Source organism: Sus scrofa, chromosome 2 (genome assembly GCF_054392235.1).
Source record: "Sus scrofa isolate SSC_HxYL_T2T_F1_AM1 chromosome 2, Sscrofa_HxYL_maternal_Yorkshire_Landrace_v2.0, whole genome shotgun sequence".
Lineage (NCBI taxonomy): Eukaryota > Metazoa > Chordata > Mammalia > Artiodactyla > Suidae > Sus > Sus scrofa.
The window spans coordinates 4,537,233-4,795,062 of NC_139384.1; the positions used below are offsets into that span (position 1 = coordinate 4,537,233).

The window sequence follows — 257,830 nt, forward strand, 5'->3', positions numbered from 1 at the left end:
TGTCATGCACACACCTTCACACGCGCACCTCCTGTGACTCTCACCTGCTCCCCAGACTACAAATGCGATCACCTCTCCACCCTGAAGTGTGTTACATTCACACCCACTCTGGTGGAAAGACTTCCATAGAGGCTCCCGTCGCCTTGACAAGGAGTCGCCTTTCAAACCCGAGATGGAGACGTACTGGTGAAGGGCTTGCAACAAGGAGCTTTTTAAAGGGACCTCTGGTTTGATGAACTTGGAGCTGATTTGCTTAGGAACCATCATTCACATCTTGAAAAAAGATTGAAAAAATAAAAACTCTTTGTAAAGCCTTCTTGGGAGCTCCTGTTGGGGCTCAGTGGTAATGAACCCAACTAATATTCATGAAGATGTGCGTTCGATCCCTGGCCTCACTAAGTGGGTCAGGGATCCAGCACTGCTGTGAGCTGGGGTGTAGGGTGCCGACGCGGCTTGGATCCCGTGTTGCTGTGGCTGTGGTGTAGGCAGGCAGCTGTGGCTCCGGTTTGACCCCTAGCCTGGGAACTTCCACGAATCGCGGTGGCGGCCCTAAAAAGACAAATAATAAAAATAAAAAATAAAGCCCTCTTGGTCTTTCGGATTGACTGGCTGCTCTGAGAAGGCTCCTTGGTGCTGATTCTTCCCTGCCCTTTGTCACCTTCCGTCTGGTGAGGAAGTCTTAAGCCTCCCTATCTGCCGACTTTCCAAAGATTCCAGCACGAAGCCCTTGTCCTGTTCAATCTGGTCTCTCTCTTGCCTGTACGCTCCCTTTTCCAGTCCTCGGGCACAAGTCGGTGTTGTTGGTGGCACGGATCGGTGCCTCCAAGGGACATCTGTGAGTGCGTGGGCAGGAGGGGAGAGCCAGGGCTGGGACCTGCCCTTCTGGAGTGGAGGTGGCCTGGCCTCTCACTGACCTGTGCAGTCCTTACTCACTCATCATCAAAGCACCTGCTTCAGTCTTCTCCATCCCAGACTCGGGTGGGTTACAGAGCTACGTGCATTATCATTAAATGAAATCATGCCGTACCTCGCCCAATATAAGTGGGCCCCCAGAGTCTCCAATTTTGATGAGCTCCTAGCCCAACCAGAAGGGTTGAAGTCAGGGAGCACTTCCTGGAGGAGGAGGCATCTGAGTTCAGCCCATCTCCTGAGGACTCCAGGGAGCCACTGTCCACCTTTAAGGAGGAGTGACTTAAAAGCTTTATCTTGGCCTCACTATCCTAAAACTTCTAGATTTCTCAGATCACCACCTTCCTCTTTGCTCCCCATATCTGTTTGGAATTTAATTTTAAAATTTTCAACCCATCTAGCCTTAAAAAAAGTTATATGGATAGGAGTTCCTGTTGTGGCTCAGCGGGTTAAGAATCCAACTAGTATCCATGAGGAGGCGGGTTGGATCCCCGGCCTCACTCAGTGGGTTAGAGGATCTGCTGTTGCCGTGAGCTGTGGTGTAGGTTGCAGACGTGGTTCCTATCCTGTGTTGCTGTGGCTGTGCTGTAGGCCGGCAGCTGCAGCTCCGATTCAACCCCTAGCCTGGGAACCTCCATATGCCACGGGTGCAGCCCTAAAAAGGAAAAAAAAAAAGAGGTGTTGAGGCTGGAGAGGGAACTCTGGGGGGATGTGACGGCTGGGTCCATTTTCACATGGAAATTTCACTCTGTTCCTTTCCTCTTTCTTCACTGCATTAGATCCAGGCTGGGACTCCCCTTGTGGCATGATGGGTTAAGGATCTGGCACTGTCACCACAGCGGCTCGGGTCACTGCTGTAGCTCGGGTTTGATCCCTGGCCCAGGAGCTTCCACATACCTCAGGCACATCCAAAAGAAAAAAAAAAAAAAAAAAAAAGGAGAGAGAGAGAAGTTAAGATACCTTCTGAGTTGAGAAGGAGGTATTTCCCTCCTGGTATTTCCCTCCAGGACTGTTTGCTGGCGGCCCAAGTATTGGTAGAAAGGGAACCACTAGGGCTGCTAATGATTGGGGCCCCCGTGGAGGTTTTGGGGGAAGAAGAGGCCAGGGGAGAGGCAGAGGGGCGGGCATCTGGGAGAGGCCCTCGGGGGGTGCCTTGGTGGGACCCCAGCCCCATTATCTGAGGTGTGGTCCCACAGGGGGTCCCAGCACTGGAAGTGCCCCCTAAGTGTCTCTCAGGGAGGAACTGTGTAGGGGCCCGATGGGATCCGAGCCCACCCAGCCTCCGACCCCCCGGACGTCTCAGGGACAGAACCTTCATCACTGGCCACAGCCTGCTTCCCCAGCGTCCTGCTTGGCAGTGGACACGCCCACATCTGGTCCCATGGATTTTGCTCAGCTGCCCAGAACAGCTGTTGACCCAAAGGGTTTCCAGACCCTGGGCAGGGAGGAGCTCCCACACCCAGTGGCGGGCAGAGCTGAGCAAGTGGCTCATCTCTGACGGGGTTGGCGGGGAGGGAACCTCCTGACAGGAGGGAGATGCCACAGGGCTCAGTCGGGGATGGCTGAGACTTGGGGAACAGCGGGTGTCACCACGGAGGCGCGAGAGGCTGGAGGGAAGGTCGAAGCCGTTTGGGCCACACTGAGGAGGACCCAGGAGCCAGGTGGTAATGTTTATGGGATAAAGGCAGGATTGAACGAATGAATGAAAACAATTCTGGCTTGACTTCTTGTTCCCCAGGCTTTGGGTTCCTCACCTGCAAATAGGGAAAACCATTTACCTAGCTGGGCTGTTGTGAAGTTTAAATGAAATAAACCGGATTAACTTCACCCCCTCACTTGAGATACAGATTAGACATCACCTCCTCCAGGAAGCCCTCCCTGTCTTCCCATGTGAATATGGGCCCCAGGATATCTCAACACCCTGCTTTCCCCACAGCTTCGGAAACTGCCTCCATTACTGGATTTTGAGCACTTTTAGAGGGAGGGTCACATGTGATGACTCTCTGGGTCCCTCAGAGTGTGACTTAAGTGCAGAGCGCTGCACACAGGCACTGCTTCCCGAAGGCTGGCAGATTTGCTTGGCACACAGGAGGCTGGTGGGTTGACCCCCACTGCCCCTAGCGGACCCCATGGCAGGAAAGGATGCAGCGCACTGCTCCTGGCCATCAGTGGCTCTATCAGGGGGTCCGTGGGAGGGGGAGGGACCGTGCAAGGTGGTTCGACCTCCCCCCAGTGCAGAGACCACCAGGACAGCAGCCCAGCCCCCCACCCCCACCCCTCGCCAGGTCCCTGGTGTCCCAAGCCGCCTGGATGGCGGGCTGGGCAGGAGAGTGTTGGCGGGGGGGGGCGGGGGTCTCCCCTCTGAGGCAGCTGCTGCTCCTGGGTCAGCAAAGGTGCCCCCACCCCGCTGGCTGCCCACACGGAGCCTGGTGCTTTCGTGAGCTCCTCGGGGCACGAGGCCCAGGTGCCCTGAGCCTCTGCAGCATCTCCGTGGGCAGGGGACCCCGCCTTGGGCCTGGGAGCCCGTTCTTAGCGCTGTGTTCTTAGCGCTGTGACCTGGGGCAACATGTCACCTCTCCCTCTTACCAAGGACCTGCTACTCGCCAGGCCCCAACTGGGCGAGGTTTATCTCCCGGAAGCCTGGCCGCAGGCCTCGGCCGGGTTACCACACCCTCCTGGGCAGCAGCTGGGCGAAGAGGATAAGAGCTGAAGCTTCTCAGGCAGAAGCAGATGTCACCCCTGCAGTCTATGAAGGGGCCCCGAGCCCAGGTCTCCTCCCCGGGGGCATTGGCAGCTCTGAGTCGGCACTTCCACATGGTGACTTTGCACCCATGGCAGGTCACCCCTGTCCCCCCCTCCCGCTGCCAATGACCTTGGGTTCGGGGAGGCTACTCCTCAAAGGTCTGTCCCAGGAGGCCAGGCTGGTCCCAGCTCTATCCCTACAGAGCCACCGCCCGCCTCATCTCACCTGCCTCCCTGCCCTCAGCTGTCACCTCTGCACTCCAGGCCCCGGGGGGTCAAAGGCGCAATCTCGGGGTTGTGGAGGGAGGCACTCCCTCCAGATGAGGTTGGAGAACCAGCAGAGGGTGCTCCCAGCCCTTGGCCTGGACCTTCCAGGAGTCAGGCCTCCCTGGCTGCTGCATCTCCTTCTTCCCTGTCCAACAGCCCAGCCTCCTCAGGACACACAGGTTGCTGACTCCTCTGTTGCCTCCTGCACCACCAGGGGCAGGGGCGGGGGCGGGGGCACCGGGCGGGCCTCAGGCAGCGGGTACTGCCCACCTCCATGCGAACTGGGCTCTACACAGCCTGTCTGCAGAAATGGACGTAGGGGGTGTGGGACGGGGGAGCGAGGGGCTCCCTCCCCAACCCGAGGTGAGTGCCCCAGGCCTAATCTAAGGCAGTGAAGCAAAAGGAAAGAAGCAGAGTGAAATTTCCATGTGAAAATGGACCCAGCCTTCACCTCTCCTTAGAGTTCCCCCTCCAGCCTCAACATCTCGTTTTTGCTTTTTGAAAGGGCTGCACCTGTGGCATATGGAAGTTCCTGGGCCTGGGGTCGAATCAGAGCTGCAGCTGCTGGCCACAGCCACAGCCACAGCAAAGCAGGGTCCGCACTGCATCTACGATCTACACAACGGGCAGCAACTATGGATCCTGAGCGAGACCAGGGATGGAAGAGGCGCCTCCTCAGGGATGCTGTTTTAGGTCCTTGACCTGCTGAGCCACAGAGGGAACTCCCCCCAGTTCCGTTCTGATGGGCAGCAGCAGCCCGGGGGCCCACACACACAGGCTGGTCAAGTGGTAGCAGGGAGTGACCAGGGACCAGCCCAAAGCCCAGGGATATAATCTGCAGAGCCCAGTGTGAGAGGAAAATACAGGGCCTTGATCTTCAAAATTATTTTGAATTTCAGGACGGCAACAGCAGAGCACGAAATCGAGCGTCAGGTCGTGCATGAGTCAGGCATCCACGAAGCTGCCCTGCCAGCGGGCCCTCTGCCCAGAGGCGTGACCCCTCCCTGGTGGCGAGCAGCCCGTGCCCAGAAGGATAAGCGCACAACTCCAGCAGCTGTCGGGGGGTGGGGCGGGGGCCGGGACGGCGTTGTCTCTGCCGGGACACTCAACTCGAACACACACGTGGCATGAAAGAATGGCCATGACGTTTTAAAAAATTAGGTTTATAAATATTTTCTGCACTGTACAAAGTCTTCCCCGCCCGGCCCACCCATCACTGTTCACATTTCTCATGTTTTTAAAATCCCAACTATATTTATTTTTTAAATCATAAAATATAATTTTTTCTTTGTTCATATTTAAAACTATTTACACGGGCACAGAGAGGCCGGGGTGGCCCGGCCGAGGTCAGGACGAGTCCGTGCAGGGGGACGGTGGGGGCGGGAAGAGGTGGAAGTAACTCCTTTCCGTGGCGGGCGAAGGCGGGCAGCTGTCCTCCGCCGACAGGTACTGGCTGTGCGGCGTGGGCGGGGGTGGGTAGGGGTCTGAGTCCGAGTTCAAATCCAGGTAGTACTTGCTGGCCTTCCAGCGGCTGGCGCTGTAGTCGCTGTCGCACACGTCTGTACTGCAGGGCGTCGTCGGGGGCGCCATGCCGCGGATGATGTAGGGCCTGCGGAGAAAGGGGACCTCCGTTCAGAGGGGCCCACATGCATGTTCGCCTATCGGGCATGGGGGGCCCCCAGCTGGGTGGCCTCTCTGAGCCTCCGCATCACTGCCTCTGAAGTGGGCGCGCCCACACCTACCCTGCAGGCTGCCAAGCCCAGGCCCCGACAGGGACAGCAGCCCCAGGTCAAGGTCACCTTCATGGGGAGCAGGGCCTCCAGAGCCCACCCAGCTCACCTTGGGCAGCTCACGTAACCTCTCTGAGCTTCAGTGACTCATTGACAAAATGGAGAAACAGATAGGGCGGCGGGGGCGGGGGGGGGGGGGGCGCCGCAGGGCGGCGGGGGGGGAAGTGGGGGGGTGCGAGGTGTTGGGTGGGACCCAAATCAGGACAGAGAGCGAAGCATGTGGCAGACCGGAGGCTGAGGGGCCCGGGCAGGCTGCTATGGATGTGACCACCCTGGGACAGGCTGTGACACTGAAGCAGCGGGGAGCCACTGCAAGTTCTTGAACTGGGCAGTGACCCAGGGAAGAGCTGTGCCTCTCCTGGGGCTGGGCCCTGCAGTTCCTGAAACAGCCACCAGATGGCAGGCGGCGCCGTTCCAGGAGGGTGGGCAGCCTCGTCACCCCCAAAGCCCCGCTCTCTACCCGGCGAGCAAGCCTGGCTGGGGCACCCCCTCCACCTGCCCGATCGGTAGGGTAGCTCGCCTGGGCGCGAAGGACCCAGGGCACCTGGTCGGTGAGCCCTGTTGGCTGAGACCACAGGGTTGAAGGTCAGCAGGTTCGCCCTGCCCACCCCGGCTCTGACCCACCCACCGCTGGACGCAGGCCAGCAGCCCTGGATCCTGCTCCTTCTCAACGTTCTCCAGGGGCCCCTCCCCACCCGGGTGGGGTGTGCCGCCCCGACCTGGGCAGCTGCGGGTGTGGCCCGTGAGTTTCCCGGGTTCAAACAGGCCCTGGCAGTGAGTCAGGAGGAAGGATGGCCCGATCGGGGGCCCGCCTCGCCTGCACGCCCATGGACGGCGACCGGCCGGGTCCCAGCCCTGGATTCAGGCCTAGGCCCAGGGTCCTCTGGGGGCGGGGCCGACCGCGGTGGGGAATCCCCTGGTGGCGCCATTCAAGGCCACATCTGGGCCCCGGCTTGCAAAACACCCTGCCCCAGTGGGATCTGAACTCTGGACCTAGAAGGGAGGCGGCATGTGGGCCTAGGGCAGGAAGGCCCAGAGCACGCCCCCTCCCCCCCACCCCTCTTCGCCGGCTCCCCCGGGAAATGCGAACAAGGCTCCAGTGCCACAGGGAGAGGCCTCCGTACCTGTAGGGCCTGGCGGCGGCCGGAATGTTGGAGGAGTAGAACACGTCCAGGTTGTAGAGGGAGGGGTCCGTGGCGGGGGATGGTGGCGGGTTCAGGATCTGAGGGGAGCCAAGCAAGGTCACGTGGGCCACCCCTGCCCGGTTCCCTCCTCCTGGGACCCGTCCTGGTCTGGGGAAGGGGAGCGGCAGTGGCGGCCCCGAGGATGGGCACAGGCGCCAGCAGGGTGGCTGCAGAGGCCCACCCCGCTGACCGGCGGCGACCCCCCGCCCCTGCCGGGTGCTCGGCTGTGCGCTCAGGTCCTCTGCACCACGTCACCGGCAGGGAGATGCCCCTGCAGGTCCCGGCGTGTCGCCGCGCCCAGAGCACCTCTCCAGGTTCCTCTGGGACTTTGCTGCCAACTCCCCTCTTTAGGCTTCTGCTTCCCCATCTCCTTCCACGTGATGCAAAGTCTAATTCCTATAATTGATTCCTTATTCCTAACACTCAGGGGACCTGCTCCCTGGGGGTGCCACATGGAGGGAGGGGCACTGCCCGCTCTCCCCATGCCTCTCGGCTAATCAGGAAAGGGTGGCCCTTTCTTAAGGGACCCCACTGCCCCCCAAATTGTAATAATAAAGGCACAGCTCTCGCACGGGAACCCGCCCTCCAGAGCCAGGCGGCAGGAAAGGGACAGAGGGACCTGGGGTCCAGACACAACAGGTCAGGTCTGCACCTTCCCCAGCACCCCGCCTCCGCCGAGCCGTCCCTGCAGGGGGCGCTCTCACTGCGTGCCTGGGGCTGAACCCCCCGTGGAGGCGAGGCGAAGGGCAGGGCCTTTCTTCCCGGGCGGAGGAGGGTCTGATTCCGGTTTCACCTCCTCCCAGCTGCAGCGTGAGGGCCTCCGCCTCGGCTCTAAAACGGGGCGAAGGAGACGGGCTTCCTTCCCCGGGCTGTCCGGACACTCAGTAACTACAAGCGCCCAGGCCCGTCCCCCTGCCCTTCAGGAACCCGCATGGGCCCCTCTCCTTATTCTGGGGGTCCTCCGTGGCCTGGGGATTCCTCAGGATTTGACCCCAAAGTTGGGAGGGCAGAAATCAGGCAGGGAAGCCCGGCAGAAACGGTCTCCCCCAGGAGCCCAGGCCCGTGGGGTCCTATTTCTGCATCTGCCCTTGAACTTGACTGGATGTGGCTTCTCCCCATTCCTGCCTCCAGGGCGGGCTGCCCACATCCCTCCCTCCTCTGCCGGAGGTCCAAGCTACTTCCCCCAGGGTGTCGGAGATGTGAAGGTTGGGGGGTTGTGGAGAAGTCACCCCCATTCTGCAGTGGGCAGATTTCTAGCAAGTTCTGCCCAGGTAGCACCCAGGTGACTTCTCTGTCATCTGGTGACTGGGGCTGGAGGCTCCCCCCTGGTCACTCTCTCTTAGCCGATCTGCTTTTCCCATGTTTTAAGAGTTCTCTTTGCCTCTTTCTGGCCAATTCCCTGGAATTCCCATCCCTGCTCATAAGTCTGTATATTGAACTTTCTCTGTTCAAATCACCAGGTGGTTTCTGTCTGCTGATTGGACGGCGACTAACAAAGGCCACCTGGTCGCCATCAGCACAGAAATAAAGCCGATGTCTCCCGCCTCACTCCGTACCTCTAATTCTATTCCTGGAGAATCAAAGTTTTAACTATAAGCATGAAACCTTGAGAACATGAAGAAAGAGAGCATAGAAACTGTGTGTGTGTGTGTGTGTGTGTGTGTGGAGGGAAAGCCTTTCTGGGCATGGCCCAAGAAACCCCAGATATCCACAAATGATTGACAGCATCCTTGTATAAATGGCAACACACAACATAAACCAAATCAAAAGACAAAAAGCCAGGAAAAATATTTTCAACCCATATCTCAGGAAATAGCCCAATTTTATTCTATTTTGTTTTTTTTAGGGTCACAGCCGCAGCATATGGAAGTTCCCCAGACCAAGGGTCAAATCGGAGCTGCAGCTGCCGACCTACACCACAGCCACAGCAATGCAGGAACCGAGCCGCATCTATGAGCTACACCACAGCTCGTGGCAACGCTGCAGGATCTTGTTATTGGTCTGGGAACTTCCATAGGCTGCGGCTGTGGCCCTAAAAAGACAAGAAAGACCAAAAAAAAAAAAAAAAACCCCAAACTCCCCTAACTGGATCCTTAACCATTGAGCAAGGCCAGGGATCGAAACCGCAGCCTTTTGGATACTAGTTGGGTTCTTAACCTGCTGAGCCACAAGGGGAACTCCAAAAATGAATTTTTTTTTTTTTTGGTCTTTTTGCCATTTCTTGGGCCACTTCCGTGGCATATGGAGGTTCCCAGGCTAGGGGTCGAATCGGAGCTGTAGCCACCAGCCTACGCGCCAGAGCCACAGCAATGCGGGATACGAACCGCATCTGCAACCTACACCACAGCTCACGGCAACGCCGGATCCTTAACCCACTGAGCAAGGGCAGGGATCGAACCCACAACCTCATGGTTCCTAGTCGGATTCGTTAACCACTGCGCCACGACGGGAACTCCCAAAAACGAATTTTTAAAATACCAAAAACTCAATAGGAAAATGACATAAACATCACTTCTGAGACACTAAAACTACAAAAGACATTAAACACACAAAAAGATATTTGATGCCATTCGTAGTAAGAGAAATATAAATTAAAATGACACCACCAGACCATTTTTACCCCAAATTAAACCTGAGGAGCGTGTATGGAGAGGGAGAGTTGTGCTGGCGCGGCCCTCTGCTGGCGGGAAGATGTCCCCTCCAGAGGCCCCTTGGGCCCGAGGGGTCAGGATGACCACACAGTCCCTGCCGCCTCCCCTCAGGGTTCCAGGTAGTGCTGCTGGAGTAACAAGACCCTGGGAGCAGCTGGACACCCACTGGGCGCTGTCCATGCAAGGGCGCTGTCCAGTCACCAAGAAGGGGACAGCCCTGCCACCAGGGTGCAGGAGCAGGGAGGCAGGGCAGGGAGTGGTCGGCTCAGGCCCGAGGGCCCAGTGCCCTTAACTCTCACTTCCTTAGCCCCCTCCCGTTTGCAAAATGGGAAGATGAGTGAGCCCCCTTCTGGAATTGGGGAGATACGGCACTTCTGTACCCCTCAGACGGGCTTCGTAGGAGTTCCCGTGGCGGCACAGTGGAAATGAGCCCAGGGAGTATCCATGACGATGTGGGTCTGATCCCTGGCCTCCATCAGTGGGTTAAGGAGCCAGCATTGCTGTGGGCTGTGGTGTAGGTCGCAGACGCGGCTCGGATCTGGCTTCGCTGTGGCTGTGGTGTAGTGTAGGTCAGCAGCTACAGCTCCGATTGGTCCCCTAGCCTGGGAACATCCATATGCAGTGGATGTGGCCCTAAAAACAAACAAACAAACAAAATAGAAGTGCTTTCATAAATGCCAGCTTTTTTTTGGGGGGGGGGGACTGCGCCCAGGGCTTGCGGAAGTTCCCACGCCAGGGATCGAACTCATGACACAGCAGTGTCTGGAGCCACAGCAGTGACATTGCTGGATCCTTAACCTGCTGCGCCACCAGAGAATTCCAATGCCAGCTTTTAGAAGCAAGGCTCAGAGGAGTTCCCAGTGTGGTGCATGGGTTAAGACTCTGACTGCGGCAGCTCGGGTGGCTGTGGAGGCTTGGGTTTGATCCCTGCTCAGGATAGTGGGTGAAAGGATCCAGCACTACTGCAGCTGCAGCTCAGATTCAATCCTCTGCCCAGGAACTTCCCTATGCTAGGGGTGTGGCTATAAAAAGAAAAAAAAACAAAAACCAAAACCAAAAAAACAAGGCTCAGAGGGGCGCTCTCGTTATTCAGATGAGACCATGTGGATTTTAAAAAGAACGCATGAACCTACTCCGTACGAGGCTCTCATGATGGATACCTGTCATCACGCAATTGTCTAAACCCGCAGAATGATATGGCCCCAAGAGCAGACTCAGGCGTGCACCGTGCATGACGGCGGGTAGGTTCACGGACCCTAACAAGCGTCTCCCCCTGGTGGGGGGGGGTGTTGGCAGAGGGGGAGGAAGGGGGATTTGGGAAATCTCTGTACCCTCCTCTCAATTCTGCTGTGAGCATAGAATAGCTATATACATACACACACATATATATACATATTTATCTATTTTCATCTTTTGTCTGTTTAAGGCTGCACCCAAGGCACATGGAGGTTCCCAGGCTGGGGGTCTAATCGGAACTACAGCCGCTGGCCTACACCACAGCCACAGTCACGCCAGATCCGAGCTGCATCTGTGACCTACACCACAGCTCACGGCAACACCAGATCTTTAACCCACTGAGTGAGGCCAGGGATCGAACCCACAACCTCATGGTTCCTAGTCGGATTCATTTCCACTGTGCCACGTTGGGAACTCATATATATTTTTTTAAAAAAAATATATATATATATATATTTTTTAAAGTTTTCTTTAAAAAAATCCTGCATATGTGAGGCTGGTAAAATCTGAGCAAAGTCAGAGGAAGTCGTATCAAAGCTCTGGTTATGATGTTGAGCCACTGCTGCTAGAGACTCGAAGCTGGTGTCTCCCCAGGTCCCTATGTTGAAACAGAAACCCCAACATGAGGAAGGAAGTGGGGCCCTCGGGAGGCGCTTAAATCACGAGGGTGCAGCCCTCATGGATGGAATCCAGGCCCGTAAGAAAGGGACCCTAGAAAGCTCCTCGACCCCTTCCGCCACATACAGGTCCGACAGCCACCAGGAACCGGAAACTGGGCCCTCGACAGACACCCAACCTGCCAGAACCTTGATCTTGAGTTCTCCAGCCTCGGGGACTGCGAGAAATACCCGCGTGTGGCCTGAGCTGCCCAGTCTACGGCAGCTTTGTTAGAGCAGTGCAAAGATGACTGACTCACGGGTCCGTGAGAAGCCGCCACTGGGAACACTGGTGAAGGGGCAAAAGGACCTCGCAGTATTACGTCTTAGAGTATGTGCACATCTATAATGATCTCAAAATGTAAAACAAAAAAATAAAGTCCACAATCTTTTTATTTTTTTCTGGCTGTGCCCATGGCATGTGTTGGTTCCTGAGTCACGGCAGTGACAATGCCAGATCCTTAACCCGCTGGACCACAACGACCTCGGGTGTGGCCCTAAAAAGCCAAAAAAAAAAAAAAAAGCTGGCTTCGTGCAGGGCTTTTTTTGGGGATGGTGATATTTTCTAAAATTAACCGTGGGGCTGGTTGCGCAACGCTGTGAATACACTAAAAACCACCAAACTGTACACGTGAAGTGGGTGAACTGTACGGTCTGCGACTTATACCTCAATAAAACTGTTTTAAAAGAAATGCTGGTGGTTAATGTCATCTCTTGCTGCTAAAGAAGATCCCCTCCCACCCCCCGCCGCCAGTTCCTAGCAGAGCCTGGGAACATCCTGGGGTCTGCGTGGGGGCCTGGGGGGCTGGGGGGCTGTCCTAGAGTTCCTGGTGCTTCCGGCTGGTTCCATCGGGCACCTGAAAGCCAGGCGACAGGAGCCATAAGGAGGACGAGAGTTTGGGGACCACGTTCTTAAGCTCCAGCCTCCTCTGCCCTCAGCACGGTCGGGCCCCGAAGCTTCCAGGAGGCTCGGGTCCCAACCCAAGATGACACCCCCTGCTCTTTCCTCCCTCCGAGGCCTTGCCCCGGTCAGACACAACAAGAAGGGGCAACATCCCCAATGTGGGGGACACCCAGAAAGGCGGGAAGGCCCAGCCCTGGTGGGTGGGGTTTGATGGAGATCCCCCCTCCCCAGGGAAGGTCCCAGGGGCTGTCTTCGCCTCAGAAGAGTGTGTCATCACAGGAGGTCAGGTTTCAAGGATTTAAACAGCACAGAGGAGTTCCTGCTGTGGTGCAAAGGGATCAGGGGTGTCTCTGCAGCTCCTGGATGTGGGTTTGGGCCCCAGCCCCGCCCAGTGGGTTAAAGGAGCTGGTATTGCCTCAGCTGCAGTGTAGGCCGCATCTGTGGCTCAGATCTGATCCCTGGCCGGCTAACTCCATATGCCGCGGGTTGGCCAAAAAAAAAAAAAAAAAAGAAAGAAAGAAAAAAAAGCATAGAACCACATCAAGTCAGAAGCTGAGGTCTAGGTATCTCCAGCTTCATGTTTGGGCATCAACCTTACCCCGGGTACCCTGGGGCTGTGCCCTCGGAAATGGGGGTCTTTCCCCACCAGCCACGAGGAGAGGGTCCCTTCTCGGGATGCTGAGTGGGGCTCGGATACCGGGGGCTTTGGGACTTTGCCACCTGCACAGTCATTTCATTCCAGGGTGTCGCTCAGCCAGGGGCTGGCCTCTCGCCCTGCTTGGCCTTCTGGAAGCCTCAGGGAACATTTCAGCCACAAACGTCACCCTGAGAGCACGGTCCTCAGAAAACAATCCAGCCCTTGTCTGGGAACCAGCAAGCCCCGGGGCGGGAAACCATAGGGTCTTCCCGGTGGGGACACTGAGGGAAGCTCACAAGGCCCCCTCAGTGCACCCCATCCTGGCAGGTCCTGCAGACCAAAGACGGCCACCCAGACCTGGAAACTCCCAGCAGCAGCCCTGCAAGGCGGGATGTTTGGGAGATGCCCCATTTTGGGTTTTTAGGTGGCTTTCAGAGGACCCACCAGGGCCAGGGTGCTCTCTTTCCCAAACGGAGAATGTTCACCCCCAGGCGGCCAGGCCTCCCCTGCCGCCACTCACCGGCGGGTACAGCGTGGCCTTGGTGCTGGATGAGCTGCTGGACGAGGCCCCGGTGACGTGGTTCCGGTCGTAGAGGGGCACCCCGGCCCGGCCCCCCATCAGGCTCACGGAGCTCATCATGGACTTGCTGCAGGAGATGCCTACGGGCGGAGGGCGCAAGGCCGGTCACAGACACGGTGCCCTCTCCCCAACTCCGCTGCCCAGGGGGCCCAGGTGCAGGCGAGTAAATTCTACCTGATTAGCATCCCCGCCCGGCTGTCCCCAAGGGACGCCTCAGGACACACCCCACAAGAGATTCTCAGGCCACGTCCGAAGAGCATCCCCGCCCCGGGCACCCTCCCACCTCCGGGCTGCCTCGGCTCCTTACCTGGGAAGGGCCCGTGCTGGGAGCCGCCCGGCGCGATGAAGTTGAGGGGCACGTGGGGGGTCCCACTGACGTACTCGTGCGGGAAGGGCCCGGTGGCCCCCGCGTAGCGCTGACACACCACGCGCTGGCACACGAAGTAGACCCCGCCCATGACGAAGAGCGACAGGATGATGCCAATGACCGGCCCGATGGCGCTGCTGTGGGCCGGGCTGTCGTCCGAGGGCAGCTTGGTGATTTCTGTCGGAGGACAAGCCGGGTCAGAGGGTGGGTGTGACCTGAAAAGGGCCTCTTGCCAGGGGGCGCGAGGGCCCAGGAGGGGCTGCTCCTGCCCAGGCCCAGCACCCACAGACGCAGGCGGGAAAGAAGGAGACGCTGGGGCTGGGGCAGCACCCCTGACGGGCTGCCCCTCCTCTTCTGCCTGATGGAGCCCCCCAGCTTTCCACAGGGACTCCCCCAAAGCAGCCCCCACTGATCCCCTAACTGGGGAGCTTCCCGGCTGGAAGTGCAGGCACGGGGTGCTCCCACGTCTCCTTCCCTGGAGCCTGAGCAGCAGGCTGCGGGTATGGGGGTGGGTAGGACCATGCAGAGGCCGGCCGGGCTGGGGTCTTCACCCACGGGGCTGGCTGCGCCCCTCAGGCCTGCCTGCTGCAGAGGCCAGGAACCCTGAAAAACCCAAAGCATGGGAACTGTGAGGAGTGGAGTACGTCAGCATCTAGATTTGGGGGGCTCAGCCAACCCCCCCCAAAGCCAGGAGCCAGCTCAGGGCTGCAGGGGTGCACCCAGCAGTCCTTCTGGGTGCCCTGCGTATAGAGTTCCCGGGCGGGGGTGCTCCTGGGCCTCGCTCCGCTATCACAGCCACCTGCGGGATGGAGGGCACGTCTGGGTTCTAGACTCGGCTTTGGAAAAGGACATTCACTTGCCCATCGGGTTCGCACAACGATTCTGGAGACGACCACCGAGGTCCCCCAGCCAGCCCGAGCCCACAGGAAAGGAGCAGAGCTGCTGGTTCGGGTGGCGAGGCCTCACTCTGGAGAAACATCACCCCCGGCCTCTGGGGCCACAGTCACACAGGAGGCTGCAGACAGACACACTGGGCACCCGCCCAGCAGAGGATCGGGGCTCAGACCCCGGAGGCCCCCCTGTTGCCCTCGGACCCCAGACCACATCCTTAAGATGGTATCTGAGGGGCCTGACCCGGGCTGACCTGAAGGTGCCCAAGTGCTCAGTGAGCCCCCTGGGGACCCCTCCTTCTGCCCCCTCCCAAGGCTTCTCTACGCTGCAGTCAGAGCTCTCAGCCCAGGTCCCTCTGCAGTGGACAAGGCGGTCGTGTCCCCAGACACACAGACATAGTCCCACTTCCTGTCTGGAAATCCAGCTCCTTTTTTTTTTTTTTCCCCGGTCTTTTTAGAGCCACACCCACGGCATAAGGAAGTTTCCAGGCTAGGGGTCCAATCAGAGCTGCAGCTGCTGGCCTCCACCACAGCCACAGCCACACGGGATCCTTAATCCACTGAGTGGGGCCAGGGATTGAACCTGCATCCTCATAGATACTAGTTGTGTTCTTAACCCACTGAGCCATAATGGGAATGTCCCTTCTTTTTCTGCTTTTTTGGTTTTTTTTTAAATGGCCACATGTGAGACATACGGAAGTTCCCTGGCCAGGGACTGAATCCAAGCCACAGCTGTGGCAATGCCAGATCCTTTAACCCTTGCTCCAGGCCGGAGATTGAACCTGCACCTCTGCAGTAACCCAAGCCATTGAGGTCAGATTCATAACTCACTGCACCTCAGCGGGAACTCCCTCCAGCTCCCTTCCTGACTGAATCAGACAAGCTTTCAAGAGCCGCTGCCTCCAGGAAGCCTTCCCTGACTGCTCTGGTTTCACATTCTCTGGCTCCTGTACCCCTGACTGTGTGGGCGAGGAGCATGCAGCATGTATGTGTGCGTTCGCTGCCAGGGAACAGGCCCAGCCCCTACCCTGTCAGAGTAATCCTGCTGACAGAGGCGGCTGAGTGAGGTCTCCGGACAGAAGCGTGCCACCATACCCTCAGGCCTGGCCTGGCACAGTCAGGCCCACCCGCCTAAGCCTTCTCCAGTGCGGGCCTGCCTCTGAGCCTCTGTCCCAGCTGGACTGCCCCTGGACTCACAGTCTCCCCTGCCCCCTCGTCACAGCTGTCTCCACCTCCAGGAAGGCTTCCTGGCTTCCCTGCCAAGGCCAGATATGCCTGAGCTCCCTACCTCCTTGGTCCCCGCCCTTTCCCGCCTCTAGACTCCCCAGTCCTGGGGCAGTCCCTGGCACAGGGTGACCCGCACCCGGCCTCCCGGCCTCCCGGCGAAGCCAGCTCACCGCACATGAGCTCGTCAGAGCCGTCGATGCAGTCAGGAAAGGAGTCGCACTGCTGCTTGATGAGGACGCACTGGCCGCTGGCGCACCGGAACTGGTTGGGCAGGCAGACGGCTGCAAGGAGGGGCCTTGCGTTCAGGGAGGCTGGAGGGCATGACGCGGCCAGGAGCACTGAGCAGACGACCGCCGACCGGTGCTCCCTGCCCCGCTACCCCAGGCCCCACAACAAAGGTCTGGGTTCCACATGTAGAGCAGACAGCTGCACCCTTCTAGGAGCAGGTCGGGGCGTGGTCATGGCAAATCCCGCCTTGCCCGCCCCCTGGTGACCCCTGTTCTGAGGCCCATGCAGCGCGGGGCCGGCTGGCAGGGAAGGAACCTGATGTCACCCAGGAAGGGATCTCACCAGGAGGACCCCACGGCCCAGCGCCAGGCTCTCCCTGGTTACAGGGGCGGTGAGGGCCAACAGACAAGGCACCCCGAGGAGCCAGGCTTCCTGGGGCGGGGGCAGGCAGGGGACAGGTGACGTAGCAGCAGAGCTTGGAGGGTCAGGAAGGGAGCAGAGCTCAACCGAAGGCAAAGGCAGCCCAGGCCAGCAACTGGCGCAGCTCACGGCCTTTGGGGGGGGGGAAGAGGAAGGCTGAGCTCTGACTGCCGCCTCTGCCTCCCTGCTGACCGGCAGGGGCTGAAACTCTGCGAGGAGGCTCAGTCATCACCTGCCCCCAGTACTTGCAGGCCAAGCTCTCCCACTGCCCTGCCCCAGGCGCCCTGCTCTAGACACTGGAGACAAGGCACCCCGTTCTTGCAGTAACAGAGGGTGCAGCCCAGCGCCTGCACCAGGGCCTGCTGTCTTCCTGATGCTCCCCCCACCCCCAGACACGCGCAGGGGGGGAGGGAGGGCAAGGTCTCCGCTGAGATCTTGGCCAGAACACTGTGCTGGGGCCACGGGGGTAAGGCAGGGCTCAGCCAAATTTTCTGTAAAGAGCCAGATGGTAAAAAGCACTCAGGCTTTAAGGGCCCTAGACCTCTACTGTAACTACTACTGGGGCCACGGCTCGGATCGTTCCTGTTGGAAACTGAGACGCCTGAACCCGGGGAGATCTCGACAAGGCATTTTACTTCTGCAGCAGGGCGCATGCTCAAAAGCACAGAAGAAAAGACCCTCCCTCTTGACCCCTAACGCAGGGGATGGACCTGTCCCCTTCCCGTGGGTCAGGTCAGGGCGCACATTCTTCTCGAGTGGCTCCTTTGAAACAACTTGTTCCTGGGGGGGGGGGAGGGGGCTCTCAGGAAGGCGTTTCGGCCGAACCTGGGAGCAAAACGGAGTCACCAGGATTTCCTTTGACAGAAAAGACACGACGTTACTTTCCACACGACTCGGCTGTTTCAAGGCAGGAGGAGCCACAGACAACATGTAAATGCATGAGCCTGGCTGTGTCTCAGTCAAACCTTATTTACCAAAATAGCTAGTGGATTTGGCCCTCAGGCCGCGCTGTGCCAGTCCCTGTCTACTGTCTCCACCGAGGTCTCAGAAGGTCTGTGAACTGGAAAGTCTGAACCACTGCAGCTTTACAGAAACAGCTGGGGACATGATCCCCCGCGAGGCCTACCTCTGCCACAAGACAGCTCGGCTCATCACAAATGGGGGCAGAGCACGGTGAACAGACAGCAGGTGGATTATCCAAGAACAGGACTCGGTGCCTGGGGGGGTGGCCACTAGAACCACCTATTAACAGCCCAGGGGCATTCATGAGGCCGTGGTGCTGACAGCATGGGGCAGGAACCACCTGAGCAGGCCATTTATAAAAGGAAAACTCAGAAGTGTTCCCGTCGTGGCAGAGCGGAAACAAATCCGACTAGGATCCATGAGGTTGCAGGTTCAATCCCTGGCCTCGCTCAGTGGGGGAGGGATCTGGCGTTGCCGTGAGCGTTGCAAACGCGGCTCGGATCTGGTGTTGCTGTGGCTCTGACGTAGGCCGGCAGCAACAGCTCTGATTAGACCCCTAGCCTGGGAACCTCCATATGCCGCAGGTGTGGCCCGGAAAAAAGACAAAAGACTAAGTAAATAAATAAATTAAAAAAACATAAAAGGAGAACTCAGAGATACATGTTTGACTCTCACAGTCTAGAGGAAGATGCTGCTGGTCAGGGTGGACCCAGGTTGCCTAAGCAAATCTCCTTGGGACTCCCCGTTGGAAGGGATGCTAGAAAACCACCCAGGAGTTAGCATCATCCCTCAGACTGCCTGGTGGAGGACAGCACCGCCTTTGGGAATGGGGATTAGCCACAGCGCACACAGGGAAGTCCAGCTGAGCACTGGACTCGCCTCGGGTTTCTGTAAAGTTCTTGGCCGAGTGAAGGTGGGCAAGAGAGACAGAGAGACGCTCACAGTCCCGCCCTGAAGCCGAACTGCTGGGTGCGGCAGCTGGCAGGGTTTTCCTCAGTGGGCCTAAAACTAGCATTCTTCTCTCCCAAGCTGAGCTGAAATGTGCCTGGAAATTTTGCTCCAGGCAAAGGCTTTACAGTGACCCTACTTTTAGGTGGCCAGATAGAGCCCAAGTTCAAGGTGGGCAGGCCTAGCGGCTGCTGGAAACCCATGTGGAGCCTGGGGAGGGGCGGGGCCTGGGGAGGGGCGGGGCCTGGGCGGGGTCTGTGGGCCCGGGGGCGGGGCCTCACCATCGCAGTCCGCCTCGTCAGAGCGGTCCTGGCAGTCCGCCTCGCCGTCACAGCGCAGCCGCAGGTCGACGCACTGGCCCCGCGCACAGGGGAACTGGGCGGCCGAGCACACCGGGCAGCCCTCTTCGTCGCTCTGGTCGTCACACTCCGGGAAGCCGTCGCAGCGCCAGGCCCCTGGGATGCAGTCGATCTCCCCTGTGGCACACGCGAACTGGTCGGGGGAGCATGTGGGAGGCTCTGCGGAGGAGAGAAAGGCCATCACAGGCCGTCCAGCTGGATAGACACTGCGCAAAGCAGGAAACACACTCAATTCACCGGTGCTGGGGCCCCAAGGTCCTGCCTGCTGTCCCATCTCCAGCCCCAGCAGGTGATGAAGCTGTCAATGCAAAGCAGAGGGTCTGTGTGCCCGCCTGGCCACACCAGAGTGTCCACTGCACCCTGGGGCGTGTAGGAGGGCCAGCAACTGGGCGGTCAGCATAGCACCCTCACCTGTCACACACGGGGGCAGTGGAGCTGGAACTCTGCCGGTCGCCACTGCACCCACACCCACTGTGGCAGGTTGGGGGGCTGGTGGAGGACCCTGGCACCTTATTGAAGAGCGGGCTGAGGAAAGGCAGGGGTGAGGATCCCACAGAGGGCAGCGTGGGTGAGGAGGGGTTCAAAGGCTCCCTGGTGGAGGGAGTCGTGTGAGGGTGGCCGGCTGGGAGGGTGCAGGACTGGAAACCTGGGGCCGCCTCCCACCAGGTGGCCATGATAAGTCCCCCCACCTCGGGGTCAGCTTCCCGAGCGCAGGCCAAGTGCAGCCAGATGGTAGTGCTCAGGGGATGGCACTGTCCTGGCGGCCAGGGCTGGATGGGCACGGATGGGAGAGCCCCCGCGGGGAGAGGCAGGAGTTGCCCCTCCCCGCCTCCATTTCCCAGGGGTCCTGTTGTCACCTTCCCCTCTTCTGGGTGGAAAATCACAGAAAACGGAGGCCCAGAAATCAGCCCAAACTCCAACATATAACAATAGTCCTCCACACTCTTGAAACCCGATTAAGGAAAAAAGGATCAATTTCACAAAAGTATCAATGTCATAGGCACCTAAGCCTTTCAGCACTTGGAACCCACTGCCCTGGCGGTAACTGCCGACTCCACAGGGGGCTGAACAGGGATGTGAGATGGGAGGAGACGTGAGCAATGATGAAAAGAAGGCCGGCTATTTCCCACCAGGCTTGGCCACAGAGGATACGCCGGGGACAAAGGAGTCCAGATGCCCTCTGTGCCTCCAGTGAGCCAGCGACAGATATTTGCACACTGAGCCACCAACAAAGGATACGTGAATGCTGGCCAGAAAAAGCTGTATATGCAGACAGTGGCCTATGCCCTATTCCTGAGCTCCAGCTTGGAAAGGCCCTTTGTCTTTTTCTTTTCTGGCAGCCCCATGGCACAGGGAGTTTCTGGGCCGGCGATCAGATTTGAGCTGCAGTTGCGAGCTACACAGGATCCCTTAACCCACTGTGCTGTGTTGGGGATTGAACCTGCATTCTAGCACTCTAGAGAGCCCAGTGTGCCACAGCAGGAACTCCCCCTTTGCCTTTGGCTGTTGTTTCAACTGCCCGCCCCCACTGTGGCCCGGCCAGGAAGAAGGGGGTCCATGTGGGGCAGGCACAGCCTTTCTGCAGGGCCCCCCAGTCCTGGCGGTGGTAGCTGGAGAGGGAGGAAGGGCCAGGGTGGGGGTTGCACAGACCTGGCCTTGAACCCAGGCTCCCCTCAGCAGCTCTGCAACCTGAGAAACCCCCACCCTCCCAGAGCCTCCACTCTCTTGTCCCTGAAACAGAAGCAGCCACCCTCCATCACAGGCTCCTCATAGCAGTGACAGTGACAGTGGCGCGTGTGCATGTGTGTGTGCCCCCACACACATGCACCTGCTTTGGCGGGGCTCACACAGCATTGCCAGCGGCCCTGCTGAGAAGGCAGAAGCATCACGGGCTATGCCCTGCCCACTGGCTCCTGTCACCGCGTGAGGCACCTGGGTTGCGGTACTTCCTGGGAGCCTCCGTGAGCCCTTACCCTCCTGTGAGGCCCCAGAAGAGAGTCCAGGGAAGATGAAGATGGGGACACAGTAGAGTCTGAGGGCCAAAGCCTGGGGAGCAGGTGACAGAGGGCCGCGTCCCCCTGTGGAGAGGCCCAGGGCCAGGGTCCGAGGGGGAGCCGAGTGCTCTGTGCAGCTCTCTCCCCGGCCCCTCTTCTCCTGGGCAGCCTGGACATCTGCGGAAGCTGCATCGTCATTCTCAGGCCACAAAGCCACGTGAGTCCCCGGGCTGGAACTCAGAACGACGCCACCAGGAAGTTCAGGAGGGTCAAGGTGGCCCCATCAGGGGACAGTCATAAAATGTCCCTTCTGTTCTTGGCTAAGCTCTCTGGGGTTCATGGTGTGAGGTGGGGCAGTAGAAAGTTCCAGAAGGATAGGCCTGTGGTCCTGCTCTCCGACATGTGCTAAGCATTTGCTGTGGGGGGGGAGGCACAGTGTGGTCCTGGGGGTGAGGATGAGGACAGAAGGGACAGGGACTCCCTCAGGAGCTCAGCGGAGGAGGGGATAAGAGAAACGACACATCCAAGGTCACCGGGGGACCAGGAGGAAGAGAGGAAGCCCCCGGGGATTGAGTTTCATCCCCTTTTTATTGCTTCTGACATCCTCACAACTAACAGCAGCTGGCATTCTCATGGGCCAAGTGTCAGGGACCACGCGAAGTACCCCGTGAAATGATAACAGCCCCATCAGGTCAGTGCTCTCAATTTCTCTGTTTCACAGAGAAGGAAGTGGAGGCTCAGAGAGGCAAGAAACCAGCCCAGGGTCCCTCAGCTGGGAAGTGGCAAAGCTGGGATGTGAACCCACATCTGTCTAACCCTAAAGCTTAGACTTTTTTTTTCTTTTTTTTTTTAAGCTGTACTCGCAGCATGTGGAATTTCCTGGGCCAGGGATCAAGTCTGTGCCACAGCTGCAACCTGTGCCACAGCTGCTTCAATGCCAGATCCTTAACCTGCTGTGCCAGGTCCAAGCTCACAGTCCTGACCACTTTGCATGCAGCCTTAGGGAAGAAGAGAACCAAGGGTAAAAGGAAGTGAAAAGACAGAACTACTTAAAAAAAAAAAATTCACTACTGGTAACTGACAGCATAGTCAGGAAAGATATAGCTAACCTGAACAGCACTGAATCTGACTGACATTTACAGAACACGCCGCCCAATAAGAGATGACACGTTCTTCTCAAGCTCACATGGAATATTCCCCAAAGTGGAGCATGCTGAGGCATAGAACATTACCTGAACAAAGTTAAAAGGATGAAAATCATACAAAGCAGGTGCTCAGATCACAACGGAATTAAACTAGAAGCAAGATGGCTAGAAAGTTTCCAACTCTTTGGAAATCACACGACATATCTCTAAATAACACGAGGGTCAAAAAATTATCTTGAGAAAAATTGTTAAATATTTGAATTAACTCAAAATGAAAATATAGGCGTTCCCGTCGTGGCTCAGTGGTTAATGAATCCCACTAGGAACCATGAGGTTGCGGGTTCGATACCTGGCCTTGCTCAGTGGGTTAAGGATCCAGCGTTGCCATGAGCTATGGGGTAGGTTGCAGACTCGGCTTGGATGCCGCGTTGCTGTGGCTCTGGCGTAGGCAGGTGGCTATAGCTCTGAATAGAGCCCTAGCCTGGGAATCTCCATATGCTGTGGAAATGGCTCAAGAAATGGCAAAAAGACAAAAAAAGCAAAATGAAAATATAATTTATCCAAATTTGTAGGATGCAGCAAAAGGAGTGCTTAGAGGGAAATTCATAGCCCTGATATGCCTATATTAGGAAAGAGGACAAACAAAGAGACAGTCTGATTTGGAAACTGTATGCTATCAGGAATATATATCTAAAAGGTGCCTGGCAGCAACCTCACAGGCAGCGGAATCAGGTCCCTGCTCAGTTTCCCAAAAGAAAGTGCTGAGGTCACACCTACCACCACAAGTCAACAGGTTCTGCAGGAGCACAAGGTGGACTGGGCATGAGCACCGTGGGGTTCCATCACCCTTGGCGATGCAGATGTGGGAACAGCCGCCATTGTCCCGGGCACAAGGGTGGGCTGCTGTGGAGAGAAAAAAGGGAGAGGGTTGGGTTCCTATCTCAGGACTATGGCCCAAAGGATGGAGGGGATGGGGGCCAGGCAAGAACTCATAAGAACTGGTACTCCTGTAGGAGTGTAGGAGATCCTCCCACTTTATTTTCAGGGCAGCCCATGGAGTCCGTTTCTACTGACACTGCCTTTTGCAGATGAAGAAATGGAGGCCAAAAGCACTTAGAGAACTTTCCCAGCGTCACAGCCCAGCTCATCTGTGCCAGCTTCCACTGAGCCCACAACTGTCACTCTATGCTGCCTACCTAGGTGTCTGTCTCTTGCGGTGTAGGGGTCTCCAAAGCTATGTCCACATTCTACTGCCTGGAATCTGCACATGAGACCTCATTTGGAAAGAGTCTTTGCAAATATAGTGATGCTAAGGATCTTGAGAGGGGTCTTTTCTGAATTATCCGGGTGGGCTCTGGATTTTTTTTTTTTTTTTTTTTTTTTTGTCTATTTTAGGGCCGCTCCCACTGCACATGGAGGTTCCCAGGCTAGGGGTCTAATCAGAGCTGTAGCCACCAGCCTATGCCAGAGCCACAGCAATGTGGGATCCGAGCCGCGTCTGCAACCTACACCACAGCTCATGGCAACGCTGGATCCTTAGCCCACTGAGCAAGCCCAGGGATCGAACCCACAACGTCGTGGTTCCTAGTCAGATTTGTTAACCACTGAGCTATGATGGGAACTCCTGGGTGGGCTCTAAATTCACTGACAAATGTCCTTATAGGAGATGACAGGAGTTAAGGATCCTGCATTGTCACTGCTGTGGCGTGGGTCCCTGCTCTGGCATGGGTTTGTTCCCTGGCCAGGGAGCTTCTGCATGCCTTGTGTGTGGCCAGAAAAAAAAAAAGAGATGACACAAGAAGTGGAGACAGAGGAGAAGGCCATGTGCAGACAGAGGCAGATATTGAAATGATGCAGACACAGGGAACACCTGTAACCACAGGAAGTGGGAGGAGCAAAGAACCCCCCCCCCGCCCGCAGCCACCCCAACCTCCAGAGGGAGCCCAGTCTGCAGACACCTGGACCTTGAACTCCAGACAGTAAGAGAACATGTTCGTGTTACTTTAAGTCACCCCGTTTGTGGTGATTTGTTACGGGAACTGCAGGAGACTACTACACACGAGAACTAAGATGACAAGGATGCTGAACCCCTGGGAACTTGAATATTTTAATTCAATTAAACCTCACGTGCCCAACACCTGGACAATGTTTAGGAGCCTGGGAGGGGGGCTGACCTCCCTCAGGTGGGAGGAAATGACTCTGCCCCTCGCTCCCACCCCGAGAGACAAATCAGAGTTGTCAAACTCCCCCTCAACCTTGACAACTAGGTGTTTTAAATGGCGGAATCTGGAGTTCCCACTGTGGCTCAGTGGTAAGGAACCCAACTCGTATGCAGGAGGATGCAGGCTCAATCCCGGGCCTTGCTCAGTGGGTTAAGGGTCCGGTGTTGCTGTGGCTGTGGCGTAGGCAGGCAGCTGCAGCTCAGATTAGACCCCTAGCCTGGGAACCTCCATATGCTGCAGTTACAGCCTTGAAAAGCCAAAATAAATAAATGAATAAATAAATGGAAAATGGCAGAGTCATCGTTTAGAGTAGGGCCAGCAAACATTTTCCATAAAGAATCGGAAAGTAACTTTGGCTTCACGAGCCAGGCCACCTGTCACGACTCCACAAGTCAGCCAGCTGCCTCGCAAAGGCAGCCAGGGTGACACACACACCGACTGTCCACCCCTGGCCCAGAGTCCAGTTGTGGGATCTTGCAGGGCAGCAGGCCGGGTGACACACATCCTAAGGCTTTCCCGCCCTTGCCCCAAACACAGAGCCTCTCTCTGTCACCCTAGTCCCTGCACATTCGTGCTCGGGGACACATCCCCGGTTTCCAGCCTCAAACCTGCTCCCTGAATGTCTCCTGGCCCCCCTGCCCCCTCAGTTCCAAGGAGCTTCTGCGCAGCTGCCTGGCTTTCAGCGACACCAGCAGGCAGTGGTCTCAGCATTTGTGGGACCAGCATCTCTGTTTTGACCATCTGCCAGGGACACACAGGAATCCAGGACTTTGCTGAGGATGGTGTGAGGGGCAGGTAAACGCAGGCGTCTAACCCACAGGCACAGCGGGCCCCGGTTCCCTGGAAGCTGGTCGTCCAGTGATTTCTCTTACCTGGGACCCAGCTGAGCACCCACGGGGCAGAAAGCACCCTCTAGCAGTCAACCCAGGGGTGACAGACTCACAGCATTAGAGGTCCTGACTCCAGTTCTGAGCAGGGAGCCCAGAAAAAAGCCCAGTGCCTAAAACATGGGCTCTGGCCTCACATCCAAGCCCCATCGTGTTTACTGGCTGGGTGACAGGGTGGCGTCACACCCTTTCTGAGCCCTGCCTCCCTCAACCGTAAAAGAATTATTGTGAAATAACACACATAACGTCATAATATACTGGGCACAGGGCCTGGCGTGCAGAACAGTCAAAACCTCGGGGGTGTGGCCGAGGTGGGAGGCCAAGGTGACGGGCTGGGCTGGGATGGGGGGCAGCCCCCCGGGCCTTGAAGGCGGCCAGACAGTGGGTATCACAGGACAAGGACAGCAAAGGCCCTGTTCACCCAGCTGGCAGCCCAGGTGTATTTACGGAACGAGGAGAGAAAAGCAAGAAGACAGAGGGACAGACATACATGTATGCCCACCTGCCTCTAAACACATGTATGGCCGTATACAGAGGGGGTGGAGGGACCAGAGGTCCCTGGGGGACACCCACCCTCCCCCAGGCACGTGGGCACAGTGCAGACTCCTACAATGACCCCCGAAGTTCCCACCCTACTCCCCAGCTGGGATGAGCTATCGTGTCTGGGGTTTTGTTACCTTCCTTGGCAAGAGGCGTTGAGAGATGTAATTAAGGTTACTAATCAGTCAAAGGGAAGCTAATCTGAAAACTGGCCGGAATCTAATCTCTGGCCCTTGGAACGCAGGGCGGGTTCCAGGTGGTAGAAAAGGAAGCCAGAGGGGTTTGCTCTGTTGCTGAGGGCGGGGAGCACACGGTGAGAGCCTGAGGGTGGCCTCTGGGAACTGAGAGTGGACCTGGCTGAAAGCCAGAACGCGAACAGGGCCTCAATCCTACAACTCTCGCGTTGGCTCAACCTCCTGTCTTTCTCCAAGGGGACCAGGTCGGGGGGCGATGTGCTCCGTGCAGGCGCCCACCCTCCCCGGGGACCCTGCACACACCGCCGCCTGCTGCCGCCCCCCACGTACAGAACTCCTCCACGCTGATGTCCTCCACGGCGTGAATGCCGGTCAGGTGGGCGACACGGCCCTGCACCCGTGTCCGCGAGTCCCCCGTGGTCTTGTCCACGCGCTCGATCATCTGCTGCTGGCGGTCAATCCAGTAGAGGTGCTTGCCCAGCACAGTCAGGCCCACGGGCTGCACGATGTTGGCGTCCTCCAGGGTCAGGCGGTTGGCCCCTGCAGGAGGGACGGCGTGCCCTGAGTGGCAGCTGACTCCGAGAGCTCGGCCCTCCCTTGACTTGGGAGGACGGCGGGGCTGGGGCTGGGACACAGTCCCTGGAATCAGGCAGATGTGAGGTCCCTCCTCGGATGTTCCTGCTCCCACCTGGGCTGGCCTCGGGGCCAGGGCCATAACCCAAATCTGGGGCGCAGTCACTAGCCCCCTGAAAGCAGGGTGCTTCCCTCCCCCCAGCCCCCTCCCCCCCAACTTCTGGAGGAAAAGCCCCTCCAAGCACTGACTCTCACGCCTCTCCAGCCCAGGGGCCTCCACACCAGAGCAGCTGCGAGAACAGGCACTAGAGGCAGAGGGTAGGATTCCTCCTCTACCCCACGCTGTGGGGCCCTGGGCAGCTGGCTCAGCCTCTCTGAGCCCAGGGGATCATCTGGGACCTGGAACGCACGGGGGGGACTATGCGTGGTAAAGCCCCAGCACGGGCCCCGCTGCCACCCTGTGACTGACGACCAGGAGGGCCCTGGTGGGTCAGACCTGGTGGCTGCCGAGGGACGGATCCCCGGGGAGGCCCCAGGGCGTGTACCTGACAGGTCGCAGCTCTCGATGCGTTTCAGGTCTGCGTCCACCCAAAAGAGCTTGCCCAGCGCGTTGTCCACCACGAGGGCCACGGGGCGGATGAGGCCCGTGGTGAAGAGGACCTCACGCTCGGTGCCATCCAGGGCGGCGCGCTCGATCTTGGCCGCCCGGTCCTGCATGTTGGTGAAGTACAGGTACCTGCGGGAGGGGCGGGTGAGGGATGCTGCTGCGGACGGAGCTCCGCGCAAAGCCCCGGACAGACCTGCCCCCAGCCCTGGGGGCACCCAGCGGGGCTCCGTCACCCATCACATGGCCCCAGCCTCTCAGGGCCCCGGAGCTGAAAAAGTCACGCCCTGGAGGGGTTGCAGAGTGTCCCACACAACCCTGCATCTACCCGGAGCCTCAGAACGCGACCTTATGTGGAAACCAGGTCTGTGCAGGTGTGATTTAGGACAAGGTGAGGCCCCACCCCAGGTTACGATGGGGCCCTCAACCAGTGACAGTGGCTTCGAGAGAGAGAGAGGAGCAGCCACACATACACAGAAGCTGACGTGAAGACGGAGGCGCAGAGGAAGATGCGGCCCCGAGCCCAGGCCAAGCAGCGGCTGGGGCCCCAGAAGCCGAGGGCAGGAAGCTTCCTCCTTGGAGCCTCAGGAGGGAGCAAAGCCTCGCCCACACTTGACTGCAGTCCCCAGAACCACGAGGAAATAAACATCTGCTGTTTTAAAGCCCCAGTTTGCAGTCACTTGTGGCGGCGGCCCCAGGGACCCGTCCTCGCTCCCACGCTTTGGTTGCTGAAGAGCCCCCTTAAATGACTGGGCCCCCGTGTGCTGCGGGGCTGGCTCTACCACTGTCCTCACATGGAAAATGAGGTCCTGGGAGGTTTGTCACCTGCCTGAGGTCACTCAGGCAGTAAGTGATGGGGCCAGGATTTGAACTCGGCTCTGCAGAGCTGATGCAGTGCCTGGACGGGTCTGATTCCAGCCTTGAGTGTCAGCTCTGCGGGTACCTGAGGTGGCCACTGTGCTCCTGCTCCTGTCCCCAAACCTTCCTGTGACTGGCTTTATTTCTGAACCCCATGTCATGTGGCTTTGGGTCCCCTCCCATCCTGGTCTTCCCCTTTGGGAGCCTCGGCATCCATCAAAGTGTCCCGGGTGCTCTCTTGCCTACCAGGGCACCTGAGGGCTGACGGTGGGAGCAGCAGGGAGCTTCAGAGAAGGAAGGAGCTCCCAGTTAGGTAGTGACCTCCCCGCGGTGGGACATATGCAAGTAGATAGTCCACCACCGCCTGAGATGCTCTGGAAGGGGTGGTTGTACAGGGTTCAAGTTTGATGGGATGGTACGAAACCCATGAACGAGGGCTTACAACCTTCCTGTGTTTCTCAGCAAAGCCCGGGCCCCTGCAGAGGCTTTCGGTCAAGGCCATCCCGGGGTCTCTGACTCCCCGCCAAGACTGGGGAAGAGTCAGTGTTTCCTCGACCCGCCCAGCTGCTGTGGCGGGAACCCGGGGGAGATCCTGGTGGACGGGCACGTTGGGTGGGAGAGCCCTCCTGGCTCGAGAGGCTGCCACTCACGGGACGGACGCCAGGCACCCCCCAGCCAGGGCAGACCCCACCCTGCGGTGCCCACCCACCCCTTCGGCCCCGTACCCTCGCTCAGCATTGACGACGATGGCCCTCGGCTTGTCTCGGTCCCCCCGGAGCACCACGCCCATGGCGTCCCCGTTCAGCCGGTGGACGTTGATGGTGTTGGTGGCCTCGCACGTCCAGAACAGTGTCCGGCCGTAGACGTCGATGCTGAGGTCGTGGGGCTGCCTGTCTGGGCTCTGGCTTTGGCCCGGAGAGGTCAGAACGAAGGGCTGCAGAACAGGGGGACATGAGCACCAGCTAAGGACACCACAGGGAGGGCAGAGCCCTCGATGGCCGCGTTCAGACCAAAGGTCAGCCCCTCACGGGGCACCTGTTCTTTCAAACTGGCTCTTGCCCGAACGGCCATGTGGGAGCGACACTGACTCCTAGGACGGCTCCCGCCCGTCAGCTCGGACCCCAGCCTCAGCCATCAGGGACTGCACCGGGCCGGGCTGGCCGCCACCCCACCCAGACCGGCCTGTCCCTGCAGCACAGGGGACAGCCTGCCCGCTGAGCCGTCAGCCCAGATTCATGGGCCCCAGCTCAAGACACCTTCCCTCTCCTTGCTTCCGTGGACTCAGGCTTTGGGATTAAGACTCGAATCTTACTGTTACTTAAGCTGAGGCTTTAGAACAGCAGGTGCCACACAGAGGGCCACTTCTTACAAGTCTCTTCCCGGAGGGAGAGAGGCCACGGGGAGGAGGCCTGGCGAAGGTGGGGACTGCCCACAGCACATCCTGGGAGCCCAGGGCCAGCGCGCCCCTCTCAGGCCAGTCCTTGCCACCTCCCTGCGGGTCCCCCAGGGGCGCAGCCTGACTCCTGGCCGTCCGCCCTCGCAGGGATGAGCCCAGCTTCCGGAGCCACTGGCAGAGTCCCCTTCACAGGGGACCTTGTTTCATGAGCTGATGCAGCAGGAGAGCCCAGAGCTTCCTCTCCTCACAGGCCTGGGCCTGATTCCCCGGTGGATCTGGTCCCCTGGGGTCCCCGCGGCCTGACCTGGTGCCAAGGGCTTCCCAAGCTGCTGGGCCACCGCCGCCAATGGCCTGGTGAAGAGCTCCCTGCTCTGAGGAGGGAGCCTCTCAGGGTGAGGCTGGGGTCACAGAAGACTCTCCAAGTCCACCTCGCTCCAGCAGGTGATACCAGGCGTCTCCCGGGGGTAAGAGGGGGCTGGCAGCCAAAGAGCAGCCCCCTTCCCCAGGCCCAGCCTCCTGGACCCATCTGGAGAGGAACAGCCCCCTCCAGCCCCCACCCACAGCGGCCTCTGGTCCAGCCCCACTGGGCAGCTGGAAGTGTCGCCCGCATCTCTGCACGTACCGACGTGCGCAGCCCCAAGGAGCCACATGTCAGCTCTAAGCAGGCACAGCCCTGGAGCCACGGACCACAGCCCAGGGCGGCCAACAGGCTGGGCGGAAAGCAAGACTGCAGCTCGCCCAGGCCGGACACGGGACTGCAGGGCGGGTAACGGGGCAGCTGGGCACAGAGTCGTCGGAACAACCAGCTGACAAACGTGCCCAGGGGAGCCACACACCGCCCCCGCCTTGCCAGGCAGAGAAACCGGGAGACAGACTGCACGTGCTGGGCCGGCTTCAGAGAAGCCAGACCCCGCTTCTGACACAAGGAACAGGCCTCCGGCCAGGGCCGAACCGGGGCAGAACCCTCTCCATCAGCACGCTCAACACCCCTCCCCCTCGCCAGTGCAAAGCGGCGCTTAGCCTGTGGGCGAGCCTGCGGCTGCAGACTCCCTCCAGCCCAAAGGAGGGCACAGCCCAAGCCACCGCTGAGGTCGATGGACCAGCAAAACGCGTGCTGCACAGACACCATGCGTTGGTCTTTAAGAGGAAGCAAATTCAGCAGCGCCTCCGCGCCTGCCCGCCTGCTTCTCGCCCAAGCATCCCATCCTCATAAATCTCTTTCTTGCGTGTGGCTTTGTCTCTTGCTGAATCCCTTTGCACGAAGGCATAAAGACCCTGAACCTCAGTGAGTCCAGACACCGGGTGAGTGATTTTAATTTAAAACTGTGGGTTTGGGAGGTCCCATCGTGGCACAGTGGAAACAGTGGCACCCCTGAGGACACAGGGTCGATCCCTGGCCGCGCTCAGTGGGTTAAGGATCCAGCCTTGCTGTGAGCTGCGGTGTAGGTCACATATGCGGCTTGGGTCTGGTGTGGCTGTGGTGTAGGCTGATGGCTACAGCTTCTGATTCGACTCCTAGCCTGGAAACCTCCACGTGCCGCAAGTGCAGCCTTAAAAAGAAAAGACAAAAACCGTGGGTTTGTCCCAATCTGGTTCTAGGCTGGGTTTGACTCCCGGCACGTGGGTTCACATCCCAGCCTGTGTCCTGGCTGCGTTCAGGCCGTTAGCGCTGTCAGATTCAAAACCACCTCCTCCTCTCTCCAAAGAGGGTGCGGTCTTCAGTGCATGAGCCTGCTGTGGCCTCCTTTGCTCGGAAAAGCAAATTCTGCCACGTGCTATGGTGCCAACGAACCTTGAGGACATTAGAGGAAGTGAAATAAGCCAGTTACAAAAAGATAAATACTGTGTGATTGTGCTTAAATGACGTACGTAGAGCTGTCAAACTCACAGAAACAGCAAGGAGGACGGCAGGTGCCAGGGACCGGTGTGGGGGTGGCGGGGGGAAGGGAGGGTTAGTGGTTTTTGTTTTGCTTTGTTCTTTTCTTTTTTTAGGCCACCCCGAGGCAGATGGAATTCCTGGACCAGCGATCAGGTTCAAGCTGCAGTTGCGGCAACGCCAGATCCGGAACCCACCATGCCAGGCCGGGAGACTGAACCTGCATCCCAGCGCTCCAGAGACACTGCCGATCCCGTGGCACCACAGCGGGAACTCTGAGAGTTCGTGTTAAATGGGCACAGAGTTTCATCTGGATGGAGCTGATGGTGGCGCCACAATATGCATGGACTTAACGCCACTGAGCTGCTCGCTTAAAGAATGTTTCAAATGGGAGTTCTCGTTGTGGCGCAGCAGAAATGTAGCCGACTAGGAACCGTGAGGTTGTGGGTTCGATCCCTGGCTTTGCTCAGTGGGTTAAGGATCCGGTACTGCCATGAGCTCACAGACACGGCTCGGATCTGGCATTGCTGTGGCTGTGGCATAGGTTGGCAGCTGTAGCTCCCATTAGACCCCCAGCGTGGGAACTTCCATATGCTGCAGGTTCACCCCTTAAAAAAAAAAAAAGAACGTTTAAAATGGAAGTTCCCATTGTGGTTCAGCAGATTAAGGATCTGGCATTGTCACTGCAGTGGCCCAGGTCACTGCCATGGCGTAGGTTCCATCCCTGGCTGGGGGGGAAACTTCTGCCTGCCACAGATGTAGCCAAAAAAAAAAAAAAAAAGGTTTAAAATGGTAAATTTTATGTCATGTATATTCCACCACAAAAGCATAAACAATGAAGTAAAAAAAACAACAGCCAAATAGTTATAGAGTCAAGACCATCATGCCTGGGGGCCGGGTGGTGACCCCCATAAAGAATTAAGGCCCCCAGAGGATGGAGTTCTAACAAGAGAGGCAGGGAGGGAAATGAATGTTTCCCAAATTAAGTGCCCCTAAAGGGGCTTTTTCTTCAAAGTCTCCCCGACTTTGCCAGACACCATAAGAGGACGCAGGAGAACGCCTCTCCGCCTCTCCGAGAGACAGACGACAGACGTTCAGGCAATTTGCGCCCAGCAACGTTCCCAGCAGGGAAGCCTCGGTCCGGCAATTAACACATCCCGTTCCTCCAAAGGCCTCAGAGTGACAGTCACCTGCGCTCAGAGTGGGATGAAAGGAATCCACCAGGCTCTGCTCCTACAGAGGTGACAGCGCAGCTGCCGGGCCGGCAGGGATTTTACCATCAACCCAGGACACGGGGACGGCAGAGGATGACGGCCTGTTCGCTTTCCACTGTCGCTGGATGAGGTCTTTCGTCAAAAGGGAGGCCCGGGGAGTTCCCGTCGTGGCGCAGTGGTTAACGAATCCGACTGGGAACCACGAGGTTGCGGGGTCCCTCCCTGGCCTTGCTCACTGGGTTAAGGATCCAGCCTCGTCGTGAGCTGTGGTGTAGGTCACAGACGCGGCTCAGATCCGGTGTTGCTGTGGCTGTGGTGTAGGCCGGCGGCTACAGCCCTTATTAGACCCCTAGCCTGGGAACCTCCATATGCCGCAGGTGTGGCCCTAGAAAGACAAAAAGACCGAAAAAAAAAAAAGTGAGGTCCAGCCGCACAGGCAGCCCTGGGTTCGGGGTGGGAAAGGGAAACATCTACTTTGCAGACACAAAAACCACCTGAAAGTCTCCGCCCAGGAGAATTTCCCCGCCCCTCGCCGTGGTAACAGCATCGAGACTTTGCCACGATGACATGAGATGTGACGCTGCCACTGGTCGACAAAGAGACCGGTAGGTTGTGGAGCTTTGGTAAAAAGGAGTCTTTTCTTAGCTCCCACTGGGGCTCAGCGGTGATGAACCCGCCTGGTATCCATGATGATGTGGGTTCAATCCCTGGCCTCATTCAGTGGGTTAAGGATCTGGAGTTGCTGTGAGCTGTGGTGTAGGTGGCAGACGCAGCTCGGATCCCGAGTTGCTGTGGCTGCGGGGTAGGCTGGCGGCTGCAGCTCTGATTTAAGCCCTAGCCTGGGAGCCGCCACATGCTGCAGGTGTGGCTCTGCAAAGCAAAAACAACACCAAAACAAAAAAGGGCCTTTTTTTTTTTTTTTTTTTGGCTGTCCCTTGGGCACATGGAGTCCCAGGGCCAGGGATCTGAGCAGACCTAGGCTGCAGCAATGCCAGATCCTTTAACCCACTGTGCTGGGCCGTGGAGCAAATCGGCATCCTGGCGCTGCAGAGATGCCACGGATCCCTTTGCACCACAGCGGCAACTCCTATCAAAGGAGTCTTTAGAAACTGGTGTGAACAGCCAGGCGTGTCCTCAAATTCTACATCAAAGGGATTCTGGTCACAGCTCCCTGCTACACGGGTGGATACACCCGGTGTGCCCTGAAGCTGCAGTGACAATGTCCTTCCTGGAGTGGGTCACAAAAACCTAACAGAAAAGCGGCCAGTCCTGCGCCGTATCTGCTGTAGAAATTAGGTACCGAACTATTTAACACGTGCAGGCCAGCGCCCCTGAACTGCCAGCTTCCTCTTCTTTTCCCCAGTGTGTCACTGATGGAGTTTTGAGCGCTGTGCACCAGCCCTGTTCCCCCCCGTCTCGCGCGGTGATTTTCAGGAACACGCATGCTGCATTAGAGCAGAACTGGCCATCAACCCCCTGAAATAAAAAGATGCGTCGCGAATAGCTGATACCAAGCATCCCTGCACAAAACCACCGCGGAAAGGAAAAAAAAATCCCGTGGGGTCTGACACCCACCACCACTACTTAAACAGCAGCAAATTCCAGTTTCTACAGAGAACTGCAGGCTTTCTCAAATCTGGTCATGACATAATTGGAGCCCAAATCATGGCTCCCCCGGCCCTGGGCTCTCTTGGCACTCCCTCTGCCAAGCAAAGGAGGCCGCAGCCTAGACACCGCCAGGACGAGCTCCTCGGGCTCCCGGGCCCCCCGTCGGCACACTTGCCTGGGTCCCGTCGTCCTTGGCTCGTTTGATGTTCTGGCGCCCATCTACCCAGTAGATGAACTTGTCCAGTGGGTCGTAGTCAATGGCCCTGACGTTCCTCAGCCCGTGCAGGGGCAGGATGAGGTCCGGGCTGTGCTGGTCGTCGGGGATCATCCGGCTGACGGCGCATTTCTGGCTGAACAGCAAGAAGGTGGTGGGCGCTGGGGGAGGCAAGCAGACGGGCTGCAGTCAGCGGCGGGGAGCCAACCGGGGGCTGTGGGCTGTGGGTGGGGAGGACGGCGTTGCAGCTTATGGTAAAACGACCTACTAGATGTGGGGGGAGCCTGGAAAGACACAAGGCTGTTTCGGAGGGCTGGACGTGGAAAATTCTATATGGCTCCACAAGTCTCTATGCTTATTTTTCATTTCATTTATTTTTGGCCCCACCCACGGCACGTGGAAGTTACCAGGCCACAGTAGTAATCAGAGCCACAACAGTGACATGGGATCATTAACCCTCTAGGCCACCAGGGAACTCCTGCTTGAGTATTCTCTAAGTGCATGTGTTATTATTACTATTTTTTTTTAGGGCCACAGCCGCAGCATATGGAGGTTCCCAGGCTAGGGGCCCAATCAGAGCTCCAGCTGCTGGCCTATGTCACAGCCACAGCCACGCCAGATCCGAGCCGCATTTGCGACCTACACCACAGCTCACAGCAACACCGGATCCTTAACCCACTGTGTGAAGCCGGGGATCGAACACACAACCTCATGGTTCCTGGTCGGATTCATTTCTGCTGCGCCATGATGGAAACTCTGCATGTGTTATTTTAAAACTAGACATCCATCCATTTATTTATTTATTTATTTATTTATTTTAGGGTTGCACCCATGGCATATGGAAGGTCCCAGGCTAGGGGTCAAGTTGGAGCTGCAGCCACCAGCCTGCACACAGCCACAGCAACGCCAGATCCGAGCTGCATCTGCAACCTATACCACAGCTCGAGGCAATGCTGGATCCTTAATGCACTGAGCGGGGTCAGGGATCGAATGTGCATTCTCACGGATACTGGTCAGGTGCATTACTGCTGAGCCACGGTGGGAACTCCCCATTTCTTTTCAGATGATCAAGCCTCAGGACAGAAGGAGGTCATAGCGGTGAAGCCTGTGTGATGCTCGGGTGACTCTGGGATTTGGCAGGTGCTTCCTCGTGCTCCTGGGAAGTGCTAAAAACTGTGTGTTGGGAACCGTGACACCAGGAGGGGACATTCCTCAGGACCATGAGGAGCAAAGCTGCCTGGGTTCAGAAACTGTGTCACCCAGGATGTGTGTGGGCCATCAGTCACAGTCAGAGCTGTAGCTGGGCCACGTGAATCCAAGCTGTGGCCCTGGGCCTGCCAGCCACGGGAGCCAGCACCCGAGTCACATCCCCCTGGGCAGAGGGAGGGACAACAGGACCAAAGGGAGCCCAGGAGAAGGGAGTCCCAGGGCATGGCCCCAGGCTCGTCTCATACCAGCTCAGGGCCCCAAACAAGCCCCTTGGCCGTCCAGGGCCTCAGGGCCCCGCATCCACACAACTTGGGCTGAGGAAGCCCAGCCCTCCTAACGCCCTGGGCTGTGAGAGGCTCAGGCAAGGCCCTGGACCACAAAGAGCTTTATAAACTGTCAACTGCAGAGTTCCTGTCATGGCTCAAGCTGGTTAAGAGCTCGACTAGTATCCATGGGTATGTGGGTTCAATTCCTGGCCCTGCTCAGTGGGTTAAGGATCCAGTGTTGCCATGAGCTGCAGTGTAGGTCTCAGGTGCAGCTCAGATCCAGTGTTGCTATGGCGTAGGCCAGTAGCTGCAGCTCCGATTTGACCCCTAGCTTGGGAATATCGATATGGCGAGGGTGCGGCCCTAAAAAAATAAAATAAAATAAACTGTCCAGAGCTGCACAGAGGCCGAGTTATAAGCAGCTCTCTGCTGACTCACAGAGAAAAGCCTGCCAACAGGACGCACCTGTTCTCCCTGCAGGCCTGTGGGAAAGTCATTCTTGGGCTCTCTGGACCTGGCTTTTCTTATTATTGAAATGAAAGCAAAAAAACCTACGTAATTTAGAGGATCACACAAGCGGACAGGAGGCCACATGGCAAGGGGCCAAGGGCAGGGACTCTGGAGCCAGCCTGCCTGGATTCAAACTTGGTTCAAGTCTTAAGAGCTGTGTGGCCTTGGGCAGTAGCCATCTCAGTGTCCGGGGTCCTTGTCTGTGAAACGGGACAGTGATACTCCTGACCCTGTGGGCTTGGGGATCCAATAAGTGCCATGAAAAGCCCTTGGAACAATGCCTGGCTCTGTGAGGCTCTCCCCAGAGGCTCTTTTTCACATTCAAAGAACCCCCCAGGGCACGCGCCAGCTGAGGGCTTGGCCCATCTACTTGTGTCTTGATGAAACCACAGGTCTTCCACCCAGCCTGAGCCTCCAGGTAACATCTTGCAACTCGTGCAGTGCACAACCTGCCCACCTGTCCATGTGCCCCCAGGTATCTCCAGCCAAGAACTGTCTTTCTACCTGACCCGCCAGACGGATCCAATGTGGTGCAGGGGGAGAGTGTGATACTTACGGCTGCAGTTGCGGCTGCTGGGGTCCAGGGTGTAGTGTGAGGCGCAGCTGCAGCGGTGGCCGCTGGGGACGGCCAGGCACAGCTGCCCGCACTGCCCGTTGTTGTGCATGCAGTCGTTGAGGCCGTCCTGGCGGGAGGAGTGGAACACCAGGATGTCCATCACGAAGTCCAGGTGGCCCTGGATCAGGGTGCGGTTCCGGCCACTGGTCTTGTCGGCCCGCTCGATGCTGTGCAGGTTCCAGTCTGTCCAGTAGATGTAATCGCTGTACTGGGTCAGGCCGAAGGGGTGCGGGAGGTCGTCGGCAATCACCACCCTCTCCTGACCTGCATGGAGACATGGGGGCACGGTGTCCACGACAGCACCGGCAGGGGCGTCCTCATGGGCGAACCAGTTCAACCTGCCGCCTGGCAGCCGGTGTGGGGCGCGTGATGGGTGTGGCCACTTTGGGAAAGGAGCTGGGTCCACCGAGGCTGGATGTGCGTGGACCCCGAGGACAGGTAATTCCCTCCTACGGGCACGAGAGAAAGGCAGGCAGGGTCCACGCAGACGACGCGGGGGAGGATGTGCACAGAGCAACGGCCACGAGCTGGAAACAACCCAAAGGTCCATCAATAGGAGGACGGGTAAAAAACGGGTAGGATCTTCATGTAACGGAAAGGACGCAGCAATGAAAAGCATGAGCACATCACGGCCGAAGCTGACGGTCCTTTGAGCCAACGAAGAAAGCAGCCAGCCGCCGAACAGCACACGCTGTACAACCACATGCACAGAAAGGTCCAGAACAGAACAACTCGTGCACCTAGATAGAAGTCAGGACAGCACTGACCCCTGAGGAAGCTGCTGAGCTTGACTAAGAGCTGGCATGAAGGAGCCTTCTGGGGGTTGGAAACTTCCATGTTTTTTTTTTTTTTTTTTTTTTTTTTGCTTTTTAGGGCCACACCTGTGGCATATGGACGTTCCCAGGCTAGGGGTCCAATGGGAGCTGCAGCTGCCTGCTTAAGCCACAGCCACAGCAATGCAGGGAGCTGCGGCTATGACTTACACCACAACTCATGGCCAGGCCAGATACTTAACGCACTAAGCAAGGCCAGGGATTGAACCCTCTGGGTTCTAGTTCGGTTCATTACTGCTGAGTCACAACGGGAACTCCAAAATTTCCTTGCTTTGATCTACATGGGAGCTACATGGGCTGTGCTTATGCTTCTGTGTAGGTACAAATATCTGTATGTAAAAATTCTTCAACTTAAGCACTTAAGATTTTGGTACGTGACTGCATATCTATGACAATAAAAATTTTCAATAAAACCTTCATCCTAGCAGTCTACTACGTGAGTGGAACTAGGCTCTAGAGTCAGCCTGGGCCCCTCACTCCTTCCCTGATCAGCACGTGACCCTGGGAGAGCTGTGTAAGCTCCCAGCCCCTCAATCTCTCCATCTGCAAAATGGGTAATTTTGGGGGGACCTGTACCCACAGCATGCGGAAGCTCCTGAGCCAGGGATCAAACCCGAGCCACAGCAGGGACAACACCAAATCCTTAACCATTAGGCTGCCAGGAAACACCAAAATGGGTATGCATAAGAGTGCCTTCATGGGCATCCATGAAACTTAAACATAATGCCTTGTGATTTAAAAAAAAATCAGAGTTCCCTTTGTAGCATAGCAGAACGAACCCAACTAGTATCCATGAGGACACAGGTTCAACCCCAGGCCTTGCTTGGTGGGTTAAGGATCAGTGTTGCTGTGGGCTGCAGTGTAGTTCACAGATGCGGCTCAGATCCAGCATTGCTGTGGCTGTGGTGCAGGCCGGCAGCTGTAGCTCTGATTCAACCCCTGGGAACCTCCATACGCCACAGGTGTGGCCCTAAAAAGCAGCAACAACAACAACCCAACAAAAAGAATATTAAAAAACCGTTGTGGGAGTTCCTGTTGTGGCGCAGTGGTTAATGAATCCGACTAGGAACCATGAGGTTGCGGGTACGATCCCTACCCTTGCTCAGTGGGTTAACGATCCGGCATTGCTGTGAGCTGTGGCGTAGGTCGCAGATGTGGCTCGGATCTGGCGTTGCTGTGGCTCTGGCGTAGGCCGGCAGCTACAGCTCCAATTTGACCCCTCGCCTGGGAACCTCCACATGCCGCGGGAGCGGCCCAAGAAGTGGCAAAAAGGCAAAAACAAAAAACAAAAAACCGTTGTGGCTCAGGGTATTAAGAACCTGACACAGTGTCCATGAGGATTCCAATTTGATCCCCTGCCTCGCCCAGTGGGTTAAGGATCTGATGTTACCTCAAGCTGCAGTGCGGGTTGCAGATGTGGCTCAGATCTGATCCCTGGCTTGGGAACTCCATATGCCATGAGGTGGCCAAAAAAAAAAAAAAAAAAGAACATTAATAAGTCAGTCAAAATATTTTAAGACTGTAAAGAACCATGCCAATGTGTGAGTATTGGTTATTACTGACTGATGAAATGATGGGTAGTTACAATTTTTCTGCATAGTTTTCTGTATTTTTAGAAACTCTCTAAGTTGATTACTTCCTCATTCAGAAGAAAAAGAGTTATTACATAAAGAGGCTCCCTGATTGCCTCCATCACACACACACAAGCACGCACGCACGCATGCACACGCGCTCGTGCCTCTCCCAGGACCCGGGAGCAGAATTTTCCAATAGCCACTGTCATTCTCTAAACGCTCAGAGGGTCCTGGCGGTGCAGCGGGCGTGGGTGAGAAGGGCCTTCACCCTCCGTCTCCAGCTCTCACGGCAGCAGCTGTAAGCGGCAGGGACCACCAGCGCTAGGGAACCGAGGCACAGAAAGGTTAAGTCCCTTGGCCACAGTCACACGGTTAGCATGTGCGGGGCCGGGACTGCAGCCCGGCTGAGGCCCCAGCTTCACACGGCAGGGCCAGTGCCCACCGTGTCAGGCACTGTTCCCGCCCTTCCCTCGACAGGGGCCTCCAGTGTTATTAACCAGGGGCTCTGCAAACATCTGTGGCTACATTTGCAGAAACGAAAATGGCCTGGCTCACGCACGACTGCCCTCGACCTGCAGGGTTGGATGGCTTTCCAGGGCTTTCGCTGGCTTTCCCGAGGATGGCTTCCCTCTGGGGGTAGTTAGGGAGCGTAATTACGTGGGGCAACTGGAGCCGTGCTATGGTTGGTTTCCCATCGGCATCAGCCCCTTGTAACTCACTGCAGGGCTGGGCGAGGGTCTCAAAGACACAGTCAAACTTTGCTCTCGGCCTTGGATGCCAGGACAGTCAGCGGGCAGGGTGGGTGCTGCCCACCACGAGAAGGAACCAGGGCACTGGGCTTCTAGCTCTGGCTGGCTCACACAGTCCCTGGAACAAGCCCTTCAGCCCACCGAGGCCTCCATTTCCTCATCTGTAAAATGGGAACAACCATCCCCCACCACAGGTGGCAGCGGCAGCGATTCGGAAGCAAGCCAAATCCTCTCTGTGGCACAGGGTGGCTCCATCGCCTGGTGTCACTTGAGAGCTAATATAATCCCCTCCCCCCCAAGAAGTCCAGAGATATGTGTTCTAGGTTTAAATCCTGCCCTCACTGCTGAGTGGCTTGGAGCAAGGGGTGTCTTTTTGTATTCCTTTTTTTCATTTTTGGCTGCCCTGAGGCATATGGAATTCCAGGCCAGGGATCAGATCTGAGCCACAGTTGCAACCTGTGCTGCAGCTGCAGCAATGCGGGATCCACCACCCGCCGTGCTGGGCCGGGGACTGAAACTGTGTCCTGGCACCACAGAGACGTCACCAATCCCCTTGCACCATGGCAGGAACTCTGGAACGAGGGTTTTTTTGGGTGCCTGTTTTTAATGGAGTCCCAGGATGCTGAGCGTTGCCTAGGAGTGGTCCCAGAATGGTGCCTGGTACCCACTAGGTATCCAGGGTCGGAAGGAGATGGCGCACGTGTCCCTGGGGCCTATGCAGTGCTCTGTGACCTTAAGTCCTGTGACCTCCCTGGGCCTCCGTGTCCGGCTCCGTGAAGACCTAAGCTTTGTGGTGTAGGGTCAGATCAGAATCCTGGCACAGGGGTGTCTGGGACCCGGCTCTCGGCAGGTGTAGAAAACAGCTGTCACTGGGGCTCTCCCGACAGGCCTCCAGCAGCAGCACCCGGGGAGGAAGGGGACCTCCCCCAGAGGGGCCGAGGCTGGCTCAGCGCGTGTCCACACCTCCTGCGGGGGCTGAGGGTGGCCCAGGGACGCCCGCCCCCCCGCCGGCCCTCACCCAGCATGTTGGACGACTCAATCATGTTGGTGTCCAGGTCCGTCCAGTAGAGACGCTGGTCGGCGTAGTCAATGGTGAGGTCGTTGGCCCGGCCCACCTTGTCCACCAGCGTCATGCCGTTGGTGCCGTCCATGAAGGCCCGCACGATCCTGGGCTTGCCGCCCCACTCGGTCCAGTAGATGTAGCTGGAAGACACGGGAGGCGGCAGGGCGGGCTCAGGGGCGTCCCGCACTGCGGGGCAGGGGACGTGCCCGGTGCCATCTCCGCTGTGCTGACGACATTCCTCCAGGGCGGAGAGAAGGGGTGAGACCCTAGGAGGCCCTGCCCCAGCCCAACGTCCCCCCAGCAGCGGTCATGGAGCTGCCTCCCGCCTCCTGGAGCCCCGCACCAGCACCCCCGCAAGCCAAGCGCTGATATTCTCGCTCGAAGACAAACGGGGGGCACAGACGAGGTGACCACCTAACAGGACATCCAGGCTGGGACACTTGCGTCAGGGACAACTGCTTAACTAAGCTGCAGAGGAGGCCAGGGTGACGGGAGGCGCAGGTGACGGCAAGCAAATCGGGGGTACGCTCCCTCTCCTCAAAGAAGGTAGAGGCGACAGGACCCAGAGGCCAACGGGCCTCGCGGGGCTGGATTCAGACCCTGCCCTGCCGCCTCCACCGGCAGGTCCTCCTTCCTCGCTCTTCGGAGAAGGAGTCCCCATTCCAGGACCAACTGATTGTTTCACAGGTCCTTTCGTTGGAACCTGGGCCTTCCTCCCTGTTCTGCCGATGCCGAATCTCCCCTTCCCCACAGGGCATGCAGCAGGCAGGGGCTGGAGGCCCCTACACATCAGGTCACTGCTGCTTTGTGGGGTGAGGGCTGCGGGCAGAGGAAGACTCCACCCTGGCCCCGGGCTGCCTGACAGGTCAAGGCATTGCCTTGCAAGGTGGCTTTTATTTATTATTTTTTTTATTTTTAGGGCCTCACGTGTGGCATATGGAAGATCCCAGGCTAGGGGGCGAACTACAGGAGCTACAGCTGCCGGCCTGCGACACAGCCACAGCAACGCAGGATCTGAGCCTCATCTGCAACCTACACCACAGCTCACGGCGACGCCTGATCCTTAAGGCACTGAGCAAGGCCAGGGATCGAACCCGCATCCTCACAAAAAGGACACTGGGTTCTTAACCCAGGAAGCCGCCACGGGAAGCTAATCGGCAGCGAAGCAGCCTGTAAGAAGCCGGAGGACTGGAAGCTCAATGCGGCTTCTCGGCCCAGCACTTCCCTAAACAGTGACATAACCTTCCGTAAGTCACTTAGCTTCTCTGAGCCCCAGTTTCTGCATCTGCGAAATCAGGTGCACAGATACCCACCCCTGGCAGGACCCCTGGATGCTGAGATGCGATGACCCACGGGGAGCGCCCAGGGCAGCGGCTGCGACAGAGGCTCCCCTTCCTGCCTTCTGCTCTGGGCCTCAGTTTCCCCTCTGCGATATAAGCCAGGTGGCCCCGGCTACCTCAAAGCTAGTAGTGGTCAACACTGCTCGAATCGCAGAGTGCCAGGTGGGCAGCTGTCTGCCTCGGCCTAAGGTCATGACTGCATGGGCTGGTGTAGAGAGATGACGGGGACAGGGGCACGTGTGCTGGACAAAAATGGCCCTTACCCTTTGGTGGGGTCTAGGGCCAGGGACCTCGGGTTGTCCAGGTCCCGCCAGACGAGGACCTGCCGGAACTGCCCGTCCAGCCGGGCCACTTCGATCCTGTTGGTCCCGGTGTCTGCCCAGTAGAGGTTCTTGCCCATCCAGTCGACGGCCATGCCTTCCGGGTAGTCAAGGCCAAACTCGATCACGTGCTCCACGGAGCTCCCGTTCATGAAGGCTCGGCTGATGGTCTGGGAGCAGGTGGGGAGGGACGGCCACCGGTTAGAAACCAGAGGGGTTTTTTTGTTTGTTTTGTTTTTGTTTTTTTTTTGTTTTTGTCTTTTTGCCATTTCCTGGGCCACTCCCGCAGCATATGGAGGTTCCCAGGCTAGGGGTCGAATCGGAGCTCTAGCCACTGGCCTACGCCAGAGCCACAGCAGCGCAGGATCCGAGCCGCGTCTGCAACCTACAATGCTCACGGCAACGCCGGATCCTTAACCCACTGAGCAAGGGCAGGGATCGAACCCGCAACCTCATGGTTCCTAGTCGGATTTGTTAACCACTGCGCCACGACGGGCACTCCCTAGAGACCAGAGTTTTGTCTTGGTTTGCTTTAATGGCCACATCCATGGCCTATGGACGGCAGGGGATGGAAGCCGCACCTCTGCAGTGACCAGAGCCACTGCAGGTGGATCCCTAACCTACTGCATCACAGTGGGAACCCCCCACACCAGGGTTTTTGCAGACCTCGTGCCAGGAGATCCTAGGTCTCCGGGAGCAACTACGGACCACATCTGAGGCCACATCACCAATATTGGAGTTTTTATTCTTTTTATTTTTTTATTTTTTCCTCAACCTTCAAGTTTTTAAATGAACATCTGAAAAGCAGCCAAATGCAACCTTTTTAGAAGAAACAATTTGGCTACATATGTGTGTGCGTGTGTGTATAATATATAAAACACAAAAGCATCTAAGTCCCTATTAAAATAATAGTATCATATAAGACGTGTGTGTGTGTAAGATATAAAACACAAAAGCATGTAAGTGCATATTAAAATAATAGTATCATATAAGACATATGTGTGTGTAATATATAAAACACAAAAGCATGTAAGTGCATATTAAAATAATAGTATCATATAAGACGTGTGTGTGTAAGATATAAAACACAAAAGCATGTAAGCGCATATTAAAATAATAGTATCATATAAGACATGTGTGTGTAATATATAAAACACAAAAGCATGTAAGTGCATATTAAAATAATAGTATAAGACACGTGTGTGTAATATATAAAACACAAAATATTAAAATAAGTGCATATTAAAATAATAGTATCATATAAGACACGTGTGTGTGTGTGTGTGTGTGTGCATCATGACCCTTAAAAAGAGCTGTATCCTTTCATCCAGTAATCTTCCTCCTGAAACTTTATCCAAAGGAATAAAAATACAAAAGAGGCCTCATACACTAAGATGTTCATTACCACGGCAACACTTTTTTTGGCTGTGCCCATGGCAAGTTCCAGGGCCAGGGACCCGGCGCATAGCAGTGACAATGTCGGTTTTTAACCCACTAAGCCGCCAGAGAACTCCATCGTGGTATCACTGAGAGTCGGAAAAAACTGGAAGAACAAGTCCCCTAAAATAAGGGAAACGTGAAGTATGCTGAGGAACAGGTGCATGGCGCAATATTTTACTTTTTAATTTTATGACTACACCTGAGGCAGATGCAAGTTCCTGGGCCAGGAATTAAATCCAAGACACAACTGCAACCTATGCCACAGCTGTGGCAATGCGGGATCCTTAACCACGAGGCCACCAGGGAAGGAATGCCAATATTCTTCTTTTATCTATCTATCTATCCATCTAATTTTATTTTATTTTTCTTTTTAGGGCCGTATCGGCAGCATATGGAAGTTCCCAGGCTAGAGGTTGAACCGGAGCTGCAGCTGCAGGCCTATGCCACAGCCACGTCAGATCTGAGCTGCGTCTGTGACCTATGCTGCAGCTTGCGGCCATGCCAGATCCTTAACCCACTGAGTGAGGTCAGGGATTGAACCTACATCCTCATGGAGACTAGTCAGGTTCTTAAGCTGCGGAGCCGCAATGGGAACTCCATATTTATTTATTTATTTATTTGGACTCTGCCCAAGGCATGGGAAAGTTCTCGGGTCAGGGATTCAAGCTGCACCCCAGCAGCAACCAAGGCTGCTGCAGGGACAACAAGAGATACTTAACCTGCTGTGCCACAAGGGAACTCCATTTTAAATTAATTACTTATTTTATTTATTTTTGGATACAATGGAATATTACTCAGCCATGAAAAACAAAATTTTGGATCAGTGGAACAGAATCAAGAGTCCAGAAATAATCCCACACATTGGTCAATTAACCATCAATGAAGGAGGCAAGAATATACAAGGGAGAAAAGGCAGTCCCTTCAAAAAGCGGTGCTGGGCAAGCTGGACAGCTATGTGTACATCAATGAAGTTAGACTATATTATACAATCAAATGCAAAATAAATTCAACATAGCTTAAAGATTTACATATAAGACATGACACCATAACACTCCTAGAAGAGAACACAGGCAAAACACTCTCTGACAGAAATCCTACCAATGTTTTCCTAGGTCAGCCTCCCCAGCCAAAAGAAATAAAAGCCAAATACACCAATGGGACCTAGTCCAATTCATAAGCTTCTGCACAGCAAAGGAAACCATAAAAAAAGGACAACCTACAGAATGGGAGAAAGTATTTGCAAACGATGCAACCAACAAGGGCTTAATTTCCAAAATATACAAACAGCGCATACGACTCTATGACAGATAAACAATCCAACCAAAAAAATGGGCAGAAGACTGAAATAGATATTTTTTCAAAGACGAGAGACAGACGGCCAATGGACACATGAAAAGATGCTCAACATTGGTGTTGATTAAAGAAATGAAAATCAAAACTACCATGAGGTATCACCTCACACCAGTCAGAATGGCCACCATTTAAAAGTCTGCAAATAACAAATGCTGGAGACAGTATGGAGAAAAGGGAACACTTTTCCTCTAGACTGTTGGGGAGAATGTAAATTGGTGCAGCCCCTATGGAAAACAGTATGGAGGTTCCTTAAGAAACTAAAAATAGAGTTACCATGTGATCCAGCACTCCCACTCCTGGGCATATATCTGGAGAAACACTAATTCAAAGAGATACATGCACCCCAATGGTCAGAGCATCACTATTGACAACAGTCAAGATGTGGAAACAACTTAAATGTCTACCTAGAGATGGATGGATAAAGAAGATGTAGTACCCATACACAATGGAATACTACGCAGCCACAAAAAAGAACAAAATAATGCCATCTGCAGCACCTAGAGACGACTGTACTAAGTGAAATCAGAAAAAGACAAATACCATATGACAGCACTTATATTTGGAATCGCAGATATGATACAAGTGAACTTCTTTACAAAACAGAAAGAGACGCGCAGACATAGAAAAGAAACTTTTGGTTACCAAAGGGGAAAGGGGGTGGGGAGGAATAAATTAGGAGTTTGGGATTCGTGGGTCGAAATGACTATATATAAAAGAGAGAAACAACAAGATCCTAACTGTATAGCACAGGGAACTATATTCATTATCTTATAACAAAAGCCATGATGGGAAAGAAAAAAAGAAGAAGGATGAAATTTTGCCATTTGCAGCAACATGGATGGTCTCGGAGGGCATTATGGTGGGTGAAAGAAGTCAGACAGAAAGACAAACACTGTGTGATACGACTTCTGCGTGGGATCTAAAACATACAGCAAACAGTAAAAATAACACAAAAGAAGTGGGCTCGCAGAGAAACAACTGGTGGTAACCAGTGGGGAGAGGGAAGAGGGGGGCAAGGGATTAAGAGACACAGATTCTTAGATGCCAACTCTTGCCTTTGGTGCAGATAAGCAAGGCGATCCTGCTGTACAGCACAGGGAACTATATCCAATCACTTGTGACGGAGCCTGATGGGGGATCATGTGAGAAAAAGAATAGATACATATGTGTATGACTGGGTCACGCTGCTGTCCAGGAGAAAATTGACAGAACACTAAATCAAATGTCGTGGAAAAAATAAAAATCATTTAAAAAAAGAGATACAACCTGTTAGATATAAAATAAGCTACAAAGATATATCACACAACATGGGGAATACAGCCAATATTTTACAATAACCACAGAGCATAAGATTGAAAAACCGTGGCTCTCTGCACTGTACACTTATACAAAATAGTGTGCAGCGCCTATACCACGATCTTAAAAAAACTTAGAAACTTTTAAAAAAGAGAGAGAGCAGAGAAACTTGTTTACACCAGGCAGGTGTCTGCGGGAAAGGGGGGGACACCTGGCCGCCGTACCTTCAGGCTGACGTCGGTCCAGTAGATGTGGTTAGTGGACACGTCGAAGTCCAGCGCGGAGGCCTCCTTGACGCCCGCGAGCGGGATGGCCACGTCGTTGTTGTTGGTGTCCAGGGAGATCCGGTGGATGGCGGCCCTGCTGGTGAACACGAGGAAGGCCTCGGGCACGATGCAGGTCTTCATGTCACTCAGCAGCTCCAGGCCGATGGGGCAGCCGCACTTGGTGGCGCGCGGCGTGAAGAAGCACAGGTGACTGCAGCCCCCGTTCCTGTCCGCGCACGGGTTGGTCCCTGCAGGGAAGGACGCGGGCTCTCGGCACTGGCGGCTCCACGCCCGGGCGGGGCTGCGTGTCCGCCAGATGCCAGATGGGGACGGCAGGCGGGCGATGGGCACCCAGGGCCTGCCCAGGCACGGGGAAGGGACGTGCCGTGATGGCGAGCTCTGGACCCAGGGCAGCCCCGCCATTTTCACATTTGCATCCACGTGGCGACCTGGTGACAAGCCGCACCCCCTGTTCCCCGGACCCCGCAGGGCCTGGACTCCTGGCCTGGAGACTGGACTGCAGCCCGGACCCCACCGAACGGGTTCCTGCCGTCCACTGCCCTCCAAAACCCAGGGTCGCCAGGACGGCCAAAGGTGCTTCGTCTGTTATTACGGCAGACGGTACCTAGCATTCATGCATTTATTTCTGCCCAGCCTGGTAGTCTCACTCATCTGCTGGAGTGCTGTTAAAAGTGGCTTCAATTTAGTGTTAAGTACGTCTGCTAAAAAGAGATCCTCCGCCCATCTTTCTCAGCAGATCCCAACATGAGAGAAGACGGGAGGGAGGAGACAGCGAGAGGGTCCGGTTTCTCAACTTGATTTAATTTTTGCTTTTCAGGGCCGCACCTGCATCATGAGGACGTTCTCAGGCTGGGGTAGCCTCCAGCCGACACCACGGCCACAGCCACTCGGGATCCAAGCCATGTCTGCGACCTACACACAGTTCACGGCAATGCTGGATCCTTAACCCACTAAGTGAGGCCATGGATATTAGTCAGGGTCTTAACCCACCGAGCCACAGTGGGAACTCCCCGTTTCTCACCTTTAAGTCACTCCCCATGGATACACCATTTTCCTTATCACCAGTGGGCCTCACATTCCACGGGGACGTGGCTGGTAAACTAGGTGTTGATGCCAGCATCTTGTCTCGGAGCACAGGCTGTCCCCAGGTGCCCCCTCCCCCGAACAGCCTCACCTCTGGGCCCTTGCTCAGCTGTCCCTTCTGCCAGGCAAACCCTGCCCCCACCTACTCCCTAAATTCCAAGCTCAAATGCCCTCCCACATATTTTATATATATATATATATATATATTTTTTTTTTTTTTTGGTCTTTTCAGGGCCGCACCCGTGGCACATGGAGGTTTCCAGGCTAGGGGTCTAATTGGAGCTGTAGCTGCCGGCCTACACCACAGCCACAGCAACGCAGGATCGAGCCACGTCTGCAACCTACACCACAGCTCACGGCAATGCCAGATCCTTAACCCACTGAGCAAGGCCAGGGATCGAACCTGCAACCTCATGGTTCCTAGTCGGATGCGTCAACCACTGAGCCACAATGGGAATGCCCTTATTTTACGTTTTTAAAATTTTTTTCTTTTTCTTTTCTTTTTTTGTCTTTTTAAGGCCGCACCCACAACATATGGATGTTCCTAGGCTAGGGGTCGAATCACAGCTGTAGCTGCTGCCAGCCTGTCTACACCACAGCCTGTGTATACCACAGCCACAGCAACACGGGATCCAAGCTGCATATGTGACCTACACCACAGCTCACGGCAACGCCGGATCCTTAACCCACTGAGCAAGGCCAGGGATCGAACCCGCATCCTCATGGATACCAGTTGGATTTGTTATCACTGAGCCACGAGGGGAACTCACCCTCCCATATATTTTAAAGCCAGGCATCCCTCTAACATCACAACCACAGTCACCAGCCAGGCCGCAGAGCTACGGGGCGTCCCACCCGCTAGACTGTGCAGCTTGAGGCTGAGCACTGCGCCCCTCTGGTCCTCCCCCTCTCCCAGCAAAGTGTCTCTGATGTGTAGGTCAGTACTAGGCACTGAGGCCCCACCAGAACAGAGTCCCTGCCTCCAACAAGCCCACAGTCCTGTCCCCCATCTGTCCCCCCACCAGAGCTGGACACTACTGTCCCCAGTGTAGTTTGCTGGCTTACACTGGGAACCCTGTTCCTAAAGAGACGAATTAGTTAATCAGCGGGCTCTTGGCAGATCCTGGCTATTGGATGGTGCTGCAGGGTCCAGCCTGCTCATGCTCATGGAGCAGCCCTGCCCAGTGATGAGGTAGAGGCAGCCCTGGCGTGAGTCCTGGGCTTGGCCACCTGCTGGCTACGCAGCTTCACCTCCCTCTTCCCTGGGTTCACGGGGCAATGTCATAATTAGCGGACAGGGCTGCCCTGGGCACTAAGCACACAGCAGGCACCCACCAAGAGTAAGCCGTCAGCTGTCCTTGACCGTATTCTGACCATCTCCTGCCCTGCCCGGCCCCAGAGTGGCTGCCCTTGCCAGACACTTACACCCCCAGCTTGAGCCTCAAACTGGGCTGCCTGTGGACCAAACAGCAGGAGGAGCCTGCGGCACAGCTGCCCCGGGGGCTCGAGGCTGACCAGACTCACCGACGACCTTGGCCACGTTCACGGCCTTGAGCCCCATCAGGTCAGGCAGCTGGTCGATGATGACGTCCCGGCTGGCCTTGACCTTGTGCACGCGCTCGATGCTGCGCCGCTGCCAGTCGGTCCAGTAGATGAAGTCCCCCAGCAGCGTGAACCCGAAAATGTGCGGGAGCTTGTCCTCCAGGAGCGTCCGCCTCTCCGTCCCGTCGATGTTGATCACCTGCGGGACGGCAGACACAGGGCTGCACCAGCCTCGCGCCTGGGCTGCCTGGGACGGGTCGGGCCCCAGCTGTGGCTTCACCTGGCCAGGCCACCGAACAAAGCTGGGTGCCACAGCTCAGCTGGACAAGTGACACTTTAGGTGATGGAGCCGCCTTAGGGGCGTTTCCCCACCACCTCCCCTGGGTGGGGATGCTACGCAGACACAGGAGGCATGGTTTGGAACAGGGAGCAAACGGTGTCCTCTCCCTCACCCTGTTGATCGACTGGCCATGGCTGCCCAGAGTACCAAGGTGTGGGTGTCGGAGCCCAGATAGGCCCATTGATTAGCAATGTCTGCCCCAGATGCAGCCAGGGGAGGCACAGGATCACACCCTGGACAGAAGCTAAATTTAAAAAAGCCAGACAACTAACATACTGGAGGCCCCGGGCAAGGCTTCCCACTTGCCTGTGGACGAATCTCTCGCTCGGTCAGGACAGGGTGAACGCTGAGGATGCTTCTGGTTCTAAGTCTGAGGCTACAGCTCAGAGATTCTTTCTGACCCCAGACACACTAGTGACTGTTTACTCAGAGATGAAAAAGCTAAATCTTTTCTTGGAGAGTCAGTGCAGATTAAAAGCATCCACCACAAAAGCCACAGAGGAGAAAAAAACTGTCAAACATAAAACTGCCTCAGCCGACCGCAACACACAAACAGGATAAGAGGTGATTCCGATGCCACATGATCCTGTAGAAGCTTATGTGAAAAGGAAGACGAGAAAAATGCAACATCCAAACTCCTGGGCTCTCAGACGAGGATGAAAGAGACTCGGTGAATTGAACGGCAAGTCTCAACAGGCCTCCTGCCGCCAGATTATATTTCTAGCTCATCGGAAAAGCTGCAAACCTTCTGTCTTGCAGGGTGGCAAACACCTAAGATAGATGGAGTGTGTGTTGAGCAGAAAGGCCTTGGTCCTCTGTCACTGGACAGCACGGGACAAAACGGCCGGGGCAGCCGGGAGGGGCAGGCAGCTCTGGGCCCTGTGGCCGGGGGCCCAGCCCAGCTCTGCCCCACCCCTGCACCCCCACGGACCTCGGACTCTCCTCCTGTAACTGAGAGGAGCAGCTCAAGTCGCCAGGGAAATTAACCAAGCAAAGAACAACGCCTGGGCCCTCACCTGGGAGGACAGCCGAGGAAGCGAGGGCGGGAGAAGAGAAAGAGCATCTCCAAGAGCACAGGGCTCACAGCCCTGCTCCTCCCTTGACACGGACCAGCCAGGGCTGGGTGGGGCGGGGATGGCAGATCAGGGCATGAAGGCTACAGAGAAGATAACCCCCATCTGGAAAATAACAACTCCACATTTTTAATTTTCTTCTTTTCATGGCGCACTTGCAGCTTATGGAAGTTCCCAGGCGAGGGGTCAAGTCGGAGCTACAGCCGCCAGCCTACGCTGCAGCCGCAGCCACGCCAGATCCGAGCTGCATCTGAACCTATGCTGAAGCTTGTGGCAATGCCAGATCCTTAACCCACGGAGCAAGGCCAGGGATTGAAACTGCATCCGCACAGAGACTACATCGGGCCCCAAATCCGCTGTGCCACAACGGGAGCGCCAAGACTCCACACTTTTTATGTATCAGAATGCCAACACCATCTCTTTAAGAGATTTGTCTGTTCTTCTCTCTGCCCATAATTTCTGAATTTTCTTTAATAACTCAACTCCAGACATAAATAAATGCATGTTCTATTTTTTTTCTTTTTGCCTTTTTAGGGTCGCACCTGCGGTCTATGGAGGTTCCCAGGCTAGGGGCTGAACCAGAGCTGTAGCTGCCGGTCTATACCACGGTCACAGCAATGCCAGATCCGAGCCTCATCTGTGACCCATACCACAGTTCACAGAGATGCTGGATCCTTAACCCACTGAGTGAGGCCAGGGATCGAACCCACGTCCTTATGGATACTGGTCAGGTTTGTTACCGCTGAACCACGACAGGCACTCCTGAACGTTCTACTGATGGAGCCAACAAAGTCCATTTTCCCAGATCAGAAACTAGGAGAGGGCGCCCAGCGAGGGCAGCTGGCGGCCCGCAGCCCTTCCTCTTCCCTGCCTCCGTCCCCACCCCTGCCCCCCTCTGGTTGCCCAGAACAAAGTAGGGGGAGGCGATGAGCTGCTCCCCTAGGGCCGGGCTGGTGGCACCCCTCCCACCACAAGGACAGAACCGGGGCTCTGGGCTGGCAGGGCCTCGCTCTGACCCCCAAGCCCCTCCCTGACCCCATCACTCTCCACACAACTATAGGTCTCTTTTTTTTGGGGGGGGGGTCTTTTTAGGGCCACACCCGTGACATGGAGGTTCCCGGGCTAGAGGTCGAATTGGAGCCGCAGCCCCCGACCTACCCCACAGCTCACGGCAACACTGGATCCTTCACTCACTGAGCGAGGCCAGGGATCGAAGTGGCATGCTCCCGGATCCCAGTCGGGCTCATTAACCACTGAGCCACGACGGGAACTCCATGACTGTGGGTCTCTTGAAGCCCTTCGCAGGCCTCCAACTTGGAAGGACATCTAGACTCCAGCACTTGAGAGAATAAATGACCCCAGGGTGGCCTTTTTAAGGCAGCTTTCAGGGCACCTTGATCAAAATGACCCCAGGGTGGCCTTTTTAAGGCAGCTTTCAGGGCACCTTGATCAAAGCCGACACATCCGTGAAAGCGACTGTGCTGGACCAGGCCCTTCTCAAGTCCTGGAGCAGAGCAGGGAGGCCTGTCCGCAGAGAGCACATGGGTCAGCTCCCCGGGTCCCTCTGGGCCCAACTCGGGAGCCTTGGCCCTTCCCGGGCCCCGATGGAGGGTGGCGGGCAGACAAAGGGGACTTGCCCATCTGCCTCCCGGGTGGGGGAAGTACCAGAACAGAATCCAGAAACAACAGATCGAACCCGGGACGCCCAGTAACATGGGGCCAGGAGAGAGCAGGGGGCACGACAGTCCAGGACAGGGGCTGGCAGCTATTTCCGAAAAGGATCTTTAGCTTTGAGGCCGCACGGTCCCCGTCATGGGAAAGCAGCCATGGGGGGGAAATAGGGGGAGGGGCTCAATCAAGCACGAGCGGAGTTCCCTGGTAGCCGAGCAGTTAAAGGATATGGCGTTGTCACTGCTGTGGCCCAGGTTTGATCCCTGGTCCAGGAACTTCCATGCGCCTCGGGCGTGGTCAAAAAAAAACCAACCAAGTACGTTCTAAAGAAACTGCAAAAAACAAAAACCCTATATGGGGGGGACAAATTTGAATCTCACATTATTTTTCATGTTAGGAGATATTATTCTTTTGATTGTTTTCAAACATTTAAACTACAAAAACCACCCCTCATTTGAGAGTGGCACAAAAACAGGCATTTTGGAGTTCCCGCTGTGGCTTAGTGGTGAATGAATCTGACTGGCATCCATGAGAACGCAGGTTTGATCCCTGGCCTTGCTCAATGGGCGAAGGATCCAGCGTTGCTGTGAGCTGTGGTGCAGATGTGGCTTGGATCCTGTGTTGCTGTGGCTGTGACACAGGCTGGCAGCTGCAGCTCCAATTCGATCCCTGGCCTGGGAACCTCCATTCGCCACAGGTGCAGCCCTAAAAAGTAAAACAAAAACAAAAACAAAAGGCATTCTGGCCTGGGGGCTATAGTTTCTGACCCCGGCTCTAGAAGTTCCCTGGCCCTTGATTTTCGGGAAAGGAAACGAGATGCCTGCGGGCAGTCAGGTCAGAACTGTCAAGCCAGATGCCAGAGGCGCCCCGTGTCCACCAGCCACACCCTCTTTGGCCTTTTGGCCTTCGCAGCCCAGGCCCAGGAACAGGGTGGGAGAGAGGCAACCCAGGCTGAGCAGGGCCCGGTCCCGTGACCAGCTCATGACCTGACTTGCAGCTCAAGGGCTGTGCGGCAGGAGGGAGGGCGGGCAGACTGCACAAGCACCCCCAGCTGTGCTCCCAAAAGCAAGACCTGCAGCTGTGGGGTCAGCAGGGCGGCCCCCAAAACAGGGGACCCCAGAAAGTCACGTGAGGTGCAACTTCCTTACACGGAATCCTGTTTCCAATGACTCGGCCACGCGAGGAGACCAACTCACAACCAATCCTCCGAAAACACACAGTTCAAGGAAAAAGACGCCTACATTCCATTGGAGTCATTATACTCGGAAGCAAAACCCCAAATTAAAACTGCTACAGTTATTTCGTTTCATGTAACAAAAGGCTCTCTCTCTCTCTCTCTCTCTCTCACACACACACACACACACACACACACGCACACACGCACACACGCACGCACACACGCCTACCTGCCAACAGCTCGTGGCCCCGTTGCTCGGAAGCCCTGTGCCCGCCCTCCTCTGTGCTCCTGGACAGGGACCCGCAGACGATCTGCGACCCCTGCGACGAGTGTTTCCTCCGATGGGGCCGGATGTCACCTCCACCGACTCAGGAAATGTCAGGAGCAGGGGGACGGATGTATTTTTAACTTCTCAGTCTGTGATTCATCCGTGGGCCCCCCCGCCCCAGCGGGAGTGTCGCTCCCCACTGGGGACTCCCCACACAAGCCTGCCAGGGACGTCGGCAGCAGGGGACAAGCTACCTGCAATCCTGGTAGGACACTGGATGGGGCAGGGTTGCTAAGAGCCCAGGTGACCACCCGGGGCCACCAGCAAATATACCATAAGCCACACACAGGCGACACTTCCTGCTGCAGAGACACGCCAAACAGCCTGGGCTGTGGGTCGGCCTTGAGACTTCTGTTCCTTCCGTCCTCGGGTCAGAGCGACCCTGGAGGAAGCTTTAGAAAAGCAGCTCAAGCTCACCAGGGTCTCACTCAGGGACGGCGGAGACCAGCCCTCAGGGACACACCCGATCCAGGGACGTGGCACGTGGCTAACACCCACAGCCAGGGACCGGCCTGATCCTTTTTTTCTCTCCTTTTTGGGGCCGCACCTGCGGCATGTGGAGGTTCCCAGGCTAAGGGTTGAATCAGAGCTGCAGCTGCCGGCCCACAGCCACAGCCACACCAGATCCAAGCCACATCTGCGACCTACACTGCAGCTGTCTCAAGATCCTTAACCCACTGAGCGAGGCCAGGGATTGAACCCAAATCCTCATGGATACTAGTTGGTTCTTAACCCACTAAGCCACATGGGAACTCTCATGGGGTGTTTGAACGCTTTTCCTATTTCAGGATTAATGGTGGACAAGACTCCTCCCTTGACTCGAGAAACAAAAGGAGACAGAACATACACACAGCAGTGAGAGGAGAAGCCTTCAGAACACACGCAGCTGGAAAAGCAGCTGGGGCGCTGTCAGGGGGGCCTGAACGACTGCCCCCCTCCCACCCTTTCTCCTTAGCACCCCGCTGGAACACGGACCCCAGGGTACAGGTCTGCGCCGTGGTGCTTTTTCAGCACAAGGCGACAGTCAGTGAGTGTTCTAGAGAGACCAGATGCTCGCCGAGGGGTGGGGAGGGGGCGGGAGGGACAGACAGGCAGCAGACAGTGTGAGGACGTGACAACGGGAGTTCTGCGCGGAGGCGATCCAACAGGGGGCTGTGGGAGAGGGGGCTGCAGAAGGACGGGGAGGGGGACAGAGGGAGAGGTCACTTCTGACACAGACCCAGCGTGTCCTGACGCCCTGCCAGGGGGCCAGCACGGAGCCCCCAGTTCACGGTCAGGGCTCCCCTGTGCTCGGGCAGACAAGTGCACTGGGACGATGGCGGTGACTCTGTGGCCTGGTGACCGCTCAGGCTGCACAGAGCTCAAGGCCCCTCAGCCCCCGTCTGCTCCAACGCTGCTGTTCTAACGCGATGCTTCCGTCCCGTACGACAGCGTGACGCTCAGGGCTCGGCCTGTGGGTGAATATGCTGAGAGCGGAAAATCCAAAAGCACCTGCTGGCCCCGTGACCCTGAGCAGGTTACTGTCCCCTGGACCTCAGCCCCTCATCCGCAAAGGGGGACGATGCCACATAGCTCAACGTGTTGTCTCGGGACAGGCACACGGGAAGGTGGGCAACGCCACGTGTCATCAGGAAAAATGGCAATCACTGCCGCCAGACGCCACAGCGCACCCGAATAACGAGAAAAAGGGAAGTTTTATAAGTGCCGGCGAGGACATGTGGACCTCGGAACACGCGCCTCCTTCACGGATGCCGGAAACAGACCGTGTTCGCCGAGGGGGGGGTGGGGGGGGCGCGGGCTGGGGGTTTGGGACCGGCACCTGCACACTCTCACATATGCAAAGGATGCTCCATGGGGGCCTGCTGTATAGCCCAGGGAACTCTACCCAGTGCTCTGGGACGGTCCATGTGGGAAGAGCATCTGAAAAAGAGTGGACGTGTGGATGCGTCTAACTGAATCACTCTGCGGTACAGTGGAAACGAACACAGCTATACCTCAATACAAGTTAAAAAAAAAAAAAAAAGAGCACACTATACTGCTAGCAGACAGTGCGAAAAAACGGTGCAGGCTGTGGAAAACAGTCTCACGGTTCCTGAGTGAGTTAAAGATCAAACTACTATATGACCCAGCGATTCCCCTCCTCATATATACGCCCCAAAGAATCAGAAACAGGTGCTCAAACAAAAGCATGTCCACAAGGGCTCATACGAGAATATAATTCACAGCAGCCAAAAGGGGAAAGCAACCAGATACCCACCCGCAGGTGGACAAACAAAATGTGGTCTCTCCACAAGTGGAATATTATTTGGCCATGAAAAGGGATGAAGGGCTGACATGCTACCACATGATGAAGCCTGCAAACATTCTGCTGCCAGAAGCCAGACACAAGAGATCACTGAGTCGACTCATGTGCAGCGTCCAGAGCAGGCAAATCCACAGAGGCAGACAGCAGGTTAGTGGCTGTCAGAGGCAGAGGGGTGGGGAGGGGAGACAGGGCACCAACCACTGAGTGGGTACAGGACTGGGGTGATGAACACGTTCTGGAACCAGGTTGCGGCGATGGTGTGTCTAACCCTGTGAATCCACTACATGCCACTGAGCTCTACACTTTAAAATGGCCAAAATGGTTAATTTTATGTGATTTTATCAAAAGAAAACAGAAAACCAACCCACTGCTACAGGAGTCAACAGAGAGATAGCGGTGACGTCTCCAGCAGTGCTGGCTGGACACATGAATCCCCAGCCCCTCCTGGGGGGTGGCTGGGTGACCAAGGAGACGAAGCCTCGTGCCCGGCTGACCCTGCAGGAACCAAGGGTCTCGCCTTCAGGCGCAGAGGCTCCAGAGACAAGTGTCTTCAAACTCTAGCAACAAGATCCTTTTAAAAGTGACCATTAAAAAAAAAAAAAAAAAAAATGGAGTTCCCATCGTGGCTCAGCGGAAATGATTCTGACTAGCATCCGTGAGGAGGCAGGTTCGATCCCTGGTCTCGCTCAGTGGGTTAAGGATCCGGCATTGCCGTGAGCTATGGTGTGGGTCACAGATGTGGCTTGCATCTGTTGTTGCTGTGGCTCTGGCATAGGCCGGCAGCTGTAGCTCCGATTAGACCCCTAGCCTGGGAACCTCCGTATGCCGCAGGTGCAGCCCTAAAAAGACCAAAAAAAAAAAAAAAAAAAAAAGACGTGATGGTTTACAGAGAATCCAACAGGAAAGGTACCACCTGCAGCTCTCTGGGTTTACGTGGGAGAGGCATCCCGTCGGCCCTGAGTCCCCCTCCTGGTCCTGCTCAGAAGTGTGGCTTTTTTTTTTCTTTCTTTCTTTTCACGGCCATACCTGCGCCGTATGGAAGTTTCCAGGCTAGGGGTGGAATCAGAGCTGCAGCTGCCAGCCTACGCCACAACCACAGCAACAGAGGATCTGGGCCGCATCTGTGATCCATGCTACAACTTGCGGCAATGACAGATCCTTAACCCACTGAGTGAGGCCAGGGACGGAACCCGCATCCTCAGAGAAACAACACTGGCTCCTTAACCCCCTGCGCCACAATGGGAACTCTAGAAACACTGCTTGAAACCCTGTGACACAGACACACGTTCACAGTCTCACTCCTGCCCTCCCCCAGCAAGCTCCCTGGGGGCGGCGGGGGTGGTTCCTCCCAGAGAAAAGCGATGGTGACCCCCGGTGTGACATCAGTGAGCAGTGACCTGACCAGAGCTGATGAGAATCCCTGGGAAGCTATGGGGGCCGGGGCGGGGGGGTCCACGGAGGGGAGAGGCGAGGACGCCAGGGACATCCCCGCACAGGGACAGATTTAACTACCGAGCAGTCAGGACACCGCAAACCACACAGCGGGAGCAAAAGGCAGCTGCCGAAGCACACGAACAGGGCGCCACGTGAACTGCATAAAATCGCACAGAACAGGATTACGTGATGTTCAGGAAAACAGCCATGTCTCCAAGCTCAGAAAGGTTTTTTGTCTTTGTTTTTTTAGAGCCACACCCACAGCACATGGAGGTTCCCAGGCTAGGGGTCCAAATGGAGCTTCAGCTGCCGCCTACACCACAGCCACAGTAACGCCGGCTCCTTAACCTACTGAGCGAGGCCAGGGACCGAACCTGCGTCCTCACGGATGCCAGTCAGGTTCGCCACGGCTGCACCACGACGGGAACGCCCCGAGAAAGGTGCCCTGCAGTGTCGAGCAAGGAGAAATCGGGCTCCTGCTCGAAAGGCCCAAACGCCACGAAAATGTCTTTGCATGCTTGGGAACCAGTTGCCAAATTTAGGATCAGCCACACGGATGATGTATTTCCGAGGCTGGGTGGCGCATGTGTGATCGTTGCTTGCTGCCGTCACGGTGTCTTTATTTTCTGAAATAGGTCAGGCCTCACGAGAAGGTGTACAAGCCGCTGGGAGGGCTCCCTGTGCCCAGTTTCCCCGGGGATAACACCTCCCATCACCACGTACAGCCCACGGTGCTCCTCCCTGCACGCCTTTCAGGCGTCAGAGATGTATCATAACAAGTGGGTTTTGTCCAAGGATTCTATGTGGCCCAAGAGCAGAGCACAGGCCCCATCTGATGCCCCCATGCACGTATGACGGGGTGCAGGGGCGGCCCGGCCCGGCCTCTGCTTAACACCCAGAGCCCAAGGTCTGCGCGGCTGCACCCGCCACCGGCGCTGACGGCCCGTGACCCTCTGGGGCGGACTCACCTCGATCTTGTCTGTCTTGGCGTCTCCCCAGTAGAGCTGCCCCTCCTGCAGGTCCAGAGCCAGTCCGTTGGGCCAGCCGAGGGAGGTGTTGACCAGGACGTGCCGCTCCTGCCCGTCCAGGTGGGCGCACTCGATTTTGGGGCTCTCCCCCCAGTCTGTCCAATACATGAGGCTGGAGAAGAAGCACGTGTCTGTGACGCTGTCTGTCTGTCTGTCTTGTCTCCGCTGCATCCCAGGACCAAGAACGACACACGCCCCATCACACGGGAGGTGCTGGGGGAAGGCGGACCGACGGGACGGACGGGGGTCGAGCCCCGAGTGCAGGGCTGGGGGCTCCAAAGGGAAGAGCAGGGGCTGAACTACTGCTAGCGGGGTCCTTGGACTCAAGACAGCAGACGCCCTGCCGGGGACCCGGGGGCTGGAGGGCTGAGCGCCCGCAGGGAGAAGAGGCACATGGAGCCTCCTGCAAGTAGCTGAAGGGCTCCTGTGAGCAAAGCGAAGCAGGCCATATGCTCTGGGCGGCCCCAAGAAGCAGAGTAGGATCCCGGGGCAGGGGCTTCAGCCCAGGGAAAGCTGCCAGAGTCGTGCCCTAAACCCAGCATCCAGCCGAGCTGGTGGCCTCTTCCCCTTTCTCCACCCACAACCCACCCTGGATCTCACACCCCTGAGCTGACCCCATTTCTCAGGGTGCTCACCAGGGGTCAGGAGGGACCCCACCCACTTCACACACGAGGATGGTGAAGCCCCGGAGTGGGTGACCTGACAGCCCATCGCTGGCAGCGTGGGGGGAGGGCCTCTCTGCCAACCTCGGAGCCCCAGTCCCGTCACTGACGCTGGCGATGCTCCTTGACCCTCAGACCCCAGGGACCCGCTTCTCCACCCACCCTCCTTGGGGGACAGTCCTGCTCCTCAACCACCTCGCCAAGCAGCGTCTGTCTACATGCCCACCGGGGCCTGGGCTCCACAGGCACCGTCCCCGGCTGCCTGAGCCGCGTCCAGCGGTCCAGCTGCAGCCAGACCTGCCCCCGTGGCTGTGCTTCTACCACAGAAGCAGCGCCACAGCAAGAGCACGTCCGACAGTCCCGGGCCAGGGCAGGGTGCACGGGCTCCACAGGCGGACAGCCCCCGCCACCAGGCACCGCGATGGGTCACGTCACCTGAGCCTCAGCCCCGGGGAGATGGGAAGAGCTCCTGACACCTGAGGGGCAGCAGCCGGGGTGGCCCTCCTCTGTCCTCCCAGCTCCTCCAGACCTTCTCCAGGACCTGGTCCCTCATGCTGCATTGAGGCCAGGGGGCTTCCTCTGCAGCCCCCAGAACGCCCAGCACCCCTCCCCCATCAGGTCCACCAGCTTCGCATTCTTGGTCACGAGCCCGTAGGAAGGGACCCAGCCGCTACCCTCTGAGCTGCTGGCATCTCAGAAAGGCTCCTGCACTGACGGAGAAGCTCTCGGTTGTCACCAAATCCTAAAATGGGAAGTTGGAACCAGACCGCCAGGTCCAGTCCCCACCTCCCAGCTGCGTGATCTGGGGCAAGTCCCTTCTCCTCTCTGGGCTTCAGCTTCCTCCTCTGAACCCTGCGCCCGCCCCACAGGGGAGGAGAGGAGGCAGACGTGCCTGCTGAGGCCCGGCTCAAGTGCAGTAAGGGCTGCGGTGGCCGCCGCTCTTGTTACCAGCATCAGCTCAGAAGTCACCCTGGTGGGTGGCTCTGCTTTTATAGGTGAGAATATTGAAGCCCAGGGAGAAAAATGACTGACCCAAGGTCTCCAGGACTTGCTATAAATGTAACCAAGTTGTGTGAGAGCTTCTCAAAGCCTGGTCCCCAGATCGGCCCATCTCCTGTGAACTTGTTGGAAATGCAAGATCGGAACGGGCACTGAGCCCACAGCCCAGCCTTCAGGCCCACCCAGTCGCGGGAGAGAGCTCCGGGACCCCCAGCCCCGCGCCGCCCAGCTCCTGGCCCGCCCGCCACAGCCTTACCCCATCACGGGGTGCAGCACGATGGCGCGGGGCTCGTCCAGGTCCTCGGACACCAGGATCTTGCGGGAGGTGCCGTTGAGGCGCGTCACCTCGATGCGGTCGGTGCCCGTGTCCGTCCAGTAGAGGTTGCGGGCCACCCAGTCGACCGCGATGCCGTCCGGGTCGTTGATCTCGGTGTTGACCAGCGTCTGCGCCCCCGACCCGTCCAGGTACGCCCTGCGGATGGCCCGCACCTCGTCGTCCGTCCAGTACACGTAGCCCTCCAGCGGGTCGTAGTCGATGGCGATGGCGTGCCGGATGTCGTCCACCTGCAGCACGATGTCCGTGAAGTCCGGCGTGTCCAGCGAGATCCTCCGCAGGTCCGTCCTCCGGGCCAGCAGCAGCACCTCCTCGGCCCCTGCGGACACAGGAGCAGGGGCGTCAGAGCTGGGCCTGCGGGGGGCAGGGCGGGGCTCTGCCGGGTCCCCGGGGACGCCCCTGCGATGACAGGTCGTGTCAGGGAACGCTTGCTGTGATCTCCCTCCGCAGCCACTCGTTCATCCTGAAAGAGATCCCTGAGGCCAGCGCTATGTGTGTCCCCAACGTCCAGACGAGCAGACAGAAGCACAGAGAGGTTAAGCAGCCCTCTGAAAGCCACACAGCCACCAGCTCCAACCGCTGTGTAAGAAGCGCCTCGCGCTCAGAACTCCTTCTTCCCTGCAAGCCCCTCTCCTGGCCACAAACCGGCCGCGACTGCAGTCCCGACCCGGCACTGGGCTCCAGGCCCCACTCGCCCACCGTACTCCTCAGAGCCCCCACCGGACCTCACCTTCTACGTGCTCACCCTTCCTGGCTCAGCCCGAACGCTGCTTCTTCCCCGAGGCCCACCGTTGCCTCCCCACACCTACCCAGCAAGGCAGCTTCAGGCCCCAAGAGCACACACATCATCCCAGGTCCTGTCCTGCCCAGGTGGGCATCTCACTGACAGGTGAGCACCTTGGAGGCCGTTGCCCCATCTTCCTCTTTGTCACCCTGGTGGCCTTGCGTTTTGCTGTGTATTGGTTTGTTGTGACTACCAGCCCCCTTGTTTATGACTTAAGTGACGCTGTTTTGATCTGTTTACACTGGGAAGCCATGCCAGGGTGACACCACGGACCATCTGTTGCTGTGGGTAAGCGCTGAGAAGCCCAGCTGGGGACGGGCCTGGGCTCCGCTGGGGGCTGGTCGATGCGGATTACGGAATAGCAGCCAGGACGCGCTGGACGCTGGGGCTTGAAACACCCAGTCTGTGAGGAGGACTCACCCAGAGGGTGTTCGGGCTGGGCCAGGTGACTCTTTGCTGATCTAAACAGCTCTCCAAAGGTCTGGAGCTGCTCCTGCCGGGGCCAGGCCACTCCTGGTCGGCAGTGGCATGAAAGTGGGCAACAGTCTCAGGAGAGAGGGGCCTTGGCAAGGCTCCTCCTTGCAGGCGGTGGTACAAGGGCCCCCGGAGTGAGGACATTCACCTCCCCCACCAACTCTGGTGCCATCACCCACTAGCATGTGCGCCGGCAGCAAGGGGTGGAAGCTGGCGGCTGATACCCAGCTTCAACTGACTCCACAGAGAACAAACTCAGAGAAAGGTACACCTCAGCCTTTATAGCCTGGAACAATGATGTGACTGGTTTGGAACATGTTCTTTCTTTCTTGACTTATTAAGAGACTTTTTTTTTTTTTTCAGGGCTGCACCTGCGGCATATGGAGGTTCCCAGGCAAGGGGTTAAATCGAAGCTGTAGCCGCCAGCCTACACCAGAGCCACAGCAACGTGGGATCCGAGCCGCGTCTGCGACCTACATCCACAGCTCACGGCAACGCTGGATCCTTAACCCACTGAGCGAGGCCAGGGATCAAACCCGAGTCCTCACGGGTCCTAGTCGAGTTCGTTAGTGCTGAACCACAGCGGGAACTCCTTTTTCTTTTCATTTTTTACAGTTTTGTTGAAGTAGAGTTAATTTACAAGGTCGTGATGACTTCTGCTGTGCAACAAAGTGACTCCATGATACGTGTACACACAGCCATTCTCTTTCCGATTCTCTCCCCACACAGACTATCACAGCATGTCGGACAGAGTGGACTATTACTATTACAGATCATAAGTCCCAGGATGGCCCCGTGTTAGGTAAATTTCTGGCAACAACACTCTCAGAGTCTGAGAAGGCCACGACTTGCCATGAATAAAAGCACATCTGACTCTGTCCTGCACCCTCCCTGGGATTCATCACGACTTCGAGCAGAAGTAGCAGGTGTGGCCTCACGCAGGCTCAGGGACCCAGGGGCTGGGGGAGGGGGGCAGCCCTCACCTGGACACCTCCAGAGGTAGCTGGAGTCAGGATGGGCGCCCACTGTCCCAGAGCTGGGTCCCCATGCACTAGTTCACTCTGGTCCTTTCTGGTCCCAAGGACCCACGGGGGCAAGATGAGGCGCAGAGACCACTTCCAGACTTTGAGGCCATGCGCCTGGTTGGATGACAGGCCCAGAACAGGGAAGAAGCTGCCTGAAGTCTCAGGGCAGTGAGGGAGGGGGAGGTCCAGCACCTCCGTCATAATGAGGCCCCCAGGCCTGGGCTCTGCAGCCACCGGGTCCACACAGTCCGCAATCAACAGACTGGGCTTCCTGCCAGGAGGGTGGAGACCAGAGAACCCCGCGTTTTGCAGAGTGGTTCTGGGGTTCCCTGCCCTGCATGTCAAGGCCCAGAGTTCATAATCCGATTCCCCCGCTAGAGGGCGCATGCGGACAGCAGTGGCTTCCTGAGCCCCGGGCTGGGGACACCCAGGCAGGCAGTGGAGGACCCGGGCAGGTCCCTGACCCTCTCTGGGCCTTGGTTTCCTCATCTGTGGTGGAAGGTGTCCGAGTCTCCATCCAGCTCTGACTCGAGAGGACCATAAACCAAACTCTATGGAGGGTTCTGCCTTAATCTCCCGGGGTCGGGCGGGGGGCCGGAGGGAGCTCCCCAGGACATGGCCAGGAAGAGCCTTGTGCCCCAGGGTACTTGTCCCAACAGGCTGTTGGCTCCCAAGCTGAGGCTTGGGACAGCCTCGCCGTGCACATGGAAGAGTGTATATGACAAATCGGACCTCAAATGGCACTTCTGCCCAGTGCCACAGAAAATATCGGCTCCCAACATGACCCGACCCTCGGCCCCAAAACACATGCTGAGCCTGTGGCTCCCACCCCTGCTCCCATGATCCTCTAGACACAGTCGCCCCAAATAGCGCAATCCTTACACCAACCTCTGAAATGTGATTATGCCCCACTTTACTGAGGAGAACCCGGGGCACACAAAGGTTGAGCTTCCCACCCAAGGGCACACAGCAGCCAGTGGGAAAATAAGGTCCGGTGAACATTTCAATCCCTGGAATCGGCACCGGCAAGAAGCCCAAGGTCAGACAGCTGGCTCAGTCACCCCAACTGTATCTTTTAGGCCCTGGACCTGGGGTGGGAAAAACAGATGCAGGCATTGTCCCCAGGGGTACTCCTGGGGTCACAGGGCAGAGACCTTCAGCACGCGAGACCGTTAGTGCCTCCGTCTAGGAAGGGAAGCTGGGGTCACGGGTATCTGTGAAGGGGGCCGCCGGTTGAGACGGAGGGGTCTGGGATCCACGTGGCTGTGACCACGCAGCAGATTCCAGCAGAGTGTCCCCAGTGGGCAAAGAGCCACCAGGGCAAAGTGTGCCCGGCCCCAGCCCTCGGGTAACCAGGTTGATACAAAGCCTCAAGCACACCACCCCCACCACCAGGGAAGCCCATTATCAGCACTGCTTAGAGTTAAGTCTCTGTGGCAGAGGCAGTCATCAAGTGCTGGGGTGAATCTGAAGGTGTTAATTGACTCTCAAGTGGGAGGGGCTTTCTCTGACACCCCTCGGGTCTCAGAGCCTTTGAGGTTTCACTTGAGCTCTGTTGAAAAAAAATGCAGAGAATAGGACCCCCAGGAGAGCGGCATGCAGGCCTGTCTGCCTGAAGGTCTGGGCACGTCATGCCCAGCCCGGAGGCATGGGGTGTGCCACCCAGGGCCAGGCCAGCGGGGGGCAGCTGCACAGAGGGGACCGCCGGCCTGGGCACCCTTGCAGGCAGACGTACCATGGCAGATGCTCTCAGGCGACGTCCGAGGTTGTTGGGAATGAGGTGTGAGCAGAAGCCTGGCCTTGGGACCCCTGGGGTGGGCGCAGGGCACTGGGCCGGCCACGGGAAGAGAGACCAACCCCAAGCCTGGGACCAGGCACAGCGTCTGGGGAGGAGTTTGTTAAACACCAGGAAGGTAAATTGTTTAGAAATGAAGCGTTTGGCCAAATGGTTTTCTCTGGGATTGTTTAAACCGACAGCCTGCCCCCCGGTGCTGCCAAAATAAGCGAAAGCTGCCCTCGCTGGCCGGCCGGGCGGCTCGGACCTGCCCCGCCCCGCCCCGCTCTGCACACACTCGGGAAAGAGGGACGCATGGCTATGCCCGGGGGCCAAGTTCAGGGCATGGGCGCAGCCTCCTGGCAGAGTGTCCTCCTCAAAACGGAAAAGCAGACCCGAGGGGTGGCCCAGGGCTACAGACACAACCCGTTCAGCATCGCCCTCCCTGCCAACCTCCATCCAGACCAAGCCACGGGGCACCGTCCCTGTGCCAGGCCCACACTGACACATGTGAGCAGACAGGCAGAAGAGCTGCCGAAACAGCCCCGCAAGCCAGGTGGGTTGCCCGCAGTGTGGGGGCCAGACGCCCGAGATGAAGGTGCCGCTCTGAGGCTCTGGGGCGACGCCCCGCCTGGCCTCGGGCCAGCGCTCCCTGCCACTCCTGGGCTTGCGGTCACCCCCTCCAATCGCCACCTCCGTCTCGCCGCGCCCTCCTCCCCGTGCATCGGCACCTGGGGGTCCCCTGCACGAGGTGCCCGTCACGGGGGTTAGGGCCCGTCCTGATCCAGCAGGACCGCCCGCTTAGCTGGGTTACTTCTGCAAAGACCCAATTTCCAAATTAGGGTCCAGGGGGTGGGACTTCATGTCTTTTGAGGGGGACGCAATTCAAACCCCAACATGCGAGGAGCAGAGAGTGAGGGGACAGTTTCCATAGAAAGACAGGTTCCAGGGCGGGACCTCCAGACAGAAGGCACAGCAAGGGGCTGACCGACCACCGCCCCTCTCCCCGGGGTGAGGTGTGCGTGTCTGCTCTCAGCTTGGGGACCCCTGAGAGTCTGAGCTGTCACACAGGCTGCGAGCAGAACGCCAGGGGAGCTCGGAGTCCAGCCCCATGTGCAAGGAAGCCTCATGCAAATAGCAGACCGTGCCCACAGTGGGAGCCTGGCTACACAACCCACGCAGCCACCCCAGCCTGTGCCAGCAGGAAACTCACGAGAACGGCTGCCACGTTCTCTCGGGAGGACTCCAGCCTGCCCTCCAGTCTCTGGCAGGGGTCTGTGCGCTTTCCACGGGGGGCCTGACGGCAGATGCCCCGGGCGTGGCAGGCTGGCCACCTCCCAAAGCCTCAGCTCCACCACTGCAGCACGAAAGCCAGCCCAGATGGTGCCAATACAGAGGTGTGCGAACACGAGGCTGTGTGTGGACACGGAAACCGGACGGTCCTACCACTGTCCCGGGTCACAAGACCTCCTGCTCATGATTTTCTTTCAACCACGTAAAAACCACTCCTAGCCTGTGGCTGCCCCCACAGACAGGGAGCCATTTGGCCCGTGGGTGGGGGATTGCTAACTCTTGTATGGGAAATGTGACTTTTTCCAACATGAAAAGTAAATTTCTTGTTGTTGTTGTTGTTGTTGTTGTTGTTTTTGGCTGCACCTGAGGCATGTGGAAATTCCCAGGCCAGGGATCGAACTGGAGCCACAGCAGTGAGAACACTGGGTCCTTAACCTCTAGGCTACCAGGGAACTCCTAGAAATAAATTCTAAGGATAAGGAAACGACATCAGGAGGGAAGGCGGATGGAGAGGAACCCTCCGTTTCTCTGCTCCACTTTCCTGTAAACCCAAAACGGCCCTAAAAAATAAAGTCTGTTAAGTTTTTAACAGGAAAGTCAAGGCGTTCTCCTGGGGTGCGGCGGGTTAAGGATCTGGGGGTGTCGCTGTAGCAGCCTGGGTCGCTGCTGTGGCTCGGGTTCAATCCTTGGCCTGGGAGCTTTCACACGCCGCGGGAGCGGCCAAAAGAAGAAGAGAAAAAAATGAAGTTAAAAGGTATGTAAATCAAAAAGAAAACTCCTCAGACCCCAACAGTAAACAGGTAAAGACCACAAGCAAATTCGCAGAAGAAAAAAATACACCACCAGCAACCACGAGAAACAGGCAACCTCTCGGTAACACGCTAGTGGCAGGGAGAGGCCACGGCCACCATCTCCATCAGAAGACTCTTTCATGCTCAGCGTGGGGGCAGCATGTCCCCACCTCCCAGGGGACTGTCCCGGGTGCTCGCTTCCTAGACGGCAACACGGCTCAGAGACCCTGCAACCCGGTAACTTCCCAAGAAGCCAGCCCAAGGCAGCAGCTAGAAATGCACATGGGCTCCTGCTCACAGAGGGTCCCCAAGGTTTCGTGAAAACGGCAAAACCCAAACCCTGTCGCTAATCTCAAGATTCATAAATGACAGGGCTGGGGTCCTGGTCCCTCCTTACAGGGCACCCCACAGCAGGCTCTGGAGAAGGGCAGAGGCAGGAAAAGCCGGCTTAGGGTAAGGGGGCAAGGCAGCCGTATTTCTCTTTCTGACCTTGTCTGCAGAGCAGAAACAGACTCACAGACGTGGAGAGCAGACCTGTGGTTGCTGGGGCGGTGGAGGGGGAGTGGGATGGACGGGGAGTTTGGGGCTGGTAGGTGCAAAGGACTATATTTAGAATGGATAAGCAGGAGTAACGATCCTGACTCGTATCCATAAGGACATGAGTTCCATCCCTGGCCCTGCTCAGTGGGTTAAGGATCCGGCGTGGCCGTGAGCCGTGGTGTAGGTCGCAGATGCAGCTCAGATCTGGCGTTGCCGTGGCTGTGGTGTAGGCTGGCGGCTACAATTCTGATTTAACCCCTAGTCTGGGCATTTCCATATGCCATGGTTGCGGCCCTAAAAGGACCAAAAAAAAAAGGGATACGCAATGAGGTCCTTCTCTATAGCACAGGGAGCTACATCCAATCTCTCGTGATAGAACACGACGGAAGACGGCATGAGAAAAAGAATGTGTGCATGTGCGTGCCTGGGACACTGTGCTGCACAGCAGGAAGGGACACAACCTACAAATCAGCTACACTTTCATCCAAAACTTTTTCCAAAAAAAGGAAAGTCGGCTCTGATGTTGCACTTACAACGAGAACAAATCTCACAAACCGGGACGTGTGCTTCGACAAAAAGACAAGGAAGCACCTCAAGAGGTTAACAGCAGCGATCTCCGGGTGGCAAAATTATGGGTGCTTTTTGTTTTTGCCTCTGTTTTTCTTTTTTAATGATGTTTCCCCTTCTCCAGTGAAGATAAGTGTCACTTCATCACAAGGGAAAATGCAGGCTTCCGAAGACGGGTGCTGGGCTCATCCTTAGGTGAGTCTGGGAGGAGGGGGGATCTGGACCCTGGGGACCCCCGGGGTCCTTCTCCCTGGGTGACGGGGGGCTGGGGAGCACCCTAGGCCTCCATCAAATTGCCACGCACGGTGATCTACTTGGCCTCCAGGTTCTGAGCCTTTTGGGAGGAAGAACAGCAGCAGGAGGAAAGGATGGAGCAGAAGCAGCCACAGCCCCCTGCGGCCCAGGAGGGCCCCGCGACAGTTACCCCGCGTGGGGACCTGGCTAAAAGGGCCTCACGGTTAATCCCCTCCCTCCACACCCCAACGTGGGAAAAGGGGCAAAATAACAGCACATCCAGGGCACGGACCAGCCAAATCAACCCAGGTGAGAGAGGCAAGCCCCTGAGCTCCCAGCCTCCAACCCAGCAGGCCGGTGGCCATCCCATCCGTCCCTCACGGAACCAACCACAGCTTCAAGGTCACGACCCCCAGGGAAGGACCAGCCCCCACGAGGATGCTCGCCCCCGAGGCCGGCACCACCCCCCGGACGGTTCTTCCTGCCAACTTCTTTTCCTGCTGAAGTCAGAAGCGAGACCAGCCTTCCCGCCGCCCTGAGGTGTCCTCAGCTGTGGTCCCAGCTCAAGGGGCTCCTTAGCCTGTCTCCCCCCTCGCAGCCCCCACAGGAGGCAGTGCCGACCTTGACCATGACCCAGGCTGCAGCCACAGGGCCAGAGCCTGGTCCCAGCACAGGCCACCGTCGTCCACACGGCAGTTCCTAAGGTCAGAAACAGCTTCGTGGTCTGCAGGCAGCTGGCTTATTTTGGTTCTTTAGCAATTGATTTTTTCCACCGCCCCCCTGGGGTAAGTGGTTGGACAAACACCGACCCCACAGCCCGGCACCCTGGCCCAGGAAACCACACGGAGTGACCACAGGGTCAAAAGCACAGAGGAAGTGGCTGGGCCGGGCGCTGGCTTGGCTGGAAACCTGAAGCCCAAGCAGCTGTCCACCCGCAGGGCCCGCCCCGGGCCGCCTGGCCAGCACTAGGGGAGGAGGCGGGGGGAGGGTGGGCTTACAGCCCCCCGGAACCGCCAGGCAGGCACCCCGCTTGGAGTCTGGGCCTGAGTGCACAGCTCTGAAATGGGGTGACCCCTCTGCCCTGAAGCCGGGGGGTGGCCAGAGAGTGACAGGGTCAGTGCCAGGCTTGGGACCCCCACCCCCCGGAGCCAGCCCCCTCCTGCCCTGTCCCCAGGCTCCTCACGTGGTCCTTCTGTCCCTCGCCACACAGGCAGCCCCACACAAAGTCACACCCGACTTTGGCTCCTAGCCCATTTCCTCACTGGGGGACCCTGAGCAAGCCACCTGGCCAGTCCCCTCACAGGTGGGACCTCGGTGTGGATAAGGCCCCCGGTGAGGCTGCAAGGGTCCCATGACAAAGCCGGTGAGCCCTGGGGCTCGAGGCCACCGCCCCAGATCCTGTCCCCTCCCAGGGGCACTGAACTCACGCACCCAAGGAGCCATCTCGGCAGGCTGGGCGGGGGTCGGGAGAGAGACCTACGAACAAAGTGTGGTTGGCAGGGCAAAGTGGGCAGGCAGCCTGGTCCCCTGAAAAGCAGGAATGCGGGGAGGGGGCTGTCTAACAGCTGGTGACTTGCCTGCAGAAGGCTGTGTCCCACCTCTTCAGGCGGGTGGCTCAGTTCTTTAAAAAGCCCACACGGAGGGCCTTTCTGAGCCCAGGCGGACCACAGGTGTACCATAAGTGACCTTGGTGCCCGGCACGTGGGCGCCCCCGGGCCCAGGCGGTGCAGGCAGGGGTTGGCGCGGCCCCTGGGCCAGGCTGCCTGGGTTCCAGTCCTGTCTCTGCCCTGTCCCCCGTGGCCTTGAGTGCTGACTGTCCGTGCTTACAAAGCAGGCTGGTCCCAGACCCTCTCCCACAGCCCCCTGCAAGGAGCACAGGGCTCCAAAGTGTGCCTACCCGGTGACCCCCGAGAAACACTATTACTAAGCTCGCCCAGCTTGCCCAGTGGTGGAGGCCAAACTCACAGAGTGGGCTGAGCTGTATGAAAACACTGCCTCTCTAGCTCAGAGGTGGTCAAGCACCCGCAGTTCTCACAGTTCAACTAAAGAGCACCCCACGTTACAATTTGTCAGGCACCTTCGGAGACCCGATCTTGACGGGCACTCCCAGGTCGACGAGGCAGGAAAGCACTGCATTTCATCGGGGCCGCAGCCACATGAGGGAGGATCAAGGCCGGAGGCGGATGCTCGGATTCCCACCAGACCATGTCCCTGTGGCTGGCACGGAAGGGACCTGGGGCAGCCCCACTGGGCACGGTCACCGGAGTCATTCCCGGTTCCAGGACGACAGCTCTGGCAGAGCAGATGCTCCTGAGGGCAACTAACCAGCTTTCCCAGCTCTCTCTGGGCCTGACAGGGGTCCCGCGGGAAGGCAGAGTCCACCTGTCCCCCTTCCCCGTGGAGATGGGAACAGAGCGAAACAGCTCCCAGCGGGGCTGGCGATGCTGAGTGGAGGCCTGAGCCCATGAGAAGGTGCTCCATGCCGTGGGCAGAGAGGCAGGGGCGCAGGTGGGCTGCCCGCGAGCTAGGAGTGGAAAGGAACCACCTCAATTCTCTGCACTAACAAGCCTGCAGCCCAAGGGCTCGGCTCAGCACACCCGGGGCCAGGTGTGCTGGGTGCTGCTTCCAGAGAATTAGAAAAGTCACAAGGCACAAGGACCCCATCAGTGGGTCCCAGACAGGGAACCTGCAGCTGTCGCCAAAGCCCGAGAGGGCACCAGAGGGCAGGTGGCCAGGCGGGGCTGGCATGGCAAGGCCTTCCTCTGAGTGGCCCAGGGCGGGGAGGGGGGCGGTCCCCTGGGGCCTGGCCCCTGAGAGCCCAGGGCTGGCCTCCAAAGATAAAGGGAGCCCTCTGAGCCCGCAGGTCAGTCTAAGGCCAGGCTGGAGCTGGGCTTGGCTGCGGGAACAAGGCGGACAGCGGGCAGGCTGGGAGGGACGGGGCCCGTGGACAAGGGCACCGAGGGGGCTGCCCAGGAGGCGCCGTGTCTTACGGCCCAGCCCCACGATGCCGGTGTTTTCTTTCTAAGAGTATGGCCTGCTCCCCTCTCCTCTTTCATTCGATTTAAAAGTCTTCAGACTCAGACACAAAAGCACACATGCTGTGTGGCTCCATTTCTCTGACGTTCCGGAACAGGCAAGACTAATCCGTGGTGAAGGGCGTCAGGACAGCGGCTGCCCCCGGGGAGGGGGGAGGGGGCCGCCACGGGCGCCGGGGGATTTTCTGGGTGGTGGGGCTGCTCTGTGTCTGGCGCGGGCCGGTGGTTATGCAGACGGGACACAACTGCCAGAGCTCCACGAGACAAACCCTTCCATACACTCAGAAGCTGTGCTTTTTACCGTCTGCAAGTTGTACCTCAATTTCCCAAAAAAAAGAAAAAAAAAAAAAAAAAAAAAGCAAGTTAGAGCTGGGGCCTGTGACACCATTTCCTGGGACTGTGCAGTCTGATTTTCGTGCTATTAAAAATTCACGGTCCATGGCTGAGAACAGCAGCTGCCTTCTGTCTGCAGAGTCAACGCCAATCACAGCCCGGGCGGCGGCAGCCGCGGCCACAAGGGCCTCCTTTCTTTTGCCTCCGACCTACTTCCCTGATAAGTGACAAGACAGCCAGCCTGGGAACAAACGCACCCCTTATTCCTCGGCCCTGAGCCTCGGCTAATCCTCCCGGACAGACGGATGGATGCGAGGGGCCCAGTTGTCAGTCTGCTCGTCAGACCCGACAGCGGACGCCTCTGTTCCTCCCGCGGCCGCGGCCCCGCCGTCTTTTTGTTCCCTGGCCTCGCCAACATCTGTGAAAAGTCCCGGCCGAGGTGCGGCGGGCGGCCCCGTCAACCACCAGGCCCACGCCTCCCGCCCCCGTGTGCAGCCCCCTCTGCACAGGCCTGGGGGGGCAGCGGGGAACGCCCCAGCCCGGGCTGGCCACCCCCCGGGGGTGAGGCCACACGCCCTGGACCCGGGCCCCGGGTCACGTGCCCAGAAGCCCCCAGCGATGAGGAGGGCAGAGGGACAGAAGTCAGAAGAACAGGGCACGTCCCACAAAGGGCCGGCCCCCGGGACGGTGGGGGCGAGGGCAGCGACATTCCTCGGACGGCGGTGGGAACTCCCAAATACGGCCCCGCTACTGCTGTTTTTAGCCCATTCCACATAATTGGAAAAACATGGGGCAAACCAAAGCCAGCTGGGCACCTCCGCCTGCGCGGCCACGAGGGAGGGGGCAGGGAGGCCGGCGCTGGACGGCCGGGCTCTGGGACGGCGGCCTGCTCGGCCCCCCTGGGGCTCACCCAGCCCCCAGCAGAGCCAGGGCTCAGGAGGAGCCAGTGGCCGAGACAGCCCTCCAGTCTCAGAACCTACAGGACCCTCGCTGGGGCCACTTCAGGAGGGGCTGGGGCACCAGGCACACGGCACCCTGGAGCCAGCAGGTATCACCCCACCCCCAGGGCCGTGGGACACGAGACGCCCCTCAGCCCAAAGGTAGGGAGTCAGTCCCAACTCTCCCATCCTGTCTGTGTGCCCCACCCCCAGAAGGTGTCAAGGACACACAGCCTCTACTTTGTCCCCCGCCTCCCCCGCCCCTGTCCCCAAGAGGGAAGTGCGCCAATCTCCCTACTTCACCGGCGAGGGAACTGCAGCTCAGAGGGCTCCCGTGACACCCCCACTTTGCTGGCGCCTGGCAGCACTCGGATCCAGCCCCCCCACTCCATCCTCCACTCCTGGGGACCCTGCACCTCCCCGGGACGTCGCAGGCCCCCAGTTGCCGAGGTCCGAGCATCACCCCATCTCAGCTCCTTCCTTGGGGAAGGCACTGACCCCTACACAGGGCTGACTCTCGTTTGCTCAAAGTCAGAAAGAAATGAGATTCACACACGTCACAAGGATTTCTTCAAAGTCAACCCCGCGAAGCATAAAAGGTCAGACACTTGGCCTGAGAGCCCCAGGAATCCGCAAGTCACGCCCGAGGCCCTGGCTTCAAATCTCAAGATGTTTCTGGCTGTGCCGGTGGTCGTTTCTGACTCGCTGCCCAGCAGCCTGCCTTGGGCACGTGTCCCGCGCAGAGGCAGCCCTCCACCTCCCACACCCTGTCCCTCACTGGGGGCTGAGGAACCTGGGCAGGACGTGAGGGGCTGGGTAATTCCGACACAGCCAGGCCCCTGCCCCCACACCCTCCCAGCCTTCACCTGACAGAAAGGAGAGCCAGGAGCCCCGTGCACCCGGGACACTCAGCAGCCGTGTGAGGAGGGCTTCCCACCCACCTGCGCCCCCTCCCAGCTCCTCCTGGCACCACCAGGCCTCCACATCTACTTCCGATTCCAAATGTCCAGGGAAGGACTGCTCTCCTGCCACCAAGGCAGGCTGCCTGCCTGCCTGGCTCAAGTTCAAGTTCAAATTCAAGCACAGCTCATGTTTTCTTGGGTAGCCAGGCTTTCCTCTCAACAATCCCATCCTATCATCATCCCTTTTTACAGTGGAGAAAACTGAAGCACAGAGAGGCTGAGTCCGTTTCCCAAGATCACACAGCCAGCCGGGATCTAAGCCAAGACAGCATAAGACACGAGTTCCTTTTGTGGCTTAGCGGGTTAAGGACACGACGTTATCTCTGAGGATGCAGGCTCGATCCCTGGCCTTGCGCAATGAGTTAAGGATTCGACATTGCTGCAAGCTTCTGTGTAGGTCACAGATGCAGCTCGGATCTGGTGTCGCCATGTCTGCGGCGCAGGCCGCGGCTGTAGCTGCTATTCAACCCCTGGCCCAGGAACTTCCACATGCTGCAAGTACAGCCATAAAAAGAGGAAAAAAAAAAAAATGAGAGTATACATGCAGACTGGACACAGAAAGCCATCACATGACTGAAAATCACTCTAAACTCTGGGTTGGCCTGAGACGAAATTTCCTCACCTCCCAAAAGTCTTTGGCAGGATCTCGACTGCTGACAAAGCTGTGTCACACATGGTGTCTCCTCTGGCACACCCATCCTGGAACAGTGGAAGTCCCACCAGCATCCTCTCCGTCCATTTCCGTCTTTCCGAAAGGCCTTCCCTCCAGCCCAGGGTCACCTCCTGAGCCCTCACTGTGTGGCCTTGGCTCTTCACCCTCACACCCCAGACCTCACTGATTCCATGGCCAAGCGGCGATCCCCGAGTGACCCAAAGGCGTCCTCTGCCAGCCCCTAACTCCATCCTCCCACCGGGCACGCCAGCCTCGGAAGACGCTCGCGGGCAGGACGCTGGCGGCCCTCCATGGGCGCTGCTGCCTTCCGGCCAGCGAGGCGCCTGCACCAGGACCGCAAAGCTCTGCCAGTGACATTCAGTAGGATTTAGTGTCTCCTGGTCTTCATTTCACTTGTGATGCCAGCTGCTGTCTCCAGGCAGCAGTCAAAAGGCACACTGCACGTGTAACTCCTATCCACCGGGATGCAAACCACACACCGGACGGACGGACGCTGCTGCCCGCAAAGAGGAAAACCGCTCCCACGCTCAGGCAATAGGACTAGAACCTTTTATTCTTTTGATGTTTAGGGCCATGCCCGCGGCATATGGACGTTTCCATGTGGGGTCACAGTGGAGCTGCAGCTGCCAGCCTATGCCACAGCCATGGCACTGCCAGATCCGAGCCGCCTCTGTGACCTGCCCCACAGCTCACGGCAATGCCAGATTCGAGCTGCCTCTGCGACCTGCACCACAGCTCAGGGCAATGCCAGATCCTTGCCCCACTGAGCGAGGCCAGCGGTTGAACCCTCATCCTCACGGATCCGAGATGGGTTCATAACCTGCTCAGCCACCGTGGGAACTCCCGGATCACAGCCTTTTAATCAAAGGTTTTTCTTTAACACAGTATTTTGCGGCAAGGAGTGGAAACTGGAGAGTGAGAGGCCCACGTCCAAAAGCCCCCAGTGAGGGCGTCACTTTTTGTCTGAGGTCCTTGCTGCAGTTCCATCTGACTCCCTGCGTCTCTCCCCCAAACAGACGGGAAGGCCCTCGGAGACAGAGGCAGTTCTGACTCACGCCCACGTCCCTCTGGAAGAAGAAACACCGAGTGATGCTGGGGAACCGCCTCGAGTTTCCAGAAAGCCGTCTTTGCTGGCACACCCCCGCGACGCTCTGAGAACCTTCTGGGTTTCGTCTCAACTGCGACTAAAGCTCTTCGAGACGTCTGTTCACCCTCTCCCGCCCCGGCTGGCCCTGGACCACTTGGACTTGGAAGGATCCAGGGCGGGAGGCAGCGGAGCCGCCACCATCCACCCAGAACCCACCAGCGCGTGACTGAGAAGCAGGGGGTGGGAACCCGCGCTGGAAACGCCGAAGCCGGGCAGGCACATTCTCACCCGGAGACGACGCGCGGCCCATCCCTCCTGCGTCTCTGTGAGCCGGGCCCTCCTTCTGACCTGACGCCCTAGAAGGGCATCTGGAGCAAAAGCAGAAGGCCGCAGGCTGGGCGTAAAGAAGTCCCCCGCACGCCTCTGTGCAGACCCCCTGCCCGGCCCCACACGCCCACCCAAGCAGGGGCCCCTCGGAATGACAACAAAAACGTTTTTCTTCTGCGCGCTTGGCATTCTCCAACAGTTATTTGTCAAAGTGTCCTTCTCAGCCTGGGGTGGGGGTGGGGGCACGGGGGGACGAAAACAGTGCTTACACAGACCAGCGAAGGTGGCCCCGAGCAGCTGAGTCTGCAGGCGGGCTGTCCTCCCTGAACGAGGCTGGGAACTGGGGATCAGCCCCCACCCCACCCACACTCCCACCCCACCCCTGCCCAACAGCTTCCGACAGGAAGGAGCGCCTTTGCTGCTAATCCCCCAGTTCCACCCAGGAGGTGTCAGTGTCAGCAGAGCATCCAGCCCCCTGGGGTTCGGCCTCCTCCAGGAAGCCCTCCCATGTACACTCCCCCTACTCCTTTCCCTGCAGTTAATGCCTGCACAGGGGCTACCATCTGCTCACAGAGCTCAACCCCAGGTGGCGTCCCCAGAGCTACCGGGGTATTCAGCAGAACAGCCTAGAACCTTTGCTGCTTCTAGGTGGAAAAGAAATCAGCCCTTCCCTGGGGGGATGGCAGGACCCTTGGACCACGCGGGCAAACCCAGCCCCTCGGGCCTGAGGAGGTGCCAATGACGGGAATGTGGGCATGGCTGCCGTATACTGTGCACCCACTAAGCACGGGGTCCCGGGCAGGGTGTGCCTGTGACACCCCGCCGTCTCACAGATGAGGCAGGGAGGCAGAGTGACAAGGCCCAGGCACCATCCACCCCACATGACCAAGAGCCCTCTGTCCCCCAGGGAACCTTCTGGAACCCCAGGCCTCTCCGACTGTGCAACCTCATGGGACCGTGCCTCTGGGCCCTATTAGGGTTCACACCCCGTCTCTGCCCTCACCCCCTTCCTGGAACTCTGACGCATGAAGGATCCCACGGGGGCCCCTTAACAAAAGTAGCTACACAAGGCCCCCATCGGGGCAGGCACCATCGCGTGATCCACCTTCAGGGGGGTAATGTCCATCCCCTACTCGTTCCCCAAACGTCCACAGGCAGCCTGGCTCCAGACACTCAGAGTGGCCAGAGTTGGTGACAACATGTGCATCCGGCCAGACCCCTCCCTCTCCCAGAATAGACACCGCCAACCGATCCAATGCACGGCTCGGCCAGACAGCACCCGTCAATGGCAGCAGCAGACACCGCATCCAGATCCCTCTAATTCCGGGGCCAGGCCCCGAGCCAGCCTCTCATGGCAGCACGACTTAGAAATTGCAAACACACAAAAAGAGCAGAAACGGCCAACAAGGGAAAGATGGTTCAAAGGGATGCTTACTTGATAAAATATTCCTCAGACACCAAAACGCTTGGTTTTGAAGCCTCAGACCTCTTGGAATTGCAAATGCTCCTGCAATAACGTCAAGTGAAATGTACAGACACAAACAGCAGAGAAAGAGACACCGAACCATTTGGACTACCTCTGGACTTCCCTTTAGTTTCTCCAAAACTCAAAGCAGATCTGGCCCATCACATGCAGGGACCACTGCAAAATGAAAACGCAGGGCCCCTGGTTCAAAACCGATGAAGCGTTTCAAGGACCCGCTCTGCCGTCCGTCTCAGGTGGCCAGGCCCCCACGTCCCCTGTCCCTTATTCTCACCTCGGCCTCTCACCTGGGTCCTTCACTACCCGGATCCAAATCCCTCATAACTTATTCACTGGTGTGCCTGCTCCCCTCCTGTCGACCCCACCCCCACGAGCACAGGTGCTGTGTGAAGGCCGGGGAAGTAGGCCCTTCTCCTTAACTGCTTTATGCTCAGCTCCCGGCACGCAACGAACACATGGGAATTACCTGGGGAACTTTGCAGGCTCCATATTTTCAGATTTCCCATCGTAAACTCTTTTTTTTCATTTTTTGGCCGCCCTGCAGCATGAGGAATTCCCAAGTCAGGGATCCGTTCCGAGCTGCAGGTACAACCTGTGCTGCAGCTGCAGCAACACCCAATCCTTTAACCCACTGTGCCGGGCGGGGATCAAACCCGCATTCTGGTGCTGCAGAGACACCACCAATCCTGTTACACCACAGTGGGAACTCCAGCACGAGTGTTTTGCTTTCAACCTGTGCCCAAGTTCTGCTCATGCCTCCTGCCATCTGCCCCCAGGCCATCTGAGAAGCCCCTGCCTTCCCGTTCTTTCCCCCCAGTGGGACTGGCCCTGTCACCTCTCACTCCCCACCCTGCTCGCTGGCCAGGTCCAAGTCTGCCCAGCTGTGCTGGGCCCTGGACATCCCCAGGGACCGGCCATATCCTGGACACACGTCATTTCCAGGAGAGCACACCCTGAACCCGACACCTGGCCATAAAGGCCCCCAGGCAGCACCCCAGAGAAAGTGACATTTCATTAAAAATAATCGGAGCAAGAGGCCTGGAAGCAGCAAGTGCCCGAAAATTAAAGCGGAGAATAAAGAGGCAGAGAAACACCTGAGGCAAAGGCAATTACTGTGTGAGAGGGAAACCAGCTGAATGTGGTGCATCCGAAAGAAAACTCCCATTAAGAATGTGGTCTGGGAGCTCCTGTCGTGGCACAGTGGTTAATGAATCCGACTAGGAACCATGAGGTTGTGGGTTCGATCCCTGGCCCCGCTCAGCGAGTTAAGGAGCCTGCATCGCCATGAGCTGGGTATAGATCACAGACACAGCTCGGATCCTGCGTGGCTGTGGCGTAGGCTTGGTGGCTACAGCTCCGATTAGACCCCTAGCCTGGGAACTTCCATGTGCCGTGGGTGCGGCCCTAAAAAGACAAACAAAAAGAATGTTCTTAGGAGCTGCCATTGTGGCTCAGCCGGTTAAGAACCTGACGAGTATCCATGAGCATCCAAGTTCGATCCCTGGCCTCGCTCAGTGGGTTAAGGATCTGGCACTGCCAAAAGCTGCGGTGTAGGTCACAGATGTGGCTTAGATGTGGCTGTGGCTGTGGCGCAGGCTGGCAGCTGTGGCTCCGATATGACCCCTAGCCTGGGAACCTCCATATGCTATGGGTGCAGCCATTAAAAAAAAAAATAATGTGTTGGCAATCTAAGTTTTCACGGGGGGTTATCACGGCAGGGAGGCTCCACGGGAACGGGAGGCAAGGCTGAAAGTGAATTGCAAATTCCGCATCAAAGTGGAAATGCTTATGAAAAAGCAGAAAAGTAAAGGCGAGGGCTCCCCGAGGGTGTGCGGTACCGCGGCATCCGCACATTTGAGAGGCGGGAGGAGGATGCCCGGCCAGGCGCCTGCCGCTTCTCGTTTTCCACCAGCGCTTGCGCTACAATCAACAGTCGCGGTTTCATAGCTCACGACAGCCAGCTTTTAGGGCGAGACCTGTCTGACACGACCTCGCTTCACAGATCAGAACCCGAGCTCCAGCCTGAGCTCCAGCAGAGCCCAGATCTGACCGCGAATCTGCCAGGCCGCCTGAAGAAAGCAGAGGATGGGTCCCCCCGCCACCGCCACCGCCGGCGGCCACCCTCCCGCCAGCCGCTCCCCAGCTCACCTGCCTTGCACGTCTGGCCGTTGCCCTGCAGCTGCACGCCAGTGGGGCAGGCGCACGCGTAGTAAGGCTCCCTCGGGGACAGCAGGCACAGGTGGGAGCAGCCGCCGTTGTCCTCCTCACACCGGGTGTGGACTGCGGACAACAGGGCAGGTGGGAGAAGGTTCCAGAAAGGGCCCTGGACCCCTACACCCCGTGGGTCCCGTGTGGGCATCCTCGCTGCCCTGCCCCCTCCTCCCGACCTCCTACTGCAAGAAGCCCCATCTTCTTCAGAGCCACTCGAAGGACCCCGCCTTTGCGAAGGCTGCCCCCAGCCCCCTCGGCAGGACCCAGGACCTGCCAGTGCGGAAAAGGTGGGGCCCTGGATCAGAGAGGCCTGTCTCATCTTTGCGACCTGCTTGGACCCCACGGGCTCTACACGGATGCTTGTGGCCACACCTGGACACAGGTCCGAGCCTCTGGGTGCTGATGGCCACGCTCTTCATCCTCTGAAGCCCTTCCACAACCAACGTGCAACCGAAGGGACAAAGGCTCCTGGCATCCCCCTCCGCCCGGGGCAGGGAAGGGGTGGCACCCGTGAAACGCGAAGTATTATTAAAGCACCCGCGTTTAAGGACCACGATGTCCCCCCCAGACAACCACTCCAGAGAGCCCACCCCTGGACCCCACTCTTAAGTTCAAAGTTGGAACCGTCAATGACACTGGCCAGGAAGCACCAGCCCTCCCGCCGCCGTGGTCCCCATGCAAGAGCAAGGGGTAGGCCTCGGGAGCAGGTGAGTTCAAGGCCCCGCCCCTGCTGGCTGCCTTTCCACCAGGGACCAGTGCCACCACCCCATGGGGACTCCGGCGGAGAACTGTGACTCGGAGCAGATCTTTCATTCATAGACGTGTCACTTCCACGGGACCTTGAAAACAGGGCACCTTCCTTGGGAATCCCTTTGCCACCCCGGGGCAGGGCCCTGCCTGGAGCACCCCCACACCAGCTCTGCAGAGGGGGCCTCTCCCATCACCCGGCCCCCCACCTGCCCTGCACTCTGCTCACACCTCCCTCCCCTCCAACAAGCACCCCCTTTTCTTTTCCCCCAGACCACAGGCTTCTGCTGGGGGAAGATCCCAGCCACCCTCCCCCTGCCCCCGGGCCCCACTTACAGTAAGGCTGCCGCTCGGGGCTGAGGACCTGAATGTCCATGGGCGAGTAGAGGGCGCTCAGAATCTCCTTCCTCTTCTCCCCAGTCCTCTTGTTACAGGCGTGGATGGAGCGGGTCTGCCAGTCCGTCCAGTACAGAGTGTCTCCAGAGAGCGTCAGGGCAAAGGGGTGCGTCAGGCTGCCCTCCACCACCTTCTGCCTGCAGGGGTCGGGGCGGAGGGAGGCGCCATCAGGGGGTCCCCACGGCGGCCCCAGTCCTGACGGCCTTCCCTCATCACAGCGATCGCCGCTGCCCAGGAGCTGGGAGGAAGCAGCGTGCGACCGGGCCGGAGCACCCCAAGAACCCTCTGCCAGGCTCGCAGGGCACCTTGCAGACCCAGCTGGCCTCCCGCCACCACCCCTGAGGGTGATGCGGGCGCCCCTGCACATCCAGCTGCCCCCCGTCCAACCTGTCGCTAGAGTGGTGACCACTGGGAGGGCGCCCCACGGAGAAGAAAGAAGGAAAGTGGCCGGAACGAAGCCACCGCTGGTCACAATGAGCTGGGGACACGCAGGCCTGTCCAGCCCTGACGCTTTAGCAACGTAATACAGATCGGACCACGTGTGCTTGCTCATTCCTATAATGCCAGTGATTTATATTCTCAAGGCAAATCACACTTGCACCACCATGCAAAAAAGCTATTCACTTCTGTGTGCTTATAAAACCCAGCAAATGAGAACTTGTTTTTAACAAGATTATGGAGGCTGGTGATAGAATCGTGATGTACGCAGCTGGTAGCATGTGATTCTCTCGTTGAAGGACCCTCGTCCCATGACAGGCTCCCAGAGGTGGGGGCCACAGTTGGGCAGTCACCACCATGTCCTCAGCCCCTGGCACAGCACCTCGGAGACAGTAACACTCCAAAGGTGCTACGGAACAACAAACACACCCTCCTGGGCTTGCCTGATCGGACCCAACATTGCCTCTTTGGTGGATTTTTTTTTTTTTTTCTGGCTTTTTAGGGCTGCACCTGCAGCATGTGGAGGTTCCCAGGCGAGGGGCTGAATCAGAGCTGCAGCTGCCAGCCTACGCCACAGCCACAGCGACGCAGGATGCGAGCCACGTCTGCCACCCATACCATAGCTCACGGCAATGCCAGATCCTCAGCCTACTGAGGAAGGCCAGGGATCGAACCCTCATCCGCATGGATCCCCGTCAGGTTCATTATCGCTCAGCCACAGCAGGAACTCCGCCTCTTTGTTTTTTTGGATGTCACTTTCTAAAACAATTTACTGAATACAAAGGATCGTAAGAGAATACTATGAACAACTGTGTGACAGCAAGCTTGAAAACCTGGCAAAAACGAATTTATTTGTAGAACCACACAATCTCCCAAGATTGAATCATAAAGAAACAGCAAATCTGAATAGACCAATAACTAGCAACAAAATTGAATCTGTAATCAAAAAACTCCCCCTAAACAAAAGTCCAGGTACAGACAGCTTCATAGGTAAATTCTACCAAACCTTTAAAGAAGAGTTAATACCTATCTTTCTCAAATTATTCCAAAATATGGAAGAAGAGTGATAGAATAGCTACTACCAAAAAGACAAGAAACAACAAGTGTTGGCAAGGATGTGGAGAAACGGGAACTCTCGTGCACAGTTGGTGGGGATGTAAGTTAGTGCAGCCACTATGGAAAAGAGTAAAAAAACTGGAAATAACCCTATGATCCAGCAATTCCATATCTGGGTATTTTTCCAAAGAAAATGAAAACACAAATTTGAAAAGATATATGTACCCCTATGTTCACTGCAGCATTACTGACAACAGCCAAGGTACGGAATCAACCTGGGGTCCACTGACAGAGTAACTGAATGGCTACAGACAATGGAATATTACTTAGTCATAAAAAAGGACGAAGTCTTGTCATTTGCGGCAACCGGGATGGACCAGAGAGTGTTATGCTAAGTGAAAAAGTCAGACAGAGAAAGATACCATATGATTTCAATTATATCTAAAATCTAAAAAACAAAACAAAAGAGAAACAGACTCACAGATACAGAGAACAAACAGGTGGCTGCCAAAAGGGAGGGGGTAGGGAATCAGATGAAACACATGAAGGGGATCAGAGGTACAAACTTCCAGCTACAAGATAAATAAGTTACACATATTTTGTATGTCCACGTAGGAAATAGAGTCAATAATACTATAACAACTTTGTATGGTGATGGATGGTTAACTGCTCTTATTGTGATCATTTCATAATCGATACACTTGACACCTGAAACTAATATAATAATATTGTATGTTAATTATAACGCACTACAAAAAAATTTTTTAAGCCCAAACTTGCAGAGGACAGACTAGAGGTTGCCAGAGGTGGGGGATGGATGAAATGGGTGCAGAGGGTGAAAGGCACCAATTTCCAGTTGTAAGATAAAAAAAAAGTCCTGAGAATGTCATATACAGCATGGTGACTACAGTTAAAAATATTGTCTTGTATATTCAATTAATTTTTTATATTACTCAATAAATTTATTACACTTATAGTTGTACAATGATTATCACAACCTAATTTCATAGCATTTCCATCTCAAACCCTCAGTGCATCCCCTGCCCCCCCAAACTGTGTCCTTTGGAAAGCATACTTTTTTCAAAGTCTGTGAGTCACTATCTGTTCTGCAAAGAAGTTCATTGTATCCTTTTTTCAGATTGTCTTGTGTATTTAAAAGTTGCCAGGAGTTCCCATCCGGGCTCAGCAGAAACGAATCTGACTAGCACCCATGAGGAGGCAGGTTTGATCCCTGGCCTCACTCAGTGGGTTAAGGATCCGGCGTTGCCTTATCGTAAACTGTGGTGCAGGTCACAGATGCGGCTCGGATCTGGCGTTGCTGTGGCTGTGGTGTAGACCTGTGTCTACAGCTCCAATTTGACCCCTAGACTGGGAACCTCCATATGCTGCAGGTGCTGCCTTAAAAAAGTAATAACAGTTAAAAAATAAAAGTGGCCAAGAGAGTAGATCTTGAAAAGTTCTCATCACCAGGAAAACAATTATAACCACATACAGTGACGGATATCACCTCAATTTATTATGGCAACCGCTTCCCAATAGATACAGGCAACGAATCACGAAGCCACACGCCTAAAACTAACAGGATGCTATACGTCCATGATATCTCAAGCAAAACCCCCAAAATAAACAAACAAAAAAAAGGTCTTGATGTGAAACTGAGGTAACACCAATGGACCACTTCCAAGTGAATAATCAGGGCTACGGTAGCCCGTTCGGAATGTTATGCAACCAGCAGCTCCCACTGTTGCCCAAACATTTCCACGTGTTTGGTGGACACCTTCGGGCCAGGGTGGATGGTCCCGCTAGGGAGCTTCCTGTACAGGCATTTATTTCAATGCTCATTTTCAAGGCTTTGGAGGCAGAAGCCTAGGAGTGGAATTGCTGGATTCTACCGTAATCCCAGGTTTACACCCTGAGGAGCCACAAAACTGCTTCGCATAATGTCACGCAGAAGCCAGAGGACCATCACGTCTCGGGCTGCTCCTCCTCCCCGGAGCCCTGCCTCGGCGGAAGGCCCCACGGGAAGCTAGTGCCAGTTCTCGGCTCGCCTCACCCCTGCTCTCACCCCTGCTCTGGGCGCAGCTCCGGCCACACCCTCCCGTTCCATCCCGGACTGGACCACTCCGAGCACCCAGCCTTCACGGAGCGCTTCCTGCGTCCAGACGCCGTGCACCCACCTTTACAGGCATCGCTGCATCGGCTCCTGATAAGTTCTCTAGGAAGTACAAGCACGGTCCCCAATTCACACTTGAGGCCCCAGGGCTCAGAGCAGTGAAGCAGCAGAGCCACAGTCCCTGGTGAGCTGGGCCTGGCAGGTCTGTCTGGCTCCAGCACGCACCCTCTTTCCCAGCAGCTCACGTGCCATCTGAACAGTCCTGGGCACTGGCCACCTGGCCCACTGGTGAGGCAGGTGGAAGGGGGGTGAGGGTGGGCCCTGGAGTCACAGTGCCTCACTTCCAGGCTTGGCTCTGACGAGCTGTGTGGCCTTGGGCAAGCTCATGTGCCTCTCTGTGCATTACCATAATACGGGATCATGAGCTCAAACACTTTAAAGGGTTGGTGTGAGCGTTAAATGAACTGACAAATGTCCCAGCAAAGAGCAAGTGTCAGGGAAGGGTTAGCTGCCACCGCCACCACCACCATGACCACGGCCACCACCAGCGCTTCCACCGTAATCATCACCAACCACCACCACCATCGCCGCCGTTACCCCACTATCACCACCACTACCGTTATGGTTTTTTATTTATTTATTTATTTAGCTTTTTAGGGCCGCACCCACGGCATATGGAGGTTCCCAGGCTAGGGGTCGAATCGGAGCTGTAGCTGCCGGCCTACGCCACAGCCACAGCAACACGGGATCCGAGCCGCACCTGTAACCTACAGTACCGTTCACGGCATCGCCGGATCCTTAACCCACAGCAAGGCCAGGGATCAAACCTGCAACCTCATGGTTCCTAGTCGGGTTTGTTAACCACTGAGCCATGACGGGAACTCCTACCGTTACGTTTTAAATGCCACCATCATCCTCACTGTCCCTCACCGCAATCCTTGCCCAGGGCACCCCTAACCTGCAGCCTCTCTAGACTCTACTATCCACCCTTCAGAACTGCCAGGATCACTCAGCTCTCCAAGGACCACGGCTCCCCACACAGTCACACCTTCCAAACCTCCAACCAGACCCCAGGCCGGTCTACGCTCTCAGGGACAACAGGATAAAAAGCTCCAGACCAGCTGGGTACACAGCTCAGCCCGAGAAGTTCAAGGGGAATGGAGGCCTCCTGCCAACAGCCATGACATCGACATCACAGGTGGCTCCTCCAACCCCAGTGGGGCCTTCGGTGACCCAAGCCCCAGCCAGGAGCTTGGCTATAACCCCAGGACACACTCAGAGCTAGAGCCACCCAGCTAAGCCACTCCTGATTCCTGATTCCTGACTTCCCCAACAAATGTCTGCTGTTTCAGGCTGCCAAGGTTCGGGTTCTTTGTTACCCAGCAAGAGATGACTATGGCACGAGCCTGGATAAAATGCGGCAAAGCTGCCACTTCCTCACGTCTGCCCCAGTTGGCGTCTGCCTACGTCTGCAGAGGTCCAGCCAGCAAGCCCTCCCCGCGCAGGGTCACCGTGGCCCTCCACACCCGCACATGCCCTGTCTGATCCAGGAGCCCCATTGGTACAGGAACAAGATCTGTCCTTCGGGGAGGATCCTGGCACAGAGCCAGGAGGTAGTACTTGGCCAAGGAATAAACTGCCCTTCACCTGTACCCGGAGGGGACATTCCCATACTCGAAGCGTCATGAGGTAGGGGAGCTGTTAAGCCGACCAGAAAGTTCTAAAAGCTGGGACCCACAAGGAAAGCATCCTTTTCGTCCACTCATTCATTCAGTCTATTTTATTGAGCAGCTACTAGGTGTAAGGCCCTCTGACAAGACAGGAATGCAGTGAACGCAAGACTGGGCTGCTCCCGCCCCGGACGCCTAGTGCTGGGGGGTCTTTGCAACCCCACCGGACCCTGGGGCCTCAGGTCCGCAATCCCTTATCTGCAATTCTGAAATCCCCCAAACTCTGAAATTGGAAAGAGTTTTGTTTCTCATTTGGTGGCAAAACCCGGCCGTGGAGGGGGGGCTCTCTATAGCCTTTTTGGTCCCACTTAGAACGAACATGCCACATTCTGCTGTGAAATAGGTGCCGATGCCACCCCGACCCCGCCTGGTGGGACGTCAGAGGTGGCGTGTGCCCTCCGGTACCGATCTAAGTTCTGAGAGGTCCTGCATGCCCCAGGCGCCCAGGGTTTCAGGTCTGAGACCATGGGCCGGAGCTGAGAAGGATCAGCTGGGGCGGGACGGGGGCCCCGTGGGGAAGGTGGGGGCCCCGAGCCCGGCGGCAGGCACTGACCGGAACGAGCCGTCCAGGTTGGCCCGGTGGATGAAGCTGAGCTTGGCGTCGGCCCAGTACAGCTTCTGCTCCTCCAGGTCGATGGTCAGCCCGTTGGGCCAGTAGATGTCCGAGTCCACGATGACCTTCCGGCTGCTGCCGTCCATCCCCGCCCGCTCGATCCGGGGTGTCTCACCCCAGTCTGTCCAGTACATGTACCTATGGAGGAGGACAGAGGCACAGGGAAAGACAGCTGCACACGTCTGCTTCCGGGCTTTGCTTTCTGTCTACACCAACGGTTTGCGTAGGAAACAGACACCGTGAATCGGCCCCAAAACCTCACCCAGCAGAGCCAACCAGCGTTCACCACCTGGGGTGTTATTCCTTCCTATTTGCTTTCTAGGCACGTGGTAATCAATTAACCTTTAAATGAAGCTGGATAATTAAACATACTTGTTTCCACTTGCATATGCGTTTCCACTCGTTACCCTCTCCTTCTCACTAACGGAAATCTTCCTTGGTTTTTTCTTGCCTTTTTTTTCCTTCTCTTTTTCAGGATCGCGCTCACGGCATATGGAGATTCCGAGGCCAGGGGTCTCGTGAGAGCTGTAGCTGCTGGCCTACACCACAGCCACAGTAACACCAGATCCGAGCCACATCTGTGACCTACACCACAGCTCACGGCAACGCCGGACCCTTAACCCACTGAGCAAGGCCAGGGATTGAACCCGCAACCTCACGATTCCCAGTCGGATTTGTTTCTGCTGTGCCATGATGGGAACTCCTTCCTTGTTCTTTTAACGGCAATATAATACTGTAAATTACTTAAATCCTTCCACATTGGATGTGAGAGTTGCTTGTGATTTTTTTTGCTACTGTGAAAATGCTGAATGATCTTCTAAACGGCAGTTAAACCATGGAGAATGGAATATTATTCGGTGCCACAAAGAAGCAAGCTGTTAGGAGTTCCCATCATGGCTCAGAGGTTAACGAACCCAACTAGGATCCATGAGGACGCGGGTTCGATCCCTGGCCTTGCTCAGGGGGTGAAGGATCTGGTGTTGCCGTGAGCTGGGGTGTAGGTTGCAGATGCGGCTCGGATCCCTCATGGCTGTGGCTGTGCTGTAGGGCGGCAGTGGTAGCTCTGATCGGACCCCTAGCCTGGGAACTCCACATGCCTTGGAGGGCCCCTAAAAAGACAAAAAAAAAAGACAAAAGAGAAATGAGCTATTAGGACAGGAATAGACATGGAGGGACGTTAAACGCATATGACAAAGTGCAAGAGGCAAAACTCCGAGACAGTAAAAAGATCAGGGGCTTCGGGGGCTAGAGGGGGATGAAGTGGTGGCGCGGGGAGGATTTGAAGGGCGGCAAAATGGTTCTGTAAGATAATATAATGGTGGGTACGTGACATTAAATCTTTGTGGAGAGACACGACACGTCCATGGGTGTCAGTGAACGCCGTACCCTCGCCTTCACTTTGCCGTGAAGCTAAAACTGCTTTGAAAAAATAAAGTCTATTAAAAACAACATGTAGGTGAGGTATACACTGAAATGTAACAGAGTTCTTCACGGGAGTTCCCTGGTGGCTCAGATTAAGGACCTGGCGTTGTCACAGCGACAGCTCGGGTGGCTATTGCGGCACGGGTTCGATCCCCGGCCTGGAGAGATTCCACATGCTGCAGGTGTGGCCAAAGGCAAAATCCGGAGCTATTCCTGGGTGGGTCTGTGGGTGACTGGCATCTGCTCAAGCACATCCTCGGAGATTCCAGCCACAGCGCACCATCTCCTTGGAGGCCTCCTTATCCGATGCCCTCCTTGGGGGCAGAGATCACATGCTGCCGGGCATCCAGGGTGACAGGTCCAAACCCCAGCAGTGCCCAGCTGTCCAGGCGGGGCACCCGCTCTGTGTGGAGGCTGGGCGGGTCCTTTGGTGGAGAGCGGAGGGGAGGGGAACCCCACCGGCCTGGAGGACACAGACCCTTGGCTCCAGGTCCAGGCGGCCGTGGACAGGTCAGGACACAAGCGATGGCAGAGTGGCTTTACTCTGTCCACCAGGGTCTCTCTGAAGAGAAGGGGGACGGTGCCCGGATTTCCATTTGAGGATCTCTCCCATTCGAGGTCCAAGAACCTCTCCTGGGGTGTGGTCTCCCCACACCCCCCTGTCCGGGCTGGGCACGGGTCAGTCCTGAGCAATCAGCAAATCGCCCTGGGTCTCGGTGACTGCTTCAGGGACAGGCAGCTGGCTCGCCCTGGGCCAACGGGAGTCCGCCTGGGAAGGATCTCCCGGGAGCCACCTGCGCCATCTGTTTTGGGAGGGCCTGCTGGCGAGAGGCGGTGCCACGGGACATCTCGCCGGTGAGAACAGGTCACTTCTCAGATGGCCGGTGAGCTGTCCTCCCTCCAAGCGCCCCTCCCCCACCCCGACTCCTTCACGTGGCCGCCTCATCTTCAGAGAGAAAACCTCACCCCTTTCAGCAAAGCCTGAGCGGCCGCCCACAAGGGACCAACCCAGTCATCAGACCTAACCCAGCCTGTCCTTGGGGGTCTCTGTCCGGTGAGAGAGGGAAGATGAGGTGCACGCAGCTGCCACTCCCCCGAGACAGGCGCTCTGGGCCCAGACCCTGTGGTGCTCTGGGGCCACTCCTCCCCATCCATGGGCCCTGCAGCCTTCCCTGGGGGGTGTCATTTTGGAGCTGGTGCCGTGGCCACCTGCTGGAGAGACTGGGACAAGATGACCAAAAATGAGCTGGCGGGGGCTTCGCACGTGGGCAAGGGGCCAAATGTACCCTGTTGTTGTCACCAGGCCCTCCTGCTCTCCAGCCCCGGGGTGGGGGGTGGGGGGACCAGAGCGCCCACCTCACTCAGAGCACCTCTCCAAAAGCCTCTTCCGTGTGCTCCTCTGCCTCCAAGCAAAGCAGGGAAAGCGGGAATCACAGATCCCCTTGCACAGATGGGAAAACTGAGGCTCAGAAGAAGGCTGGCCTCACACGCTCCGGGAGCACAGCATGGCTCTCCGGGTGAGGCCAGAGCCTGGCCGCCGTCTGACCCATCCCCAGGCCTGGGTGCTGGTGAACTTTGCCCGGCGCTCCGGAGGCTCGCAGGTGCCGTGGGCACAGGCCCCCCGCCGGCCTGGTGCAGGCACTTCTCCCACCCCCGGCGGCCGGGGAAGAGCCCAGCCCAGCCTGCCCGGGAGGGATCAGGAAAACACATCTCGGAGTCCGCCCTCCCCGGATGCTCCTGGCGGCCAGCGGGAAAGGCCGGAAAATGGGAAGGCTCAGGACCTCCGCGAGGAGCATAACTCAAATTCCTTCCCCGGCTTTCATAACAGAGGCCGCCTGGTTTCCTTAAATGGGGAACTCGCGTTCCCAGAGCCCGGCTGGCAGGGAGGTGCTCGTGCAGGGCCCCGAACGCTGCCACAGGCCCGGCCGAGTTCCGCGGAGGGCCACCAGCGTGCGAGGCAGAGCCTGGTCTCCGCGCAGAGGGCAGCGGCCGGCCGCGGTTGTGGCTGTGTGTTATTTTAGGGAAGGGCCATCTTGCATTTTAAAGAGGGGGTTGCGTTTCAGCCTGGCTTTCCCTTGAGACCCAGGGACCACTGCAGCCCCTCAGGGGCTGCTACAGGCCTGGGCCACCTCCCCGGCGTGGGGCTGTCTTCCTGGCCCCGGGTCCGCAGGGCTGGAGCCCCCAGGGGCACCTGGTGCTGAGAACAAAGGCGCCCCCCCCCAGCCTGGCCTGGATGCTGCACTTTGCCACACGTGCTGCTAAAACTGACCACGTCTGGCCCCTGGGATCTGTGGGTCCTCCTGGCGTGGGGTCCTTGGTCACGTGCACCCTGAGGTGGACATTCGGACCGAGAACCTTTCTTTCTGACACCGTCGGGGGCAGTACCCCCCACCTGAGGAGGGCTGCGTCACAAGAGGACACAAGGAGGAGGCTCCATCGGGGCTGCGAGGGGGCAGTCCTCGTGTTTGTGGCCGGGACAGAGATCAAAACCCACTGTCCCCCGGCTCAGGACAGCAGCCCTGCCCCCAGGACTCCGCTCAAATTCATGCCAAGGCCCACTACTCGGGCCAGCATTTGGCAAGAGCCAGGGTGCTGCCCGTGGTCACTAAGTGCTAGCCTGGAGTCCTCCCCTCCTGGGTAACGTGGTGCCTCAGGGGAGAGAGCAGGCACTGCTAACCTCCATCCGCACAGATGAACTTGGGGCCACGGTGCAGCATGCTCACTTTCACTCCACCTGGTAAGCAGGATGCTACCGCCACCATTTTTACGCCATCACACAACAGACATATTCCTGGGGCGGGGGGCCATGGGGGAGAGGTTGGGGCCTCAGAAATCCTGCCCAGGGCATCCACACCAAAGTCAACTCTGTCCCAGGGGGCAGGGGTATGATCCCAGGAAGATCTGGAGAGAGAATTCAGAGGCAAGATCAAAAAAGACTTCAATGTTTAATAGGAAAAGTTTGTGCCAGAGACTGACCAACTCCTATGGATGATACAGACAAAGCCAGCCTCGGGGTGAGCGTGAAGAAGCAGCACCTTCCAACCAAGCACCAGGCCACTGCCAAGATCCTCCCAACCAAGCACCACAGCCTCCCAACTGAGCACCAAGTACCTTCCAACCAAGCACCAAGCACCTCCCAACCAAGCACCACAGCCTCCCAACTGAGCACCAAGTACCTTCCAACCAAGCAAGATCCTCCCAACCAAGAACCAAGCACCTCCCAACCAAGCACCAAGCACCTCCCAACTGAGTGCCAAGCACTTCCCAACCAGCATCAAGTACCTCCCAACCAAGCACCAAGCCCCACCCAACTGAGCGCTAAGCCCCTCCCAACCACGTACCAAGCCCCTCCCAACTGAATGCCAAGCACCTCCCAACCAGTATCAAGTACCTCCCAACCAGCACCACATACCTTCCAACCAAATGCCAACCACCACCCAACTGGGCACCAAGCACCTCCCAAGTGAGTGCCAAGCACCTCCCAACCAGCAACAAGCACCTCCCAACCAAACACCAAGCACCTTCCCACCAGCACCAGGCCCTCCCAACTGAGCACCAAGGAGCTCCCAACCAAGCACCACCAACCAAGCACTAAGCCCCTCCCAAACAGTACCAAGCACCTCCCAACCAAGCATTAAGCCCTCCTAACCAAGCAGCAAGCACCTCCCAACCAGCACCAAGTACCTCCTAACCAAACACCAAGCACCTCCCAACCAGCACCAAGCTCCTTTCAACCAAGTACCAAGCCCCTCCCAACCAAGATAGCAAAAGATCACCAGGAAGAAGAGAAATTCTCCACCGACATGGAGACTGCATTTCAGGTGGGGGGGGGGTCTCTGATAGAACGATAGCTAACATTTATTGAAGCCACTAACTAGTTTTGGTGTCTTCTGTATGACCTGTGACACGGTCACAGCCCCGTCCAGATGAGGACACTGAGGCAGGGAGAGCAGCACTGTGCCATCCTTGCTTCTTGTCTTTCTCTCCAACCCACAGGCAACGCACCAGCAAATCCAGATGGTTCCACCTTCAGCACAGATCCCAAAACCATCCGCCTCCGTCCCAGCCCACAACCTTCCTGACCCAAGCGTCCACTTCCAGCCCCGGGATCACAGCCACTCACGGAGCTCCCTGCTCCCGCCCCAAGTCTCCTCTCACTCCCAGAGCCAGAGAGATCCCCTTAAGCAGGCGTCAGACCCAGAGATTCCTCCCCTCAAAGCCCACCCCTCCCCCTCTCTCTACTCCCACCCCTGCAACAAGCCCAGGGCCTCTGCACCGGCTGTGCCCATGCCTGGCATACCTTCCCCCAGATGGCCACATGGCTTCTGCCTTCATCTGCTTTAGGTCTCTGTTCAAACGCTACCAAGAGGCATTCCCAGGTTCCTGACCTACAGTGGGCAGTCCCTAGCCTCGCCCCCCCTTCTCCCTGTGCCCAGGGAGCCCCTAGCGTCACCCCCCACCCCCCATGCCCGGGCCCTGCCTCCTCCTCCCCATGGCACTCATCCCTCTCAGCCATACTAGCCGCTTATGCCCCCCCAGGGCATCGTAAAGGCCTCGAGCCTCTCCCGCTGCTGACAGATGCCCCTCTTAGCCAGCAGGACTTGGCCACACCAGCCGCCACCTCCCAGAAGATGGTCAGCGACCCAGGTGCCCTGCGGTGTGGGAGAGGCCTGAGACGGGACCATTCCCCAGGTAGTACGGAGACCCTCCTAGAAGGTCAGCCTGGCCCCCAGGCAGCTGGGGCGGCTCAGCCCTCTTAGAGGAGGGTAAAGGGGATCTACAGAAAAGTCACTGTCTGGCATGGTCCCCCCAGGACGCTGGGACGCCCCTCAGTGGTGGGGGGCACCAGGCTGGTCCGGCCGGCCTCAGCCAGTCAGCTTCCAGGGCAGTAAACGCCCCACCCCCACCCGGACACAGACACACGTGTGTTCACGGGCACACACACAGGCTCACACCCTCCAGTCCCACGCTCAGTGGATCAGACACACTTCTCCTGCGCGCACACGCACGCACACACACACACACACACACACACAGCTCATGCACAACCCAGCAGCTCCAGGAGGCACCAGCTCGCCCCTGACATCAAAAGCCAGCCTGGCACACTTTCTCAGTCAACACGCTGAGCAGCTCCATGTAAGAAGGTTTATTCAGCTACAGAGTGCCCCCGACCTGCTCTGCTCCCCACGCTACCCACCCATCAGTCCTGGCAGGGCAGACTCCTCCAGCCCGGTCTGTAGACAGCACAGCCAGCGTCACCCCCAGGGCAGGGGTGGGCACTGCCAAGGACAACAGCAAGTCGGTGGCATCAGGACCAGAACCCAAGGACCTGCTGTGTTTCTGACAAATGAACAGCAGAGAAGGAGGCGGACACGGCAAGGGGTGGGGCACGGCCAGCAGGCAGGCGCCTGGCTTGCTGCAGCCTGGCTAAAAGTGTGTGGTTCCCAGGCTGCAGGAGGAGGGGACTCGGGGGAGGTGGCAGGAAAGTCTGCAGGGAGCCTGGCCTGGCTGGGCAGACAAGCTCGGCCGACCTCCACCTTCTCTCCACCCCAGCCTCCACCTCTACACACGTCCTAGCGTTAGCCACTGACAAAACCCGACCTGGAACTCGTGGCCAGGTCCTGAGCCTTCCTGGGTCACGGTGAGCTCAGCCAGACTGGGACACCAAGGGGAGCAGAGGGCTTTGGGAAGAGACCAGAGAAACAATCCCGCAGTAAGTTCTACACCTGGACAAGGAGTTTCACTCTTTCCACCCGTGTCAGCTAATGCTGCCGTAAAGGAGCGGAAAGGTGAGTGCCCACACCTCTCGGACCCCGTCACACACACAGCTGAGATGTCTCATGATTCAAATTCAAGGCCGAGCACATCCGTGGCCTCAGAGGTGGTGAGTTTGGGAGTTCCCGATGTGGCTCAGTGGTAACAAACCCGACGCGTACCCATGAGGATGCCCGCTTGATCCCTGGCCTTGCTCAGTGGGTGAAGGATCCGGCGTTGCTGTGAGCTGTGGTGTAGGTCGCAGATGCGGCTTGGATCCCACCTGGCTGTGGCTGTGGTGTCGGCCGGCCACGACGGCTCCGATTCCACTCCTAGCCTGGGAACTTCCATATGCTGCAGGTGCGGCCCTCGAAAGACCAACAAAACAGCAAAGTGGTGGCAAGTTTCACAAAGAGACAGGACTCGGGATATGGAGGGGACTCGTCCTCAACAACCACACATTCTGAGAAGTTAACTTGAACTTGCTTTAGGCCCAGCCGGGGTTTCTCTGGAAGGAACGTGGGCTCAACAAGGCAACGCAGGAGGGAAGCCACGCCCCCCCGTCCCCGCCTCCGCCCCCCCGCCCGGGGGGGTAGGGGTCGGGGGGAGGCGCTGGGCTTACCCGTGAGCAGGGTCCAAGGCGATGGCCCGCGGCTGGTCGAGGTCCTGCCAGAAGAGGACCTTCCGCGACGTCCCGTTGAGATTGGCCACCTCGATGCGATTGGTCTCCGAGTCCGTCCAGTACAGCTTCTTGCCGACCCAGTCGCAGGCCAGGCCGTCGGGCGACACCAGGCCGGAGATGACCACGTTCTGCACGGCCGCCCCCGTCTGGTTCAGGTAGGTCTGCTTGATGGCCTCCTCGCTCACGTCCGTCCAGTACACGGCCCCCTTGGAGAACTGGAAGTCCACCGCGGCCGCGTCCTCCAGGCCGCTGACCACGATGGTGGACTCCAGCTTGACTCCGCCGGCGTCCACCAGCCGCACATCCCGGCGGTTGGCAAACAGCAGGAGCGGCGAGGCTGTGCAGACGGAAGCACACGGTGAGGACTGACGGCCAGCTGCAGGCCGCCCAGCCCGGGCCGGAGGGGGGCTCTGCGCCCGGACACACCCAGCCTGCACCCAAGCCCCTGCCCGAGGCCCAGGCCCCTTCCTTCCACTGCCCAGCCACTGGCAGGAAGGTGCCCGGGCAGGCCCAGGCCACCCACAGAGGCTTTCAATGCGCCAAACAGGCTGCCGTTACTGCCACCACCGAGGGCCCCCCCCCGGGGGGGGGCTCTTCCTGCCACACCTACACCTCGCCCTCGGATGCCGTGACCAGGCCACACGGGTCCTCTGGGGGCTGCAGAGAAGTCACATCCCCTTGGTCAGCCTGAGAGGGACGCGAGGGCACTGAGCTGGCCATGCTGCCTGGCAGAGGCCCGGCAGGACGTGAAGCCCAGGCAGTGTTAGGAGTCCACGTCCTGGACCATCAGAGCTCAGCCTCCCGGGGACTGTGGCCTCCGTGTCCCCCTCTGGACCGTCATCCCTCCACTCGAACCCCTTCAACGGCTCCCTCTGCCACTCAAGTCAGACCACCGCCAGGCTGTGCCCAGCCCAAGTCCCAGCCCCTCCTCTGCAGGAGGGAGGCCACGCGGAGGATTCAAGGTCAGGACGGCCTACGGGGTCCACCCCTCGCCCCCCCACCCCCGCCACCATGGCCAGCACTGGCTCACGTCTACACTTCCTTGGGGCAGGAAGAGACCTGATACAAATCAAACCATGGGTTGTTTAATCCACCTGCGCTGGGCACCCTGACCTCTGGCAAGGAGCCAGTCACCAGAGACAGCTGTCCCCCAGCTCACCCCTCCCTGCCCCGAGCAGGTACCCACAGACAATAAAGAGCCCACGTCGCCACTGGCTGACAGCTCTCTGCGGGTCCCACAGAGGGCGCGGAGCTGAGCGGGCTCCCTGCTGAGTCCCCGGCGCTCTGTACACGGGCTGGGGCTGCAGGTGATAAGTGTGCCCATTTTACAGCCGGGGACGATGAAGCTCTGAGAGGAACAAAGTCCAGCAGCATCCCCAAGGCCTCCACCCCCACCCATCCCTTTGCTGTGTATTCGGACTTCAATAAAAAGGTGTTTGAATTAAAAAGGGATGTTTTCCCGGCTGCTACAACATGCTGAGGGTCCTGGTGGACCCCGCTCTCCAGGAGGGCTCACCTGTCTGAGAAGGCCCTGCCCTGCCCCGGGCCAGCACACAGCAGCGGCTCTATCAATGCATTTCCTCCCCCAACCCAGCCGTCAGCACCCCGACTTCCAGACAGTGAGTCACCTCTGCCTGTGAGAGGTGAGAAGGGAAAGGGTGGCCTGCCCAGAGGGGTCCGGGTCCCCAGGGCCCGGGGAGCGGCCGTGACACCCACCACCGGAGGCCCGGCGGGTGGCTGGGTGCCATCCGAGAGTCAGGTGCCGGCCGGCAGAGGACAGTGGGGGAGATGAGGCGGAGGGTCCAGCTCGTCAAAGGAAGAAGAATCGTGAAGACCGGAGGTGGGGGGCGTTCGCAGGAAGAGTCGTGTGTGGGACCCCGAGGCACGTGGATCGAGGGGGCAAAACTGCAGCAAAGAGACACCCCACGGTACACAAGGCGAACGGGCGCCCCAGAGCACGTGCCCGTTCGTCGTCACTGTGGCCCTTCCGGCCACCAGGGCACCAATGACCAGTGATCCCACCCTGCCTCCGAGGCTCGCGGTGCCCAGGCTTCTGAGACTCCCTGCGGCAAGGTGGCCTAGCCTGTCCCCTCACGTCTGGAAAAGGCAGAACCGGTCCAGGTGGTTCGGGATCTTCTAGGGGTCACAGACCCCTCTGATAAGTTGAGCCTCTGGCCCAGAAACAGACCTGCGAACACACACACACCAAGCCACCAGGGCGACGCTGAAGAACCGCTGCTGAAGGCCACTGGGGAAGATGCCGACTCCAAATTAGCATCTCTGGGCGACAACACAAGCTACTATCTCGGGAAAAGGCGAGCTCCCGTTGCCACGGGTACTCCAGTGGAAACGGGTGAGCACAGGTGAGGGCACAACTCACCTGCCGGGAGCAGTGGCAGGTGGACGGCCCCACAGACAAGGAGGCTCTGATCCGAGGTTTCCCGGGAGGGAGGGTCCCATGGGCTAGTGGCCAGGCCCCAAGTGTGTCCAGAAACCCAGTAACCCCCGCAGTACAAGCCCCAGAGCGGATGGGGCGGCTGGGCTGGGGAGAGACGGGGAGCCGGGGAGTTCTCAGAAGCTGCCCCAGGCACAAAAAATCCTACTTCTGCTCTGTTCTTTCTCCCCGAACTGGAAAGACCGCATTTTCAGCACAGTTTACACTCTGGGCAGTTCAGGTGCACCTTCAAAGGCCGCAGATGATGGGGGCAGGGGGGTCGACTTCCTGTGCTTTTCCCAAACTGTGAGGTGGGGAGGGAGGTGCCTTGGAGGGACGGGGCGGACGGGCGCGGCCTTGGCAGGCAGGCTCTTTCCAGGAGGAGCCGCTCCTGCTTCTAAGATGTTTAGAAACCACCACACACTCTTCCCAAGTTTGAAGAAGCGCCCACTTCACCCGCCCGTCACCTGGGTGACTCACAGTGGCGGGGGGGCGCTGCCCGCCTCCTCCAGATGGACAGACAGCACCTACCCACCCAGTGACCCTCCTCAGGGCCTGGAAACCCTGGCTGATGGGGCCAAGCCCGCCAGGCCCAGGGGCCCCGTGGGAGGAGAAAAGCTGGGGGAGGCAGGCAGCGTGGAGGCCAGTTGGGGAGCTGGTGTTGGGACACGCAGGCCTGAGGAGCCGTGTGCCGGGCTGAGGCCAGGACAGAGCCGGCCAGTGGACAGGTGATGGGGTGTCGTGTGGCACATGCCAGCCTGGCTGGGACACGCAACCAAACCGAGAACACCCTCGCGTCCTGTATCACGTGGTGGGGGGGGATAAGGAGGGACCACGAGATGGGTAAGGTAGGATCAGTGAGTGTCTTGGTGCATCAGGTTTGCAAAAAAGGGCAGCACAAAGCATTTGGGAGCAGGGAGAGTGCTGCTTCCCATAAGATGATCAGGGTGGAATCACTGAGAAAGTGGCACCTGGGCCAAGACCCGCACGGGGCGAGGGGATGGCAGAGGGAACGGCCGGTGCAAAGGTCCTGGGGTGAGTATGCAGGACGCAGACACTGGTCCTGTGTGCTCCTTCCCAGGTGACAAGCCCACCTGCCCAAGACCCTGCAGACCAGGGGTCTCGGCTACGTGTGCCCCAGGTGAGGAGGGTGCCGCTCTTGGAAGGGTGCCTTGACCTGCTCCAGGGCACTCCGGGGACAATCTCTTGACCAGTGGCCCAAGCTCTGGGGGGCAGCGAGAAGAAGAAACCAGCACTGCGAGGAAGGAGAGGAGGGAGGGGGCACACAGGCTGAGTTAGAGCCACTGGCCCGGCCACCGCTGTGCTCCAGGACTTAACATGGGGTCACCGGAAAAAACAGACGCCATCACTTGGCGGCCACAGATTCGAGAATGAACCTTTCAGGAAATACCACGGCATCTGGTATTAAGGACCACGAGCTGTTTAAACCTCCTCCCCAGGCATTATCCCAAGGAACACACCTAAAGGAAGGAAAAGGGCCTAGACACAATATTCGCTGCAGCCTTCCTATCAGAAGAAAAATCAACACAACTGCTCCCACCTCGTGGTAACTAGACGGTTCCCTCAGCAGAAAGTTATGTCCATCAAAGCAGGAAGAAAACGAGTGCAGTAAATGTGTAAGATGCGTCAAAAGACACACACACACACACACCCCACCTAACGGTAAATCCTGCTTTGCACTAGAATTGCAGCTATGAGACAGTGTCAGGTGGCGACAAAGATCGCAAAGGAGACTGGACAATAAATAAAAGAGGACCTTGCTGAGCCTCTGGATAAATACCTTTAAATGTTTTCACCCCAAGTTATGCTGCTATGAGAGTATCTGTGCAAGTATTTATTTTCAGGACCACACGTCACAAAGGCACACCCATCACTCAGTCCCCCAAGTGAGCCCCCTGGAGCCAGCGCAGTGGGGCGGCTCAGACCTGGGTGGTTTCTGGAGTTCCTGCTGTGGCGCAGCGGAAATGAACCTGACTAGTATCCATGAGGATGCGGGTTCGGACCCTGGCCCCGTTCAGTGGGTGAAGGATCCGGTGTTGCTGTGAGCTGTGGTGTAGGTTGCACATGAGGTTTGGATATGGTGTTGCTGCGTCTGTGGTGTAGGCCAGCAGCTGAAGCTCCGATTCGACCCCCAGCTTGGGAACTTCCATATGCCGCACCTGCAGCCCTAACAAAAAAAAAAAGACCTGAGCGGCGCTGAGGGCACCGTGCAGACTGTGAAATGGGGGTGATCACAGAGCCCCCACAGGGGGAGTTTTCATACAGAGGCTCCATCCAGCGGCAGCTCATCTCAGGCACTTGATAAATACCCACTGGGGCAGGAGCAGCGGCTGTAATGAATTAAATGTTTTATCCGCCGGGTCCTGGGCCAGCTCTGCCACAAAGGAAAGTACGTCGACTCAGACTCGGGGGCCTGGTTCAAAGCCTGGTCTGGCCTCCAGCTTTGAGATTTGGGGCAAGACAGGCTCTGGCTCTGCTTCCTCATTCTATGCAGCAGGAAAGAGTAACCACTTAAAAGGCACCGCCGGCTGCTGTGGGCTGCTGGGCAGGGTATCGCGGCAAGTCCTCAGAGAGTTAACACATCCCACATCACGTGACCCGGCAATTCCGCTCCTGGGTGGGTACCCAGAGGACGTGCAAACAGGACTCAAACAAATACTTGCACATGCACGGGCAGAGCGGCATCCTTCACAATCGCCAAGGGTGGAGGCAGCCCAAAGCGGACAACACAACTTGCTCCAGCCAATGAAGTGTTATTCACCCACAAAAGGGAGCAAAGCACTGACAGCAGCACCAACACGGATGAGCCCCGAAAACATTATCCTCCAGGACGTGCGGCCAGACACAAAAGGCCACACCGCATAGACTTCTGGTCCCACGAAATGTCCCAAGGGGGCAAATCCATAAACCAGACACAGAAGATTAGTGGTGACCAGGGGCTGGGGGAAGGCGGAATGAGACATAATCATTTAATGGGTATGGGGTTTCTTATGAGGGCAATGGAATGTTCTGGAACTGGACAGCTGTGGCTACACAGCATCATGAATGCGCTAAAGGCCGGTGAAATGTTTGTTTTAAAAGGGTTCATTTCACATTGCATTGAATTCCACCTCAACAGATAATTTTTTTAGGGCCACACTTGTGGCATATGGATGTTCCCAGGCTCGGGGTTGCATTGAAGCTGCAGACCCCAGCCTACACCACAGCCACAGCCACACAGGATCAGAGCCACGTCTGCGACCTACACCACAGCTCATGGCAACACTGGATCCTTAACCCAAGGAGCGAGGCCAGGGATCGAACCTGTGTCCCAGGAATCCTAGTCGGGTTCGTTACCACTGAGCCACGACAGGAACTCCCTCAATAGATAATTTTTAAAGGCACTGCTGCACCCCAAGCCCACTGAACTTCCCCTGTGACCGTCTTCCTTTGTCCTGGCTTCCCACTAGGAAGTCTTTTCTGTGACCCTTGAGTCACACGGCCACCCCCTTCTTGGGGGCACGGGATACCCCCAAAGTCCTGTGGGTTCTCCGTAGCTCCTTGCCCAGGGCCGGGGAGCAGACCACTCCCGTCAATTTCTAGGGTGGGTTTGACACTCCCTCAACCATCAGGGTCAGAAAAGAGCCACTGCTTCCCCTCCTGTCCCGGGTACCAGGACTGGCACTAACACGCAGCAGCTCCCACAGTGGAATCAGGAGCTGAAGATGCCGGCGCCAACAATCCCATTTTAACCCATGTAAGCGTATCCACTATTTATATATAGAATTCATAGCAGATGTCTCGGCTTCCATTCCGATAGCCTGTATTTTACGCTGTTCACATGGTTACACTAAACACAGCCCGACTCACGGTAACCCAATCCTCTGCTACGACACCAAAATAAGCCACATTTTCAGTACATGCCTGATTGATATTCACCAAGCGTTACATTGCTCACTGGAGCGGGCTGGAGCCTGGACACCAACGATGGATTTATCAGTCAGGAACGGTCCTTTGTCCCATGCCAGCCCCACAGGGAAGGCCAAAAAGTAGAAGACAATGTGGGCCATGTTCGAGGAGCCTTCAGTGCAGTTGGGCAGGACACACGCTACACACACACACACACACACACACACACACACAGCTAAACCACCATCCAAGCAGGAAGAAAAGGCAGTTGAGTGACATGGACAGGAGGTGCCTGGAGCAGAATGAGCCGTTGCGTGAAACCTGGCAGGCTTCCTGGAGGAGGAAAAGCTGGCTGTGGGTGGCCCTGGCAGGCTTCCTGGCGGAGGGACACTGGGACCTTGAAGGATGAACACCACTTAGCGCACGCCCAACATGCCCGCGCCTGACCTGAAGATGCAGCTACGTGCTCAGGTTAATTATTTTGCCCCGCAACTTTCCTGATGCCTGGGTGCCTCTGAGCCTCAGGCTTCCCAAACTGGGTACTCGCCACAGCTCCTCTGCACCGGCTTGTCCCTGCATCCCCAGGGCCGAGCGGGAGCTCCTCCTTGCTACCCTGTGCGTGCCACCCCTCCAGCAGTGCCTGCCTCTGCTTCGGCTGCCTGCCGTTCTCTACTCACCCAGCCCTGTGCCATCCCGCGTGCTGAGCCCCAACCAGCCCTGGCTGCTGGGAGAGCTGGTCCCTCCTAACCCCTATCTTTCAGGATGTCCTGGGCCCACCACGTCCCCTTATACAGCCAGTTTCCCAAGTTCTACAAAAGCCCCGTTAGGACTTTTCATGGCATTGTTCTCACACCATGAAAAAAAAAAAAATCAAAAACGTCAGAGCTTAGGTGGCAGGACAGAGAGACAACGATGCTTATCGGTGCTGCTGTTGGCACAGCCCCGTTTTACGAGTTTATTGAATTACGGTGGCAGGCGGATGGAGGTGATGGTTACACAGCACTGCAAATGAACCTCATGCCACTGAACTGGACGCTTTAATGCTTAATGTCATAAACTAAGTTATGTGTATTTTAATACAATTCAAAATAATATAAATAAACTGATGGTTTAGTGGTCCTGTAGAATGTTATAAGCTACTAAAAAGGACTTAAAGCTTCAGTTACAGCCTTCATTCAGGATTGTTTTGGGGTGTTTTTTTTTTGGCCATGCTCAGGGCGTGCAGAAGTCCCCAGGCACCACAGTAGTGACAACGCTGGATCCTTAACCACTAGGCCACCAGGGAACTCCGATTCATGATTCTCATTTTAAATGCTAGGGGGTCATTAAAGCATGTCCAGCACAAACTATTTATTCATTATTTGAAGCCAGTGGAGACTCATCTATTCGTATTTCATAAAAGGGGTTAAGATCTGGAGTTCCCATTGTGACTCAGTGGGTTAAGAACCTGACGTTGCTCTGTGAGGATTCAGGTTGGATCCCTGGCCTTGCTCAGTGGGTTAAGGAGTCAGCGTTGCTGCAGCTGCAGCTCCAATTCACCTCCTGGCCTGGCAACTTCCATGTGCCATAGGCGTGGCCATAAAAGGGGGAGAAAAGGGGAGGGGTTAACAGTTAATGTTCCCATTTACTCTGATGCTCAAAAGCTTCCTGGGTTTGGACGGTGAGAGTCCCTTGAGGCTGTCTCTTGGGTCCCTGGAGGCTTGCTTTCCTTCCTTTCTGCTGCAGTGACATGCTCCAGGTTAACGGGCCTGTGTCTCTGTCCCAGCCTGAGCTTCAGCCCTTTCCCCAGGAGCTCTGGTTCCTCTGACTGGAGAGGGATCCTTCGAGGCCAAGCTCTGGGCGCTGGCTGCGCTGCCTCTGGGCTTCCCCAGAAGACAGAGCTGGCAAATACACACGGCCCATCCTCCAAGTCACAGCCGCTACCCTGGAGAGTCGCCCGCCGGCTCCGAGTTACTGATGACCCCCTGGATGCTCAGGAGCGTCATTCCTGGGCCACACGCACCCAAGGGGAAGAACGGTCGCCGGACCCCCGGCTCCCGGCCGAGGGAGAGACAAGCTCCGCCTTCCGCCTCAGCTCACACTGTCCAGCTGCTCGCACCTCTGTGCTTTTTGTGGGTGATTCCACTGCTGAAAGCGGCCCCACGTACAGGGCCGAGGGGCTGAGAGCGTGCGGATGGCTGCGGTGTGGTGTGTGTGCAGAGAATCTGTGTCGGGCATCCAACCCGCTCGTCGTGGTGGGGTTGGTCGGAATGAATCAACACCACGCATCAGGGGTCTTTAAACAGAAACACGCATCCAACAAGGCTGTGCATTGATTAGGAGATGGAAATGTGGCCGGAGGCTCCGGGAACCCAGCCTGGGATCTCCCCGAGGACCAGCGGCTCAGAACTTGCTCAGGGTTTGCGGTCACTTTACAGCAGAGAACGACTGTGAATAATGAAAATCCACTGTATGTATATACAGACACTCTGATACACACACATCTGTTGTAATACGTCTGTGTGTGTGTGCACACGTGTGCTAAGAACCCACCAGTTCACGGCAGCCCCTGCAGGGTTAAACCTTTCCTCGGGCTACTTTCCAACCGTCCCCCCGTCCATGTTTGTCCATACCTACTGCAAAGTGGACACATGGCTTTTGCGACGGTCAATGTATTCACGTCTTTGCTCAGTATCACCAACTGCCAACCACCCCCGTAGCCTCTGCTGGCCTTCCCCCACCTCCCACAGGCTATGTTGCCACTGGCACCTCTGTGTGGCACCCACGCCCCCCTTCCTCCAATGCCAGGTACCAACATTTCTGCAGCAGGAAGGAAAAGGAAGACCTCTCTGGAGAATCCTGCTGAATCCACAAATCGCCGGGGTGGGGGGGGGGACATTCGTGCGACATCGCCTTCCTACCCACCTGCATTAATCCAGGTCTCCGTGCGCGTCTCCATAAAATTGTATCTTTTTTTTGCATACAATCGTGCATGTTATGGCTTAGATATAACCCCAGGTGCTTCAAATAAAACTCAAACCATTAAAAAATAATAATAAATCCAGCATGGCTACAACAGACCGAGATTGCCAGATTCCCATGAATCTTATGATACAACTGAAACTTCAAAGACATTCAGGTTGGGGTGGGGACAAATCCTCCTCCGATCCCCAGGCAGGAAAGTTCTATTTCCCCTCTAAGAGGAAATGGGTGACAAGCACTTATCCAGCTAAAATGATGGGGGGACCAGGGAAAAACCTGCCCGGTCCCCCAAAGCACAAGAGGACAAGCACCCTCCACCCCGGCTCTGAGCACAGAAAAGTGCTCCTCTTTAAGGGCAATACGGGAGCCACACGCTGGTTTGCAGAGAATGAGGCTGAGCGAGCTTAAAATAGCTGGAAACAGTCACTGCTGTACCATCAGCAGCATCTCAGCAAAATCACACCTCAGCTTCTCAAGGAACGTTCCTAATTAAGGGGGAAAATATTAAAAATCCAAGTTCACTCTTATGTGGGCAGTTCCTAGAAGCCAAGCGTGCCCCCCCCCCCAAACTTCCACCCCAGGCCCTCAGCCCAGGGGAGGCCCTGTGCTGCCCCCACGGGGGTAGGAGGGGACCCTGCTACAACCACTGCCCAGCAGAGCCCCATGTGTCATCCTGGGCTTCAATCCAGCCAAGGTAGTAGCCCCGACCCGGTGACACGGTCCTGCAGTTGCCTAAATATTCTAACGGAGAGACCTGACGTTCACAACAATAATACAAGCTTGGGTTTCCTTTAACTGAACAGATGTCCCGCCTTTTATGGGAAGCTCGGCAGACTCAGACTTGCAGGCCTGAGAAGGCTGAGCCCGAGTGGAATCTGTGATAACATCTCTGAACGCCGGGGACAGAGGCTCCTGCCCGGCTTCCACCTCGGCTGGATGATCACAGCCCCCCCGGGCTCCCCCCTCGAGCCATCCACCCACCCGCCCACCTCAGGACCTGCTGAGCCAGAGCGCACCCCTAAGTTTCTCTCAGGGCCCCCCCAGGCTCCCCACTTGGCCCCACTCCCTCCACTGCCCCAGCAGACCCGCCCCCCACCTCCATGCCTTTAGCTGTTCCCAGCCCCCCCCAAACCCTCCCTGGTGGCTACACCTGGCCCACGGGGAAGCCTGGGTCCTCTGAGCGCCCACCCAGCTGGCCCCACTTCCCCTGAGCGTGTGGTCTGTACCCTCACGAGGCGGGGCCCCCAACCTGCTCCCCGGGGCAGGGATGGGGTGCCACCCGCAGGGCCCCCCTGCCAAAGGGGTTGCTGCCCGAGGGTGCTCCCCACCCCAGACCCTAGCACAATCAATAACAATTGACTGATTGAGCACAAGAGCTGCTGACATGTGCATAAAAATAATGAATAAAGGCCATATTTTGCTTCAAATCCATAGCAGATGCAGCCCAGGCTGGCATACGACCGTGAGTCCTTCAGAAGGACAGCCTACCTTTCCCCAAACCAAGGGGCTGCTCGGGTTATAAAGACCATTTATTACCACTGCAAGGCTGGGGGCGTTGAGAACAGTCAAAACTAGAGCACACCTCCCAGGGCGGGGTGCTCGGGTGCAGGCTGGGAAGCATTCGGGCTGTGGACGTTCACCAGGCTGCCTTGCCAAGGTCTGTGCACGTCACCCAGTGCAGGACAAAGGCCACCGCCTCTCACCCCATTTCCCCGAACCATGCCAGCCCCAGGTCGCCACGCGGCTCCCACACCCTAGAGTCCCGGTGCCTCCCGCCTGCCACCCTCCAGCCACGCGCGCCGTGCAAGACCCCCGGTCACCCCCATTCCTGCTCCTCCCCAGCCCTGGTCTAACACACACACACACACACCCACACATACACACACACACAGCCCTATAGGAAGGTGGTAATTAACCCGGAGGCCCAGGCCAGCTTCCCGAGCAGGGACCACATTTGAAAGGTCAGGGAAGCAGGCACAGAGGAGACGTCCAGGGGCAGGTTTGGGGGGTGGAGCAGGAAGAAGAAATCAGCTGCAAAAGATAAAAAGAAAACGCGGTAGCTTATTTCGGACACCTTAGAGCACAGAGAAACTCAGGACTCAGGCCCGCAGGTCTTCATCCACCAGGGAGATGGGGGGCGGGGCGGTCCCTGCTGTCCCCTGGGTGGGAGGCGGGGCCCTGACACGGGGCCCACAAAGGCAGGAGGAGGCACCGGCCGTGCCAAGGGCAGAACTGAACCTCTGTCCCCAGAAAAGCCTGGGCTCGGCCGCTCTCGAAAGGCCTGGGAGACCGACAAAGGCCCGGGACATGACACAGGCCCAGTGCCTGGCCGAGGGACCCCGAGGTGTCAGTCATGGCAGCCCACCGCCCCCAAGGGCCACTCTGGGGGTCCTACCCCTGACGCAGCGGACTGGGGCCCCTTCCAGGAATGAAGGTGTGGCCCTAATTCCCAGCCAGCAGGGGGTCAGCCCAGCCCAGGACAGCTGCTGGGATGACATCAGACTGTCATTGAACCCCCTTTGCAAGTGGCGACCATCGGTGCTTGCCCCCAGCTCAAACCCCACAGGGGACAGTAGACCCCAGGGGGCCGGGCAGAGGAAGAAACGAGGGCCCCACCCTCTACCTTCACCCAACTCACCCTGGTGACCCCAGCGAGAGAGGAGCAATTAGTTTTTTGTTTTTTTTAAAGCAGATAAGGTATCCAAAGCTCCAATCAGTTGCCAAGGTCACGTAGCAAGGCCACACCACAGCTGGCAGGCGGGGGTGTGGCACTCCAGATCCTGAGCGGGGCTCTGCCCTCCACTGTCTTCCACGGGGCCACACATCACCCTGGGGACTCTAGCCTGAATCCCTTTGAGGGCACAAAGCCCCAAAGCGACCAACATGTACCTCGAAGAACGGAAAAGCCGACACACCTAAATCCCCTGATGAGAGCGGCCGGGAGCTTCCTCTCACTTCACTTAGTGTGTGTGTGTGTGTGTGTGTATGTGCGTGTTTCTAGGGCTGCTCCCACGGCATACGGAGGTTCCCAGGCTAGGGGTCTAATCGGAGCTGTAGCTGCCAGCCTACACCACAGCCACAGCAACGCAGGATCCAGGCTGCGTCTGAGACCTACACTACAGCTCACAGCAGCATCGAATCCTTAGCCCACCGAGCAAGGCCAGGGATCGAACCTGCGTCCTCATGGAAGCTAGTCAGATTCGTTTCCACTGAGCCACAATGGGAACTTCTCCTCTGACTTTAAAACTCATACTCGACACCGGATTGCCCCCCACACTCAGCGGAGAGTGAGAGGACCATGGCCCAGCGGTAACAATTCCAAGAAGCCACCCCAAATCTCAGGTGACAGTAAAGAACAGTGCCAGTGATGTCACGTGTCACTCTGGGCACAACCAGGCTCATGGAACAGGTCATCACCCCCTCTCCACAACCTGTCTAAGCTACTGAGGCAGAGAGGGACAGAGGAGGGCACGTGACTATCCTTCTAAAGGCTCTGAGAAGTCCTGCAGTGAGAAACTTCGCTCATTTCCCACACCCCAGGACTCCTCCATGTATCACAAGCAGTCTTGAGTCTTGACCCAGTGACACATTTTGAAAAACCCAGGGTCCTCAGCTACTGGCCATCTCAGCTCAGCACACCTCCCCCGCTTTTCACGGACAAGGGGACCAATGTCCACCGAGGCCCAGGGCACAGGCAGCTGCCTACAAGGAGCCCCTTTGGCCATGGCCAGTGGCTGCCGGCCTTGATGGAGAGGCTTTCTCCATCTGGTTACAAGGAAATGCTTCCCAGCAAACCATCCAGGACCCAAATGACCCAACAGACTCCAGGGCACTGTCCACATCCCACGACCAACACGGCACAGAACCGGTGACCCAACCAAGGACCTCAGGCCTCGTGCTGGCGTCCGGCCAGAAGCCCACTGGGCCCCTGGAGCTGGTCCACAGCCGTTGCCTGGTGTCCAGTCCAAATGCCAGGGAGGGGAAAACACACCCCACGCTGGGGCCAGTCACCAGAGACAGGTGCCTTTTCCAAAACCAAGTCCATCACGGGGACCCAGCGGTGGTGGAAGCCGGGGTCCAGTTACCGAACCCTGAACGGCGGGGATTTTCCTGCGAGGGGAAGCGCTTCTCCCCGAAAGCCATTCCCCCATAACGACGAATAGATTAGGCAAATACACAGAGTCCACCGCAGGCAGTGGCCGTGCAGGCGCTGCAAGGGTGGGGGGCTGGAAGCAGAGGCCGGGGGGGCTCACCTCTGTCCGCCCCGCCCCCCGCACACGCCCCTACCCACACGCGCCCCCACACACGTGCACACGCACCCACTCGGCGAGCCCTAACTTAGCAACTGTGGGATGTCACCCACGCAGACACCTAGGACAAGTTTTTAGGGAATGTGACATTTGATTTATGTCTGCGAATGCGCGTTTGCACTAATTAGAAGGTTTAGGGCAGAGCAGGAAAAATATGTATTTCCGAGTCCCCGTGTGACTTGCCAGAAACCAGCCCATCACTAACATTCTTATTTTCGACAAAATATAGCATTCTGATTACATGCCATTTCGGTTCCACAGCTCCTGGCCGGCCAGGCTCCCGGAAGTGGCCCAAGGCCAAGGCAACGATGGAGAGACCCGGTCCAGGGATGGGGACCGACTCGGGCCCCGGGGGCTGACGGCTGGTCCGTTCTGGCAGAAGGCGAGTCAGCGGCTTTCAGCCCAAGTCCCAAGGCCTCGACCTAAACCCACAGCAGGTGGCCCCCCAGCTTCATACAGGAGGTGGAGCCCCACCGGGGAGGGGTTCTCATAGCACCACCCCCTCTAGGCCTCCATTTGCTCATCTGTTAAATGAAGAGGGGGAGGTCTGGCGGGGGGGGGGGCTCATTTATTAAAATGCACTGGGGGCTCTTCAGCCAACTCCCTTTATAGGAAACCCTTCTGCAATTCAAATAGCAATTAAAGGGTGAGGCCTCAGTTCAGCAGCTATAGAACCTGCAGGACCCTGAGCAAGCTCCTCAGGTTCCCCCGGCCTCAGCTTCTTCGTCTGTGTAACAGGGGTCATGAGAGCACTCAGCCCCCACAAGGGCCGGAAGGATTCAAGGAGTCAATCAATGAACATTCCTTCCAACCAGTCTGGTGCCCTGTAAAGGTGCAAGAAACATTGGCTATTTTTATCTATTAAGTCTAGAGGTTTCTATCTCAGGTGTTCTAAGGCAGGATGCATTGATCAGAAAAAAGTCAAGATTTTTGCTAAATGCACACTTCAAATAAAGTGATCCCACAGAGATGGCTCTCAATGGAGACCAGGAGCAGAACTGCTCGACGTGCAAGCTTTCAGAGTCTCTTAGCAGTCGGTGGAAATCAACCAAGGAGGCACCTCTCAGGGTTGTTACGTGTGTGTGTGTGTGTGTGTGTTTCACGGCTCCTCAAAGGAGTACACGAACCCTCTGTCTCAAGTAACGAAGAGGCCCTGCAGCCCCCTGGGCTCTCAGGATGCCCACCTGGCTCTACCTGGCTCTCCAGCCAACTCTGCACCTGCACTGGGTCCCGGGGACCTGCCCTTGGCACCAGACCAGCATTTGACGCAAGAAAGACAAAAAGCAGCAGAAAGGGGCCAGATCAACTCCGGGTAACAGAGAGAGGACCGAGTCCCAGAGTCCACAAACCCAATGCAGATACAAGAACTTACTGCCAGGCCACAGAGCCAGTCAAGGACGGGGACGAACGTGCAGGCTGCAGTGTCCCTAAGTCACAACTCTCAAGTCACCCCACCAGCAAGCAGCTGGCCCCTGAGAGTCGGCCAGGGCCTCTCACCAGGCTGGCACAGACGGGTGGTTTCCACTGCGGTGGGGGAAGGTGGGACCGTCCCACCTCCCTCGTGCCCACGGGCAAGGAAGGCCGGTTCCCCGTGCGGTTACAGAGACCTCATTGTTCTGCCCCCAAGAAAGGAAACTGGAGAGCTGAGGTCAGAACGCATTTGGGAACTGGCAGCGAAGAACCTCTGGGAGAGGAAACACACTTCAGAAACAAACATACCTTTGTCCCGGCTTGTATTTTCTTTAAGTGTTGCAAAAAGAGAAGAAGGAGAAAGATGTGCCAAATTGACCACCACTCTCCAAAATCTCCTTTTTACGGGGCAAAATGGGGAGGCTCTGTTTTCAAATGACCTACTGTTCCTGGAAAAAAGCGGCCACCTGGCAGCCGAGGCCCAGAGGCTGGCCCAGGAGCCAAACAAAGGCCTTGCGCCGGGGACTCCCCTGTCCCGCAGAGAGAAGGGGACTGGTGGAAACCATCAGGTGAGAGAAAACTCAAGCCTCTTGCCCCCTGGTCCCTGCGGAAGCCTCTCGGGCACTGGCATTCTCCGAGGAGCTGGCAGTTCTGGGTTCCAACTATTTTATGTGTGTCTGGGGCCACCTGTCAAGTTCGGAGCGGAGGGGCAACACTGATTATCTTGGGAACCAAGATAAGCCTCGGGTCTGGAGCGACTTAAGGACGTGGAGAAGCCCACCGTTTGGGTTTGGCAGGGTCCCGGCCGAGCTCTTCCTTTGTGCGGGGATCCTGCAGGCAGGTAGGTAAAGATGGAGCGGACCGGCCAGAGAGAAGACCTGGAGAAGCCCCCTCCCCTCCCCGGGGCCCCTCCCTCACCCCGCACCATGAGTGAGCTGCTCTCGGGACCCACCACGCAGTCCTCACAGGCGGTGGGACTCCGTCACCCCATTTTATGGAACAGGAGGCTGAGGCACAGGGGGACCAGTTAACGGGGCCCAAAACACCCCCAGCCCATCAGGGACCAGAGAGCAAAGGGTCGGGTTGGTTTCACACTTGAAATCCACTCATTTCACCTAACAGAGCACGTGAATGATGCCGGGCCCTCTGCCAAAGGGCTGGACGATGGAGCAGCACCCACCCGGGGGCAGACCACCTCCCCGAGGTGCTGCCAGGACCCTCCCAGGAGGAGTGTGGCCCCTCCAGGTCGAGCCCCCAGTCCTCGGGGAGCAGAGACGCATGCTGCAGCCTGGTGGTCCTCGGCCCAGAAAGCAGGATGGCTCTGGAGGGCGAGCCCGGCCCCCCTGCTCACCTCTGGGGCTCCACTCCAGGTCCCCACCTGCCAGGTGGGCGGGAAGAGAACCATCCCCCGCACCTCAGACTCAGTGTTGTCATCTGTAGGATGGGACAAGCCATGCGCCGAAGCCACAAAGCAATGTAGGAGCCCAACTCCCCCCACCCCACATAACCCCAGGGCCCTCCGCACAGGGACCACGGGCTCCCTCAGGTTCTAGGCACGGAGCTATGTCTCCAGTGTGATGGAGATGGATGCTTCTTGAGTCGGGGGCGGGGGGTGCCCCTCGCTGGGTCACTCCACAAACACATGCCCCTGCTCTGAGCCTCATCAGTGACCAGGGAGATGAGGCCGACCTCCCTGCCTCCAGAGCTGGTGGAAGGACTGGAGGAATCGTCGTCCAGAAGATGACGCTGTGGGGAGAGAGGCCACCGTGCTTCCCCAAAAGAGAGCCTGAACCAGGGGAAGACGGGATCCAGGGGCTCATGCTGGCAGCGGGCACGCGAGGAAGGCCCTTCACTGCCCTCACCTGGGGCACCATTACCGCCAGCCGAGGGTCAGGTCTGGGCCAGCCATGAGGATGGAGGGCCTGTCTGCCTGTCATCCTGTCCCCAGGGCTGGTTCTGTGACAGGCACCCAGGAGCAAGCCACCGCACACCTGCTGGAGGCTTAAGTGACTCCAGGCTGGAGGCAACCATGGGGTCATTGGGAGCCGGGAGCCTCCCAAGCCCAGGAGGAGGCTGGTCCCACCTGGGCAGGTGCAGAGGGACGGTTGGGAGCTCAGGGCTGCGGGGTCTGCTCCCATCCCACAGGCTGGCGGGGGGGCGGGGGGGCTACCCGCACCTCTCCGTAAACACGGAGCAAGCGCCTCCTGAGCACAGAGCCGGTCAGCAGTCGGGGCAGAGGCGCTGCCCACCTGCGTCCCACGTGGAACAGGGACCTTGGTCTGAGGGTGAAGAATGGGCTCCCTGGCTCCTTCCTCTGCCCTCAGGGGGGAAGCTGGGGGGTAGGAAGGGGAAAGGCAGGCAGACCAGTGATGCCAGGGGGCTGCTGGTTGGCCCGCCCGCCAGAGGGGACCCTGGGAGTCGGCTGGGCCGGCTCATGAACAGGCTTCCTGAAGAAAAGGCACAGCGAAGCAGGAAGCAGGGTCCCCAGCGATGCCCTCCACGGAGGGAGAGGCGGGGTGGAGCTGGAACACCTGCACAGACGGCCGCCCTCCGTACCTGCCCGCACGCCCCCTGCCACAGGGCTCCTGGACCCCCATCACCCAGGCTTCCAGCTACAAAAGGAACAACAGCTTGACCGCGGCAAGGAAGCAAACCAGCCCCGGAGCAATCAGGCTACGGGGGGCGATTAATGCAACTCAACACTCCCCTTCTCCTCAGAGATGGACCAAGGGGTTCCCACCAAGCCAGCTTCCAGCTGGACCTGAGCCTGACTCCAGAATCCCCCGAGGGCCCTCTCCCCAGAGAACCACAATTACGATTCCCATAATAACCTCAATAGCTAATAATTATTGGCGGCTCATGGGCACTGGCCCCGTGCTGAGCCCGTTACAGCCTCCCTTCGTGGCATCCTCGGGCATGTCTACTGGGGACCCGGCCATCACCCCCCTGACAGGTGGGGAAACTGAGGCCAGAGGAGTCAGCTCATTCGTCCAAGGCTGCAGAACTGGGAGAGGAGCCAGGAATGTGAGCCGAGCCGGAACAGGTGGGAGGGGGCCCGCGTGTGCCCTGGGATTCCAGGCCGGGGCGGCTGGGCGGGCAGCCCCCAGGGCCCCCAGGCTGGCTGCTGGGATTCCTCTGGTAGCCCCCTCAGCTGTTCATAGCAAACCGAGGGGAGGGGGGCACGGGGAAGGAGGCCAGGGGCTCAGTGCATCCTCTGTCCAGCAGGTCTGCTCCGAGGCCAGTGCTGGACGTAGCTACTGGAGGGGACCACACAGCATGTCACATGTGCCACAGTGGGGTGGCCTTCGGGAGTGCCCAGTGGTGACCAAGCTGGCCTCAGGCACTACGGGCAGGCAAGAACAGAACGAGGCCCACTTCATACCTACAAAGAAAGGGTGGGTGACGCTTTAACGAAGCACGTCCCTTGGTGGTACAGGACCCCACTGGCCACAGATCAGAACTCGATCTAACTGGGCGCCCCATCCGTGTCACCTTCCTGCTCTGCTGATAAGACCTGGAAAAACGCCCAACCTCTCCGCTTCGCCACTGAAAACACACGCCCTGGGATCCCAGCCAGTCAGAGGAGACCTTAGCGATTAAATCCCCAGAGAGTCTGGAACACCCTCCCCTGCCAGGTCCAAAGTCCCTAAGGTGACCCTTTTGGCATCGGGGGGGGGGGGGGGGTGTGTTGGGGCCCCACCTTCAGCCACCTCCCCCCCCCACCCCCTGGCAGGGCGGGACACCGAGTAGGAAAACAAGAAGCTAAGCAAGGCCAGTGGCCTTAAGACCGGGGCCCTGCAGAGACACAGGAGCACCTGGCAGAAAGAGCTGGTCTTCGAAGATGGAGCCGGGGGCGGGGGTGGGGGGCGCTGCCTGAAGCCTGGCACCCACCTCTTGGCCAGACTCACCCGGATCCTGGAGCAGGTCAGTTATTTCCAGCCCGGGTCTGCAGCGCAAGGGGCCATGAGGTGTGCTGGCTCCAAGAAAAGCTAAGTGGAACCTCCCCAGTGAGGGGCTGATGGAAAGCCCGCAGGCCTCTGCTCCTGGCAGGGTCTATGGAACCCGGACCAGCTCGGCTCGGAGACCATGTGTGTCTGGATCCCTGAGCGGAAAAGGTTACTACTTAACCAGTGTACATTCCTTGGAAGGAGAAAACCTTTCAAAACAGAGCGAAGATTTTTAAGCACTAGACAGGGCAGCCAAAAGGACCGAAACTGCTCTTTGGCCCTGAGCCAGCCTCCGTGCATCTTGAACGGCTCACAGCTCAAGTGTCTTCAGGGAGGAGGTGGAAGACCAGCTGCCTTGAGGTCACCGCCTGCACCAAGGTGACCAGGACCACGCTCTCCGGGCAGGGGTGCACCCACGGGTCCCTGCCCTGGGATGCCCCCCAGCAGGGCGGGAGGGCCCGCATCTCAGGCCCACGAGCTGACACCCAGGCGACGCCGTGAAAGCCAACACAGGCCACCCCTTCCCGGGTGGCACCCCAAGCAGGTGGACAGCAGCTCGTGGGTCCTCACTGCAGCGGGGAGCCAGGCAAGGACCCAGGCTGGGGCGGTCACAGCCAGCTGATGGGCCTCTTGATGGAGAGGGCAGTGGCGCAGGCCCACGGTGGCCTCGGCACACCGCGTGGGCTCCGAGGGCTCAGACGCTGAGCAAACTCCCCCGGAGACCCAGGCAGGGACAATGTGACCGGAACACGCTTCAGATGCTCGAGGGGCCAACCTTAAAGGGTCAAGGTTCTCTTAATGCTGAAATTCCTGAAAGCTCATGAAAAACATCCCTCACGCAGCTACCTACGCGGGGGTTGTGCCTCCAAAGCACCAAAACCTTTTTTAGCATAAAAATTCTTGTGCCATTATTTCTACTTTTTTCTTTTCTTTTCTTTCTTTTTCTTTTTTTTTTTTTTTTTTTTTTGGTAGGATGGAAAACGTTATACGGTTTTATGAAAAATGACAGAAACGACGGGTGAAGGATGCGGGTGCCAAGCCCCATCGCGACACCTCAGTCTGGGCTGTGGAAGGCGAGGAGCTCTTACTGGGACCCAAGATGTCACGGCCAAGTGCGTCTGGGATGCCCTGGGCCTCTCGAAGTAAAATAAAGACCAGCTTTATCTGTAGCAGGCCTTGTTAGAGTCCGTACCTTGAAATAGAGGCTCTAACTGGGGAAGGGGTCCCACACTTGGCCCCAGAAGCCCTTCGTCATGCAGCTTCTGATCTGGACACACAGCCAGGCTGGCATTTGGGAAGCGTGCGGGCGCTCGCGAGGGGCCAGAGGAAGCAAGGATGCTTAGGATCTGCTCCCTGGACCAGCGAGGTCTCGGGAATCCTCACGACAGCTACACGGAGGCCCTACCGCGCACCAGACACCAGGCCAGGGGCGCAAGGACGAGGATGAAGGCAACCTGTCCCCCAGGCCCTCTCGGGCTAGGTGGACCGTGGAAGGTTCTGGACTTCGAGGAGACCTGCCCGGAGAAGCTCTCACCCCAAGAAGCAGAGGAGAGGGCTAATGCCAGGTCCGGGCAGCATGGGATGCTGAGCCCAAAAGTTCCAACGTTATCATTTTTTTGGCCTCGCCTGCAGCGGGTAGAAGTTTCCAGGCCAGGAACCAAACCTATGCCACAGCAGTGACCGGAGCCGCTGCAGTGACAATGCCAGATCCTTAACCCGCTGAGCCACGAGAAACTCCAAAAAGTTCCAACTTTAGCCACGGAGAAACCAGAGTAGTTTGTCTTCGAAAGGGAAGGACATGATGAAACTAGTTTTAGGAAAATCAACCTGGCCAGAAAGATAAATAGGCATGGGGAAGGCTCCAGAAGGCAGAGACCAACTAGGAGCTGATGTAATCCACCACCCAGAATCTAGCCTTCTGTGGGTTAGGGAAGGGGTCTCAGAGCCAGGGGTCTGGGTACAGGAGAAGGGCCCACATCCGGAGAGCGGAAGAAAAACAGGCATCGAAGGTGCCCACTGCGCCCAGCCTGAGTAAGGAGGCATCCAAGGAGGCCAAGACAGCGCCCGCCCACCAAGACGCCCCCATTCGGTCTCTGCCAGGGAAGCAGGTGCACTCTGGGGAGAGTTCAGAGAGCTGGCCTTTCCCCCACAAAAGCAAGCTCAAGGACACACCTTGCTGTGAAGCCACCTTGCGGTGACAACATCCCTGTGGCTCCCATCAGAGAATGCCTGCTCCTTTCAGGGCAGAGCCCAAGGTGGCAGCTGCTCGCAAGCGGCGAGTCTGGAAGGCAAACACCCCCCCACCCCACCCCACCCAGGCTCAGGTGTCCTGGCCCAGGCCATGCACTTGGGCAGCTTTTAACGCCCACTGAGCAATTTCTTGAGAGTTCTGCTTGGCAGGTACCGCCTCCCCACCTGGGTTAATAGAGGGGTGCAGCCCAGGAAAGAAATTAAATTTGCCCACATTTTGTTCTGGAAGGAACGAGGGGAGGGGAGCCAATCATTTATGCAGTAATTACGTTTGCCTTCAGGCCAGCACTGGAAGTTGCTGCACTAGCGCTGGCTTTGCAGACGCTGGCAGGAGCAAGAAAGCAGAAGTGTCCCAGGCAATCCAGCAGCCACGTCACCTCCGAAGCACTTCACATGCAAATGGGAACCCAAAGTGCAAAGACCAGCTCCATCCCGGCGGCAGATGAATTTATTTCCATAGCCAGAGACCAGCCTGCCCCTTGGACAGCACCTCTCAAGTCCAGCACTCTGACACCTGTTGAAGGTCACCATTTACTGTCCCCGATCAAGAGATCAAAGGATCGGACCTCACAGGCTAACTCTGAAGTTTAGCCCCAAAGAGTTAATGCACAAGAAGAATCAACACAATTTTTGAAAAGAACAATGAAGAGGTAATTGCACAACTGACCTCAAAATAGACTGTGATGCTACAGAGGCTGAAACAACACCGGCTGGTACAGCAAGACACCTACAGGTCAACAAAGCAGAACAGAAGATTCCAGTACAAAAAGCCGAGCACATGGGGACACTGCCCGGCAAAGAGTGACATTTTAAAAGAATGAGGGTGTGATGGGCCATGCCATCAAGGTGTTGGGACAATTCCCTCTCCATTTACCGGGGGGACCGTTCAGATCCCTCCCTCATCCCGTATCCTCCCCCCAACTCAAAAAAAAACCAGACAAAATCATGCCTGAATATAAAACAACAAAATAACAACAGCCCAGGAAGAAAATAAAGATGCATTTATAATCCAGGGGTAGAGAAGGCATGGAACTCAGAACCCCTACGGGAAAAGACTGAGTTTTCTTACCTGAAACTGTCTAAAGTCTTTATGATAAGAAACCACCAAAAAACAAGGGTGAAAGGATAGCTCCAGACCAGAAGGAAAATCCAGAACGAATATAAGAATTAATGCCCACACCAAATAAAGCGTTCCCACAAAGCAATAAGAAAAAGATAAGCAACTCCCAGGGAAAACAGGCCAAGCATGGGCGATTTACAGAAAATTGCCAATAAGCTAGGAATGAGAGAGGTGCAAACCAAAATGTGTTAACTTTTTCTTTTTTGTCTCTTTAGGGCTGCACCCCTGGCATATGGACGTTCCCAGGCTAGGGGTCGAATCAGAGCTACAGTTGCCGGCCGACACCACAGCCACAGCCACGCAGGATCTGAGCCTCGTCTGCAACCTACACCACGGCTCAGGTCAACGCCAGATCCTTAACCCACTGCGTGAGATCAGGGATCAAACCCACATCCTCACGGATATGAGTCAGGTTCGTTACTGCTGAGCCACAATGGGAACTCCGAAATGTGTTACGCTTTTTAAACAAATTTATTTTTAAAAAAACAGAAGTGTGATATGCAGTGCTGGAGAGGGGAGAGCAGGTACCCTCCTAGAGGCCTGGTAGGGTGTAATTTGGTGCGGACTTTTTGGAAGAATTAGTTATCATCTTTGACATTTTATAAACAGACACACTCTCTGACAAGGAGGGCATCCTACAGAAATAATTGTATACATGGGCACACATACAGGGCAATGCTGTTCAGTGTCATGCATTTATTGTAACAGCAATAAAGCCTGGAAAAACTTAAATGCTACCAAGCCGGGTAAAAGCCATGAAATACGGTGGACCCATACTATGAAATACTACTTAGGTTTTTTTTTTAATGGAGTTTCCGTCATCGTAGCGCAGCAGAAATGAATCTGACTAGAAACCATAAGGTTTCGGGTTCGATCCCTGGCCTCGCTCTGTGGGTCAAGGATCCGGCGTTGCCGTGAGCTGTGGTGTAGGTCGCAGACACGGCTCGGATCTGGCATTGCTGTGGCTGTGGTGTAGGCGGGCAGCTGTAGCTCCGATTCAACCCCTAGCCTGGGAACCTCCATATGCAAAAAAAAAAAGCAAAAAATAAATTACACATTAAACTATGTGTTGAAGGCGTGGTCATCTCTGAGGAGAAAAACAAAACAGGCCATAAAGGACACTGGTCTTTCCCAGAAAGAGGCACCATGCGGTGAAAGTCGTTTCTATGTATTCGTGTATGTTTTACATTTAAAAAATAGACTGTACCCCTTACACCCACTAGGACAGTGAGAACCCCAAAGAGGAAAAGTCACTCGTGTCAGCCAGGACGCAGAGGAACCGAGAGCCCCGTGTGCCGCGGATGGGAAGGTAAACGGGTACAGCCGCTGGGGAAGCCAGTTTCACGATGCCTCAGAAATTGAGTACAGAAGGGCCACACTCTGATCCAGCGACTCCACTCCGCCTGTGTCCACACACGCGGAAGCAGAGATTCCAACAGACACTTACACGCCCTTGTCCACAGTGGCCTCATTCCCAACAGCCGGGGGCTGAAAGAACCCAAGTGCCCACTGCAGGTGGGTGGGTACACAGAGCATGCACCCCTGTCCACACCACGGGAGGCCATTCAGTCAGAAAAAGGATGCATGAACCTCGAAACATTCCACTACACGCAACGAGCCAGACACAAAAGGACGAACACCATGGGATGCCACCAACCGGAGGCACCTCGAAAGGGCAAAGTCCCAGACCCGGCAGAGGAGCAACGAGGCTCCCCGGGGTGGGGACCGGGAATGGGGAGTGGCTGCCTAACGGGTAAAAGCAGTTTCTGCTTGGGGTACTAAACACCTCTTTGGAAATGGTGGTGACAGTTGTACAACCCTGTGACTGTAGTTAATGCCACCAACTCATATACTTAAGCGTGGGGGAAAGGGGGAGTTCCCTGGTGGCACAGAGGGTTAAGGATCTGGCATCGTCACTGTAGTGGCTGAGGTCGCTGCTGTGACGTGGGTTCCCTCCCTGGCCCAGGAACATCCACGTGCCGCCGCTGCAGCCAAATGAAAGGGTTTCTTTCTTTCTTTCTTTTTAAGAGGAGGGCAAAGCAGGCTGGATGGCAGAGCCGGGGGCTGTCACAGCCTCAGGAGGCCCCACTCCACCCCTCAAACGCAGGGTCCCAGAGGGTTGGGGATGGAGCCAGGCGGACCTCTGGGGAAGCCCCTCAGCCCAGCGGAGGAGGAGCAGGGGGCAGGGCCTGGCAGAGGCGGCACCTCCTTGCTGCAGCTCCGCCACTAGAAAAGCTGCATCGAGGCAAACTGAAAGCACTGCCAAAACCCACACAGAATCAAACGGCGACCGAGAAAGCAAACAAGAAAATACGCAGAAAGCACAGTCGCCTCCAGCCTCCAAAGGGCTCGGCGGTGACGTCACCAGGACAACTTCCTCTGGGGTCCTGGGCAAGAGACCCCCAGTGAGAGGGACAGAAGACAGTGGACTGTGATTCCGGACGCAGACGTGATCAGAACCTGAGGTCCCTGAGCCACACGGCCGCCACCACAGCTGGAGCCTGAGCAACACGCAGCCCGCAGCCAGGCCAGCCGCGGGTCCCTGCCCCTGACCTGGCGACGGACAAGAGCGGGCTCAGGAGCGCTGCCCAGGGCTGGAGAACAGGTAACGGACGCGGTCAAGGGCACACGGCCCCACACGGCCGAGGGGCCCAGGACCGCCCCGTCGCCTGGGAGGGACAGCGACCAGGCCTGCTCCTGCTGGAGCACACTCCTCGGGGACAAATCACAGTGACCCTGACACCTCCCCCTCTCCTCCCAGCCCCCCGCTGGGATGTTTGGGAGTCTGATCCTCAGACTCTTAGAAGGTAACAGACATATACACACTATTATGTGTAAAATAAACAACCAGGCCCCACTGCAGAGCACAGGGAGCCAGACTCAGTCCCTTGTAATGACTGACAACAGAAAAGAATCCGAAACGGAACAGACGTACACACATGAACAACGGAATCACTTTGCCGAAACTAACACAACATCGCAAAACAACTATACTTCAGTTTTTCTGAAAAAAGGAAAAATCTTTTAAAATGTGTGGGAATGGTCACATGTGGGATTTCAACTTTAAAGGTGGGAACCCCTGCCACCGTGGTCCTTCTCCAGCTTCCTCCTCACGGATGCTGCCTCGCCGAACCCCAGCCAGCGCCCCGCAAGGTACACGCCCCCGGCCCCATTGTGCAGATGGAGCAAACTGAGGCCAAGAGCTAGCAAACCACTTTCTGGAGCTGAGGCGACCTGCGGGCCAGCTCTTTGCGTCCTCGCCTGCCTGCACCTGCCTCTGTGTGACAGCAGCGCCTGGACCCACATGGTCCCCGGGGCGCCCACAGAGCAGACGGGCCACTGCGTCCTGAGCAAACGTGTCCCCGGCCCGCAGAGGAAGAGCTACATGCAGCCCCTCGCTCCCACTGGAGCCCCAATTTGAGTGTGTTAAGGGACTGTCCCCCAGGCCTCATAAGCCACAAATGTCCCGCTCCTCCCAGGACTTCTGTGATCCAACACGGCACTGGGTCCACCCCGGGGCCCCTCCTCCCTGGAGGCAGCACTGGCCCTCAGCTCGTCCCCTGGCCCTTCGCCATCAGCTCTCCGGTCTCCAAGGCAAACCCGTCCACCTCCTGGGCCCGGCTTTAAACAGCCTCCACTGTCCAAACCCCACCGGACGAGCAGCCACCAGCCCGTGTGTCTGTGCCTGCAGAGAGCAGACCCCAAGCAAGGTCAGGCCCGAGAGGGAGCGGCCGAGCGCTGCTCCCCAAGGCTGGGGCTGCTACGGCCTGGATGCACCTCGAAAGCACTGCGCCAAACAAGACGCCAGACGCCAGCCAGGACAGGCAACACATCCTACGACTGATTCCCTGAACGGGAAGGGTCCAGACAGGCAATGCCGCAGACACAGAAAGCACACCGACGGCCACCTGGGCTGGGACCAGGGGATGGACGGCAAGAGAACTGCTCAGTGAGTAGGGGCTTCATCCTGGGGGCATGGAAACCTTCTGTGTCGCGATAGGAGTGGCACCAGCCCCCCAGTGTGAATGTACTGAGAGCCACTGAACTGGATTCTTTAAAATGGTTAATTTTGGTGTTATGTGATTTTCACCTCAATTTAAAAAAAAAAAAAAAAGGGTCAATCCAGCACCTTTCCCCTAGGACAGACCTGAGTCCAGCTTGCGCTTCCTATCTCCTCCCCCAGCTCAAGTCTCCAGAAGCTTCCACGGCCTTCTGGATTACATCCAGACTCTGCATCACGATCTGGCCTCTTTTAGCAGAGACCACCCGGTCCTTGAGGACAGGGCGCTGTGAGGGGGAGCCCCTGGGCCCGCCTCTCCCACAGCTGCACACTCAGCTTCTATTTGCCCTCCCCTGACAGGGACACCCTGAAAGCAAAGGCCGGCCTCCTCTGCCATCCTATCCCACCCTATCCCATTCCTTCCCACCTATCCCACCCTATCCCAGCCTATCCCACCCTATCCCAGCCTATCCCACCCTATCCCAGCCTATCCCACCCTATCCCATTCCTTCCCACACTACCCCATCCTATCCCACCCTATCCCACCCCATCCCATCCCATCCCACCCCATCCCATCCCATCCCAGCCTATCCCACCCTATCCCACCCTATCCCACTCTATCCCACCCCATCCCATCCCACCCCATCCCATCCCACCCCATCCCAGCCTATCCCATCCTATCCCACCCTATCCCACCCTATCCCACTCTATCCCATCCTATCCCATCCTATCCCATTCCTTCCCACCTATCCCATCCTATCCCACCCTATCCCAGCCTAGCCCATCCTGTCCCACTCTATCCCATTCTTTCCCCATCTATCCTATTCAATCTCATCCTATCCCACTCTATCCCCAGTGCATCACACTGTACCAGACACTAAAAGTAGCAGCAACAATAATAAGAGATGATACAGCTGCCAGGGGTGTGTCAGCCCACTGAACTAGTGGGAGGAAGTGTTTTTATGCCCATTTTACAGAAGAGAAAACTGAGGCACACAAAGGTGGAGTCAGCAGCCCAAGCTGCCCCTACAAGCGAGTCTGGGATCAGACATGGACACTCAGGCTCTGCCCACATGGCTAACTGCCACCAGGTCCTTCACCCAGTGTCAGACAGAGGACTGGACGTCCAAGGTCCCAGGCAGGGGAAAACTCCAGACTGTGTAAACAGCTTCTAGACCTTCCAGGCCAGAAAGATCAAGGACCCCATTACACAACAGGTAGCACAACTCTGTCACCACCGACCCCTCATCTGGGCCAGGGACAGTGCTAAGAGGTTCACACACCACATTTAATGCCCCCAACCGTGAGTGTGTTGGGGGGGGACAGGTGCAAATACAGAGAAGCTAAGAGAGTTGTCCAAGGTCAAACAGCTGCTGAGTGTGTAGACCCAAAGCCCCCGCCCTGAGCCCTGGCAAGCCCAAGCTGCAGGACGGGAAGCCAGGCTGAGTCCTCACCTAACACTCCACCCCTAACCCCCCCCCCCCCGGCGCCCCCACCCCCGGGTGCAAATTCTGCTAAATGCCTGAGTGGTGACACAGTGCAGCTGAAATTAAACGGGCTCCAAATACGACAGGATCTCCACAGCAGATGCTGGATCATGCGGGTGGACTGGGCAAATTCTTAGAACTGAACGGGAGGGTTAAAGGCACGTGGGCCCTGCTCGGAGAAGCAGAGGGGCCCTTAGGGGGACACTCAGTGGCCCCTCCACAGCATTTAGTTCACTCAGCACCCACCTGCTGGGCCTGCCCAGTGGGCAGGCAGTGAGCATCTGCAGTAACCCCCCTGGGGGTGGGGGCAGTGTGCGGTCTTGGAGCAAGAGCCCAGGGGGGGTCAAAGGGGAGAGGCCTGGCCAGTGGAGCTGGGGCAGGACGTTCCCAGCACCGGGACCACTACAACAAAGGCATTTCCGTGGGCTCACCGCTTCAAATTGCAACAGGAAGCAATCAGGAAAAATAATTAGCTCACAACTTACCGGCTCCACTCGGGTCGGAGGCATAAATCTAACACAGAAATCAGGGACATGGCATATCAAGAACAGTCGAAACAGTTCTGCAGAAAGAGCCGGCCTCTGTGTTCCACTTTAGGACGAGACGACCACGTTACCGGCGCTCCAAAAACCTCACGGTGACACGCTTCCTAATGTTAAAATAATCAACTCTATTTTTGCCGCCTACACAGCTGAACTCCACAGACGTGATTCCTTCTCCTCGGGGTCCTCGGGGGCTGGAACCGCGGGACAGGCGTTCAAGCCCAGCGACATCACCCCCAAGGCCCCAGGACCTCCAAAAAACGGCAACCAAGCGAAAAGCGGCGCAGCTGCCGGCTGAGAAACCCCACCTTTAAGACAAACATCTTCCCCCCAAAAAAAACCCTTTTGCCTCCATGATCCAGGCATTTCCAGAAGGAGAAGCGGCAGCGGGGCCTGAAGTACCCAGATACTGTCACTGTTTTGTCGTCACCTTGTTTTGCTAGTATCGGAGGGGCCAAGAATGTAAACACTTCTGAGCCAGGCAAATTTGGGGGTGAGAGTGCCAAGAGTCTCCCAGCTCGGGCTGGGGGGCAGGAGGACTTAAGGCGACCATCCCTCTCGGCCCCCCCAAACTTCAGTGGTAGGGCTGCAGAGCGGGGAACGTGACCTCAGAGCCAGGCCAGGCCAGCTCCCTGCAGTGTCCCCCCTGGAAATATTCAGGGAGACAGCTGTTTGCTTTAAAGAGGCCCAAACAAAGGGCCCCGAGCCCCCCACCCTACCCCCAACGGCCACCAGCAGAACAGCAGCCTGGAGAGCGCAGGTCTCCCGTGTCCACTTGGCCGGCCACACTCCAGCAAAGCAAAACACTCACGTCGGAAGAGCATGATTTAGGTAGCAAGAGGCTTGCTTCAAAAACCACATGGCAATCTCCAAATTAAAAGAACATGTGTAGCTTTTCACAAGGCGCTTAGTTTCCTGAGTCCTCCTGACCTCAACTCCACCCCTTGGGACACACCAAAAGTTGGACAGAAAGGTCCTCAGTCCCCGATTTCCCAAAGGCTGTGTACAGCCGAGGCCCCACGCCGCGCGCTGGGACCACGTCACCCCGCGCGGCGGCCCCACGCAGCCGGCCCCCGACCGGGGTGGGCACCGGCTGCGTGTCCCTGGGGCCTCAGCGGCCAGACGGGTCGTCCGGACACCTGGCAGGTGTCAGTCCGCTGGGAAACCGACAGCAACGCAGCTGAAAGGGGCAGCGGCACAGGCCAGGCCGCCCCGCGCCGGACTCAGAACTTTCTCTGCAACTTCAATCAGTTCCCGGAGCTCGCAGGCCGGCCGCGCGGCCATCGGAAACAGGCTCGGGAAAGAGTTCCCGACGCAGCGCGGCGAGGCCTGCCTCTGGGCCGAAAGTCCCCGCTCCGTGCCCGCCCGCGGGCCGGGCTCCGCACGGTCCCCGCACGGCCTCGCCCGGCCCACTTCGGGCGGCCGCGCTTCCGAGCGCGCCCCGGGGCCCGGGCAGGTGAGGACCCGCCCGCGCCGCACCTGGCGGGGTCGGCGCCGCCCGCGCGCCGTCCTCGCCGGCCCGGGCCGCGGCACGGGGCCCGGCGTCCCCGGGAGGGGCCCGGGCGGGCGAGACAAAGGGCCCGCGCGCGGCCCCCGGGCGGCAGGCACAGCGGGAGGCGGCGGGGACCCGTGGCGCGCGCCCCAACTCGCCCCCAACTTGCAAAGTCGCTTCCGCGGCGGCGCCGCGCACTTGGCCGCGGGGCCGGCCAGCCGCCCGGGCGCCCGGGCCATTGTCCCTCCGGCCCGCGCCCACCTACCCGCGGCGGGGGCCAAGCTGCAGCAGAGCGCGAGCAGCAGCAGCAGCGGCGGCGGCGGCGGGGGCGGCCGGGGCGGCGCCGCCTCCATGTTGTCCGGAGCCGGACGGGCCCGCGCCGCGCTCACTCGGGCTCCATGGCGCGGCGGCCGCGGCTCCTCGCGCGGCTCCCGGCGCCTGCCGCCTCCCCCCTCGGGCGCCGCGGACCAGGACGACGGGGGAGGAGGGAGGAGGCGCGGGAGCGGAAGCCGCGCCGCGTCTCCGCCCCCCGCCGCCGCCGCCGCCCGCCCGCGCCCCCCGCGCCGGCCGCGCCCTCCCGCGGGCGCCCCCCGCAGCCCGCCCGCGGCCCGGCGGCCGCCGCGCGCCGGCCCCGCGGCGCTGCCCGCGCCCCCTGCCCCCGGAGGCGGGCGCCGGGGCTCCGCGGGGACGCGAGGTCGGGCGCCCGGTTCCACCCCGCGGGGCCCCGGGGCTGATGGAGCCCCGGAAGCAGGTGTGTCACCTGCAGAGCGGCGGGCGCGGACTTGACCGATGGGGAAACTGAGGCACGGGGGCGGGGCTGCGAAGGGGGCTGCCCCAGGGCACTTGGTGCGGCACTTTCGGGGTTGCAAGCCAGGGCCCCGAGCCAGGTCTGCGCGCTTTCCCGCGACCGCAGCTGCCCCAGCGGGGTCCGGGCGGAACGGGCCCCGTGACACCTGTTGTCACAGGGGAGAGCAGAGAAGGGCGACCGGGAGTCCGCGCTGGGCAGGGACAGCGGCACGGGCGGGCAGTAGGGAGGATTTGAGGTTTGCTGTTTAAACCAGCTGAAAACCCTCTGCATTCCTTGTACCTGAATGAAGCCTGAGCGGCAAATACGCCGTTCTTCCCATGTGCTTGCAGGCGGCCTCTAGGATCGCAGACCTTACCTGCGATTCATTCAACAAGCTGGCACTGAGCACACCCCTCCCCCACCCCACCTACCCCCACTTCACCCCCTCCTCCCTTCCCCCCCCCACACCCCACGCTCTGTGCCCACCTGAGCTTCAGGGCCCAGGAAGGGCTGGGAAGGGGCAGCACACGCTCTGGAATCCACAGGCCCAAGGTCAGACTCGGGTCCTACCGCTTCCTAGAATCAGGTGTGCCTTGGGCAGGTCCAAATGTAACCTCTGCCGGGACACTTTCCTTCCTTATAAAATCGGGGGAGCGATGCTTACCTTGCAGGTGCCCGGAGAAATAACGGTAACTCCTGGGAAGAGCACAGTCCATGGGTGCATGCGTTCTTCATATAGGTGTGACACCTTGTAGGACAAAGCTAGTGGTCAGGCAGAATGTCTCTGTCCTATGGGGTTTAGATCCTAGGGAAGGAGACAAAAACAAGAAAATAGATACATTTAAAACCAAAACCAACACCCAACACACCATTAACATATTAAGGAGGGCCATGAAAAAGGAGGGGTGCTGTGCTGCAAGGTCTGGGGAATTCTGACTTAGGGAGGCGGGGACGGTTGGGGCAGGAGCAGGCAGAGGCGGATGGAGCAGCAGGAGAAGCCAGCCGGGGCCAGTGCATGTCAGACCTGGAGAAAGACTCCAGAGTTTATCCCAAGACGGTGGGACGCCTTTTAGGAGTTTAAGCAGCACAAGCTTTGCTGCGTCCTCTCTTCCACCCTCTGCCCAGCCCCAGCTGCACCTCCTCTTGACTCTACATTCAAAACGGAGGCAAACTCTTAAGACTTCTTATACCTCCCATATCACCACTCCGGCTTGGGTCACGTCAGCCCCCGATGGTCTCCTGCTTCCATCCTTGACCCCCTTCAGCCCCAACTCACAGCCGCCAGCGTGAGCCTATCAAAACAAGTCAGCTCACATCCCTCCTCTGCTCAGGAACCTGCTATGGCTCCCACACCAATCAGAATAGAAACCGATGTCCAGCAGAAATTAACACAACATTCTAAATCGACTATACTTCCATGAAATTTTTTTTTCTTTTTAGGGCCACACCCACAGCATATAGAAGGTCCCAGGCTAGGGGTGAAATCAGAGCTACAGCTGCCAGCCTACCACAGCCACACATGGGATCCGAGCCGCATCTGCTACTTAACACCGTAGCTCTCGGCAACGCTGGATCCCCAGCCAACAGAGCAAGGCCAGGGTTGGAACCTGCATCCTCGTGGATACTGGTCAGGTTCGTTTCTGCTGCACCACAATGGGAACTCCAAAATAAATTAAAAAAAAAAAAAAAAAAAAAAGAATAGGAGTTGCCATTGTGGTGCAGCAGAAACGAACCTGACCAGTATCCACGAGGACACAGGTTCGATCCCTGGCCTCGCTCCGTGGGTTAAGGATCTGGTGTTGCCCTGAGCTGTGGTGTAGGTCGCAGACATGGTTCAGACCCTGCCTTGCTGGGACTGTGATGTAGGCCGGCAGCTGTAGCTCCAATTCAACCCCTAGCCTGGGACCTTCCATATGCCATGGGTGTGGCTCTAAAAAGACCAAAAAAAAAAAAAAAAAGAAAAGAAAGAAAGAAAGAAAGGGAAAAAAAGCAAGCTCCACAAAAACAGAGAGTTTTGCTTGCTTTGTTTCATGTGTTATCCCTCCAGAGCCTACACAAGGGCCTGGCACATAGTAGGTGCTCAATAAATGTTGAATGAATGAATGAATGAACTAGAAAGATACTGTGTGCATTTATAAAGGGAAAACTCTGGCGGCCGTGAGGGAATACGATTGTTAGGAAGGGAGTTTGCAAGTGACAGGTCAGCAGGTGTGTCCTGTGGTAGCAGCCAGGAGAGACAGCAGCTTGGACAGGCAGGGGGTAGGAGGCTCATACATGGCCGGGAAGGGCTGGATTCAGGATGCTTCAGGAAGACCTAGTGGGATTCCTTAAGGGCTCTGGCGGTGGGGATGAGAGGAAGGGGGCCCAGGGTGGCCCCACCATCGGGACTCTGCTAGAGGGACATTCGTTACGTCAGTGGTCCAAAGTTCAAGTCGAGGTTCTAAATCTGGGAAGGGACACGGAGAAAATGAGACCCTGGGCTCTGTTACACAAATAACCGAAAGGAAAATGAACCGAGAATGTAAAGACACTGAGATTCTTTGTTCTCAAAGAGGGAGAGAAAGCTCGATTCTCGGAATGAGAGAATTCAGTAAATAGAGAAGAGGCCATTTAAGTCAGAGAATGGCAGAAGCTGGCAGCAGTTCCTGGGGTGCCCTGGAGTTTCCTGGGCCACCTCTTGGGATGTCCATCGTGGAGGAGCCACCAGAGATGCTCTGAGAGGGAAAGGACCGTATCCCAAGTCTCAAGGCATCAGAGCCTCAGCCCGGGTGGCCTGACCTGATCAGAGCTTTGAGAAAGTTGTTTGCAAAGAACAATGAGATCAAATCCCTCTTGGATCCTGCAGAATTCCAAGCTCCCAAGGACAGTAATTTTTAGACTCTTCACTATTGTAAGAAGCAACCAGAGAAGGTGCTAAGCTTCCACTTTCCCAGAGGACTGCCTGTCCCAGCTCATCACGCCACCACACTTTTCTTGGCCTCGCTTTTGGAAGTGGTCGCTCTCAATTCACTGCTTAGATGCAAGATCCATCCCAGTGAAGTAACGGGGACCGAGCGCCTGTCGGATCTACTTCTTTCCGGGAACAGGGGCTCAACCCAGTCTGGGCTCATCAGAGGATGACTTCTCAGCCCCGGGTCGCTTGGAGGAAATGCCTTTTTGGTTCCCTCTCGAGCTGGAACATGCCGACTCTGGAGAGTTATTCTGGGCACGTGAGCCTTCCCACCGGGCAGGCCTGGCGGCTGTGGTCAGAGGTGTGCCCTGGGCGCTGGCATTTCCGGGCTCTCTGGAGGCTCGCAGTGGGAACGTCCGCCGGCTGGCTCTCCTTCAGACCCCCGTGGGCCCCTCCCTGCACTGGCATCACCGCCCAGCATCAGGCACCAGGAGCAGGCCAGGGAGAGCTGCCACTGGTGTGCGGTGGTAGGCAGTGCCAGGCTGACTTGGCAGCGGGCCATGGTTTCTGTGGAGATAGCTGGGGTGTGAGGCACACAGACTGACCATCACCTCTCTGAGCCTCAGTTTCCTCATCCATAAAATGGGAATGATAACATCGGCTCAACTTTTTTTTTTTTTTTTTAGTTTTATTTTTAGCCACTTTAAAAAATGTTTTGGAATTCCCATCATGCCACAGCGAAAATGAATCTGACTAGGATCCATGAGGATGCAGGTTTGGTCCCTGGCCTGACTCAGTGGGTTAAGCATCCAGCGTTGCTGCGAGCTGTGGTATAGATTGCAGACGCAGCTCGGATCTGGTGTTCCTGTGGCTGAGATGTGGGCCTGCAACTGTAGCTCCAGTTAGACCCCTGGCCTGGGAAGCTCCACATGCCACGGATTCGGCCCTAAAAAGCAGGAAAAAAAGTTTTATTGGAGTACAGTTGATTTACACTGTCGTGGTAATTTCTGCTATACAACAAAGTGATTAAGTTATGCCTGTGCACACAAGTCTTTTTCAGATTCTTTTCCCACATGGATCATCCCAGAATACTCTGTAGAGTTCTCTGTGCTACACAGCAGGTCCTCAATGGCTAGGCATTCCATATACCAGAGTGTGCATAGGCCAATCCCAACCCCCCAGTTCATCCCTTCCCCCGTCGGTTTTCTTGGGAACCGTACATTTTCTTTCAAAGGCTGTGAGTCTGTTTCTGTTCTGCAAATAGGTTCATTTGTATCCTTTTTTAGACTCCACATTTAAGTGATACCATATGTTTGTCTTTCACTAACTTTGCTTAGTATGATCATCTCTAGGTCCATCCATGTTGCTGCAAATGGTATTATTTCATTCTTTTTTATGGCTGAGTAATATTCCATTGTGTATATGTGCCACATCTTCGTGATCCACTCCTCCATCCGTGGACATTTAGGTTGCTTCCATGTCAGCTATTGTAAATAGTGGTGTAATGAACATGGGGGGGTGTTTTTCTCCAGAGAGATGCCCAGGAGTGGGATTGGTGGATCCCATGGTAGTTCTATTTTTAGTTTTTTTTTTTTTTTTTTTGTCTTTTTGTCTTTTGTTGTTGTTGGTATTTCTTGGGCCGCTCCCGCGGCATATGGAGGTTCCCAGGCTAGGGGTCGAATCGGAGCTGTAGCCACCAGCCTACGCCAGAGCCACAGCAACGTGGGATCCGAGCCGCGTCTGCAACCTACACCACAGCTCACGGCAACGCCGGATCGTTAACCCACTGAGCAAGGGCAGGGACCGAACCCGCGACCTCATGGTTCCTAGTCGGATTCGTTAACCACTGCGCCACGACGGGAACTCCTATTTTTAGTTTTTTGAGGCACCTCCATACTGTTTTCCACAGTGGTTGTACCAAATTGCACACCTACCAACACTGCTAAGAGGGTTCCCTTTTCTCTGCACCCTCTCCATCAACTCGACTTCTGATCTCTCGGTGTCAGTGGGAAGCTCAAATAGGAGAAGGCTTATAAAAGTGTTCTTTGTACTTTAAAGCCCTGTGTTAATGTGACCTGCGATTAACATGGGCCCACGCTGGGGCATGGGGATGGATGTGCCAGCCACCCCTGTGGGGCGGGACAGATGCAATGAAAGCCAAGGTCAGAGAGGAGCCAGGCCAGCTCTGCGGGGTCTCGGCGGCTACCAGCTCTGTGTGAGCAGAGGGAGGCGGGGTATGATTTCCAAGCTACGGACGCTCTCTGCTCCTGTGTGGGAGATAGACTGAGGGGCCAAGGAAGAGCCAAGGCGGCCGTCCACTGAGATGGACATGTTGGTGAATGAGAGGGGCGTGGCGGGGACTCTCCCCTTGAACTTGTCTAGCCGAGATTCTATTAGACTTCCCCGTGGAGAGTCGGGGGTTGGGGAAGGGGCCTGGGCTGAGCTTAGACATGGGGATCCTCAGTATTTAAGGTCATGGTCCCAGAGGAGCAGTTATGAACAACGAAGTTTAAGGGCTGAGTGTTGGGGGCCCTTCTAGCTCAGAGGTGAAGACAAGGAGAGAAGCTTCCAGAAGCCAAGAAAGACAGTGCGTGGCTGGGTAGGGTCACATGTGGCTGCTGCCAGACAAGTGGGATGGGCACTGGGCACCTGTCCTCTGGACCTAGCTGGCAGCCGTGACCTTGAGGAGCTGTTTGGAATTATGGGATGGCTCACAGGCAGCTGGCTTTTACAGAGGGCCAGGCCCCACACGCAGGAGTCCACCGGTCCATTAGGAAGCAGCTTTCCGGCACCTGGATGGCCACCTGGGTGGCCGCCACACCTCTCTGGTCACTCTCAGGTGCAGTGAAATCCTTGGCTCCCTTCTGGGCCCAGGAACAGCCTCAGCTCAGGAGCTGCAATTGCAGTTCCAGTTTAATGATCAAAATTCAAGTTTCTTCAAAGTTGCAGCTTTTTCCCTCCTCCGGCTTGGCCTCAGCTCTCCTCCTTAAGGCTGGAGCTGGAGGTGGAGGGAGGGGCCTGGGGGCCCTGACTTTTGGGGGGTTATAAATGTTGATCTTTCTCTTTGGGGCTCTTTTTGAGACCTCAGATATTTGTCAGATGGTGCCTGACCCCCAGGACACACGCCTTGCCCAGTCCTCCAGGAAGTGCCATCACCTGTCCAGATCCACGGCTGGCTGGGCAGCTCCAGCAATGACCTTGGCCTTGAATGTATCCGGCGTGGAGCAAGCAGCAGACCCACGCGTTGTCACCCACACAGACCACAGCTCCAGGGGACATATGTCCACCTGGCTCTTTGAAGCCCCTCTTGCTGGTCTCAGGATGAAGGGGACTCTTCCTCCTCTCAGAGCGGCTGGTGGGTTAACCGGGGTGACCGACCGTCTCAGTTTGCCTGGAACCAAGGGGCTCCCAGGACCCAGGAATTTCAGGGCTAAAACTAGGAAGGTCCCTGGCAAACAGAGGCCAGTTGGTCCCCCTCAGGCTGATGAAATCAAGCTTTGCTTTGCAGGACCCCTCACTCCAAGCACTTGGGGTTCGGGAGCAAAAACACAAGGCGGGCCCAGGACTGTGCCTGCCCCTTAAAATGATGAGATATTCGATGGAGCAGGAGAATGTGAGAAAAAGGAATGTATATGTGTATGTGTGACTGGGTCACCTCGCTGGACAGTAAAAATTTGACAGCACACTGTAAACCAGCCATAATGGGGAAAAGAAATCATTAAAATAAAAAAAATAAAATAAAATTATGGAACACTCTCAGCACATCGAATGCCATTTTTAAAAAAGTGGAGGGATTTTTCTGGAAAAAAGAGACAAAATAGGAGTTCCCTGGTGGCTCAGCAGATTAAGGATCAGTGCTTAACTGCTGCATCTTGTGTCACTGCTGTGGTACAGGTTCAGTCTCTGGCTCAGGAACTTCCACATGCTGCAGGAGCGGCGTGGCCAAAAAAAAAGAGAGACAAAAGAGATAGATACCCTGATTGATCATATTCTACTGGGGAAAAAACTATGATGGTAGTAAGAATTCTGAGTAATATTTTTAATTTTTTTTTTTTTTTTTTTTAGGGCTGCACCAACAGCATATGGAAGTTCCCAGGCTAGGGCTCTAATTGGAGCTGTAGCCACCTGCCTACGCCAGAGCCACAGCAATGCAGGATCCGAGCCGCTTCTGCAACCTGCACCACAGCTCACAGCAACACCAGATCCCTAACCCATTGAGCAAGGCCAGGGATCGAACCCACAACCTTGTGGCCCTTAGTCGTATTCATTAACCACTGCGCCACGACAGGAACTCCATGAGTAATATTTTAAGATGTAACAAAATATTTGGGTTTGGTAGGAGAAAGTCCTTAGGCAATTTCTCTCTCCCTCTTTTTTGGCCACACCCACGGCATATGGAAGTTCCTGGGCCAGGGATCGAACCCGTGCCTCCACAGAGACGAGCAGGATTGTCTACCCACTGCACCACATCAGGAACTCCAGGGGATTTCTTTGAAACTATGTAACGGAGACATTTCGTGTTGTCTGGCCACACTTTTGATATTTCTATTTTTGGTGAATGCGGCAAAACCTTAACGGATTTTGAAAAGAGGGAATCAAATTGTGTGTGGTCACCATAAAAACAGAAACAAAAGTTATAAATCAGCCCACAGGCTGCTGAATAAAGAGTGTTCTTTCCCTCTGGCTGGACACACAGCCATAACGCTGGGAAGACAGTGCCCTGGAGGACTTTGGACTCTTCTGTGTTGGAGCAAAGTGACAAGGGACCCTGCCTAGGATCTCCCTGGTCTGTCGCCCCAGGTGGGGCTGCGGGGGGGAGGACAGCTGGTGGCGGGGGGGGCAAGTGCCCACAGCCTGGACTTGGGCTCTGTGCTGCCTGGGCAGGGACCAGGGAGCCTGTCCCCTCTGGGGGATGGGCAGGCTGGAGGGGCAACGTCAGGGGTCCCCTAAAGCCTGGAGCCCCGGGAAGGATGGCATTTATTGTTCTCGTTTAGACCTTTGGTATCAGATGAAGTGGAGACAGAAAGTCCCCAGCGGGACTCCACCCCTCAAGAGAGATACCTGCAACTCAGAGGCACAGCACCTGCTCAAGAGGCATCTGGAAAGTGGCCAGGCTGGAATTGGAATCCGGCCTCCCGGCTCCGCTGCGGTCCTCCTCCTGCCAGCCTAACTCCCCCCCCCTTGCCCTGTCCCCCTCTCCTTCCCCAGGTCCTCGTCCCCTGCAGGGACCCCTCCTGCCTGGCCCCAGGCCAGCTCGTGCCCCCTCTCCCAGCTCTGCGGCTCAGCCTGTGAACAAGAGTGAGGTGCTCCCGTCTGGAGAAAACCGCGCAAAACCTGCCCTTCCCTCCATTCTTTCCTCTCGTTCCCGTCAGTGGCCAAGCCTCTCCAATCCCCTGTCTACACTCGCTGCCTCACCACCTGCTCATTTGGTCCTGCCCCTGCGATGGTCTTCCCATGGTCACGCCTGCTGCATCTCACATCTAGATTCTGCGCCTACACACAGCGCTGCCTCCCACCCTCCCGCCTCCAGGGGCCTCCAGCCTCCCCCCAACCCCAGCTCCTCCTCCCCCAGCCTCTGTCCCTCCAGCTCACACACGGGCCCCTGCTTCAGACACAGCCCACTTTCCTCCATCTCCAGGGTAGCTTCGGGCCCCTGGGTTCCCCCTGCTGTGGTCTGCCCCTCAGTGGGGCAGCCTGCTGGCCCTCAAATGCCCACCTGACAGTGACCCCGCTTCTCACAAATCCTTTATGGCTCCTGCCAGGTTCCAGGGTCTGAGCCTCCTCTCCTGCTGGCATCTGTTCCCTCCCCCCAGGCTGGGCACAGTCCCTCTGGGGTGGGCACGGTCCTCCGGCCCCTGGGTTTCTGGGTCTGACTGCCAGGTGTCCATAGGCATTTGGCTCACCTTTCACGGCGTGAGGTGGAAGAGGGAGGGGAGAGAGTAACTGACACAGAGGTGCCCTCGCCTCTCCGGGGTCCCTTCCAGCAGACGGGGTGAAGGAGATGAGCTGCGCCTTCACGAAAGGTCAGCGTATTGGGGTTCCCATTGTGGTTCAGGGGTTAGTGAATCCGACTAGCATCCATGAGGACACAGGTTCGATCCCTGGCCTCGCTCAGTGGGTTAAGGATCCGGTGTTGCCATGAGCTGTGGTGTAGGTTGCAGACTCGGCTTGGATCCCGCATGGCTGTGGTGTAGCAGCTCCAATTGGATCCCTAGCTTGGGAACCTCCATGTGCTTCAGGTGTGGCCCTAAACAGACCAAAAAAAAAAAAAAAAAAAAAAAAAAAACCGAAAAAACAAAGGGTCAGCGTGAACAGGCAGCCACCGAGGGCTGGATGCTCTCCATGGGGGGCTGCAATGTGCCTGGACAGTGACTCCCGGCACAGGGGCCAGGAGGGGATGCTTTGAGGGGGTGAGAAGGGGACCTGGAGGCAGGCAGACGGCAGGGCCAAGGACCCAGGCAGTGGTTCCCCCAAACGAGAGCTCTGCTCTGGTGGAACTTTGGGGGGGATCTGACCCTCCACAACAGCTGTAATTCTAGATTCTAGACAGAAGTCATGGAAGGCCCCCAGGACAGGAGGCTTTGCCTGGGGTGGGGGGGATGAGGGTGCCTGGGTGGGGGGGGCCGTGGGTCCATGCTAGTCCCAGGAAGGCCCCTCCCTCTCCTTCCAGGATCTTAGAAGCAGCAGCAGCGCCCAGGCTCTGGTGGGAATGGGTGGGGCTTCTCCAGCCTCCTGGACCCCCAGGATCCTGGGCCCGGCATGGAGCCTGAAGAAGTCCAGGCAGGGCCTTTGGGCAGCAAGAACCTTCACAAAGCGGCCAGGCAGATCCAGGCCCCCACCGGGTGCAATAGCGAGGCTGGGAGCCGCTCCCCGGCCAGGATCACATGTCCTGCCCTGCTTGTGGGTGATTCTCTGACCAAAGATCACTGTGGCAGGCAGGGACAGGCACCGTTGATGTGCAGCCCCCACCTTCTGGTCAACAAACGGCTGCAGACTCTGTTTGCTCCCCGCAAGGAAGGGGGCACACCGCCGGCTTCCCACTGCGCTCTCCGGGCAGAGGCTGCAGGGCACGTCCTTCCCAGCCCCGAGTTCCAGGTTCTCCAGGAGCACCCCCCGGCCCCCGGTCCCTGTGTGCAGGTGAAACCCTCCTAACAGCTCTTCAGGGAAGAGCCCACTGTGTCCATTCCACAGAGGGGGAAACTGAGGCCGGGCAGGTTGGGTGACGTGGCTGAGTTCCCTCGTTATTTCTCCTCCCCTCCAGGCCCTGGGGGCTGGGGAAGCGGGGAGGGGGAAGAGGGTGAGGGCCAGGGTGGTTCAGGCAATGTCTCTGCTGGCTGCGCTCCTGGCTTCGGCCTGCAGTGATCCGTGCGGCCACGAGGGGGCAGCAGGGTCCTGACCTGCCTGGCTCTTCCCGGTGCTCTGGGATACAGGGAAGAAGGTTCTGGTCAAAGGGCAGGTGCGTGGAGGAGGAGGAGGACCCCTGGAGGACCTCAGTTTCCTAATCTGTGCCAGTGAGGGTAATGGGAGCTGCCTGGCTGTGCTGGCGATTAGGAGAACCTGGCAGCAAAGATAAAACGTCACTCCCAGGACCCAGGGGGCTCCCAGGCTGGGCTTCCTGGCAGGTGCCTGGAGGCGGGGGCGGTGATAGATGATAGAACCCTGTAGCACCTGGTAGGCCCTCCTCAGGACTCCCAGCCTCCCTGGGCCGCCCGAGACTTTCACAGACAGGCCTCATACACCTACAGATCTGTGCCAGCCACTGAGCACGCATGCCACCCCTACTGCCCTGGCATGAGGTTATCACCCCCATTTTGTGATAAGGAAATTGAGGCTCAGAGAGGCTGGGTACCTGGCCTGGGGCCACAGCCCATGCCAGCCTCAGAGCTGGGGTGCTGTGATTTGCACTCAGGGCTCTGCCCTCCACGTCCTGTACAAACTGCTGCCCAAGTTACCTGCAGGGTCAGCAGTGCAGCTGGCCTTGCCCTGGGGGTGTCTCTGCTCCCAGGGACCTCAGAGCTGGCTTTACCTGGTACAGCAGCACTCTGGAGACAGGAGCGAAGCTCAGGGCCTGAGCAAGGGGGGAGGCTCAGATCAGAGCCCCCCCATCTGAGAACACTCTGAAAAAAGCCACTTCCACTGGGCGAACAGCAATACCCAAACTCTGCCACACCAGGTCTCTTGGGAGTGGAAGGAAGCTGTCCCTATGTTGGGCTGGGCTCTACGTAGAACAGAAAAAGTTAAAAGGAAGAAAAAAATTCCTACGTGCGTCTCAGCACAGCACTGCCATCCTAGAGAGTCGGAGCCAGAAGCCACCACGAGACCTCTCCCCACCCCCAGGATGTGATCTAAAGGGGTCCCAGTCGATAGAGCCACCCCTCCCCTGGGTGGGAGCCTCGCAAAGCAGAGGCAACTCTGGGACCCTCAAAGAAGCCCCAGTAATAAAGCTGTAGAACTCGCTGAGCCAGCAGGAAATAAGCCACCATGAGCAACAATCAGCAGAAGAAGCAAATTACAGCCCCAAAGCCGTGGAAACGGCAAACTCTCGAACTGTCCCTGTAAAGTCCTTCAAACATCTTCCTTGCTTTCCGGCTCTCTAGGATTATCTTGTCTATTCTCTGCCCCAGTAATTAACCCGTTTCCCGAGAGCCTGGTTATTTTTTATTATTATTATTTTGTTTTTTTGCTTTTTGAGCTACACCTGCAGCATATGGAAATTCCTAGGTCAGGGGTTGAATTGGAGCTGCTGTGGTGCTTTCATTCTTTTTTCTAACTACGCGTTTTATTTTGATCTTTATTATCGATTTGGTGGCCTCACCCAGGGCACTCGGAAGTTCCTGGGTCAGGGGTCAAAACCGCACCACAACAGTGACAAATCCAGATCCTGAATCTGGTGAGCCACCAGAGAATTCCCACTGGTTTTTTTGTTTTGTTTTGTCTTGTTTTGTCTTGTTTAGGGTCACACCCGTGACATATGGAAGTTCCCAGGCTAAGGGTCGAATCAGGGCTGTAGCTGCCGGCCTACACCACAGCCACAGCAACCCAGGATCCAAGCTGCACCTGTGCGCTACACCACAGCTCACGGCAACATCCGATCCTTCACCCACTGGGCGAGGTCAAGGATCGAATTCGCATCCTCGTGGACCCTCTGTCAGGTTCCTAACCCGCTGAGCCACAAGGGGAATTCCTAAGAGCATTAATATTTTTCTTTTTTGGCAGCACCTGTGGCGTGTGGCAGTTCCCAGGGTGCCGTGTGTAATACGTTAGAACTATGACAAATACCAAAATGTAGAAGAGGGTTGGGGGGCCGGAGAACATAGGGAAGTCAGGAAGATCTCACGGAAGACATGGACTAAGGCGGAAGGAGGATGCTTCAAAGGACATTGGAGGAAGAGCATTCCAGACGCGGGGTAGAGCCAAGGCAAAGCCATGCCGTTGGGGACGTGCCTGCTTTGTTTTTCCCCCAAGCGCATTTAAGTACAAGGACATTTTTCCATCTCATTAAATGTTACAAAACTGTTTTCGGAACTCTGTGAAGACAAGATAAGCCTGAGGGCCTCCCCACCCGTGAGTCCCCTCCCCTTCCAGATAAAGAGGGGATAAGACTTCCCCGAATGCTCCCCACCAGCCACGGGGCGGCCGGGCAGGTCCTGGGAGGGGTGACCAGACGACAAGGGCCGTGAGGTGTCCATGCCAATTGCAGTGCACGTAGTTGGATGCCGAACCAGAGAGTTGTTAAGAAAATACTTATTTATATATTTATTTATTTATTTTTAGGGCCAAACCCCCGGCATATGGAGGTTCCCAGGCTAGGGGGTCTAATCAGAGCTATAGCCACCAGTCTAAACCCCAGCCACAGCAACGCCAGATCCGAGCTGTGTCGGCGACCTACACCACAGCTCAGGGCAACACCGGATCCTTAACCCACTGAGCGAGGCCAGGGATCGAACCCGCAACCTCATGGTTCTTAGTCATTTCTTCCATGACGGGAACTCCATTTATATTATTTTTAAAAAATATAGTATAAACGTTGATTTACAATGTTGTGCCTATTTCTGCTGTATAGCAAAATGACTATATATATATATATTCTTTCTCTAATATTATCTTCCATCATGGTCTGTCCCAAGAGATTGGATATAGTCCCCTATGCTGTATGGTAGGACCTCACTTCTTGTCCGTTCTAAATGTCATAGTTTGCATCTACCAAGCCCAAACTCCCCATCCATCCCACTCCTGCTCCCTGCCCCTCCCCCTGGGCAACCACAGGTCTGTTCTCTCTGTCCGTGAGTCTGCTTCTGTTTTGTAGACAGGTTCATTAGCGTCATGTTTTAAATTTCACATATAAGCAATATCATACAGTATTTGTCTTCTGAAAAGATTTAGTTCTTAACTTTGGAGTTTCAAAATAGACCCTTGACACTCAAAGCAGAGGCAATGGGTGCAGAGACGTCGGGGGAGGGGGTGAGCGGGACCCGGGAGAAGGGCAAGACCCAGAGGAGCAGCGGCCTCGGAGCACTGGGTCCCAAAGGTTGTGGCCTCAGGACCTTTACATTAGAAGCTGTTTGAGGGTCCCAAGGAACCCCCTAAGGTACACTGCTGCTATGTACCACAGTGGAAATTAAAACCCAGAAATCTTTACGTGATTTACTCATTTAGAAATGGCAATGGAAGTTCAGGGGTAACGAACCCAGCTAGTATCCGTGAGGATGCTGGTTCGATCCCTGGCCTCCCTCAGTGGGTTAAGGATCCGGCGTTGCTGTGAGCTGTGGTTGTAGGCCGGCGGCTGCAGCTCCGATTCAAACCCGAGCCTGAGAACTTCCATATGCCACAGGGCAGCCCTAAAAAGAAAGGAAAAGAAAAAAAGGAATTTCCAGTGGCGCATTGGGATCCGTGGCATCTTGGAGCACTGAGTCACAAGTTTGATCCCTGGCCTGGCACAGTGCGTTAAGGATCTGGTGTTGCGGCAGCTTCGGCTTGGGCTGTGACTGCGGCTTGGATCTGATCCTTGGCCCGGGAAAACCACATGCTGCAGGGAAGCCAAAAACTAAATAAATAAATAAACAAATAAAAATAGCAATGATAGGAGTTCCCCGGTGGTCTGGTGGTTAAGGATCTGGCATTGTCACTGCTGTAGCTCAGATCGCTGCCGTGGCGTGGGTCTGGTCCCTGACCTAGGAATTTCCACCTGCCGTGGGCATAGCCAAAAGAAACTAGCAATGATAAACCCATCGCCTGCTGACACAGAGAACACATTTCATGAAGAATAGCTGTTTTCACCAAAACAGAAATTAGTGAGAAGGTGGCATCATTTTAAATTTTTGCAAATCTCTTCAAAGTCTGGCTTCTGGTGTCTGTCTCCGCATTCAGTTTATTGCAAAATGTTATCTGTGTTGAAGCCTGGGAAGGCGATACGGCATCACACAGTCACATGGTCAGAAAGAAAAGACCGCCTCTACGCTTCAACTGTTTTATTTATTTATTTATTTGTCTTTTTGCCTTTTCTACGGCTGCTCCCGTGGCACATGGAGGTTCCCAGGCTAGGGGTCGAATCGGAGCTGTAGCTGCCGGCCTACACCAGAGCCACAGCAACTCAGGATCCGAGCCATGTCTACAACCTACACCACAGGTCACAGCAACACCGGATCCTTAGCCCACTGAGCGAGGCCAGGGATCGAACTTGCAACCTCATGGTTCCCAGTCAGATGCATTAACCAGTGCGCCACGACGGGAACTCCCTCTATGCTTCAATTAACAGTGGACGGTGTCCTTGTCACCTGGCTCAATAGCTGGTCGAGGTGGCTTCTGAAAGTGCAGATGGATACACTTTTGGAACGTGGTGAATTCAAGTCCAATTGGAGGAAGCTGCTGTTGTCGCAGGTAGTATGGTCCTCGCACAGAACTGGAATTAGAAGTGGGGCTTTACTCCTGCAAAACCGTAAAGGAAGAAGAACGTGACAAGCGGTGGCTGTGCTCAGCGAGGCGGCAACGCTGCTGTCGGTCACACTTACACGCTGCCCTGGCAGACGTCTGGTCCAGCATCTCGCGCAATGACCTGGGAGGGTGACCCATGGCCCTCCTGCTCTCGTAGGCCGAGGGCAAGACGGGAGACGAGGCGCAGACACTCGTTACATTTAGCTCCCGTGTCAGGAGAGAGACAGGCTCCGGCCAACAGGACCCACTTTCAAGCACAAGTGAAAGGGAACCGTGATGGTCCAGAATCTGGGGGCCTTGTGGATTAAGAAAATCCAATCGCATTCGGAAGATGTGGTATATATACACATTGGAATACTACTCAGCCATAAAAAAGAATGACATAATGCCATTTGCAGCAACATGGATGGAACTAGAGAATCTCATCCTGAGTGAAATGAGCCAGAAAGACAAAGACAAGTACCATATGATATCACTTATAACTGGAATCTAATATCCAGCACAAATGAACATCTCCTCAGAAAAGAAAATCATGGACTTAGAGAAGAGACCTGTGGCTGCCTGATGGGAGAGGGAGGGAGTGGGAGGGATCGGGAGCTTGGGCTTATCAGACACAACTTAGAATAAATTTACAAGGAGATCCTGCTGAGTAGCATTGAGAACTATGTCTAGATACTCATGTTGCAACAGAAGAAAGGGTGGGGGAAAAACTGTAATTGTAATGTATACATGTAAGGATAACCTGACCCCCTTGCTGTACAGTGGGAAAATTAAAAAATATATTAAAACTAAAAAAAAAAAAAAAAAAAAAAAAAGATAATCCAATCGCTTCTCAACCCTGTGTAACAGGAAACAAGACCCACCAAGGCTGTGCCACAAAGGCCCGTCAGCACGCAGGTGGGTGACCCGGGACAGGAGGGCCGGGGTGGTGAGGAGATAAAGGCCTCCACGTGGAGAACGGTGTCGAGGCCAGGACGGAGTGTGGTACCTGATGAGCAAACAGACCGGAAACCGGCGGAAGTCGGGTCACTCTGGAGAGAATTGTCCTGCCCGAGAAACCATGAAACCAACCTTTAAAACCCTCTGCTGGGAGTTCCCGCTGTGGCTCCATGGAAACGAATCCGACTAGTATCCACGAGGATGTGGGTTTGATCCCTGGCCTTGCTCGGTGGGTTGAGGATCCGGCGTTGCCGTGAGCTGGGGTGTAGGTTGCAGACACAGCACGGATCCCACCTTGCTGTGGCTGTGGTGTAGGCCAGTGGCTGCAGCTCCAATTCGACCCCTAGCCTGGGAACCTCCATACACCGCAGGTGCAGCCCTAAAATGCAAAAAATAACTATTTTAAAAAGTAAAAAAATAAAACCCTGTGCTTGCAGACATAGAACACAAACATGGTTACCAAGAGCCAAGGGAGGGGAGGGGATAAAATAAGAGGGTGAATCACCAGATACACACGAGTATATGTAAGATCGGTAGCAAGGACCTACTGTAGAGCACGGGGAGCCCTACTCAATATTTAGGGACAACCTTTAAGGGAAAGAAGCGGAAAAGCAAGTATGTAGGTATACGTGTATATGCACATGTGTATGCATGTGCATGTATTCGTGTGTACGTATATACGTGTGTGTGAGTGTGTTTAACTGAATCACGCGGGTGTGTACCTGAAACTAACATGACATCATAAATCAACGATCCTTTGATAAAATATTTTTTAAATTTAACAATTAAAACAAATGTAAAGGAGTTCCCATCATGGCGCAGTGGTTAACAAACCCGACTAGGAGCCATGAGGTTGCAGGTTGGATGCCTGGCCTTGCCCAGCAGGTTGGGGATCCCGCGTTGCTGTGAGCTGTGGTGTAGGTGGCAGATGCGGCTCGGATCCCGAGTTGCTGTGGCTGTGGTATAGGCTGGCAGCTACAGCTCCGATTCGACCCCTAGCCTGGGAACCTCCATATGTCATGGATGCGGCCCTAGAAAAGACAAAAAAAAAAAAAATGTTTTAATATAAAAAGTCTATGCTGTTCAGACACTGAAATGAAAGTCACCTGCCATCCCTTCAACGTGGCACGGGCAGGAGGGGCTGCGGAAGCTGGACATTCCCCGGGAGGGCAGGACCCCATGCACATTACTGACGTGGCCGCAGGGGACAACGGGCAGGGACAGGCCTCCCGGAGGGTGGGACCAGGGCTTTGCTGGTTCTTCAGTTACTGCACCTGCCTCTCTGCCCCATCTTCCTCTGCAGGTCCTGCCGCCACAGCTGAGCCCCCAGATCCTTCCTCCCCGTCCCCTCGTCTCTCTGGATTTCCATTTTCATGGGAATTTTGTGCTCTGCCCTCTGATCTTTCGGAAGGATCTCAGCGGGGCTATCACCCTTTCACCTCCTCCTTTGAACGTTTCGTGCTGGAAGCCGGTCTCTTTCACCTCAGAGGCTGCTGCCGCCTGTCCTGTCCCCTTCGGGGTCCCTTTCATTCTCTTTCAAAGCCTCGTGTGTCAGTTCTGACTCGACAGGAGCCTCTCGTGCTATCATTGTTTTCTCTGCTGATGCAGAAGTGCAGTTGTCTGGGCTTCTGGAGAGCTCGGGCTTTGGGCTTCTGCCGTGGACACTGTCTGACTGGCCAGATCCCCGAACCCAGTCTCCAGGACCGAGGCCCTCATTGCCACCTGCTGCTCAGAGTGTGGGCAGCCGACCGCTCTCAGGGCTCCCTCTCCTGGACCTCGAAGGCTGCCTCTTCGGGATGGTGGCCCCTCCCTGGGGCAGCCGAGTCCAATCACCGGTCACTGTGGGGGTATCAAGGCCAGGGCCCTTGTCCCAGCTCCAGAGTTCCCTGCAAGATAAGCTGAGGCCTCACTGTGACTTTATCTCACTTCAGCTTCTTCCTTTCTTTCTTTCTTTTTTTTTTTTTTTCCCTGTCTTTTGTCTCTTAGGGCCGCACCCGTGGCATATGGAGGTTCCCAGGCTAGGGTCTAATCAGAGCTGTAGCTGCTGTCCTAGACCACAGCCACAGCAACCCAAGATCTGAGCCACATCTGCGACCTACACCACAGCTCACAGCAACACCAGATCCTTAACCCATTGAGCAAGGCCAGGGATCGAACCCGCAACTTCATGGTTCCTAGTCAGGTTCGTTAACCACTGAGCCACGATGGGAACTCCTCAGCTTCTCCCTTTGTCCACGTTTGCCTCCTCCACTTCCCACAGGTGCTGATCCCAAGATCCCACCACAGTCAACCACCTGTACACGAAACCCAGCACCTTAGGGTTTGGCTTCCAGGCAGCCTGAGCAGCTGATGAGTGTCTTGGCCTGTAGAAAACCCACAGGCTGTGGAAGGCGAGCGATTCTTTGTTCTAGGGACCTTCGGGAAGGCACCCCGCAAGCTGGGCCCCTCCACACAGGCGGGTGGGTGGAGGGCTGTCTTTTCTCAGGTACAAGCCGAGGTGAGCCTGTGGTGGATGAGAAGGCTCTCTAGCCCCCAAGGAAGGTCACGTCTGTTGTAATCAAAGAAGTGGATGGAAAGCATGGAAATAAAGACCACTCCTGATGGCCTAGTGGTTTGGATTCAGTGCTTTCACCACTATGGCCCAGGTTCAATCCCTGGTCTGGGAACTGAGATCCCACATCAAGCTGCTGCATGCCACAGCTAGGAAAAAAGAAAAAAGACAAAGAAAAGAAAGGGAGGGGAAAAAGCAGTTAGCAGAGTGGGAGTGGTTTATGGGGAGGTTGGGGAGACCTCAGGTGTGCCCTGATTGGAAGTTGTGGGCCTGAAGAGCAGGAAGTGAGCTAACTAGAAGCGGGGTGTTCCATGCAATTGTTAAGGGAGCATATTTGGTTTTTTCTTGTTGGTCCTAAATTAGAAACAGGGACAAAAATTAGGGAAGCTGGCAGTGCAGAATCCAGTCCCAGCCATCCTGGGCTGATTGTCACAGAAGCTATTGCTGTGCCTCCTGCCTTGTTGCTAGAGACATCAAAGCAGTTTCCAGCACGTCTGATGGACAGCAGGCTGGCTTCCTGGGCTCTTGATCAGGCATAAGGGGGTTTGTTTCCTGGGTGGCTCATGCGGATTGTGGGTCAGAGTTCTATTCTCATATATGGCTTGGCCATTGTCCATCTGTGTATCCAGTCTCTCAAAAGAAGTCCTGGATAAAGCATTCCTCCTTTGTAGCAAAATCAGGATTCCATCAAGGGCAGAGGGACCTCACATGGCCCACCCAGCAGGATTTCGTCAGGGTGATAGGCCCCCAACTCCTGGGTATCTTTCTTCATTTCCTTTCTGATGGAACTCTTCACTGCAATTTACTGGTCCTGCTTCACCACTATGCATCCGGGGAGGCAGGCCAAGGAAGAGCAGAAAAAGAAAAAGAAATTTACTCTGAGATATAGCATAGTACCATCAAGGACCGTGAGAAGGGAGTTCCTGTTATGGCTCAGCAGTTAATGAATCTGACTAGCATCCATGAGGACACAGGTTTGATCCTTGGCCTCACTCAGTGGTTAAGGATCCAGCATTGCCATGAGCTGTGGTGTAGGTCACAGGTGCAGCTTGGGTTTTGAGTTGCTGTGGCTGTGGTGTCAGCCAGCCACTGTAGCTCTGATTTGACCCCCAGCCTGGGAAACTCTGTATGCCATGGGTGCATCCCTAAAAAGCAAAAGCAAAAAAAAAAAAAAAAAAAAAAAAAAAAGAGAGAGAGAGAACATTCCTAAAAGCAAGAAAAAAGACCTACCACCTTCAGAAAAGGAGCAGTAAGACTGGCAGCTGACATGTGAGCAGCATCAATGGAAGTAAGATGACAATGAAAGGATATCTTCAGTGTGCTGAGAAAATAATTGTCAATCTCAGTTTTATACCTAAGGAAAATATGTTTCAAGGGTGAAGGAGAGAAATAGATATTTTCAGGAAAACAAAAGCTGAGAAAATTCACCTACAGCAAATCCTCACCAAGGTAAATTTGTTTAGGCAGAAGGAATGTGACCACAGGCAGGAGACTGGGGAAAAGGAAAAAACGAAAAGAAAAGAAAGCCGTAAACATCTGGGTAAATGGAAATAAACACTGTCTAACAGAATAACGTTAACACATCAAATTAAAATACATAACAAAGATAACATAAATCAGGAGAGGAGTAAGTGGAGTTATAAGTTCCGTGAGTCTTATATCATCTCTTTGGACACTGATAAGACACCAATGTTTTTATGCAGAGGGTAGTCACAGCACCTAAGTTATAAAGTAGCAGAGGGGAGAAGCAGAATAATTTCTTTAAAAAACAATCCAAAAGAAATGCAGAAGTGGGATGCACAGAAAGTACAAAATAAGGTGGTCGATGTAAATCCAAATAAATCCATAATTTCATCAACTACAATTACATTACATGCAAGTCCATAATTATGAACTATTCGAACATTCCAGTTAAAAGACAAATATTGGAACTCCTGCTGTGAGTCAGTGGGCTAAGGACCCAGTGTTGTCTCTCTGAGGGTGCAGGTTCGATCCCTGGCCCTGCTCAGTGGGTCGGTGATCCGGTGTTGCCTCGAGTTGCGACATACGTCAAAGATGTGGCTAGGATCCTGCCTTGCTGTGACTGTGATGTAGACTGGGCAGCAGCAGCTCCGATTCGAACCCTAACCCAGGAACCTCCATATGCTGCAAACACGGCCCTAAAAAGACCAAAAAAAAAAAGAGGGACATAGTCAATTAGTGGGGTCAGCTTCTTGTGGAGACAGCGGGGGGGGGGTGAATCTACGCCCCCCCATGTGAGGAGATGGCCCTTTACAAGAGAAAACATCTCTTCCAACTCGACAGAAAAGGTGGATGCAGATTCAGGCCCATTTGCAGGTAGGGAAAGGGAATTGCAGAGTTCCTATCCTTCCTCTTTGAAGAAAGAGGCAAAGGTGTTTTGTTTTGTTTTTGTAAGGGCTGCCTCCGTGCCATATGGAGGTCCCCAGGCTAGGGGTCGAACTGGAGCTGGAGCTGCTGGCCACAGCAATGCAGTATCTGAGCTGCTTCTGTGACCTACACCACAGCTCACGGCAACACTGGATCCTTAACCCACTGATCAAGGCCAGGGATCGAACCCATGTCCTCGTCAATACTTATCACTGAGCCAAGATGGGAATTCCCAAAAGAAGCAAAGTTTAAAGATGGTGAATGGGGTGGCAGTGAGCCCCTACCAGGATAGTGCAGGGTTTCTGGAAGCACAGGGGACCTCGTTGAGCCAGGAGACCATGGGGCAGGCAGACAAAAGGGGTGGGGGCTGCTGATTCATCCGGGGAACGGCGTCGTCAAGTAGGGGCCTTGGGAGGACAAGGGAGATGAAGACATTCTGCCGGCAAGAGAGGGACCGACTTGTTGGCTCACGGAGTCCAAGCTGGAGGAGCCAGGGAGCAGGGAGGCTGGAGCGCCGAAAGGATGGCTCAAGAGCCAGGAGCCCCAAGGGATCGTCTCTGAGATGGAGCCTCTCCAGCCTGCACCCCGAAGGGTCCTGACAATGGCTTTGGGGCGAGAGGCTGAAGTGGAGAAGCCGTGAAGCTCACTGGGATGGGACAGAGAAAGGCAGAGCAGACAAAGGCTGGAGCCTCCTTGACGGTATCAGCGGGGGCTCGGGAGACAGTGATGCCATCCCGGGTGGGATGCGGGGCTTGGGGAGAGGCGGAGCCCCGGAGTCAGAGAGTGGCTGAGGCTCCCTGAGGCGGAGGCACAGAAGCACCTCGGTGTATTTTTCAAGGCACGAAAAGGTTTCCCCTGGCACTTTCCTAGGCTGCCTTTCTGGAAACATGTGGTGGAAATCCTAAAGCAGCTTTTAGGACGTCCGGACATCTCCAAAGCATGAAACCCACAGAGGACAAAATCTTGAGGACAGGAGTGTGTGTGTGTGTGTGTGTGTGTGTGTGTGTGTGAGAGAGAGAGAGAGAGAGAGAGAGAGAGAGAGAGAGAGAGAGAGAGAGAGAGTGAGGGACAGAGAGAGTTAGTTTTCTAGGTCATGATTCTGGTCCCTAAGAGGCCAGCTCACTCTGTCCTTCTCCTGGCTTTTTCATGTGACCCTATAAATGCCTCTTTCTCTCTGTTTTGTGTGTGTGTGTGTGTGTGTGTGTGTGTGTGTGTGTTTTTTTTTTTTTTCCTTTTTGTCTGTTTAGGGCCACACCCGCAGCATATGGAGGTTTCCAGGCTAGGGGTCCAATGGGAGCTGTTGCCACCGGCTACCACAGCCACAGCAACGCCAGATGGGAGCCTGTCTGGGACCTACACCACAGCTCACGGCAATGCCGGATCCTTAACCCATTGAGCGAGACCAGGGAACGAACCCATGTCTTCGTGGATACTAGTTGGGTTCATTTCTGCTGCGCCACAACTGGAACTCCTGGGTCGGGTTCTTAACCCACTGAGCCACAGTGGGAACTTCCAATAAGCATATTGCTAACCTTTTCCTGAGAACATCCAGGAAAGCTGTCAATGAATCAGTTTGAGACCATCTATGTCTGTTCAGGAGGCCAGGATTTGTTAGCGACGTCATTCAAGTCTTTAACACCCTCACTGGTTTGGGCTTCTGTTTGTATCTGCTTGTTGTACGCATTACTCAAAAAAGCATGTTAAACTCTCTCCCTGTGTTGTGGTTTTTCTAGTTCTTCTATGCCAATTTTGCTTTACACATTCTGAGGTTTTGTTATTGGGTGTATTCCAATATAGAATATTTCGAATGATACACCTTTGTGGGGTGCGAATTTTGCAGCATTATTGAAATGAGTCCCTTTATCCCCAGTAAAGTTTTGTAAAAAAAATCAATCTTATTGGGGTATACTTTTTTTTTTTCCATTTTATGGCCACACTCACAGCTCATGAACATTCCCAGGCCAGGGATTGAATCTGAGCTGCAGGTGTGACACCACCAGATCTGCGCTGGGCCAGGAAATGAACCCACACCTTCCCAGCTCTCTGAGCTGCTGCAGTCGGGTTCTTCCCAACTGCAGCACAGCAGGAACTCCTATCGAGGTATAATTTACATAATTATATGCCTCCATTTTAAGTGTGTTTCCACTTTTATACACACACGTTAACTACCATCACAATTCTTTTTTCACTTGTGCCTTTCCTTATAGCAGAATGGTTTTTGTTAAAGTTATGGAGTAATTTACAGTCAGTTAAATTCACATTTCCATGAGCTGTGACACATGGCTTTATGACCACTTCCACAAGCAAGATACAGCGTCTTTCCATCAAAAAGTTCCCTCGTGCCCCTTTGTTGGGGTGGCCGGGTTTAGCAAGGTCACCTGGGCAGCCTGCATCTTATCTGAACATCCTAAGCCAATCCCTCTTCCTTCATGCCGTTTCCTGGTGACCACTGATTTCTGTCTCTCTTCTTTTGTCTTCGTATGAGCATGATATACATGGAATCCTGCGCTAGTGTCTCGTGCCTGCTTTCTTCCTCCAAGCACAAAGCTTTGACAGTCATCAGGGCTGGGGCATGTAGCAGTGATTCTGTGTTCTGTGGCTGGGGAGTAGTCTATTGCAGAGACAAATCACAATTTGTGTCCGCATTCACCCACCGAGTCATTTGGGTGTTTCCAGCTTTTCGCAATTAGGAATCACGTTGCTATAGACGTTGCCTGACGGGCCTCTGTGTGGACACATGTTTTCCCTCCCCCTGGGTGAACACCTAGGGGTGGGATTGCCGGGCTATAGACTAAGTGTACATGCGTCACTTTATGAGAGACTGCCAAGCTGTTTTCCAAAACAGCTCTACTATTGTGCAATGCGTAAGAATTCAAACGGCTCCGAATCTTTCCAGACACTTGTATTTTTGTTTGGGGCCAGGAAGGAGGACCAGAGGTCCCCAGGATGCTGGTATTGCCCTTCCTTAGCTGAGTGCTCATTACACCGGGGATTCAGGTGGTGAAAGTTCATCAAGCTATGAACCTGTATGTACACGTTTCTGTACTATAATAATTCTCGATAAAACTGTTTTTAAAACCCTACAACATATCTTTGAATAATTCCTCTCAATTAGCTAAAAATGTATTGAAATTTAAAATGTGTTTTTTCCGGAGTTCCCATCGTGGCTCAGCGGTTAATGAACCCGACAAGCATCCTTGAGGAGGAGGGTTCGATCCCTGGCCTCGCTCAGTGGGTTAAGGATCTGGCGTTGCCATGAGCTATGGTGTAGGTCACAGACACAGCTCGGATCCTGTGTTCCTGTGGCTGTGGTGTAGGCCAGTGGCTACAACTCCCATTGGACCCCTCGCCTGGGAACCTCCATATGCCTTGGGTGTGGCCCTAAAAAGACAAAAAGACCAAAAAAAAAAAAAATGTGTTTTTTCAGAGTTTCCTGGTGGCTCAGATGGTTAAGTCTCCAGTGTTGTCACTTCTGTGGACTTCTGTGGCTCAGGTCACTGCTGTGGCATGGATTCAATCCCCCTGGCCCAGGAACTTCTGTATGCCTCAGACACAGCCAAAAAAAAAAAAAAAAAAATGTACTTTTTAAAAAACTGAAAAGAAAACCCTCAGTGTAAATACACAGTGGCCTCATTTCATAACTTCTAAGGTGTTTTTCCCCCAGTAGAATAAATGCGTGGTAAATATCTGAGAGGCAAACGAATATTTCTGAACATTTCAAGTCAGGAGGCTCAATCCAATAATGCCTCCATAATGATATTCCTCTCCTCATCACTTATCCACTTTTATTCTAAAGATTCCATATCGTCAACATCCTTAGTTGTGTTCAGAGTATAAAAATGAACTTTCGGTGGGTAAATAACGACCACAAAGGGGCACGAGGGGATGAGTATCAGTCTCATTTTCTCCTTGGGAGCAATGACTCAGCAGTCACTCAGCAGTCACGGCGACTTTTTTAAACATAAACACCACGAGTAATGTGCCTTGACTGCAGCATAAACTGAGGCACAGCGTGGCTAAGCCTCTTGCCTGCTGTCACTCAGCGAAAAAGTGAAGGAGTCAGAATTTGAAGCTTAGCAGTGTTAGTCCAGGGCCCTGACTTTTACCCATGGGACCTAGCATGGCCTTATAGTCAAATAATAAATCAACAACCACGAGGCCCGAGCTGAGTTTGCTGTTTAGCTCTTTCTGCATAGAAAGCGCCTGAGAGCCTCCGAGCCCTGAGACAGAGCTTGTAGACTGGAGCGTATCCTTCTGTCTTTAGTTCATCCGCTGCCATCAGAGTGGATGGCACAGAGGTAACAAACCTGACAAGTATCCATTAGGACACAGGTTCGATCCCTGGCTCTGCTCGGTAGGTTAAGGATCCGGAGTTGCTATGAGCTGCCATGTAGGTTACAGACGCGGCTCAGATCCTGCATTGCTGTGGCTGTGGCGTAGACCGGCAGCTGCAGCTCTAATTCAACCCCTAGCTTGGGAACTAAAAAAAAAAAAAAAAAAAAAGCAGCTCTCCCAGCCTGTTTTACTCTTCATAATGCTCCACAGAAGCAGTTATGTGGTTCCCAGAGCTCTGCCGTGATAGGTGCCAGGTCCTCCCAATTCACTGAAAGTTGTCAGATTCCCCTACAAGAGAATGGGTTTCCCAAAGATATTTCCATTGTTGCCTGAAGCCCATCCTTCCTTCCTTCCTTCCTCCCTTTCTCCTTCCCTCCCTTTCTTTCTCTCTCTCTCTCCCCAAAACCCATTTTCTAGCAACGCTCTACACTGGGGCTTTCTTTACAAGCATTTTCTGAAAAGGACCAGGCAGTAAATACTTCAGGTTTTTGTGGGCCGCACGGTCTCTGCTCCAACTATTCAATTCTGCCCTTGCAGTGCAAAAGCAGCCACACAATACATAACCAAGAGGCACAGATGTATTCCAATAAAACTTTACTAGAAAAACAGACAGAGGGTCAGCAGATCCTGGCCGTAGACTCTGAGCTCCTTGAAAAGGAGAGCTTGTCTCATCTTTGTAATTTCAGCCTCAGCAGTAAAAACTGTCCCGATTTTACCAAAGAGGAAATAAAAGCACAGAAACTGATTTTGAGGAAGCCGAGCATAGAACCACAACTGGCTGTTTGGGTATATTTTCATTTGTGAATTGAACAGATACTGACTGCGCTTCTCATGTTAGAGCTGAGCTTGTTGTGAAAATTAAAGCAAACCCAAAGCAAAAGGATCTTGTCTTCACAAACCCTCCCACCTGGCTGGCCTCTCAGCAAACCTATCCCTTACAGGGTAAGGGCTACACCGCCTGAAACCATGAGATTGAACTGGATGTGATAGGTTTGTTGTTGCTCTTGTCTTTTCTAGGGCCACACCCAGGCATATGGAGGTTCCCAAGCTAGGGGTCTAATTAGAGCTGTAGCTGCCAGGCTACGCCAGGGCCACTGTAATTCAGGACCTGAGCTGCATCTACTACCTACACCACAGCTGAGGGCAACGCTGGATCCTTAACCCACTGGGCGAGGCCAGGGATCTATCTGAACCCGCAACTGAGCCAAGACAGAAATTCCTGGATGTGACACTTTTTTTTTTTTTTTTTTTTGTCTTTTGTCTTTGTTGTTGTGGTGGTGGTTGTAGCTATTTCTTGGGCCTCTCCCGCGGCATATGGAGGTTCCCAGGCTAGGGGTCGAATCGGAGCTGTAGCCACCGGCCTACGCCAGAGCCACAGCAACGAGGGATCCGAGCCGCGTCTGCGGCCTGCACCACAGCTCACGGCAACGCCGGATCGTTAACTCACTGAGCAGGGGCAGGGACCGAACCCGCAACCTCATGGTTCCTAGTCGGATTCGTTAACCACTCCGCCACGACGGGAACTCCGGATGTGACACTTCTAAAGTGAGTTTCAGGTGCTCCCAGAGCTCAGAGCTGGGGAGCTGATCCCATCTTTGCACCCTCACTTTTCTGGGTCTGGCTTAGTTTCTTAGCCTAGGACCCCAAGACGAGTTTTTTATAAGACAAGTTTTTTATAACTGTCTGAAAATAAAGACTTTTGGATTATTCCCTTTGAGATGGTCTTTCACAGACAGGCTCTGGTTTGGACTTGGGGGGACTTGAGAAAGTTTTAGACTCGGGTACAATCACAAAACTTGTAACTTACGAAGCTACTTCGAACGAAGGTCAAGTCCCATACAGCTTTCCTCTACACTGTTTTGCTCCAGTTATTCCACGTCTCACAACCTCAAAACATCTCGAGAGGCTCAGTTTCAGGGTCTGTAAAACCGGGGCTAAGCGCCTCACAGCAGTTAAATCACAGAACCAAGCCCAGCGCTTGGCACGTTGTAGGCGCTCGAAACACGCCGGCCGCGGTCTCGACTGTTACTTGCTTCTGGGACCCCCCCGGCGCCTGCCCCCCGGGGCTGTGGATAGAGTCTAGAGAGGGCGGGCACGTCGCAGGGTCCCCCCCTCGGGTGACCTGCACGCCAACGTCATAGGTCTGGGCTCACCCAGCCCAGCCGTGACACCTCGGTCCCCACAGGGCGGGGTCCACAGTCCCAGCGGAGCCCAGGCACCACCACTTCCGCCAGCGATCGGTCCGAAACTGCCGCTTCCGGCCCGCGCGGGACTTCGCCCGAGCCGCCCCGCGGTGGGCGGAGCCCCGACGCGGCCACGCCCCTCGCTTCCGGCTCGAATCCGGCAGCACCAGGAGCCGCCGGGCTGTTCTGAGCGTCAGCCGAGGCTGCCCCGCCCTCCAGGACCCGCCCTCTCGTGACGTCATCTCCGGGGCGGTCCGGGCGGGGCCGGAGCCCTGGCGGCTGCTCTGAGCTGTCCTGGCTCTCGGTCGTGCTGCTCCACTGCTGGCCACGTCCCCACACCGACCGCGGGCGCTTCCCCGCCGCCCGAGGGCCGCCGGGCCGCCGCAGGCCTGCCGCGCCCGGGTAAGGGGCCTGCTCTGCCGTCCGGGGAGCTGTTGTCACCGCTGCCTGAACCGGCTTGGGGCTGAGAGAGGGAGGTGGGGGACAGGAGGAGGGGTGTATAGGGGCACGGGAGGCAGAGGAGGGGACCTTCGGGCACGGGAGGCATAGTAGGGGCATGGGGGCCCGGGAGGCAGAGGAGGGGACCTTCGGGCACGGGAAGCAGAGGAGGGGACCTTCGGGCACGGGAGGCAGAGGAGGGGGCATGGGGGCCCAGGAGGCAGAGGAGGGGACCTTCAAGCACGGGAGGCATAGTAGGGGGCATGGGGGCACGGGAGGCAGAGGAGGGCATCTTCGGGCACAGGAGGCAGAGAAGGGGACAAGGGAAAAAATGAATGGGGACACTGCAAGCTGGTGAGGATTGGAGGTGAGAAGTAGGAGGAGAGGAAGGAATAGGAGTCAGTTGGGGACCGAGACTCCCAAGGAGGATGGATGGGAGCCCAAGGAGGCAGGAGAAGGGCTTACGGGGACCCCAAGCCAGAGAAGAGGCTGGGTGAGTTCAGTTTGGGACAGAGGAGGGGAAAGTCGGGACGCTGCCATATGGGTGGGGAGACAAACAGTCTTGCCGGCCAAGGTTGGGCCCCAGGAAGTGTTATGCTCAAAGAGAGTTGGCCCTTTTGGCAAGCCAGGCGTTCTCTACCTGGAAGGGGGTCGTGCATTTCCATCTACCTGCCTGCCTCCCCCATGTGAGTCTGGGCACCTATGTAGTGGGTGCAGTTAGCTGTTAGGAGTCAGCATCCACATAGTTGGCCATAAAACGTAAATTTCTACTTAGACATCTGCCTCGACGATAAACTTTCTTTTCCCCTCCCTGGAGGAAGCATCTCGAAAATTTCAATCCAGATTTTCTCCTTACATGCTAGACTTGCCTGACGGACAGAGGAATGTCAGATTTACCCACACAGCCCGCAAGAAGTAGGCTCTTGCTCAGAGCATTTAGCCTGATACCAAAACTTGCAGAAACCTGGAAGGAAGCAGTGTAATTAAGATGTTATCTAGTGCGCCAGATTCCCATCTGCCACAGAGACACATCCTTTGGACCACAGGACAATGTCTATATGCACAAAACCACAAGCCTGTGTTCCTTGGGTTCTGATACCAAAGTTCAGCCAGGTGACGTGTCAAGACAGGTATCTGTGGTCTGCCCTGTATTTGTTTCCGCAATCCCTGCTCCTTGGTGTGTTTAGTTTCCCCAGCTTGGGGTAGCAGCTGGGGCCACATTGCTGCTGATCAGTAAGTTCCTAGTGTGATGGAATGGGCGGGGGGGGGGGTAACGCCTGAGTTGGGCCCAAGAACCTGTGTAAGCCAGAAAAAGGAATTAGGCAGCTTAGAGTCTATGTCATGTAACTTGCACGCAGCACCCTGTGTATAACAGTTTCATAAAAGTTAAAAATCAAGCCAAGATTGGGAACACGAGAAATCAGAGACAGGAGGTGTTGAGACTTAGCACAACATCAAGGACCAGAGAAGGATCGGGAAGTTGGCACCCCGGGGGCCCATTATGTGGGTGCCTTTCCAAGAGAATGTTGCCTGGCCTGTGGGGGCGCTGCCCCCTGAACAAGAGGAACTCCCAGCATGGCCTGCCCTCCTGTCTTCCACCTGCCTTGCTCTCCTCGAGACTAACTGAGCCCTTCTGGCCCAGAGGTCCCTTGCCTTTTCACCTGCTGTAGTCTGAGACCTTGATAATAACTGGCCAGACCCTTATGGAAGGCTCACTAAAGCCTCTGCAGGGGAAACTATCATTCTAAGTCTATGCAGTGCTTTGTCCGCCCTGAGTCAGCTTAGATTAGCACAGGTCCTCGCGTGGGGATCTTGGCATTTAGAATATGCTGGTGGACAATGGAGGCAGGACCATACCAGAGAGCTGAAGTCATGGCACGAGGACTTGTTCTTGAGTCTGCACAGCGGCCAATTCCTGTGCCTGTTCGAGGGATCACCAGCCCCACGGGCTGAGCGCATAAGCAACGAGGGCCCCCAGCAGAGCTTTCCTGAGAGACTCGCTGCGTTTCCCCAGAGAGCTGCAGGGAGATGCTTCTTGTGCGTGCACCCACCTTGTATGTGTAGCTATCTCTGTGCATGATTGCGCACACACGTGTGTGGCTGCACGCGTACATGCATGGCAGTGTGTGTGCCTCTGTAGCTGTGTGCCCATGAGTGTGAATCCATGCATACGTGTGTGTGCAGGCAGGTATCCGTGATGGGTAGTAGGCCCGTAGTGGTCCTCAGGCATCACCCCCTAGTGATAGCGGCTGCTCTAGGAGGTGATGAGTTTCTTTCATCTCCTGAGTTTACGTTAGATATTCCTCAAAAAGAGAATCATTCATGCCAGCTAATAGCTTCACGTTACAACTGTGCTCCTGGATTCCTGCAAAGTTTGGTGGGCTCCTAGAAAAATGCATCTCCTAGTATGTAAATCATGAAGTTTCTCTAAATTATTAATATCTAAGTGTAAAACTGTATCACATAGGATTCCTCTGCCTTTCTGCCTTAAAAATCAAGACATTTTTTTCTCCATCGGAGCCTCTGAGGGGTGCTTTCCAAGAGTAATCTGTTAAAAAAAAGAAAAAAAGAATTCCCACTGTGGCGTGGTGGGTGGTGGATTAAGAATCCAACTGCAGCAGCTCAGGTCACTGCTGAGGCACAGAGTCGATCCCCAGCCTGGCACAGTGGGTTAAGGATCAGGTGTTGCCACAGCTGTGGTTCAGATTCAGCCCCTGACCTGAGAACTTCCATCTGCCATGGATGCGGCCATAAAAAAAAAAAAAAAAAAAAAAAAAAAAAAGGAGTTCCCTGGTAGCTCAGCAGGTTAAAGATCTGGTGTTGTCACTGCTGCAGCATAGGTTTGATCCCTGGCCTGGGACCTTCTGCATGCTACAGGCACAGCCAAAAATAATAATAATAATAATCCTTTTTAAAAAAGGATGTGAAGTAGAAAGTGAAACCCACAGAAAATTCCTTTGCCAGGGATCCTCTTTGTTCATGTTCTGGTGTGAGTTTTTTCAAACTCCTCGGCAACTATCTATCAATAAAAGCAGCGTCATGTGTGGATGCTGTTGTGTGACCTGCTTCTTTTGACTTCACATGTGCTCTACATCCTCCCATGTCAATAAATAGAAATTTGCATACTTTCCAACACCTGCCATAGAATTTTACATATGGATGAGACCAAATTTGGCAGAACTTTTCTGACTTTTCCCTGTGATACCCATGATGGACTCCATCGTGTGTCTCCATCTTTGGACGTCCGTCCAGTTGGTTCCTTAGAAGAAAATCCCAGCAGTGGAAAGTGGGGCATCAAACGTTTTGACCCGGAAACGTTTAATGCATTTTGTCATTTCCCGGTATCATGACCAAGGCAATGCGGGGATGTGGGTCCCTCCCTCCAGTCTTACTAGAGCTGTTCCCCTTTCTCTGGCCGCACCCGCGGCACATGGAAGTTCCCACGCTTGGGGTCGAATAGCTGCAGCTGTTGGCCTGCACCACAGCCACAGCAACGCCAGCTTCGAGCCACGTCTCCAGCCTACATTGTGGGAACACCGGATCCTGAACCCACTGAGTGGGGCCAGGGATCGAACCCACATCCTCACAGAAACTATATCCGGTTCTTTCCCCGCTGATCCACAACAGGCACTGCCCCTCCTTCCGGTCCTACTGGGTCCCCCCTCCCCCTCCCCCACTGCCACCAGGCTTTTCTTACAGAGTGTTTACTCTTTTTCAAACCCCAGATGCAGCTGTCACCAGAGTGGAGCATCCGCCTGGGTCCCACGTGTGCCACAGAGTGTGCCATGGCCTGGAAGTGCCCCTCAGAGCCACTCTCGCCTCCTGCAAAGCGCAGCCTGCCCTGGCGAGCACACGGTGCCAGGCCCACAGCTCTCCAAGGAAGATGGTCCAGCCTGGGGGCACCCTGATCACCTGCTACTTGTGAGTGTCCACAGCCTGCCAGTGGGGCCACTAATCAGTGACTGGGTCTGTGAGCCCCGAGCGGGCCCCCAGGGGATTTGCGGGGGCCCCTAGGGTGGGCAAAGGAAGGGCAGTGAAGGTCAGAGGGCCGAGCCCCGCAGAGACCAGGAGAGCCCGGTCTGCGGCAGTCGGAGCTTCTGCCTTCCTGGGTGGCCCGGGAGGGTGCCCCACGGGAAGGATGGGCACCGCGTGGTCTCCTGTGCCCTGCAGGTCATGGGACCATGGGAGCCCCTTGCCCAGGCGGGGGCGCTGCTCCTCACTGATGCAGGGGGGAAGGGGGCACCACTTGGCAGAAGGGGCCCCAGGAGGAGACAGGCTAGTGGCTGTCCCGGGCCCAGAAATGGGACTGTTCTTGCCTGTTCCAGGGTGGGGGGCTGGACGGGAAGGAGGAAGTCCATTCAGCCCCTTGAATCAGTTCCTCCTGCTTTCGTGGGGCATCAGCCCCAACGTTTACTAAAGCGCCAGAGCAAGGGTGGCAGACCATGGCCTGGGGGCCAAGTCCTACCTGCCACCTATTTTTGTCAATAAAGTTTCGTGGGGACACAGCCACAGCCGCCCTGTACCTGTGGTCACAGCTGCTTTTCAGGCTTGTGTAGCAAAGACAGAGACCATGGGGCCCAGAAAATCGAAAATACTTGCTATCTAGCTCTCTCTCTTTTTTTTAACAGCTGCACCTGCGGCATGTGGAAGTTCCCAGGCTAGGGGTCGAATCAGAGCTGCAGCTGCCAGCCTCCACCACAGCCACAGCCACGCCAAATCCTTAACTCACTGAGTGAGGCCAGGAATCAAACCCACATCTTCATGGATGCTAGTAGGTTCTTAACCCACCGAGCCACAAGGGGAACTCCTATCTAGCTCTTTACGGAGAAAAGTTTGCTGATCCTGCTCTTGAGATTTGTCGTGAGGGGGCAGCGGAAGCACCGGGCTGCATTTGGAAAGCCCATCACGTCACCCCCCGCCCCCAGCGGACCCCAGATCCAGGGCTCAGACTTGGGGAGCACGTGGGGGCTCAGTGGTGGTGGCATTTTAAATGCATTCAGTACACGTGACTGGCCAGAGAGCCGCTTAAATGCGTTTATTTACGGAGCGCGCAGCTGCATCTGCTTCAGCTGGGGGAGAGGGAGCTCTTTGTGCGGAGCCCTCCCCTCATGGGTCCCTCCCACTCCTGACATTGCGCTGTTTCTTCTCTTCCCCCCCCCGCCCCCCCACTTGCTTCTGTCAGAACAAAGAACGCCTTTTGCCCAGATGCAAATCTGTGGTTTGTCGTCCCGTCCCGAGGGACCTTTTTAAACCTGGAAGACACCACGGGCCCTTAGGGACTGTCTTGGCGGGAAAGGGCACCGCAAGGCCAAACTAAAGTTAGTGACTCCGGAGGGAGGTCGGGGAGTGGGCCAGCCTGCCCGCAGAGTGTGGGCTCCAAGGGGTTTTTCCAGTCCTGGGGCCACTTTGCCACAGTCCCTGCTGCCCACAGGAGGCAGAAAGCCACCCCTGGAGGTCCCCTTATGCTACACGGGAACTGCTTTGGGGGGCTCCCAGCAGGGCCGGAAGTGCTCCTTGTTGAGTGGGGGGGGGGGGGGGGCAGCCGAGGCTAAGCCAGGCCCTGGGCTGGAACGGCAGCTGTTTCATGTGTCCGGTGGGGGGTGTGCACGGGGAGAGGCCGGGGGATCAGCCATGTGGAAGGGCTCCGAAGTTCTCCCCGGAGAGCAGGGGCTTTAAGCAGGGGAGGTGGGTCAGCTTTATGGCTTACAAAGGTCTTCCTGGCAGCTGTGGCATGGCAGATGGGGCAGGACCAGGACGGGGACGCTTGAAGGGGACCCTCGGGGCTGCGGGGGCACGGGCGAGCCAGCCTGGTCGCGGGGCCTGCAGAGCAGCAGTTAGCATCGGCCTCGTCTCATTCAGAGTGACTTGAACGCCCCCTTAGTTCTAAGGGCGGGGCCAACAACCGCCCCGAGTGTCTTCAGGCAGGACTGACTTTGGAGACACCTTGGGGAGCCCCAGGCGGCCCCCAGGCTCCCAGCACGCCTGTGTGCCCGTGTCGAGTGTTAGTCGCGGGACTAACCGTGACTGCTCAAGCTGGGCCCCTGTCCAGGGAGGGCTCGGGCCTTGAGGGCGGCCACGGGGCACGGAGTGGTGGCCCGCCCCAGTTTCAGCCCCGGGCTCCCCGGCTCCCCCTCCCTCTTGCCCCGCCAGGTGGACCCCATCCGTCTTTCAGATCGGGGCTCAGGTGTTACTTACCCCGGAAACGTAGCCTTCGCCGCCTGCCCAGGTGCGTCTCCCCCCTGTCTCCCCACCCTGAGTCATGCCCCTGCTTTATGCTTGCACCAGCTTGCAGTGACCTCTTTTCTATGTCTCGCCCTGGATGCAGGCTCCCTAGAGGAGGGAGCTGTGTGACTTTATTCTGTATTTATTTTTTTGTCCTTGGTGCACTCCCTGGCACAAGAGCAGGTACTCGGGGGATACTGGATGAATGGATGGGTGGCCGGCTTGGCTGAGCGATGGGTGAATGGGTGACGGTTGGGTGGAAGGATGATGGGGTGGCTGATGGCTGGCCGGATAGGTGGCCTCTCTCCGTGTGACCAGTCATCACAGGGAAGTCACTGGGCCTGCTTTGGGTCCTGCAGGCCCCTGGAGACGTCGAAGACGACGTGGATGAGCTCAGTGATTGGAAGGCCGTGGCGCTGCAGACGTAGCCACGTCTGGGCCCTCTCCCTGCTGCTCTTTCAAATTCTGAACTCTGGGACCGCACAGCGAGACACAGTCAAAACTGGGTCAAGAAGTGCTTGAGACCCGTCGAAGCAGGCACTGGGCGGGTCACTGGACACCTGGCTGAGATGCTCTGCTCCTCCTGGGCGCCAGGCCACGGTGCAAACACTTGGCTCGGTTGGCACCCTGGGCCCTGCCGGAGCCCTCCGCAACCAGGGCAGTGCCCTGGACGAGGCCGCGTGCGACTGACCCAACGCCCTCCCTCTTGACCACAGATCTCCCGGCCACCCAGCAGGGAACCGTTAGCAGCCTGAGGAGCGGCCGGCTGGGAGCCTCGGGGACCGCTCAGCCTTGCTCCCCGCACGCCCACAAGATGTGGGCAGCCCTCGTGCTCGTGTGGATCTCCTCCTGGTCCTTATGTGAAAGCCAGGCGGCTCCCCAGCACCCACGTAAGTGAAAAAGCTGCGCGACTGCTGGGCAGGCCTGCCAGAGCCTCTGGATACCCGGCTGGGAGGGCCCGGTGGAGGGAGGGGCAGGCTCCTCCAGGGTCCGGGTGGGACCCAGCCTCTGAGCCCCGAGGGCGTTACCTGCCCGCCCCCGTGACGTTTCACTTCTGCCACCAAGCGGATCTTTACGGGGCAGTTTGTGCTTTCACACATCACATATTTTAGTGGTGCTTCTACTCTCTGCCAGGCACTGCACCGCCAGGGACACAGCTGTGACTCCTTTCAGAAAGCCAAGAATCCCAGGGAGTTCCCGTCGTGGCGCAGTGGTTAGCGAAACTGACTAGGAACCATGAGGTTGCGGGTTCGGTCCCTGCCCTTGCTCAGTGGGTTAAAGGATCCGGCGTTGCCGTGAGCGGTGGTGTAGGTTGCAGACGCAACTCGGATCCTGTGTTGCTGTGGCTGTGGTGTAGGCCGGTGGCTACAGCTCTGATTCGACCCCTAGCCTGGGAGCCTCCATGTGCCGCGGGAGCAGCCCAAGAAATGGCAAAAAGACAAAAAAAAAACCCAAACAAACAATTCCTGTACAGCATGAATATCTGGCCAACAGCTCATCTGCTTTGTAGACCTGGGCGTGTGTTTGGTGGGGTTTGTTTGTTTGTATGTGGAAGTTCCCAGGCCAGGGATCGAACCCGCACCACAGAAGCAATTTGAGCCACTGCAGTGACACCACCAGATCCTTAGAGACCCTTAACCCTTAACCTGCCTCGCCGCAGGAGAACTCCTGATGGTTTTTTTTTTTTTTTTAATGGTGAATCACACCTGTAATGTGAGACTTTGATATTTTGGGAATTGGATCAAAGAGTCGAGCTCTGAAGCCTTCAGTGGGCTGGGGGTTCAGAGCGAGCAAGGGAGTGTTGAAATCAAAGAGCCGAGCGCCTCTGATGGGCTGCGGGCCAGCGGTGTGCAGTGAGATGAGAGGGAAGCGTGTCGCCTTTCTTCTCCCGGGGCTGGGAAGACGGGCACCGTTCGGCCACCCGGGCCAGCCCCACGGCTGGAATTGAAGGTGATCTCTGACCAATCCACCTGCACAGGATTGAAAGTGACGTATCTTATTCTCCCTCTTCCGACTCTAAGGGTACTCAGTCCTCAACGAGACGGATGATTCAGAGAAAAACTCATCCGCCGAAACAGTTACACGAGCCTTTACTAACACACCTGCAAGGATGACCTCGGCAGCACCTTCTCCCATCGCGTTGACCAAAGGGACTTGGGCAGGCAGCTCCACCTCTCCTGCGGTCCCCGCAGGGACCACACACAGGACAGACATGGGCGCTTCAGTGACAGCAGAAGGGACCCCTGACAGAGCTGCCTCCAGGGCGCTCACTCTGTCCTCCCCAGTGTCTGCCTGGCAGACCCCGTCCCCCAGCACTGCCCGCAGCCCACCCCACACCCCGGCGCCTGATGGCAGCACGTGGTCAAGGCCAGTGACGCCAACGATGCCCATGCCACCCACGCCGGCCACGGGTGCTCAGACCAGTGCTGTGACCCCAGCAAGTGCCAGCAGCCCCACAGATACACACAGTCCTCCCACGCACACCCCCAGTCACTCCACAGCCAGCCCCGTGACCCCGAGTTCCCAAGCACTTAATGTGTCCACACGAGGCCCCACCATCCAGACGCCGCTGGCCCAGACTGTGGCTGACACGGCAAGTGGGCCCACACCCACCCTCTCGAACACAACCTCAGAGCCCACCACACCCTCCTTGGCTTCTGTGCCCACGACAGTGGGGACCACAACCAAGACATCCGAGCCAGCTGCCAGCACAGCACCTGCATCTCACACCAGCCTGGTCCCCAAAGTGGAGTCCCCAGCCCTCACGACGCGGCCAGGCCCTCCCGCGTCCACGCCAGGGGCCACGGGCCCAGGCACAACTCAGGCACCAGAGCAGCCCGAACCTGAACCCATGCCTGGCACGGCTTCCACGGGGCCGCCCCCTGGGAGCTCAGGGGGTTCCAAGGCGCCAGCCACAGACCCGTGCCAGCTCAGCACCCAGGGCCGATACCTGGTGGTCTCCAGCGAGCCCCTGGCCCTGGCGTCCGTGAACAGAAGTTTCCTCCTGGCGGTGCTCTTGCTGGGGGTCACCCTCTTCGTCCTTGTCCTGGCTCTGTTTGCCCTGCAGGCCTACGAGAGCTACAAGAAGAAGGACTACACGCAGGTGGACTATCTCATCAACGGCATGTACGCCGACGCCGAGATGTGAGGCCCGGCCCGCCTCCCTCCGCCTGCCCGAGCCCCAATCAAGTGCTTCCAGACTCTCGGTACTGCTTAGGAGACATGCCCGATGCCTCAGCACATTTAACTGCTGTCAGATGAATTCCGCCATCACTAAAGAGTTGCTGCTTTTTTCATATTTATTTTTGTACCGATCATGTTGGCCAGCAGGCCGCGATTCGGCCGCGGGGCGGGGCAGGCACCCTGGGGTGGGTTCTGACCTGGATTAAAGCAATGACCCTTTCGGCTCAGGCCCTGTCTCCCCATTTGTGTGGGTTGCATCCCGCACCCCCCCCCATCACCTCCGGGGGAGCCTTTTCAAGATGCAGCAAGTGACAGGTGTGCTTTCGTAAACGTGTCATATGATGGGAGGCCTTGGAGGGCTGCCACATCCGTGCCACTCTCCTGGGCTTTGCTCTTGGCCCCGGGCCTGCCAACCCTGGGCGGGAGGAGTTCTGGCCTTTGAGGGTCTCTGGTACCACAGGATGGAGCCCCGATCTCTTTCTTCTGGACTGCTAGGTGGTGCACGCTCGGAGCCTGGTTCGGGCATGAGGGAGCCCTGTGCAGGGTGCAGACCACACGGGAGCTGCCAGGTCGGCCTGGACCTGCGCAGACCAGGCTCTCAGAGACTCTGCACAGCTCACCTTGTGCCTTTGAAATCCCACAGGCCCCTGCAGTGGGACGGTCACCTTGCCCCAGGTCACCCCACACCCAAGGGAGCCCCAGGCCTGAGTGAGCCCTGGGCCCTCCCCTCAGCAGGACAACGGCCCCGAGTTCCAGGCCCTACATGCCCAGCAGCCCTCAGAGCCAAGACTAAGTCCTGGTCGTGTGCCAGACACTGCTCTGGTGTCATTCATTCGGCCCCCACCCCCACCCCAGGAGACAGACCAGTGCTGTGCCCCCACTTTACAGGTGAGGCCACTGAGGCCCAGAGTCGGGGTTAAACTGGAGCCTGGCTCATGCTTTCTCTCTCTCTCTCCCTCCCTCCTCCTTCCTTCCCAGACTTCTGAGCATAATTGCATTGATGGTACTGGGAAACTATTTTTATTCTTTTGTGGGATTTTTCTTGGCCATGCCCAGAAAGTTCCGTGGTCAGGGATTGAACCCGTGCTACAGCAGTGACAGTGAGCCACAGCAGGAACCATGCCGGATCCTTAACCCACTGAGCCACCAGGGAACTGCCCAGCTCTCTCTTTTAACTACTTTGTTTTACCGCTACTAATAAATAATCTGCCCAGGATTATTAATAATACTAAAGAGCCATCCTAAATAGTAATTAATACTTCATAACAGTCCTAGCTAATAATTAACCATCTGCCCAGGCTTTGGCTTTCCGTTCTCTCCGCCCACCCGCCCAGGGCCGCACGCGAGGCCGTGTCCCCAGCCGGGCCTGAAGCTGTGAACTGCGGGGCCTGGAGCCAGTTGGCGTGTTGTGGCCTCGGCCTCCTCACCTGCGAGACGGGAGACGGGCGCCTGTGCCGTGGGCTGGGGGCGTGCTGCCTGGCGAGGTTCGGGGAGACCCTTCCGTCCGGACTCTGGCCTCCCCATCACGGAGCCCCTGAGCCAGGCCTGCACGTCCAGCATGTGGTTTAAACCCTGCCTCCTCCCCGAAGGGCTTCGAAGGGCCCCAAGGAAAAGGCAAAGACAGTGGCCTCCCGAACCGAACGAGGCAACGCGAGCCGAGGGTGGAGGGATGTACGGGGCTGGGAGGAGAGGGGAGAGTGGGTCTCGCCGGTCTTTAGCTCCCCGGGCCCCCCAGCCCACCTTTTCTCCATCTTTTTTGGACCCTTTTCCTGCCCAGGAGCCATGCTGTGCATCCTGACAGCTGGGCGGCAACCAGCCTGTGCCCTGTGTTTCTCAGAGTGGACCCGTCACTCCCCTGAGCCCATCCACTGTGTGGTCACAGGTGCTGGCGCAGCCAGGGAAGGTGCCACCCTCACGGATCTGACCTCCAGGCCACCCTGCAGCTCTGCCCTTGAGTCTGAGAAGCCACCTGCTGTCTGGACCAGGCAGCTCTCCACGTCAGGACAGAGAATCGGGGCTTCAGAGGATGCCCTAGCGAGAGGCAGGCCACCGCTCCATGCCCTGCTGGCATCACCCCTGCGGCCTGGGCAGTACTGGCCCGTCCAGGGCTGGCTCCACACCCTGGCTGGTTGAGTCTCCCTCGACAGAGACAGAGCTCCAGGCCCCCAGAAGCCACAGCAAGGGTGCCTTGCTCCTTCCCGGGATGGAGGCCAAGGGGAAACTCACAGCCTTAGCTTGTGACCAGGGGCCTCTGCCTGGTAGCCCTCCCTCCAGGGAGTGGGGGTGTGGCGTGCCGCGGGGCCTGCCTGTCCCCTGTCCCAGCCAGGACGGCACGTCCTTCTGCCTGTGGAGACGTGGTTGTGCTCCTCACCCCGCCTTCCCGGGTCCTGTTCCCAACCACCCACCATCATTTTGGCCCCGTGGTGGGGCCAGATTCATAACATGCCAGGCCACGCTCAGCACCAGCCCCAGGAATGCGCTTGGCCCTCAGGCCAAGCCAATGGCGTGGCTGAGCTCGAAGGTTCTACCTGAACTAGAAGCCTGTGCTGCGTGCTTGAGTCCTGCTGGCCATCCTAACTCAGTCGTGGGCCTCTCCCGGGCCGAGTCCTTCCCGCTGCCCTGCCTGGGGCCCTCACAATGCCAACCTGACCACCCTCTCCCTGCCGACGGCCCTTCCCAGGACAAAGACCAAGCTGCTCCTCCGGGCGCTCCAGGCCAGGGCACACCTCCCAGTGGGTCCTGGCCCAGCAGAGCCTGAGGGGAGCTCACGGGAGACGGAGACCACGGAGGCCCCCTCCACAGAGGCCTGAGCAAACCGGGAGGGGCGGCGTGTCTGAGTCCCAGCCTGCGCCCTGCCTTGGAGGCCACCAGACGGGGTGGTGTGCAGGCAGGAAAGTCCCCTTCGGCCTCAGCTCCTCAGGCCAGTTCAGTGCTTGCTGTTTGCCAATCAACTGGGGACTCAGACTTGAAGCTGCCCGGCGCCCCCCCGCCCCCCCGCACTCCCCCAGGGCAGCTGCAGTGCCGTGGCTGACAGTGAGAAGCAACCAGGAGGGTAAGAGGGCACATACGAGTCCCCTGACCCACCCCGGGTGCTCAGGGCCAGCTGCCTGGCATGGGGGACTCAGAGCTAGGGGCAGGGACTGTGGTTGGCTCAGTGCCCGGAGCCACACCGGCGGGAGGAGTAGGTCCCTATTTGATGTATAAGAGTCCGAGAGGAAGGTGCTAGAAGCCCAAGGTGAACCAAGAGCCGGATTCAGAGCTTGGCCCTCAAACGGGCTTTCTGCCTTTCACGGTGAGGAAACCGAGGCATGAGAAGACCCAGCTGCCCGCCCAAGGTCACTTTCCAAGCAAGTGGCAGGACAGGATTCACTCCTGGTCAGTTGTCGGCAAATGAGGGCCGCCCTGCAGAGGCCGGCGGGTTCCTCTCGAAACGGAGCCGCATCCTCAGGCCAGCGAAGTCCGAGGGCTCCCCCTGGTGGCTGAGGCTGCACCCTTCATCCCGGGTGCTGACCCTGGCCAGAGACACAGGCTGGTCCCCTTCATCCACCGTGCCCGCCCAAGCCCTGGCTTTGCCCAGGGTTGGGGAGCCCCTCCAGCCCAGCTCCCCTGGCACCAGGACGCCTTCCTGGTCACCCCACAATGGAAGAGCTCGCCCTCTCAGTGCTCCCAGATCAGGTCTCTCCTATCGCGGGCTGCATGTTCTCTGCGGAATCCTGTCATTTGTGTCTGCACCTGTCTCACCGCCAGAGGGAGCCTGCAGTAAACTCACATTCAGGCCCCTGAACTTCTGTCCCAGAACCCCGCCAGCTGGGTCGCTTGGGGCGTGCTCTCACACTCAGCCACGATTTTTATACCTACAACTTTGCTTAAAAAACAAAATAGGAGTTCCCGTCATGGCGCAGTGGTTAACGAATCCGACTAGGAACCATGAGGTTGCGGGTTCGGTCCCTGCCCTTGCTTAGTGGGTTAACGATCCGGTGTTGCCGTGAGCTGTGGTGTAGGTTGCAGACGTGGCTCAGATCCTGTGTTGCTGTGGCTCTGGCGTAGGCCAGTGGCTACAGCTCCGATTCGACCCCTAGCCCAGGAACCTCCATATGCCGTGGGAGCGGCCCAAAGAAATAGAAAAAAGACCAAAAAATAAATAAAAAATAAAATAAAATTCCTATAAAAAAAAAAAAAACCCACAAAATAATGCTGGAGTTCCCGTCGTGGCACAGTGGTTAATGAATCCAACTAGGAACCATGAGGTTGCAGGTTCGGTCCCTGGCCTTGCTCAGTGGGTTAAGGATCCAGTGTTGCCATGAGCTGTGGTGTAGGTCACAGATGCGGCTCAGATCCCGCGTTGCTGTGGTTCTGGCGCAGGCCGGCGGCTACAGCTCCAATTCAACCCCTAGCCTGGGAACCTCCATGTGCGGTGGGAGCGGCCCAAGAAATGGCAAAAAGACAAAAAAAATAATAATAATAATGCTATTTGCAGTGACATGGATGGACCTAGAGATTATTACACTAACTGAAGTCAAAGACAAACATCATGTGATATCACATATGTGGAATCTAATAAAAAATTATTTAGAAGTTCCTGTTGTGGCGCAGTGGGAATGAATCCAGCTAGGAACCATGAGGTTGTGGGTTTGCTCCCTGGCCTTGCTCAGTGGGTTAAGGATGTGATGTTGCTGAGAGCTGTGGTGTAGGTTGCAGACGCAGCTCTGTGGCTCTTGTGTGGGCCGGAGGCTACAACTCCAATTAGACCCCTAGCCTGGGAACCTCCATATGCTGTGGGTGCGGCCCTAAAAAGACAAAAATAAAATAAAATAAAATAAAAACTGGCTATTTTATTTTTAAGGGTCAACAATACATCCACATTGTTGACCTTCATTATTTGTGGATTCTGTATCCGCAAATTCACCTTTAGCTAAAATTTATTTGTAACTCTAAAATCAACACTCTGGGTGCTTTTGTGGTCATTTGTGGACATGCACATGTGCAGAGGGGTGAAAGTGTGGTCACCAGGGGCCACGGCCCCAGCTGAAGTCAAACTGGGTGATAGCCCACCTTGTTCCCCTGCTCATACTCTAAATAAACGTCCTTTTCACAGTCTATTTCGTGCCACGTTTTCACATTTCTGTGCTTTTTGGTGGTGATTTTGCTGTTTTTAACAGCCCCTAAGCATAGTGAAGTGCTGCATGGGGTTTCTAAGCGCAAGAAGAGTGCGCTGTGCCTCGTGGAGGAACCACGTGTGGTAGACGAGCCACCTTCAGGCGTGAGCTGTGGTGCTGCTGACCGTGGGTTCAGTGTCAATGTATATACACAATGGAATACTACTCAGCCACAAAAAAAGAAGGAAATGATGCACACGGATGCAACTAGAGATTCTCTTACTAAGTGAATAAGTCAGAAAGAGAAAGACAAATACCATATGATATCACGTATATGTGGAATCTAAAATATGGCGCAAATGAACCTATCCACAGAGCAGAAACAGATCCATAGACATGGAGAGCAAACTTACGGTTGCTGGGGTGGCGGGGAAGGAAGTGGGATGGACGGGGCTTTTGCAAACTGCTGCATTTAGAATGGATAAGCAGTGAGGTTCTGATGTACAGCACAGGGAACTATCCAATCACTTGTGATCAAACATGATGGAAGATAATACAAGAAAAATAATATATGTATATGTAGGACTGGGTCACTTTGCTGTTCAGCAGAAATTGACAGAACATTGGAAATCAACACTACTTTTAAAAAAATGAAAAAAAGTTTTTTTGTCTTTTTAGGGCCGCCTCTGGAGGTTCCCAGGCTAGGGGTCCAATGGGAGCTGTAGCTGCCAGCCTACACCAGAGCCACAGCAACGCAGGAACTGAGCCGCGTCTGTGACCTATATCACAGCTCATGGCAACGCTGGATCGTTAACCCACTGAGCAAGGCCAGGGATCGAACCTGCATCCTCATGGATGCTATGACAGGAACTCTTAAAAAATGAAATTTAAAAACTATATATTGAATAAGGTGTCTTTAAACAGAAACACACATAAAACAAGGTTGCATACTGATCACTTGAAGATTTTGTGGCCAGAGGCTCACAAGAACCTAACCTTCTATCTCCCCCAAGTGTGATGATTCAGTATTTACAGCAATTGTATAATTGCAACAAATAAGAAGAATGTAAATAATTGGTGAATATGAGGAATGGATGTATCGCAATTCCTTAGACTAGACTTGCAACTTATCTTTAAGTCTGGAATCATATTAAAAAAAACAAGCATTACTTAGAAAACTGGATCATGCTTCTCTTGGCTTCTCGTTGTCCTTGGAATGAAATGCAGGTTCTTTAGCAAACTGAGAGATCCTGTGTGATCCAACATCTCTTCTTTCCCCGTCTCGAGATGTCTCCCCCTTGCTCAGCACACACGCTCCAGCATCCACGGTCTTCTGAGACTTCCTAGGGACCACATCAAGCTCTTTCTCACCTCTGGGCTCTGGGATTGCTTGTCCCTTTGCCGGGAACACCTCTAAGTTCTTTGCACGGCTGGGTCCTTGTCACACGTCAGATCTCAGCTTACACGCCCCCTGCTCAGAGAGTTTGACTTGACCACTCTGTGGGAGGCAGGCATCCGTCAGCATCATTCACCGTCCTAACGGCCACTGTGCTTCTCTCACCCTCCTGATCACATCCCTAAGTATTTCGTCTCTTTGTTTGGCTGTTGAAAGTCCAGCTCCCCTCTTAGACCACACGCTTCTTGAGGACAGGAACCTCATCTCAGGTTTGCTGTTATTTCCCCAGGGCTGGCATGGAGTCATGTTGGTTCAAACCAAGAATGAGAGTCTCCCCGAGAGAGATTTGTTCAACTTGGGTTGGATAACCTCTTCTGGCCCTGGGGGCAGAGTGGTGCCAGAAATAACCCCAGTGGAGGCCGAGGGCATGGTTCTTAAGGATGAGAAGCTCGGGGGTTCCTGTCGTGGCGCAGTGGTTAACGAATCCGACTAGGAACCATGAGGTTGCGGGTTCGATCCCTGGCCTTGCTCAGTGGGTTAAGGATCCGGGGATGCCGTGAGCTGTGGTGTAGGTCGCAGACGTGACTCTGATCTGGTGTGGCTGTGGCCCTGGTGTAGGCCGGCAGCTGTAGCTCTGATTAGACCCCTAGCCTGGGAACCTCCATATGCCATGGGAGCGGCCCCAGAAAAGGCAAAAAGACCAAAAAAAAAAAAAAAAGATGAGAAGCTCATGGATTGGGCAGCTTCCTCAAAAAGCGTCTAGTCCAATCTTTAACCACTCTCGTCCAGTGCCTGAAAAAGCCTCAGAAGCCAGCTGTGTGCCTCCTCCATGGAGATGCTGAGTGTTGTCAGAAGCCATCTCACGGCACTGCAGATGGTTCCCGCACAAATGCCCAACTCCCTGTGCCTTCAGCCGCTTTCCGTTTGGCTTCCCTGCCCCAAGCTGCTCTCCCTCCCCCACAAGAGAACTGTCTCCACTGCCCTCAAATTGCTCATCTTGGGAGTTCCCTGGTGACTCAGCAGGCTAAAGGACTCCACGCTGCCTCTGCGGTGGCTTCGGTCGCTGTGGAGACATAGAGTTGATCCTCTGCCGGGTGCAGTGGGTTAAGGACCTGGCATTTGCCGTGGCTGTGGCTGTGGCTGTGGCTCAGATGTGACCCCGGCCTGGGAACTTCCACGCGCCTCAGGCGCAGCGATGAAAAGTAATTGAAATAATTGCTCATCTTTTCTTCCGCTTGCTGAGGTGGGAGCCAGGCTCTGCCACCAAGACTCTGTGACCTCAGGCAGGTCACTCTGAGCCTCAGTTTCCCATCTGTAAAGCGATCACACTGATTCTCAGTGCACGGCACAAAGCGGAAATTCAGCAAACTGGGAGGCGGTATTTCTTTAATCATAGTAAAATACATTTAACAAAATCGACTGTCTTGGAGTTCCCTGGTGGCTCAACAGGTTAAGGATGCGGCGTTGTCCTGCTGTAGCTCTGGTTAATGCTGTGGCTTGGGTTGGATCCCTGGCCCAGGAATTTCTGCATGTTGTGGGTGTGGCCAAAAAAACAAAAACAATTTTACTGCCTTAACCTTTTTTTTTTTTTTTTTTTGTCTTTTTGCCTTTTCTAGGGCCACTCCCGCAGCATGTGGAGGTTCCCAGGCTAGGGGTCGAATTGGAGCTGTAGCCGCTGGCCTACACCAGAGCCACAGCCACGCAGGATCCGAGCCACGTCTGCAACCTACACCACAGCTCGTGGCAATGCTGGATCCTTAACCCATTGAGCGAGGCCAGGGATTGAACCCGCAACCTCATGGTTCCTAGTCGGATTTGTTAACCACTGCGCCATGACGGGAACGCCCGTCTTAACCACTTCTAACTGAAAGTTCAGTGGCATTAAGTGCTTTGACATTATTGTACAACCTTCACCACCAGAGTCCTTTTCACTGAAAAGAACTGAAACCCTGTCCCCATGAACACTAACGCCCCAATCCCCCTTCCCCAGTCCTTGGCAGCCCCATCCTACTCTCTGTCTTTATGATTTTTACTCTGCTTGCTTCCTCTTGTAAGTGGAATCACACGGTATTTGTCCTTTGGTCTCTGGCTTATTTCACGGAGCATAATGTCCTCAAGCCCCATCCACACTGCGGCCTGGGTCAGACCTTCCTTCCTTGCTAAGGAGGAATAATACGCTACTGCTTGGACAGACCACGCTTCGCTTACTCATTCGTCCATCTATGGACGCTTGGGTTGCTACCACCCTTTGGCTGTTGTGACTAAATGCTGCTATGTAGAGTATTACTCTTTTAATTAAATAAGCAAGCATTTGCAGAATGCAGCCCTGAACCAAATACTGGTTCCTCTGCTGATGGAGCACCTTTGCCCTTAAATTATATTTCATTGTTGAAAACTCTGTTCCCAAATGGAATGAAGAAGAAACACAGGAATCAGAAGGCACGATGGGGACCAGGGATTCCAGCCTCACCCGACACCAGAGGCGACTCGTTCCCGTGGAAAGAGCCTGGGCTTCAAGAGTCGGGTAACTCCAGACAGGAGGGGAGGAATTGCCGCTTTCTCAAGCACCTGCCCGGTGCCCAGGGCTTTGTTGGCATCACCCCGGAGCAGCCGAATTTAATGTGGAAACCATTCTGCCTTTCTTTCTTTGTTGCAATTACGTCTTCTCACTTCCAGGAGGGGTGTAAAGATTCAATTCTGCTCGTCTTCTCCACTTCCCCTTTCCCTTCCATTCCTGAAAGTTCTAGTCTAAATCCCTTAGGTGAGTTGGAAGTTCCTTGGTGGCTCAGTGGGTTAAGGATCCGGCATTGCTACTGCTGTGGCTAAGGTTGCTGCTGTGGTGTGGGTTCGATCCCTGGCCCAAGAATTTCTTCAAGTCCCAGGCGCGGCCAAAATCAAACAAACAAATAAATACTAAATAGGAGTTCCCCCTGTGGTGCAATGGAATCAGTGGCATCTTTGCAGTGCTGGGACCCAGGTTCAATCCCCTGCCCAGCACAGTGGGTTAAGAATCTGGTGCTGCCGCAGCTATAGCATAAACCGCAAACTGTGACTCAGATCTGATTCCTGGCCTGGGACCTTCAAATGCTGCAGATCCTTAACCCCCTGAGCGAGGCCAGGGATCAAATCTGCATCCTCACAGATACCAGTCGGATTTGTTTCCACTGTGCCACAACAGGAACTCCTGCAGGTGTAGCTTTCAGTTAAGGGTCTCTAGATGAGATCATGCTGGATTCCCTGGGTGGGCCCGAAACCCAATGAGAAGGGTCGTAAGAGAAGGGAGAGGGGATTTGACACAGAGACAGAGGGAAGCCACGTGAAGAAGGAGGCGGAGGCTGGAGGGACAAGGCCACAAGCCCCGGGACGCCTGGAGACCCCAGAAGTTGGAAGATTGGAAGACGCAAGGGAAGCTCTTCCTTTCGAGCCTGCAAGGGAGGCACAGCCCGGCCCTGACCTTGATTTTGGACCTCAGGCCTCCAGGCTGTGAGAGACTAATCGTCTGCTGTTTTAAGCCACAGGAAACTAACACAAATGAAGAGGCAGTCACTTCTCTCTGCGCTGATCCTTTCCAGGTTGAATGACTCTTCTTTGCTGAGTTTAAAGCCCTTTGTTCTTGTTTTTGCTTTTTTTTTTGGCCACACCCTCGGCCTGTATAAGTTCCCAGGCCAGGGATTGAGCCCGCACCACAGCAGTGACCCCAGCTGCTGTGGTGGTGATGCCAGATTCTTAACCTGCTGTACTACAGCGGGAACTCCAGTTTAAAGCCCTCTGTAAAGACACCTTCCCTGTGGAGCATCTGCCGGGGTCAGGCTGGAACGAGATCCCCTGCAACCTGGTCTCCCCTCAGAGGCTCAGATGCAAGATGCAGGGGGCTCGGATCGACGTGTGACTGGGGCCGCCTGTGGCGCTTGTCGCGTGGGAAGGACCACCTCGCGGTCTGCTCTGACACTCGGGGACGTCTTTGCTCTCTCACCCTCTGGATGCATCTGCACGTTCCCCTAGTCTTCCCCTGGAGACCCCCATCTTGCCAGCAAGTTCCCACGGGTCCCCCCAGCTGGCTCAGGGCCAACCGGGCTCTGCTGTAGATTGCAGCTGCCAGAATATCCAATCTCCTCAAGGTCCCCTCAGAGGCCTGGGCGCTGCAGGGGGGCAGGGCTGGGGCCAGGGTGTGGATTTCATGCCTTGGGACTGTGGGGACGGAGGAAGTGAAGATTCTGAGTCTCGGAGTTCGCTTGTGGTGCAGGGGGTCACTGCTGTGGTGAGGGGTCGATCCCTGGCCCAGAACTTTCACATGCCCTGGGGGTGGCAAAAAAAAAGACTCGAGTTCCCGTCGTGGAAAAGTGGAAACGAATCCAAATAGGAACCATGAGGTTGCGGGTTCGATCTCTGGCCTCGCTCAGTGGGTTAAGGATCTGGCATTGCTGTGAGCTGTGGTGTAGGTCGCAGACCTGGCTTGGATCTGCGTGGCTGTGGCTGCGGTGTAGGCTGGCAGCTGCAGCTGCGATTAGACCCCTAGCCTGGGAACGTCCATATACCACAGATGTGGCCCTAAAAAAACCAAAAAGACCAAAAAAGAAAAAAAAAAAGATTCTGACTCTTTGTTGCTCACCCTGCCAGCTGCTCATGGGGGCTCAGGGCTTGTTACATTTCTTCTCTTTAATTCAAGAGCAGGAACGACCCTGTGGCCAGAACGTTGAAGGCTCTGGTTTTCCCCCTTGATGAGCTGGCTCCCTCCGCCATCCTATAGCCTGAACCTCTAGGGGCCCCCACCTCTGAAGCCAGGGTCCCCACTTCCAATGCCAAGTCCAGGCCCCCACCAGCTTCTCTGCCTGGACGTCCGGAAGGCTTACACAAGAAATCATCTCCGCGTTTGACTCAGGAAATGCCATCCCTAGGAATTTGCCAGAATGAGCCAATAGCCCAATGTGTACCTGTGAGATGTGACAAGGGAACCGAGAACCATGTGATGGAGCAGAAAGCTGACTCCGTGGGAGTTCCCGCTGTGGCTCAGTGGGTTAAGAACCCTACTAGTATCCTCAGGGATACAGGTTCGATCCCTGGCCTTGCTCAGTGGGTTAAGGATCCAGCGTTGATGTGAGCTGCAGTATAGATTGAAGATGTGACTCAGATCTGGCGTTGCTGTGGCTGTGGTGTAGGCCGGCAGCTGTAGCTCCGTGATGACCCCTAGCTCCGAATACATCCACATGCCCCAGGTATGCCCCCCCCCCCCCCGCAAAAAAAGCTGACTCCATGTGCCACACAGATACCCTGGCCAGAGAAGTCCAAGGTCGACTTGAAATTGGCTGGAGGCCCCCAGTTCTGAACAGGTCAGACAGCATCTGGGAAGTGCCCTGAGGGCCTGCAATGGGGAAGCCTGCCTGGGAGTAGAAGTTTCTAGTAAGTTTATGAGAAGCAAGAGCAGCACCCCTTCCCCCTTAAACATCACTCAGCCCTAGCTGGCACTGACGCGCCAGATGGCAGAGCAAGAACCTCCAGTCCCTCCTCACCTGCACCTTGACCCTGGAACATGCACTCTGAGCCTAGGTCAGTCCCAGAAGCGATGTCTGGGGAACAGCCAAGGAAAAATGATTTTGCAAAATTTACTCAACCACCGGACAAGTCATGGAAAAGCTGGAGAGGTCTTCATTGAGCAGCAGCCTGGTTCAATTCACTTTGCCCAGATTGTTCCTTTCTTGTTTGAGAATGTATTTCCATCCAGCAATTTGTACAGAAGTTAGACTTAAGCTGTAGGTATCCAGGTAACCCGCCCCAGATACAGAATGTTCCCAACATACCAGAAAATTCTTGGGTCCCTAACGAGTCAATCGCACCTGCCCAGAGGCAAATGCTGCTTCGTAGTTCTATCCCCACAGATGAGCCTCTTTCTGTTCTGGGACATCACGTGTTTGGAATCGCACAATTTTTTCTCTGTGGTTTCTGGCTTCTTTTACCTCAACATAATGTTTTTGAAATTCATCCACGTTGTAGCTCATTCATTACTATTTCTGCATTGGATTTCATCACACATTTCATTTATTCTTTTGTTCGTGAGCATCTGCATTGTTTCCAGTTTGGGGGTTTTATAAATAAAGTCACCATAAATATCTCTGGGGAGAGAGAACAAGGAACACAAATTAGAACTATTTAACAGGAGTTCCTGTTGTGGCTCAGCGGTAGCGAACCCTAGCAGTATCCATGAGAATGTGGGTTTGATCCCTGGCCCTGGTCAGTGGGTTAAGGATCTGGTGCTGCCAAAAGCTGCAGTGCAGATCACAGACTTGGCTCTGATCCTGAGCTGCTGTGGCTGTGGTCTAGGCCAGTTCGACCTCTGGCCTGCGAACTTCCATATGCTGCAGGTGCGGCCCTAAAAAGACAGAAAGAAAGAAAGGAAGGAAGAAAGAAAGGGAGGGAGGGAGGAAGAGAGAAAGTTAGTTTCAGGAGAAACAAACGCTTACATCCCCTCAAAGTATCCACAAAATACTTATTTCAAAGGGAAAACAAATGACTTTCCAGTGGAGAAGCCTGGTGCATCCTTTAATCAAATGACCCAAGTGAATTTCAGAAGTTATTGGTCGAGTTAAGAGCCTTCACCACCTGAGAGGATGCAATGCACAGCCTCCCTTCTGTGACATTCCAGCTAAGGATACCTGACTTTAATCTAATCATGGGGGGCTCTCAGAAAAAATGAAATTGGGGGACATGCTATGAAATAACTCTTCTGGGAGTTCCCTGGTGGCCTACCAGCTAAGGACCTGGCATTGTCACTGCTGTGACTTGGGTTTGAAACCTGGCCTGGGAACTTCCACAGGCAGCAGGTTTGGTAAAAACAACACAGAACAATTCTGTAGGCTCCAGGATTTTGCCCAATTCATGTAATTAAAGGGAAGGGGAGGGACTTCTCCAGAGTGAAGGAAGCCGAAGGCCCCACAGTCAAGGCAACACGGGGCTCTGGACAACTCCTCTGCCCTAAAACACTTTTCTAGGGTCACTGGGAATACGTGAATGTTGTGTGAAAATGAAGCAGCACTAACTCATCGAGGTTAATTTCTCAGTCTTTTTTTTTCATACTGTCCCGGTGGCATATGGAAGCTCCCAGGCTAGGGGTCAAACTGGAGCTGCAACTGCCGGTCTACACCACAGCCACAGCCATGCCAGATCTGAGCTGAGTCCTCAACCTACACTGCAGCTCATGGCAATGCCAGATCCTCAACCCACTGAGAGAGGCCAGGGATTGAACCTGCATCCCCAAGGAGACTAGTCAGGTTCATAACCCGCTGAGCCACAACGAGAACTCCTCTAATTTCTCAATCTTGAGAGTGGCCATCTGGTCTTGTCGGAGGATTTCTCACCTGCCGGGAAACACATCCCACTCTGCTTGGTAGTCTTGGAACTTCTCAGCAGAAACGCACAGTTCAGGAAAATAAAATTGTCTGTGATACACTTGGAACCTTCCTGTAAATTTAAAATTATTTTAAAAATAATAAGAGCAGTTCCCACTGTGGTGCAACAGAATCAGCGGCGTCTCTGCAGTGCCAGGACACAGGTTCGAACCCCTACCTGGCACAGTGGGTTAAAGGATCCTGCATTGCTCCAGCTGTGGCGTGGGTCACAACTGCAGCTCAGACCGTCCTGCGAACTTCTAGGCAAAAAAAAAGAATAAAGTTCGCAGAGTTCCGCTCATGGCTCAGCATAAATGAATCTGACTCCCATCCATGAGGACGCAGGTTTGATCCCTGGCCTTGCTCAGTGGGTTAAGGATCCGACGTTGCCTTGAGCTGTGGTGTAGGTCACAGACGCGGCTCGGATCTGGTGTGGCTGAGGCTGTGGTGTAGGCCAGCAGCTGCAGCTCTGATTGGACCCCTAGCCCAGGAGCTTCCATAAGCTGTGGGTTTGGCCCTAAAAGGACAAACAGACAAAACAAAACAAAACAAAAAAGTAAGCTTTCCCTGCCTTTGAGGAAACCAGTTTTTCAGCTGCCTTGGTCCACTCTGTTTACCTCCAGGTGTGTGAGAGAGGACAGGGGTGGCGGCAGCTGGGCTCCTGTTTGGTGGTGACCAGGAAGATAACAGAGCGGGTGTGGCAGGAACCCGGAAGAGCATCACCCCTCGGGGCACAGGGCTGTCCCTGGGGTGCATCTGATGGCCCCAGATCAACACCAAGCCCAGGGTGCCCCTGAGCTTGAAAGGTAGGGAAGGGTCTGTGCACTTGGAGGGTGGGGGGTGGAGAAGCCTCAACTTTTTTCTTTTTCTTTTTTTTTTTTTTTTTTTGCTTTTTAGGGCCACACCCACAGCATATGGAGGTTCCCAGGCTAGGGGTGGAATGAGAGCTGCAGCTGCTGGCCACAGCCACAGCCACAGCAAGCCACAGCAGGATCCGAGCCACATCCAGGACCTCACCACAGCTCACGACAACACCAGACCCTTCACCCAGAGTGAGACCAGGGATTGAATCCGCATTCTCATGGAAGCTCGTCCAGTTCGTTACTGCTGAGCCACAAAAGGAACTCCAGAAGCCTCCACCTTAGCCTAAGCCCCAGGAGCCAGGAGAGTAGCTAGAGATCCGCTGACACATCTTATTACGCCTGTAGCAATCCTGGAAGATTAGCATAATCCTACATCCTGGCTACAGCCAGGCCCAGGTGCTCTTCTGGAGGCTGAGAGTTAGAGCCGAGAACCAGGTAGGCAAAGCCTCCTGCCCTCAAGGAGCTTAGAGCCTGGAAGGGAGATGACGCCGCCAGCAGGGGCAATGAATGAGATAGAGGATGTTAGGTGGTGCAGTGTGCTAAGCAGAAAACAAAACAAACAAACAAAGACAAAGGCCATGAAGGAAGAATAAAAGCTGGGCATTGGACCTGAGCAATGCGAAGACTCTCCAAGAGGCGGAGGTGGGCCTGTGCGTTGTCCGTTTCAGCCGTGCTGCATTTGACGTGCCTGTTTCACACCTAAGCAGCGGTGTCGAAAGTTCAGAGCTATGCAGGCTGGAGATGGGAATTTGGGCCTCTCAGTACATAAGTGATTTTAAAGCTATGTAGGAGACCATTTAGGCAGGTCCAAGGGCTCCTTTGCGCAGAGGGGGCATGGTGTGTAGACAGGCTGCATCACTTTCCCAGGATCACACAGGCTGGGAAATTTGTGGAGCTGGGATTTGAACCCAGGGCAGACTCGTCCTGTTCACAGCTGTTGTAAATTCTTGCTGCTGTTGACTTGGCCTTGGGCAGCTCATCTACCGAAGGCAGGGTGGGCAGTGGAGGGCCAGGATGGCGCGGGGGGCCTAGTGGTGCTCAGGCAGGTGGCCAGAGAGCCGGAATCATCTGGGTATGTCCCCTGCCCTTTCCCCCTCCTGCAGGGCCACCTGCTCTCAGCAGAAGAGCCCTGCCTTCCGGACAGGGGAGGGAGACCAGGGGACACGTGTGGGCAGAGTCCAAAAGCCAAGTTATCACTTTACAATGAGAAGCCACTCACCAACCAGCCTGGAATTCTGGGCTCAACACGACCTGTGGGCCCTCCCTGTGGGCACAGGATCCCAGCAGGCAAATCCTGCCAGCCCGTCACTGGATGAACCTGGTCTTTGAAGGAGGGGAGCTGGAGAGTGATGCAGGATTGGGGGCATCAGGCTGGGTCTCAAGTGTCCCTGGGCCCTGCTGGGGGGAGGGGAGCTGGAATAGACTCCGCAGGCTCAGCCGATGCCCCGACAAGGGTGCGCCTCCCAGGTCAGCTCTGGGCTGGGCTGGCACTCCTGGTGCTTCCGGGGGCTGGTCTGGGCCCCTTCCGCCAACTCAGTCTTTATCTTCAGAGTTGTTAATATCTTCCCTTCGGTCCTGGACTGTGGGGCCCCAGTGCCTCTGTGGCTTAGCACCTCCACCGGGGGCATCCAGCGGCTTCCCAGTGTAAATGCCACTGGCTCCTGTCACGTGGGGGCTGGGCAGGTGCCTGGCCACATTACTTCCTGTCCCCCATCCCCCCTCCTCTGCCAGCTGGCAGGAGGCGGCCTCCAGCCGGCCACACTCACTGCAGGGAAGTCGAATTTCCAGTCTCCCCCAGGAGGGCCGCTTGGGGCTGTGGCCTCTGCCCAGCCCAGCCTCCCTTCAACATGGCTGCATCAAGGTTCTGAGCCCCAACTCAGGGGCTCTGGCCCACCCTGAGCCTCTCGGCTGAGGCAGGAAGAGCAGCTGGCAATGCAGGGAAGCTGGGGGAGGGACAGATCCAGAACCAGGGCACCAGCCCATACCTGGGTTTGACCATCTGTCCTGACTGGCCCTCTCCGGCCTGCTCCCTTGCAAAGCACCGCTCGGAACACTTGGCCTGGCCCTGGGCAGATGATGAAGGGAGCTGCCAGCATCTTGGGAGTCTGGGGGCTTCACAGGGTCCGAGTTTGGGCATCAGCCTCAGGGCTCAGTGTCGGGGTGGACTCTGGAAAGCTTGGAGTGGGGAGACATTGATGTTTGGGGCTGTGAAGTGCTGCCCAGGCCTGGGCACCAAGGCCCAGGAGGACCCACACAGGGCTGTGGTGCCCACTGTGCTCGCCTCCCTCGGGTATCCGGTGAGGAAACGGGGTGGCAAAGCCAGTCTCAGTGGGATGCAATTTGAGTATCCGGAGCCAAGCACCCTTGAAAATCTTGGAAAAAAACTTTAGCGATCAATCAGAAGCTAATGAAACCAAAGCAAATCATTCCTGCCGGGCTTGCAAAGAAGGTGGCATGACAACGTCTGAGGTCACCGATGGCCCTGAGGCTTTTGGAGTGAAAAGGCAGCAAGGGCAGGGCAACGTGCTTGGCTGTGCTTCAACCGAAGCCTGGGGAGGCTTCCCTGGTCCGGACCCCACCGGGTGGGCTTCCCCGGCGGGAAGGCGAGGCCAGTGGGAGGAGCTCCGGTGTTAAAGGTCTAGCCCCGCCTCCACCTGTTAGATACCTGCCCTCAGCAAATCCCTGCGCCTCAGTGGGCCACCTGCGGAAGGGGCTAATGAGCGTCCTGTCTGCCACCCAAGGTCAAGGGGGAGGAATAATGAGGTTCCTCGGCCCACAGTCCGTGCGGTCACCCACACGCCCCGCGGAACCGTCCTTTCCGGTCGGCCTACTCGGGGCCAGGCCCTGGGGGATGCAGAGGAAGCCAAAGGAGACGTGGGGCTCCTCCGGGAATAGGTGGACCCGCCGGCCCTGCCCGCCTCCTCTCTGCAGGAGCCGCGCTGGGCTTCCCTAAGTTCCGGAAGCGGCGGCGTCTTTAGCAACCCCGCCCCCCCACCCCCGCTCCAGGGCCTTTGCACTTGTTGGGCTCACGTCGCCCAACCGCGCCCTCCTCCGAGCGCCCCTCCGCGTCGGGGGAGACCCTTCGGGCGCCGCCTCCGTGCATCCGCCCGCCGGCGGCAACCTCGACGCCTGCACTTCTCCCCGGAGTGCTGGATGAGGGCGCTGGCCCACGCCCCGATCGGCTCAGAGGTCACCTGCCCTGTCGGTGCCTCAGTTTCCCTACGTATGAACCAGGAAAAGACGGTCCGCTCCTGCTGGGGGTCGTTGTAGGGAGAACGAGAGACGGGGCACCCGGCAGGCAGTAAAGGCTGGTACTCCCGGTCCTCTCGCGATTGTTATTTCTCAGTCATCATCGCCACCTGCGGGCCCCAAGGGCGGGGCTTCGCACGCTCCCCGCACACCTGGCGCGAGTGAGCCTCTCCCCGCAACATCCCGACCCGCCCAAGCTTTCCGGAGGGGCCGCATGCTCGGGGCGGGCACTGCCCAACCAGGGAGGCGGAAAGATCTGTTTCCCGGGAAGCCGGCACACAGTAGGCGCTCAGGCAAGGGGCGGCCGACGCTAGGAAGCCAGTGGCCTGATGAAGGCACGCTCCCTCCCTCCTCCCCGCACACTAGGCGGTGGAGCGCTCAGGCTGCCCACAGGCCTCGAAGGGTGGGTCAGCTTCCAATGACACCCATTCCCACAACAAAGAGGCTCGCCTCCGTGGGGCCGCCTCCCCCCGGCGCAACCGGGAGGCGTCCTGGGCGAGGAGCCCGTCCGTCCCCCCACCCCCACCCCGCTCCCGGGCTGCTCCCGTCCCAGCTCGGGAGTTGTAGCCGGTGGGTGCAGCTGCGCCCGGGAACCAAGGTGGAGGGCAGCCTCGCCGGGACCGGAGCACAACAGGCCTCAGGCTTGAGGGGCGCCTGAGGGGCGCGCGACGACGCCGCCTCCAGCCGCGATTTAAAGGGCAGCTGAGGGGCGGAGGGATCTCCTGCGACTACTCGACACGGATCCCTCCGCCGCGAGCGAGCGAAGCAGGGAGTCGCCTCGTCCGCTCGAAATTCGCTTTTTGTCCCTCCGCCGCGGGAGCACCCGGCGGGGAACTCATTTCTTTCTCGGGTTTCTCCGCCTCCCCCCACCCCCCGTCCCGTAAAAGCAACAGAGGCGGCCGCAGCGGCGCGAGCCCGGAGTGGTGTCCCTCCGCCCGGCCGAGGGCACTTCTTTTCGTGTCCTTCCACCGTTCCCGGGCGGCGTCCGAGCGGCTCACCGGGGGCGGCGACGCGTCTGCGGCGCGGGCGGCGAGGCTCCGGAGCTATGAGGTGAGGGCGCCCGGGCACCGGAGGCGGCACGCGCGGCGCCAGGACCCGGGACGCGGAGCCACCAGGCCAGCGGCTGCCTTTGGAACCCCGAGGCCGCGCGAGAGGCGAGGTGAGGCCCGGGGCGCGGGGGCGCGGGGGCGCGGCGCGGTGGGGGCGGGGGGCTCCGGCCGCCGCGGGGACTCATTTCCCGACAGCGGATGGAGCGGGCGGTGCTGCGGCGTGCGCCGCCATCTTGGATTTTACTCTCCATTTTTCTCTGGAATTATTTTTGGTGATTAATTTTCTGGGGGGACGGGGGAGTGGCGCTGGGGAGCGCGGGCCCCCCAGTGCAGCGGCCGGGCGGCGGGGCCTCGACGCGCCCCGAGGAGGAGCGGGCAGCGCCCGGCGGTGAGCGGGGGGCGGGCGTGCGGGGGGCGCCGGGGCGGCGGGCGCGGGCGGCGGCCGGCGGGCTGGGGGCGGGCCGGCGGGCGCGGGGGCGCCGGGCGGGGGCCGGGGCCGGGGCCGCGGGGGGTGGGGGCGGCGGCCGGGGGAGGGGCGCGGCGGCGGCGGCGGCGGCGGCGGCGGGCGCGGGGCGCGGGCCCTGCAGTGGGCGCCGCCGCCGGAAGGGAGCGGTAGCGGCCGCCGGGCAGCGCCGGGCCGGCCCGCGGCCGCACGAGGGGAGCAGCCCCGCCGCTCGCGATTGGGGGACTGTGTTTTCCCTCTTCTCCAATGGGCAGCCGTGAACCGTCTCGCCCAATCTGCTCCCTCTGCCGCGCTCCGCTTCGGGCTGTTTTTGTTTGGGCTCGAGCCTCCCTTCGGCTCGCCTCCCGGGCCGCTGCTCCGCCCGCGCCGGGCCGCCCTCGAGCGCGGCTGGGGCCTCTGGCCGGGGCTTGTCTCCCGGCGCCCTCGCCCCGCCGGCGCCGCGTCCCGAGCCGAGGCGCTGGTCCTCCCGGGGCGCCTGTCTTCCTTGCGCTTCTCCGAGGGTGATGTGTCCGCGTCGCCCCACCTCTGAGACGCGGGGAAGCTGTGTTCAGGATGACAGCTCGACGCGGCTTGCCGGCGTGCTGTAGAAGCGCGGCGGACGCAGAGCAGCCCGCTCCGTCCCTTCTCGGGCTCGGGTACCCGCTTTGGAGCGCTCGCCTCCCGTCCGTCGAGTGGGAGAACTTGACTCAGCGCGCTCAGGCGGCGACCGCGCGTCCTCCGCGGCCAGTGCTGCCGAGCTCGCCCCGTCGCATCCGGAGAGGGAAGAATCGGTGGGTGGCCGCTGTGATTCTTTGCACCGGGACCTCTCTAGATGCCGTCTGTTTGGATGTGACGTGTGTAGGCACAGGTGGCTTTGGAGGCCAGCGGAGGAGGCGGTTGCCAGCTGCACCTTTTTTCTTTTGGTCTTTGACGTTGAGAACATACATGTCCGCCTGTGACTGTTGATGAGGAGTAGGAAGAGTCTACATACTTTGAAAAGGCAGGAGGAAATCCTTTTTGCCGGAAATAATCGCAGCTAGTTTGTCCGCCTTGGGAAACTTGCTTGAAGAGTTTCTTGCTTGCTTGAGACACACATACATTTTCTGGCCGAATGTGTAGCAGCTTCCATCACAGGTGTGGACCTGTCACTGTGGGCTCCCTGGATTCCAAGATTAAAGTCCACAAACGCCTTAATCGCAGTTTCGGTGGGAACTCGGGTCCATTTTCCCGTTTTTAGTCTCTCACACTCTGCTCTTCCTCTGCCAAGCTCTGGCCTCAGTAGTTTCAGCCACATCCTGTCCGCCTTCCTCCCCTCCCTCTCCCAGACTGCCATCCATCCTCAGAATTGCTGCGCCCCCCGCTCCGCCCCGCAGCGCTGGCACCCCTGCCAGCCTCTTAGGCAGGCAGATCCAGGGCTGACCCCTCCGGAGGGCGCACCCCACCTCCTGCTCCTCAGCAGGTGTTGCCTGGTGTTTTCCTTGGTTGGTTACCTGCCCGTCCCCTCAGCCTTCTTGTGAGCTTGGTATTCTCGGCTTGGCTCAGTAGGCACTTGAGGAAGTGTTCATTTATTAATCTCTAAGTTATGGAGCTTAATGATTTATATGTAGGTTTTCAAAATACGTTCATTCCGTTGTTTAAAAAAATCATTGTCATTAACAGAACAACTTAGTTTGAGAGTGAAAGGCGTAATAGGGTACTTTTCAAGAGGAGAGGAGAGTGGAGCTTAACTTTTTACCCATAAACTTTGAGACCAAACTCGGAGTCATTTCCAAGTGCTCTCTTGCTTGTGTTTTCATTTGTCTTCCCCTGTACATTAAAGTGCTCGGGTACCTAGACGGGAACCACATACCAGGGGCATCATTGGGGGTGGGGAGGGGGGGCAGAGTGGAACATGCACCTGAAGAAAGTGGTGGCGGTTTGTTTGTCGTGTGTTGTTGAGTTTAGAGTTTTGTGGGTGGGGCATGTTTATAAATTTTCCTTTGGGTCATAAATATCTTGGATTGAATCTGAATTCTCTTTGAGTATCCATTTGTGGGCTTATAGGACATGAGGGTGTGGTCTGGTTGTGTTGCAGAGCCATTTGTGTGTGTAGCATCTGAACAGCTCCCTGTCCACGTGGACACCCCTCCTGTGGCTTAGGAGAGTAGACCTTTTCAGATGAATGATGTCTTTAAGTCTGTTATTTTATGTTCCTGCCAGCTAGATGGGAGCTTTACTTCCTCTCCACTCACAGAGTCCTCCTCCTCCAAGTTACAGGACTGTGTCAACCCCGCAACACTCTTAACTGTTGAGGTTTCCCCACAGTGGTAGGTCTTTGCTCGAGTCGGACACTCTGTTGGTCCCCTAGTTGGTTAAATAAATGCAGGAAGAGAGCGCGGGATAGTTACATCTCAGATCTTTATGCAATAGATGAGTTTTATGTGTAAAGTGTAACAGTTTTTCAGCCTGATTTTTAGTTAAGTGGGGAAAAATGTATTCTACTAACATTTCTTGGTGTGGGAAATTGGGTTTTTTGGTTTTGGAGGGGACCCTGCCCATGGCATATGGAAGTTCCTGGGCCAGGGATCAAACCCAAACCAGAGCAGCAACACAGTGACAATGCCGAATCCTTAACCCACTTAGCCACCAGGGAACTATGGAAATGGTTTTAAATTGCAATAAAATTTATTACAAGACAAATTTGCTACAAGGTAAAACTAGCCAATGACCTTTATTTATTTGTTTACTTTTTACTTTTGGCCGCCCCTTGGCATATGGAATTCCCAGGCCAGGGATCAGATCCCGAGCCGCAGTTTTTTTTTAACCTATGCCGCAACTTCAGCAGTGTGGCATCCTTAAACCCTCTGTGCCAGGCGGGGATGCTACATGTGTTTGGCGCCACAGGGACACTGCTGATCCTGTTTTGCCACATCAGGAACTCCCAAAGCACTTGAAACTGCAAGCATTAGAGATCTCTAACCATTAGAATACAGTGATTTGAAAAGTAATTTCTTTCTTGGATACACTGTCAAATTTGAAATCTTAAAACATTTTATTGGAAGCTCTTAAGTGTGAAACATGAATTGACCCTCCATTTTTAATGACTGAGTTCACTCAAACAAACTGTCCAAGGCAGGTTCCTGGCCAACAACAGGGATGCGTGGTGCTTGCGGAAGTTTCTATCAGCAGTACATTCTGGCCCCCTCCCCGCAAAAACCTTCTACAAATCTGTTTTTTCTTTAGTTTTTACAGTATCCCTTTTCTTCCCCATCATTTGGTGTTTCCTAGATTTAAAGTGTTGGCTGAGAGCAAAGGTCATGCAGAACCAGTATCTAGCCCTGTACTTGTCTGCAGTGGTATTAGAGTTTCTCTATCCTAGTCAAATTACAGAAAGTACTTTTCACTTACAAATATATCTTGTTTTAGCCAACAGATGCGTTCCCAGATTTTAGTCACGCACATCTTATTTTACATGCATTACAGGATTTTACTATTTTAAGGGCATGGTATAGAGAGAATCCATCTGTGCGAGAAAGACTCATCACCTTATTTTTATAAATCCACGTAAATGTCTAGCTTAAAAACAAACCAAAACAAAACACTTTTCTTTTGACCCCCTATTGCTCAGATTCAGTGTTAGAGTGCATATACTATCTTTAGATAGTTGAGGGTGGGACCAGAACCATTTACTATGCTAAAATAGTCTAACAAAACGGAAAAAAGTCACTGATTTCCATAAGTCGTTGATGCTCTAAATTATGGTTTCCTTCACGGCTTTTCTTCCGTTGAGCTAAAGGGTTCCTGGGACCATGGGTCCACTTTGGTCACTCACTGCCTGTGGCTCCCACGTCCGTCAGCCACGTTTGGGGCTGGCGACACCTGTGAGAGACAGACTCAAACTGCGCAGACTTCTGGAGTTGTGTATAATTATGACCGTGCATGCATGTAGTTCTGGGGCTGGGCGAAGGCCTGCTGGAGCAAGAATCAGTACCTGTGCTCCCGACTGCTCCATGTTTATGTGGCACTGGGAGGGCCAGGCCTCAGTTTCTTCATCTGCCAGGTACCTGAATATTAGTCTCCAAGATCCCCTCCAATTCTAAATGGTACTTTTACACTTCATCACATTTTGCCATCTCTCCAGTTGGTTTACATGGTTCATCACATAATCTTTTCTCGTTTTCTAAACGTGTTATTAAATTTCAAAAGAAACTTACATTGGGACAGCTTACAGTCAGTTGGGTTTTGGAATTTGGAGACTAGGCTCCCCAGAGCTTGATCCTTAAGGTCTGTATGGTGTCTGTACCCCGTGGCTCCTACTTGTCACTTGTGTCTCTGCACAGTGTCATCTTTTCTGCGTTATCATAGCACGCAAAGAAGAGAGTACACGAGGTCCCATTGTGGCCGACTCGTCTTCATGAGGACGTGGGTTCAATCCCTGGCCTCGTTCAGTGGCTTGAGGATCCGGCATTGCTACAGTCGGGGCATAGGATGCAGGCACGGCTCGGATCTGGCGTGGCTCAAGAACTGGAGTAAATCCCAGACTTAGCCCTACGGGTTTGGCCTCAGGAAGGCAACTTCATTTCTGAGCTGTGCCATCTCAGTTGTAGTGATAACACCCGTCTCATCTACCTCATAGGGTTGCCAGGTTGGCGAATGCTCAGTCGCGTGTGTCAGGGTGAAGCAGACACCTGGACTCGTAACTCTCCCTGGTCGGTAGGTCTCATAGAAGCCCTGTGATTGCCTCTCAGGTCTAAGGCAGAAGGTCCCCTCAGCGAAGGGTCATTCTGCTTCCTTTTTTGCACCCACTCTCTGCTCTGTTCATCAGTGGTTTTCACTTGCGTCCCTTAGGTTTTGCAAGGTCCCCAGGCTCCTTAGTAGCCCTGAGCAGATCTTCCCAAAAGCTGAACCTCTCCTGCGCCCTCTAGTGTTCCCTGGACTCGAGCCGTATTCCAGCACCACGAACAGTGCCCACTGGCTCCCCAGAGGTTCTTGATTAAATGCTGGCTTGAGTTGATTGTAGGTCAGATTCATTTTTTTTCTGTCTGTCTGCTTTTTGTTTGTTTGTTTGTTTTGCTTTTTAGGGCCACACCCGAGGCATATGCAAGTTCCCAGGCTAGGGGTCGAATCAGAGCAACAGCTACCTGCCACAGCCATAGCCACAGCCACACCAGACCTGAGCCGTGTCTGTGACCTACACCGCAGCTCATCACAACGCCAGATCCTTAACCCTCTGAGTGAGGCCAGGGGTTGAACCCACATCCTCATGGATCCTAATGGGGTTCATTAACTGCTGAGCCACCCTGGTTTGTATAACGTTGAAATACCGGATACAGTTTAATGATCTCTGAGGAGCATTTTTATTTTCTACTTTCAAAAACATAAGGATGTTGGAGGATGTGGAGGGGTATGTATTTTTAGTAACAAAACCCAAGTTCTCTTAGGAAGTGAGCCGGTAGAGCTGGAGAGGCCAGGTAGAAACCTGCTTCTCCCCCTTAAAAAAGAAACAAACCAGACCACACTCAGAAGGGGATTTAAATAAAGTCAGTTGCCTCGGGAAATACTTGTTTGGTGGATGTAAAATGGACACCAGGAGTGTTTTTTGACCAAAAAAAAAAAAAAAGGTGATTGTTTCTCTGTTATGCTTTTGATTTATTTCCGTTGCTCATCCAGTCGAAGGTTTGTTCCCACATTACTCTCTCTCTCAACATCCTATGTGTTTCCTTTATAGCTTTTCCCAGAATTTACTGTTTCATACTAACTGGGTCGTCTCTCTTCCCACCCTCTGTTCTGAGCTCCGTGGAATCACAACCAAGTCTCTTTTTTTTGGCTGCATGTGCGGCACGTGGAAGTTCCTGGATCAGGGATTGAACCCGTGCCACAGCAGTGATCTGAACTGCTGCAGTGATAACACTGGATCCTTAACCAGCTTCTCCACAAAGGAGCCCCACAACCATGTCTCTTTTCTTCTCGGGTCTTACTCTTCAGGTATAGGACAAAGTGTGATTAAAAATTCATCTGAGTCAGGATTGTATTGCTTTCTTATATGGTGTCAAGGATGGACAGTCTTTTAGCCCAGTTTTGGCTAGTTTTTTTTTTGACTTCCTCTCATTTGTGAAATGGGGGTGATAAGAGTACTTTTGTGTGTGTTATTCTATGTATTTAATGTTTTCATTGTATAAGTTGTATAATATATTGTGACGAATATTTTCAGTGTGTTGTGGAGGGACTGGGATGCGGGTAAATGATGTGATTTGTGTGAAGTTATTAGCACATTTCTTGGGTCATGATAAGAGCACTAGTGTGAAGTGGTCCACCGAGACGAAGCGGGTGGTCTGTCTGTCGCTCCCAGGACCGCCAGGTCATCCCACCACATGGAGCTCCCCAGTCATGTCTGGAGCAGGGCTTAGTTAGCTGTGCGTTGACCCTGGGCTGGGCACTGACTGGTATGTATGCCCAGACACTCCAGGCGGAGATGCGCCTTTGCAAGGCCGGTCTCTCACCGTGCCTCTTGCTTACTTCCTTCTCACTTCTCTCACCTTTTCCTTTCATTTAACTGCCCGTGATAACGTGCAAAAAAAATTGGGAGGTTTCGTGTATCGGTAACACTGTCAGAAGAAATGAATTGCTTTGGGCGGCTAAGACGTGTCCCTGAGCTGTTCCTTGAACCTGAGACCTGCTGCTCTGGAGTTCTGTGAGATGCTTGGTGAACTGTCCGTGCTACTGTCTTCACAGCCCCGCTCTGTCCTGGGCTGTCACGTCTTAGGACAGCTTCGCCTGGATAGTGCCGCCCCTCAAATTTAGCGAATCGCAGCTTTCTCATCCTCCCTGCGGATGTGTTCCTCCTGCAGCCCTAACTCAGCTAACGGTGCTCTTGCAGGCTCCCCAACGCAGACTTCTGCCCCCACTAGAGAACCCTGTCGGCTTGAATCCTTTCTGTCCTCAGCACTTGGAGCTGATTTGTTACTGAGTCTGGCCAAGCTGATGTTTGAAACACTAGACCTTTGCTCTCTCGTCTCATCCACTGACTGCTGCTTTTTGTTGCATTAAATTTTTTAGCTGGTGTCTGCCTCTAATCACATGCTTTTCCACTGGTGGGATCTTTTTAAGTACAATTGAGCAAATTCTCCAATCTTTCATCTTTGTGACAACAACAACAAACAACAATAAAAAGTGGCTACTTTACAGGGTGTGAGAATTAAATGATAAAATTAATACAGGAAGCAGTAAATGAATGGGGGAGCTATTACTGTTTTAGCAAATGGAGTTATAGTGAGAAAAATAATATTTTATCAGAAAAATATTTTACCAGAAAAACTATTTTTTTAGAACATACCCATATTTAAAGGGCATGGTCCACTCTAACGAGTTCTGTAGTCCCTCTGAGTGTTGATACATGAGATGTAGTTCAGTATAATTTTTAATTATACATTCTTGCCAGAGGGCATATTCCTTATTTTCAGGAGCAGTAGGAGCAGCAGAGGCTGATTTCAACAACCCTGTATCATAAATTAGCACCCCCATCCTTTTTTATTCTCTTGAAAATTTGTGCCTTTTTTTTTTTTTAGTGGATGAGGTGATGTGCTTCCCCCCCCCCCCCTTGCGGGAGGTATGGTAGGAGGGGAAATTTCTACTTGATTGTTTAAAGTTTTGTGAATAATACATCAACAAGTCTGGCCTTGGTTTCTTCCTTAGTTATGTGAAAAGAGGAGACGATTGGAGAGCTTTATTGTGTTAGCAGTTTCTGCTCATTTAGCCCCTGTACCAAACCTCTTTTCGTTTTACTGATGAGGCATTAGTTAGCAAGCCAGAATGGCTTGTCCGTGGCCTCATGCTGGAGAGCCTGCAGTGGAGCCCAGGTAGCTGGGACGCCGTGACTCCATCCTGAGCCACACCCGGAACCACTGTGTGTGCTGCCTTCTGCACTGATGGCCACCTGGCAGACGCAGTCTTGGCCTTTAAGACCCAGCGCAAGAATCACCTTTGGAAGTTTTTCCTCACCCTTGTCTTTGCCCAGTAAGAATTGATTTGTTCTTTGTTCTACTTCACCTCGTAGCTTTGAGAAACTGTGGGTTGTACTTAGAGACTCCTGACACTAGGTGGCATCTGTTCATAGAAAAGTAACATGCTGTTTGGGTCTCAGAAAATTCAGTAACAAAGGATGCATCTTTGATTTCCTTTATAGGCACTCGGTAAGCAGCTGGCTCAAATAAGGAAAGATGGGGAAGCAGGTTTTGGGGGGGACTTTAGGGAGCAGAATTTCCCTTAACAGCCACATCAGCTGAAAACCTTTATTTGAGAAATAGCTACTGAGACCATTGGAGACATGAATCTTTCTTAGGTAAAATCCTTTGTTGTGATACGTTTTGCCTACATATGGTGTACATAAATAAGGAACTGTTGGAGTTCTCAGCAGAAACATTTCTGACTAGTATCCATGAGGACGCAGGTTCAATCCCTGGCCTCACTACATGGGATAAGGAACTGACATTGCTGTGAGCTATGGTGTAGGTTGCAGAGCGGTTCAGATCTGGGTGACTGTGGCTCTAGTGTAGGCCAGCGGCTGCAGCTCCAATTCGACCCCTAGCCTAGGAACCTCCATATGCCATGGGTGCGGCCCTTAAAAGACGGAAAAAAAAAAAGGAACTCTTAAGCATTTTCTGTAGTGAGTTGACTACGTTGTACTCAGTTGTAGATCAGTGGCTGAATAAGTAAGTGTAAGTGTCATAAATATCTGATGATAGACTTAGCAGTGGTGGCTGTTTTGCTGTTTAAAATGGTCTGCTAAACGGAAAACTCTAGTAGTTTTTATTTTTTTTATTGTGAGCTTATGTATAAACATGAAAGTGTTCCGTATCACACCAGGAAGGTCTTGGTTAACTGGGCCTGAGCACAGTGCCTAAGTTGTTAGGTCTGTAAGTGAGACGCCGGCTTTGTCTCCAAGCCCGCGTACCGCTCTCCGTAGGCATGCTTCGTATGTGCAGTTGAAGGGGAAGTGACTTTTTTTTAAAGTGCACTTAAAACAACTTTTAAAAGGTGCTTAAAATCTCTTTTCCTGTGACATGTTGGAACTTTATAGATTTCTGGTTTCTAATTAGAAAGTGTTTTCACTTTGGTTTCCTTTTTCATGGTCCCTGTGTTATTTTCTGGTGGCCGCTGTGACAGATTACTGCAAACTTGGTGTCATCACACTGCAGGCATGCGTGTGTTCTGTCACAGTTCACCATCCGTTTCCCTGGACCAAAATCAAGGTGTGAGTGGGGCTCCCTCCAGAGGCTCCAGAGAGGATTGTTCTTTGCCTCTTCCGGTTCCTGCTGGCTGGGGCCTTCCTTTTCTTGTGGCCCCATCACTCCAGGCTGCTCAAGCGTGTGGTGTCAGATCTCCCCCTGCCCTTGTGATGACATTTAGGGCTCACCCAGATAATGTCTTTCATCTCAAAACTCACAATTTAATCACATCTCCCGAAGACCCTTTTCCTTATAAACTTAACATTCACGGCTTCCAGATTAAGATCTGATATCTTTGGGCACCACTTGCCAGCCCACTACAGCCTCCTTTAGAGAAGTTGGCGGCAACCACTTTGGCAAGATTAACGACACTAGCTCTAGCCGTCATTCTGTTCTGAAAGGGGGTAGGCGGAGCCTTATGATGCTTTGATGGGGAACTGCTCTCACCAGGCACTGTCCTCTTGCTGGTCTGAGAGGGGCTTTGCCCCCGAGGCTTCTTGAGAAAGGCGTTGAATTGGCTGAGGCAAAATGCACACGAGCTTGACTCTACAGAAGCTGGTAAAGGAAAGCAGAGATGATACTTTGATTTTTATTTATTTATTTATTTGTCTTTTTGCCATTTCTTGGGCCGCTCCCTCGGCATATGGAGGTTCCCAGGCTAGGGGTCCAATCGGAGCTGTAGCCGCTGGCCTACGCCAGAGCCACAGCAACATGGATCCGAGCCGTGTCTGCAACCTACACCACAGCTCATGGCAACACCAGATCCTCAACCCACTGAGCAAGGCCAGGGATCAAACCCGCAACCTCATGGTTCCTAGTCAGATTCATTAACCACTGCGCCACGACAGGAACTCCAGAGATGATACTTTTAAAAATAGCATGTCATTAGTAATTATTTTACCAGTACAAAGACCTATTCTTTGCTCTGGAGTTTGGTGCTGGCTCCCCGATTAGTGCTAAGTTTACGTGGCAGCCCAGTCTTAGAGCTACCACTCTGCCTTAGGAAGAGGCTTAATGCTGAATTCAGGAAAAGAACCCCCCCCAAGACCTCTCTTGAGCAGCACCAGCACTAGTTGAAGTCCGACAGATCAGCTAAATTTTCAAGTGAGATTTATTTTTCTGATGGTATTTATAGGAGCAAGTTTTAAGGTTAAAGATGTGATCATGAATTAATTCATGGTAGTTTTCTGACAGATTGGCAACTGCGAAATTACCCCGTCAAACTGCATTCAGATACTTCGATGGGGTAGGGATCGCAATGCTTCTGATAGCTTTGCAGGGCGTCTTCGCGTGGTCTAAGCCTGTGAGTGAATACTCTGGGATTCCATGGAACCTTGGATGTAGCCGTTGATAAAGACCAGTATTGTAGAGTCCTTTTGTAATTTTAGATTTGAGGGAAAGAACTAATGTGTAGGGGTTAGCCTTAGGCTAGAAAGGGGGATATGCTATGAGCGGACCTGTCGTATGTCGGCATTGTACTGGGTTCCAGTGATTGGAAAGTGTTCCTTAGCTAGTTTCTCCTGCGGTGGGGAAGGCACGTGTCCTCAAGTAAGTACATGAAGAAGCAGGTACAGTTGTAATAAGCACCACGAAGGAGAAATGGTAAAGCCTTTCTCACGGCAGTCTGTGGAGTGGAGGACTGGGAGGTGGGAGAACTGGGGGCAGGGGGGCAGTGTCCCAGGTGTGAAGGCCCAGTGATGGGAAGGTGCCTAGGCTGTGTCTGGAGTGTTCACTGGAGCGCAGGGAGAGACGGGCAGGGCTGGGTCACGCAGGACATTGTGGGCACTGGTGAGCAAAGTTCTGCTAATGGTAGTTCTTAACAATTTTAGAGTACTTTTATTTTTGCTATTGCATGTAACTTTCACATGAGGCCCTAGAAGGGGAAATAGGTTTTTCACTAACTAGAGGGATGTTGTTGGAACCGTCTGAGTAGTCTCGTTCCTGGTCCGCTCTGGCTCTTTGGTCCTTTTTGGGGGAGTGGGTGTGTTGTTTGCTCTTTGGACAGTGCTTTCTTTCATTTCTGTGCTTTTCATTTGTGTTTGTTTTCCTTGTGCTTATTTAAAATATAAAACTCCTGGGAGTCTGGGGATGTGACACGTGAGCATCAGAGTCCATGAGCAGAGGCATCAAAAGCTTGCGGAAGTATTTCAGTGACAGTTTTTCACTTCCCATCAGCCTAGAAGTCTGTTTTTGAATTGCTGTGTTTAAAGTTTTAGAAATTGGATGATGCAGAAGAATTTTTGTGAAATCTATTTCATTTTCCTTTATATATACATATATATCTTTAAAGTTCTTATTACACAAGTAATATTTGCTCATTTTGAAAAGTTTGAATCTTTGACAAATATGCCCTGTAACGGAAAATTGCTTGTAATCACTTTTTCCCAATATAAGACTGTTAACTGTTTGGTGTATTGGATTGTTTTCTTAGCAAATTGTAACTGAATCACTTGAAAAATGTTTGTTCTGCTTTTTCTCAATAAAGATTTTCAAAAGTCCTCTAGCAAGCTAGAGCCTGCTTTTTAAAAATATGTGTTACCTTTTCCTTTTCAGCCACATGGGGATTGTTTTGTTGTCAGTGGATAATTTCTCTAAGATTGCCTGCAAACAAATCTAACTTGTAAACTGGTTAGAAAGTTCTTGGTAATGTCACAGGAATTATGTTAAAATTCTTGATAGTCTTTTCAGAATCAAGGTTTTCTTTTTTCTGACAGACTTTCCAAAATCCTGATTTGTGTTAGGCTGATTCACAACAACAACAAAGATTCCTGTTCTAAAGCTTTAAGTAAAAAAGAATTGAAACCAGAGTTCTCAGATTGGAAATGAGCAGCTGAGCCCAAAAGTCCCTAAGCAGTTCACGACCCTCGTGCACCCATAAAGGGACAGGAGGGGGCCAGAAGGGTGTTGGCATTTGTTGAGGGTCCGTCACTGGGAATGGAGCAGGCGCTTTACATAAACCAGGCACATTTTCCATGAAACAGCTCTGTGTGCTTTCTTCAGAAACTTTTTCAGGCATTTGGGGGAGGAGTGTTTGTTTTTTTCCAATTACAAGTAAATAGGTTCCTTGTAAACATTTTGGGGGAAAACTGTTTCGGGAAGTTCCCTTCGTGGCGCAGTGGAAATGAATCCGACTAGGAACCATAAGGTTGCGGGTTCGATTCTTGGCCTTGCTCAGTAGGTTAAGGATCCAGCATTGCTGTGAGCTGTGGTGTAGGTTGCAGACATGGCTCGGATCCCGTGTTGCTGTGGCTCTGGTGTAGGCCTGCCACTGTGGCTCCGATTAGACCCCTAGCTTGGAACCTCCATGTGCTGCGGGTGCAGCCCTAAGAAGACAAAAGCAAAACAAAACAAAACCAAAACCTGTTTTGATGTTAATTCCATTCCCCTAAAGAAAGCCATTGCTTTTGGTGATTTGGAATGTATGATGTTGCGCGTGTGTGCCTTAGTGGTTATTAAAATGTGATTTGAAGTTTCCTCTTTAGATACAACTCCATGGAAACCTTTAAAGGCAGCTCTTATTTTAGCAGTTACCTAGTACATTTTGTATATATTGTTTACGTTGGTGCTAGAATCTGAAGTACAGGCCTCCTTCCCTACCTATTGGTCCAGTGAAACCTTTCCTGTTGATTGTATTTTATTTTTTAAAATGTCATTGGAGGGTAATGGACTTACAGTGTGGTATTAGTTTCCAGTGCACAGCAGAGTAAACCAGTCATGCATATAAGTACATCCATTCTTTTTTCCCGTGTAGGTTATTACAAGCTGTTGAAAGATTTTCCTGTGCTGTACAGTAGGTTCTCATTAATCATCTAGTTTATACAGTAGTGTGTACAGGTTATTCCAGCCTCCCAGCTACTTTCCTGTTGATCTTAGTGTCAGGTGTGCCCGCCCCAAAGCATAGTCAACAGTTGTGCTTCCTTAGAGCCCAGTTGTGTCATTTTTGTGAACACTCATAAAAATAGAGGGGCAGAGCCTTGCACAGAACCCCTAGGAATTCCATCTGTCACCGTCCTCGGGTGACCTTTATTCCTCCAGTCCAGAGAACAAATTAATCTATTGGTTTAAACAAAGATCCTTACAAACTCTCTCAAGGCATGCTGGTCTCAAATTAACCTATTCCTAGCATCTCCCACCCTCTGAATTTTGCGTGTCTTTTTTGGTACCTGAAATTTGCCCTCTTTTTTTTCCTCTTATTTGAAACAAATGACAAGAACTTAGGACTCTACTCTTTATTCCTTATATTCCATTCTGCTCTCTCGTTCTTTCTCCATGAGGCCGTTTCGAACCGTCAGGTCCATTTCAGAAGTTCTCGCAGGTGGTCCATGAGTTTCGACTCACTTTGGTGCGTGAGCAACTGCAGCCTGTGCCCAGGTTGGGCCCTCCTCCCTGGAGCACGGGTCCCTGATTTGCTTCGCCGCCTCTCTCATTAGTTGCTCTTTTCGGTATCCGTGGTTGCTGTTTCTTCTTGATCTCTAAGTATCTGGGCGCCTGCTCAGCCTTTAAGACTTCTTTGCTCTGTACTCACTCCCTGGTGATCTCATCTTGCCACCCGGCTTGAAATCCCATTTGTACACGGACTCCAAGTGTAGAGGCTCAGCTTGGACTGTATCCAGCTGCCTTAACATCTCTGCTTCGTCTCTAGTGGGCCCCTCTCAGACGGCCCCAAACCTCACTCCTCCCCAGGCCCTGCCCAGACCTGGTTCTCCTGTGGTCTGTATTATCCCCAGCTCCTGATGCCGTGCTTCCATGTTTCACACGGTCTGCTAGCAGATCCCGTCTGTCAGCAGAACCTTCAGGGAGGATCCCCAGACCAGCCGCTTCTCAGCACCTCGCTGCACACCGCCAGGGGCTGGCCCTCCTCTGTTGCTGTGGTCTTTTAACGGGCTTTCTCCCTCATCCTAGTAAATCGGTAGTCACTTTATTAGAGCCTCTTTGTTAAAAGCACTCATTTGTGAACTCTGCTCCATGTAACAAGCAGCTAACACAGGCCTTTAGCACTTAGCTCCTGTCACTCCCCTGCTCTCTGTCTCGCTCAGAGTTAGTGCCCAGTCTCAGCAGGGACTTGGAGGCCCTGTGTTGGTGGTGTTTCTTGTGGAAGCCTTCTGGCCTCCTGCCTGCCCCTCTTGCCCCCTTACTCTGCCCCAGCCTCTCTGGGCTCTGTGCTGGTCCTCAGACACACCAGCTGCTCTGTACTTGGCTTGGTCTGGCGCACCCCTCCCAGTGCTGCTGCCCCTGCCCACCCACCCCGTGCCCTGGCTCCCCCTGAACTTCGGAACTGCTTTATTTTCTCCATGGTGCTGGCATTGCTTTGTTAATTTGCTGTTATGCAGAGTTTTCCTCGTGAGAAGGTAAGCGCAAATGAGGACAGGGACCACGTTTGTCCTTTGCTCTATCCTCAGTGCCTGGAAGGGTATCTGGAATATAGGTTTCTAATGATTTTCATGATATTTTTGTATTGGGAAATCAGAGCAGAGAAAGGTTTGTAGCTATTATACCATTTAAGGAGTAGCCAGTGGAGTTCCCTGGTGGCCTAGTGGTTAATTAAGGGTCTGGTGTTGGCTCACATTTGATCCCTGGAATTTCCATGTGCTACAGGCGTGGACAAAAAAAAAAGAGTAGCCAGGGGAGTTTCTGTTGTGGCTCAGCAGTAACAAACCCAACTAGTATCTATGAAGACATGGGTTCAATCCCTGGCCTCGCTCAGTGGGTTAAGGATCCAGCGTTGCCTTGAGTCGTGGTGTAGGTCACAGACATGGCTCACAACTGGCTCGGCTGTGGTGTAGGCTGGAGCTGCAGCTCTGATTTGACCCCTGGCCTGGGAACTTCCATATGCTAGGTGTGGCCCTAAAACAAATAAGCAAAAAGGAATAGCCAGTATTCCTTTCTTGAATATTTTTTCCTGCCAATTTTGGGGTAAATTTAAGATAATTTTAACTTCTAAATATGGTCAGTGAGCAGTTAGCTCAGATACTGTCAACCAGGCCTCAAGACCACGACGGTGTCTCCGTGTGCGGCAGCTGGGTTCCAGGCCACAGAGACTTACTGCTCTTGCTCTGTTGGGAGGGGGACCTCTGTGGGAGCTACATGGTGTCTTCAGCTCCTTTCTCCTGAATGTCCTGCTAAATATCCATTTATTTATATTAGCTTTTGAAATTCCATCTTTCATGTGTGTCTGCCCCAGCTCATGGTTTTGAGGGAATGATTGTGCCAATAAGAATAGATTCTGCACTCATGAAGGTAGGACCTGGTCATTGGTAGAGTATATCTTCATTTGAGCTAAAGTTTATAAATTTATAAATAGCCCCTGAATTTCTGATAGCTTTACTGGACCTGCTTTTACAGAATGTTCATTTGTGAGTTAAGTCTTTTGCCTTAATAGTTGCTATTATCTGGATGAGTGGCGAGCACTAGCGCCTCTGCTGGACTGTATGCAGAAGCACATGCAGTGTGTCCCTGCTGGTGCAGTTGAGTCACTTTCTGTGACTGACAGAGTGCCTGTTAGAGTAAGGTACCTGAAATCCAAACAAAAGAGTATCAGTTAAAAAAATAATAATAATAAAAGAGAGTTCCCCTCATGATGCACCAGAAAGGAATCCAACTAGAATCCATGAGGATGCCGGTTCGATCCCTGGCTTTGCTCAGTGGGTTGGGGATCTGGCATTGCTGTGAGCTGTGGTGTAGGTCGCAAACACAGCTCGGATCCTGCCATTCCCTGTGGCTGTGATGTAGGCTGGCAGCTGTAGCTCCGATTCAACCGACCCCTAGCCTGGGAGCTTTCATATGCCAAGGGGGCAGACCTAAAAAGAAAATAATAGTACTAATAATATCAGTTGACAGAATAAATGAGACCCAGGGTTACGAATTTGCTGCAATTTGGATCATTAACCCACAGTTAATTGAAATTATGTGTAAATTAAAGTGGCTCTCGGGCTGTGTTCCATGAACTAGAGTGTACTACTAAAATGATGTACTGGTGAACTTTATTACTAATTTTCCAGAAAAAATTAGGTTGATAGGAGATCCTGCTGTGGCACAACAGGATCTGTGGCATCTTGGGAGCACTGGGACTTGGGCTCGATCCCCAGCCCAGCACAGTGGGTTAAAGATCCAGTGTTGCTGCAACTGCAGCTTAGTCGCAACTGCAGCTCAGATCTGATCCCTGGCCCAGGAACTCCATATGCTAAGGGCCGGCCAAAAAGAAAAAAGGAAAAAAAAAATTAGGTTGAATTAGGTTGATAGGTATAATTTCCTCAAATTAAAATTTTTTATTCCATAATATTCTTAAAATTTTGGCATCTGATCTTTGCCCTAACAGATAATCAATGAATAAGTAACTTAGAACAGTCGTTCCAACATTGCATCAGAATCACCTGGAGGGCTTATTAAAAACACAGATCACTGGGCCTTATTTCAGGTTTTTCTGGGTTTTCTTTTCTTTCTTTTCTTTCTTTTTATTTTTTAATCTCTGAATGGGAAGCTTGGTTGCAACCTAAGGATTCTCTGGGAAGAGATGACTTGCTCTCTTGTCTCTCAATTCCCTAGGAAGCCACATTGCCCTTTTCTGTTCCATGTAGTTACATTTTATGTGTTATCATTGAGGCATACAAGGACTCTAAAGAGTCTTAAAACCACGTTCCTTTATCATTACCTGTAAGTTGTAGGTTATATGTGTCATTCTTGAGATGGATTTCCTTAAGGACCCAAAGTGCTCTGCCACCTTCTTACTCTTTTTCTCTGGCGGTGCAGAGTTTGGGGGTGAAGCAGCGTGATGGTGGATGGCGGGGAGCTTGCTGTGGTGTCGGCTGTGATTCCTGCCAGGTCTGTGCCTGTGACAGCACGGGCATCGGAGGAAGAAGAGAATTTGAAGAGGTCAGGTTATGATTCATAGTTTAAAAACATACAGAAGTGGTGGTTTCTGTTCGGTAGTGTAGACCACAGCTTAAATTGTTCTTTCATTCGTCGAGGTCTGTTGGTCTTTGTACTGTGCTGGAGAAAAGAAAAGAAAGTTCTTGGCCTCAAGACTCCCAGTCATTAAGGAGGCAGACAGGCCTTCACCGTCTGGTGACACAAAGGCTTTTACCCAGGTTTTTAGTCCGGGGTCTTGCTGGCTTTGGCACTGAGGGATCAGGGAAGACGGGTGGAACACGAAGGAATTAGCCAGACAAAAAGGTCATCATTTTCTGCAGCCCAGGAAGTAAGTGTGTCACTGGGCATGGCCTTTTTCCCAAGCTTTCTTTGCCTTTATGCATCAGAACTCAACTTCTGCCTTTGAGTTCTCTGCCTTTTCTTCTAAATAGAAATATAATTGATCATCAGTAGGAGGCCTTCTGTTTAATTTGATAAAATGTATCAATTGAAAAATCTTTGGCTTATAACTGATGTATCAGTATTTTACTCACCCTTTCCTGTTACTTAAGCAGCGGCTTTTTTCTGGTTAGCGAAACCTACAAGAAGAATCAAAAGATAGGCACAATGAAAGTTAAATATTAATTCATTAAAATAGTGAAGGAAGGAGAAAAATACGTGTTAGAGAAGAATTGTAAAAGTGAAGGAATGGGGAGAAAAATACACGTACGAGAGGAATTGTAGAAGTATCTTAATATGAATTAGCTGTTTTTCACCTTTTTCCCTAAGTGTGTTGCTCACACACACATTTTATTCCACTGTGAATTCTCACAAAATTCCTGTGACCTAAAAGAGACCAAAGGTCAGGTAAGAATTAATATTTTGTGTTTGTATTGGCAATCGTGAAAGGTAGTTCCAGGTATGCATTTCTGGGAGTACTTTGGAATAATTTATCACATGTATTTTTCTGTGTGTTTGGAAAAAGTGAGGGAAATTGGCCCTTGTCGGGTGTTTTGTGAGACCCGTGGGTGGCAGGGCTGGGTTCTCCTCTTGCTGCTGCTGTGGGCTAACTGTGTGGCGTTGGGTGTGTTCCATCAGTCTCTCTGCCCTGGTTCCACCTGCAGATTGAAGGAGTGGTTTTAGGATCTTAAAGTTCCTTTAGCTCCAAAGTTCTGTTGGCACTTTCCAGGACCTTTTTAGTGGGACTTGTACTAAAGCTCCTTCCGTCAGGAGGTGATGTCATGGGTATCCTGTCTCATTCCACTGCCCTTCACCTCCAAAGGTGCTTAGAAATTACCAGCATCCCTCACTATCCAAGGCGCTTTGCTCCCCACTTCAGCTGGTTAAAACTCCGGTATCGGGCTGCCCGCTGTATTGGCGAACATCATGGTCTCAGTTTTCCTCGCCATTGTACAGGGATGCTAAGGCAGGTATTTCACGATGGGTAGTACTTTGGTATTTGAGTGTTGGTTCCTTAAATACCTTGAACGCTGACTTCAGACTAGCAACAACAGAAAGATGGGACAAAGCTGTTATGGACAAAGCTTCATTTGGATGCCTTTTCTTCAGCTCCTCCGAGCATAAGAGACAGCTTCCTGGTAGTTTACTCACAGAGTTAATAGAATGTTACCGAAATGTGTAATTTGAGGAGGTTATTGAGCCATGCCTAGACATCGGGATGATAAGAAGCAAAGGTGATTCTTTTTGGTAACTGAAGGATAGATATTTCCTGAGCACTTCCTAGTTACCAGTCGCTGTTCAGAAGGAGCAGTGGGCAAAGCAGAACAAGCCCCCTCAGAGTCCAGGGCACCGTAGCCCTCCGCATGACACAGGGTGGAGGGGAGCCAGGGTCGTTTTAAAGAGTGGAAACAGTGATTGCTAAGTTGCTTTTAAAACTCTCGAGACTTTCTCGGGGGTCTGTGTAGCATGGTCTTTTATGTATTTACCTCCCCGTTTTGTTTTGTTTTTCATGTTTTGTTTCTGTTAGGAGAGAACATTGAAATTATTCTCTAAGCTATTTGAAGAGAGTGACTAAATGCACCTGGGTCAGGCTGTCTGTGGGGATGAAGTGGTTGGGAGAATCCAAGAACATGGTGGTGAATGGCAGGAGAAGTGGAGGCAAGTTGTCTAATGACCATCAGCAGAATCAACCAAAATTGCAGCACACGGGAAAGGACGCCGTGAAGGCTGGCAAAAACGCAGAGAGGAGGTCGAGCAGATGTATGTACACACTTCAACTGTCGCTCTTTTGCTTGTGATATGGAGCAGTCATTCTTTCCAGTTTGTAATGTGTATTCTGTTCTCTGTTTTCAAAACAATTTTTTTATGTTCTCACAGTTAACTGTATAGTTGTTTTTTTTTTTTTTTTTACTCTTCCAAAGTTATATCAACTTTTATTCTCCTCAGATTTTGTGTACAACTCAAGTTTCAGTCTTCATGTTTTTATATTCACAACTTTAAATTATATTTTGTAGAATCTATACCTGACTGGTTAATTTGTTCTATTAAAAATATTAAAGTATTGCTACTGAATTTCTTTTAAAATCAAGTTGTGTTATTTAATATTTGATGTAAGTTGTATATGTATTTGAAAACCTATGGAGGAATATGAATGATGAAGTCAGCTTTGCTTTACATAAATGAAAGGGCAGCTTTTCAAATTGTTGCCATTTCTTCTGTTTGTACAGGTTGAACAGTTTATCCTAACAGAGAAGCACTGTGATAATGAGTTCCTTTTTACCTCTGCACTTCTTGGTGATAATGAGGCTACTTACTTGTTGAGAGTTTGAGAAAGTGTAGATTTGACGCATGTTTCAGAGTTCTTTTAAGAAGAGTAAAATACCTCAGGATAAGTGTAAACCCAAGTAGGCAGCTGTATGAATATTGCCCAAAAGTATTTGGCCAAGTTAAGGAGGGCAACTTTTTGGATTTCTTGATTTTCTTAAGGTTAATTTTTCCATAATCGAAAAGCCTTTTAGTTTGTGTTGGAATTGGCCTACTCACAGTAGATTTGGATTGATTAGCCCGGGGTTTGCTACAGTTTCAGAGGGATAACACCAGTTCTGATTTCATTTCCTTCGTACCTTGTATGAGTTTATGCTGTCTTTTGGGCCCATGCTGCCTGTAACTTTTCTGCATCAGCTCAGGTAAAAAACCAGACAGAATATTTTGCTTTGGATAGGCGTAGGGAGAGAGCCCAAGACAAGTTTATGCTGTTGGTTGGGCCCAAGCTGCCCTTAACTTTTCTGTTACCAGCCCAGGTAAAAAGCCAGACAGAAATTCCTGCTTGGGATAGGAGTAGGGAGAGAGCCCAAGACTAAATGGATTCTCCTCTGCTTGGACACCTCCTCAACCCCTGAAGGAATTGAGAGATGTCATGACTGTAGAGCAGTGATATTGGTTCTGGTCGGAAAATTAAGCATCTCAAATATTTTGTTGTTTTGTTTTTTGCACATTGCTGTTGGCTTCCTTTTTGTACCCAGTGCAAAAAGGTCTTAATTAGTTGTAGGTACGTAAGAATTTAGATAACTGTTTATGGACTACACTTTGCCAAGTGTAGACAGACTTGGAGAGATGGGATAGAAAAACCCAGAGTGAAGATGAACAGCATCGCATTGAATGCTGTTGATCAAGAACAGTGCCAAAAAGAGCCAGCAATGAAGAGAAACGAAGCAATGCACCGTCTCAGATAAACTGCAGTGACTTCATCTAACATCAGAGCCACTGAATACACGAGGCAAGAACTCAAAGTTGAAGGGGGAAGTGGACAATTCAATAATAATTTGGAGACTTCAGTTCCCCACTTTTAATAGTGGATAGACCAGCTAAGCAGAAGATCCACAAGGAAAGAAGATTCAGATAGTACTCTAAACGAGTTTTTCCTAACACACGTCTGTAGAACACTCTACCCAACAGCAGTAGAAGACACGTTCTTTTCAAGTACACATGAAACATTATTCAGAATAGACCATACAGTAGGACATACTATAAGCCTCAATAAATTTAAAAGGATTGAAATCATACAATATATGTTCTAATCAAAATGGAGTGAAATTAGAAATAGGTAACAGAAATATGTGGAAATTAACTCACTCTTAAATAATCAGTGGGCTAAAGAAAAATGAGAAAATACCTAACCTTGAGATGATTGAAAATGATGCAACAAACCAAAACTTATGGGATGCAGCTAAAGCAGTGCATAGAGGAAGATTTATAGTTGTGAACACCTGTATTTAAAAAGAAGAAAGATCTCAAAAATAATCTAACCTTTCATCAGAAAACACCAGAAAAAAAGAAAAACAAAACTAAACCCAGAGCAAGCTGAAGGAAGGAGGTAACAATAAAAATTAATAAAATGGAGACTAGAGAAAATCAACAAAACTAAAAAGTTGGTTCTTTGAAAAGAGCAACAAAAATTGGCAAACCTTTTAAGCAAGACTGATTAAGAATGGAGGAATTCTTGTCGTGGCTTAATGGAGACAAATCTGCCTAGCATCCACGAGGACACAAGTTCAATCCCTGGCCTAGCTCAGTGGGTTAAAGGATCCGGCATTGCCGTGAGCTGCGGTGTAGGTCGCAGATGGGTCTCAGATCTGGCATTGCTGTGGCTATGGTGTAGGCCAGAAACTGTAGCTCTGATTCGACCTCAAGCCTGGGAACCCCCTTATGCCTCAGATGCAGCCCTAAAAAGACAAAAAAAAAGAAAGAAGACTCAGGAGTTGACGAAGAGGACATTAGTACTGACTTACCAAAATAAAAAGGATTATAACAATACAATGAACAGCTGTATACCAAGAAATTAGTTAACTTACATAAAGTGAACAAATTTCTGGAAAGTAACAGATTACTGAAATTGATTTAAGAAGAGATATGAAATCTGAATAAACCTATAGTAAGTAAAGAAGATTGGATCAATAATTTAAAAAACAAAACAAAAAACACTACCTACAGGGAGTTCCCGTCATGGCGCAGTGGTTAACGAATCCAACTAGGAACCATGAGGTTGCGGGTTCAGTCCCTGCCCTTGCTCAGTGGGTTAACGATCCGGTGTTGCTGTGAGCTGTGGTGTAGGTTGCAGACGCGGCTTGGATCCCGCGTTGCTGTGGCTCTGGCGTAGGCCGGTGGCTACAGCTCCGATTCAACCCCTAGCCTGGGAACCTCCATATGCCGCGGGAGCGGCCCAAGAAATAGCAACAACAACAAGAACAAAAGACAAAAAAAGAAACAAACAAACAAAAAAAACCACTACCTACAAAGAAAAGGCCAGTATTTCCTGCTACCAAAAACAAGGGCATCATAAGAAAAGAAGGTTACAGACCACTTTAACTAATAAATATGGATGCAAAAAAATCCTCAATAAAATACTAGCCAGCCAAATCCAGCAACAGATGAAAATAATTCTACAGCTTGACCGAGTGGGATTTATCCCAGGAATTAAGTTTGGTTTAACATCTGAGAATCAGTTAATGTAATATACCACAGTAATAGAATGAAGGACAAAACCATACTATCATCCCAATAGATGCAGGAAAAGCATTTGACAAAATTTAACACCCTTTCAGGATAAAAACACTCAGCAGAAGTTCTCTGGTGGCTCAGGCTAAGGATCTGGTGTTGTCATTGCTGTGGTGAGGATTTGATCCCTGGCCTGGAAACTCGTTCATGCCACAGGCATGGGCACCCCCCCGCCCCCCCCCCCCCCCGCCAAAAAAAACCCTCTCAGCAAACTCGGAATAGAAGTGAGTTCTTGGAGTTCCCTTCGTGGCTCAGCAGAAATGAATTTGACTAGTATCCATGGGGATGCAGGTTCAATCTCTGGCTTCACTCAGTGGGTGAAGGATCTGGTGTTGCCGTGAGCTGTGGTGTGGGTCTCAGATGCGGTTCAGATCTGGCGTTGCTGTGGCTGTGGTGTAGGCCATCACCCACAGCTTCAATTCAGCCCCTAGCTTGGGAACCTCCATATGCCATGGGTGTGACCCTAAAAAGAACAACAACAACAACAACAAAAAAGGAAGTGAATTCTTCAACCTGATAAAAGACATGTACAAAACCCCCACAGCTTAACGTCATATTTAAGGTGAATGATTTCCCTTAAGGTCAGGAACGAGACATAAATATACCCGTTCTCACCATTCTCCCCACTTCTATTCGGCATTATACTGGAAGGTCTCACTTCAGCAGTTAAAAACAAAGAAAACAAAATAGAAGACACCCAGATTGGAAAGGAAGAAGTAAAACAATTTCTGTTTGCAGATGACATGATTGTGTATATAGAAAGTCCTAAGGAATCCATTGAAAAACTATTAAGAATAAATGAGTTCAGTAAGGTTGCAGGATACAAGATAAGTACACAGAAATCAATTGTATTTCTATACACTTTGAATAAACAATCCAAAAAGGAAAAATAGTAATAAATTTAGCAACAAAGTGTAAAACTTTGAAAACTACAAAGCATTATTGAAAGAAATTAAAGATGGAGTTCCCATTGTGGCTCAGTGGAAACGAATCCGACTAGGACCCATGAGGATGCAGGTTCGATCCCTGGCCTCACTCAGTGGGTTAAGGATCCAGTGTTGCTGTGAGCTGTGGTTTAGGCCACAGACTCAGCTTGGATCCCACGTTGCTGTGGCTGTTGTGTAGGCTGGCGGCTACAGCTCAGATTGGACCCCTAGCGTGGGAACTTCCATATCCTGGGAGTGTGGCCCTAAAAAGCAAAAAAAAAAAAAAAGAAAGAAAAAAAATTATAGTTCTAAACAAATGGAAAGACATTCCATATTCATTGATTAGATGGCTTAATATTGTTAAAATGGCGGTATTCCCCAAATGATCACAGATGGAATGAAGTCCCTATCAAAAATTCTTATGAAAATTCAGGGGATTCAGAATAGCTAAAACAGCCTTGAAAAAGAACAAAGTTGGAAGATTCGTACGTCTCAGTTTCGGAGCTTACCACAAAGCTGCCGTAATCAAAGCAGTATTATACTGTGTGGATAGGCATGCGTTCATGGAGTAGAATCAAGAATCCTGAAAAACCCTCATGTATGCAGTCAGTTGATTTTTTTTCTTTTATAAAAAAAAATGCCATTAAAATTAAGTGAGGAAAGAATAGTCTTTTCAACAGCTGGTGCTGACAAAGCTGTATCCTGTGCAAAAGAATGAAGTTGGACCCGACCTCACACTCTGTGAAAAATTAAAGTGGATTAAAGATCTAAATTAAAAGTTTAAACTATAAAATCCCTAGAAGAAAACAGTCATAAATTTCCTTCCTTTTCTTTTCTTTTCTTTCTTTTCTTCCCTTCCTTCCTTTTTTTCTTTCTCCTTTTTGGGCTGCCTCAAGGCATATGAGGTTCCCAGGCCAGGGATCAGATCTGAGCCTAAACTGCAGCTGCAGCAATGCCGGATTCTTAACCCACTGTGTCAGACTGGGGATTGAACCTGCTTCCCAGTGTTCCTAAGATGCTGACAATTCTGTTGTGCCGCAGCAGGAACTCCCATAAGTTTGCATAATTTTGGATAAGGCAGTGGTTCCTTAGACAGGACACTAAAAGCACAAGCAACAAAAATGGAAGGTAAAGTGAAATTTATCAAAGTTGCAAACTTAAGGGATACTATCAAGACTATGGAAAGATAGCTCACAGGATGGGAGAAAATATTTTCAAATCACGTATCTGATAATTAGTATCCAGAATAAATAAAGAATGAAGAACTCTTATAAATCAATAATAAAAGACAAACTCCAGTTTTTAAGTGAGCAAGGGATCTGAATAGACAAAATGTTTTCTCCAAAGATATACAAATGGCCAATACTTGGAAAAAATGCTCAAAAGCACTAGTCATTGGGGAAATGCAAGTCAAAACCAGAAAATACCACTTCGCAATCATAGGAATGTCTGAAATCAAAAGGACAGATTGTAGCAAGTGCTGGTGATGAGGAGAATTTAGAATCCTCATACACTGTTTTGGGGAACATAGAAGAGTATGGCCACTTTGGAAAACGGTCTGGCGGGTTCTCAAAAAACCACATGACCTAGCAGTTCCACTCCTAGGTATATGTACCTGAGAGAGCTGAAACATACATACCCACAAAAACTGTCACTTGAATGGTCACAGAAACATTACTCATACTAGCCAAAAAATAGCAGCAGCCCAAACATCTTTCACCCGAAGAGTGAGTAAACAGAATGTGGCCTGTCCATGCAGTAGAAGATTCATTGGCCGTAACAAGGAATGACGTACCGATGGTACAGCGTGGATGAACCTGAACAGCATTCTGCTCATTGAAACAAGCCAGTCACAGAAGACCACATGTTGAACTTTTCAGACTAGTTCATAGAGAAAGTAGAGTAGTGGTTACCAGGGGCTGTGTGGGAGGGAGAAATGGGAAGTAACTGCTACTAGGAATGGGGTTTCTTTCGGGGGTAATGAAAATGTTCCAAAATTGATAGTGGTAATAGTTACACAATTCTGTGACTATGTTTAAAACCATTGAATTGTACACTAAATGGGTGAGTTGTATGACACGTGATTTAAATTTTAATAAAGCTGTAGAAAATAGAACAACTTTGATAGTTTTACACATCAAATAATTTACACATGCAGATAATTTGATTGCAAAACATACCAACCCTCTGGCAGGGACTTATATGTGTGTGTGTTTGTTTTTTGGAAGAGTGGATGGAAAGGTTAGACGTCTCACTTTGTCTCTCATTCTTCCACCACTTAATTTTCAGAGGCTTCAAGTTACACTGCTGATATCCTCTATGATACAGGTTCTGACTCCATGCAGACTGGCTGTGACGTAAACATCAAACCCAAATCAGTACTGATGAAACTTCATTTGTACGAATTTGGCCTTCTTTCCTCTCTTTACATTTTCTTCCACAGTTAAACCCAGGACTTCAATTATATATTTCAGTCACTCCCCTGTTTTTTATCCATTTGTTCAAGATCTGTTTCAAACAGGCAAGTTAGAAATAGGCCCATCAGCCTCTTTCCTTCTTTCCCTGCTTCGACCTAGCTCTGTAATCACGAGCAGGTCTCTTAACCTCTGAGCCTCAGCTACCAGCAGAGTGGGCATGACCATCGCTCACCTGCCCCAAAGCAGGAAGCTGAGGTTAACGCCTTGGGACTCCTTTGGTGCTTGAGATCTGCCCTTCTGGCGCTTACTGCAGAGGGTGTCTTGTGTTCTCGTTTCCTTCTCACCCTGTCTGGAGTGGCCCCTTAGGCTGTCTTGCTGCTGTGATGCGCATCTGCCCATCCAGTTTTCAGTTCTTCCTTGGAGGGGCAAGTAGGCGTCTGAGCCAGAGATTCTGTCAGCCTCTCTGTTCCTGGGAAACCTAAGAACAGGATCTGCTAACAGAACACACTCCGGCACCGGGTTAGTCTACCGCGTTCGGTTTTCTGTGTTTGCAGAGGGAACTCAATTTGTAATTGCCAAAACTGATCAAATTAAGTAATTGCATTTCTAACCTAAATGGTCGATGAAGGTAAAGAGTTTTAAGGTAAAGTTGGGTGGCGTTCGCTGAGTTACTTTTCCTTCTTGTTCTTTCTACAGGTAATGGTAATTCAGGATTCGAAGGACAGAGTCGATATGTACCATCTTCCGGGATGTCTGCAAAGGAGCTCTGTGAGAATGATGACCTCGCAACCAGTTTGGTTCTTGATCCCTACTTAGGTTTCCAAACACACAAAATGAATACTAGGTAATTTTAATCTGTCCCCACGTGGGACAGATGATGTTGTTGAATTTGAGAAAAGAGATGGCTAATTTTACTTTCAGTCAAATTTAAAATGACATTAAAGGAAAGTTTTTTGCTACAGAAGGATTTTCCATGTGTGAGCCAAGAAAAGCAACAAAAGCTTCCAAGGGTTGTCAGTTTTAATTCTGTGTTCTTATTTTTATCTCGGGGTGTTTATTAAAATATAAAGCTGGAGGAGCATCTTCATATTCTATTTAAATGTTGATGAGAAATATCTTAGATGAAAGAAGAATCTTAGATGCATCCTGTAAAACCTTGAAAATGTGTATTTTTTTCTTAAATTAGGTTGCATCAGTATTTTTCATGATGTTATCACAAACTTTTCTTTTTTAAAATAACTGCCGATGTATGTAGGAAGTTTTGCTAGTATGTGTAATCTTTGAGATTCAGCTAATCATTATAAGAGTGATTTTGTTTGTTTTTTTGGTTTTTGTTGCTTGCAGCATATGGAAGTTCTCAGCTAGGGATCGAAATGGAGCTTCTGCTGCCAGCCTACACCACAACCACAGCAACACCGGGTCCTTAACCCACTGAATGAGGCCAGGGATCAAACCCACATTTTCATGGATACTAGTCGTATTTGTTTCTGCTGAGCTACAAAGGGAACTCCAAGAGTGAATATTTTTAAAGATGTTCTTATATTCAGTATGAAGATAAGAAAATAGATGTGTAACTGCTTTATTGAGTATCATTTGCCATCTTATGTAAAATACTACATAGCTCTTGAGATCCATTATCCTTTAAATGTTTTTATTCTAATTCTCTCTCTCTCTTTTTTTTTTTTTTTTTTTTTTTTTTTGTCTTTTTAGGGCTACACCTGCAGCATGTGGAGGTTCCCAGGTCGAATCAGAGATATAGCCACCAGCCTGCACCACAGCCACAGTAACACCAGAGCTGAACTGTGTCTGCAACCTACACCACAGCTCACCGCAATGCCGGATCCCCAACCCACTGATGGAGGCCGGGGTTCCGACCTGAGTCCTCATGGATGCTAGTCAGCTTTGTTTCCACTGAGTCGTGACGGGAACTCCCCTATGCTCATTCTCTTAAACATCATCTCTCCCCCTAAAAAGCCCTTAGATAAATTTGTAATTAACCACCAAACACCAAAGTCAGAACTTTACAACTTTTTGTTATCTTTTAACTTCAGTGACCAAGGGTTTTCGAGTCTGGTGGAAAAGCATTACAGCAGAGATTTAGGGTGTGGTGCAAGTTCTGGGCCACTGTTCACTCTTACCTCCATCACATTAGCTCGAGCATCTTGTAGCTCCGGTGTTGGTGACTCCCCTAGAGGTGACTAGGTAGATAGTCACCAGTGATTCATGGGGGGCAGGTCTAAATCCCAAAAGAAGTGATGCAGGTTCACTTGTGCCTGTGGTATTTTCATGTAATTTCCTGTCATCATATATCTTTACTGACTAAAATGAAGTGGAAGTTGGAATGGACTGGAGAGGTTATTAAAATAGTTCCCTGCTGCTGGGGGGGGGGGCACATTTTAAAATTTTCTGCGTAGACAAATGGATGGCTGTTCTCTGGAAAATCAGCATCCAACTAAAATCCAGTTGGCATCATTTTAAGCCCACATTCTTTTTTCCCAGTGAACATAAGCAACCAGTGCTCATTCTCGTACTGTTAGGGTCTTAATAGCATTTAACTCGCTTGTTAGCCTTTTTTCCCCCAGAATAACTATTTCACGTAACAGTCTAGCGGCGTTCAGAATATTACTACACAAGCCGTGATTATGGCCTGGAGTCTTCAAGGAACAGACTGTCTTCATTATGCCTCATATACTGAGATATGGATGCATATAAACCATTTTAAAAAGTTTTCTAGGAGTTCCCACTATGGCGCAGTGGGATCGGTGGCATTGCTGGAGCTCTGGGATGCAGGTTCAATCCCTGGCTCGGCACAGTGGGTTAAGGATCCAGCGTTGCCATAGCTGCTGCGGCTTGGATCTGGTCCCTGGCCCAGGAACTTCCCTATGCTGTGGAGCGGCCAAAAAAAAGGAAAAACATTTTTTTTCCATCAAAATTACAATCAAAGTTGTAGTGACTTAGAAAGGAACTCCATGCTTTGACTATTCCAGAGGATGAAGTATTACCTATTACTGGGTTCTGCAAGAGTAAATAACTCGTGTTGTCTGTAGACGTCCTTCTTAACAACTGTTTCTTGTAATTGGTTTACGTCTGAGTCACTTGGGAAATCTTGTGAAGGTGCAGGTTCTGCTTCAATCTCGGGGGCTCGAGAGTCTCCATTTCCGATGCGCTCCCAGTTACGCTTTCAAAGCGAGGTCCTAAACCATCTGGCCTACTGAGCTTTTTTGTGATATGATAAAGGGGTAGAAAGTTCCTCATCAGCTGTTTTCTAGGGCTCACTTTAAAACATGCAGTCCTAAGATGTCAAGGTTGGGACGACCACATGGCAGTCACTACACTTAAGATCTTACTGTATCCAAGGACCCCCGTTCCGTATTTCCCAGTGCAACATTTAACCTACCCAGACAGTTCCTAAACAGCTGTCGATGGTGTGGGTGATGCTCCTGTCCCCGGGTGAGACTGCCTTGGCTGTGTTGGCATTGTAAGCGTTGGCCCTTTAGACCAGGGTGGTGAAGCAGTTGATGTCACCGTGTCAACAAGTGTGCTCACTCTCTGCCTTTCCCCAGAGCACTCATTTCAAAGGTATTTTAACAGACTTGCAAGCTGATATTTAGGGAATAGACAGGATTTTACTAATGAAGCTTGTTAATCTTAAAGCCGTATGCGTTTCATTTAATCTTAGTGAACTTATTTGAAAATGAAACTATCATTTATAGTTCTTTATCTTTTGAGCAAGAATGTCACATAAACCATTTCAAAAACGTTTTATAGAAAATAAGTAATATCCATCGTGCTTAATTGCAATAATCATAAATATTCCTTATATTATTCGATTTTTGTGGGCTTCTCTTTGGGATGCAAAAGAAGTGACTGGAGGAGTTCCATTCGTGGCGCAGCGGTGAACGAACCCGACTAGGAACCATGAGGTTGCAGGTTCGATCCCTGGCCTTGCTCAGTGGGTTAAGGATCTGGCGTTGCCGTGAGCTGTGGTGTAGGTCGCAGACACAGGTTGGACCCCTAGCCTGGGAACCTCCATATGCCTCGGGAGGGGCCCTAGAAAAGGCAAAAAGACAAAAAAAAAGAAAAAGAAAAAAGAAAGAAAGAAAGAAGGGACTGGAAGGGGGTTCTGGGGTGAGTCAGGGGTTTGGGGATCTGGTGTTGTGTCTGCTGTGGTGTGGGTCTGATCCCTGGCCCCAGGACTTCCAAGTGCCACAGCTGTGGCAAAAAAAAAAAAAAAGGGGGGGACCAGAAGATGTAATTAGAGCTTGGATTTTGTTTCTCCAAGCTGTCTGTATGTTACTTATATAAGTGGTCTCTTTTTTTCGTAGGTTGATACGTTTGTAATTTGATGTCATTTTTTAGTTTCTCTCTTTTTATGTCCTTCTCTTCACTTCGACTTCTTTCAGTTGTACCTTCAGGAACACTGTTTAGAAACAGATGCTTAATTATTTGAGGATTTCTCAAACTGGCTATTTTATGAATTGCTTTTGTTTTAATCTTAACATATCCCTGTATTTACTAACATGGCAGTCAGGGGTGTGGCGGGAATGCCTAGAAATAGCATGAACAAAATAGTGATTTCACTCTGTTGGGAAATATTTCAATTTAATTGACTTTTGTCAAGTATGAAACTTAAATTCTTCCTTTTTACCAGAGAAGAGTTGTTGGCAATAGCATTAATATTTTAAAAAGCTAGTGGGGGTGAATGTGGTGAAGCAGGAGTGGGTGCTTTCAGTGACGCCCCTTGTTCAGGCTGCATGACTGGCGATTTTAGGGTACCCTGAGTAGTGGGGAGAGCATCACTCAAAGAAAATGTGAAGAGTCGGAGTTCTTGTCATGGCTCGGCGGTAACGAGCCCAACTAGTATCCCTAAGGACTCAGGTTCGATCCCTGGCCTTAGTGGGTTAAGGATCCGGCTTTGCCCTGAGCTATGGTGTAGGTCGCAGATGGGGCTTGGATCTGTCGTGACTGTGGCTGTGGTGTAGGCCAGCAGCCATAGCTCTGATTAGAGCCCTACCTCGGGAACCCATATGTCACAGGTACAGCCCTAAAAAGCAAAAAGAAAAAGAAAAAGAAATGGGAAGAGTCATGTCGGCACAGATTTCAGCCTGGCGCAGTCCTTACTCACCCTTTCGTCCTTCCACTGCTGGAACTGTCTAATTTTTATTTTCCTCATTCATATATTTGGTTATTCATATCTGTTGAATATGAATTTATAAAATCACTTTAAACATCATTTTAAAATTAAGTGCTTGAGGGAGTTCTCATCATGGCTCAGCGGTAATGAACCCGACTGGTATCCATGAGGACACAGGTTTGATCCCTGGTCTCACTCAGTGGTTAAGGATCCGGCTTTGCACTGAGCTGTGGTGTAGGTCACAGACGTGGCTCGGATCCTGCATTGCTGTGGCTGTGGCTGTGGCGTAGGCTGGCGGCTGCAGCTCCCATTTGACCCCTAGCCTGGGAACCTCCATATGCCACAAGTGTGGCCCTAAAAGAGAAAAAAAAAAAATGAAGCGCTTGACCAAAAAGCAGGAAGAAATTTTTCAGCTGATCAAAGGTAGGACTTGACATTATGCGGGAAGGAAGGACTTTTACTCTCCCGGCCTCCGTCACCATGTCGAACAGACCCACGGCTTCCTGCGGTTCTTGGGTGTCACAGCGATGTCGGGATTTATGCTGCAGCTAACACTGTCAATCTGTTTAGAAATTACAAGTGCAAATTATACAAATAGTCTTTTATTGTTGTTTGTTTTTGCATTTATATAGCGCTTTTCCTTCGAGGAGCTCAAGGCATTTTTCAAAATCTGACAGTTTTCCTCACAACAACCCCGTGAGGTAGGTAGAGAGCATTGCAAACAATAAGACAACCCACTAATCAGTTTCCCGTTTATAATGGTCCTTTATGTTAAGTAATTGGAAGTGTCAGCATAAACACAGTTTTTAGAACATTTTGCAGACTTTTAAAACAGTTTGGTCTTGGTAATAGCTATATTTAAAAAAAAAAAAAAAAAAAAAACCTGCTTTACTCCATAACAGGGTAATGTTAAGAGAATCATTCGCTCACAGATCAGGAGTCACTGCCTGGGATTAGCTGAGCCCCCGTGGCAGGGCTCAGCCAGGTATGCTTCTGGTGGTTTCCTGCAGGCCAGGGAGGACTGGAGAGCCCGGGTTCCAGCACGACCCCTCCTCGCAGCATCTGCCACCTGTCAGTTTGCACCGAAACTCTCTTCAGAGGGGGAAATGTGTCACGATGTTGCCTCGTGGTTTTATATCTCAAATGTTTGAGCATTTTTCTCTCTCTTCCTCTCTCCTTCCCTTGCTCCCTTTTTTCTATCCCCCACCCTCCCGTCAGCTCTTGGTTGTTCATGCTAACGGAAGGGCACGGTAGTACAGCTCAGACAAAGCCACAGCTTTTCTTCATTGCCACACTGGTCTCTTGGGTTTGGAAACAGAAACACCAAATAGCAAGAAAACCTGGGAAGTCAGTCTCTGGAAAGAGTGGGGAACAGGTGTGTGGGAGTGTGAATTCATATGTTTTTTTCCTGCCCCTTTTAATAATGAACGATTGTAAATGACATATTTTAAAATTTCCTACATTGGCCATTGATCAGAGAGGTGTGGGAAGAGAAAAGTAATGTTTGGTTTATTTAAATTTGCACATTTTATACTAAGAGGGAGGAGGAGGGCATACTGATTTTGGAATGCCACATACCCATTTCTCTTGCCTCCCTGCCATCCTACCCCACAGATACGCAGTTTCAAAGTATATGTGTGTCCACCCTTCTCACAGTGTCGTCAGTGTACCAGGGAGACACAAGTCAAATCCTATTCTGATAACGAAGCCGCGCAAGAGGGCCTTCATGGTTCAGGGCAGAGGGCAGGGCCAAGTAAGGCCTGGCTGGCAGTCCCAACCCTTCCATTAATGAGCCCTCATTGGACCTTTTTTTCCCCTCATTAATGGAACAAGCCAGTTGTTTCAGATAATCTGAATTATCCAGCGCTAATAGTTTTAAGGAGTTCTGTCGTGGCTCAGCAGGAACAAACCCAGCTAGTATCTACAAGGATATGGTTTTGATCCCGGGCCCTGCTCAGCAAGTTAAGGATCCAGTGTTGCCACGAGCTGTGGCGTAGGCCAGCAGCTATAGTTCTGATTCGACCCCTAGCCTGGGAACTTCCATATGCTGCACCTGCGGCCCTTAAAAAAAAAGATAATGGCTTTAAGAGCCACAGTGTAAGGATAGCTTTGTGAACTTTGTGTGGGAGATTTAGAGCCCTTATGGTTAAGGAGAAGACAGTGTATTTTTTCTATTCACTAGTAGAAAACTAATTTTTTTTTTTTTTGTCTTTTGTCATTTTTAGGGCCACACCTGCGGTATATTTGGAGGTTCCCTGGCTAAGGGGTCTAATCAGAGCTGCAGCTGCTGGCCAGCACCAGCTCTGAGCCGCGCCTGCGCCCTACACCACAGTTCACGCCAATGCTGGATCCTTAACCCACCAAGTGAGGCCAGGGAGAGAACCTCCAGCCTCATGGTTCCTAGTCAGATTTGTTTCTGCTGCACCAGGACGGGAACGCCAGAAAGTTAATTTTTTCTCAGGTCTTCAGTGCCTTTTGCCCTGGCCCTAATAGTTGTATGTTATTGAGTAATGTTTCTTTCCTTGCAGTTTTGTTGTGATGGGATTTGACTGGCACTGTCAGCCGGGTGACGCGGATGTTCTTCCACAGGGTTCTTGAAACACCTGCACACCCGCTCTTGTATCTTCCTCCTTCGCCTCACTGTCATCTCACGCCTGTGGCAGCCAACTGCGACAGTAACTTTTGACAGTAAATTACACTCGAAGCGAAAGGGAGGTTCTCACTGGGTAGCAAGGGACAGTTGGGGAGGTTTTGTTTGTATCTGAGGCAGTAGCAGCCAGGAATGCAGAAATAGAAGTCACAGGGTATGTAGAAGGCAGAGTATTAGTACATCGAGAGTCGATTGTTTTGGCGTTCCCTCACGGTTCAGCAAGTTAAGGATCCAGCATTGTCACTGCTGTGGCTCTGGTTACAGCTGTGGTGTGGGTTTGATCCCTGACCTGGGACCTTCCACATGCTACAGGGGTCACCCCCCCAAAAAAAAAAGTTGGATTCTTTTGTTTTGGTTTTAGCATATAAATTTTTTGGCGTCATGAAGGAAGGGTAGGTAACCAGAAGGATAGGTGAGAGGCCTTTTTAGAGAGGAAAGAAGTTTCAGGAAGCACACATAAGACCTGTCAGGAAGAGCCAGCGTCCCTTACAGGCCTGTCGCGTCTTTTCTGTCAGTCTTGAGCTCTTCAGGTGAATTAGTCCCGACTCTTGCTTTTAATGTGTCAGGCCATGCAGTTAGTCTAAGAATGTCGTCGTGGGCCAGAGCCTCATTGACCATTTAAGATCGCTTGGCTCCTTCTGTCGTAGCCCTGCCACTTCATGTCATGGGTTCTTCATCCTCTTTGCTCAGAGGGAGCTGCTGCTTTTCTCCTCTCTGCACAGCGTGGGTTGTCTGTCTCCTGTCGTTCGTGCTGCCCGCAGTGCTGCTCTTTGTGCCTTAGCTAACAGCTGCTTGGTTGTCTCATCTGTCCTTCGTATGCAGATAACCACCCCGTCCAGGGTTGCAACCAGAGGGGCTTAGATTTGGTTTCTTAAAGAACAAAGAACCTTGACAAAATCACTTGTGATGGCTGCAGGTGCGTCATTTAATGTAACTCTGGAAGTTTGGAGACATTCACAGTTCTGCACATGTGTGCAGTACTTAATAGTAGTTCTCTGACACCGTAACCTGACAGCCTAAAGACATTCCGAATTGTTCATGAGACTGCCACTCATCTCTGAGGGCTGGTCTGCTGATTGAAACGGAGAACGAAATAGGGCATCGTCCGTTTCTTCATAGGGTGTCTCTAGGATGGGCTTGAACCCCTTCACATGGTGCTCCTCAGTTGTCGTGAGAGCTTGCCGAATCTAGGCTGCAGCTCGAAAGTGCCTGGAGGTGTCAGCACGCGACGCAGCTGAAGGCCTCTAAGACCCTTTCAGTGACTGGTGTTACATCTGCTCTGTTCCTCGAGCCTGCTCTCTTCCTCCTTCTAGTACTTTCCTTTACTCTTGGTAGCCAGCTGACTCTCTTAGCCCCTTAGAATTTCTCTCCCTTTGCCTTCCTTCTTTTGATTCTTCCTGCCTATAATAATACTGTTTTTTCTTGAGAAGTCTGAATTCACCATTGTCCTCATTACCCATATCAGTGTCAACGCCGAACTGCCCCCTTCCCAAACAGATCTTACCTTTTCATTATAGTTTCCGTACCTTAAAACGCTGTAGTGATGTTGTTTGTACCACATGAACATGCATTTACATATTGATGCCTTGCGTATCTGTTCAATGCAATTATGTGTCTTTCAGTCCCAACAAAATTTTCATTTCAAGACTGGTAGCTTTGTCCTTTATCATACATTTTTCACCATAGCACCTGGGTAAACAGCAACTAATAAATAATCCTTAGAGAAATATTGTGGCTTAAAATCTTGAAATGTTACGAATGCATTTGTGATAGCTTACCTAGGAAAAAATACTGCTTGAGTGCTTCCTTTGCTGGGGTTTAGTCTAGATCTTACCTCAGTTTTAGCATTTTCAGGTGTCTGAGATGTGCACCTTTTTTTTTTTTTTTTTTTTTTTTTGCTTTTTTTTTTTGCTTTTTTAGGGCTGCACCCATGGCATATGGAGGTTCCCAGGCTTGAGGTCTAATTGGAGCTACAGCTGCTGGCCTACGCCACAGCCACAGCAATGTGGGGTCTGAGCCACATCTGCGACCTACACCACAATTCACAGCAATGCCAGATCCTTAACCCACTGAGTGAGGCCAGAGATCGAACCCACAACCTCATGGTTCCTAGTCGGATTCGTTTCTGCTGTGCCACAACGGGAACTCCAGAGATGTGCACTTTGAAATGTTAGAGTAAGATGCATAGTTCAAAGTTTTTTTCTCAGGAGACACTAATTTTTTTTCTTAATGTATTTTATTTCAATAGCAGTCTGTAATCCTTTTTTGTTGATGTTGGGGTTTTTTTTTAAACTTTTATTTTGGAAAATAAAGCAAATGAAATTGACATGTGAAGAGATTTTGAAGTTTAGATCCACGTACCTCTAATCACAGTACGCATTCTCCTGAGAACATACCTTTAAAATGAGGGGCTTACAAACTTAGGTTTCACCTGGACCGTGATTGTGTCATGTGTTAGCACGTGTCCCGCAATGTAGTGTTCTGAAGTCATCTGGCCGATCTCACAGGAGAAGCCTTCCGGGGTTCTCCCCCAGCAGTTCTCCCTTCTGTCACCAGCACGACAGGGTCGCTGCTCGAGTTGTACTCTTGCACCCTTGTTCTCCGAATGCAGTTATCCAAGATTAATTTGACATGGAATTGGAACATCATAGTGTGCTTTAAGACCTGTTGGGATGTTTAGTTTGGCTTTTTTCTAACTGTGTGCATAGAGAATGTTTATGGCATGATTTTGTTTGCTTCGTCTTTTTTCTGCAGCTCATTGCCTGCACTCTTTTGGCTTGATTTTGCATGTTTTAAAAGAACTCTTTTGTCTTTCTAACTCAATTAGATAAGCTCTAATCGAGCTCTGTCATTTATTTGTACCTCTCAAAGTAGATGACTAGTTAGAAGCCTGAATCAGCTTTCATTTGAATCACCTGGTCTCCTCTCAGTTAACTAGGCAGCAGTGGCTTAAAGGACAGTCTGAGGAAGAGGAGCTCTCCCCTGATGATGAGTATTCCTTTAGCGATGGTTACCACGATTGCTGTCCTCTTTTGTTCGGTGGCTGACTGCTGTTTTCGGGTTGCTTTTTTCTCAAGATCTCTTAGCAGTGGCCCAAGGGTTGTGGAAGATGACTAAAGTTATTGTCTTGCTTTCTTTGAGATTCCGGCCTATTAAAGGAAGGCAAGAAGAACTAAAGGAAGTAATTGAACGTTTTAAGAAAGACGAGCACTTGGAGAAAGCCTTCAAATGTTTGACTTCAGGCGAATGGGCACGGCACTATTTTCTCAACAAGAACAAAATGCAAGAGAAATTATTCAAGGAACATGTAGGTTTATTAATAAAATTAGTACTGTTTATCTGTTTGAACAAGAGTAAAGGAATCTCAAGCCTAAGTTTTAGTGAACACTGAAATTTTGAGTCGGACTTTCGGGACACTAGTCAGTATGAAGATCTAATACTACTGGTCATTTATATGACCGTCCACAGAGAAACCCTGGTCGCCAGAAGTGAGATTTATTGTGAACTTGTAGAGTAACATAGACATCAGGTTTACAAGTATTTGAAGTTTTAAAATAACAGAATTTGTTACTGAATCTTAAAATTTTTTACATAGTTGGTGGTGATTTGCTTTTATAATTCTGAGGAAGTCTAGCAGGATTAATAATTCAACATAAAGTAAATATCAAATTTCTTTTTCTGTTTTAGGTATTTATTTACTTGCGAATGTTTGCGACTGACAGTGGATTTGAAATATTGCCTTGTAATAGATACTCTTCAGAACAAAATGGAGCCAAAATAGTTGCAACGAAAGAGTGGTAACTATTATACTAGTATAAACCCATAAAGTAATTTTATTTAGAGCTTTCTCTTAAGTTACTGTTCACGAGCTGAGCAGTTGTGAGAGGGAGTAAAGTTGGAGCTTACCCCACAGGAGCCAGGGCAGTGCTGGAACCTCAGCCCTGTGACCAGGGTCAGGACGCTGGAATTCGAAGGTTGACTTGAGGAGTTCCCGTCGTGGCACAGCGGAAGTGAATCCGACTGTGAACCATGACTGTGGGTTCGATCCCTGGCCTTGCTCAGTGGGTTAAGGATCCAGCATTGCCATGAGCTGTGGTGTAGGTCGCAGACGTGGCCCAGATCCCACCTTGCCATGGCTGTGGTGTAGGCTGGCAGCTGTAGCTCCAATTGGACCTCCAGCCTGGGAACCTCCATATGCTGGGGTACGGCCCTAAAAAGCAAAAAAAAAAAAAAAAAAGTCGTCTGAGTTGAACCAGATGCTGTCTGTAAGCCAGAGTGCTTTGTGTTTTCCTTGTATTGGTCTGGGCACCTGCTCCAGGACTGCTGAGAGGCTTGGGGTGCCGGGCTTGGTTAGCCTGGTTCCAGAGTCAGTGTTTTACTGGCCTGTAAGAGTGGTTGCATATGAAGTCTTAATGATCCTAGGAGTTTCATAGGTAGAAACCTCCTCGCACACTGCCGTCCTAAAAGTATATGTATGTGTCCAGCCAGGAAGGATAAAAGCCATATATGAAAGAATGTGTGATTCTATCTTTGCTCTAATGCTTGTCCCCTGCCTTATCTCCCAGAAGAAACATGTAGCCCCTCTCTGACATCACCCCTCATGTTTTTCATAGCAAGAATTTTAGGGTCAGGTACCTGAAAATAGAACAGGCAAAGGGCATCACGACCCCCAGGCCTCTCGAACGGGTGTTTGTACGTGAGTGTGCGTTGTCTGCCGTGGGATGGCAGCAAGCCTGCTAACCGGCTCCCACGGCTCTTGGTGTTGGTCAGCGGGTGTGGAGTGTTGAGATCTTGGGTTTCAGAGCTGCTTGCCTGGTGGAGGAGCCACCAGCCATGTATGGCTGTTGAGCCTTTGATAGGTGGCCAGTCCGGATCAAGAAGTGCTGTAAATGTGACACACACACCAGACTTTATTTTGAATTGTATTTCTCAGGGTTCTCCGACAGCACAGCAGGTTAGGGATCCAGTCTTGTCACTGCAGCGGCTTGTGCACTGCGGGACACAGGCACGGCCAAAAAAAGAAATGTTGTTGTCATTAAAATTTCATAATGATTACCTGCTGGATTATATTGGTTATAGGGAGTTCCCTAGTAAAGTGTATTACTAGGAGTCGTGGCTCAGCGGAAACGAAGCCGACTAGTATCCGTGAGGATACGTGTTTGATCCCTGGTCTCACTCAGTGGGTTAAGGATCTGGCATCGCCATGAGCTGTGGTGTAGGTCGCAGATGTGGCTTGGATCCAGCATTGCTGTGGCTGTGGCTGTGGTGAAGGCCAGCAGCTGCAGTTCTGATTCGACCCCTAGCCTGGGAACTTCTATATGCTTTGGGTATAGCCCTAAAAAGACCAAAACAAAACAAAACAAAAAAACCCAAAACCAAAAAACATACGTATGTACATGTATGTGTGTGTGTGTATATATATATATGTATGTATATATATGTGTGTGTGTATATATGTGTGTGTATATATATGTATATATACGCGTATGTATATATATAGTAACTAAAGGTACTTGCACCTGTTTGCATTTTCCTGCCTTATTATGGCTACTGGGACACTGGAGGTTGCAGATTCGGCCCACGTTACATTTGGATGGTGCTGCTCTGGAGGTGGCATCCCAGCTCTGGGTTCTCCGGACCCTTTCCTGCCACTTGTCTCTCCCCCGCCCCCCCCAGTGCCAGCCAGTTGCGTTCAGCGCAGTGGTTGTTGAGGCTTTTCTCTCTGTAGGACACTGCTGGGTCTCGCAGGGGGATTCATAGATGTAGGCAGCAGATTCTTGAAGGACTTCCCAGGCTCTGCTGAGGACGAGGCCGCTGTAGGAGTAACCATGGCCCAAGGCGTGGGGCTTCCAGTGAGGACGAGGTGATGGCCCAGTGGGGATCCAAGTGAGTCGGCTGAGATACGCGTAGCTAGATCTTCTCAGTTCCTGGTGTTTATTGGACAGGCTTATTTTATTAAAGAAGCCTTATTACTTATAATTACTAGTAATTTTTAACATCGCGTATTTTAAATAGGAAACGAAATGACAAAATAGAATTACTGGTGGGTTGTATTGCCGAACTTTCAGAAATTGAGGAGAACATGCTACTTAGACATGGAGAAAACGACTTCAGTGTCATGTATTCCACAAGGAAAAACTGTGCTCAGCTCTGGCTTGGTCCTGCTGCGTTTATAAACCATGGTAAGCTCTGTTTTAAGGTGTTAGCTCTAGTGTTGGGTAGCACCGCTAAAACTGTGAGGGAGTGACCTTCTCTTCCTGTAAGGAGGGTTGGAAATAGAATTTCTTCTCTTTTTGCACAAACTTATTAAAGGAGATATTCCTGTAGTTTAACTTGAGACCTAAAACTTCTATCAGAAATGGGTAAACACTATGTGGAAAGCTTATTTCAGATTTCTGTAATTGTTCGTGTTTCAGATCTTATCTACAGTTAATTGACTTTATCTTTTGGACATTTTTCAGATTGCAGACCTAACTGTAAGGTAAGCATAAAAACTTTTTTCTCTCAAGTATTTTGTTTCTGCTTTAGCTTTGAGTTTCTTAATGAGTTCATTTTATTTCAGTTTGTGTCAACCGGTCGAGATACAGCGTGTGTGAAGGCTCTGAGAGATATTGAACCTGGAGAAGAAATTTCTTGTTACTATGGAGATGGGTTTTTTGGAGAAAATAATGAGTTCTGCGAGTGTTACACCTGTGAAAGGTAAAGCACTGAGTCAGATGTTCGGCTGTTACTTCCTTTTACCCACCCGGCGACTCTGGGCCTAAACTCCTGTCGTCTGCTCGCTATTTAAAGGAGGGATAGTCTTTTCTGTTCCGTGGCACTGCACCCAGTTCTTCATGCATTAACAGAATCAAAGAACATAAAACTAGTTCGGGGTTTCAGCACCTGACCCCTTAAAACGTTATCCTTACCAGATGTTATTCTTACGAGTGAGTGAGAATATACATATGCTTAAAGAGAACGGGAAATACCTTACACACACGCACACGCACATAGAGCCAGGGAGGCTTGCTCCAGAACTGGCAAGTGAAGATCAAACCACTGACAGCCATGGAAAACCTGGGAGGTTGTCTTGTGTACTACCAAGCTGTATCTTCTGGAATTATGTTTTGAATTTTTTTTTCCTTTTCTTTTTAAGGCCACATCTGCAGCCTATGGAAATTCCCAGGCAAAGGGTCGAATCAGAGCTGCAGCTGCCAGCCTACAGCACAGCTCACGGCAATGCCAGTTCCCTGACCCACTGAGTGAGGCCAGGGATCGAACCCGCATCCTCATAGATACTAGTCGGGTTTGTTTCCACTGTGCCATGAAGGGAACTCCTTGGAATTATGTTTTGATGCGCATGCTCTTAATTCCCAAGTTCTCTTACTTGGCGAGGGACTTCTCGTTTTGACCCATCAAGATTCTGGAATCTTTGTAGAAATCCCCCACATCCAACTTAGCAGGACTCCTTGTCCATGCTACTCACTGTGGCAGCTTCTTAGAGAGAGAGCTTCACAGGCTCGTCCAGGCCAGTGCTGCAGGACGCCCCCACACCTGCCTAGGCAGGCAGGGCACAGCCACCCTGGGAGAGACCTGGTGGTGTGGCCACCCTGCCGGTGCAGAGGCCCAGACCAGCCCAGCCTTGGAGCCCTAGTTCTCTCCACTTGAGATGCCTTTGCCCGTGGAAGCAGAGATGGACAGCAGAGATGCTGCTTCTCTGAGAACCCCCAGCCTCCAGGCACGAGCCTCAGGAGAAGGGGTAATTCCCCAGAGGCCACACGTCCCTTCCTTCTGGGCGACCAGAGGTTCCCCTGCTGTGGGGAGAGAGCAGAGGCCTGGGTCACGGTACAACCCCAGCTGTTCCTCTGCCAGCACTGGGCTCTCCATGCCATGAAGGGACAGTAGAAAGCCTATTCCTGGTGTGCTTATCTTCTTCTACATTAAAAAAATGGTTCAGACATTGCTTAAATCTTAGGCTAGTCTACACCGTGACCTTTTAAATCCATGAAGTGGTTTAATTGCAGTTGAATGATGTTCTAAAACCCTTTCTTAGAAACAGCGTAGTGTAGCAGTTACTGCCTGAGACCCGCCCAGGCTGGAATCCTGTGACTGCATTTCATTAGCAATGTGATCAGGCAGCTTAACTGCTTTTGTACCTTAATTACCCGATCTGTAAAGTGGGAATAATATCAGAGCCATCTCCTTGGGTTGCTGTGAGGATTAAATTAATCTCACAAAAATATGTAAAACAATACACAGTTAATAGTCAGATGTTAGCTATAGACTTGTTTTTTGTTTCTGGCTATTTTCCCATTAGAATATAAGCTCCATTGCAGCTTTTTCATTTCCTGCTCTATCCCCAGATATAGTGTCTAGAACAGTACCTGTCACATAGTGGATGTGTGATAAATATTTGGTGAATGAATGGAGCAGGTGATATATGCTAACAGGTTTTTGGAGGCTGTCCTGAAAAATGGAACCACATGTACAGGAATCCAGATCAGCCCTGAAGCAGCTCTTTGACTGGTTTAGAACTGCACGTGCCATTGTAATCCGCTCCCTGGGCGGATTAGTTCTCTCGCATGGACTCCGTCTCCCTCTGGTCTTTTGGGGGAACCCTGCCCACCCCACAGGGTTAGTGTGAGAAAAAGAAACGGGCAGCAGTTCCCGTTGTGGCTAGGTTCCCTTCGGCCTTAGAAAAGGCAAAAAGGCAAAAATAAACAAACAAATAAATAAATATACAGAGTAAACTTAATAGAGAAAGACTAGAAGAATGTTTGTGTGACCTTGCAGTAGTGGAAGTCTTTTGAAAGTAGGTAAAACATAAGATAGGGTGAAGACGAAAATTTTTGAATGACCGAAAGCAAAAGTCAGGCTGAAGGGAGAAAGAAGTACACAGATGGCAGAGTTACTGTCCCAAGTACAGAGCGTTTCTAGGAGCTCACGAAGAACAGACCGGCGTCCGCTGGAGAAGAGAAGGCTGAGGAGGATGCGGCGCCGACTGACGGCCGTAGAGCAGGAAAGAGGGCAGTAACGAGGGGTGCGTTTCTGTATCCAACTGGCAGAATTTCGAGGCGCATTTCGTGCTGCTGGTGAGGGTGTGGAGGAGCAGGCGCTTACGCGGTGTGAGTAGGGCTGTAAATTGCTAAAGCCTTTTGGGAAAGTCGTCTGGCAGTGTTTGTTCAAAATAACCATACCTTTTCCACCTGGCTGTCAGTCGCGTCGGGAAGGATCTAGCCTGTGGAAATAGGAGCACTAGTCAGTGAGGATTTGGTTTCAAGAGCAGTATAGCAGTGGAGTTCTGGCGGCAAGCAAAACAACCCACACGGTTCAGTAGTGTCCGTGGGCCGTGCTGGAATAAATTCTGCAGTGTTTACGTAAAAGGTACAGCTTCCAAAACAGGTTCAGTTCAGGTTAATTTGTGCATGATATAATGATAAGAAAGCTGGTTGTTGAGTAAGATGTATGGTATTAGCCTTTCTTGGCTTTTTTTGCTTAAAAAGAAACAACAGGAGTTCCCACTGTGGCATGGGTCACAGCGGAGGCTCGGGTTCAGCCCCTGGCCTGGGAACTTCCATGTGCCTCGGGTGTGGCCATGAAAGGAAGGAAAGAAGAAACGGCACTGCATAGGCGTGTAACCCCTGGCAGAGGAGTGGAGGTCAGGTGCCGGCAGGTGGTTATCCTGGGCTCTGGAGCTCTGGGCATGGAGGGGCCTGGGGAGCACTGTTACCTTGCGCTTTATCGTGTGTATCCTGTGATTGTTTCACTTGCAGCAGATGCAAGCATGTGTTATTTTCATAAGTTAGAAGAAGTAGGAGTTCCTGTTGTGGTGCAGTGGAAGCAAATCCCACTAGGATCCATGAGAATGTGGGTTCTCTCCCTGGCAGCGCTCAGTGGGTTAAGGGTCTGGCATTGCCGTGAGCTGTGGTGTAGGTCGCAGATGAGTTCAGATCTGGTGTCGCTGTGGTGTAGGCTGGCAGCTGCAGCTCCAGTTCAACCCCTACCCTGGGACCCTCCATATGCCACAGGTGTGGCCCTAAAAAGTTCAAAGAAATAAAAAATAAAACTGATTTCCAGATAGAATAATTCCACCATGAGTATTTATTGTATATTTAGGTATGGCCCATGTTTCCAGAAATGTTACGAGTTATGGTAAAACGGCACAGAATGTCTGAAAATACTGTATTAATCTCTTAACTCTTATGAAGTGAAAACAGCCTTTCGAATGTACACAGTGGCTTTCTGAGTGCTGTGGCGAAGAGAACCTAGAGGCTCTTAACAGTGATTTCTCGTGTACCTGCTGAAAAAAGAACCAAGGCAGTGCCACAATAAGAAGGTGGTGGTTTTGCAAAAGCATTAGTAAAAGTAGAATTCCAGTCCATTGTGGGCAGCAGTGCTCACCTTACTTCACAGAAAGGCCTCTGCATCAAGGTTAGGTCTGTGTTTCCCCGTGGCATGAGGAGCTTAAAGGGGGTGGGGAGAAAACACAGGTTTTGTTTTCCCTTAGCAAAAGGTGAAACACTCAGATTCCTTGGGGAGAAGAGTTAATTTCTCTTCATCTCACTCCTGAAAGAGAGGAACCACAGGGGGCCTCACGGAGGCTGCGTTGCTATTGTAGTGGAGTTGTCACAGTTTTGCCACAAGTTCTGAAGCTGACGTTAATGGCTCTTCTTTAACAAGCTAAGGCCAAGAAAAGGCAGATTACTGAAGGCAGTTTTGAGCAAAGAGATGTGTCATTTTTTAAATGCAGTGCGTAGCGCTTTATTTTTAACCTCATTAATTTATACTTTGCGTATAGATTTACCTTCGTGACACCGAGTCAAGTATAGGAGTGCAAAGTAGGTTCTCTAGGAAGTTTAGGAGGCCTCCTTAGGAAGCACCCACTCACTGCTGAAGAATATAGGAAGATAAAGCCAGTGTGGATCATTCTTAGCCAGTGGTAAAAGCAAGTCTTTTAATGTCTTATTTAGTAATATTTTGTTAACTTTTAATTATGTTCATGCGGTAATCAGGAAGAATGTAGCAGTTTTTTATTATTCCAGAAGTCATATTTTCACCACTACAGGCTAGCTTTCTTGTACAGAATTTCAATTAGGATTTGTTTGTATGTAACATGAACTTCTAAGTAGTAACTTAGTTTACGGAGATTTTCTTTTCTTTTTTTTTTTTTTTTTTTTTTTTTGTCTTTTTAGGGCCGCACCCGTAGCATAGGGACGTTCCCAGGCTGGGGTCGAATCAGAGCTGTAGCCGTTGGCCTACACCACAGCCACAGCAGTGCCAGATCCTTAACCTACTGAATGTGGCCAGGGATCATACCCACATCCTCATGGATATTAGTCAGATTCATCAGCGCCGGGCCACAGTGGGAATTCCTGGAAATTCTCTTTTAATTCCTTGATTCTCAGTATTCCGGTAACAGTGTTAAACTGTGCAGAACAAAGCTGAGATACAGTTAACAGGTGAGTTATTTAAGCTGCAGTTGAGACTTAATAACTAGTATACCAGCCAGTTTTAAAACTGAAAAATGAATTATTTATTTTTACCCACACGTGAAATTCTACAGGGTCCAGTAGCTTCTCCTGGGCTGTTAGCGATTTATTGGCAATAATCATAACAAATTGGTTTAAGTTTGGGGCTTTTTTGCCTTAATTTTACTTACATATGTATTTTGAGAATCCTAGGCTTGGCAGGCTTCCAGTGAAGGTTAAGGCCTGGCCAGTTTGTCCCATCTGCTGACCCGATGTAGCCAAGCACCCTCAGCAGCCAGGCTTGTTGTCAGTAACTAGCTGTTTAATCTGTGCTCTTTCTTTTGCAGACGGGGAACTGGTGCTTTTAAATCCAGAGTGGGACTGCCTGCGCCTGCTCCTGTTATCAATAGCAAATACGGACTCAGAGAAACAGATAAGCGTTTAAATAGGCTTAAAAAGTTAGGTGACAGCAGCAAAAATTCAGACAGTCAATCTGTCAGCTCTAACACTGATGCAGATACCACTCAGGAAAAAAACAATGCAAGTAAGTAAGGGAGATTTGATAAGCATATCTTTTTTTTAAAGTATTTTCACACAGTTTGCTTTTTAAAGCATGCTTTAATAGTTTGGTCTTTTAAATACGGAGAGAGAGAAACTCTGGGATTCATGCGCTTCTCCAGCACCGCAAGGTTCTAGAAATGATTTGAGCACGAAAGCAGTCTGTATCCTGCCTCCAGACTTAACATGGTCCTCTAGATGAGATTGTCTGCTCTTCTTGAATTCTTGGTAACTGGTTATTAAATTCTTCATCGTGTGTTCCAGGGTCACCATATGTTTGACAGAAACCTTTTCGAGGTGGTAGTCTCTCTGTAGTGATGTTGTCAGGTCCTACAAGAAGACCAAGGATGGGGTGGAACCAGGCACTCACATGTCTGCGCCTGGCCAGGCTCTTAGGACGGATGATGGACTTGGGGAGTTCATAGCTTCGGGCCTCAAGGCTTCCCCCTTTTTACTGCTTGCTTGCTTGATGTTTTCAAAATGAACTGGCCCAGTTCACCAAGCCACCAGTTACCAGACTCAGAATTATGATAGAGGAGCAGTTTGAATGTCACTGTACTATGATTTGTGATAGCCACTACCCAGAGCAGCAGGAAAGACAGGAAAAGGAGGAAGAAGCAAGCTTAAGACCAGTTTTGTATGGGGGCAAGATCTAATGGAAACTGGAAAAGGAGAATGAAGAAGAAAGAGGAAAGAAAGAGAAGAAAGCCTAAACAGGCGAAAGAACACACATCCTGTCTATGGAGCTTTGAAGTCTTGGAAGCACTTGATCACGGCTGGGTTTCCTCTGGGTAACTCCCGTTTTCCCTGATGGCCTCTAAGGCAGTGGGCTGTTTAGTCCTACTGGTCTCTGATAGGAATAAAGTTTAAAAGTTTCAGTGTGGTGGTCCCCCAAGTGTTTTGCCGGTTTGGGCACTCTAAATGTCCACAGATTCTTCTTGGCACCTGCGTACCCTCTGAGATCTGACAGCTTGAGGCTTTTCTCCCTTTCTTCAGATGTTTTCAGCCCAACACTGGGTGCTCCTTCCCCTACAGGCAAGCCCAGAAAAAGGGAAGATGTCACTGCCATGAATTCCCGAGTCTGCCTGCTGCTGGGGTCAGAGGCCAGGGGACCCTCTGTAGTGGAAAAGCAGCGCTGTGCTCCTATTCCAGTCTTTACTGTCCAAGGCGAACAAGAAAGAGCAGTTAGTTCGGCATTCCCTGTTGACTGTTGGTTTTAATAATAAATGCAGCATAATCAACTTTTTGTTTTCTGAGTCTGGTTCCTTGGTGAAACTGGAGACTTGTGAACCCCACGTTGTCAATGTGTACATGAAACCCTTAGGAGCGCACTGCCATCCGTGTGCGAGGATGGCCGCGACACTGTCCACACGGCTGTGACGTTCGTGGGGGCGTTTCGTGTTTTATGCATCAACTCTCTGACCGATGCATGGATGCCAAACTCAATACACCACTTGCTTTGAAAGATCCAACTACAGGTATTTTGGGGAGGTGTCGGGTGTTCTGCTAAGTGACCACCTGGGAGAAGTTTTATCAGTAACCAAGTGCGTGTTCCAGGCCCGCGAGTCATTGAGGAGATTCCGCATGTGTGAGACTCGGGCCCCTCCCTCAGGGGGCTTATGCCTTCACTCCAGGATGGGACGGGCCCACGAGGAAGGCCCCTTGCTAGGTGTGAGAGGGTGCAGGTGACCCTCTAAGCTGTGGTCTCAGCTTTACGGAATAGAAGGACAGCACTCGACAGTGAGCATTTCTCTTAGGGTGCTTACGTATTCACATTGCCTTTCTGCAGGAGGATTGTCTGGAGTAATTCAGGGGTTGGCATGTTGCTAGGCGCGGCTCAGGGCCAAAGGAGCTGGAGGCCGGCGGCAGCCATCTCTGGAAGAGTGTGCCCCCAGTGTGTTCCTGTAGGCTGTATTTCCCTGAGTTTGTGTCTTGACCATAACCTTTGATCCGTTTGGAAGGCAGACTCATCGAGACTGCAGAGGGTGCGAGGGCAGCACTGCCCAGGCCCTCTCCCGGGGGGAGGGGCATCCTTCAGGTGCACAGCCTCGGAGTACCCGGCTTACCCTGCGGTGTGTTGAGACTTTAGCAGCTGGTTCTTTGAACAGTCTGTTTGTGTCCTTTTTAAAGAAACAGCTCTGCCTAGGTGGAAGCAGTTACTTCTTCCTTCTTTGCAGCTCCTTTTTAGGAAGGTGGCTCAGGAACCGCAACTTGACTCTGCTTCAGCACCCAGAGAGGAGACAAGAAATCCATTTTCGCATACTCAGTCCACAGAGCTGAGTTATAATGCCATTAACTAGAGATTCCAGTTTTATAGACCTCTTGTACCTCGATGGCTAGGCCACCCCCCACGGTGCCCTGCTCCAGTGTGAGTCACCGAGAAGGACACAGTGCGAGTCCCAGAGGACTTGGCCAGCGGCATCAGTTTGCTCAGCTCGACTGAGGAGCGCCTGTCCTGGAGAGGTGGGCGGGGCCGCCCCTTCTCATCTGTCGCCCGCCACAGACACCACTAGTTGGTCTGAACACTCTCTGTGAAGCCTTTCCAACACCCTGTTCCAAGCAGTCGTTCCTGTGTTAGTCACGTGAGGTGCAGGCTGCTTGTGGCGCCTGCTGAAGTTGAACCAAAGTCTTTAGCACCTTTAGATGCTTGTGTTCTCAACTGTGTGTGGCCTCGTGCTGCCTTGGCTCATACGGAGACCTGTCCACTGGGCGCAGATGCAGCTCGAGCGCTCAGGAGGCTTTGACATCATTTTCCTGCTCTTGTGTCCGGCTGTAATTCTTGATGCCCACACAGAGCTGCCTTATGATTTTAAGGACGCCCTGAAGAAACGCTGGCAGCCATAACCTGGGGCCTTTACCTAGGAGTCGGGAGCAGCCCCATGGTAACTCTGTGCTGTGTGTCAGGGGCAGGGTCACCGTAGCAGAAACCCCGAGAGCTGGAGCACAGAGCTCAGCGGAATCCCATCTCGGCCACTCATCGTAGGGGGCGGGGGGGGGCAGGCACACCCGTCCACGCGAGCTTGGTTTTCACACAGTCCTAACAGCCCTTCAGGGGATGGTCGTCAGGGTTGAGAGCGTACGGATTCGACCATTGCGCACAGTAGCCAGGGTATATTAATGGCTAAGAATGTGTGTCTCCACCTAAAACGACTGTCTAGGTTTATGCATTTGGGATTTGTCGGAGCCACAAGGGGAGAGCGCGACACATGGTGTGTCGGTGCTAAAGCCAGGGTCGCCGCAGACGCGCCTTACCACCGCTGTCGGAATCTGGAGTCTCTGGACCGTTTCCTTAGCTTGCCGCCTCGGCCGCTTTCTCATTTAGCCTGCTGTCACTGGCATTGTCAGTCCCCAAGGGTAGTGGGGCAGCAGCTCTGTGGGACGGCGACCCACTCGCTGTCATCTTAGTTACGTTGCTCACACTTCTCTGACCCGGCTTGTCCTCGTCCTTTCCGCCCTTTGACATGATGAGCACACCTTTGAGCTGGGCTTTTGCTGAGATCGTGCTTTTCAGACAAAACGAGTGTGTGATGATAAATACCTAGATGTGTAAGTGCAGGCTCTGTTGAAATAACACGTAGCATCACATGCAATCTCTTTGGTGCCGTTTACGACACACACGCAAAGTGCTTCATCAGCGATGCACCACAGGAGCCGCCAGTGAGGCTCTGGGAAGGAGGGCTGGAAGGGGAGGCCCAGGTTCAGAATCACCACAGTGAAGGTCATCTCACTGGCAGAGACAGGCCCCAAGGCAGGGACGTCTCGGGGGCCCTGAGGGGTCGTGGGAAGGGCAGCCTACCATATGTGGGGGGCCACGAGAAGGTTCCCAAGCTGAGCCTTCGAAAGGGATGAGCAGTTGGCTGAGGACAACACGTTCAAAGCAGGGAGTGTCACAGATGAAGATAAAGGGACGAGGGTGGGACTTGAACAAGTAAAGGTCATGAAGGCTGGAGTTGAAGGTGGGGAGAAGGGATGTGACCCTAACTTGTGGCCGTGATTCTTAGGGTGTTAGGTTATTGGAAGGCTGAAAGCCCATAAGAGACGTGGTGTATTAGGAGACTCCCAGTGGGCAGCTGTAGGGCGACAGGGCGGGATGTCGTTGCCGTAGTTCAGACAGGACACTGGGACATGCAGGAGTGGGCTCACCAGGACGCGGCAGCTGGCTGGGGAGGCAGTGAGGAAAAGCAGGCCTCAAGGAGGCGCCCGCAGTGTCTGCGTGGGCAGCGGGAAGGGTAGTGGTGTCACTGACCGAGGTGGAGCTTAGGAGGACCAGCTGTGAGGCTGATGGTGGGGTCAGACCTGTTGACCATCTTAGAGGTCAAGGTCCCAGTGGACATTCGGTGGTGCCGATCAGTGATTAAGGAGAGAATCTGGCCAGAGAAAGTGGTTTGGGACCTGCCAGCATATCGGTAGTTGTAGTGGTGGGAGAGAGGATGCTTATCACCTGCAGACTGTGAGCAGGGTTCCCAAGGGCCTGGGACCACAGAGGCCTGAGGACTGCAGTCGGCGGGCAGGCGGAGGCGGTGCAAGATGTGGAGAGGAAGCTTGGAGGAGGGTGTGCTCTCGCGAGCAGCCATGGAGAAGCGTTTTCAGGGAAAATCACGTCCAATAATGACTAGCAATTCTGCAGAGAAAGAAAAAAGTATGAACAAGTATGAACGCTGTGAAGTGTTTGCTGGATTTCAGAGCAGGAGGTTGTGAGAGCGATTGACAAAGGTGCTCTCAAGAGGCACCAGTTGGATCCAAAGTGCAAAGGGATTGCCGTCCAGGACACAGGGTGTATTGTGAACAGGCAATTGCAGATGTGAAATGAGAGTGGCTGGGAAAAGGAAAATGAAGGTCGAAAACCACTAAGCCTGGTCACGGAACAGTCCTTGAAGAGCCGTAGCCTGACAGCGCCTCAGCATGGGCCTGTGTGAGAGCCCAGGCCCCAGAGCACCAGGGCGGCTGCCTCAGGAAGCACGTCTTCTCGGTCACCTCGTAGGAAGCTTTGTAAGCGTAAAGAAATCCATGAGCAGGAGAATTCCCTGTATATCCTCATGTTTTAAAAGTGATTTCTGGCAAGTTGTTCTGTGCATTTCGAGTTCATGATACATCAGTTGTTCACGCATTGAGTGGCACCCAAACTTTACTCCCCCTCCTGTTCTAAAAATAAGTGTCTCCCTGGTAGCAGGCCACGCAGCTACGTGTGTTCGTGGTTCAGTCGTTGGCCCTCGTTTCCGGGAGTTCTGTTGGTTTAGGTGTCCCAGAGCCATTTGGGGGCCAGTCCGCCTGTGTACCCAGGTCTCTCTCTGGGTGGTTTGCTGTCATGAGAATGCTGCTGTGCATTCTCGTTCCTTCCTCTCTGTGAAAACCAGCTGGTGGGCCTCGCTCAGCCATGCGGAAGGAGCAGCAGCCATCGTGGCATCTGCAAGCGTGTAGAAGCGACAGTCTTTGTCAGGCAGTGTGCTGGGCTTAGGTTCGTTGGTTCTCATTCTCCCTGTCTTCTAGTGAGAGGTGATTACAGCCTAGTCATCAGCTTCCCTAGTGAATGACTTACGGGGCTATTTTGATGGGAAGAGGTTTTCAGGCAGAGGGTGGGGAGCAGACTGAGTCATTGAGAAACTGACTCGATGCCAAGCGTTACAAACATAGGTCCAAATATAAACATGGAGTAGAAGAGAAAGATGGCAGAGGGTCAGAGGCCCACCACTGGGGGAGCTTGCCCTTGGGTCACGAGGCAGCCCTGTGAGAAGCCATCCAGCTGTCCTGTCCTCAGCTTGTCATTCCCAGTAGGATGGTCACGGACTTGTCCAGAGGCAGGAAGTTGGGTCCGCCTTTGTCCTGAGAGTGTAGCTCTAGCAGCTTCTTCCCCTCCATGAGTTTGGTTGTTGGCAGCAGCAGTCACTGGAGGGAGAGGCCAAGCCCTTGCGTCGTCTCTGCCGGTCCTCGCGGCGCGGAAGGGCGCGGCTCAGGGTGCGCGCTCCTTTGGCGATCAGTGTCTCTTGGCATTAACAGTACGTGGTTCCCAGGGTCTCTTTCTTGTTTGCAGACGCCTGTTAGTTAATGTATTTCTGTTCCGTGTCACTGGCCAGGTCATATACTTTGAGTTAATCATGGATCTTAGAAACATTTAAAATGATGACTTTAAGAAGACTTCATGAAAGGAACAATATTATTTTTACTTCGCTTTGCTTCACATGTTTTATGTGATAAAATGCTGAATCAGGAAAAGAAATACTCGGTTTGGACCGGTGTTGATGGATGAAGGACAAGCTTAGGGTGACATCTAAGTCCAGGCTGTGCTGAGAGCTCTTGAACCCAAAAATTACTCACCCAGAGAGTGAAGAGGTGCTTCTCAAACCAGAGGCAGAAATTCGGGAATGTAAAGGAAAACCAGGGAGGGGTCGTGCTCTGGCGGAGACTCCGCGGGGTCTGCCTGCCACGCGTTGGCGTTCGCGTTCGCTCGGAGGATCGGAACGCTCCGTAGCTAAGAGTCTGGGTGTCGGCTTTGTTGTGTTGAACGTTACTGTCACCGGGACTGTTTTTCATCTTTTTTTTTTTTTTTTTAAACTTTGCAGCTTCTAACCGAAAATCTTCAGTTGGTTTGAAAAAGAACAGCAAGAGCAGAACATTAACAAGGCAATCTATGTCAAGAATTCCAGCTTCTTCCAACTCTACCTCATCTAAGCTAACTCCTATAAATAATTCCAGGGTACCAAAGAAACTGAAAAAGCCTGCAAAGCCTTTACTTTCAAAGATAAAATTAAGAAATCATTGCAAACGGCTGGAGCAGAAGAGTGCTTCGAGAAAACTCGAAATGGGAAGCTTAGTCCTTAAAGAGCCGAAAGTAGTTCTGTACAAAAACTTGCCCATTAAAAAAGAGAAGGAGCCAGAGGGACCAGTCCCAGCCGCAGTGGCTGGTGGGTGCTTAACCAGACATGCAGCGAGAGAGCACAAGCAGAACTCCGGGCGAGGTGCCCCCGCGCACGCGGAGGGCGCCCCCTGCACGTACACAACCAGGCGGTCCGTGAGGACGAGGGTGGCCCCGAGGGAGACCTCCGACCTCAAGCTCGAACCAAATACCTTGGATGGTTATAAAGGCGGCTCTACGGAACCAGGCCCCGACGACAGCGAGCAGCCAGCTCCTGCGGACCAGGAGGAAGCCGCGGCTCATGAAACTGCACAGAAGGGGGAAGCCAGGTGTCCCAAGAGTGACAGCAGCACCTCGAAAAAGAAATCGCGGCAAGGGAAGCTGCCGAGACAGCTGGCCAAAGCAGAGGACCCCGCTCCAGGGCACGACTCCGCTCCAGGGCACGACTCCCCTGGGAGAGCTGGCTTGGCGCCCGACGGAGTGGGGTCCCACCCTGACCTGGGCGAGCACGGCGGCCTGGAGGGCGTGCCTGGGAGCTACACGGACTGGGCCCCTTCGCCTGTTGGCGGCCCCGTGGTGACATCAGATGGCTTCAAAACAAAAGACAGCTTCAGAACTGCAAAGAGTAAAAAGAAGAGGCGAATCACAAGGTATGATGCCCAGCTGATCCTGGAAAACAACTCTGGGATCCCCAAATTGACTCTTCGCAGGCGTCACGACAGCAGCAGCAAGGCAAACGACCAAGACAAGGATGGGATGAGTTCGTCAAAAATAAGCATCAAGCTAAGTAAAGACCGTGAAAACGATAATAATCTCTATGTAGCAAAGCTTAACAATGGGTTTAACTCAGGAGCAGGCAGTAGTTCAACGAAATTAAAAATCCAGCTCAAGCGGGACGAGGAGAGTAGGGGGCCGTACGCGGAGGGGCTTCACGAAAACGGGGTGTGCTGTAGCGACCCTCTTTCCCTGCTGGAGTCTCAGATGAAGGTGGACGGCTACAGTCAGTATGAGGAGGAGAGTACGGACGGCTCCTCCTCCTCCGAGGGCGACGGGGAGGAGGAGGACGACGAGGACGACTTCGAGGACGACTTTATCCCTCTCCCCCCGGCTAAGCGGTTGAGGCTCATAGTTGGAAAAGACTCCATAGATATTGACATTTCTTCCAGGAGAAGAGAAGATCAGTCTTTGAGGCTTAATGCGTAATAAGCTCTTGGTCTTAATGTGACCTGGGATAACTACTTTCAAGAAATAAAAAATTCCAGTCAATTATTCCTCAGCTGAGAACATTTTAGTGGCAGCACTTCTCTTGTCTCTTCACTTATCAGCATAATAACTGTAGAAAGTGTACAGTGTACTGACTCTTCTTAAAAGTCTGATTTGTGCAAATTTTTATTGTACTTTTTAAATAGCCTTCTTATGTGCAATTCTGAGTTAGAGTTAAAGCCCTCTTGTAAAATAATAAGGCTCAAGCAAATTGTGCAGCGATAGCAACTTTCCACACGGGCGGGACGTGGAAACCAATAATGCGGCCACAGAGTTCTCTCTTTTTAACTTCAAGAGCATCAACGGGCTCTTTAATATACGACTAAACAATAATTTCAAACAAATCATAGTAGCAACATATTAAGGTTTTCTAGTATATGCTAATATCACCAGCAACGATCTTTGGCTTTTTGATTTATTTGCTAGATGTTTCCCCCTTGGAGTTCGTCAGTTTCACACTGTTTGCTGGCCCAGGTGTACTGTTTGTGGCCTTGGTTACATAGCAGACCATCGGATGGGAATCAGATTGATTTCTAAAAAAAAAAAAAAAAAAAAAAAAGTCCAATTACATGCGCGACAGCTAACTTCACAGTACATCACATGTACCGGGGTAGCAGCAGGCAGGATGAGTTTCAATGCAGCGTATTTATTGCTTGTCATGTAAATTAAAGACCTTGTATTTAACACTTTTCAGTCCTTTTAGATAAAATTGTTCTTTGCAAGAATGATTGGTGCTTATTTTTTCAAAAATTTGCTGTGAACAATGTGATGACAACAAGCAACATTTATCTAATGAACTACAGCTATCTTAATTTGGGTCTTCAAGTTTTCTGTTGCACTTGTAAAATGCTACAAGGAATATTAAAAAACTCTATTCACTTTAACTTATAATAGTTTATGAAATAAAAACATGAGTCACAGCTTTTGTTCTGTGGTAACCTATAAAAATGTTTGTCTTTGAAATTCAATGTAAAGAACTGAAAACAATGTATATGTTGTAAATATTTGTGTGTTGTGAGAAATTTTTGTCATAAGAAATTAAAAGAACTTACCAGGAAGGTTTTTAAGTTTAGAAATATTCATGCCAATAAAATAGGAAATTATAAATATATAGTTTTAAGCACTGCATCAGTGGGAGTTCTTGGCTTATGTTAGTTTATGTATGAAGATATCAAAGATTTTTTGACTATATTATCAGTTAAGCAAAAAGAGGAGTCAGATTTAATTTGTTTTTGAAGCACTTTGAGAAGAGAAATTAATTTTAAGTAACTTAATGAGCAAATTTTTGATTACTACTTTGTGTTCAATACCAGTCTTTCGTTTCTCTGGATTATTTTATGGATCATTTGACAGAGAATTTGGGGATATAAATCTGTAGCAGGTGTCTGACACCAGTCGGTCTCTTTATTTCTGGGAAATGTGTACGTGTAACTTTCAGATATACAGTGTTCCTGAGTAAGATCAATTTTAGGGGATTTGTGTAGTGTCTAGAAAAGTAGCCCATATCTTTCAATACTAAAAGGAAGCTGCAGGTGTTGAGAAGTCCAGTGGAGAAAACCTCAATGCTTCCCGTTATCACTTACTGATTCCTACCGGTTTCTAGGTTCTGGGGACGTTGTTTAAACTAACTTCCTTAAAACTCTTGCTAGCAGGTTCCGCTTAGGACCTGATAATATTCAGAAAAGTTTTTTTGGAATTTAGAACTTTTTCCTCCTTCTGTTCTTGGAGGAATCGCCTCTGTTGTCTTCTGTCGTCTCGGTCTCGTTTGTCACGGTGCAGCTTCACCCCTCAGGTATTAACGGGGCAGGTGGCAGAGCTCCTTGCACGTGCTCACCCCCCTTTGCCCGCTCCTCCTCCTCCTCCTCCTCCTCCTCCTCCGCCCAGAATCCTTGGCCCCCCAAGGAGGGGCTCGGAGCACTTTACAGCCGCACCCTGTCCTGCCAGGGTCTCCATGCTGGGGTGTGAGACCCCCGCCCCGAAGGAAGGCCACGCCGAGACCCTGGGTCTGGGAAGTGCCGGAGAGAGTGGGCCACCTCTCTGATTCCCACTTTCTTTCGTTTGGAGTCTTTCCAAGAGGTTCAGAGACTGAATCTTCAGCTGTCTTCTTGGAAGACCCGCAACAGTCCTCTCAGTCTTAAGGAAAAAGTAACAGCACAGCACATTTCCCACGTTTCTCCATCGTGAAGCTTACTTTTAGTAACTTATTTATGATGTTGATTCTCACTGTCCCGGCCTCGTCTTTGGGGGCTGACCTTCCCGTGGGTCTGAGCAGTGTCGTTGGGTGGCGGTCACTGCCTCAGGGGTTGGTGTGCACAAGCGCTCGGCAGGGCTGCCGTCGCCTTCCAGGGAAACCTAATTTCCGTTTTTACAAGTAGGGGCCTCGGAGCTGGTCTGGCTCTGCTGTAGAAGTTCACCGCGTGGGTCGGCGCAGTCCACACGCTGCCGGCCACTCGGAAGAGGCTGCGTTCAGTAAAACTTTCAGCTTGAGCTTATGCAATGATTGGTAACGATTTTGGCATTGTAAGAATTAGGAAATGATCGTAGAAATATATGTAAAGTACTCAATTTTCAATCATTTTTCAAATTACTGTTTTAAATTGTTTTGCTGAGTTGTAATACTTTTGAGATACAATGTATTCCTTGTACTGAAAGAATGAAAAAAAAGGACTTTTTCAGCATTGAGGTAAGTTCTTTAACGTTTCATTAAAAACATTTTTTACAAATATTTTGTACATGCACTTGCAGTATTGAGGTTAATCATTTTAATAAATTCGGAAATTGAAACAATTTGGCCGGTGTTCACTGTATCTGAGCAGAAAGGATCAAAGTGGTGACTTTGTGGAGTTCCCCTCGTGGCGCAGTGGTTAACGAATCCGACTAAGAACCGTGAGGTTGCGGGTTCGATCCCTGGCCTTGCTCAGTGGGTTAAGGATCCAGCGTTGCCGTGAGCTGTGGTGTAGGCTGCAGACGCGGCTCAGATCCCGAGTTGCTGTGGCTCTGGCGTAGGCTGGTGGCTACAGCTCCGATTAGACCCCTAGCCTGGGAACCTCCATATGCCGCGGGTACGGCCCTAGAAAACGCAAAAAGACAGGAAAAAAAAAAAATTGTGACTTTGTCCGCTAGGTTTTCATTTAAAGGAGTTTTGTAAAATCAGATTTTCTGAAGCTTTTCGGCATCTCTGAGCCCTGTGGCCAAAGGAGGCTTCTGGTGCCATTTGTTTTAACTGGGGGGAAAGCCCTCACTCCTCTTTCGGTGGGGAGACTGCTGTTGATCTGCGTGGCCTCCCGGCCTGGGACCCACGGAGGCTTTTGCAACAACGCCTTGTTCCTTGGTGTTTTCCCTCGCGACTTGCACAGAACTGGCTGGGCCTTTTCGCGTCCAGTTACTGTAGCAGAAACCTAGTTGAGAAAGGAACCCAGCTCTGCAGCACGGCAGTGACTTGGGAGCCCTCTTTGCAGCACCTGTAGGTCTGTGTGGGCGCCTGGTCCTGTTGCCAGGTCAGCTTCGGGATGAGCTGCATCCACTCTCGAGGGCCGTCCGGGTGAGTGGCACAGAGCAGCCTGGAAACCCCCCCACAGAAAAGGTTGGCAGGTGGCATGCCTGGTAAACACACAGGCTCTTCAGGAGGCCCAGGTCTGCTCCCTACATGACACTGTTACTCTTCCGTCACCGGTGGCAGCTCAGCTCACTAGCAGCTTGCAGCCCGGAGCCCTTGGGTGGTCTTTCTCAGACGCCCGCTCTGGTTAACATGCGCCCCATGTTTGCTGCCCAACCCAGTGGCACTCAGCCAGGTGCGAGCAGGCTGCCCACCTCAGGCATTCCAGCAGCCCCAGGGGCCCGTGTGACCTCTCGCAAGGGTGTATGGAAAGGCCTCCAGCCTCCTTCCTCCCTGGGGTCACCCAGAGGAGGAGTGGACTCTGATCCTTCGGGAGGGGGCAGGGCACGTGGACAGGCAGGACTGGGGAGGGGGTCTCCCACTAGGGTCCCTCCTCCTCACTCCTGCACCTCTGCCACATACTCTCCCAGGGCATTGAGCTTACGTCCCTGGAAGCAGCAGCAAAGCTGCTAACCTGGCGGACAGCAGACTGCCTGCAGCCTCACTGACCTGGCTTCGGTGGTAGTGTTCTTTTTAAAAATGCCAGTCCGGAAGTTCCTGTCGCAGCTCAGTGGTAACGAGCCCAACTGGTATCCGTGAGGACGCGGGTTCGACCCCTGGCCTCTCTTGGTGGGTTAAGGATCCGGCGTTGCCGTGAGCTGTGGTGTAGGTCGCAGACATGGCTCGGATCCAGTGTTGCTGTGGCTGTGCGATAGGCCAGGGGCTGCAGCTCCGATTCGACCCCTAGCCTGGAAACATCCATGTGCCACAGGTGCCACCCTCAAAAGCAAAAAGCAAAAAAAAAAAAAAGCCCATCACCTGGTCTTCTTTTCTCCTTGTCTGATGTGAGTGTGTCTGGGGTTGCAGAAGCCTGATTCCTTTCAGGGTAACCCACCCTGCCAGGCCTGCTCCGCTAAAGGGAGGCAGCACTGCCAGGTTGGTTCAGGGAGTTTTCGGGGGACCGCAGTCCGAGCCCCCGAGCAGGCAGTGTCCAGAGTGGCAGATCTGAAGTTGCATTTTTCTGATGTTTGTTGAGCAACTGTTACTTTAGTGCTGCTAGGGGTGGGGAGGCGAGACGCATGTGTCTTTGGTGTGGGGTATAATTAAAGCCCTGGGAGGAGGTGAGAACTAGGGAAAGAGGCAGGTGCAGGGCCCACCGTCCGCGAGGTCAGGCAGGCGCAGCCCCTCTTTCGTCATGAGCTGGGAGAGCGCGGTCTGGGGGTCCTTCCAGGAGGAGCCAGGTGGGTTGGCGGGAGAGCAGGAGAGATGGCCTGGGCAGGTGGAAATGAAGCTGAGGGGAGGGGGGCTTAAGGATTAACAGAAGGTGAGCAGGTCTGTGATGATGGAGCGCTTCCAGAGGGTGGGGCGGGGGGGGGGGTCGGGGGTCTCAGGGTTACAGGTCCATCTTCTGTGATACCCAGGGGGAAAGGGTGGGGGGGGCGGGGCAGACACTTCCAGCTTGAGGCCTTCTACTTTGTCCTGAGTAGGAGGCGAGGTCACAGGAGACACCCTATTCAGATGGGGGGGGCCCCACATGGAGCCCCCCCCCTCAGAGGGCAGGTGTAGTCAACGCTTGGGAACTACCTTCAGGGGAAGAGTGCTGCCTAAGTATCAGCCCCAGCTCTGGCCCCAGGGCCCCCGCCTTCCCCAGGTTACTGGCCGGAGCCTCTGTCTCCCAAGAATTCCCTTAGTTACAAGGTGCAATTTCTGCTTCTCACTCTCATTTCCACGAAGTTACGTGGGGCAAGAACTTTGTCCAAAGGATATGACGCAGGCTGGCGGAGTGATCATTTGTCAGAGGTGGGCGAGGTGCCACGTGTGTTTGCTCGGCCTCCAAGGGGCGCGAACTTGGCTTTATCTGAAAAAGTGTCAAACACGGGGACACCTCGAGACAGACAGAAAAGGTCCAAGGTTTCCTCCAGCCTGGCGAGCAGCTGACTCCACTCTTGTGACAGTGACTTTACACAAATGCCCAGTCACAAAAGAGGGACTGAGTCTGGTCAGGAGGTTCCTAGTGTCCCCTGAAACACAGCTGTGTTACCCTGGGGACAGCCGTCCTCTCAGGGGACAGACTTTGGAAGCTGTAATGACAGGCCTGGGAAGCAGGGTTCCATCCTGGCACCGAAACCTGCTGACAGGAGGTGCCTGGGGTCCAGCCCGAGGCTGTTACCTTCCCTCCCGGCTTCCGGCAGGTTGGAGGAGGTCCCTCCCAGGCTTCGCTCTCCTAGAAAGCAGACACGACATCCATTGCCTGATCTTGCCAGTTAAACCACATTTTTCCTCTCGGGGTAAGTGGGGGAGGGAAGCACTGCCCCTTGCCAGCCTCCGGGTGGACCAGAGCTGGCCCTGGAAACCGCCCAGTCTGGGGTCACCGCTGGCAGTTGGCACCTGGCCTGATCTCCCTCCCCGGGCTGCCTGGGACAGGGCCACACGGCCCACGTGGCTTCAAGCAGCCCCTTGGTCGTCCTGCCCTTTTCCAGCTGTGGGAGGCCTGGGCAAAACCCTGCCCCTCCCTTGTCTCAGTGTTCTCCCCTGGAAACGGAGCGATTCTGGCACTTAACTCTGCGAGGGTTGAGGACTAAGTGAGAGCGCCTGTTGGGCCTTCTTGTGGGGCCCGGCCCCCCAGCCAGCGGCTGGTGTCGGCTGGCATCAGCATGTGCCCCCTCAACCGTCTGCGTGGCACCCCCGACCCTCATGGGCCTCATCTCTCTGCCTCTGCCCTCTGCCCTCACCAGCTGACACCTGCTCCAAGAGCCATAATCACAGCCTCCTCCCTCCCAACGTCCAAAGGCCGACTGCTGGAGCTGGTCTCCGCCGTTAACATGGTGGCACAATGGTTCCAGTTCTTTCTTCCGCTGGCCAGTGCCTCCTCTGCTCACCAGAGGACGCTCTTCCCGCCCTGTTCCTCTGCTGCTTCCACAGGGGTCTCTCTGGATTCGTATGCCCCCTTGACAACCTTCCCTGCTGGAGCACTGAGGAGGTGCCGGACCCTCAAAGACATGGGGGACGGGGTTCCCCCGTGGCACAGAGGGTTAAGAACCAAACTGCTGTGGCTCAGATTCCATCCCTGGCCTAAGAGCTTCCATATGCTGTGGGTGTGGCTATTGAAGAAAAATGCACAGGGGCCACAGGAGTGATGCAAACCCAGCCCCGTCCCTCACAGACACCAGACACGCAAACGGCCGAAGAGTGTGGTGGGTGCCTGACTAGCTGGGTGTGAGGAGCAGTGGTGGAGTACGGAGCAGCGTGCTCCTGCTTCTGCTGGGGAATCGAGGCAGGCTGCAGGGAGGGCGTGAGATTAAGAAGGGCCCTGAGGGATGAATAGGAGCTCAGAAACCCAAAGAGAAGCCTAAAGCGAAGTGCAAAGTCCCGGAGACAAGGACAGAGAGGATGTCTGCGTGGAAGGCTGGTTAGCGGCTCAGCGGGCCCCGCCTGCCGGCCTGGGGTGGGGAGGAGACTGGCTCCTCTGGGGTCACTGGCAAGGGCTCTGCTCAGGCGGCCTCGGGCACATTCTCTCTCTACCACACCCTCGTTTCCTACCCTTTCTTTCCTGTGCTGTCAAGTGGAGGTGATGGTTGTGTCCACCTAGAGAGAGTAAATAAAGCAGCAGAAACACGCCTGGTGAGTGATTGGTAACTGACAGTGGCTTTGGATTCCTGGAGTCCAGTTCCAAGAGCTGTGCTTTTCTCTGGCTTCACCCAGTCGGACCCGGGCCCAGCACTGACCTCCCCAGTTCTCCTCCCAGCCCCGGTCCCCGCTGTGGCTCCTCATCCCAGGAGGCTGTTACTGTACAGAGAGGAAAACGGACCTCCAGGGGGGACAGTGCCAGGGGTTACCCGGCGAACAGGAGACCGAGGAGGCCAGGATGTGACCCCGGGGCTGTCCTGGCAGCCTCAGCCCCTCGCGCTGGCCGTGGCAGGCAGTGCCCAGGCCAGGCTGCTCTGCACTCTGAGTCAGTGGGCCAGCCAGGCCAGCGAGACAGCTGCTGTTTACATGTGATAACATGTGTTTGTTTAGCAGGAGCCACTGCCAAAGGGGTTAATGTTCAACTCCCCTGGCCCTGGCCCTGCAGCTGGGAGCCTATGTGTCCTTCCTCCCCGAGGGGTGAGTCAGCTCTGGGAGCTGTGCAAAAGATGCGATGCGCAAAGGCGGCAGGCGGGGCTCCTCACTGCGCTCCTGGGAGGCGAGCCCATGGCTCCGAGGGGCTCAGTTTCACGAGGGCTCCAGGGTGCTGGGCGGACCAGGGGCCCGGGCACCCCTGGGAGGCCCCAGTGGGCTGTGGCCTGCAGCACGTGGCCCTGGGGCGCCCTGGGTTCGGTGGTCTTGGCTTTGCTCCCCCCTCGGCCTGGACCCACCCCCCGTCCCTCCCCTGAGTAGCTCCTTCTCACCTCTCGTGTCTCCAGTGTCACCTCCCAAACCCTCTCTGCCCCCCACCCCACCCCGATCTTCTCTCCGCTCAGCCCTGATCCCTGGTGCCCTGTGGGGTCCTTATGCCCGAGCTGTGGGTCCCAAGCGAGTCAGACCCGGCTGACGGGGAAGGGGCTTCCTTCCTGGAGAAAGACGCCCTTGGGCCACTCCCGCTGCCAGTTCTCCGAATAGCTGGCAGGGTTCAGACGGCCCCCCAGTTGCCAAAGGCTCAGGCTGCCACCAGCCAGGGGACCCCACGAGCCAGCCTCCCCTCCTCCCTCCCAGGGAAGCTGGAAGCACAGGGGCCTCGTTGACAAAGGGGCCGGAGCAGACCTGTGCCGCAGGGCCCTTCATGCCCCCAGGACTCCCGTGGAAGGACCAGAAACAGGGAGCAGAGCCCTGGCTGTCTGGGGCCCAGAGATGCGGCTCAGATCCCGGCTCGGGAGGGCCGCTGACCTGGGCGACGGAGGGGACGGACGTGGGTGAGGCGGCAGCCTCTCTCATTTCCACCTGCTGCTGCCACAGCCTACGTGCAGTGTGGGGGCGGGCACGGACTGGCAGGGAGCCCTCTGTCCTCAGGCCCCTCTGGCCGGCCCTCCAGGCTGGACTCTGGGCGCGGAAATTGCTGCTTCCCAGGAGTTCCCACGCAGCCCTGAGGCCTGGGCCCCACCGAGCCCTAAACTCACACATCCAGCCTCATCCAGCTTCAAGGAAGCTTCCAGATCTGCCTCTGGGCAGCCAAGAAACAGAGAAGGAAGCAGGTCCCCCATGGGGCCGAGGGTGTGCGCCTCCCTGTGAGGCCCGAGTGGACAGGACCCAAGGAATAGAAGGGTGAAGTTGCTGGGGGCCCAGGGAGACCAGGGGTCCTGAGGGCAGCCCCCACAAGCAGCCTGCCTGCCCAGCACCACCCAGTGCCCCTGGACAGCAGGCCCAGTGGGGACGCAACCAGGCCAGCATCAGCCCTGCTCAGAGAAGAGGCAGGCTGGGCTGTACTGCTGTGAGCCGGTGGGTGTGAGCGACTCCCCAACGCCAGGTGCATTCGGGCCCTGGGTCAGGCAGAGACCTTGCTGCCAGCGGGGTGGCAGCCAGCTATTTGCCGAATGGCTTCCAAAGGCCTCAGTGTCGGCTGGGTTGAGAAGAGCTTGTGAATGTGAGCTGACCTTGGACTCTGGCCATCCAGAGCTGCAGAAAACCCCGCTTCAGCCAACCACAGACTGAGACGCTCGAGGACCCAACTCCCTGGGCCGCCTGCGGGGCTCCTCACTGATTCAATGCACGCCCCCCTCCCTCATTCAGTCACTCGGGGTGGAGGGGGGGTTGCTGAGCTCACCATGTCACTGCCCTCTCCCAGCGGCCTCCACGTCCACACACACACACACACACAGACACACACACACACACACACACACACTCTATGCTTGGGGCTCTGATTCGGGCAGCCCGGGGGACAAGGTACACAGAGGAGGTGGTAAACAGCACAGAGGGCTTCTTGGAGGAAGTGCCTTTTGAGCTGGGATTTGTGTGTGTGTGTGTGTGTGTGTGTGTGTGTGTCCCAAGGCATATGGAGTTCCTGGGCCAGGGATCAGATCCAAGCCACAATTGTTACTTATGCTGTGGCTGTGGCCACACTGGGTCCTTAACCCACTGTGTGGGGGTTGAACTTACAGAGCATTGTACCGAAGCAGGAAGTCCTGGGCCGGGTTTTGAAGGAGGAGTGGGCCTGTGGAGGTAGGCGAGGGTCTCAGCTGCTGCAGAAGCAAAGGCGCTGCCCGCCTTCTCACCGCCCTTCTCACACGGCCCCCTCCCTGGGCCCTGGGCCCTGGGCCCAGAGCTGCGGCTTCCCTGGGCTCAGATACTGCCTTTGACCTGACTATGTTGTCCCAGTTTCAGCAGCAGCACTTTGAAGACATGTAGATGATATTTCAAAAACGAAATAAGAACCAGGCTCTGGGAGCACAGAGACCTGGGTCTGAGCCTGGGTCCAGCCACGTGCCAGCTGCCACCTTCCTCTTTCTGAACCTCAGGTTCCGATCTGTAAAATGGGTGCTTTGCAGAGCCTGGGTGAGAATTGCATGCGATGATCAGCTTCATGGGCTTGGCACGGTGCTTGGCATTTGATCATCTCTCAATAAGCCCCAGATCTTGGCTGTTGCACGAGGCCCCCAGAAAGGAGCTCCCCCCTCGCCTCCCCCAGCAAAGAAGGGTGACCCCTGGGATTTAGTGTTTGTGGGCGGGAGGACAAAATACTCCCCTCCCCCAAGAGAACATTCCTTCCTCCGCAGCTTCCTGGACCTGCGCTGAGGGTCCGTTGGAGAGGCCTCCTCCGAAGTCCACCAGCCCCTGCTGCCAAGGAGGCAGAGAGGCCAGAGCAGCCACTTGTCAGGGTCAATTGCTCCATGTCCCTCCCAGAGGCCATTCCCCTTTAGAAAAGGTCATTCCCCCCTTCTTAGCCCATGTGACCAGCCCCCCACCCTGACTGCAGGGCTGGCCAGTCGGAGGTCATGTCCCCGGCATGGTGACCAGGCCAGGGAGGGACCCGTGGACATTTCACCAAGCTGGGCCAATGAAATGCAACTTTGGGACTTTGGCTGGGATCCCGAGGCCAGGGGCATTCTCTCCACACTGGGGCTGCTTCCCTGGTGGCCCATGAGCCTGGGGCTGCCTCCCGCTTTCCTGCCACCACAGGGCAAGGCCACCAAGGGGTGGGTATTTGGGGGGTTTTCTATTTGCTGGGCATTGTTCATGCACATCTGTTAATGGACACAAGTACTCATTTCTTTTTTTTTTTTTCCTTCCTTTTTAGGGCTGCACCTGCGGCATATGGAAGTTTCCAGGCTACGGTTCGAATCAGAGCTGCAGCTACTAGCTTACACCACAGCCACAGCAACACAGGATCCTTAACCCACTGAGCCGGGCCAAGGATCGAACCTGTGTCTTTATGGATGCTAGTCAGGTTTGTAGTACTCGTTTCTATCAGGTGTATACCCAGGGGTGCAATTACGAAGTCCTAAGATAGGTGTCTGCTCACAACCCAACCGTTTCTCAACCCTTCGTTACGAACAATTTCAAAGCTACAGACAAGTTGAAAGCATTGTCAGTGAGTCCCGCATACCCTCCGCCTGGATGCCACGGTTCTCACTCCACTGTAACTGTCTCATCATATCCCTAGCCATCTGCCCATCCCCAATCCATCCGGTAACGTAGCTGCTCTTGTTGATGCAACAGTATAATTTTTAAGGGGGAAAAAAAAGAGCAGGATCCAAAATTATCCAAAAGCCATAGACCTAGACCCAAAGAGACTAGGTGAAAAGCAAGAAACCCCCAGTGTCCACAGCGACCTCTGCTTGTAGGATTTTTATATATATATATTTTAGTGTTTCCAAAATTTTCTACAGTATACTTGTATTAATTTTTTTTTTTTGGTCTTTTTGGGGCCACACCCACAGCATATGGAGGTTCCCAGACTAGGGGTCCAATCAGAGCCACAACTGCTGGCCTATACCGCAGCCACAGCAACACAGGTACTAAGCCGAGTCTGTGACCTACACCACAGCTGGATCCTTAACCCATCGAGAGAGGCCAGGGATCGAACATGTGTGTCCCCATGGATCCTAGTCGGGTTTGTTAACTGCTGAGCCACAATGAGAACTCCTTTTTTTTTTTTTTTTTTTTTTTTTTTAATAGGTCCTTGTTGTTTATGTTTCTGTTTTATTTATTTATTTTTATTTTTAGTGTGGCACCCTTGGCATATGGAGGTTCCCAGGCTAGGGGCCAAATTAGAGCTACAGCTGCCAGACTACCCCACAGCCACAGCAACACAGGATCCAAGCTGCATCTGTGACCTACACCACAGCTCACTGCAACGCTGGCTCCTTAACCCACTGAGCAAGGCCAGGGATCGAACCCGCAACCTCAGCGTTCCTCGTCAGCTTTGCTTCCGCTATGCCACGACGACGAGAACTCTGGGATTAGGATCTAGGCTGCACAGCACCGCTGACTCAGGAATCCCATCCATTGATCCATTTAAACATTCTTCAAGGAGTTCCCGTCTTGGCTCAGTGGAAACGAATCTGACTAGTAACCATGAGGACGCAGGTTCGATCCCTGGCCTCGATCAGTGGGTTAAAGATCTGGCGTTGCTGTGGCTGTGGTGTAGGCCGGCAGCCGCAGCTCTGATTGGATCCCTAGCCTGGGAACCTAAAAAGGAAAAAAAAAAAAAAAAAAAAAGCCACACAAAATAAACATTCTTTGTGTACCTACAATGTGCAGCCAGTGAAGGAGGAGCACGGGTCTTAGGCACAGATGGGCAGGACAGGACAGGGTGGGGGGTTTCGGGCAGAAGCTCCAGGAGAGCGGGTCCTTGGCTTCAGCCTGGAGGCCTGGCTTCTGGGGAGGATCTGCTGACCCATCGCTGCTCCCAGGATTAGTTCTGCCTTTGCCGAACCGGAACCTTTGCTGGGTCCCAAGCCCTCAGCGGCTCCTGGCCCTGGAGCCCTCCCCTCCCCCTCCACAGGCCAGGCTGGCGCCAGAGCCTCGGGTGGTGCCAAGTTGTTATCGTGTAAATGTAAAAGCTCTAATTGCAAAAAACGTCCTCTTGGAGGAAACAGGAAAAGCCTTTAGCTGCAATTAGGCCAACTTTGGGGCAGCCCCCACCAGGTCCCAAGCAGGGGAGGGGCCTGGTAGAGCGGGGAGCCAGCCCGAGGGCCCCCAGAGGGCCTGCGGCAGAGCCACGTCCATCGGCCCGTGCAGGCCCCACCCGCATCCTCCCCGAGCCCACACCCCACCTGCCCCTCTGCCCAGCACCCACTCCCTGACGACAGCAGAAGGGCGCAGGAATCCGGTCTGGCTGGATTCCTTTCCCCATGGCAGCCCCTGGCCTTTGGGCAATTCGGCCTGGCAACTGGGCTGCAGGGTGGGGGGTGGGGTGGGGTGGGGGGCGTAGAGAGCCGGGGTACAGCCCAGCCACCGCTCCCCAGGACCCAGGGGCTCTAAGGCCGCCTTCTCCCTTCTGCAGTCCCATCTGCTCCTCCCTGCCGCAATCCTCCCTCTGCCCCGCTGAAGGTCTGGCTCGCCAAGGTCACACAGAAGGTGGCCAGTGGGGTCTCGCTGACCCCTAGGAGGCTTCTTCAGGCCCGAGTGGAAGGGCTGCCAGCTCCCCAGCTTCCAATCAGTCACCAAGGGGGTGGGGACAGGGGTGGGGCAAGCACTCCTGGGAGCAGATACCCTCCCAGGAGACAGGAGCCAGATCCTGAGTTTGGAGAATGAGGAGTAGGGGTGGTCCAGTGTGGGACACGGCATCCTGCGTAAGCAGGACCACTGACTCCTGCCTGCGCCCCTGGGCCTCAACTTACCCACCTGTTCAAGGGGTCCTTGGGTCCTGATGGTTGTTCTCCCCAGAAAAGAAGTCATCCCAAGGCCACCTGGCACAAGGCCACCTGACACGAGGCCAGGCTGCAGGGCCCAGGGCTGACCAAGCAGAGCGAAGCCCAGCAGGTGTAGGGCCTGCAACAAAGTTTCCAGACTCCTAGCCCAGAGTCTGGTCCCCACAGTGTGACTTCCACCGTCGCAGGGATCTTTCAAAACAAACAAACAAACTTGGAGTTCCTGGTGTGGCTCAGCAGAAAATGAACCCCCCTAGTATCCATGAGGATGCAGGTTCGATCCCTGGCCTCAGTCAGTGAGTTAAGGATCCGGCGTTGCTGTGAGCTGTGGTGTAGATTGCAGACACGGCTCAGATCTGGTGTCGCTGTGGCTCTGGCATAGGCCAGTGGCTACAGCTCCGATTGGACCCCTAGGCTGGGAACTTCCATATGCTATAGGTGTGGCCCTAAAAAAAAGCAAAAACAAAACAAAAAACGCACAAACAAAACCTGCACTTATTGTGTTATAAAAGTGATGCATGTAGAGACAAACCCACAGGACAGGTTTTTACTGAATTTGGAGAGTTTGGAAAGCTCTACTGAAAACACAGGCTGGGAGTTCCCGTCTTGGTGCAGTGGAAACAAATCCGACTAGGAACTATGAGGTTGCAGGTTCGATCCCTGGCCTTGCTCAGTGGGTTAAGGATCCGGTGTTGCCATGAGCTGTTGCAGACGTGGCTAGGATCAGATGTGGCGTTGCTGTGGCTATGGGGTAGGCCAGCAGCTACAGCTCCGATTAGACCCCTAGCCTGGGAACCTCCATATGCCAAGGGTGCAGCCCTAAAAAGACAAAAGACCAAAAAAAAAAAAGTCAAGTCAAGTGTAGATGTAGGCCAGCAAAAAAATAAATAAATAAAATAAAACACAGGCTGTGGGACATAGGAGACACTCTCTGGGGGCCCAAGGGGTCACTTCTAGTAGCTGGACAGTCATGGCCAGGATCTGCTGCTGGGGCCCCAGGGGGGCCTCACAGGCCCTGGGACATTCTGATTTCGTTTAAAATTTTTTTTTCTTTTTTGGCTGCCCCGTGGCATATGGAGTTCCTGGGCCAGTGCTCGGCTCCAAGCCACAGCTGCACCCTACGCTGAAGCTGTCACCTATGCTGTATCTTTTAACCCACCGTGCTGGGCTGGGGATTGAGCCTTTGTCCTTGTGCTGCAGGGGTGCCCCCAATCCCACTGCACCACAGTGGGAACTCCTAGATTTGTTGGTATAATTTCTAAATGAGGATAATCAGATGGTCACAGGGAGACACGGTCAGGCTTGAAAATGTGCTTTCACATCATAGCACATAAGTGCCCCACGAACCATAATCATTATTTTTTCCTTTTTAGGGCTGCACCTGCAGCATATGGAGGTTCCCAGGCGAGGGGTCGAATTGGCGCTACAGCTGCCGGGCTACACCACAGCCACAGCAACGCAGGATCCGAGCCATGTCTGCGACCTACACCACAGCTCACGGCAACGCCGGATCCTCAACCTACTGAGCAAGGCCAAGGATCGAACCCTCCACCTCATGGTTCCTAGTCAGATTCATTAACCACGGAGCCACGACAGGAACGCCTCAACCATAATTATTTTTACTTAATCCTGCTATGAACAGTAAACTTACTTTGTATGGAACCTTTGCATGTGTATTAAAAGTATTGACTTGGTCAATTTCAGTATTTCTAATCCGCCCAGGAACTGCCACATGCTGTGAGCACAGCCAAAGATAAGAAAAAAAAAGAAGAAGGCCTTGGTGATATCACGCCTTCAGTTCGAGACCTCGATAAAGTGAAAAGCAAGTCACACGCATGTTTTGGCTTCCCCGTGCATATAAAAGTTATGTTTACACTATAGTGTCGTCTATTAAGCGTTCAATAGCATTATGTCTAAAGAACTGTACATACCTCTTAACTGAAAAAAATGCTCAACCTAACAAGTTGAGAATTTTGCTTTCTTGGGCAGACATCCTCAGATGGCTCTGAGGGACTATTCTGAAGAAGATGGGCAGGGACCAGGAGAGACAGGTATTTTTGCAACAAAAACCAGGTAGTCAGAACATTAACAGATTACTGGGGTTTGGGGTTTTTTTTGTCTTTTGTTTTTTTGCTTTTTAGGGCCACCCCCTCAGCATATGGAGGTTCTCAGGCTAGGGGTCCAATCAGAGCCGTAGCCGCCAGCCTACACCACAGCCACAGCAACTCGGGATCCAAGCCACGTCTGCGACCTACACCACAGCTCACGGCAACGCCGGATCCTTAACCCACTGAGCCAGGCCAGGGATCGAACCCTCGACCTCATGGTTCCTAGTCAGATTTGTTTCTGCTGTGCCACGATGGGAACGCCAACAGATTACTGCTAATTAGAGAAGGTAATGACTTTTTTTTTTTTTTTTTTTTTTTGGTCTTTTTGTCTTTTTCTAGGGCCGAACCAGCGGCATATGGAGATTCCCAGGCCAGGGGTCTAATTGGAGCTGCAGTCGCCGGCCTACACCAGAGCCACAGCAACACCAGATCTGTGTTGTGTCTGCCACCTACACCACAGCTCACAGATTTCTTTCCGCTGCACCACGACGGGAACTCCGAGAAGTTAATGACATTGAAAGTAATGAATTTGGGAGTTCCTGTCGTGGCGCAGTGGTTAACGAATCCGACTAGGAACCATGAGGTTGCGGGTTCGGTCCCTGCCCTTGCTCAGTGGGTTAACGATCCGGCGTTGCCGTGAGCTGTGGTGTAGGCTGCAGACGCGGCTCGGATCCCGCGTTGCTGTGGCTCTGGCGTAGGCCGGTGGCTACAGCTCCGATTCGACCCCTAACCTGGGAAACTCTATATGCTGCGGGAGCGGCCCAAAGAAATAGCAAAAAGCCAAAAAAAAAAAAAAAAGTAATGAATTTGACACTTTTCTGTGTATGGGAAGATGCAAGAGTCGGGGCTCATTGATATAATTCCTTTGAATGATAGGGCCAGTATCCTATTCTTTCCCACCCGGAATCCTTCAGGGTGCACTTCAGGGGCTGGCTGGGTGGTTGCAGGTGACTGCAGTGGCTCCTGGCTTGATGGCCGTCAAATCCCTTGCTCACCAATACGGCAGGTGCATTCTTCATCCACATGGTTTCAAAAAATACTTCACTGCTGAGGTTCCTGCTGTGGCGCAGTGGGTTCAGACTCTGACTGCCGCAGTTCGGGTCATGGCAGAGGCGTGGGTTTGATCCCTGGCCCAGTGCAGTGGGTTCAAGGACCTGGCTTTGCCACAGATGTGGTGTAGCTCGCAGGGGCAGCTCGGATTCCATACCTGGCCCGGAAACTTCCATATGCCACAGGGGCAGACATAAAAAGAGAGAACAAAACAAATGCTATTGCTAAAAAAACGCTCAGCGCCATCTGAACCTTCCGTGAGTGGTAAGCTTCCTGGAATCTAAGGTCAACTGGGGAAAAAAAAAAAAAAAAAACCCACACAACCTAAAAGTTGAGAGTTCTGTTTTTTTATTTGGGGATCTTACCAAGGACTACAGCCTGGGAAATAGCCTCTCAGCTCCAAAGAGGTAAGGGAGGAACCAGGATATATAAGAGTTTTTGCTGGAAAACAAACAAACCCCAACCTTTGTAGTCAAACATCACAAGACTACTGCTAATCACAAAAACCAGACGTCCCAAGTTAATGAGTTTTGTGCTTTCTCGGTACAGGACGATGCAAGAGGGGTCATTGACATTTTTCCTTTGATAGGCATCTTAGCTATGTAGGGCCAGGATCCTGTTTTCTGCTGTCCTGAATCGCCCTCGGGGGCAGCTACAGTGGCTGATGGCTTGAGGACCGCAGCACTTGCTCTTTACTGAAAGGTCAGGCAATGGTTTTTGGCCCACAGGGACACCAGAGATCACTAATCAGAGATCATGATAACAAATACAATCATAAAATTTGAAATTGTGCCCAAATTACCAAGATGTGGCACAGACATGAAGCGAGCGAATGCTGTCGGAAAAATGCCACCCGTAGGAGTCCCTGCTGTGGCTCAGTGGAAACAAAGCTGACTAGGATCCATGAGGATGCGGGTTCGATCCCTGGCCTGGCTCAGTGGGTTAAGGATCCAGCGTTGCTGCAAGCTGTGATGTGGGTTGCAGATGTGGCTCAGATCCCGTGCGGCTGTGGCTGGCAGCTGCAGCTCTGATTTGACCCCTAGCCCAGGAACCTCCATATGCTGCAGGTGTGGCACTAAAAAAGCAAAAAAAAAAAAAAAAAAAAAAAAAAAAAGAGCAAAATGCCACCCATAGACTTGTTGGACTCAGGGTTACCACAAATATTCAATTTGGGGAAAATGTGCTCTCTGTGACATGCAACGAAACAAGTTACGCTTGTATTTCTTCATTTTTAAAAAGTTCTGAGAGCCTCAAAGAATGGAAAAGGCCTCAGGCCCCAGCAGACCTCTGAGAGGTCCTGCACTGCGAGCGTTCCAGCAGGCCTTGCTCCCCCTGGTACTTGGGATGAGTTGGCGCAGGGCTCCCCTTAGTAATGACAGGTGCTGGACGCCCTGGCTTTGAGCCCAGCCCTTTCCCTCCTGGCTTCTGTGATGTACCCCAACAGCCTTGTAGGGTAGGAACCATTGTCTCTGTCTGGTTTAGAGGGGTAGGTCATGTGTCTGAGGTCACAGAGCCGGTGGAGGCACAAGCTCCAAAGGCAGGTGTGTACCTCTAACCCTCTGCTCCAGATCCCTGCAGGTAGGAGATGGGCGAGGGCCTGTCCCAGACACTAGCCATGCGGGCGTACAAATGACCAGCTTTTGTTTGTTTTGTTTTTTAACTTGACCCATGGTGTGCGGAAGGTTCTGGGCCAAGGGTGGATCTGGGGCCACAGCAGTGACCACGTTGTATCCTTAATCCTTAGGCCTCCAAGGAACTCCTCACCTGCTTTCATTGAGCCCTCCGGGCCCTAGCTCCTGCCTGTGGCCGGGAAGCACTGAGGCCAGGTACACGGTAGGAAGATGCTGCTGAGAAAGGCCACAGCTGGGCTCAGAGGCCTCTAGGAAGCTGCTGGGCTGGGGCCAAATCTGGGCACTCAGTAAAAGGGCTCAGTTCTCTGCCACGCTGCTGGCAGGGGCTGTAACCCGATCCTGAGCATGTAGCATTTCAGCCCATTGGCTTCTCTGCGCTCACATCAGTATTTTAAAGTTGGGGCGCCTGGTCTTGAGCGCAGCCGGGAGGTGGGGGGGTAGGGAGGGAGCACCGCCCAGCCAGGACTCTTTCTCTGCCTTCTAGTGAACCCCCCACTGGGCCAAGTGCCAAGGACTTTCTGGGTCAAAGGTGCTTTTGGGGCTGAAAGTTGGGGTTCCCCTACATTCAGAGGGATGAGTTCTGGGTGGGTTACTGGGTCCTGTCCTTACTAGATGCCTGCCTTGGACAAATGGTTTTTACCTCCTGGTGAAGCTCAGCCTTCTCACCTGTGCTATGAAGTGCTAATTACAATCACCACACTCCCGTGAAAGTTCAAAGATGCTGAAGACCAGCACAGGGCTTGCAAAGGGCCCGCTCCTACCAAGTGCCTGACAAGCGGCCCCTCCCTTTGAGAACACGCAGACTCACCAAGCCCTTTCTGGGGACAAGCCTTGTAGCTGGAGCTGGTAGTAGGGCTGGGGCCCATGGGCGGACCCCTCTGTTCCCTGGGGGAGGCCCCTGATCTGCCCAGTGGCCCTGGTGACTCCTCTGCCAGGCTCATCAGGCCAGAGGAACCAGTCTGTAGGAATGCCAGAGACTGAACAGGGCCACCCAACCTCCCCGCCACCAACCTTTCTAAGGCCCGTCACCCAACACTGTGTGTCTGCTGTCAGAATTCAGCTTCAATGAACTTTTGGACGAGTTCCCATCATGGCTCAGTGGCTTAAGAACCTGACTAATACCCATGAGGATGTGGGTTTGATGCCTGGCCCAGCTCAGTAGGTTAAGGACCCGGTGTTGCCGTGAGCTGCGGTGTAGGTGGCAGATTAGGCTCAGATCTGGTGTTGCTGTGGTTGTGGTGTCAGCTGGCAGCTGCAGCTCTGATTCAACCCCTAGCCTGGGAACCTTCCATATGCCGCGGGTGAGGCCCTAGAAAGAAAAAAAAAAAAGAGCTTTTGGAAAATGTTTTCTGATGAAGAAAAGATTTTACCCTTGCAATACTCCTCCCTGCACCAGTGCCCACCCTGACAAATTCCTCTCCAAGCCTTGGCCGCGTGGGCACAGATGATCACATTTTGGGTGATCAGAACACACATTCCAGCTGGCAGTCTCTTCTCACATGACATTGTCCGCTGAGGCTGACCTGCTACAGGTGTGTGCGTTATTCATGGCCCAATGCCAGCTGCTGGCAGAGGAGCCACGCTGTGCAGCGCACATAACCACAGCATGGGGGGCGGTATCATCCCCATTTTCTAGCTGAGGAAACTGAGGCTTGGCCCAAAGTCACACAGTAAGTGCTAAGCCAGGACTTGGTTCATTCGGCAACTATGTCTGAGGGTCTGTAAACATCAGGGCCGGCGAGGCGCTTTGATAGGCAAGCCGCTCGAGGCCTCTGCTTTCCTGGAGGCTCCAATCTGATGGGGAGACAGACCACACAGAAGAAACCAACAAACGACGGTGAGGGACAGGGAGAGGGCGAGCGTGGTGGCGCCGTGGGCAGCGTTGCTGTTCTAGATCGGAGCAGAGCCTAGCATAACTGGTTTCTTCACTGTCTAGCGCTGTCAAGGCCTGTGGCTGGCACACTGAAGGCACTAGAGAGATGTGTGGTAATGAACCCAACTAGCATCCATGAGGACACAGGTTTGATCCCTGGCCCCGCTCAGTGGGTTAAGGATCCGGTGTTGCTGTGAGCTGTGGTGTAGGTCCCAGATGCCACTTGGATCAGGCGTTGCTGTGGCTGTGGTGTAGGCCAGCAGCTACAGCTATGATTTGACCCCTAGCCTGGGAACCTCCATAAGCAAAAAAAAAAAAAAAGAAAGAAAAAAAGAAAAGTGTGAAAAATGAAAGCTTTTCTCCTGCCCGATAAACGGACATGCAGGCTCAACATCCTTTACAGCCCAGGCCTGGGAGTCAGACAGGCCTTTAGGTTATTTCCCGTTCTCTTCAGTAAGAGATAACGTGGCAATGGGCAGGTGTTTTTGTTTGTTTGTTTTTGTTTTTCTTCTTTCCAGGGCTGCACCTGCAGCATATGGAGGATGACCCCAGGCTAGGGGTCAAAGGGAGCTGCAGCAAACACCCTGCGCCACAGCTACAGCCACACCAGATCCGAGCCGTGTCTGAAAGCTACACGGCAACAGCTCACAGCAACGCTGGATCCTTAGCTCATTGAGCGAGGCCGGGGTTTGAATCTACATCCTCGTGAACACTGTGAAGGGGTCTCCACCTGCTGAGCCACTGCCCGAGATGGGCAGTGTTATTATGCACGGGGCAGTGTTATTTTTTTTTTTTTACTTCTTTTTTTTTTTTTTTTTTTTTTTGTCTTTTTTTTGTTGTTGTTGTTGTTGTTGTTGCTATTTCTTGGGCCGCTCCCGCGGCATATGGAGGTTCCCAGGCTAGGGGTTGAATCGGAGCTGTAGCCACCGGCCTACGCCAGAGCCACAGCAACTCGGGATCTGAGCCGCGTCTGCGACCTACACCACAGCTCACGGCAACGCCGGATCGTTAACCCACTGAGCAAGGGCAGGGACCGAACCCGCAACCTCATGGTTCCTAGTCGGATTCCTTAACCACTGCGCCACGACGGGAACTCCTTTTTTTTTTTACTTCTAATGACTTCTTTTCTTGGGAGGAAATGTGGGGATGGGGTTGCTACCTCAAGGGTCACGGGCATATTTATCCTGGATTTCTCCTTTGGATAGCACCTCCTGTGTGCTGTGTACCTCCTCACGGACGACTCTGGAAAGTGGCTGTTACTATGCCCATGCAGAGGTAAGCAGCCTGAGGCTCTTGACTGCGGGTAGAGACGGCCACTCAACCGTTCAAAGGCCAGCTCGAACTAAGGTTAAACGTAATTGTTAGCTTTATTAGATGCTAAGCTTCCTCAGCCTCTGCCGCGGAATTGCATGGAACTGACCACCCCAATGCTAAGAGTGGGCCCTGGTTGGCCAAGCCAGGGATGGGCTAGGGAGAGCCAGGTCCAACTTTAGTTTGACTGTAGGGGAGGGAAGTTTTGTACCCATTTGGACTTGGTACTCTGCAAAGGAGCCAAGACGACTGCCTTGCTCCTCACCTTAGCCCAGTACCCTGAGCCAAGTCATTCAGCCTCCGCAGGGCTCAGTCTCCACATCCATTTGATGGAAGCAATATCAGATGTAACTCTTCAAAACCTTTAACGAGGCAACTTCTCATTCCCGCAGGGAACTGCGATCCCCTAAAGGGGCCTGTGGGTTCTAAGAGCCCAAACCTGCAGAGCCAGAGTTACCTCAGATGCCAGAGGCTGAATCCTTATTTCCAGCGCCCACTTATCCCCACCAGGGATCTGGCATTCCTCTGAGGTTACTGGGCTGCTGCCACGGGACAGTGGGACAAAGGCCCCTCACCTGGACAGGCCACAGATACAGCCCCGCCTTCTCAAGGCTGGTATTTTTAGACAAAGTCCTTGGCTCCCTTATCTAAATAGCCTGACTGAAGACCTTGATTTCTCAGCGTTTCCAGCATCCAACGGGACTGGTCTCCGCGGCCTCTCTCCAAAGCCTCTGGACGGCTCCCAGCTCCCTCCAGTTCAATGTCCAGGCCCACCTCCACAGCTGTCTGGACAAAAGCCCCCTTTCATCACAATCCTTTTGTTCAATAAGCCCATTTTTCTTGGAGCAAGTTCAGCCAAGTACCCGCTGCGTAGCAGACCTGTT

General features: G+C 54.0%; 3 protein-coding genes and 4 long non-coding RNA genes across 24 annotated transcripts; 4 read left to right on the forward strand and 3 right to left on the reverse strand.

The window, feature by feature from the left end:
* Positions 1-5,065: 5,065 nt before the first annotated feature.
* Positions 5,066-124,936, reverse strand: LRP5 (LDL receptor related protein 5). 6 transcript variants are annotated; one of them, XM_021082720.2, is made up of 23 exons: positions 124,725-124,936; positions 94,538-94,934; positions 86,680-86,877; positions 80,730-80,926; positions 79,584-79,715; positions 61,038-61,434; positions 59,061-59,232; positions 49,747-49,963; positions 47,077-47,366; positions 42,707-42,933; positions 41,059-41,243; positions 36,825-37,148; positions 34,245-34,444; positions 28,701-28,909; positions 27,059-27,249; positions 26,271-26,480; positions 22,875-23,000; positions 18,881-19,117; positions 16,211-16,321; positions 13,864-14,100; positions 13,497-13,636; positions 6,833-6,930; positions 5,066-5,527 (listed from the first exon to the last, which is right to left on the reverse strand). In XM_021082720.2, the coding sequence occupies exons 1-23, from the start codon at positions 124,810-124,812 to the stop codon at positions 5,266-5,268; spliced, it is 4,845 nt and encodes a 1,614-aa protein (XP_020938379.2). In that variant the 5' UTR covers positions 124,813-124,936; the 3' UTR covers positions 5,066-5,265. The 6 variants fall into 6 exon arrangements, with proteins under 6 accessions (XP_020938379.2, XP_020938378.2, XP_084866682.1 ...); XM_021082719.2 differs by having other exon boundaries at positions 16,211-16,351; XM_085010556.1 differs by lacking the exon at positions 124,725-124,936 and adding an exon at positions 122,911-124,373.
* Positions 43,127-47,340, forward strand: LOC146405033 (uncharacterized). Its single transcript, XR_014836774.1, has 2 exons — positions 43,127-43,828; positions 43,958-47,340. It is a non-coding gene; the product is annotated as an uncharacterized LOC146405033 (long non-coding RNA).
* LOC146405034 (uncharacterized) lies at positions 75,480-77,977 on the reverse strand. Its single transcript, XR_014836775.1, has 3 exons — positions 77,902-77,977; positions 77,388-77,459; positions 75,480-75,605 (listed from the first exon to the last, which is right to left on the reverse strand). It is a non-coding gene; the product is annotated as an uncharacterized LOC146405034 (long non-coding RNA).
* On the reverse strand, positions 117,132-121,052 carry LOC146405035 (uncharacterized). The gene is made up of 2 exons (XR_014836776.1): positions 118,418-121,052; positions 117,132-117,185 (listed from the first exon to the last, which is right to left on the reverse strand). It is a non-coding gene; the product is annotated as an uncharacterized LOC146405035 (long non-coding RNA).
* LOC146405036 (uncharacterized) lies at positions 119,214-120,168 on the forward strand. Its single transcript, XR_014836773.1, has 2 exons — positions 119,214-119,543; positions 120,008-120,168. It is a non-coding gene; the product is annotated as an uncharacterized LOC146405036 (long non-coding RNA).
* A 27,783-nt stretch (positions 124,937-152,719) lies between the features above and the next one.
* On the forward strand, positions 152,720-162,533 carry C2H11orf24 (chromosome 2 C11orf24 homolog). 4 transcript variants are annotated; one of them, XM_013994015.3, is made up of 5 exons: positions 152,720-152,865; positions 156,627-156,822; positions 159,052-159,127; positions 159,483-160,013; positions 161,145-162,533. In XM_013994015.3, the coding sequence occupies exons 4-5, from the start codon at positions 159,938-159,940 to the stop codon at positions 162,269-162,271; spliced, it is 1,203 nt and encodes a 400-aa protein (XP_013849469.2). In that variant the 5' UTR covers positions 152,720-152,865; positions 156,627-156,822; positions 159,052-159,127; positions 159,483-159,937; the 3' UTR covers positions 162,272-162,533. The 4 variants fall into 4 exon arrangements, with proteins under 4 accessions (XP_013849469.2, XP_084866710.1, XP_084866709.1 ...); XM_085010584.1 differs by having other exon boundaries at positions 159,840-160,013; XM_085010583.1 differs by lacking the exon at positions 159,052-159,127.
* Positions 162,534-181,280: 18,747 nt separating this feature from the next.
* KMT5B (lysine methyltransferase 5B) lies at positions 181,281-238,377 on the forward strand. Of its 10 annotated transcripts, XM_085010559.1 has the most exons (12): positions 181,574-181,726; positions 186,396-186,472; positions 200,816-201,048; positions 208,382-208,529; positions 213,452-213,520; positions 218,611-218,776; positions 219,157-219,266; positions 221,485-221,651; positions 221,931-221,950; positions 222,032-222,168; positions 227,267-227,463; positions 234,035-238,377. In XM_085010559.1, the coding sequence occupies exons 3-12, from the start codon at positions 200,892-200,894 to the stop codon at positions 235,528-235,530; spliced, it is 2,667 nt and encodes an 888-aa protein (XP_084866685.1). In that variant the 5' UTR covers positions 181,574-181,726; positions 186,396-186,472; positions 200,816-200,891; the 3' UTR covers positions 235,531-238,377. The 10 variants fall into 10 exon arrangements, with proteins under 10 accessions (XP_020938390.1, XP_084866686.1, XP_084866685.1 ...); XM_021082731.2 differs by lacking the exons at positions 181,574-181,726; positions 186,396-186,472 and adding an exon at positions 181,281-181,448; XM_085010563.1 differs by lacking the exon at positions 221,931-221,950 and having other exon boundaries at positions 221,485-221,668.
* Positions 238,378-257,830: the final 19,453 nt, after the last annotated feature.

Coding starts and splice junctions, on each gene's coding strand:
- LRP5 (XM_021082719.2), bottom strand. CDS start 124,812: ATGGAGGCGGCGCCGCCCCGGCCGCCCCCGCCGCCGCCGCCGCTGCTG. Junction 23,001..26,270: donor CATCAGCGTGGAGGAGTTCT/GTACGTGGGGGG, acceptor TTCTCTCCACAG/CAGCCCACCCTTGTGCCCGG. Junction 14,101..16,210: donor CTCTGACGAGCTCATGTGCG/GTGAGCTGGCTT, acceptor GTCCTCCGACAG/AAATCACCAAGCTGCCCTCG.
- C2H11orf24 (XM_013994015.3), top strand. CDS start 159,938: ATGTGGGCAGCCCTCGTGCTCGTGTGGATCTCCTCCTGGTCCTTATGT. Junction 160,014..161,144: donor GGCGGCTCCCCAGCACCCAC/GTAAGTGAAAAA, acceptor TCCGACTCTAAG/GGTACTCAGTCCTCAACGAG.
- KMT5B (XM_021082731.2), top strand. CDS start 200,892: ATGAAGTGGTTGGGAGAATCCAAGAACATGGTGGTGAATGGCAGGAGA. Junction 213,521..218,610: donor CCTCACAACAACCCCGTGAG/GTAGGTAGAGAG, acceptor GCTTTCTTTGAG/ATTCCGGCCTATTAAAGGAA. Junction 221,951..222,031: donor ATTGCAGACCTAACTGTAAG/GTAAGCATAAAA, acceptor ATTTTATTTCAG/TTTGTGTCAACCGGTCGAGA.